This window comes from Mesoplodon densirostris, chromosome X (genome assembly GCF_025265405.1).
Source record: "Mesoplodon densirostris isolate mMesDen1 chromosome X, mMesDen1 primary haplotype, whole genome shotgun sequence".
Taxonomy (NCBI): domain Eukaryota; kingdom Metazoa; phylum Chordata; class Mammalia; order Artiodactyla; family Ziphiidae; genus Mesoplodon; species Mesoplodon densirostris.
In genome coordinates, this window is record NC_082681.1 from 74,558,812 (window position 1) to 74,847,169 (window position 288,358).

General features: G+C 37.6%; 2 protein-coding genes across 2 annotated transcripts; one reads left to right on the forward strand and one right to left on the reverse strand.

The window, feature by feature from the left end:
• The first annotated feature begins 26,069 nt into the window (after window positions 1-26,069).
• Window positions 26,070-157,494, forward strand: ZDHHC15 (zinc finger DHHC-type palmitoyltransferase 15). The gene is made up of 12 exons (XM_060087758.1): window positions 26,070-26,480; window positions 37,325-37,351; window positions 54,313-54,407; window positions 88,650-88,770; window positions 96,542-96,611; window positions 98,061-98,093; window positions 98,818-98,938; window positions 103,739-103,871; window positions 105,473-105,599; window positions 115,838-115,941; window positions 135,194-135,272; window positions 152,497-157,494. Exons 1-11 carry the CDS (start codon window positions 26,345-26,347, stop codon window positions 135,238-135,240), a joined length of 1,014 nt encoding a protein of 337 aa, XP_059943741.1. The 5' UTR covers window positions 26,070-26,344; the 3' UTR covers window positions 135,241-135,272; window positions 152,497-157,494.
• A 54,585-nt stretch (window positions 157,495-212,079) lies between these two features.
• On the reverse strand, window positions 212,080-242,424 carry UPRT (uracil phosphoribosyltransferase homolog). The gene is made up of 7 exons (XM_060087112.1): window positions 241,902-242,424; window positions 222,616-222,658; window positions 219,821-219,890; window positions 218,696-218,758; window positions 216,545-216,706; window positions 215,460-215,558; window positions 212,080-213,291 (listed from the first exon to the last, which is right to left on the reverse strand). Exons 1-7 carry the CDS (start codon window positions 242,279-242,281, stop codon window positions 213,185-213,187), a joined length of 924 nt encoding a protein of 307 aa, XP_059943095.1. The 5' UTR covers window positions 242,282-242,424; the 3' UTR covers window positions 212,080-213,184.
• Between the last annotated feature and the right edge of the window lie 45,934 nt (window positions 242,425-288,358).

Sequence of the window (288,358 nt, forward strand, 5' to 3'; positions counted from 1 at the left end):
TACATGTAAAGGAATGAACTTAGAACACTCCGTAACACCATACACAGAAATAAAATCAAAATGGATTAAAGACCTAAGTATAAGGCTGGATAATCTAAAACTCTTAGAGGAAAACATAGGCAGAACACTCTCTGATACAAATCAAAACAAGTTCTTTTTTGATCCACCTCCTAGAGTAATGAAAATAAAAATGAAAAGGGAACGCTCTTGAAAAGTTGGTGGGAATATAAATTGATGCAGCCACTATGGAGAACAGTATGGAGGTTCCTTAAAAAACTAAAAATAGAACTACCATATGACCCAGCAATCCCACTACTGGGCATATACCCTGAGAAAAAACTAATTCAAAAAGACTCATGTACCACAATGTTCATTGCAGCTCTATTTAAAATAGCCAGGACTTGGAAGCAACCTGTGTCCATTGACAGATGAATGGATAAAGAAGATGTGGCACATATATACAATGGAATGTTACTCAGCCATAAAAAGAAACAAACCTGAGTTATTGTAGTAAGGTTGATGGACCTAGAGACTGTCATACCGAGTGAAGTCAGAAAGAGAAAAACAAATACCATATGCTAACACATATATATGGAATGTAAAAAAGAAAAGAAAGGAAAAAAATGGTTCTGAAGAACCTAGGAGCAGGAAAGCAATAAAGACGCAGATGTAGAGAATGGACTTGAGGACATGGGAAGGGGGAAGGGTAAGCTGGGACGAAGTGAGAGTGGCATGGACATATATACACTACTAAATGTAAAATAGATAGCTGTGGGAAGCAGCCACATAGCACAGGGAGATCAGCTCGGTGCTCTGTGATGACCTAGAGGGGTGGGATAGGGAGGTTGGGAGAGAGACGCAAGAGGGAGGAGATATGGGGATATATGTATACGTATGGTTGATTCACGTTGTTATACAGCAGAAACTAACACACCATTGTAAAGTAATTATACTCCAATAAAGATGTTAAAAAAAACGAAAATAAATAAGTGGGACCTAATTAAACTTAAAGGCTTTTGCACAGCAAAGGAAACCATAAAGAAAATGAAAAGACAACCCTCAGAATGGGAGAAAATATTTGCAAATGAAGCAACTAACAAGGGATTAATCTCCAAAATATATAAACAACTCATGCAGCTCAATATCAAAAAACACAAACGATCCATTAAAAAATTGGTTGAAGACCTAAATAGACATTTCTCCAAAGAAGACATACAGATGGCCAACAAACACATGAAAAGATGATCAATGTCACAAATAATTAGAGAAATGCAAGATGCAGACCTACTAGAGAATGGACTTGAGGACACGGGGAGGGGGAAGAGTAAGCTGGGACAAAGTGAGAGAGTGGTAGTGTATATATGGACATATATACACTACCAAATGTAAAATAGATAGCTAGTGGGAAGCACTTGCATAGCACAGGGAGATAAGCTCGGTGCTTTGTGACCAGTTAGAAGGGTGGGATAGGGAGGATGGGAGGGAGGCAGATGCAAGAGGGAAGAGATATGGGATATATGTATATGTATAACTCATTCACTTTGTTATAAAGCAGAAACTAACACACCGCTGTAAAGCAATTATACTCCAATAAAATGTTAAAAACAAAAAAACTACAATGAGGTATCACCTCACACTGGTCAGAATGGCTGTCATCAAAAAGTGTACAAGCAATAAATACTAGAGAGGGTGTGGAGAAGAGGGAACCCTCCTACACTGTTGGTGGGAATGTAAATTGGTACAGCCACTATGGAGAACAGTATGGAGTTTCCTTAAAAAACTAAAAACAGAGCTACCATATGACCCAGCAATCCCACTCCTAGGCATATATCCAGAGAAAACCATAATTCGAAATGATGCATGCACTCCAGTGTTCACTGCAGCACTATTTACAATAGCTAAGACATGGAAACTACCTAAATGTCCATCAACAGTGGAATGGATAAAGACGTGGTACATATATGCAGTGGAATATTAGCCCTCAAAAGGAATGAAATAGTGCCATTTGCAGAGATGTGGATGGACCTAGAGAATGTTATACAGAGTGAAGTAAGCCAGAAAGAGAAAAACAAATATCATATAATATCGCTTATATGTGGAATCTAAAAAAAATTATAGAGATGACCTTATTTGCAAAGCAGAAAGTGTCACAGATGTAAAGAGCAAACTTACAGTTACCAGAGGGGGAAGGGGAGGTGGGATGAATAGGGAGATTGTGACTGACAGATGCACTACTATGTATAAAATAGATAACTAATGAGAAGCTACTGTATAGCACAGGGAATTCTACTCAATCCTCTGTGGTGACCTAAATGAGAAGGAAATCTAAAAAGAGTGGACATATGTATATGTATGATTGATTCGCTTTGCTGTACAGAAAGAAACTAACACAACATTGTAAAGCAACTATAATAAATACTAAAAAATGCAAAAATAGAACAAAATAATGCCATTTGCAGCAACACATGAACCTAGGGATTGCCATATTAAGTGAAGTAAGTCAGACAGAGAAAGACAAATATCATATGATATCACTTATATGTGGAATCTAAAAAAAAGGCTACAAATTAACTTATCTACAAAACAGAAATATAATTATAGCTGTAGAAAATAAAGTCATGGTTACCAGGGTGTAAGGTGGGGGGAGGGATAAATTGGAAGATTGAGATTGACATATACACAGTACTACATGTAAAATAGATAATTAATAAGGACCTAGTGTATAGAACAGGGAACTCTACTCAATACTCTCTAATGGCCTATATGGGAAAAGAATCTAAAAAAGAGTATATATATATATATATATATATATATATATATATATATATATATAACACAGATTCACTTTGCTGTACACCTGAAAGTAACACAACATTGTAAATCAAGTATACCTTAATAAAAATTAAGAAAGGAGAAAAAAAGAAACTGGGTCTTACAGTTAGGCTGTCTAAGTTGTAAATATTGGGTCAATCACTTACATTCTGTGTAAATTTTAGGCAAGTCTGTGTCATAGTTTCTGCATCTCAAAACAAGGCAGGACAGTAGTAGCAACTCTGAGAGTTTTTGACATGGTTAAAAAAACAGTGCATATAAAGCACTTAATATGGGGCCTAGCATATTGTAAGCAGTCAGTAACTATTAACTATCATTATTATGGGAAACTGGGGACAGAACCAGCATTCACAGAACTGTTGGTAGTGATGAGTCCGTCAGGTAGTGACTTAATCTACCAAATAGACCTGAAGGCCTGCTGCTATATACATAATTTTATGAAACTGGGCTCTTATCCACAGCAGAAGAAGGAAGGATACTTTCAAATAATGAATTCGGTAACAAAGCGTTTTCTTCTGCCAATCAAATTAGTGGCTAATTCCTTCTGATTTTATCATAGTGTCTAATAAATGTAGCCCCTAGCCAACATTTTTTTGGTTCTCATTCTCCTTGTCCCACATTTAGGTATTAATCTCTTACCTAGAGTATCTCTTACTTTCTCTCTTACTCCTTTCAATATACCCTGCAGTCTTTTCAGAGTGGTCTTTGTACAAATTAGATCCCAATATACTTTTCACTGCCACACTTAAAAACTTTGATTTCCTCTATTTGATGGATAAATCCCAAATTCCTCTGTTAGGAATTCAGTGTCCTTTACATTCTACGTCCATTCCACTATATTTTAAGTGAATTAGGTCCATACTTCATTAACTTTGTTATGTTTAGTATTTTAATGTTGAATTTATATTTAGTTTATTATTTTAATGACATCTGCTGTTTTCTAATTATACAAGCAATACATATACATTGCAGACAACCAGAAATATAGAAAAGCATAAAGTTAAAAACAGCAATCACCCATAATCCCTACCCCCACCCAGAGATAACCACCATTAGGAGTTTGTCACATTTCCACCCAGTATCTACATATTTTTTAAATCGAAATTTAATTGACCCACAACACTGTGTTAGTTCCAGTTGCATAACATAGTGATTTGAAATATAGTGTATATTTCTATACACTATAAAATGATCAGCATGATAAGTCTAGTTACCATGTTACCATACAAAGATATGACAGCATAATTGACTATATTCCTCATCATGTACATTTCATCCCTGAGACTCATTTATTTTGTAACTAGAAATTTGTACCTCTTAATCTCCCTCACCTATTACGATCATCCCCCAACGTCTCCCCTCTGGCGACCACCTGTTTGTTCTCTATATCTATGACTCCTTTTCACTTGGTTATGTTTGTTCACTTCTTTTGTTTTTTGGATTCTACATATAAGTGAAATCATATGGTATTGATCTTTCTTTTTCTGACTTAATTCACATAGCATAATATACTCTAAGTCCAACCCATTGTAGCAAATTGCAAGATTCTTCTCCATGGCTAACTAATATTCCATTGTGTAAATATATACCACACCTTCTTTATCCATTTATCTATTGATGGATACTTAGGTGCTTCCATATCTTGGCTATTATGAATAATGCTACAATGAACATGGGGGAAGTGCACATATCTTTTTGAATTCATGTTTTTGTTTTCTTCAGAAAAATACCCAGAAGTGGAATTTCTGGAATGTATGGTAGTGCTATTTTTAACTACTCAGGAAACTCCATATTATCTGTGCCAATTTACATTCCCACCAACAGTGCATGAAGGTTCCCTTTTCTCCACATCCTCACCAACCCTTGTTATTTGCTGCCTTCTTGATAATAACCATTCTGACAGGTGTGAGGTGATAGTTCATTGTGGTTTTGATTTGCATTTCTCTAATAATTAGTGATGTTGAGCATCTTTTCTGTGTCTGTTGGCCATCTATCTGCATGTCTTCTTTGGAAAAATGTCTATTCAGGTCCTCTGCCCGGTTTTTAATTGTTTTTTTTTTTATGTTGAGTTGAATGAGTCTTTTGCATATTTTGGATATTAACCCCCTATCATATATATTGTTTGCAAATATCTTCTAACATTGAGTAAGCCACCTTTATGTTTTGTTCATAGTTTCCTTTGCTGTGCAAAAATTTTTAGCTTGATGTACTCCCATTTGTTTATTTTTGCTTTTGTTGCCCTTCCTTGAGGAGGCTTATCCAAAACAATTGCTAAGGCCAATGTCAGAGTGCACTGCCAACATTTACTTTTAGGAATTTTATGGTTTTAGGGCTTAGATTAAAATCTTTAATCAATTTTGAGTTTATTTTTGTATATGGTGATTCTTTTGCATGTAGCTGTGCAATATTCCCAACACCATTTATTAAAGAGGCTTTCTTTCCCCCACTGTATATTCTTGTCTCCTTTGTTGTAGACTAATTGCCCATGTAAGTGTGGGTTCATTTCTGGGCTCTCTATTCTGTTCCACTGATCTGTGTGTCTGTTTTTTGTGCCAGTACCATACTGTTTTGATGACTGAAGCTTTGTAGTATAGTTTGAAATCAGGGACTGTGACATCCTCAAATTTTTTCTTCTTTCTCAAGATTGTTTTGACTATTCAGGGTCTTTTGTGTTTACCTACATATATCTTTCCAGTTGTTGGTGTTATCTTCAATTTCTTTCATCAATACACATGGTTCTCAGAGTACAGATCTTTTAGTTCCTTGGTTAGATTTATTCCTAGATATTTTATTCCTTTTGATGTAATTGTCAATGGTATTATTTTCTTAATTTCTCTTTCTAATAGTCCATTGCTAGTATATAGAAACACAACATACATCTGGATATTAATTTTGTATCTTGAAACTTTACTGAATTCATTATGAGTTCTACCAGCTTTTGGTGGTGCCTTTAGGATTTTCTATGTATAGTATCATGTCATCTGCAAACAGTAACAGTTTTATTTCTTCCTTTCCAACTTGGATTCCTTTTATTTATTTTTCTTACTTGATTTCTGTGGCTAGGACTTCTAATACTGTGTTGGTTTCAGTAAGTCTGGGGTAAGGGTAGAGAATATACATTCCTAACATGTTCCCAGATCTGGGGCCTGGGGACCACAGTATAAGAAACACCACTCTAGTAATCCTCTGATTTTGCATGGAAGAAGGAGCAACCAAGATGGCAGAGTAAGAAGATGCTGAGCTCACCTCCTCCCAAGGACAAACCAAAATTACAATGATTTACAGAGCAACTACTGATAAGATCGACCTAAAGACTAGCAGAAAAGATCTTCCACAACTAAAAATATAAAGAAGGAACCAAAAGCAGAAGGGTAAGAGAGAAGGCAACATGGCATAGTCAAGACCAACATCCCTAGCTAGATGACCTACAAACGGGAGGATAATCACAATTGCAGTGATTCCCCCCAAGAAATGAGAGGTCTGATCCCCACATTGAGCTCTCCAGCCCAGGGGTCCTGCACTGGGAAGATAAGCCCACAGAATGTCTGGCTTTGAAGGCCAGTGGGGTTTGCATTCCAGAGAGCTGGAGGGCAATAGGAAAAAGACTCTGCTCTTAACTATACATGAAAGGTAGTAGGTCAACCATTTATAAAGCTAGTATGAAGGTTAAAAGATAAAAGTAGTAAAATCATCTATATCTGCAATAAGTAGTTAAGGGGTATACAAAACAAAAAGATGTAAAATATGATGTCAAAAACATTACATGTGGTGGGGGTGGGCAGCAAAAGTGCAGGGTTGTTAGAATGTGTTTGAACTTAGGAGATCATCTACTTAAAATATTCATGTATATATAGGTTCCTGTATATAAACACCATGGTAACCACAAACCAAAAATCCATAATACATATACACACAAAAAAGAGAAAGGAATCCAAACATAGCACTTTAGATAGTCATCAGGCCACAAGAGAAGAGGGCAAAAAAAGAAGAAAAGAATAAAAAAGAACTACAAAGACAGCCCCCAAACAATTAACAAAATGGCAACAAGTGCATACCTATCAACAATTGCTTTAAATGTAAATGATTTAAATGCTCGAGTCAAAAGTCATAGAGTGGCTGGATGGTTAAAAAAACCAAGATCCATCTATATGCTGCCTACAAGAAGCTCACCTCAGATTTAAAGACACACACAGATTGAAAGTAAGGAGATGGAAAAACGTATTCCATGCAAATAGATACAAAAAGAACACTAGAGGAACAATATTTATATCAGACAAAATAAACTTTAAAACAAAGACTGTAAGAAGAGTCAAAGAAGGACATTACATAATGATCAAGGAATCAATCCAAGAAGATATAACAACTGTAAATATATAAGCACCCAGCACAGCCGCACCTAAATACATAAAGCAAATATTAACAAACACAAAGGGAGAAATTGACAGCAACACAATAATAGTAGGGGACTTTAACACCCCACTTACATCAATGGATAGATTATCAAGACAGAAAATCAATAAGGAAACATTGGCCTTAAGTGACACAGTAGGCCAGACAAACTTAAAAGATATATAGAGAACATTCCATTCAAAAGCAGTAGAATACACATTTTTTTCAAATGCACATGGAACATTCTCCAGGATAGATCACATGCTAGTCCACAAAACAAGTCTCAATAAAGTTAAGAAGATTGAAACCATATCAAGCATCTTTTCTGACCACAAATTTTCTTGTAGAAATCAACCACAAGAAAAAGTTGTAAAAAAACAGAAACATACAGAGGCTAAACAATAGGTTAGCAAACCACCAATGCATTACTTAAGAAATCAAAGAAAAAACTGAAAAATAGTTGCAGACAAATGGAAATGAAAACACAATGATCCAAACAGTGGGATTCAGCAAAAGTAGTTCTAAGAGGAAAGTTTATAGCAATAAAATCCTACCTCAAGAAACAAGAAAAATTTCAAATAAACTACCTAACCATACACTTAAATGAACTATAAAAGGAAGAACAAACAAAGCCTGAAGTTAGTAGAAGGGAAGAAATAATAACAATCAAAATAGAAATAAATTAAATAGAGATTAAAAAATAGTAGAAAAGATCAGTGAAACCAACAGCTGGTTCTCTGAAAAGATAAGCCAAAGTGATAAATCTTTAGTCAGACTCATCAAGAAAAAAAGAGAGAGGGTCCAAATAGATAAAATCAGAAATGAAAAAGAAGTTAAAACCAACACCAAGGAAATACAAAAGATTATAATAAATTACTACAAAAAATTATATGCCCATAAAGTGGACAACCTAAAAGAAATGAACAAATTCATTGAAATGTGCTATCTCTCAAGACTGAACAGAAAGAAATAGAAAATATGAACAGGCCACTTACCAATAATGAAATTGAATATAGTATAGTCAATATACAGTACTGTACAATATACTGTAAAATACAGAGATTAAAAAATCTCCCAACAAACAACAGTCAAGGACCAGACAGATTCACAGATGAATTCTACCAAACATTTAAAGAATAGTTAACACCTATCCTTCTCAAACTACTCCAAAAATTTGCAGAGGAAGGAACACTTCCAATCACATTCTAAGAGGCCACCATCACACTGATACCAAAAGAAAAAAAATAGTTTATTTAAAAAATTAAAACAAAGAAAAAATGATTTTTGCCATACAGTTCTATGAATTTTAACACAGGTATAAGCACTACCACAATCATAACAAAGAACACGTACATCACCAAAAAAATTCCTTGTGCTGTCTTTTTCTACTCACACCCTACCACCACCCATTATCCTTGGGAACCACTGATTTGTTCTCTGACACTTTGATTTTATCTTTTCAAGAACACATAAACAGAACTGTACTCTAAGTGACATTTTGAGACGGGATTTTTTCCACTCAACATAATGATTTTCAAATCATCCAACTTGTTGTGTGTTTTGATAATTCATTCCTGTTTGTTGTTTAGTAGTATTCCATGGTATGACTATACCACAGTTTAACTATTTACCTGTTGAAGGGCAACTGGGTTCTTTTTAGCTATTATGAATAAAACCACATGATCACTGATGTACAAATTTTTGTGTGAACATAAGTTTACATTTCTCTGGGATAAATGCCCAACAATGTAATTGCTGTGTCATATGCTAATTACATTTTTAATTTTTAAAGAAACTTCCAATTTGTCAAGGAGAAGGCAGCTGAAGAAGCCAAGGACCAGCTTTAAAAAAAGATACAGCAGGTTCAGTCCAAAAAGGAGAATAGTAAGGATGTTGGACTAGGTTCTGACAGTGGCACAGATAAGACTGAATCAAACAAAAAACTTTGTAGTTCTTCTCTTAAGCTGATCTACAGCCCAGGAAGCAGAACACTGGACCTCCTTCACTGCCCTCCTGCATAAGCTCACAGCCAAGGCAAAGAAGCCTTGATACCCCAGAAAGTGATTTCACCTTGATTTATTAGTAGTATGTGTGTGTAGGGAGGGTGGCCAGAAAGATTGCAACAAAGAGATATTAGGTTCTTCACCTTGTAGGTCTAGGACTACAGAAAAAATAAATAGCTGAAAGTCTTGGAATCAAAGACTTCCCCAAACCACCCAGAATAGGCTATCAAGCTGCTCTACCTGCCTCCGTTCCTCAGGACTGGTGGAGCTTCAGGGGAACACAGTTGTGAAACATGGTCCTAGATAGTGGATTTTAAGGACTTACACTACATTTAAATTATTCTATGGCAAGAATTTGAGCCACTTCCAATTATAGAGGTTGGAAGAATGGGGTTTAAGTGGATAAAGTGCCAGAGCAGAGCAGCAGTAGAGTATAATGGCAAAGGGTGTGGACACTGACTGACAAGGGTTGATATACCTAACCTATTTACAAAGAGATGTTAAGAATTGAGTGAACAAGATCACACACACATACCCCACCCCCGCAAAGAAAATAAAAACTCAATTAAAAAATGGGGAAAATATGAATAGACAATTCACCAAAAAAGATGTAAAAATGATCCTTATACATATGGAAAATGTTTAAGCTCACTCAAAATTAGAGAAGTATGAAGTGAAAATACAGATACACTATTTTTCACCTATCAGACTGACAAAAATATGACAACACATTCTGTTGGTGAGACTATGAGGAAATAGGCACTCCCACACATTGACTGTAGGAAGGCAAACTGCTACAATTCTTCTGGTGATAAATCTAACAAATCTACTTAGTCCTTACTTTACTTTTTTAAAATTTTATTTATTTTTTGGCTGCGTTGGATCTTCATTGCTGTGCATGGGCTTTCTCTAGTTGCAGTGAGTGCGGGCTACTCTTTGTTGTGGTGCACGGGCTTCTGATTGCGGTGATTTCTCTTGTTGTGGAGCATGGGCTCTAGGCATGTGGGCTTCAGTAGTTGCAGCACGCAGCCTCAGTAGTTGTGGCGCACAGGCTCTAGAGTGCATGGGCTTCATTAGTTGTGGTGCATGGGCTCATTGGTTGTGGTGCACAGGCTCAGTAGTTGTAGTGCATGGGTTTTGTTGCTTCACGGCATGTGGGATCTTCCCGGACCAGGGATCGAACCTGTGCCCCCTGCACTGACAGGCGGATTCTTAACCACTGCACCACCAGCGAAGTCCTTATGTCCTTGCTTAAAAAAAAAAAGCTTTATTGAGATATAATTCACATACCATACATTTCATCCATTTAAAATGTACAATTTAATGTTTTTTAGAAAATTCAGAACATTTTCATCACTTCCAAAAGAAACTCCACACACTTTAGCAGTCACTCATTTCTGTAATAACCTATATGGGAAAAGAACTTGGAAAAGAATAGATACATGTATATGTATAACTGAGTCACTTTGCTGTACACCTGAAACTAATACAACATTGTTAATCAACTATATTTCAATATAAAATAAAAATTTTAAAAATTAAAAAAATTCACAATGTTGTGTAATCACCAAAATCAATTTTAGAACATTTTCATCACCCCAAAAAGGAACTCCATACACATTAACAGTCACTCATTTCCCCTCATGCCTCTCCCTCCAACCCCAGCCCTAGGCAATTACTAATATCTACTTTATGTCTTTAAACAGCAAAGGGGCATATATGAGGATATACGATTGAACATTCACAGAAATCATGGGGAGAATGCTGGACTTATCCAGGTAGTGAAATTGAGGATTCAAGATACATTCACCAAATTCCCAAGGAAAAGGAAGCTCTAAGTGGCATCTGTGTTAAAATTGAATAACATCCTTGATTTTAGCCTAGGTATAGCACTACCATCTCTAGGTCAAACTTGCTCTTAAAATCCTAAAAGAGGAATTCTTGAACTATGTTGAGCCGAGGCTTCCACATAATTCTAGAGAAAATTTCAGAAGTTCTATACTGAGGAGCTCTCCACATAGTCGAGAAAGTTCAGCAGTTCCTGGGGTTAATGGATATTATTGATAGTTTCTTAACATTCTTTCGTAATGACCACTCCATTAATCGACTTATCCAGTAAAGGAAATTTATACTGAACAGCCACATTTCAGGAGCTGAAAACTACTTCTTCCATAATATTTGCCTAACCACATCCATCCAATTATCCATTTACCTTGGCAAACTCCTACTCTGCCTCTAATTCTTAAAACAAAAAACAAACAAAAAACAAAAACTGGTCATGGCTAAAAGCAGCTACCCAAAGTGAGAAAAAGAAGTTGATGATCAAGGCCACCATCAAGACATGGAGAACATTACCTTGAAGGATCTCAAAATTTCGTGGAAGGCTAAGCTAATCATTACAATTCAGGGCAGCAGATGCCAGAAAAACTCAGTCTATGCCAAGTAGGTAGACTTTACTTTTCAGATATTTTAACTTTTCCTTTTCCTATGATCCTAGAGTCAAAACAGCACACAAATATCAGAGGGGTGGTAGAGGAATCCTATCCTGAAAGATGATCTGACCTGAGTATATTCTGGTCATCTATATCAGCTGTAACACAGCAGATGGGCACTGTGCAGAAAAGAGTTAATCTAGCAGACCTGAGACTGCTAACCTTAGAAGAACCTGCTTATAAGTTTGGCCCTTGGCTGGCATCTGGGAACTTGGCTTTTGGAGTATTTCCAGTCAACAGTTAACTGACTCGGGGGGGTGGTCACTGTGCCTAGACTCTTTGTGTAAGCAATCTGGTTCCATGATGAACATCTGCCTTCCTTCTGGGAGTCAGGAACTTGGGTATGTGATAGGAAGAGTGCTTATGTCATTAGTCTCCCCCCAGAAATCTTGGGCATTGAGTCTAATGGGCCTCCATAGTAGACAACATTTCACTTATTTTGCTGTAGTTTTGTTTATGGGGAAAGAGTATACTCTGTGTGACCCCTTATGGGTGGAAGAAACATAAGGAAGCCAGCAAGGGGATTCCTCCAGACTCCACCTGTGTCTTTTTCCCTTACCATCGATGTGTCCTTACTGCATCACTACAATAAATCTTAACCACAAATAAGACTACATACTGAGTCCTATGACCCTTTCTGGCAAATCATTGAACATAGTGATAGTTTTGGGAAGCTCTGACATAAGATGCTTATTCATCTAGCCACTTACAGATAACCCCAATGGTCAAAGAGTGTTCTATGTCCTGGTGGAAGTAGCCTCTACTTCGGGTATGTAGTTATTCCACACTACACTGAAGGGACACTACAGCCTATTCAAAATGCTGAACGTGGCTAGTAAGTGAAAAATTCATTCACTCATGCAATGAATATTTACTAAGCACCTACTGTATGTCAGACACTGTGGTCTCAGACTGAAGACAGACCTGGAAGGCCCAAAGTATTACTCTATGCTATCCTGACCACCAAATTCTCCATGAAATAGCATTTTATTGGACTTCAATGTGGATGTTTCTCCTTCTTAATGTATAATTCCATATTGAAAATGGTAGACATCCTCACTAACATGGGATGTTTTATCCCCTTTCCTGGACTCCCATTCACAACTACTACTGTCACATTCTTTATCAAAGAAGTATTCCATCTCCATGAACTTCATAACAATATAAAATTTGCCCAATACCCTCATTTAATATCCTGATCTGAAAAGCACTGTTCGGAGTCCTCCATATGCAGATCCACCTCTATATCAGCCAATACCTGTAGAACAACAGGTAAAGCAATAGGCGTGCTTTATCCAAGTTCTGGAAGTGCACCTGCACTGTTATACCCCCTCAAACAATATGACTATTTCTACTCTACCACACTGACTTTGTTTATAACAATTCCTTACACTATTTGCCCAAACACTGATCCACAACTATGGCTTTCACCTCCACAGCTTCCCCATACCATTGAGCAAATACCACAACCCTGGCAGTCCCCATAATACCCAGAAGAGGTAAAAGCCACTCAGAAAGATCTATAAGACAGTATGCTGAATAGCTCCAGGGGAGATATAAAAGTGTGACATGCTATCTTGTTCTCTTTAAGACACATCAGCATTGCCCAAACCTGCCAATAACATCTGTGGCTATTGAAGACCATGCTAGCCTTTCAATTTCCAATTGCTTCCCATACAAATGGTTTTAATGTCTTTTCCCCCACTCCCTGCTAGATCCTACCCATAAAAGCCATCCCATGTCTCTCCATATGGAGTCTGGGAAACTCCATATGGGGAGCCAGGATACATGGTAAAACAAGTACTAGACTCCCATTGATACTAATCCGTCCCAATACTTGGTGTAGTTTGATGCATATCAGCTAGAAGAGCATTTTTTTATCACCAATAAATACTCCAGAATATGTCATAATTTTCTTTCAGGCAAACCTAGGAACAGTGTGCCCTGACCCAAGAAAGGGTAGCGTCTGTTCTGGCATTGCTCCTTTAATCTAACTGACTCACCAAAATATCACACCTCAGTCAACTCATAAAACCAAGCTACAAACACTAACAGGCATTCTAGCAATCATCTCAGACCTCCCTCACTACCTCTCAAAGCCCACTTTCATTCTGACATCCATTCTCACTACTCCAAAGACACACCTACCCCACTCACTACTGCTATTGATCCTAACTCATTTGCATTTGTTCTTTTTTTTTTCTTTTTGAGAGAGAGACCATGGTTATAATTCAAGCTTTTCAAATACATTAAACAGAGTTACATATATTTGTTTCTTATATATGTCTTTGTAGCTTTATTTTATATAATTAACATACAACAAGCTTCACATATTTAAAGTGTACACTTTGATAACCTTGATATTTGTATACACCCAGGAAACCATCAACAAAATCAAGGCAGCGAACATAGACATCACCCAAAAGATCTTTTGTGCACATTTTTAATCCCTCCCACGTGCCCCTCCCAACTCCCAAATCTTGTCTAGAGGCATCCACTGATCTGTTTTCTGTCACTAGATTAGTTGGAATTTTCTACAACATTATTTGCATTTGTTCTTGCTCTCATATTTTAATTTCCTTGGCTCTGGGTGTTTGGTTCTGCATCTCAGCTTCAAATTCTTGCCTCTAGCACTCTTTGACTTGGAATACCTCCAGTAAATCCCCCCTACTTCTGACTCCTCATCTTTCTACATTGTTTACAGCTTACCTTGTTCTCTGGTTTGGGCATCCCAAGATGCCTTGGATGAAAACTCCCTTTTCTCATGCTGGGCCCCAGGGTGAGATCCCCCACCTCCACCTTGGCCAATATCCACTTATTTCCTTACAGAGCCTGGATGAGATTTTGATCCTCTAGTCGATGTTTGTAGTTGGAATCTGGTGTTAGAATCTTATCTTTCTCTTAGACAATGGGATGACACACTTTTTCCAAAAAGAGCCAGATAGTAAAAATTTTAGGCTTTGAATGCCATATGGTTTCTGTCACGACTACTCAACTGTGCTGCTATAGAGCAAAAGCAGCCATAAACTATAAGTAAACAAACGGACATGAATATGTATCGATAACACTTTATAAAACAGTCTCTGTGACTCTTATCCCTTCATACTGCTCTGGATATGAGCTATCCCTATCATAAGCCCCCTGCCCCAGTCTATTTGATTGATGTCTAGACTACCATGTGAGAGGAGGACTTAGACAAAATTCATCATGTCTAAAAATTAAAGTTATCATCTTCCCCCACCAAAGCCACTCTTCTCACCATAGCCCTTATCATGGTGACTTACAACATTGTTCATCTAGGCAATGAAGTTAAAAATACGGTTGTTAGCTTTGACTTATCCCACTCCTCACCTGCCAGTTGGTCAACAAGTTCTGTTGATTCTTTCCTCAAACCACTCTTACATTTGCCCTATCTTCTTTCTCCCCACTGTCTCTGTCTCCTCTTGATTAGACTACCATAATATCTTCCAGAAAAATCAGATTACTTGCCGTCTTCCAAATATGCTGTGATGTTTCACAAATGCACTACATATTTCTATTTTCCTGGAATCTCCTTCCCTTTAACTCCTACTCCCACCTTTTATCTTCTTGTTAAACTCCTATTCACTATTCAAAACCCAGCTCAGACTTTCCCTTTCACATTTAATCATTGTCTCTTCAAGCCTACTTTGTTTAAATAGTATACCCTTGACATTCTCAAGAGATATGTTCCAACAGCCCAAAATTCATGAATAATGGCAAATTTAGAGCAAGATGGTAGAATAGGAAGACCTCAGCACATACCCCCCCCCCACAGCAACAATAATTTGGCAGCAATCCATGGACAAAAGTGCCTTTGGGAGTGCTTTGGGATCTAGGTAGGAGATTATAAAATCCCAATAGAGCCCAACACCAAGGAGGGTCATTTTGAGAAGGCAGGCATGCGCCCAGATAGTGGTGGTAGGCTTACCAACTGTGATCATGGCTACAGACACAGAAACAGACCTTGTCCCCTCTCTCAGCTATAGCCCCACTTGGCCCTGGTCCTGCCATCAGAACCATCTGCTGAGAGAATCAGAAGGAGATACACCCACCCATGCCTTGAGTGACATACTCACTAACTTTGGTCCGACTATAGATCCTGAAGCAGCCCTGTGATTCAACTCTAGCTCCTCTCAGCCATGCTGAGAGTGGTCCTGTGCATCTAGAGATCTGGCAGAACACATACTTATCCATACCCCAGAGGCAGGCCTAAAAACTTCCAGTGTTGTTATGGATGATGAAGCACCCCTGTGACTTGGTTCCAGTTCTTCTCAGACACAGTCTGGAGCTATTACTGCTCACCCAGGGAACCACCCGGTGACCAGCAGGAGTTACACTTGTCCATACACCTGATGACAGGCCCACCATCTGCAGACCCTGAAGTAGAATGTTTTCTCAGTGCTAGTCCTACAACCAAGGTTCTGGAGGCAGTGCCTCCAGATATGATAAGTTATCTGGAAGATAGGTAACAGAAATGACCCAATTAGAACAGCAAAAACAAAAACAAATTTTAAAAAATGAGGACATATTAAAGGACCTCTGAGACAACATCAAGTGGTACCAACATTCATATTATATGGGTCACAGAGGGTGGCCATTATATGAAGCACGAAGTGGACCAAAAAAGATGAACCCAAGCAGACCCACATCAAGACATATAATTAAAATGGCAAAAGTTAAAGATAAAAAGAGTATTCTAAAGGCAGCAAGAGAAAAAAATGAGTCACATACAGGGGAACACCCATAAGGTTATCAGTGGATTTTTCTGCAAATCTATGCAGCACGGAAGGGAGTGGCATGATATATTTAAAGTGCTGAAAGAGAAGAACCTACAACCTAGGATATTCTACCAAGCAAGACTATCACTCAGAATTATAAAGGAGATAAAGAACTTGTCAGGCAAGTAAAAACTAAAAGAGTTCATTGATAATACATTGACCCTAAAAGAAATGTTAAAGGGTTTTCTCTAAGTTGAAAAGAAAAGGGTACAAGGCCACAACAGTGAAAGGCCCGCATACCACCAAAAAAGAAAAAAAAAGCCCACAGAATGGAAGAATATATTTGCAAATGAAGTGACCGACAAGGGATTAATCTCCAAAATATGCAAACAGACTATGCAGCTCAATAAGAAAAAGCAAACAACCCAATCAAAAAATGGGCAGAAGACCTAAATATACATTTCTATAAAGAAGACATATAAATGGCCGAAAAGCACCTGAAATGATGCTCAACATCACTAATTATTAGAGAAAAGTAAATCAAACTACAATGAGGTGTCACCTCACACTGGTCAGAATGGACATTATCAGAAAGTCTACAAACAATGAATGCTAGGGAGGGTGTGGAGAAAAGGGAACCCTCTTACACTGTTGGCAGGAATGTAAATTGGTACAACCACTATGAAGTGGTTACTTGGTAATGGAGTGGTGTGGAGGTTCCTTACAGAGCTAAAAATAGAACTACCATATGATCCAGCAATCCCACTCCTGGGCATATATATGGAGAAAACTAGAAATGAAAATGAACACGCACCCTAATGTCTATAGTAGCACTATTTACAATAGCCAAGACATGGAAACAACCTAAATGTCCATATACAGAGGAATGGATAAAGAAGATGTGGTACATATATACAGTGGAATATTATTCCGCCATGAAAACGAATGAAATAATGCCATTTGCAGCAACATGGACGGACCTAGAGATGATCATACTAAGTGAAGTAAGTTAGACAGACAAAGACAAATATCATATGATATCACTTATATGTAGAATCTAAAAACAATAATAGAAATTATCAACAGATGAATGGATAAAAAAGATGTGGCACATATATACAATGGAATATTACTCAGCCATAAAAAGAAACAAAATTATTTGTAGTGAGGTAGATGGACCTACAGTCTATCATACAGAGTGAAGTAAGTCAGAAAGAGAAAAACAAATACCGTATGCTAACATATATATATGGAATCTAAAAAAAAAAATGGCCCTGATGAACCTAAGGGCAGGACAGGAATAAAGATGCAGACATAGAGAATGGACTTGAGGACACAGGGAGGCGGAAGGGTAAGCTGGGATGAAGTGAGAGAGTGGCACTGACATATATACCCTACCAAATGTAAAATAGCTAGCTAGTGGGAAGCAGCTGCATCACACGGGGAGATCAGCTCACTGCTTTGTGACTACCTAGAGGGGTGGGATAGGGAGGGTGGGAGGGAGAAAGTTCTAATTTCATTATTTTACATGTATCTGTCCAGTTTTCCCAGCACCACTTATTGAGGAGTCTGTCATTTCTCCACTGTATATTCTTGTCTCCTTTGTTGTAGGTTATTTGTCCATAAGTGTATGGGTTTATTTCTGGGCTCTCTCTTCTGTTACATTGATTCATGTGTTTGTTTTTGTGTCAGTATCATACTGTTTTGATTACTGTAGCTTTGTAGTGTAGTTTGAATTCAGGAAGTCTGATTCCTCTAGTTCTGTTCTTCTTTCCCAAGATTGTTTGGCTATTTGGGGTCTCTTGTGTTTCCAAACAAACTTTTAAATTATTTGTACTAGTGTTGTGAAAAATGCCATTGTATAGGGATTGATAGGGATTGCACTGAATCTGTATTGCTTTGGGCAGTATGGTCATTTTAACAATATTAATTCTTCCAATCCAATAACACAGTTTTCTTTCCATCTGTTTTTGTCATCTTTAATTTCTTTCATCAGTGTCTTATAGTTTTCAGAGTATGGACATTTTACCTCCTTAGATAGTTTTATGCCTAGGTATCTTTTTTTTTGATGTGATGGTAAAAATAGGACTACCATATGACCCAGCAATTCCTGAATACATATTACTGGATGCATATCTGAAAAAACCAAAAACACTAATTCAAAAAGATACATGCAACCCAGTGTTCATAACAGCATTATTTACAATTACCAAGATATGTAAGCAACCTAAATGTCCATACAGAGATGAATGGATAAAGAAGATGTGGTACATCTATACAATGGAATTTTACTCAGCCATAAAAAACAAACAAAATAATGCCATTTGCAGCTACATGGATACACCTAGAGATTGTCATACTGAGTGAAGTAACTCAAATATCATATGGTATTGCTTATATGTGAATTTTTAAAGAGGGTACAAATGAACTTATCTACACAACAGAAAAACATTTACAGATGTAGAAAACAAACTTAAGGTTATCAGGGGGTAAGGTAGAGAGGAATAAATTGGGAGATTGGGATTGACATATACACACTACTGTATGTAAAATAGGTAACTAATGAGGACCTACTGTACAGCACAGGGAACACTACTCAATACTCTGTAATGGCCTATATGGGAAAATAATCTAAAGAAGAGTGGATATATGTACATGTATAACTGATTCACTTTGCTGTACACCTGAAACTAACACAGCATTGTAAATCAACTATACTCCAATAAAAATTTTTTAAAAAGATGTGGTATATCTGTATATGTATATATGTGGTATGTGTGTGTGTGTGTGTACACAATGGAATACTGCTCAGCCATAAAAAGAACGGAATTTTGGCATTTGCAACAACATGGATGGACCTGGAGTGTGTTATGCTAAATGAATTATTCCAACAAAGACAAATACTGTATGTTGTAAATTGTATGTGTAATCTAAACAATAAGTGAATAAATATAACCAAAAAGAAGCTGACTCACAGGTATAAGGAACAAACTAGTGGTTACCAGAGGGGGAAGGAAGGGGTGGGGCAAGATATAGGTAGGGGATTAAGAGTTACAAACTACTATGTATAAAGTAAATAAACTACAAGGATATATTGCATTGCACAGGGAATATAGCCAATATTTTATTTAAAAAATTAAAAAATAAATGAACCAAACAGAAATCCTGAATCTGAAGAATACAATGACAAAACCTAGAAAATTCAATACACAGCTTCAACAACAGACTCAATTATGCAGAAGTATTGGGTTGGCCAAAATGTTCGTTAGGGTTTTTCCATAACATCTTATGGAAAAACCCTAATGAACATTTTGGCCAACCAATAATAACCAGAAAACTTGAAGGCAAGTCATTTGAAATAAGGCAATTAGAGGAAGAATTAGAATAAAGACTGAAAGAGAGTAAAGAAATCACACAGGACCTATGTGACACCATCAAGCATGCAAATATATACATTATGGGAGTCAAAGAAGGAGAGGAGAAAGAGAAAGGGATAGAAAGCTTAGTCAAGGAAATAATGGTTGAATATTTCCCAAATCTTGGGATGGATATGGACATCTGGACTCATGAAACCAAATATCCCCAAGCAAGATCAAACAAAAGAAGATTTCCCCAAGGCACATGATAATCAAATTATAAGAAGTCTAAGACAAAGAGAATTTTGAAGCAGCAAGAGAAATGCAATATGTGACATACAAGGCAACCCCCCTAAGGCTTTCAGTGGATTTCTCTGCAGAAACCTTGCAGGACAGGAAGGAGTCAGATGATATGTTCAAACTGCTCAAAGAAAAACATGCCAACTAGGAATACTAGTCCAAGAAAAGCTGTCATTCAGAAATGAAGGAAAGATAACTGCATTCCCAGAAAATCTAGAGCTGAGGAATATAATCACTATTAGATCTGACTCATGAGAAACGCTAAAGGGAGTTCTTCAACTTGAAAGGAAGCTAAGAAACAGCATGAAAACATATGAAAATATAAAACTCAGTGGTAAAGGTAAATATATAGTCAAATTCAGAACACTCTAATACTGTAATGGTGGTATGTAAATCACTGAACTCTAGAATAAAATTTAAAATATAAAAGTATTAAAAGTAAATGCAGCTATAATAATTTGTTAATGGATACACAATATAAAAGAGATGTGAAAGGTCATAACAGTAGCATGAAATGTGGGGAAATGTAAAAGTATTTTTTCAAATGACTGAAGTTAAGTTCATATTAGCTTAAAACAGAATGTTATAATTATGTATTTTGTAAGCTTCACAGTAACCTCACATGCAAAAAAAAAAACCTCTAGTGCACACACAAATGATAAAGATAAATGAATCAATGCATACCACTGGAATAATTAACAAATCAAAAGGGACATAGCAAGAGAGGAAAAAGGAACAAATAAACTAAAGAAACAGTCAGAAAATAATGAACAAATTGGCAACAATAAGTACTTATCTGTCAATAATTACTTTACAAATAAATGGATTAAGTTCTCCTATGAAAAGTCACAGAGTGGCTGAATGGATTTAAAAAAAAAGATTCAACAATGTGCTGCCTACAAGAGATTCACTTAAGCTTTAAGGACAAGTGAAGGGATAGAAAAAGATATTCCATGAAAATAGTAATGAAAAGAGAGTAGAAGTGGCTATACTTAAATTAAACAAAATAGACTTTCATTCAAAATCTGCCACAGTAGACAAAAGTCACTACATAATGATAATGTAGTCAATTCATCAAGAGGATATAACAATTATAAACACAGTCAACATTGGAGCACTTAAACATATAAAGGAACTATTAATCGAACTGGATGGAGAAATAGACAGCAATATAATGATAGCAGGGGACTTCAATAATCCACCTTAGGGAACTAGAACAAACTAAGATCAAGTTAGCAGAAGGCAGAAAATAATGAAAATTAGAACAGAAATAAATTAAGTAGAGACTGGAAAGACAATAGAAAAGATCATAGAAGCTAAGAGTTGGTTCTTTGAAAAGACAAAGAAAATTGAAAAATTTTAGCTATACCGACTAAGAAAAATGATAAATAAAATTTTAAATGAAAAAGAAGACATTTTAACTGATACCAAGAAATAAAAAGGATAATAAGAGACTTTAATGAACAATTATATACCAACAAATAGAATGACCTAGAAGAAATGGATAAATTCCTAGAATATATAACCTACCAAGACTGAATCATGAAGAAATAGAAAATCTGAACCGACCAATAATAAAAATTTTGAATCAGTAATCAAAAATTTCCCAACAAATAAAAGTCCAGGGCCAGGTGGTTTCACTGGTGAATTCCAACAAACATTTAAAAAAGAATTAATGCTAATCCTCTCAAACTCGTCCCAAAAATTTAAACAGGAAGAAACACTTCCAACTCATTTTACAAAGCCAGTATTACTCTGAAACCAAAGCCAAACAAGGACACTAAAATAAGGAAAACCACAGGACCATGTCCCTGATGAACAAAAGTCTTCAACAATATACCAGCAAACCAAATTCAATAGTGAATGAAAAGGATCATATACAATGATCAAATCAGATTTATCCCTGGGATGCAAGAATGGCTCAACATATGCAATTAATGAATGTGACACATCATATTAACAGAATGAAGAATAAAAATCATAAGACCATCTCAATAAAAACAGAAAAAGCATTTGACGAAATTCAACATCCTTTCATGATTAAAAACTCTCAACAAATTAAGTATAGAAAAAATGTCCCTCAACTTAATAAAGGTAATATACGACAAGCCCACACCTAACATCATACCCAGTGGTGAAAATCTGAAAGTTTTTCCTTTAAGATAAGAAACAAGACAAGAACGCCCACTCTCACCACTTCTTCTCAACATAAACTGAAGTCCTAGCTAGCCAGAGTAGGCAAGAAAAAGAAATAAAAGGCATCCAAACCAGAAGGGAAGAAGTAAAATTATCTTTGTTAGCAGATGACATGATCTTATATGTAGAAAACCCTAAAGACTCCACCAAAATCCTGCCAGATCTAATAAATGAATTTAGTGAAACTGCGGGATACAAACTCAACAAAAATCAGTTACATCTTTACATGGTTATAGCAAACTATCTGAAATGGAAATTAAGAAAACAATCCCTTTTACAATAGCATGTAAAAGAAAAAATACTTAGAAAAAAATTTAACTGAGGAGGTGAAAAAATCTGTACACTGAAAACTTTAGGACATTGGTAAAAGAAATTGAAGGAGATACAAATAAATAGAAAGGTATCCTATGGTCATGGACTGGAAAAATTAATATTGTTAAAACGTCCATACTACGCAAAGTGATCTACAGACTCAATGCAACCTCTGTCAAAATTTGAGTGGTATTTTTCATAAAAATAGAAAAAACTATTGCAAAATATATATGGAATCACAGAAGACTGAATAGCCAAAGCAATCTTGAGCAAGAACAAAGCTGGAGGCATCACACTTCCTGATTTTAAATTCTATTGCAAAACTATTGTCATCAAAACAGTATGGTACTGGCATAAAAACAGGCACATAGTCCAGTGGAACAGAGTAGAATCTAGAAATAAACCCACACATAGGCAGTCTACTAATTTTTGACAAGAGTGAATACACAATGGGAAAATGATAGTCTCTTTAATAAATGGTTCTGGGAAATCTGGATATCCACATGCAAAAGAATGAAATTGGACACTTATACACAAAAATCAACTCAAAATGGATTAAAGACTTAAATGTACAACCTGAAACTGTAAAATTCCTGGAAGAAAACATAGGGAAAACACACTTTGACATTAGTCTTGGCAATGATTTTCAGGATATGACACCAAAAGCAAATGCAACAAAAGCAAAAATAAACATGTGGAACTACATCAAACAAAAGCTTTTGCACAGCACAAATCAACAAAATGAAACAGCAACCCATAGAATGGGAAAAAATATTTGCAAACCATATTTCTGATAAGGGGTTAATCTCCAGAATATATAAGGAGCCTGTATAATTAATTAAATAGCAAGAAAAACCCTGATTTTAAAATGGACAAAGAACCTGAATGGTCATTTTTCCAAGGAAGACATACAGATTGCCAACAGGTATGTGAAAAGGTGCTCAACATCACTAATTATCAGGGAAATGAAAATCAAAACCACAATGATATATCACCTCACACCTGTTAAATGGTTATCATCAAAAAGATGAGATAACAAGTGTTGGTGAGAGTGTGGTGAGAAAAGGAGCCCTTGTGCATTGTTGGTGGAAATGAAAACTTGTTCATCCACTATGGAGAACAGTATGGAGGTTCCTCAAAAAATTAAACATAGAACAACCATATATTTCAGCAATCCCATTTCTGGGTATATACCCAAAGGAAATAAAAAAGGTTACTGAGGAAACATGTTCTCCCATGTTTATTGCAGCATTATTCACAATAGCTAATGTACATATAAAATGCTATTCAGCTGTGAGAAAAAAGGAAATTCTGCCATTTGCAACAACATGGATGGATCTTGAGGACATTATGTTAAGTGAGATAAGTCAGACAGAGAAAGACAAATACTGTATGATATCTCTTACATGTGGAATCTAAAATGAAAAAAAAAACCAGATATTGTTACCAGGAGCTGAGGCGGGGCAGGGGGGTGCAGAATAAGAGGGAAGTTATTTAAGTGCACATACTTGCATTATGTGATGCGATAGAGGTGTTAGCTAAGGCTACAATGGCAATCATACTGCCACAATGGCAATCATACTGCCAAGCAATATGTTGTACACATTAAATTTACACAATGTTGTATGTCAAATATACCTCAATAAAAAATAATTGTCGAGGGATTCCCTGGTGGCGCAGTGGTTGAGAATCTGCCTGCCAATGCAGGGGACATGGGTTCGAGCCCTGGTCTGGGAAGATCCCACATGCCGCGGAGCAACTAGGCCCGTGAGCCACAACTACTGAGCCTGCGCGTCTGGAGCTTGTGCTCCGCAACAAGAGAGGCCGCGACAGTGAGAGGCCCGCGCACTGCGATGAAGAGTGGCCCCCGCTCACCACAACTAGAGAAAGCCCATGCACAGAAACGAAGACCCAACACAGCCAAAAATAAAGAAATAAAGAAATAAAGAAAAAATAAAAAATAAAAAAAATTGTCGAAAAATGGTAGCTATGTGAGGTGATGGATGTGTTAATTAGCTTGATTGTGGTAATCATTTCACAATGTATATGTATATCAAATCATCAAATATATATACTTTTATTTGTCAACTATATCTCAAAAAGGTGGAAAAATATCTAAGTATCCATGTCAGAACCTTAGGGTACAAATCATTAATAAGGCTATTAAAATAAATATTGTAACTGAAATGAGTCTGCATTTCATTACAACATTAATTTAGTAATATCAACCATGAACGTAACTTAATCTGAAAGAAACAACAAAGTTCTTATATCAGTTCAGAAATTTACTCCATACATAACCATGAAAAAGAATAGAGAGCAACATGGGTCTCAGCAAAATCACAAATTTCTTCATGTCATAGACCTTTGTAAATCTTTGAACAGTAGGTATCAAATCCATGTCAAAAGTTTACTATACTTCTATCATTGTACTTATGTCATTGAACACCTATTGCTCTGGTAAGAACATGAACTTCCTGGAGACAGGCCCCCTCTTTTCATTCTTTTTATACCAAAGTTGACTTAACACAATGCAACCACTCCAAGAACATTTGCTGAATTAAATTTGTGTCTCTGTTTCCAGGCCATCCTCCTCTACAAAATCCTGCCAGTTCTTTTACAAAAATACAATTCTGATAATGTCACTTTTATTGTCCCAAAATCTTTATTGGCTGTTCCTAATCTGCTTTACAAGATTATGTCCACATATTCTGGCAGAGCATTCTGTGCCCACAACCTGTATTCCCAGTCTCATTCCCAGCCTCTCCTCTCCTTCACATACCGACCCTCTCCTCAAGCCATGCTAACTGTTCCTTGAACACTTTTGGATTTTCATTACTCTATGCCTTTGCAAATGCTGTTTCCTCTGTCTGAAAGTTCCTTCCCCCTGCATCTGCCCAGCAAACTCATTTATTGTTAAAGCTCAGCTTAAATATCACTACCTTGACCCCTCACAGAATTAGTATCTCCCCCATTTGCTTTTTTTGTACCAATACGTTTATTTATTCTTAAAATGGACTAAGCTGACTCAGGGGAAAGGGAAGAAGAGAGGGAAGGAGGGAGCGCCCTGCCAATGGACTTACCCAAGCAGCGACTGCGGCACTACGTGTTAAGCATATTGTTCAAGCAGCAGTCGGAGGATGGGGCTGGATGACCTTTAAGTCATTAGATGCTACGGTTCGCATCTTTCACATTGTGTGTCTGTGTGCTCGTGTGTGTGTGTGTGTGTGTGTGTGTGTGTGTGTGTGTGTGTGTGTGTGTGTGTGAAGTTGGGAGGGAGGGGACAAAGAGAGAGAAACAGAGACAGAGATCAGAGACGAGATGAGGCGGGACGCAGTGCGGTAAGAACAGATGGGCGGACCCAAATTTCTTCCGCTTTACAGTTTTGCAGAGGTCTAGCCCTGCATCTAGTGCTGTGGCAAGGGGGTGGGAGAGGAAGAAAGAGGAAGGACTGCACTCCCTCTGAGCGTGTCCAGCCTCGACTGCCTGACGGATCACTTTCCGCTCCAACACCGCCAGTTCCTTCTCGCCGTGACTCATGCCTATTGTGCCAGGCAGGACGCACTCTGCCCTGCAGCCCCACAGGTGGTATCGACTAGGGGAGACTGTTCCCGCCAGGCTAAGCAGTGGAGCGCCGCACAGCGCGCCTTCCCGCCTCTCAACTGCTGCCCCAGCAGTTCCGACCCAGCGCCAGCAGGCCTGCTCGGTCGATCTTCGAGCCGAAGATGCGGCGGGGCTGGAAGATGGCTCTGTCCGGGGGGCTACGGTGCTGCCGCCGTGTACTTTCCTGGGTGCCTGTGCTTGTTATTGTCCTCGTCGTGCTCTGGTCCTACTATGCCTACGTCTTTGAACTCTGCTTGGGTAAGTGGAGCTAGCACCTAAGATGGGGAAATTATGCTCCCCCTCTGTTCTTAGCCCTCACACTGCGGTTTTCCTTTAGCTCCCTGGAGAGCTCATGGTCTCCAACCTCTGGCTTCCCACAGTATTTCTTGCGGCCTGCCACGAGGGTCCCGCCATGTCACCATCGCTTCCTACCCAAGGTTTCTTACATTATTTCCTGGCCCTACCCACAAGAATTTACTGGCTTTTTCCACAGGACAACCACTTGTGCATTGTGCTCTGGTTCTGGGGGCTCCCATCCTACTGAGTTGAGGAAACAACATACCCTGTATACTTAAACTGTCCACTTACACTATGAATCCCACCAATTCACCCAACTAGAAGCCCCACATTTTCCCATTCCTTCCTGCTAGGCATCCCAAAATATTTCCTGTACTCTCTTACTAGCTCGCCTTTATCCAACACTGGGATTCCTCTTTTTCCCGTGATCCTCTCAAGCCAGCTGAAGTGATTCACATTTTTCTGCCACTTGGGACCCCACAGTACACCTTGTTCTATCCCACTGTGGTCTCCCCTTTTCACAAAGTAATAAGCCCTCCATTCCTCTTTCCCTGTAGCTTCAACATTTTCTCATCTTCTTCAGAGGAATATGAGTCCTGCAGTACATCCTGTCCTGTCTCATGCAAGAGGCCCTGATTTTGTCACACTGGAGCTCCCTGTAGTCTCCTGCCTGCCTGCTTTGAGGTGTTTTCACTCCTTCCCATTTGGGGCCCCACATTATTTTCTGAACCTCATACTAGTCACCCTGCTTTATCACACTATGGTCCTGCTTTGTCCACTGTCTTCTCACACTAGAGTATCCTCATTACCCTCCCACAAGGGTTCCCACAGTATCCCCCACACCCCTTCCAAGGGCCATTACTTTTCTAATGATCATCTCCCCTTGCTATCTTTTTTGAAACCTACTCTCTACCTCCTGCAATACTCTTCCACTGTTAGCCACACATTTTGCCATCCTCTTCATCTGGGTTCTTATTATTATCTTCACTTATTTTCCTCTAGGATTGCACTTGTCCCTTGTCTTCTCGAACTAGGGAAACACCATCCTTTCCTATGGGGGTTTCTAGTATTTCCTGCCCCTTCCAATGGGGGCCTCATTTCTTGTTCCCTCTCTTTAGACCACCCTTTTATAAATCCGGGGTCTCCTCTTTGTACCCTGTCCTGTAACACCAGGGAGCATTTCATCCCCTCCATATCTATAAAATGGTTCCCACAGTGTATCTTCTGCTTTCAAACTTAGAATTCCACAGTATTTCCGGACCCAAATCTCAAGACCCTATCCCACTTGGATTACCCCCAGCCCCCTATCTCTATAACTAATGGCTTTATAGTGTTCTAATCAATTCACAGTGTAGTCTTCATGGTATATCCTGTCTCCTCACAAAATAGCCTCTGCTTTTCTCATAGTGAGATCTCCCCTTGCCTCTCACATTGAAGAATCCCTATCTCTTCTCAAAGGAGATTCCACTAAGTTATTGTGACTTCAGTACTAGAATCCCACTTCTAATACCCTTAAAACTGTGTTCTACAATGTTCCCTGTTCATTCAGTGTGAGGTCCCAGTATATTTCCAATCACCTCACATTAAGACTCCTATTTGTCCTGTTGGACATCCCCGCACAGAACACCAGCCTGCACAGTGTTTTCTTAACATTTTACATCAGATTCCATTGTTTAAAAACCAGAAGGGTAAGGTAGCATTGGTTCCACCAGTCCATCCTGTCATCTTCACTTGACAGTCGTTAACAAATGAGTGGCCTTGGTTTCAGAAAGGTTAGATCAAATTTTCCTAAACTCACATATTTAGTAAATAATATAGAATCGGATATCAAAGCTGCCTGATAACCAAAGCAACACAACCAAAACAACAGATTTGCGTTTCAGTATGACTCAAAAGGTAATATTAAGGACCTAACTTCTTTCTAAAAACAGAACCTGATGTCTTTCTCCCTAATATCAGGTTAGAGCTGAAGTCAAAAGTGGTATTTTTGGGGCCTCCCTGGTGGCGCAAGTGGTTGAGAGTCCGCCTGCCGATGCAGGGGATACGGGTTCGTGCCCCGGTCTGGGAGGATCCCATATGCCGCGGAGCGGCTGGGCCCGTGAGCCATGGCCGCTGGGCCTGCGCATCCGGAGCCTGTGCTCCGCAACGGGAGAGGCCACAACAGTGAGAGGCCCACATACCGCAAGGGGAAAAAGAAAAAAAAAAAAAAGTGGTATTTTTGTCTTATAAATCTGAGTTTGGATTCTGCCACTTACTAATTAGGGTACCTGATGCAACTTACCTAATCTCTCTCAACTTCAGTTGCCTCACGTGCACTTTGCTTATATAGTTGTTCATTCATACCACAAATACTTCCTTATCACCTACTATATGCCATTATAGCATTGTTATGAGATTTAAATAATATGGTGCATGAAAAGCATGCATCACAGTTGACAGCACATTGTAAGAGCTCATTAAATAATAACTTGTTATTACTATTATTAATGAGGATATAGGATTCTGCTTGACTCAAGAAAATAAGCTTAGACTTTAAACGGGGAGAAAAGTAACAGGATCCATTTTTTTAAGGTACAATTCACATAACATAAAATTAACCATTTTAAAGCATTCAATTTAGTGACATTTAGTACATTCGCAATGTTATACAGCCATCACTAATATCTAGTTCCAAAACACTTTCATCACCCCAGAAGAAAACCTCATAGGCATTAGACAGTCACTCCCCATTCGCTCCTTCCCCTAGTCTCTACCAACCACTAATCTGTGTTCTGTCTATGGATTCTGGATGTTTCACATAAGTGGTATCATACAGTATATCTCCTTTTGTGCCTGGCTTCTTTCAATTGGTGTAATGTTTTTGAGGTTTATTCACATTGTAGTATGTAACAGTACTTCATTTCTTTTTATAGCTGAATAATGTCCCGTTGTATACCACACTTTATCCATCTTATCCATTCATCCCTTGATGGTTGATGGACATTTGGGTTGTTTCTACTTTTTGTCTCTTCTGAATAGTGCTGCTATAAACATTGATGTACAAGTATTTGTTTAAATACTTGTTTTCAACTCTTTTGTGTAAATACCAGGGAGAGGGGTGGTAAAGCTGGGCTGTATATTTATTTATTTATTTATATTTTTTATTTTTTGCGGTACGCGGGCCTCTCACTGTTGTGGCCTCTCCCGTTGCGGAGCACAGGCTCCGGACGTGCAGGCTCAGCGGCCATGGCCCACGGGCCCAGCCGCTCCGCAGCATGTGGGATCCTCCCAGACCGGGGCACAAACCCGTGTCCCCTGCCTCGGCAGGCAGACTCTCAAACACTGCGCCACCAGGGAAGCCCTGGTCTGTATGTTAATTCTATGTTTAACTTTTTGAGGAACCTCCAAACTATTTTCTACAATGGCTGAACAATCTACATTTCTATCAGTAATGTTGGAGGGTTCCAATTTCTCCATATTCTCACCAAAACTTGTTATTTTCCTTTTTTTAATTATAGCCATCATAGTGGGTATGATGTGGTATCTCACTGTGATTTTGATTTGCATTTCCCTGATGACTAGTGATACTGAGCATCTTTTCATGTGTTTGTTGGCCATTTGTATATCTTCTTTAAAGAAATGTCTATTCAAGTCCTTTGCACGTTTTTAATTGGGTTATTTATCTTTTTGTTGTTGAATTATAAGATTTCCTTATGTATTTTGGATACTCAACCCTTATCAGATAAATGATTCACAGATACTTTCTCCCATTCTGTGAATTGCCTTTTCACTTCCTTGATAGCATCATTTGATACACAAAGTTTTTAATTTTGATAAAGTTCAATTTATCTATACTTTTTTACTTGTGGCCTATGCTTTTGGTATCATATCTAAGAACCCATTGCCAAATGCAAGGTCATAAAGATTTACCCCTGTGTTTTCTTCTAAGAGTTTTATAGTTTTATCTCTTACATTTAAGTCTTTGATCCATTTTGAGTTCATTTTTGTGTATGGTGTGAGGGAGGAGTCCAGGTTCATTCTTTGCATATGGCTATGCAGTTGTGCTAGCATCATTTATAGAAGAGACTATCCTTACCCCATTGAATAACCTTGACATGATTGTCAAAAACCAATTGACCATAGAGCTCTGGATTTATTTCTGTACTCTTAATTCCATACCATTGATTCGTTTGTCTGTTCCTTTGCCAGTACCACACTTGTTTTGATTACCATAACTTTGTTTTAAATTTTGAAGTCAAGATGTGTGAGTCCTCCAACTTTATTTTTCTTTTATAAGACTGTTTTGGCTAGGGTCTCTTGCAATTCCATATGAGTTTTAGGATCAGCTTTTACACTTCTGCAAAATATTCATTGGAATTTTGATAAGGATTGTACTGAATTGTGTATTGTTTTGAAGAGAATGCCATCTTAAAATCAAGTTTTCCAATCCATGTGCATAGGATATCTCTTCACTTATTTAGGTCTTCAGTCACTTTCAGCAGTGTGTTGGAATTTTAAGCATATAAGTCCTGAGCCTCCTTGGTTAAATTTATTCCCAAGTATTTTTTGATGCTATTATAAATGGAATAGCTTTCTTAATTCCTTTTCTGATTGTTCACTGCTAGTGTATTTAGAAATAAAACTGATATGGAGTGTTGATCTTGTGTTCTGCAACTTTGCTTGAATTTGTTCATTGGTTCTAAGAGGGTTTTATTTGGTGGATTCTTTAGAATTATTTATACCTAGAATCATATTATATGCAAATAAAAATAATTTTATTTCTTTTTTCTAATTTGGATGCTTTTTTTCTTTTTCTTGCCTAGTTGCACTGGCTAGAACTGTCAGTACAATGTTGAATAGAATTGATGAAAATCAACATCCTGACCCTATTTCTTAGCTGAGGGAGATTTCAACCTTTCACCATTGAGTATACTGTTAGGTGTGGGTTTTCCGTAAATGCCCCTTATCAAGTTGAGGAACTTCTCTTCTATTTCTCATTTCTTGAGCATTTTTTTTTCATGAAAGTGTGTGGAATATTGTCAAATGCTTTTCTAGCATCAATTGAGATGAATGTGTGGATTTTTTCCTGCATTCTGTTAATGTACTGTATTACATAATTGATTTTCATGTGTTGAATCACCCCTTACATTTCTTGGGTGCATGTCACTTGATCATGATGTGTAATCCTCTAATATGCTGTTGAATTTGGTTTGCTAGTAATTGCTTGAGTAGTTTTGCATCTATATTCATAAAAGATGTATGTAGTTTTCTTTTCTTGTGATGTCTTTATCTGGCATGGGTGTCAGGACAATGCTGGCCTCATAGAATGAGTTAGAAAGTGTTCTCTTCAATTAATTTTTTAACTTTTTGAAAATAATCTTTAATGAGGAACTTGAGCTTGCTTTCACAAACTTACTGTTTAATATGGGGTTTTATATTTGAAATGGCTGTACATAAATCATAATCAAGATTTTAATAGTTAGCATTGGAACACATATGTTGTAGCAAATGGCAGAATAATGTCTTTTATTGCTCAGCTGGTAGAAACTTCCCCCTCACCACTAGCCAGAATTTATATAATTTGCTCTATTTAAGTTGTTATTTAATGGTAAGATGATTCTTTACTTAAATCCAGCAGCTTTTCTTTTTCTTTCATAGACAAATATAATATCTTATGATAATGTGAATGGATTTAGAATGAAATCAAATTTGATCATATTAGTTTTTCTAAATAATAATGAAGTTTTCCTTAAGCCTACACAAATGTTCTGCTATAGTTTTTTTTTGTTGTTGTTTTTTTTTTTTTTTTTTTTTGCAGTACACGGGCCTCTCACTGTTGTGGCCTCTCCCGTTGCAGAGCACAGGCTCCGGAAGCACAGGCTCAGCGGCCATGGCTCATGGGCCTAGCCGCTCCACGGCATGTGGGATCTTCCTGGACTGGGGCACGAACCCGTGTCCCCTGCATTGGCAGGTGGACTCTCAACCACTGCACCACCAGGGAAGCCCTGCTATTGGTTTTTAATCATTTTTAAGATTCATGTATTAGTCTTGATTATTATCACCAGTAAATAACATTAACCCCACTTATCCAAAGAACTGCATGAAAACATATAAATGTGGATGGACAAAGTTTATGAATTCTCTTCAATTTTTTGTAAGAGTTTGAAAAGGATTGATGTTAATTCTTTAAATATTTAGTACAGTTTACCAGTGAAGCCATCTGGTCTTGGCTTTTTTCTTTGTTGGGAGGTTTTGATTACTGATTCAATCTTTTACTTGTTAAAAATATGCTCAGATTTTCTCTTTCTTCTTTTGTCTGTTTTGGTAGTTTCTGTGTTTCTAGGAATTTATCCATTTCATCTAGGTTATCCAGTTTGTTAGCATAAAATTGTTCCTGCTATTCTATTATAATCCTTTCCATTTATGAATGTTCTGTATTAATATCTCCACTTTCATTTATGATATTAGTAATTTGAGTCTTCCCTTCTTTTTTCTTGTCCAGTCTAGTTAAATGTTTGTAAATTTTGTTTTCTTTTCAAGATCCCAACTTTCAGTTTCCAGAGTTCTGCAAAAGTTGATTCTGACAGTTTCTGCCACTTCATTCATGGCCTTTAGGAAAGGACAGAAGCCTGGAATTCCCTACTCTGCCATTTTTGGTGATTAACAGTATCCATTTTGAAATTAAAATTAAAAGGTCCAGGAAATAATTCTACTGAGAAGCTAGAATTTCTTCAAAGAGAGTCAGAAGACATGAAAACTGATAAGGCAAAAAACAGAAGGAACAGTTTCTAGAAACCAAATTTCTATAGAAGTAAAAGCTATCCATTTAAGCCTATATGAATCATGGTATTCTTATATCTAAAATAGTTTTATAACTCATCCATATATGAAACAGTCAAAAGCATCACATCTGAGTAGTTAAGTATCATATGAAACATCTAAAATAAGTCCAATGATTCTTAAACCTGGCTGATAATCATAATCACCTGCTGAGTTTTTTGTAATACAGATTCCTACACCTCCACCCAGAGATGTGTTATATGAAGGGGGCCCTAGACTCTATATTTTTATCAGTTCCTTAGATGGGTATTAAAATCATCTAGATTTGGGAATGGCTGCTGAAAAAGTAAATGAATGGCTAGTATGAGTAACTTTTTCAGAGGAGTACATGAAGACTGGCATGATTAGTTGGCTTTCAACAAGCAGAACATAATGAGAAATGTATCTAGGTTCTCCATTTCAAATTCTATTCTCTCTCCTAACCTAAAGTATAAGAAACATCTATTGGAAAAAGTGAGTATCAAATATATTCATTTTGACATTGAATACATTATTTTAAAACCATCCTATTTAACTTTGGGATCAATATCATAAATAATTTTAAAAATAAGACTTGTTTTGTCCCAAACTATTATAAAACCTAAGCTCACTGAACAGTTTACCTTTTTCAGAAAAATAATAAATAGCTGACAATAATTAACTACCTATTATGTATCAGGCACCCAAGTACTTTACATGTATTTTATAATTTAGTTCCTATAACAACCTTATAACATAAATTAATTTATCCTCAGTTTATGGATGAAAAAACTGAGGCACAAAGAGATTAAATAATTAATCACAGAACAAGTAAGTGACAGAGCCAGAATATGAATACATACCATATTCATCAGTGATGATTGCTAAACATCACTGCAATAAACTCCCTTCCCAAATGAGTCATCAATTAAAAGAGAACTTCATGGTGTAACTAAGCACTCATCTCACTAGACTCATATTTTCAGCCTTCCCACTCTCCTTCCACAAGTCCTTTTGAGCTTCACTAATTTGGTAGCCATTAGCCATATGTGGCTATTAAACACATGAAATATGGCATCTGAATTGAGATGTGCTGGAAAACTTAAAATATGCCCAGATTTCAAAAATTTAATGCAAAAAGAAGTATGCAAAATATATAGTTAATAATCTGTGCAGATAACATGTTGAAATGATATTTTTGATATATTGGATTAAATAAAATATATTATTAAAGTTAACTCCACTTTTTTATTATTTTTAACTTTAAAAAATGTTCCTACTAGAACATTTAAATTACATGGTTTGTATTATATTTCTCTTGGACAGCACTGTTGTAGAATTTCTTCCATGTCCTTGGACTAACATTGTTGACCATCCGCATATAGTCCCAAATTACGTTTATTCTACCAATACCCTTCTGTGAATTCTAAAATGTGTCTATTTAAAGGAAGTCATGATATATGCTTTCGTTTGAAACTAGCTGTCTTTGATGAAAAGCCCTTGCATATATTCTACCCTTCCATACCTTTTCTCCATACTTGGTTGCAAAGAGTCAGTAAACAGGTAAAAGAAAAGAGGAGAGAGTAAAAAAAGCTATTTGATGATAACCCCAGTCACTTAACTTGCTGGGTAGTGAGCTAAAATTTGAAGGAACAGAGCAGGTGTATAATTACACATATCACCACATCACTCTATAATCATGCATGACAAATTACCCATTGTATGGCTAAGTGTACATTTCCCCAAGAGATTCATGAGAAAGGATTCATTTTAGAAAAGTTTAGTCATTTTCATTTTAAATATGACTGAAGTATCTTAGTCTTTTCCTTTAATAACGCAAAAGGCAATATTAGAAAAATAAAGGAAAGGCAGAACTACCAAGATAAGTGCCACAATGTTTTAGAATAAAGACCACTTTTTTTTTCTCAGAAGTATGTAACTTCTAACAGGGAATTTTACAAGCAAATATTTTTCCCTTAGACTTATTGACTCCGTATAGATTTTAGGAGTGAAAAGACTTTAAAAGTCAAGTCCAATACCTAACTAATGTCTAAATGTCCTACAGGACATTTCCAAGTGTTTATAATGGGAAACTTATTCCTTCCCAATGCTGCCAGTCTGGCTGCCCATCGTTATCATCATCATCATCATCATCATCATTATCTTCTCTTTTATTGAACTGAAATGTGTTGACCTGCAGTTTTTACTCATTGATTCTATTTCTGCCCTCTGTTCTTGGATCATATAAACCAATCCCACTTGCACATGATGGTCCTAAAATTACTTAAAAACATCTATCCCCCACCTAGAGACTTCACAGGTCCCCACCCATTTTTCTGTTATATACATTGTCTCATTCCAATATCTGCAAAGCACTGGATGTTCTCCTTCCCTCACCCACAAATGCTCTAGCAAGTGACCAAGCAAATGGGAGTTAGGATCTCCACTTTTTGTTTTGCAGTAATTGTTCATCAATAGAGGTAGAAGGAGATATACCAAACAGCAATTTGTCAGCTACTCTTTATTAATATTGTTCTCCAAGCAACTGTGCTCTCTCTAGTTCCATTTTAAAGAGATGTTATTAACCCAATTCAGGGCCTAGTGGGACTGATGTAGTCACACAACATGTATGTGCAAAATCATGAAGTCCCATGTTGACCCATCAAGACTTCTTGTTTCCACTTCCATTTGTCAAAGTAGAGGATGTGCTTCTGTCAATCATTCTTAACCAGGATTCTCTAACTGAAAAGAAAAAAAAAAAGAAATTGGTATCAATCTCCAGGCCAGTGTATTAGAAAAAAGAGGACATCATCTGGTCGGATTTTTAGCACAGACAAAATGGAACAGTTTTAACAAAGTCCATTCAAAAGATCATTACAAGGAGCATTTTTTAAAGACTCAACAAAATAGACCTACAAATAAAGAGGAGAAGTTATGACTAATGAAGAACCTGAGGAAATAACCCCTAGAGTATAGTCTCATTCTCTGTTTGGATTTTTCCCCTTTTCTGATCCTTAAGAGTTTAACAATGTGTATGAAAACTACTTTAATTTAATAGCTTCTCAAGATTGAGATCTATGCCTTATAATTTCACTTTACCTTAGCACCTAGTACAGATGCACACAGATGTTGGTGGTGAGTAAAGACAGGTAGGCCCCATTTTGTACAAATGACATTCTGAACAGAAGTTACATATATATCACAGTAAGCCAACAAGGAATGATTGGAGAAGGTAGACATAATACATGGAAAAAGTCCTGGAGACTGGAATATAGTCCCAACTCCACCACTAACTTGTTCTGTGACCTTGGACAAATCATATGATACTACTCTAGTCCATTTTTCCCATCTGTAAATGAGACAGATGAACCAGATAATCGCTAAAGTCCCTTCCAGTTCTAATATTCTATGAAATCTTCATTCAAATATAATAATTAATATTCATTAAGTACTTGCCTCGTGCTAGATACTATTCTAGACAGCATTTACATACATTAACTCATCTAATTCTCAAGTAACCTTGTGAGGTAGGCAATGTTATGGAAGTTAAGGAACTTACCCAGGGTCACAAAATAGTGCAACTGGGCTTTTAACCCAGAAAATCTGACATCAGAGCTCGCATGCAACCTCTACACTATATTGCCTCTAAATATACAAGAGAAACTTGGTTTTTAAAGATGTTCTACAGTGAATACTTTGGGAAAATGAATAGTCATCTCCTAATTTATCATCTTTTAAGTTCTTACTGCCATGTTATATAGCTTGAGTGTTTCCCATTTGTTGGCTTTTTTAAAGTCAGATTATCCTTGTATTTGTTGAATGAGTAGAAATTCTTATTCAAGGTTTAAAATGAAGGAAGGTAGCAAAAGATAGAATTTAATCATCCTTGCCTTCTGTTATGTTAGCAGGCTGGTGGTTTCCTAAAGTATCATTGAATAAATTACTAAAAATGACACTACGGAAAAATGCATTAGAAAAATAATGTTTCTAAGTATCACTAATCTTGACCTTTCTCTCTCTTTTCACAGTGACTGTCTTGAGCCCAGCAGAAAAAGGTAAGCGGGTATTATAAATTGTTTTGGTCAGGACTGCATCCCTCTTTCTGTCTAAAAGTGAATTACATTAAAGCCTAAAAATTGAGCAACTCTCCCAGGAATACACTGAGGTTAGTGGAAAGTTTAGGATAATGTTTTTTAGGAAGCTTACCCAGAGATAGAGCAGAACATATGTTAAATAGCTCCTCTGGCTGTAGGACAGGAATTTGAAGTTACCAGGATTTATGATAGAAAAGGGCACAGGTAGCCACTCTGTTTGCCATACTAACCCTAGGCTTTCTCTTGGTTCATCACTATTGTCCTAGGTACCTTGCCTTTCTGCCCAATTCATTCCCTCTTCAAGGCATGGAGTAAGGGCCCCACAGCAGGGCTTTTAAGGGCTAAGTCCTTCACCATCACAGTTCCAATATATTTGTTATACTACTCTTCACTCCTCACCCCCATCTTGGATTGATCTGCAATTTATACTACCATTCTAAATAGACTGAGGCATTCTTCATTAAAAAATGTGTAAGCTAAACATGTGTCTTAACAAACCTTTAGTTTCACATTATTTTATCAGGTATAACAATAAGTATTCATATAGCCACTTTTAATTCTCACTTCATGGGAATTGTTGTAATTCATTAACTACATAACTTTCATATTATGCTGTTTTAAAGCTGCAGTTTGCTATTACTCATTTAACAGAAGTGTTGGCTCTAGAGACAATAGAGCAGAGTGGTGGGAAGATAGTAGAGCATTGTAGTTAAAAGTATGAGAACTGTCTAAATTCAAATCCTAGCTCCACTACTTCCTAGTAAATTATTTGAACTCCTTGTGCTCACTTTATTCGTATGTAGAATAGAAATAATAATAATACCTATTTCATACAGTTATTATGAAAATTTAATGAGGTATGCATGTAAAGCCCTTAGAACAGTGGTGAATAAAGCACATACTGATGACTTAATAAATGTTTGCTACTTTTGTTACAGCCTTAGAGCAAGTCTTGAGTTGCCTCTTATTGTTATGGATGGTTCTTAAAGTCAGAGATCATTTCCTGTATACATATATAAGTATTTATAAATAAATGTCATTTTCCACAATAACCTTTCAAGATAAGTTGGGTGGGGGCCTAGATGATGCTCCACCATAATAGGAATAATGACAATATTATTGTTATTATTATTGGAAACTACAACTTATTGTGCAGAGTACCCTGCTAAGTATTGTGTGTGTGTGTGTGTGTGGGTATAATCTTTCAATATTTACATCAACACAATGATGTAGACATTCTTATATCCATTTTATTGAGAAGGAAACTGAAGTTTAGAGAGGTTAAGTAACTTATCCCAGGTCATCTAGCTAGTAAGTGGTAGGATGCAAACCCAGAACTACCTGATTTCAAAGTCCATGCTGTTAAGCAAACCTGTACTTGTTCTTTTTACTTTTTAGTGTACAACTCCCTCATTTGCTTAGTTGACCTCCTTACTCAGAAAATTGATGCTCAAATGATCATTTTTCTAGTGTCCAAAGTAGTATATTTTCATTTCTTGTGTGTTGTCAATGAACTCAACCACAGCAGTGTAGAGTGACATTTGTAAGCCAAACTCAGTTCAAAGCTTTTCTAATAGCATCAATCCAGTTACCAGAATTTGAACTCTTTAGGAAACTGTTACCACAATGTATGATTTTAAGGTCCCTCTGACTCTAGAATTCTGTAATTCCAAAGCACTTCTCTCCTGATAGCTCTTAAATTTATCAAAACACTAAAAAAATAAGATTAGACTTTGCTTCTTATTCTGAAGTGGGGTGTAATGGGACAAAGCACAGGATTTAGGGACAGAAGATGTGGGTTGGAATTCCAGCTCTATCATTTACTAGCTCTATGACCTTTGGTAAGTAACTCAACTTCTCTGAACTTCAATTTCTGTAAAATAAGGCTAGTTTAATAACATCTTACAGATTTACTGTAAGCTAGAAGGAATAAAAGTATATAGGAGTAAAATATGTAGCATTAAACTGCTTTGTAAATGTTAAGTATTAACAATCTCATTGTAACATTTTTTTATATGTCAGGATTCTCAACACAGTAGAATCCATAAACTAAAATTAGATTCAATTGTAGCCAGAAGTTTGAAAGTTAGACTTGAAAAGAGCTTCTGAGCACTAGGGCAGGTTACTAGGAGATGCCATGAAAACTATTCAGGAAGTATCAGGCACCCAACTATCTGGCATGAATCAGTGAGCCTTGCCTAGAAGCAGACCAACAGGCCTAATTAGTATCTGAAGTCAGTTCTAACCATGTGAATCTGTGACTTCTTTCAAATTATACTACACTATTAACTTAGAATACAGTACAACATATGACTGCCAGTAGGAACATTATTTGGCATAAGCAAAGAAAATATAAGGGACAAAGAAATGAAAGCCTCAAATCACGTAACCTTTTATTTATTTTTCACAGCTTAGGAAAACCATAGTCAGACATACTGCAAAAGTTTTTCCATTTCTTGTCTGCTTAATGGTTCCTCTACTGGGTTGAAGAGTGTCCCTCCAAAATTCATGTCCACCCAAAACCTGTGAATGTGAATTTATTTAAAAATAGGATCTTTGCAGATGCAATCAAGTTAAGATGAGGTCACATTGGATTAGGGTGGACCCTATGGCTGGTGTCCTTATAAGAAGGGGGAAATTTGGATACACAGATACACACAGAGAGAAGACAGCCATGTGAAGACAGAAGCAGAGATTAGAGATTTGTTGCCACAAAGGAACACCAAGGATTGCCAGAAGCTAGGAAGAGACAAGGAAGCATCCTCCCCTGGAGCCTTCAGAGAGAACATGGCCTTGCCTATACCTTAATTTCAGACTTCTTGCCTCCAAAACTGTAAGAGAATAAATTTATGTTGTTTTAAGCCACCCAGTTTGTGATAATTTGTTATGACGGCTCTAGGAAACTAATACACTTCCTGATAAATTTCAATCTCTAATGCACTGTTAAGTAGCAAATTAGCAGACTTTGGTGTCAGATGTACCAGGGATCAAATCTTGACTTTGCCGCTTACTATATATATGACCTTGGGGAACTTAAGCTAAGTTTCACTTTCTTCCTCTGTAAAATGGGAATAACAATACCTACCTTTCATGGTTTAAAGAACTAAATGAGATGATGTATGTAAGTCTCTTGGCATAGTGCATGGCATATGATAAGTACAAAATAAGTAGTAATAGATACTATTATTATTAACATTGGAAAGGACCTAAAAGATCTTTCTTCTAAGAAGGATAACATATTTCAGGACTATAATTCCAACTACTACCCTTGCAAATATATTGTCAAAAATCCTTGCACTCATATTTTGTAAGTAGAACAGCTGAGACCCCAAGAAGTAAAATATTTTGACCGAGTCATGCTGATTCTAATGCACAGAAAGGACTAAAGCTCAGATCATCTGAACCACAGTCCAGAATATTATATATTATGTCATCCTTGATTATACAGGACTCAGAAATTCTTTAAGGCATGAGGCCGTCTGTTCTTCCATAGACCGTACTAGAAAACACAATATTTGCTTTCATAAGAGTGTTTTGCATGGATGATCTCATTCAGCATCTTACTATCTGTATTTTGAAGATCTTGAGTAGAAGGTCTTCCCTCCTCTACTCCTAAAGTGAGGCTATGGGATAAACTAGAGGTTAAAAATTTGGTAGAGTCCAAGGATTGGTAAGGCTAAGGGATGAATTTAGAAATGAGATTAGGCACAATCTGTCAGGCAATCCACATATAATCAAGAGTAATGTATTGACCACAGTTGTTCATCTTCAAAAAGGGCCATCAATCATTTTAAGCAAACGTTTAACTCATTATCTGAGAATTCATTTGTATTTTGAATGTTTTGCATACTAAATTCTCTAGTTTCCCATTTAAAGTTAAAAATGATTGTAATTATTTACCTTTTTAGAAATAGGTGCAATTCCTAAATAATAGAACTGTTATGGGCTGAATTGTGTCCCCTCAAAATTCATATGTTGAAATCCTAACCTCCAGTAACTTAGGATATGACCATATTTGGAGACAGGGTCTTTAAAGAGGTAATTAAATGAAAATGAGGTCACTAGGATGGGCCCTAATCAATATGACTGGTGTCCTTATAAGAAGAGGAGATTAGGAAAAAGACACACACAGAGAGAAGACCATGTGAAGAGACAGGGAGAAGATCACCATCTACAAACCAAGAGGAGAGGCCTCAGAAGAAACAACCTTGTCGACACCTTGATCTTGGACTTCCAACCTCCAAAATTGTGAGAAAGAAAATTTCTGTTGTTTAAGCCACTTAGTCTGTAGTACTTTTCATTGTAGCCCTAGCAAACTAATAAAATAACTTATTCAGGTTTCCATTTGAAAACTCTGCTTTGTGTCACTTTTTAAAATTATACTAACCTTAATTTATTGGTGATATATTAGACACCATCAGGGTGAGAGGACGTTGGGAAGAAAAAGTTTGGGCCACAATATGATCTTTTATACTCACCTCCATACTGTATAGGGAATCTTCAATTTATTTTGTTGTTGTTCTTGTTTTCCTTTTTTTTAAATTACAGTATAGTTGATTTACAATATTATATTAGTGTCAGGCGTACAACAGAGTGATTCAAAATTTTTATAGATTATGCTCAGTTTATAGTTCAGTTATTCCCTGTACTAGCTATACAATATATCCTTGTTGCTTATTTATTTTATACATAGTAGTTTGTGCCGCTTTATCCCCTACCCCTATCTTGCCCCTTCCCCCTTCCCTCTCCCCACTGGTAACCACTAGCTTGTTCTCTATACCTGTGAGTCTGTTTCTTTTTTGCTATATTCACTAGTTTGTTTTATTTTTTAGATTCCACATATAAGTGATAACATACAGTATTTGTTTTTCTCTGTGGATGACTTATTTCACTAAGCATAATACCCTCCAGGTCCATCCATGTTGTTGCAAATGGCAAAATTTCATTCTTTTTTATGGCTGAGTAGTATTCCAGTGTGTGTGTGTGTGTGTGTGTGTGTGTGTGTGTGTGTATATATATATATATATATATATATATATATATATATATATATATACCACATCTATATCTGTTCGTCTGTTGATGGATACTTAGGTTGCTTCCATATCTTGACTATTGTAAATAATGTTGTTTTGGGTTTTTTTTATCGGAGTATAATTGCTTCACAATGGTGTGTTAGTTTCTGCTTTATAACAAAGTGAATCAGTTATACATATATGTATGTTCCCATATCCCTTCCCTCTTGCATCTCCCTCCCTCCCACCCTCCCTATCCCACCCCTCCAGGCAGTCACAAAGCACCGATCTGATCTCCCTGTGCTATGTGGCTGCTTCCCACTAGCTGTCTACCTTACATTTGGTAGTGTATATATGTCCATGCCTCTCTCTCGTTTTGTCACAGCTTACCTTCCCCCTCCCCATATCCTCAAGTCCATTCTCAAGTAGGTCTGTGTCTTTATTCCTGTTTTACCCCTAGGTTCTTCATGACATTTTTTTTCTTAAATTCCATATATATGTGTTAATGCTGCTATGAATATTGGGGTGCACGTATCTTTTTCAATTAGTGTTTTTGTTTTCTTTGGATATATACCCAGGAGTGGAATTGCCAAATCATATGGTAGTTCTATTTTTAGTTTTCTGAGAAACTTCCATACTGTTTTCCACAGTGGATGCACCAATTTACATTCCCACCAGCAGTGTATGAGGGTTTCCTTTTCTGCACATCTTCACCAACATTTGTTATTTGTGTTCGTTTTGATGATAGTCATTCCAACAGTTGTGAGGTGACATTATGGTTTTGATTTGAATTTCTCTGATGATTAATAATGTTGAACATCTTTTCATGTGCCTGTTGGCCATCTGTATGTCTTCTTTAGGAAAATGAAAATTCAGGTTTTCTGCCTATTTTTTAATTGGTTTTTTTTTTATATTGAGTGTATGAGCTGTTTATGTATTTTGGATATTAACCCCTTATCATTTGCAAATATTTTCTCCCATTCAGTAGGTTGTCTTTTCATTTTGTTGGTGGTTTCATTTGCTGTGCAAAGCTTATAATTTAAATTAGGTCCCATTTGTTTATTTTTGCTTTTGTTTCCTTTGCCTTAGGAGACAGATCCAAAAAAATATTACTATGATTTATGTCAGGGTGTTCTGCCTACATTCTCTTCTAGGAGTTTTATGGTTACCAGTTACATTTTGGTGAGTTTATTCACCTAATTCATTTTGAGTTTATTTTTGTATATGGTGTGAGAAAATGTTCTAATTTCATTCTTTCACATGTAGCTGTCCAGCTGTCCTAGCCCCACTTATTGAAGAGACTGTCTTTTCTCCATTTTATATTCATTTTTATTGAAATATAGTTGGTTTACAGTGTTGTGTTAGTTTCAAGTGTACAGCAAAGAGATTCAGTTATACATATATATATATATATATATATATATATATATATATATATATATATATACACTTTTTTTTACATTCTCTTCCATTATAAGTTATTACAAGATATTTAGTATAGTTCCCTGTGCTATACAGTAGGTCCTTGTTGGTTACCTATTTTATATATAGTAGTGTGTATATTTGAATCCCAAACTCCTAATTTATCCCTTCCACCCTTTCCCCTTTGGTAACCATAAGTTTGTTTTCTATGTCTGTGAGTCTGTTTCTGTTTTGTAAATAAGTTCAAGTGTATCATTTTTTTTAGATTCCACATATAAGCAATATCATATGATATTTGTCTGGCTTACTTCACTTAGTATGATAATCTCTACGTCCATTCATGTTGCTGCAAATGGCATTATTTCATTCTTTTTTATGGCTGAGTATTCCATTGTGTATATATACCACATCTTCTTTATCCATTCATTTGTCGATGGACACTTAGGTTGCTTCCATGTCTTGGCTATTGTATATAGTGCTGCTATGAATATTGGGGTGCATGTATCTTTTCGAATTAGAGTTTTCTCTGGATATATGCCCAGGAGTGGGATTGCAGGATCATATGGTATCTCTAATTTTAGTTTTTTAAGGAACCTCCATACTGTTCTCCATAGTGGCTGTACCAATTTACATCCTCACCAACAATGTAGGAGGGTTCTTTTTTCTCCACACCCTCTCTAACATTTATTTTTGTAAACTTTTTGATGATGGTCATTCTGACTGGTGTGTGATACCTCATTGTAGTTTTGATTTGCATTTCTCTAATTAGTGATGTTGAGCATCTTTTCATGTGCCTTTTGGCCATCTATATGACTTCTTTGGAGAAATATCTATTTAGATCTTCTGCCCGTTTTTTGATTGGGTTTTTCTTTTATATTGAGCTTTATGAGCTGTGTCTATGCTTTGGAGATTAATCTCTTGTTGGTCGCATTGTTTGCAAATATTTTCTCCATTCTGTAAGTTGACTTCTTGTTTTGTTTATGGTTTCCTTTGCTGTGCAAAAGCTTTTAAGTTTACTTAGGTCCCATTTGTTTATTTTTGTTTTTATTTCCATTACTCTAGGAGACGGATCCAAAAAGATATTGCTGTGATTTATGTCAGAGAGTTTTGCCTTTTTATTTTTTGCTCTAGGAGTTTTATGGTATCCAGTTTTACATTTAGGTCTTTAATCCATTTTGAGTTTATTTTTGTGTATGCTGTTAGAGAATGTTCTAATTTCATTCTTTTACATATTCTGGCCTCCTTTGTTGTAGATTAATTGACCATAAGTGCATGGGTATAATACACTATTTTATATTTATTATTGTAAAATTACTTTGTAATGAGGATTTGGGAACCAGACAAAAGCTCTCTTTATGGGCTAACCAACTTCTAAAAGAATATTATGTTGATGTTAATATTAGTGTAATTATAATAATTATATATAATTATAATCATTAGTATCAATATGCTGATTTATATCAATATAATTTTGTTACCAAAATAATGCTTACTGAAAATTTAAACTAAACAAAAATATGTAAGATAAAAAATAATGTCCTCCTCACACTCCCCCCTCCCCTATCAATGCCTATTCACAGATAACTAGTATATTTGGTTTGATTTGTATCCTTCTAGATCTTTCTCTCTGTATTTACATATAAACATATGATTATGGATTTGTATAATTTGTTTAGGATTGGTTGTTTTTTAGTCTGGATGATACTGTGCATATTTTCCTATGATTTACTTTTTTCACTTAATAATATATCATAGAGGTCTTTCCATATTAGTATATACAAACATATTTCATTTTTTTAATGACCTCAAATTATTCCATGGCATGGATATATTGATACTATGATTTATTTAACCATTCCTCAATGATGAACTTAAAAAACAAAACTTTATTGTTTTTCTCGATTATAAAGGTAATAGAACCTCATAAAATGCAAACAGTATAGAAGTGGATAAAATAGAAAGTGTAAGTCCTTTGTAGTCACTGCAGAGGTTAAGGATGAAGCAAGATTCAGTGGTGTGTATAGTACACACCACTTGATAAATGTTTTAAAAAGTGATTTTCCTCCCTTACATTTTGACAAGTCTCTTTTGCTATAGCTACATCTATATGTACCATTTCAAAGATATGACTCTCCCAAGCTTCAATTTGCTCCTCCCCAGTGAGCTGGGCTGGAACTTCCATGCTCCTGTGCCCTTCCCAATATGTCTCCTGCAGCCCCCACTTGTATCTGGCTACCATTTGGTGCAGGAATGTATGGAGCCAAAATGGTGAGATCTATGTGTGTGAGGAAAGATCATCCAGAGTTCAGCCAATGCTAGGTTTCAGAGACATGATTTTGCTTCCTACCCTAGCTGTGTACCTGTCAACACTGTTTTCAGTCATACAGCCTATAACTTCTAACACATTTAAATGTGGCTATGAGGAAAATAAGAATATTAGACTGGAAGTAAGAATAAATAGCTAACTGTTATAAAATCTACGATGAAAAGACATCAAGGGAAAAGGCCCATGTAATCTCTTATTTATTTAATTTCTTATTTACTTATTTATTTTCTTTGGGTGTTAAACTAAATATTTTGATTATTATCAGTTAACAGGTGAAGGGACTGGAGGCTAAAGATAACTAATGTCACTTAACTATTAAAGAGTCATAATAAATACTACTTCAAGTGCACTTAATGTGTGCCAGCTACTGCTCTAATGTGCCTTAGGTATATTGATTCATTTAATTCTCATTTACAGCTCTATAAAGTAAGTATTATCATATGCCCATTTACAGATGAGAAAACTGAGTATAGCGAGTATATTAGTTTGCTAAGGCTGCCATTACTAATTACCATAAGCATAGTGACATAAACCAACAGAAATTTATACTTTCATGGACCTGGAGGGCAAAATTCTGAAATCAAGGCATCAGCAGGCCATGCTACCTCCAGAGGCTCAAGAGGAGATTCTGGATCTTATCTTTTCCAGCTTCCAGTGACTGCCTTTGTTCCTTGGCTTGTGGCTGCATCACTTTACCTTGGAAAAGGCCCATTTTTAAATCTCTTTGTTTTTTGTTTTTGTCAGGTTTGTTGAGATATGATTTACATACAATAAGAATCACACCTTATTAGTGTACAGGTTGTTGAATTTTGACAAATGTATACAATGATGTAAACACCACTACCATCAAGATACAGAATATTTACATTACCCTCAAAATATCGCCTCTCCCCAGAATTCTCTGACTTTCCACCCTGGTGACCAATAATCAGTTTTCTGTCCCTATAGTTTTACCTTTTTCAGAATGTCATATAAATTGAATATTACAATGCAAAGCTTTTTGTATCTGGCTTCTTTCATTTAGCAGTATGCATTTAAGATTCATCCTTGTCAGTGCATGTATGAGTAGTTTGTTCCTTTTTATTGCTGAGTAGTGTTCTATATAATAAATGTAGTACAGTTTGCTTATTCATTCACCAGCTGATGAGCATTTGGGTTGCTTTCAGTTTTTGGCTATTATAAATAAAATTGATAAGAATACACATGTACAGGTCTTCGTGGAAATGTGTGTTTTTATTTCTCTTGGGTAAATACCTAGGAGTAGGATTGCTGGGTTGTGTGGTAATTTTATGTTTGTCTTTATAAGAAACTGCCAAACTATTTTCCAAAGCAGTCCTACCATTTTATATCTCCATCAGTGATATGAGAGGTCCAGTGGCTCTGTATCTTCACTGTCACTTAGTGTTGTCAGGATTTTTGTGTATGAAGTGGTATCTCCTATGGTTTTAATTTACCCTCTGTAATGACTAATGATAAGCATCTTTTCAGGTGCTCGTTTGCCATCTGTATATCTTCTTTTAAGAAGTGTCCAAGTCTTCTGCCTAATTTTTTTGAGTTGTTTGTCTTATTATTGAGTTGTAAGAGATCTTTAAATGTCTAGATACAAGTCTCTATGTTTTTAAGCAAATATGATTCCTCTCCATGGGAAAAAAGTTAGGATCAGCAGGAGGGTGTTACCAGGAAACATATTTCTGCTTAATATGACAAAGGTGTGTCTAACAATCAGAGTTATCCAGCGATAGAATGGACTCCCCGAGAGTTGATAAGTTTCCCGTGACTTCAGGTGTTCAAATGAAAGTTGGGTAACCAATTGTTAGGGATAATGCAAAGCAGATTTATTCATCATGGAGCCTGCTGGACCAAATGACATCCAAGGGCTCTTTCTAATCTAAAATTTTATAATACTAAGATAAATCAAGTCAACATCATATTAATGAGGTAGAGGTCTTATTGGTTGTATAAACAAAAGGAAATAGATTCTGAGGGAACCAAGCTGGGATTATGACAAACCCTACCACTTCCCCAGCCAGTGAAAAATTGTCTCACAAATCCCTAGCCACCATATAGACAGTAAAGCATCTCTGTTCTGCTTCAGCATCCTCTGTGAATATCCCTGACAACATGGGGGCATTGGGCTATACTTAATCCAAATGATACATACAGAATGATGACATCTCAACTATCCATTTTAAACCGGGAAAGTAGACAAAGATAATTCCCCAAGGAATGTTGCTCTGTGTACTTCTTTATCCCCAAGATGAAAGAATCAATGAAATGTTAAGTATATATTATCAAGAAGAGGACTGGAAACAAACCATTTTCCTCTTTTTGAACAAAACCATGGTGTGTCTGTCCCTAAGGTCTGTGTAATTTTTACCACCATATGTCAGAAAACATATCACTAAGATTTAAGAGGAAGGACGGGAGAGGAAGAAAGCTGATGTTAATTAAGTCCTTAGAGTATGTGAGATACTTCCGTAATTAAGTCAATTAGTTCTCACAACCTGACAAGGTGGTTGTTGTTTGTGTGTGTGTGTGTGTATGTGTGTATATATATATATATACCCAAAGCGAACCAAAAAGAGAGGCCTCTTCAGCAGGAAAAACAAAAACTGAAAGGGGCTATAATCCAAGATTATAAACATATGAAGGCTATATATCTTGTTAGCTTTGTATTGTTTACCAAACTGCAATACACAGGACTAGAAAACTCTTTGAAAGTGAAAAATAGTTTAAGGCAACTAAAATGAAGCCCTGCTTTTGCACAGTGGCTGACAAACTTATGAGACTTACTACCCCCCAGAATTGGTATAGACTGAAGACATAATCAGCTTCATAAAAGTTTATATAAATTGATGAGTGGTAGGTATCTGATGGGTAACTAGGGGAAATTAGTATACTTGGAGACAACCCTAACTTTTGAAGTTGGTATCAACAAGGAAAACCATGCTCTTTCAAAACATGATGCCATGTTTTGGCTCTAGAATTTGATCTCACCATCAGAGAGACTCCTGGGGGTAGCTGCCTAAACCTTAGAAACAACTATTTAGAAAATCTTGTGTTCTCCTAGGGGGTGGCTAAATCATAGAAACAACTCTTGAGCCAATCTTAATATTCTTGTGAATTGTCCCTAGCTCCTTGATTACAACCTATGGGCCTCTAACCCCATTCTCTCCAAACATTCCTTCAAATAGCTGAGAGACAAGGTTCAGCTCTTTGTTAGAGCTTTTAAGGCAGTGAAAGTAAAGTAAGGCAGTGAAAGTAAAGTAAAGCAGTGAAGTCAAATATTAGAGTCAAGACCTCTTTACTAGGTATCCCATTCAAAGGGAGAAGTGAATCTAGTTGACAATTTTCCCCTGATCATAATCTGGGTTTTTCTTTTTTTTCTTTTTTTTTTTTTTTTTTTTTTTTTTTTGTGGTACGCGGGCCTCTCACTGTTGTGGCCTCTCCCGTTGCGGAGCACAGGCTCCGGACGCACAGGCTCAGCAGCCATGGCTCATGGGCCCAGCCGCTCCACGGCATGTGGGATCTTCCCAGACCGGGGCACGAACCCGTGTCCCCTGCATCAGCAGGCGGACTCTCAACCACTGCGCCACCAGGGAAGCCCTGGGTTTTTCTATATTGAGCCAAAATGGGGATTTTAGTGAGGACTCTTTCAATTGCTAAAGCTACAGCTGATATTCCTATTTGAATTATAGTATGTAATTGAAAGGTGCACCCCTCTCCCCATCACCCCCTTCTACCAACTAAAATGCTTTTCAATTGATATAAAATATATTACAGAAAATAGTGTCTTTTTAAACTAAACATAGTTTCCAACAATAGCTTTTTAAAGAAAAAATGTATGCTAGATAATTGCCACAGCAACAGCCTTAGCATTTATGTGTCTGAATATATATAGTAAAGCATTATTATTTTCCTATTTTCCCCATTTTGGTGCTGATCTTGCTGCATTCAAAGCAGTCTATCTGCTGCATTCATTTTTATTCACACAAGAATGTATATGCATGTATACACATGCACAAACATACACAAAAAATCAGTCACTTCTCATTAGTCCCTGGGAGCAATACCTAGAAAGGCATCCTGCTGACCAAAGATGTTGCTAATAACAACTTTATGCTGCTTCCACCATGTGGTTTCGATTCCATAATTTTTTTTTTTTTTTTTTTTTTTTTTTTTTTTTTTTTTTTTTTTGCTGTACGCGGGCCTCTCACTGCTGTGGCCTCTCCCGCTGCGGAGCACAGGCTCCGGACACACAGGCCCCGCGGCCATGGCTCGCGGGCCCAGCCGCTCCGCGGCATGTGGGATCCTCCGGGATCGGGGCACGAACCCGTGTCCCCTGCATCGGCAGGCGGACTCTCAACCACTGCGCCACCAGGGAGGCCCCGATTCCATAATTTTTATCAAGAAGTTTATGAGTCATTATTTCAGGGAAAAAGCTCAAGTAGTCATTCTCATTTCAGAAGCTATTCCCACAATGGGATATTGACATTGCAACAGTGACAAAATTCAGAACAACTGCATGCTGAGGTGGATTTTTCTTTGACAGTTGGTCATTTCCTTATGGCTGATTTCTCCTTTTCCTGAAAACCTTTGTACATTATGGAAGGGAAAAAAAACACTTGAAAAGCTTTTGACTTTCATGTGGTAAACAGCTTCAGTGGCTTCAGATGCCCCATGACTGTGATCACTACCAAATAAGCGAAGGGCTCTACTTTGCCTGTTTGCTTAAAAAAGATGTTTTCCAATTTCATTCCAATGTCAATGAGTAGTGGCAGTTCAGGGATACAGTTCACAAGCTGTTTGATTTCTCTAGTTATCTGAAATCTCACTAGAGCGTCACATTTAAAAAGAAAGACTCAGTGTCCTTGCAGTTTATAGGGATGATTATTCTAGGTACAAAATTAGTAATTATAGAGAAATATGTTGCTCATTTTTAAGACAGAAAAAGAATGGACTTCTATACATTTGGGACCATAGCTTAGGAAGATTATATATATATATATACATATATATATATATATATATATATATATGTATATATACACACATATATATATGTATATATATATACATATGTGTATATATATATATATATATATATATATATATATATATATATGTATAGGGAGAAACATAAAATTGAGACTCGTGGAGCCTATCCATAATACTCACTACAGGATGAAGTGTGACAGAGATATGGTAATTGCCTGCCAAGGATTTTGAAGAGGAGCTTCCTCCTTGGGATGGTAAGCTGAACAACCCAATGACCTCTAAGGCCCTATTTCTCATGGTTTGTCTGCCTCAGAATTACCTGGGGAAGTTGGTAGATTCTTGGACTCCATCACAGACTACTGATTCAGAATATTTTGGTGTAGAATTTGGGAATCTGCATTCTAATAATCTCCCAAAGTGATTTTGATGCACACTAAAATTTGAGAACCACTCCTCTAGGGAAAAGAGCTCTGGACTGGGGGTGAGGAAACCTGGATTCTGGTCCTAGTGTTTCCGTAACTTTGCTGAGTAACCCTGATCAAGTCACTTACCCTCTCTAGGCCTCAGTTACCTGTCTATAAAATGAGGATGTTGAACTAGATGATCTCTATGTTCTCATCCAACTCTAGATTTTTATGAAATCTATAGTATAGTCCCTATTCTACCCATCTACTGAATGACATTGACTTAATCACTTGACCTCATGAGTCCTCATTTTCCATCCATCTATAAAGTATTCATAACTTCTGTGAAACCATGGAATGCAGAATTGGGAGCCAGCTGTTTCTAGTTCTATGATTAAGCCAGGTATAGATTTTTACTATGACCTAGAACAAGTTAAAATCCTACACTTCCTATCTCAATCACTAGAACTAAAGCAAAGTAAATATCCTTAAAATACTACCAAGTGTAAGAGTTTAGTTCTCATCATTCAAGTGATCCAAATTGCTGAAGTTTATTGTCTTTGAAGTGCACAGTGAGAAGGTAAACATAAAATTATTTTCTCCTAATTTCTTTGCAGCCAAAAGCTCCATATGCCCATTCCATACTGAAGGAACAGGTGTTACTATATGTCCCATGTAACTTAGATAGTCATGGAATCTTCCCTGTATAAACCTCGTAAAATCAAAGAAACAAAAACATAGCAAAGGATAACACAGAAAGAAACAATTTAAAAGTCTTGCCTAAGATAAAAAATTCTAATAACATTTCACAAGGACTAGGCTGTGGAAGAAGAGTTACTCTCATTTATTGGTGAGGAGAATGTAAAGTAAATAAAACTTTTTTAATGGCAATTCGGCAGTATCTATCAAAAGGCCTGTGCTTGTATCTAGCAATCCCACTTCAGGGAATTGATCCTATACATATTTTTAGAACATGTGCCAGTGACATGTATATAAAACTTTTCATTACAACATTTGTATTAGCAAGAGAAGGGGAAAAACTAAGTTTCCATCAGAGACAATCTGCTTAAATAAATTATGGTACCTTCATGCAATGGAATCCCATGCCACTTTTTAAAAGGAGAATGAGGAAGCTCCCTCTCTCCAAGTTATATTCCATGGAATGATCTCCAACTCATAGCAGGTAAAAAAGAAATAGGTTGCAAAACAGTGTGTACAAAATACTGCTATTTGTGTGAAAAAGCACACTGTTTTGGTGCTTTTATATGTATAAAATCTGATAGGATACAGAATAAAGTCATGACGCTGTGACATTTGTGGCTTCCAGGGAGGGGAACTGGGTGGCTGAGGGACAGGGTAGAAGGGAGACTTTTCACTGTGTACTATTTTGAACCTTGTGAGTGTATTACCTTTCAAAAATACAATGAAAAAAATTTAATATAACAAATTCCATATGTGTACTGTGTTTATATACTTATATAAACATATAAAAATAGAGGATCTGGAATGATACACATCAAACACAAAATAGGTATTATGCCTTAGGAGGAAGAGGGGGGAGTTTAGATATATGTGTGTGGTAGACATTTACTTTTACTTTCTATTGCTTGAATTTCAAAATGAGATTTCATAATTACTCAAAACAAGCACATTTAAAAGGTCTTATACCACAGGGCTGGGAACACTGGGCCAGCTTTCTTCTATTCCATCATAAATATGTGAGAGACTCAGCCTTATTAACTTGGTCTTGAGTCACATCATTCCCTTGAGTCTTCCTGATGGATTGAAGTAATCAGAGCTTACTATGCAAGGACTCACAATGAAACAGTAAAATGACCTTCAGTCTTACAATGACCTCTTTGGAGAATACTGAAATTTCCCATATCAGAAGAGCTATCTAGGAGGCAAAGAATATAAAAACAAAAGTGGTGGGGAGCCACAAATATCTCAAAGGTACAACTCACATTTCAAAAATGTGTAGTCTTGGGGACTTCCCTGACAGTCCAGTGGTTAAGACTTTGCCTTCCAATGCAGGTGGTGTGGGTTCGGTCCCTGGGCAGGGAGCTAAGATCCCACATGCCTCGGGGCCAAAAAAACCATAATATAAAAACAGAAGTAATATTGTAACAAATTAAATAAAGACTTTAAAAATGGTCCACATCAAAAAAAATATTTTAAAAAAAGTGTGTAGTCTTTGGGGCTACTGAAACAAAAACTTGTGATTTAGAGTCAGAAGTCCTGTGTTTAAGACCTGGCTATGTTATATAGTAGCTGTGTGACTTCGGATAATCAACTACCCCTGATAGTTAATCAACTGTCCTTATCCTGTTACCTATCTCACAAACTTGTTGAAAAAATAAAATTGGACAATATTATGAAATCACATTGTAAACTCTATAGCACTGTGTAAATACTATCATTATTATCTTTCAGTACCCACAGTGGCAGAGAGAATGACAATTGGCAATAGTATTTTCCCCCACATTGTCATAAAGGATATTTCCCCTTTACTCCCAGAATCACATGGCAACTTTTAAAATACGCAACTTCCAGAAAGTCTCTGGTTCCAAATTTGGCATTATAAATTGTTTCTGTCACTGCATGGGAAAAAGGTAAGAATTAACCTTTCATAATAATACTAGAAAATACTTGGTAATAGGAAAACAAAATAGAGATTTATTGAGATTTACATCTTACTGAACTCTTAGAAATGGATGAAAATATAACATAAACACTGATTTTTTTCTTAAATTTCAGTTATCTACCTCATATTCTACCATGCCATCTTTGTGTTCTTTACCTGGACCTACTGGAAGTCTATTTTTACACTCCCACAACAGCCAAACCAGAAGGTAAGAATACTGGTTACTTCATAAAGGCTAAAAACAGAGGAAAGTAGAAATGCCAATAAGGCAGGGAGAGGGCAAAAAGAGGAGCAAATAACCTTCCATTACAAAAGAGAGATTCAGGGTGATCTTTAAAAAGGGCTTGTAGTGATAAATGTAAATTAAGAATAAGATAGTCTATTGAAGTAGTTTGTGAAATCACCAGCCATGGATATCTTTAAGACTAGGAAACCACTATCTGTGTTGGTGATAGATTGAGAGAAACAAAAAACCACTTGGATTCTGAGGACTCATCTATTTCAATTCTATGAAACTATGATAATTTAAGACTCAGTGAGACTCTAGGAGACAACTAGAAAAAATTACAATAGTTAAATTGATCATTTTCAAATTGTGTTCCCTTGAATGAAAGTGTTTCATGTAATATTTGGGAGGGTACATACAAAAAAATTCTAATCATATCAGGCATTTATAATATGTGACTACTGTGAAACAGAGTAGTTTCCAAAGTAGGGAAAAAAAAAACAATGGAAGAAGTTTCAACAGCCTCCTAACATTAGGGAAAGTACTGGTTTTAATTTTCCCATTTATGGGATCAAAATTGTACACATACAAAATAAAATTAAACACAGAGAAAGACAAATATCATGTGATATCTCATATGTGGACTCTAATTTTTAAAATGATGCAAATGAACTTATTTACAAAACAGAGACAGACTCACAGATACTGGAAACAAACTTATGGTTACTGAAGGGAAAACATGGTGGAGAGGGATAAATCAGGAGCTTGGGATGAACATACACACACTACTACATATAAGATAACCAACAAGGACCTACTGTATAGCACAGGGAACTCTACTCAATATTCTGTGATAACTTATATGAGAAAAGAAAGAATGAATATATGTATATGTATAACTGAATCACTTTGCTGTACACCTGAAACTAACACAACATTGTAAATCAATTATACTCAAATAAAATGTTTAAAAAACACAAAGGAAGGTAGTAATGCAAGAACTGAGGAACATGAGATATAGGATATATAGAAAATGGCAGAAGTTCTTCCTTATGAGTAATTATTTGAAATATAAATGGATTAAACTATCCAATTAAAAGGCAGATGTTGGCATAATGGATAAACATTATCATCTATCTTTATGCTGTCTACAAATGACTCACTTTAGAGCCAAAGACATAAATAGGTTGAAAGTGAAAGGATGGATAAAGTTATTCCAAGCAAATAGTAATCAAAAGAGAGCAAGGGTAGATATACTAATATCACACGAAGAGGCTTTCAGCCAAAAACTGTTACAAGACACAAAGAAGAAAAAGACCTACTGAATGATGTCAGAAAGATGGCAGAGTAGGAGATACCAGCCTCTATCCCCCCCCCACAAAAAACAACAGACAGCTATACAGAAATGAAAATATCCCTGGGGGGGCTCAAGTGTCTAATTAAGAGCCTGTAGCAACACAGTGGGAAAAAAATAGAGAATAACCACACAGAAAGGATTGCTGGGGAAATCAGCATGGCAGAGACATCTGAAGAGGGCTAAGAACAAAGAAACAGGGCAGAGGCTATCAGTATCAGCCCTGCGGCAGATGCCCATACAGTCCCCACTGGCCTGCTCTGTGGAGGATCCTGGCAACTTTTGCTTCTGAGGATCTTAACAGGTCCCATGACAGCCATGAATTTCTGCAGCTTTAACAGCAGAGGAACCCATAGTGTTTGTTGGTGTGGACCCCAGCAGCCTGCTCTGTAGAGGATACTGTCAGCTTTTGCCACTGAAGTAACCAAGAGCCAACATTGCCACAGACTCCCCAGGGAGTGAGACACTGCTGAGACTTCTCTACAAGAAGAAGCTGCTGTTGTGCTGCCTCAGTACCAGGGCTGCCACACCCCCCAACACTGTGCTTGCCCTAGACACCAGACCTATGGCCACTCCATGTGTACCTACCACCTGACCCCAGCACCTGCCACCAGACTCCATGCATGCCCATGCTCCAGAAACTGGCTCCATGGCTACTCCACATACACCAATAACTCAGACACCAGAGCCACTGACACTGTAGGGTATCCCATGCTCCAGACACTGGAGACACTATCACTCCATGAGCACATGCTCTGGACCCTGTATCTACAGCCAATCTGCAAGTGCCCGCACCACAGAAACCAGAGCACTGCTGCAGTGGGTGTACCTTCCCTCTAGAACCCAGATCCATTAGCTGCTTCACAAGTGCTCAAACATGGGACACCCAAGCCACTACTGTAGCAGGCTTATCCATGCACCACGCATGCCTGCTATCCAGACCATAGCTCCATATCTGCTCTGCAAGTGCATGCACCTTTCACACCATTACCAACACTGCAGTGAGGTTGCCTGTGCCCCAGGCACTAACACCACCACCTCCCTAGACCCCTGAGCCACTCCAGTGGCTTCACACATGCCTCCATTCCAGACTCTGTCTCCATGACTTCTCCGTAGGCACCCATGCATCAAACATCATAGACACAACCACAGTAAGTGTGTCCACAACCTGGACCCAGGGTGTGAAGGATCCCCTCAACCATGACTTCCACCATGCTAGAAAAAGGTATCAGGAGGACCCCAGAAGCCTTTACCACTGAAGGCCTCAACAGCCCACACTTCTTCTGCAGACACCCACAGCCTTGGCCACCAATGTCTCCTTCAGTCTTTGCTGATGCTGATGACAGCTGACAGAGCTGCACAGAGACTGCACCACTGCACCTTCCCTGGAGTCAGAACTGCTTCATCCCACCCAGCTGGCAGCCTTGTACCCACCAATAGATGAAGGGCTTTCCCCACTGAAACCAGTCCATAAATTCTGGAAGAAGTGATTGCTACATCAAATGTGAACACATCCATGCAATGATACAAGAAATGCAAACACTCAAGGAAAAATAACACCACCAAAGGAGAACAATATTCTGGTAAGCAACTGCAAAGAAATGGAGATCTATAAAAAAATGAAAATAATTATTTTAAGGAACTTGGCAATTTACAAGAGAACACAGATAGACAACTCAACGAAATCAGGAACAAAACAAGAAGTTAAACAAATAGAGGTAAACCATTTAAAAAAGAACAAAAACAATTCTGGAGCTGAAAAATACAATGAATGAAAGGAAAAATAATATAGAGAGCATCAAGAACAGATTTGATGAAGCAGAAGAAAAAGCCTGAAAGCTCAAGGATAGGTAATATGAAATTATCCAGTTAGAAAAACAAAAAGAATGAAAAGGTGAAGACAGTTCATGGGACTTATGAGACACCATCAAGCATAAGAATATATGCATTATGGGGATAAAAGGAGAAGAGAGAAAGGGGCAGAAAGCTTATTTAAATAAATAATGGCTGAAAATTTCCCAAATTTGGGGAGAGATGGATATCCAGGCACATGAAGCTCAAAAGTCCCCAGTTTCAACCAAAAGAGGGCTTTACCAGGATATACTATAATCAAACTTTCAAAAGTCAAAGACATGGAGTTTTGAAAGCAGAAAGAGAGAAAGAGTGGTCAATTACAAGGGAAACTGCATAAGGCCATCAGTGGATTTCTCAGAAGAAACCTTGCAGGCCAGGACAGAGTAGAATGATATATTAAAAATGCTTGTACTGTGAAAAAGCAAGAGAGAGGCATGGACATATATACAATACCAAACGTAAGATAGCTAGTGGGAAGCAGCTGCATAGCACAGGGAGATCAGATTGGTGCTTTGTGACTGCCTGGGGGGTGGGATAGGGAGGGTGGGAGGGAGGGAGACACAAGAGGGAAGGGATATGGGAACAGATGTATATGTATAACTGATTCACTTTGTTATAAAGCAAAAACTAATAATAAAAAAAATAAAAATAAAAATTAAAATGCTTGTAGAAAAAACTACAAGCATTTTTACAAAGGTTGTCTTACCCAGCAAAGCCATCCTTCAGAAATGAAGGAGTTAGTTTTCCACCAAACAAAACCTGAAGGAGTTCATCCCTAGGAGAACGGCCTTACAAGAAATGTTGAAGATGAAATGAAAAGATGACAATTAGTAATGTGAAAACCTATGAAAGTAAAAAAAAAAAAAAAACCACTGGTAATGGTTAATATATAGAACAATTCAAAATACTGTAATACTGTAATGTTGGTGTATAAATCACTTTTAACTCTGGTATAAAGATTAAAAAACAATGTATTAAAAATAACTATGAGTAAAATATTTTTACTGGATACACTATAAAGTGATGTAAATTGTGAAATCAAATGCATGAAATGTTGCGGAGGAAGTAATACGATAGTGTTTATGTATGCAGTGGTAGTTAACTCCTTACCAGCTTCAAATAGAATGTTATAAATATAAGATGTTTTATGTAAGCTCCATGGTAACCCCCCAAAAAACCTCTAGCAGATACACAAAAGATAAAGAAAAGGAAATAAAAGTACACTACTACAGAAAATCAAACCACAAAGGCATACACTTAGGAGGAACAAAGGAACTACAGAACAGCCAGAAAACAATTAACAAACTGGTATATTGCATCCTTACCTATCAATTATTACTTCTAATGTTAATTGGTTAAATTCTCCAATCAAAAGACATAGAGTAGCTGAATGGATTTAAAAAAGCAAGACAGTTACATGCCTATAAGAGACTCACTTAAGATTTAAGGATACATATAAGCTTAAAGTGAAGGGATGGAAAAAGATATTCCATGAAAATGGAAACCAAAAGAGATCAAGGATAGCTACAATATATCAGGCAAATAGACTTTAAGTCAACAACCATAAGTGGAGACAAAGTATATCATTATATAATGCTAAAAAGGTACATTCATCAAGAGGATATGACAGTTGTAAATATATATGCACCTAACATTAAAGCATCTAAATATATCAAGCACATATTGACAACACTGAAGGGAGGAATAGAGTGAATAAAATAAAAGTAGAGGAGAGGAGCTTCAAGACGGCGAAAGAGTAAAACGTGGAGATCACCTTCCTCCCCACAAATACATCAAAAATATATCTACATGTGGAAAAACCCCTAAAGAACACCTACTGAATGCTGGCAGAAGACCTCAGACCTCCCAAAAGGCAAGAAACTCCCCATGTACCTGGGTAGGGTAAAAGAAAAAAGAAAAAAAAAAAGAATAGGGACGGGACCTGAACCAGTAGGAGGGAGCTGTGAAGGAGGAGATGTTTCCAAACACTAGGAAACCCCTTCGCGGGCAGAGACTGCGGGCGGCGGAGGGGGGAAGCTTCGGAGCCACAGAGGAGAGTGCAGCAACAGGGGTGCGGAGGGCAGAGTGGAGAGATTCCCGCACAGAGGATTGGTGCCAACCAGCACTCACCAGCCCAAGAGGCTTGTCTGCTCACCCACCGGGACGGGTGGGGGCTGGGAACTGAGACTCGGGCATCACTTGGATTGCAGGTAGAGGACTGGGGTTGGCGGCGTGAACACAGCCTGAAGGGGGCTACTGTGCCACAGCTAGCCAGGAGGGAGTCTGGGAAAAAGTCTGCACCTGCCTAAGAGGCAACAGACTTTTTCTTGCCTTTTTGTTTTGTGGTGCGCGAGGAGAGGGGATTAAGAATGCCACTTAAAGGAGCTCCAAAGATGGGCGCGAGCCACGGCTATCAGTGCAGACCACAGAGATGGGCATGAGACGCTAAGGCTACTACTGCTGTAGCCACCAAGAAGCCTGTGTGCAAGCATGGGTCACTATCCACACCTCCCCTCCCAGGAGCCTGTGCAGCCCGCCACTGCCAGAGTCCCGTGATCCAGGGACAACTTCCCAGGGAGAAAACATGGCATGCCTCAGGCTGGTGCAATGTCACGCTGGCCTCTGCTGCCACAGGCTCGCCCCACATACCATACCCCTCTCTCCACCTGGCCAGAGTGAGCCACAGCCCCTGAATCAGCTGATACTTTAATGCCATCCTGTCTGACCGAAGAACAGACGACCTCAGGCGACCTACATGCAGAGGCGGGGCCAAACCCAAAGCTGAACCCCGGGAGCTGTGTGAACAAAGAAGAGAAAGGGAAATTTCTCCAAGCAGCCTCAGGAGCAGCAGATTAAGTCTCCACAATCAACTTGATGTATCTGTGGAATACCTGAATAGACAATGAATCATCCCACATTGAGGAGGTGGACTTTGGGAGCAACGATATATATATATTTTTTCCCCTTTCTCTCTTTCTGTGACTGTGTATGTGTATGCTTCTGTGTGTGATTTTGTCTGTATAGCTTTGCTTTTACCATTTGTCCTAGGGTTCTGTCTGTCTGTTTTCTTTTTTTTTTCATTTATTTTTAGTATACTTTTTAGTGCTTGTTATCATTGGTGGACTGTTTTTTGGTTTGGTTGCTCTCTTCCTTTTTTTATTACTTAAAAATTTTTTAATTATTTTTAATTTTAATAACTATTTCATTTCATTTCATTTTATCTTTTTCTCTACTTCTTTCTTTTTTTCTGCCTTTTATTCTGAGCTGTGTGGTTGACAGGCTCTTGGGGCTCTGGCCAGGAGTCAGGACTGTGCCTCTGAGGTGGGAGTGCCAAGTTCAGGACATTGGTCCACCAGAGACCTCCTAGCTCCATGTAATATCAAACGGTGAAAATCTCCCAGAGATCTCCATATCAATGCCAAGACCCAGCTGCACTCAACGACCAGCAAGCTACAGTTCTGGACACCCTATGCCAAACAACTAGAAAGACATGAACACGACCCCATCCATTAGCAGAGAGGCTGTCTAAAATCGTAATAAAGTCACAGACACCTCAAAACACACCACCAGACGTGGACCTGCCCACAGGAAAGAAAAAATCCAGCCTCATCCACCAGAAGACAGGCACTAGTCCCCTCAACCAGGAAGCCTACACAACCCACTGAACCAACTGTAGTCACTGGGGGAAGACACCAAAAATAATGGGAACTATGAAGCAGCAGCCTGCAAAAAGGAGACCCCAAACACAGTAAGTTAAGCAAAATGAGAAGACAGAAAAACACACAGCAGGTGAAGGAGCAAGGTAAAATTCCACCAAACCTAACAAATGAAGAGGAAATAGGCAGTCTACCTGAAAATTCAGAATAATGATAGTAAAGATGATCCAAAATCTTGGAAAAAGAATGGAGAAAATACAAGAAATGTTTAACAAGGACCTAGAAGAACTAAAGAGCAAACAACAATGATGAACAACAAAATAAAAGAAATAAAAAATCCTCTAGAAGGAATCAATAGCAGAATAACTGAGGCAGAAGATGGGATAAGTGATCTGGAAGATAAAATAGTGGAAATAACTACTGCAGAGCAGAATAAAGAAAAAAGAATGAAAAGAATTGAGGACAGACTCAGAGACCTCTGGGACAATATTAAACACACCAATATTCAAATTATAGGGTCGCAGAAGAAGAAGAGAAAAAGGGACTGAGAAAATATTTAAAGAAATTATAGTGGAAAACTTCCCAAACATGGGAAAGGAAATAGTTAATCAAGTCCAGGAAGCACAGAGATTCCCATACAGGATAAATCCAAGGATAAACACGCTAAGATACATATTAATCAAACTATCAAAAATTAAATACAAAAAAATTTATTAAAAGCAGCAAGGGAAAATAACACAAAAGGGAATGCCCATAAGGTTAACAGCTGATCCTTCAGCAGAAACTCTGCAAACCAGAATGGAGTGGCAGGACATATTTAAAGTGATGAAAGGGAAAAAACTACAACCAAGATGACTCTACCCAGCAAGGATCTCATTCAGATTGGATGGAGAAATTAAAACCTTTACAGACAAGCAAAAGCTAGGAGAATTCAACACCACCAAAGCAGCTTTACAACAAATGCTAAAGCAATTTCTCTAGGCGGGAAACACAAGAGAAGAAAAAGACCTATAATAACGAACCCAGAACAATTAAGAAAATGATAATAGGAACATGCATATTGATAATTACCTTAAATATAAATGGATTAAATGATCCAACCAAAAGACATAAACTGGCTGAATGGATACAAAAACAAAACCTGTATATATGCCATCTACAAGTGACTCACTTCAGACCAAGGGACACATATGGACTGAAAGTGAAGGGATGGAAAAAGATATTCTACACAAATGGAAATCAAAAGAAAGCTGGAGTAGCAATTCTCATATCAGACAATATAGACTTTAAAACAGACTATTACAAGAGACAAAGAAGGATACTACATAATGATCAAGGGATCAGTCCAAGAAGCAGATATAACAATTGTAAATATTTGTGCACCCAACATAGGAGCACCTCAATACATAAGACGAATACTAACAGCCAATAAATGGGAAATCGACAGTAACACAATCATAGAAGGGGACTTTAACACCCCACTGTCACCAACGGAAAAATCATCAAAAATGAAAATAAATAAGTAAATACAAGCTTTAAATGATACATTAAACAAGTTGGACTTAATTGATATATATATATATATATATATATATATATATATATATATATATATATATATATATATATATATAGGACACTCAATCGAAAAACAACAGAATACACTTTCTTCTCAAGTGCTCATGGAACATTCTCCAGGATAGATCATATCCTGGTTCACACATCAAGCCTTGGTATATTTAAGAAAATTGAAACCTTATCAAGTATGTTTTCTGACCACAACGTTTTGAGACTAGATATCAATTATAGGAAAAAGTCTGTAAAAAATACAAACACATGGAGGCTAAACAATACACTACTTAATAACCAAGAGATCACTGAAGAAATCAAAGAGGAAATCAAAAAACACCTGGAAACTAATGACAATGGAAACACGACAACACAAAACCTATGAGATGCAGCAAAAGCTGTTCTAAGAAGGAAGTTTATAGCAACACAATCCTACCTTAAGAAACAAAAAACATCTCAAATAAACAACCTAACCCTACAACTAAAGTAATTAGAGAAAGAAAAACAAAAAACCCTGAAAGTTAGCAGAACAAAAGAAATCATAAAGGTCAGATGAGAAATAAATGAAAAAGATATGAAGGAAGTGAGAGCAAAGGTCAGTAAAACTAAAAGCTAGTTCTTTGAGAATGTAAACAAAATTGATAAACCATTAACGAGACTCATAAAGAAAAAAAGGGAGAAGACTCAAATCACTTGAATTACAAATGAAAAAGGAGAAAAGTAACTGACACTGCAGAAATACAAAGGATCATGAGAGATCACTACAAGCAACTCTATGCCAATAAATTGGACAACCTGGAAGAAATGGACACATTCTTAAAAATGTACAACACTCTGAGACTGAACCAGGAAGAAACAGAAAATAGGAACAGACCAATCACAAGCACTGAAATTGAAGCTGTGGTAAAAAGTTTCCAACAAACAAAAGTCCAGGACCAGAGAGCTTCACAGGCGAATTCTATCAAACATTTAGAGAAGACCTAACACCTATCCTTCTCAAACTCTTCCAAAATATAACAGAGGGAGGAACACTCCCAAATGCATTCTATGAAGCCACCATCACCCGGATACCAAAACCAGATAAAGATGTCACAAAGAAAGTAAACTACAGGCCAATATCACTGATGAACCTAGATACAGAAAACCTCAACAAAATACTAGCAAATAGAATTCAACAACACATTAAAAGGATCATACACCATGATCAAGTGGGATTTATCCCAGGAATGCAAGAATTCTTCATTATATGCAAATCAATCGAGATACACCATATTAACAAAATGGAGGAGAAAAATCTTATGATCACCTCAGTAGATGCAGAGAAAGCTTTTGACAAAATTCAACACCCATTTATGATAAAAACCCTGCAGAAAGTAGGCATAGAGGGAACCTACCTCAGCATAATAAAGCCCAGATATGACAAACGCACAGCCAACATCATCCTCAATGGTGAAAAAATGAAACCATTTCCACTAAGACCAGGAACAAGACAAGGTTGCCCACTCTCACCAATATTATTCAACATAGTATTGGAAGTTTTAGCCACAGCAGTCACAGAAGAAAAAGAAATAAATGTAATCCAAATTGGAAAAGAAGAAGTAAAACTGTCACTGTTTGCAGATGCCATTGTACTATACATAGAGAATCCTAAAGATGCTACCAGAAAACTACCAGAGCTAATCAATGAATTTGGTAAAGTAGCAGGATACAAAATTAATGCACAGAAATCTCTGGCATTCCTATACACTAATGATGAAAAATCTGAAACTGAAATTAAGAAAACACTCCCATTTACCATTGCAACTAAAAGAATACAATACCTAGGAATAAACCTATCTAAGTAGACAAAAGACCTGTATGAAGAAAACTATAAGACACTGATGAAAGAAATTAAAGATGATACACATAGATGGAGAGATATACCATGTACTTTGATTGGAAGAATCAACATTGTGAAAATGACTATACTACCCAAAGCAATCTACAGATTCAATGCAATCCCTATCAAACTACCACTGGCATTTTTCTCAGAACTAGAGCAAACAATTTCACAATTTGTATGGAAACATAAAAGACCCCGAATCGCAAAAGCAATATTGAGAAAGAAAAATGGAGCTGGAGGAATCAGACTCCTTGATGTCAGACTATACTACAAAGCTACAGTAATCAAGACAGTATGGTACTGGCACAAAAACAGAAATATAGATCAATGGAACAGGATAGAAAGGCCAGAGATAAACCCACGCACATATGGTCACCTTAACTTTGATACAGGAGGCAAGAATATACAATGGAGAAAAGACAGCCTCTTCAATAAGTCGTGCTGAGAAAACTGGGAATCTACATGTAAAAGAATGAAATTAGAACACTCGCTAACATCATACACAATAATAAACTCAAAATGTATTAAAGACCTAAATGTAAGGCCAGACACTATCAAACTCTTAGAGGGAAACATAGGCCGAACACTCTATGACATAAATCACAGCAAGATCCTTTTTGACCCACCTTCTAGAGAAATGGAAATAAAAACAAAAATAAACAAGTGGGACCTAATAAAACTTAAAAACTTTTGCACAGCAAAGGAAACCATGAACTAGATGAAAAGACAACCCTCAGAATGGGAGAAAATATTTGCAAAAGAAGCAACTTACAGAGGATTAATCTCCAAAATTTACAAGCACCTCATGCAACTCAATATCAAAAAAACAAACAACCCTATACAAAAATGGGCAGAAGACCTAAATAGACGTTTCTCCAAAGGAGATATGCTGATTGCCACAAAAACATGCAAGGATCTTCAACATCATTAAGCATTAGAGAAATGCAAATCAAAACTGCAATGAGATATCATCTCACACTGGTCAGTATGTCCATCATCAAAAATTCTACAGGCAGTAAATGCTGGAGAGGGTGTGGAGAAATGGGAACTCTCTTGCACTGTTGGTGGGAATGTAAATTGATATAGCCACTATGGAGAAGCGTATGGAGTTTCCTTAAAAAACTAAAAATAGAACTACCATACCACCCAGCAATCCCACTACTGGACAAATACCCTGAGAAAACCATAATTCAAAAAGAGTCATGGAACAAAATATTCCTTGCAGCTCTCTTTACAATAGCCAGGACATGGAAGCAACCTAAGTGTCCATTGACAGATGAATGGATAAAGAAGATGTAGCACATATATACTATGGAATGTTACTCAGCCCTAAAGAGAAACGAAATTGAGTTATTTGTGGTGAGGTGGATTGACCTAGAGTGTGTCATACAGAGTGAAGTAAGTCAGAATGAGAAAAACAAATACCATATGCTAACACACATATATATAAAATCTAAAAAAAAAAATGGTCATGAAGAACCTAGGGGCAATGCGGGAATGAAGACGCAGACCTACTAGACATTGGACTTGAGGACATGGGGAGGGGGAAGTGTAAGCTGTGACAAAGTGAGAGTGTGGCATGGACATATATACAGTACCAAATGTAAAATAGATAGCTGGTGGGAAGCAGCCGCATAGCACAGGGAGATTAGCTCAGTGCTTTGTGACCACCTAGAGGGGTGAGGTACGGAGGGTGAGAGGGAGGGAAACACAAGAGGGAAGAGATGTGGGGATATATGTATATGTATAGCTGATTCACTTTGTTATAAAGCAGAGACTAACACACCATTCTAAATCAATGAAACTCCAATAAAGACGTTAAAAAAATATATATAAATAAATTAATAAATTAAATTAAATAATAATTGAGGACTTCAATATCCCAGTTTTATGAATGGATAGATCATCTAGACTGAAAAGTAATAATGAAAAAGCAAATATGAATAATTCAATAGACCAAATGTACCCAACAGATATACACAGAACATTCTACACAACAGCAGTAGAATACCTATTCTTTTCAAGCACATACGGAACTTTCTTCAGGATATGTTAGGCCAAAAAACAAGTCTTACAATTTAAGAAAATTGAATTATATCGATGATATTTTCTAATATAATTGTGTGAAACTAGAAATCAATAACAGGGAAACTGGAAAACTCACACATGTGGAAATTAAACAACACTCTCCTGGACAACATCTGGGTCATGAAGAAATCAATAGAGAAATCAAAATCAAGAGAGAAATCAAAAAATATGTTGACAAAAATGAAAATGGAGTTACAATATACCCAAACTTATGTGATGCAGCAAAAAGAGTTCTAAGAGGGAAGTTTATAACAATTAATGCCTACATTGAGAAAAAAGAAACATCTCAAATAAACAACCTATGTTTTCATCTCAAAGAACTAGAAAAAGAAGAAGAAACCAAGCCCAAAATTAATAGAAGGAAGGAAATAACAAATATCAGAGCAGAAATAATTGAAATAAAAACTACAAGAACAATAGAAAAACAAAAGAAAATAAAAAAACAAAACAAAGATGTGTTTTTTTGCAAAGATAAAAAAAAATGACAGACCTTTAGCTACGCTTACTAGAAGCAGAGAAGAGAGAAGACTCAAATAAATAAACTTTAAAAAGAGATGTTATGAGTGATGCCACAGAAATACAAAGGATCATAAGAACAATTAATAAACAATTAATAAACAATTAATATGAACAATTAATAAATCGGATAACCTAGAAGAAGTGGATATTCCTAGAAATATACAACCTTCCAAGACTGAAACATGAAGAAATAAAAAATCTGAACAAATCAATAACAAGTAAGGATTTTGAATCAGTAATAATAAAAAAAATCTCCAAACAAATAAAAGTCCAGGGCCAGATCGATTCATTTGTGAATTCTGTCAAACATTTAAAGAAGGATTTATACCAAACCTTCTCACATTCTTCCAAAATATTTAGTATCCTTCAAAACATTTACAAAGACAGCATTACCATGATACCAAAGTCAGACAAGGACACTACAAGGAAAGAAATTAGGCCAATATCCCCAAAGAACATAGATATAAAATCCTTAACAAAATACTATCAAACCAAATTCAACAGCATAATAAAAGGATCATTCACCACAGCCAAGTGAGATTTATACCTGGAATGCAAGGATGGTTTGACATACGTAAATCAATAAATGTGATACACCATTTTTTTTTTTTTTTTTTTTGCGGTACACGGGCCTCTCACTGTTGTGGCTTCTCCTGTTGCGGAGCACAGGCTCTGGATGCGCAGGCTCAATGGCCACGGCTCACGGGCCAAGCCACTCCATGGCATGTGGGATCTTCCTGGACCGGGGCACGAACCCGTGTCCCCTGCATCAGCAGGCGGACTCTTAACCACTGCGCCACCAGGGAAGCCCCACCATATTTTTTTAATTAATGATTTAAAAAATCATATAATCATCTCAAGAGATACAGAAAAAAAACATATGACAAATTACAACATTCTTTCATGATAAAAATTCTCAACAAATTAAGTGTAGACCAAATGTACCTCAACATAATAAAGACCATATATGAGAAGCCCGTAGCGAATATCATACTCAATGGTGAAAATTTGACAGATTTTCCTCCAATATCAGGAAAAGGACAAGGATGCCCACTCTCACAACTTCCATTCAACATTGTACTGGAAGTCCTAGCTAGAGCAATTAGGCAAGAAAAGGAAATAAAAGGCATAAAAATCAGAAAGGAAGAAGTTAACTTTTCTATTCACAGATGACATAATGTTATATATAGAAAATCCTAAAGACTTCACCAAAACCAATTTAGAATAAATGAATTCTGTAAAGTTGCAGGATTAAAAAAATCAGTTGTGTTTTTATACCCTAAAAACAAGCTATCCAATAAAGAAATTAAGAAAGCAATCCCATTTACAATAGCATAAACAAAGATTAAAATACTGAAGAATAAATTTAACCGAAGAGGTGAAAGATCTGTACAAGTAAAGCTATAAAACATTGATGAAAGAAATAGAAAACACAAATAAATCCAGATCATGCTTATGGATTGGAAGAATTAATATTGTTAAAATGTCCATACTATCCAAAGCCATCTATAGATTCAATGCAACCCCTATCAAGATTCCAATGGCATTTTTACTGAAATAGAATAAACAATTCTGAAGTTCATTTGTAACCACAGAAGATCCCAAATAGTTAAGGCAATCGAGCAAGAAAAAGAAAGCAGGAAGCATCACACTCCCTGATTTCAAATTATACTATAAAGCTATAGTAATCTAAACTGTATGATACTGGTATAAAAACAGACACATAGACCAATGGAACAGAATTAAGAGCCCAGAAATAAACTCATGTATATGGAGTCAACTAACTGTCAACAAAGTTGCCATGAATACACAATGAGAAAATGATATCTTTCAATAAACGTTGCTGGAAAAACTGCATATCCACATGCAAAAGAATAAAATTGGACCTTTATCTCAGACCATTCACAAAAATTAATTTAAAATGGATTAATGATTTAAATATAAGACTTGAAAACATACAAATCCTAGAAGGGAAAAGAGGAAAACTCCTTTGCAGTGGTCTTGGCATGATTTTCTGGATTTGAAACCAAAACATATACAAACAAAAGCAAAACAAACAAGTGGGATTATATCAAACTAAAATGTTTCTGCACATGAGGAAACAATCAGCACAATAACAAGGCAACCTATGGAATAGGAGAAAATATTTGATTACCATATATCTGAAAACGGGTTATTATCTAAAATATATGTGGAACTCTTACAACTCAATAGCAAAAAGCCAAATATACCCATTTAAAAATGGGCAAAGGACCTGAATAGATATTTTTCAAAAGAAGTCATACACATGGCCAACAAGTATATTAAAAGGTGCTCAAGCTGACTAATCGTCAGGGAAATGCAAACCAAACCTACATGAGGTGTCACCTCACAGCTGGCAGATGGCTATCATGAAAAAGTCAAAACGTAACAAGTGTTGGTGAGGATGTGGAGAAAGGGAACCTTCGTACACTGTTTGTGGGAATGTAAATTGGTATAGCCATTATGGAAAACAGTACAGTGGTTCCTCAAAAATTAGTAATAGAACTACAGTATCATCCAGCAATCCCACTTCTGGGTATATATCCAAAGGAAATGAAATCTGTATCTCAAAGAGATACCTGCATTCCTATATTCACTGCAGCATTCACAGTCATAAATATATGGAGATAACCTATTTATTCACAAACAGATGGATAAAGAAATATGGTATATGCATATAATAGAATATTATTCAGCTTTTAAAAATAAAGAAATCCTGCCATTTGTAACACCATGATGTACCTGGAGGACATTATGCTAAGTGAAATAAACCAGACACAGAAAGATAAATACTGCATGATCTCACTTATATATGGAATGTTTAAAAAAAGTCAGACTCATCGTAACAGCAGAATTGTGTAACAGTTATAAACATATATGTACCTAACAAGAGAGCTCCAAAATATAGGGGGGAAAATGACAGAACTGAAGGAAAAAATATACAGCTCTACAATAATAATTGGAGATTTCAATACCATATTTTCAATAATGGATAGAACACCTAGAGAGAATATCAATAAGGGAAGTCAGGATTTAACAACACTAAAAACCAATTAGATGTAACACACATGTATGGAGTACTCCACCTCAAAATAGAAGAATACACATTCTTCTCATATGCACATGGAACATTCTCCAGTATAGACCATATGTTTGGTGGCAAAAGAAGTCTTAATAAATGTAAAAGATTGAAACCACACAAAGACTCTTCTCTGACTTCAATGGAATGAAACTAGAAATCAATAACCAAAGGGAAATTATAAATTCACGAATGTGTGGAATTGAACAACACACTCTTAAAGAACTAATGAATTAAATAAGAATCCACAAAGGAAATTAGAAAATACTGTGAATGAATGAAATTGAAAAATGGCATTCCAAATATGGGATGCAAGAAAACAGTGCTCGGGGGAAATTTATAGCTATAAACACCTACAGTATAAAAAGGAGTAATATATTAATTCAGTATTCTTTACACCTTAAAGAAACAGAAAATCAAGAGCAATCTGACCCCAAAGATAGCAGAGGTAAATAATAAGGATTAGAGCAGAGGTAAACTAAATAAGGAATAGAAGACAATAGGGATAATTAAGAAAACAAAAGTGAGGCTTTGAAAAGATCTACAAAATTGACAAACCTATAGCTACACTGACCAACAGAGAGAGAGAGGGAGACAGAGAGGACACAAATTACTAATATCAGAAATGAAAGTAGGACATTACTATAGACCTTACAGAAACAGAAAGGATTACAAGAAAATACCATGAATAATTGTGTGCCAACAAATTAGATAACTGAGATGAAATGGGCAAATTCCTAGAAACACACTAACTAGTAAAACTGAATCAAGAAGAAATTTTAAAAATTGAATATACCTATAGTAAGTAATAAGATTGTATTAATCCAAAACCTATCAAGAAATAAAAGCCCAGGACCAGATAGTTTCACAAGTAAATTCTATCAAACATTTAAAGAAGAATTAGCACCAATCTTTCTCAAATTATTCCAAAAAAAAAAAAGAGAGAAGAAGACAGAGAAACACTTTTTCTACTCAGTGCATGTAGGCAAGAAAAATAAGTAAATAAAAGGCATCCAAATTGGACAGGAAGACATAAAATTATCTCTGTTCACAGATAACATGATCTTACTTATATCCAACCCTAAAGGTTCCACCAAAAATCCTGTTAGAACTAATAAATGATTTCAGCAAAATTGCAGGATGCCAAATTAACACATCTACAGACAGTAATCAGTTGCATTTCTATACACTAGGAATGAGCAATCAGAAAAATTAAGAAAACAGCTATCTTTACAAAGCATGGAAAAGAATGAAATACTTAGGAATAAACTTAACCAAAGAGGTGAAAATCTTGTGTACTGAAAACTTAAAATATGTTGCTGAATGAAGTTAGATACAAATAAATGGAAAGACATCCCGTGTTCATTAATTGGAAGAGTTAATATTGTTAGGGATATCATTACTACCCCAATTAGTCTACAGATTTAGCGCAATCTCTATCAAAATCCCAATGACACTTTTTGCGTAAATAGAAAATTCCATCCTAAAATTCATATGGAATCTCAAGAGACTCCAAATAGCCAAAACAATCTTGAAAAAAAACAAAGTTGGAGGTCTCACATTTCCTCATTTCTAAACTTACTACAAAGCTACAGTAATCAAAACAGTGTGGTACAGACAGAGACTAATTGAATAGAATAAAGAGGCCAAAATAAACCCTCACATATATGGTCAGATGATTTTTGAAAAGTGTACCAAGACCATTCAAGGGGAAAGGAGGGTCTTTTCAACAAATGGTGTTGGGAAAACTAGATACACACATGCAAAATAATGAAGTTGGACCCTTACCTTATACCATGTACAAAAATCAACTCAAATGGATTAAAGACCTAAACGTAAACCTATAGTTTTTTTTGTTTGTTTGTTTTGTTTGTTTTGTTTTGTTTTGCAGTACGCAGGCCTCTCACTGTTGTGGCTCAGTGACCTAGCCGCTCTGCGGCATGTGGGATCTTCCCAGACCAGGGCATGAACCCGTGTCCCCTGTATCGGCAGGCAGACTCTCAACCACTGTGCCAACAGGGAAGCCCAATTATCTTTTTTTTTTTTTTTTTTTTTTTTTTTTTTTGCTGTATGCAGCCTCTCACTGTTGTAGCCTCTCCCATTGTGGAGCACAGGCTCTGGACACGCAGGCTCAGTGGCCATGGCTCACGGGCCCAGCCACTCCACGGCATGTGGGATCCTCCCGAACCGGGGCAGGAACCCGTGTCCCCTGCATTGGCAGGCGGACTCCCAACCACTGCACCACCAGGGAAGCCCTCTAAACCTATAGTTTTTAAAACTAGAAAACACTTAGAAGAAAAACTAGGGAATACATTTTATGACATTGATGTGGCAATAATTTCTTGGATATGACACCAAAAACAGAGTAAACTAAAGTAAAAATAAATTGGATGACATGAATACATTTAAAGTTCTAGGCATCAAAACACAACAGACTGACTGAAAAGGAAACCTATGGAATGGGAAAAAAATTTTACAAATCATATATCTGATAAGGGGTTAATATCCAGAATATAAAAGAACTCTTACAACTATACAACAACAGAAAAAAAAACCAATCTGATTTCTAAATGGGCAAAGGACTTGAGTAGACATTTTTCCAAATGACCAACAAACACATGAGAAGATGCTCAGCATCATTAAACATTAGGGAAATGCATATCAAAACCACAATTAAATACCACTTCACATCCATTAGGAGGGATACTATTTTTTTTTAAAAAAAGCAGAAAATGGCAAGTGTTGGCGAGAATGTGGAGAAACTGGAACACTCGTGAGATGTTGATGGGAGCATAAAATGGTGCAGCAACTATGGAAAATAGTATGGTATCTCCTCAAATAATTAAAAATAGAGCTACCATATGATCCAGTAATTCCACTTCTTGTTATGTACCCAAAAGAATTGGAAGCAGGGTCTCAAGGCAGTATTTGTTCACAGCAGCATTATTCACAATAGCCAAAAAGTGGATGCAAGCCAACTGTCCACTGACAGATGAATGGATAAACAAAATGTAATATATACAAACAATGGAATATTATTCAGCCTTCAAAAGGAAGGATACTGACACATGCCACCACGTGGATGAACTTTGAGGACTTTATGATAAGTGAAATAAGCCACTCACAAAAAGGCAAATACTGTATGATTCTACTTACATAAGGTACTTAGAGTGATCAAATTAACAGAGACAGAAAGTAAAATGGTGTCTGCCTGGAGCTGGAGGGAACAGGTATAGGGAGTTGTTTAATGAGTATAGAATTTCAGTTTGGAAAGATGAAAAAAGGATTTAGGATGGATGGTGGTGATGGTTGCACAACAATGTGAATGTACTTAATGCCACTGAGCTATACATTTAAAAATAGTTTAAATGGCTGAACTATATGTTGTGTATATTTTATCACAATAAAAAAATGGATCAAACACCAAAATGTAAAACTTAAACCTCTTAAACTCTTAAAAGAAAATCTAGGGGTAAATCTTAATGACCCTGAATTTGGTAATGGATTATTAGATAAGACATTAAAAACAAGAAACCAAAGAAAAACATATAAATCAGACTTTATCAATATTTAAAACTTCTGTGCATCAAACAACACTATCAAAAAATTGAGAAGACCACTCAAAGAAGGGGGAAAATATTTGCAAATTATATATCTGATAAGTGTCAAGTATCCAGAATACATAAAAGATTCTTACAATTCAACAACAAAAAGACAAACAACCAAATTTAAAATGGGCAAATAATTTTATTTTGTATCTATATGAGATGATGGATCTCCACTAAACTTATTGTGGTAATCATTTCCTTATGTATATAATTCAAATCATTATGCTGTACACCTTAAAATTATACTGTTCTGTATGTCAATTATACTTCAATAAAACTGGAAGAAAAAAATATTAGGTGAAAAAGTAGTATGGAAAATTAAAGGAATGATTGTATATACAAATGAAAGGAAAGACTGTACACCAAAATAGTACTGGCTCTTTATGAATAAGATTAGAAAGGGCTTCCCTGGTGGTGCAGTGGTTGAGAGTCCGCCTGCCGATGCAGGGGACACGGGTTCATGCCCCAGTCCGGGAGGATCCCACATGCCACGGAGTGGCTGGGCCCGTGAGCTGTGGCCACTGGGCCTGTGCATTCGGAGCCTGTGCTCCGCGGAGGGAGAAGACAGAGCAGTGAGAGGCCCGCATACCGCAAAAAAAAAAAAAAAAAAAAAATTAGAAGGATTTTTTTCTTAATGTTTTTCTGTAATGTCCATATATCCTACAATGAACTTGCATTACTTTTATAAAAATAAAACAATAACTTGTATACTGATACAATGAAAAATAAAATTACAATTTACATTTAGCCATGTGATCCACTTTGAGGTAATTTTTTTAAATTGGGGTATAGCTGTTTTACAATGTTGTGTTAGTTTCTACTGTACAGAAAAGTGGAATTCCCTCTGCTATACAGCAGGTTCTCATTAGTTATCTATTTTACACACATTAGTGTATATATATCATTCCCAATTCATCCCACACACCCTTTCCCCCCTTGGTGTCCATACATTTGTTCACTACATCTGTGTCTCTATTTCTGCCTTGCAAACCAGTTCATCTATACTATGTTTCTAGATTCCACTGGTATACATTAATATACGATATTTGTTTACTCTTTCTGACTTATTTCACTCTGTATGACAGTCTCTAGGTCCATCCACATCTCTACAAATGACCCAATTTCGTTCCTCTTTATGGCTGAGTAATATTCCATTGTATATATGTACCACTTCTTCTTTACCCATTTTTCTGTCGATGGGCATTTAGGTTGCTTCCATGACTGGCTATTGTAAATATTGCTGCAATGAACACTGGGGTGCATGTGTCTTTTTGAATTATGGTTTTATCTGGGTTTAAGCCCAGGAGTGGGATTGCTGGGTTATATGGTAGCTCTATTTTTAGTTTTTAAAGGAACCTCCATACTGTTCTCCATAGTGGTATCAATTTACATTCCCACCAACAGTGTAAGAGGGTTCCCTTTTCTGCACAGCCTCTGCAGCATTCAGTGTTTATAAATTTTCTGATGATGCCCATTCTAAGCGGTGTGAGGTGATGCCTCATTGTAGTTTTGATTTGAATTTCTCTAATAATTAGTGAGGTTGAGTAGCTTTTCATGTGCCTCTTGGCCATCTGTATGTCTTCTTTGGATAAATGTCTATTTAGGTCTTCCACCCATTTTTGATTGGGTTGTTTATTTTTTTGCTATTCAGCTGCATGAGCTGTTTATATATTTAGGAGATTAAACCTTTGTCCATTATTCGTTTGCAATATTTTCTATCATTCTGAGGGTTGTCTTTTCATCTTCCTTGTGGTTTCCTTTGGTGTGCAAAAGCTTTTAATAAGTCTCATTAGGTCCCATTTTTTAATTTTTGTTTTTATTTCCATTACTCTAGGAGGTGGGTCAAAAAAGATCTTGCTGTGATTATGTTAAAGAGTGTTCTGCCTATGTTTTCCTCCAGGAGTTTTATAGTGTCTAGTCATACATTTAGGTCTTTCATCCATTTTGAGTTTATTTTTGTGTGTAGTGTTAGGGTGTGTTATAATTTCATTCCTTTACATGTAGCTGTCCATTTTTCCCAGCACCACTTATTGAAGAGGCTGTCTTTTCTACATTGTATATTCTTACTTTCTTTATCAAAGATAAGGTGACCATATGTGCATGGGTTTATCTCTAGGCTTTCTATCCTGTTCCATTGATCTATATTTCAGTTTTTTTGCCAGTGCCATTCTGTCTTCATTACTGTAGCTTTGTAGTATAGTCTGAAGTCACGGAGCCTGATTCCTCCAGTTCCTTTTTTTTTTTTTTTTTTTTGTCTCAAGATTGCTTTGGTTATTTGGGGTCTTTTGTATCTCCATACAAATTTTAAGATTTTTTTGTTCTATTTCTGTGGAAAATTCCATTGGTAATTTGATAGGGATTGCATTGAATCTGTAGATTGCTTTGGGCAGTTTAGCTATTTTTGCAATATTGATTCTTCCAATTCAAGAATATGGTATGTCTCTCTAACTGTTGGTATCATCTTTGATTTCTTTCATCAGTGTCTTATAGTTTTCTGCATACAGGTCTTTTACCTCCTTAGGCAGGTTTATTCCGAGGTATTTTATTCTTTTTATTGCAATGGTGAATGAGATTGTTTCCTAAATTTCTCTTTCTCATCTTTCATTGTTAGTGTATAGGAATTCAGGAGATTTCTGTGCATTAATTTTATATCCTGCAACTTTACCAAATTCATTGATTAGCTCTAGTAGTTTTCTGGTGGCATCTTTAGGATTTTCTATGTATAGTATCATATCATCTGCAAACAGTGACAGTTTTACTTCTTCTTTTCTAACTTGTATTCTTTTTATTTCTTTTTCTTCTCTGATTTCCGTGGCTAGGACTTCCAAAACTATGTTGAATAATATTGGTGAGAGTGGACATCTTTGTCTTGTTCCTGATTTTAGAGGAAATGCTTTCAGATTTTCACCATTGAGAATGGTGTTTGCTCTGGTCTGTTGTATATGGCTTTTATTATGTTGAGGTAGACTCCCTCTATGCAAACTTTCTCAAGAGTTTTTATCATAAATGGGTGTTGAATTTTGTCAAAAGCTTTTTCTGCATCTATTGAGATGATCATACGGTTTTTGTTCTTCAATTTGTTAATAGGGTGTACCACATTGACTGATTTGCATATATTAAAGAATGCATATATCCTTGCATCCCTGGGATAAATCCCACTTGATCATGGTGTGTGATCCTTTTGATGTGTTATTGGGCTCTGTTGTTAGTATTTTGTTGAAGATTTTTGCATCTATATTCATAAGGGATATTGGTCTGTAATTTTCTCTTTTTTGTAATATCTTTGTCTAGTTTTGGAATCAGGGTGATGGTGGACTCGTAGAATGAGTTTGGGAGTTTTCCATCCTCTGCAATTTTTTGAAAGAGTTTCAGAGGATGGGTATTAGCTCTTCTCTAAATGTTTGATAGTATTTACCTGGGAAGCTGTCTGGTCCTGTACTTCAGTTTGTTGGAAGACCTTTAATCACATTTTCAATTTCTTTACTTGTGATTGGTCTGTTCATATTTTCTATTTCTTCTTGGTTCAGTCTTGGAAGGTAATACTTTTCTAATAATTTGTCAATTTCTTCCAGGTTGTCCATTTCATTGGCATATAGTTACTTGTAGTAGTCTCTTATGATGTTTTGCATTTCTGCGGTGTCTGTTGTAACTTCTCCTTTTTCATTTCTAATTTTTTTTGATTTGTGTCCTCTCCCTCTTTTTCTTGATGCATCTGGTTAAAGGTTTATCAATTTTGTTTATCTTCTCAAACAACCAGCTTTTAGTTTTTATTAATCTTTGCTATTGTTTTGTTTCTATTTCATTTATTTCTGCTCTAATCTTTCTGATTTCTTTCCTTCTACTAACTTTGGGTTTTTTTCTTTTTTTTTTTTTTTTTGCTCTTACTCTAGTTCCTTTAAGTGTAAGGTTAGATTGTTTATTTCAGATTTTTCTTGTTTCTTGAGGTAAGATTGTCTTCCAATAAATTTTCCTCTGAGAACTGCTTTGGCTGCATCCCATAGGTTTAGGGTCATCATGTTTTCATTGTCATTTGTCTCTAGGTATTTTTTGATTTCCTCTCTGATTTCTTCAGTGATCTCTTGGTTATTTATTAGCATATTGTTTAGCCTCCATATGTTGGTGTTTTTTGCAGTTCCTTTCCTTAATTGATTTCTAATTTCATAGCGTTGTGGTCGCAGAAGATACTTGGTACAATTTCAATATTCTTAACTTTACCAAGGCTTGATTTGTGACCCAAGATATGATGTATCCTGCAGAATGTTCAATGAGCACTTGAGAACAAAGTGTAATCTGCTGTTTTCAGATGGAATGTCCTCCTAATATTAATTAAATATATTCGGTCTATTGTGTCATTTAAAGCTTCTGTTTCCTTTTTTTTTTTCATTTTGGATGATCTATCCATTGGTGAAAGTGGGGTGTTAAAGTCCTCTACTGTTATTGTGTTACTGTTGATTTCCCCTTTTATGGCTGTTAGCATTTGCCTTATGTATTGAGGTGCTCCTATATAGGTGCATAAATATTTACAATTGTTATATCTTCTTGGATTGATCCCTTGATCATTATGTAGTGTCCTTCTTTGTCTCTTGTAATAGTCTTTATTTTAAAGTCTATTTTGCCTGATATGAGAATTGCTACTCCAGCTTTCTTTTGATTTCCATTTGCATGGAATATCTTTTTCCATCCCCTCACTTTCTGTCTGTATGTGTCCCTAAGTCTGAAGTGGGTCTCTTGTAGACAGCATAAATATGGGTCTTGTTTTTGTATGCATTCAGCCAGTCTGTGTCTTTTGGTTAGAGCATTTAATCCATTCACATATGTGTGTTCCTATTACCATTTTCTTAATAGTTTCATGTTTGTTTTTGTAGGTCCTTTTCTTCTCTTGTGTTTCCGTCTTAGATAAGTTCGTTTAGCATTTGTTGTAAAGCTGGTTTTGTGGTGCTGAATTCTCTTAGCTTTTGCTTGTCTGAAAAGCCTTTGATTTCTCTGTCAATCTGAATGAGATCTTCCAAGGTAGACTAATCTTGCTTGTAGGTTTTTCCCTTTCATCACTTTAAATATATCATGCCACTCCCTTCTGGCCTGCAGAGTTTCTGCTGAGAACTCAGCTGAGAACCTTATGGGGATTCCCTTGTATGTTATTTGTTGCTTTTCCCTTGGTGATTTTAATATTTTTTCTTTGAATTTAATTTTTGTTATTTTGATTAATATGTGTCTTGGTTTGTTTCTCCTAGGATTTATCCTCTTTGGGACTCTCTGCATTTCCTGGACTTGGGTGGCTATTTCCTTTCCCATGTTGGGGAACTTTTTGACTATAATCCCTTCAAATATTTTCTCAGACCCTTTCTCTTTCTCTTCTTATTCTGGGACCCCTATAATTCGAATGTTGGTGTGTTTAATGTTGGCCCAGAAATCTCTGAGACTTTCCTTAATTATTTTCCTTCTTTTTTCTTTATTCTGCTCCACGGCACATATTTCCACCATTCTATTTTCCAGCTCACTTATCCATTCTTCTACCTCAGTTATTCTGCTCTTGATTCCTTATAGAGTATTTTCAGTTTCAGTTATTTTGTTGTTTATTACTGTTTGTTTGCTGTTTAGTTCTTCTAGGTCCTTGTTAAATGGTTCTTTTTTTTCTTTTTTTCTTTTTTTTTTTTTTTTGCCATACGCGGGCCTCTCAGTGTTGTGGCCTCTCCCATTGTGGAGCACAGGCTCTGGACACACAGGCTCTGCAGCCATGGCTCACGGGCCCAGCCACTCCATGGCATGTGGGATCCTCCTGGACTGGGGCACGAACCCCTGTCCCCTGCATCAGCAGACGGACTCTCAACCACTGCACCACCAGGTGCAGTTAAACGTTTCTTGTATTTTCTCTATTCTATTTCCAAGATTTTGGATCATCTTTACTGTGATTACTCTGAATTCTTTTTCAAGTAGACTGCCTATTTCCTCTTCATTTGTTTGGTCATGTGGGTTTTTACCTTGCTCCTTCATCTGCTGCATATTTCTCTGTCTTCACATTTTGTTTAAATTAGTGTGTTTGGGGTCTCCTTGCTGCAGGATGCAGGGTCCTAGCTCCTCTTACTTCTGGTGTCTGTCCCCAGTGGGTGAGGTTGGTCCAGTGGCTTGTGTAGGCTTCCTGGTGGGGGGGACTGGTGCATGTGTCTGGTGGGTGTGGCTGGATCTTGTCCCTCTTGTGGGCTGGGCCACATCCGTTGGTGTGTTTGGGGTGTCTGTGAGCTTCATATCACTTTAGGCATCATGTCTGCTAATGGGTGGGCGTGTTTTCCTGTCTAGCTAGTTGTTTGGCATGAGGCATCCAGCATTGGAGCTTGCTGGCCATTGTGTGGAGCCAGGTCTTAGTGTTGAGATGGAGACCTCTGGGAGAACCCTCACCAATTAATATTCCATGGGGCCGGGAGTTCTCTGGTGGTCCAACATCCTGGACTCAGCTCTCCCACCTTGAAGGCTCTGACCCAACCCCTGGCCAGAGCACTAAGACCCTGCAAGCCAAACAGCATGGACAAAAAGAAAACAAACAGACAAAACCCCAAGACAAATAGTAAAAGCAAAACTAAACAGACAAAATCACATGAAGAAACACACACACACATACACTCACAAAAAGAAAAATAAAAAGAGAAAACAAAAAGGGAGAGAGCAACCAAACCAATAAACAAACCCTAAATGAAAACAAACACTAAGAACTAAACTAACAAAAACAAACAAAAAAATCAAATCAAACACAGAAAGCAAATTAAAAGAAGGCAAAGAAAGCATAAAACACACAAAAATGATCAAAACAAAACTAAAAACAAAAGAAAGATGAAAACAAAAGAAAAAATGTACAAAAGAACTAAGAAGTAAACATAGAAAAATATAAAATGTAGTGTAAAATAAGAGAAAAACAATGAAAAACAAAGAAAAACCAAACCAAGTAAAAACTACAATATAATGAAAAAATACAGTAGAAATAGGAAAAAGTAAAATTAAAAATAAAAGCATAAAAGAGAAAATAAAAAGTAAATAAAAATTAAAAGAATAATAAAAATCAACAAAACTTTAAAAAGTAATAATAATAATAATATTTTTCTGTGGCCTCAGCTTTCTGTGTCCTTGCCCCCACAGTGAACCATTGCCAGTACCTGCCTACACAGGAAGTCCTCCAATACTTCTAGGTAGGTCTCTGGACCTGCTGTGGGCCCTGTGGCACCAGTTCAGACTCTGATCTGGCCTTACGCCCGTGTGTACTTGCCTCCAAAGTCCACAGTTGCCCCCAAAGTCCACATGCTCAATTGTGGGAACATTTGTCTCTTCAGATATTCCCAGATGCAGTGTTTACCAAGCTGATTGTGGGTGTTTATTCCGCTACTCCTGTGGCTGCTTGGAGAGATTTCCCTTTCTCTTCTTTGGTCACATGGCGCCTGGGGTTCAGCTTTGGCTTTGGCCTGCCTCTGCATGTGGGCCACCCTCAGGCGTCTGTTCCCTGCCCAGGCAAGAGTGGGTAAAAGCAACGACTAATTACGGCTCACTTGCTCTCTGAGTTCAGCGAGAGGGACAGATATGGCCTTCACAATTGGGATGTGCTGGGACTGCTTGCAGAGGCAGAGGCAGGCATGAAGTTGTAACAGCCTAGGTGCACCGCGCGTTTTCCTGGGGATGTTGGCCCTGGATCGCAGGACCCTCAGCAGTGGCGGGCTGCGCAGGCTCCCAGGAAGATGTGGGCATCGACCTGGGTTTGCTCACAGGACCCTTGGTGGCAGCGGCAGCAGCCGTTGCACCCACCTCTCAGGCTCATGCCCACCTCTGGAGCTCGCATAGGTGGTGCCCTGCCATCTGCGAGTGCACGGAGCAAGAAGCTCATATGGTGGGCCTGCCCCTCTCCTCTCAGACCCCATGACAATGGTCTCTTGCCTCTCTGACAGGTCCAGACTTTTTCCTGGACTCCCTCCCAGCTAGCTGTGGTATACTAGCCCCCTCAAGCTGTCTTCACACAGCCAGCCCCAGCCCTCTCCCTGGTGTCTGACCTCCAAAGCCCGTACCTCAGCACCCAGTCCCCACCTGACCCAACACGTGAGCAGACAAGTGTCTCAGGTTGGTGAGTGCTGGTTGGCACTGATCCTCTGTGCAGGATTCTCTCTGCTTTCCCTCAGCACCCCTGTTGCTCCCCTCTCCTCTGGGGCTCTGAAGTTTCCCCAGTTCTTGCCAGTGAGGGGGCTTCCTAGTGTGTGGAAACTTTTCCTCCTTCACAGCTTCCTCCCAGAGGTGCAGGTCCCATCCCTATTCTTTTGTCTCTGTTTTTTTCTTTTTCCTTTTGCCCTACCCAGGTACATGGGGATTTTCTTGCCTTTTGGGAAGTCTGAGGTCTTCTACCAGTGTTCGGTAGGTGTTCTGTAGGAGTTGTTCCACATGTAGATGTATTTTTGATGAATTTGTGGAGACGAAGGTGGTCTCCACGTCTTATTCCTCCATCTTGAAGATCCTTCATTTTGAGGTAATTTGTGTAAGATGTGAGGTAATATTGAGGGTTTGTGTGTGTGTATATATATATGTATATGTATATATAGTAGAGAAATGCAAATTAGGACCTCAATGAGACAACATTTCACACTGGATGGCTAAAATATGACTAACTGAACAGATACATGCAAAAGAATGAAATTGAACCACATCTTACACTAAATACTAAAATTAACTCAAAATGTATTAAAGACTTGAATGTTAGACCTAAAACCATGAAACTCTGAGATGAAAACATAGCTGGTAAGCTACTTGATATTGGTCTTAGCAATGCTTTTAGGGATCTGACTCCAAAGGCAAGGGCAACAAGAGGAAAAATAAACAAATGGGACTACATCAAACTAAAAAGTTTCTGCACGACAAAGGAAATTATCAACAAAACGAAAAGGCAACCTACTGAATGGAAGAAGATATGTTCAAGTTATATACCCAATAATGGTTGATATCCAAAATATATAAAGAACTCATACAATTCAATAACAAAAAGCAAATCTGATTAAAAATGGGCAGGGTATCTGAATAGGCATTTTTCCAAAGATGTACAGATGGCCAACAGGCACATGAAAAGATGCTCAACATCACTGATCATCAGGGAAATACAAATCAAAACCACAGTGAGATATCACCTCATGCCAGTTAGAATGACTATTATAAAAAAGACAAGAAACAACAAGAGTTGATGAGGATGTGGAGGAAGGGGTACCCTTATTCACTGTTGGTGGGAATGTAAATTGCTGCAACCAGTATGCAAAACAGTATAGAGTTTCCTCAAAAAGTTAAAAATAGAACTACCATATGATCCAGGAATTCCATTTTTGGGTATCAATCCAAAGAAAACAAAAACATGAATTAGAAAAGATATATACACCCCTATGTTCATTGCAGCATTATTTACAATAGCCAAGATACGGAAGCAACTTAAGTGTCCATCAGTGGATAAATGGATAAAGAAGATATGGTATATATACAATGGAATACTACTCAGTCATTAAAAAGAAAGAAATATTGTCATTTGCAACAACATGGTTGGACCTTGAGGGTATTATGCTAAGTAAAATAAGTCAGAGAAAGACAAATACCACATGATTTCACTTATATGTGAAATTTAGAATACAAAACAAACAAACAAAACAAAACTGAACTCAGACTCATAGATACAGAGAACAGATTCCCAGAGGAGGTTGCCAGAGGAAAAGGGGTAGGAGCAGGGGGCGCAAATGGGTGATGGGGATCAAGAGGCATAAACATCCAGTTATAAAATGAATAAGTTATGGGGATGTAATGTATAGTATATGGAATACAGTCAATATTGTAACTGGATATTGTAGTGATCATTTTGAAATGCATAGAGATGTCAAATCATTATGTTGTACACATGAAACTAATATGATATTGTATGCCAAATACATTTCAATAAAAGAAATCATGGAATCATATACCATATAAAGGTAAATTTTACTGAATGGAAATTTTTTTAACATAAAGGAAAAAATTTGTCAGTGATCCTCCAGTATTAAATCAAGCCAAATTCCTAATCAGATGAGCTGTCTTCCTTTGCCCAAGAAGCAAAAAAAGAAGATTGTAGGTGTGGTAGAGTGATCACATCAATTGCTCCAATTTCTCATGCCTTCTTGTAGTCATGAACTTTGCCATAACCTCTGATGTCCTCCCCCTCTCTGTGCATCTAGCCATGTAACTTGCTTTATCCAATGGGTTGTTAGTAGATGTGAGATAAGTAGATGCTTGAAAGAGCACTTACATGTTTCCATTTGGATTTCTGCTCTTGCCTTCTATCACCACCTTGACAACATGCCAGTCTAGCCTGATGGGACACAAACATGGGAGCAGAATTGAGACATCAGGGTCATCCCAACCAAGATGGGTCAATAATTAGACAATTACCAGTGAGTGAGTTTGGGAAGCAGAACTGCTTAGTCAATTCAGCCAAAATTGCCAGCACACAGACCCTTGAACCTTGATGCTTATTATTCTAGATTTCAAAGTTGTATGTTATGAAACATTATTGTGACCATAGATAACTGATACAAAAAGTAAGGAATTATGAACCATAAGAAAAAGGCAAAAACCAAGGAAAATGTTAACTTTGGGGAGGTGGGAAACTGTGGGAGTTGGGCACACTTCCTTGAAGTGCTAGTGTCTTAATTTATTTTTTTAAATAAGGAAGGCTATCTTAATGCTATGCAGGAATATGAAAATAAGACTGGAGTAGAACCAATCTAGAGGTATATCATCTTGTGATCAGTTCATGACTTTCCCTAATAATGAGGGTCTCTTCACATCTTTGAATTTTTTTCCATGAAATCAAATATGTACAACCTCAGATGAATGTAATAAAATAATTGTAATAAAAACAAAACAAAGACAAAAAGAAAGAAAGAAACAAAGAAAGAAAGAAACAAAGGAAGAAAGGAAGAAAGAAAAGGAAAGAAGGAAGGAAGAAAGAAAGAAAAGTAAAGAAAGAAAAATGTAAAATAACAAGTGTTAGTGTAAATATGGAGACTTCTGAATCCTCATACATTGCTACTGGGAATTTTAATGGTGTGGCTGGTGTGGAAAACAGTTTTGCATTTCCTCATAAGGTTAAACATAGAATTACCATGTGACCCAGCAATTCTACTCCTAAGTATACACTCAGAAGAATTGAAAACAGTTGTTCAAACAAATAGTTATACACAGTTATTCACAGATCACTATTCACTGTAACCAAAAGATGGGAAGGAGCCAAATGTCCATCAACAGGGGAATGTATAAACCAAGTGTGGTATGTCCATACAATGGAATATTATTCAGCCATTAAAAAGGAATACATTACTGATACATGATACAACATGGATGAACCTTGAAAACATTATGCTAATTGAAATACAGCAGACACCAAAGGCCACATATTATTTGATTCCATTCATATGAAATATCCAGAAAGAAAAATCCAGTGAAGCAGAAGGTAGATTAGTGGTTGCCAGGGAATGGGAATGGAGGGAATAGGGAATCACCACTTAATGTATAGAGGGTTTCCTTTTGGAGTGATAAAAATATTCTGGAACTAGATAGTGGTGATGGTTGCAAAACACTGTGACTGTACTAAATGCCACTGACTCATACACTATAAAATGTACATTTTAAAATGAAATTTTATGTTCTGTGAATTTTAGCTCAATAAAATAATTGTCCTTGTCACACTATTTATAAAGCTTGTAGACCAGTAAAAAGGCTGAGTGGTTGGGAATTTTGTTGGCCTAAACTAGGTGACATGATGACAGGATTTAGATAATCACTGCAAATGTCTAACATTTAAGACCACATGTTAATCATTTTTAATGGGTAAAAAGAAAAGGTACATCTTTTGGGCCTATTTGATAGCCATGATATTAATTTATCTAATGCCAAATACATCCCAGTCTATCACCAGTTGTCCCACCCAAAGTGCATTTACTGGCTTATTGCATTCTAATCCTCAAAAATGCTTGGTTAGTGCCAGAAATAGGGTATCCAGGCATGACATCCTATTCCAAACCAAAGCCTATTGGCTATATAACTACAAGGTTTCATCACATACATGCAGTAACAACACTGCCTCTGCCTTTCAAGCTGGGGCAGTATACCACAAGAAAGTTATATTCCCAAGACCATCCCCAAACTTAAAGGGCTGCCCCAAGATGCTACTTTTAATTATCAACATTAAAAAAGAATTGTTTAAAACTTTATACTTTTAAATCAACTATACTTCAATAAGAAGGTTAAAAATAAGTTTAAAAATAAAACTTTATACTTTTCGGTTAGTATAATTGTTCTAAGAAAACAAACAAAAAAAACAGTTGCTTTTATATTAAATTTAGTTACCATTTTATAATATTAGCCTATAGACTTTTGGTTCTGAAAATTCTTAGTTGTGTGTGCCTATACAGTTCATCGCAGAATCCTTGGCTCCCTGGGCCTCCACCCATTAAATGCCTATAGTGCACCATATTTATTGTAATAGCCCAAAATTCCCCTACACATTTCCACATACCTGCAGGCAGTCACTCTACTTTAGAATGACATGGTACCATAAAAATGCACCACAGGTATGGTTCTTAAAATAGAGTGTTTGATTTTATACATTTCCAATTTTAAATTCAGATACATTTAAATTATCTTAAATATTTTATTAATTTATTTGTTTTGCTATTTTACTGATGTATAAATACATACTCTTTTCCAAGAACTAAGCTGTAAAGAGTATGATTTCATGATGTTTTTACCTATATATACACCCATATAATCACCATCCAGGTTAAGATTTTGAACATTTCCAACACCTCAGGAATCTCTTTCACACCCTTTCCCAACCAGCTTCCTATCAGGCGTAACCACTAGTCTTTCTATCACCATAGATTAATTTTGCCTATTTTTGAGCCTCACACACAAAGGGAATCATAGTATGCACTGTTTTGTGTAAGCCTTTCACTCAGTGTAATGTTTTCCAGATTCATTCATGTTGATGCATGTTTCAGTTATTCATTCCCTTTTACTGTTGTTATTCTCTTTTATCACAGTTGATTTATCCATTCACCAATTAAAGGACACTTGTGTTGTTACCATTTTTTTCTATTATGAATAAAGCTGCTATGAACAATCTTGTACCTGTCTTTTGGCATACACACAAACACACATACATATATATACACACACACACTTATTGTTCTCTTAGGTATATAACTGGGAATGGAATTGCTGAGTCATAGGGTGGCACATATTTAGCTTATGTAGATAATGCTAAACAGTTTTCCAAAGTGGTTGCATAAATCTACACTCCCACCAAGATCTTCAGATCCTCAAAATGCACCATAAAGAAAGTAAAGAGGAAAGCCACAGACTGGTAGAAAATATTCAACAAAGGACTAGTATACAAAATATATAAATTACTTCTCAAATCATTACAATACAAATCAATAATAAAAAAGACACATAACCCAATTATTTTTAATGGACAAAAGACTTGAATAGGCATTTCACAGGAAGATACCCAAATGGCCAATAAACTCACAAAAAGGTGCTGAATGTCATTAGTAATCAAAGGAGTGCAAATTAAAATCACAATAACATACTGCTACACACTCTCTAGAATAGTTAAAATTTTAAAGATTGGCTGTATCAAATATTTCTAAATGATTTAAGAAATTGGACTTGTAAAAGAGACTTTAATTACTTGTTATTATCCAGCACTGTTACACCGGTCTTGTGAAGTAAGTATTATTTCCTCTGTTTTACAGACAAAGAAACTTAGGTTGAGAGTATCTGGTTTTCCAAAGTGATTTTTGAACTATTAAATGGCAGAGATTAAGTTTAAATCCAGAGAATGTGATCACAGATCTTTCTCTTTTTCACCTCTGCCTACCCTTTGGCCCAAACAGAAGAAAACTTACAGGTTTGTATTACTTTGGAAAATCGTTGGCATTTTTTTTTGCCAGATTAGCAAAGTGTAGCACAAACATGGCAACAAGCTCCATACCAGACTAAAAATTTCTTAAATAGTGAGAATATCCAAATTTCTATTCACTTGAAAAATTATTATAGAATGTGAAGACAATGTTGCAAGTAGTCTCATCTAGCTTCTCCAAGAGTGTCACCTATGAAAAATACTCACAACTTAATAACAAGCATAGTTTATCATCAACAGGGTCCTGGCAGCAAGGTATCACATATCAACATGCAATATCGTATTATGGTGTAATGCAGTAGAAATGGCATAAGTCTTGGGGTCAAGTGAACTGGGTTTGGGGCTTAGTTTTGCTGCTTTTATTAGTTGAGTGAGTGTAACCATAGACAAGGTATTTAATCTAAGTTTTATTTTCTTTAGTTATAAAACAATATTACCTATCCCATAGAGTTATGAGTATTTAGATAAAAGCCAAATAAGATAAATGAGATAATTATCCAGAGAAAGTTATAAGCCAAATTGGTACCTGAGCTTCAAGGATAGGTAACAAATATTTTCATCCAAATAGTTATTGTTGTTTTTAGTCTTTTCTATTAATTTTGTAAAGTAAAGTCTTGCCTCTCACTTCTCCTTCCAGTTCCACCTGTCCTATACCGACAAGGAGCGCTATGAAAATGAAGAGAGACCTGAGGTCCAGAAGCAGATGCTTTCTGATATGGCCAAGAAGCTACCAGTTTACACAAGAACCGGGAGTGGAGGTCAGTTCATCCAAAGTCCCTTAGGGAGGCGGATCAGCAAGGATCTCAGAAAGACTGAGTCATAAATATCCTCAATCTAGCCCGCTTTTTCCTCCTTTCTTCTGAAGAACACTGTGGAGTCTTTTCTCAACATTTTATTATAAAAAAAGGTCAAACATTTACCCAAGATGGAATAATTATATTATAAACATCTGTATACCCACCACTGGAGTCACCACTAACGTTTTACTATATCTCTTTATCACATATCTGTCCACAAATCCATCCCTCTATCCATCATCCATCAAGATATCTTACTTTAAATTTTTTTTTTACTGAAGTATAGTTGATGTACAATGTAGTGTTAGTTTCTGGTGTACAATAAAGTGATTCAATTAAACCTACATAAATGTGTGTGTATATATATATATATATGTATATATATACATTTTCATATTCTTTTCCATTATGGTTTATTACAGGATATTGAATATAGTTCTCTGTGGTATGCAGTAGGTCCTTGCTGTTTATTTCATATATACTAGTTTGTATCTGCTAATCCCAGACTCCTAATTTATCCCTCCCACCTCCTTTCCACTTCGGTAATGATAAATTTGTTTTCTATGACTGTGAGTCTGTTTCTGTTTTGTAAATAAGTTAATTTCTATCATTTTTTTTAGATTCCACATATAAGTGATATCATATGGTATTTGTCTTTCTCTTTCTGACTTATTTCGTTTAGTATGATCATCTCTAGGTCCATCCATGTTGCTGCAAATGGCATTATTTCATTCTTTTTTATTGCTGAGTAGTATTCCATAATATATATATACCACATCTTCTTTATCTATTCATCTGTTGATCAACATTTAGGTTGCTTCCATGTCCTGGCAATTGTAAATAGTGCTGCAATGAACATTAGGGTGCATGTATATTTTCGAAGTATGCTTTTCTCTGGATATACGCCCAGGAATGGGATTGCTGGATCATATGGTAGTTCTATTTTTAGCTTTTTAAGGAACCTCCATACTGTTCATTATAGTGATTGTACCAATTTATATTCCCACCAACAGTGTAGGAGGGTTCCCTTTTCTCCACACCCTCCCCAGCATTTGTTATTTATAGATTTTTAATGATGGCAAGACATTTTATTCTTTGATGCATTTCAAAGTAAGTAGCCGATATCAATACACATCCACCTAAATATTTTATTGTTTTTCTTTGGGTGGAATTTACATACAAAACATGCACAAATCTTAAGTGTACCATTCAGTAGTTTGACAAATGTACACACCTGTGTAACTAAAACCTCTGAAAACATTACCACACCCCAGAAAGTTCTCTCATGCTCCTTCCCAGTCAATCCCACCACCACAACCAAAGACAACCACTATTCTGATAGTTTTCCACCATAGATTACTTCTACCTGCTCTAGAATTTTGTATAAATTGAATCATACAGTATGTACTGTTGTATCTGGCTTCTTTTATTCAGCATAATGTTTTTGAGACTCATTCACATTCTTGTGTATTTCATTCCATTTACTGCTGAGTAGTATTTCTTTTTTTTTACATCATTTTTTTTCATCTTTATTGGAGCATAATTGCTTTACAATGTTGTGTTAGTTTCTGCTGTACAAAGAGGTGAATCAGCTATATGTATACATATATCCCCATATCCCCTCCCTCTTGAGCCTCCCTCCCACCCGCCCTATCCTACCCCTCTAGGTCATCACAAAGCATCAAGCTGATCTCGCTGTGCTATGCAGCAGCTTCCCACTAGCCATCCATTTTACATTTGGTAGTGTATATATGTCAATGCTACTCCCTCACTTCGTCCCAGCTTCCCCTTCCCCCACTGTGTCCTCAACTCAATTCTCTATATCTGTGTCTTTGTTCCTGTCCTGCCATTAGGTTAATCAGTACCGTTTTTTTAGACTCCATATATATGCATTAGCATACGGTATTTGTTTTTCTCCTTCTGACTTACTTCACTCTGTATGACGGACTCTAGGTCCATCCACCTCATTACAAAAACTCAATTTCATTCGTTTCTATGGCTGAGTAATATTCCATTGAATATATGTGCCACAACTTCTTTATCCATTCATCTGTCAATGGACATTTAGGTTGCTTCCATATCCTGGCTATTGTAAATAGTGCTGCAATGAACACTGTGGTACGTGTGTCTTTTTCAGTTATGGTTTTCACAGGGTATATGCCCTGTAGTGGGATAGCCGGGTCATATGGTAGTTCTACTTTTAGTTTTTTAAGAAACCGCCATACTGTTCTCCATAGTGGTTGTATCAATTTACATTCCCACCAACAGTGCAGGAGGGTTCCCTTTTCTCTACACCCTCTCCAGAATTTATTGTTTATAGATTTTTTGATGACCCCCATTCTGACTGGTGTGAGGTGATACCTCATTGCAGTTTTGATTTGCATTTCTCTAATGGTTAATGACGCTGAGCATCTTTTCATGTGTTTGTTGGCAATCTGTATATCTTCTTTAGAGAAAAGTCTATTTAGGTCTTCTGCCCATTTTTGGATTGGGTTGTTTGTTTTTTTGATATTGAGCTGCATGAGCTGCTTGTATACTTTGGAGATTAATCCTTGGTCAGTTTCTTTGTTTGTAAATACTTTCTCCCATTCTGAGGGTTGTCTTTTCATCTTGTTTATGGTTTCCTTTGCTGTGTAAAAGCTTTTAAGTTTCATTAGGTCCCATTTGTTTATTTTTTATTTTATTTCCATTACTCTAGAAGGTGGGTCAAAAAGGATCTTGCTGTCATTTATGTCTTAGAGTGTTCTGCCTATGTTTTCCTCTAATAGTTTTATAGCGTCTGGCCTTACATTTAGGTCTTTAATCCATTTTGAGTTTATTTTTGTGTATGGTGTTAGGGAGTGTTATAATTTCATTCTTTAACATGTAGCTGTCCAATTTTCCCAGCACCACTTATTGAAGAGGCTGTCTATTCTACATTTTATATTCTTGCCTCCTTTATCAAAGATAAAGTGACCAGGGCTTCCCTGGTGGCACAGTGGTTGAGAGTCCGCCTGCCGATGCAGGGGACACCAGTTCGTGCCCTGGTCCAGGAAGATCCCACATGCCATGGAGCGGCTAGTCCCATGAGCCATGGCCACTGAGCCTGCACATCCGGAGCCTGTGCTCCACAACGGGAGAGGCCACAACAGTGAGAGGCCTGCTTACCGTAAACAACAAAAAAAAAACGATAAGGTGACCATATGTGCGTGGGTTTTTCTCTGGACTCTCTATCCTGTTCCATTGATCTATATTTCTGTTCGTTTGCCAGTACCATTCTGTCTTGATCACTGTAGCTTTGTACTATAGTCTGAAGTCAGGGAGCCTGACTTCTCCAGCTTCGTTTTTCTTTCTCAAGATTGCTTTGTCTGTTTGGGGTCTTCTGTGTTTCCACACAAATTGTAAACTTTTTTGTTCTAGTTCTGTGAAAAATGACATTGGTAATTTGATAGGGATGCCATTGAATCTGTAGGTTGCTTTGGGTAGTAGAGTCATTTTCACAATACTGATTCTTCCAATCCAGGAACATGGTGTATCTCTCCATCTGTTTGTATCGTCTTTGATTTCTTTCATCAGTGTCTTATAGTTTTCTGCATGCTGGTCTTTTGCCTCCTTAGGTAGGTTTATTCCTAGGTATTTTATTCTTTTTTTTTGCAGGGGTAAATGGGAGTGTTTTCTTAATTTCTCTTTCTGATTTTTCGTTGTTATTGTGTAGGAATGCAAGAGATTTCTGTGCATTAATTTTGTATCCTGCAGCTTTACCAAATTTGATTTACTCCAGTAGTTTTCTGGTGGCATCTTTAGGATTCTCTATGTATAGTATCATGTCATCCACAGACAGTGACAGTTTTACTTCTTCTTTTCCAATTTGTATTCCTTTTATTTCTTTTTCTTCTCTGATTGCCATAGCCAAAACTTCCAAAATTATGTTGAATAATAGTGGCAAGAGTGGGCACCCTTGTCTTGTTCCTGATCTTAGAGGAAATGCTTTCAGTTTTTCACCATTGTGAATTATGTTGGCTGTGGGTTTGTCATATATGGCTTTCATTATGTTGAGGTAGGCTCCCTCTCTGCCCACTTTCTGGAGAGTTTTTATCATAAATGGGTGTTGAGTTTTGTCAAAAGCTTTTCTGCATCTATTGAGAGTTTTTATCTTTCAGTTTGTTAATATGGTGTATCACATTGATTGATTTGTGTATATTGAGGAATCCTTGCATTAGTGGGATAAACCCCCCTTGATCATGGTGTGTGATCCTTTTCATGTGCTGTTGGATTCTGTTTGCTAGTATTTTGTTGAGGATTTTTGCATCTATGTTTATGAATGACATTGGCCTGTAGTTTTCTTTTTTTGTGACATCTTTGTCTGGTTTTGCTATCAGGGTGATGGGGACCTCATAAAATGAGTTTGGGAGTGTTCCTCACTCTGATATATTTTGAAACAGTTTGAGAAGGATAGATGTTAGCTCTTCTCTAAATGTTTGATAGAATTCTCCTGTGAAGCCAACTGGCCCTGGGCTCTTGTTTTTTGGAAGATTTTTAATCACAGTTTCAATTTCTGTGCTTGTGATTAGTCTGTTTATATTTTCTATTTATTCCTGGTTCGGTTTTGGAAAGTTGTACTTTTCCAAGAATTTGTCCATTTCTTCTAGGTTGTCCATTTTATTGGCATATATTTGCTTGTGGTAGTCTCTCATGAACCTTTGTATTTCTGCATTGTCAGTGAGTAACTTCTTTTTCATTTCTAATTTTATTGACTTGAGCCCTCTTGCTTTTTTTTTTCTTTATGAGTCTGGCTAAAGGTTTACCAATTTTGTTTATCTTTTCAAAGAACCATCTTTTAGTTTGATTGGTCTTTGCTATTGTTTCCTTCATTTCTTTTTCATTTATTTCTGATCTGATCTTTATGATTTCTTTCCTTCTGCTAAGTTTAGGTTTTTATTGTTTTTCTTTCTCTAATTGCTTTAGGTGTAAGGTTAGGTTGTTTATTTGAGATTTTTCTTGTTTCCTGAGGTAGCATTGTATTTCTATAAACTTCCATCTTAGAACTGCTTTTGCTTTTTCCCCATAGGTTTTGGTTCCTAGTATTTTCATTGTCATTTCTGAGTAGTATTTCATTGTATGAATATCATATTTTCTTTATCAGTTCACCAGTTGATGCTCAAGTGGGTTGTTTCCAGTGCTCAGCTATTATGAGTAAATCTGCTATGAAATTCTTGTACAAGTGTTTGTGCAGATATGTCTTCATTTTTTTCAGTAATACTCACTATGGAGTTTTATTGTTAGTTTTCATCTGCATGAGTGGAACAGTTATGGCTGAGCAATTCTCCACCTTTTATTTATTTATTTTTTATACATTTATTTATTTATTTTTGGCTGAGTTGGGTCTTTGTTGCTGCACGTGGTCTTTCTCTAGTTGCAGTGAGTGGAAGCTATTCTTCATTGCAGTGTGCGGGCTTCTCATTGCAGTAGCTTCTCTTGTTGCGGAGCACGGGCTCTAGGTGTGCAGGTTTCAGTAGTTTTGGCTTGTGGGCTCTAGAGCACAGGCTCAGTAGTTTTCACGCATGGGCTTAGTTGCCCCCTCGGCATGTGGGATCTTCCCAGACCAGGGCTCAAACCCATGTCCCCTGTACTGGCAAGCAGATTCTTAACCACTGTGCCACCAGGGAAGCCCTCTCCACCTTTTAAAATTTGAAAACGAATGCTTTTTTGACTAGTAATTCTAATTTTCTAATAAGGAAGATCGTGTTTCAAGGCTTTGGGAAGTATACTGTTGGACACTTATGTTCATCTATTTATCATTTATTTATTCAACCAATATTTATTAAGATCCCATATGACAATTGAGGATGTCTTAATATAGTCTGGGTATTAGATGATATTAAAGATTTATTTTCTTTGTTAAAGCATTAATGTCATGGTGGTTATGGTTTTTGTAAAAGTCTTCATGCATACTGAAGTATATTGAAAAGGAAACAGACAAGAAATTTTCTATATAATTTCAAACAGTAGTAAACAGAATGGTGTGATAGAGCAGAGATTACAAACTGGAAGTATATGGGAGGAATTTGACCCAGAGATATATTCTGTTTGACCTCTAATATGTCTTTTAAAACTTTGCATTTTTTACTAATTTTTAACAATTAGAATATTTCTGCATGAAAATCCACATTTTGGGCTACTCTTGAAAACTCAGACACTGGTAACATTCGATCTGCATTTCCCCATGGCAAAAATTAGCTAGAGCTGAGTAGTAGCCACTCTTTTTAAACATGGCACAAATTCTCAGGTTCTTCACTCACTACTCACTGTTCCCTGGACCCTTGAAGCATTTGTTTGCAGCCCTCATGATATAGAGTAATAGAGAAGGCTTCTCAGAGGCAATGTCATTTGATCTGAGACCTTAATAAGAAAAAGTAACTTGCAGGAATTCCTTGGTGGTCCAGTGGTTAGGACTCAGTGCTTTCACTACGGGGGCCAGGTTCAATCACTGGTCAGAGAACTAAGATCCCACAAGCCATGCAGAGCCACCAAAAAAAAAAGTAACTTGCCATGCTAAAGGTTTTGGAACTCGATTGAAGGTTTTTAGTGGAGAGTGATATAATCTGATTTAGATTTTAACAAATCACCTGGCTATTCTATAGAGAATGTATTGTGAGGGGACAAGAATGAAAGCAAAATAAATAATTAGGCAGCTATTGCAGTCATCTAAGTTAGAGGTGATGGTGGCTTAAACTGGACAGTGGCATTTGACTGTATCTTTAAAAACATGTTGAAGGAACTAAACATGCATGTCCCTCTCCCCTCCTTGTTACCTCAGTTATAGCCATACTTTGGTCACCACCACCACCACATTGCTAGAATGAACACAGAAACTCTGCTGAATTAATAGTTCATTATGTTGAATCAGTTATGTGTGCTTAAGGTACACTTTAGGTTTAATAATTATATTAGCTCAAATTTTCATAATTTTAGTTGTTACACTTAATAATCACATTAAACAGTCATACTCTATCAATGAACACAGAGAAAATTAGAAGGAAAGGAAAATGTCTTTCATGTAAGGAAATAAAGAAAAGAAGGAAGGAGGTAGAGAGGGAAGGAGAACTGATTTTTTATATCATACTTACAAAGTGAAAAGAATCCTGAACTAAAGGGTCAGAAAAACTGTACTAGTCACAGCCTTGCCACTTGCTTACTGTGTGATTTTGTGTAAGTTACTTGACATGGCTCAGGTCTTTATTTTCTATATCTGTGGAATGGTCAATTGAACTAATTTGTTCTAGAATGTCTCTTCTATTCTTCAAATTCTTATTCTAAGAACCACCTTCTTTACCATGCTTTAGGAGTTTTATCCACCTCATACAATCCAACCTCAGGAGAGAGGAGATAAATTATGAATCCTGTTTTCAGATAGGAAAGTTGGAATAAGCAGAGGCTAAATGATTTTCCCAAGATAACTCAAGCAATTGACAGTATATTTTATTTCATAATACAGAATTCTATGATCAGATATCCAGATATGAAAATTTTCCCCTTACACTCATCCCCCGAAAGGTGCTTTTAAGATTGATCCAACAGGGAAAAAATACATACCACAATTCTCTTATGTGATCTGTCTTTTGCTTGGTAACTTGAAATGAGATGAGTTTGAGTACCTGTAATCAATGTATAACAAGTCATCCAGATTGGCTAGTAAGATATATGGTGTCATATTGATCCCTAACCAGTGCTAACCACCTTATTTTTCCTATAGCCGTAAGGTTCTGTGACCGGTGCCATTTGATCAAGCCAGATCGCTGCCACCACTGCTCTGTCTGTGCCATGTAAGTGACAGCCATAATTCCCCTGGGCTGAGCTTGGCCACTGATGGTTACCTTAAAAACCAAGTGACTGATCCTAACATGTTGATCCTAAAGAGCATTTCCTTTCAATCACAATGAGCACATGACAAATACGCTCACAGGGATGATGATGATTCAAACTATTATAAAGATAGGAAAGAGAAATAAAACTGCATTTTTAAAAATAAAAATTTTATTTTAGAACAGTTTTATATTTATAGAATCATTGTAAAGATAGTTCTCATACGCCCCACACCATTTCCCATGTAATATCTTACATTAATGTGGTACATTTCTTACAATTAATGAACCAGCATTGATTTTTTATTTTTAGCCAAAATCCATACTCTATTTAGATTTTCTCAGTTTTTCCCTGATGTCTTTGTTCTGTTACAGGATCCTATCCAGGATACCATATTACATTTAGTTGTCACGTCTTCTTAGGCTCCTCTTAGCTGTGACAGTTTCTCAGACTTTACTTATTTTTGATAACCTTGACGGTTTTTAGAATTGTCAGGTTTTTTGCAGAATATCCCTCAGGTGGGATTTGTCTGATATTTTTCTCATGATTAGATTTAGATAATGTCTTTTGGGGGAGGAAGACCAGAGAGATTAAGTGCCCTTCTCATTATATCATATCAAGGGTACGTACCATAGACATGACTTACTGCAATGTTAATCTTAATCATCTGACTGAGGCAGTGTTTGCCAGACTTCTCCACTGTAAAGTTACTCTTCTTCCTCCCCCACCCCATACTGTACTCTTTAGAAGGAAATCTCTGTGTAGAGCCAACACTAAAGGAATGAGAAGTTATGCTTCCCCCACCCTGCCTTGCAGGCAGAGTATCTACATAAATTATTTGGAATTCCTCTACATGGGAGATTTGTCTCTTCTCCCTCATTTATTTATTAAATCATTTACTTATATCAATATGTGGGCATGGACAATCATTTTACATTTGGGGTTAGAAGTCAATACTACTTTATTTTGTTACTCAAATTGCTCCAGCTTTGTAAAATCCCATTTTTATGCTAATAAATATAAGCTTCATATCCTTCTTCTTGAGTGTTTGTTCCATCCATGTTTCTCTTACCCTTGATTCAAGCACAGGCTGCAGTCATGTTTTCTTCTTTACTTTTATTAAACTAAGTAAATAAAATGAGGAGAGGTATCTTGGACCTATTCTCTGTGTCAGTATCCTAGAGTTCCCAATGCCTTTTAAAGGTTGGAATTTTAGGCATTTAACTTGCTGCCAGCATGACCCTAAAGTTTTGTGATTGGCTCATCCTAGGAACAACTGAGGACATAATAGTTTTGGAGAAGCTATAGTGGGAATCTAAGAATGAGTGTACTGGGACCATGTAAAAATACTGGTGATACCCTGAGTTCAATTCTGAAGTTTATCACACTGTATTTTGTTCCTTTTGTAGGTGTGTATTAAAAATGGATCATCATTGCCCTTGGTATGTCCTTTTGATTAATTTCTCCCCTCTAATAGCGTCAAAGTCGTTCAATGCCTACTTTCCTAAGCATAGTTGTAAAATGCCTGTTTCCCCTACCATAATTCATTGGGCTTTGTATTTGTGTGGGGAACAGGGAAGACGTAACATTTTAAAGCAAGAATAACTATACCACCAAAGGTGTGATAGTGAATTCCTGGTGTCACAGAGCTAATGGTCTCTTGTCCATTAGCTATAATAATGAAAGAGAGTACAGATAGTTGTCCCCTTTGACATTACATAATTCAGCTCTTTTTTTAGCTGTCCTGATGTTTGAAAATCTCTAGATTGTTAATTTAAGCAATTCTCCAAATTTTATATGTCTGACCTAGAGAGCCAGTATGAAATCATCTAACTATAAAGAGAACATGCCATACTATACTAAGTATAGCTGTGGAGATTGTAGTACATTTTCAGCATCCAAGATCCAGGTTTGCTTGGGTGTGTCAGGAACCAGTCCAGAACTGTTAGGTAGGCCAGCTGTCTCTGTGTCTGTAAATAAAAAGAAAAACAAGTGAGAAATGAACTTGTGTTTCCAGTCTGTTCCTATTAAGGGACTTCAATTTCTGTTGAGTTTCTACACAACAGATAATGAAGCAGCAGGGGTAACATAGTTCACTCTGTATCAGTGTGTTCTATATCAATGGATCCTGATTTCAAATTAGTTTTTCTTTTTTTCCTTTTTTAGGGTTAATAACTGCATTGGATTTTCCAACTATAAATTCTTCCTTCAATTCTTAGCTTATTCTGTTCTCTATTGCCTGTACATTGCCACAACGGTCTTCAGCTATTTCATCAAATACTGGAGAGTAAGTTAAAAAATCCAGAAGGGTCTCCCCACCAAGAATAAATACACACCTATTCCAATCTGTGACATTGTTCACATTATCTTTTTTTTTTTTTTTTTTTTTACATTTTGAAGTAGCTAATACTGAAGTAATCAGAAAGGAAAGCACAGAAAACAAGTTTCCCACATTAAATATTCTGAGATTTAGGAGGCTGTTATTTAGATGTCAGTTAAAGTTTCTATCATACATGAGAATCTTGTTGGGCCTTCAGGAACCTAATCTCTTGAGACTTACTGATTCTTTACAATGTATTTATCTAATCAAGTTTTAAAAATCTACTTCTTACCAATTTTAGGTTTGAAAAATGTTGAAACTAATTCTAAATCCCTAGTTTCCTAAGAAAAAGGCTGACAAAGCACTCCCTCGTTGTCAGAAAATACTTTCTAAATCCCTGTTCAAAGGAAGTTGCAAAATTCCTACTGGACAGAAAGATTCATTAACTCATCTTCACAAAAGACCAAAATGAAAAGGGAGAGTCTTATTTGAACTTTGTATGACAAACTCTGGGTAGGGTATTAGGAGAACTGAGTTCTAATACTGGCTCTGCTACCTGCTTCGCTGGCTCATTGCCAAGATCAAATGAAACATGTTGAGGGACTTCCCTGGCAGTCCAGTGGTTAAGACTTCGCCTTCCAATGCAGGGGGTGCGGGTTCGATCCCTGGTCAGGGAGCTAAGATCCCACATGCTTTGCGGCCAAAAAACCAAAGCATAAAACAGAAGCAATATTCTAACAAATTCAATAAAGACTTTAAAAATGGTCCACATCAAAAAAAAAGAAAGAAATGAGGAAATCATAAGATATTATCCAGTGCAAGGTTAAAAGAAAAAGATTAACCTTACACTGGATAATACCTTTAAAAAAATGAAACAGATGTTGAAAGTATTTTACTTTTCAAAACATGATTCCAATCATTATAATGAAATCTTTTTTTAAAATCCTACTTTCACCTTTCTTCTACTTGAAGATATCAGTTATATTCCATCTATTTCCAAAAAAGTGAAGGCAGATTTTCAGTTTACATATGTATATGGGATCTGCAGCAGTATAGTGATTTTTTTTTAATTTCATGCCAATGGACTCCAGAAGATATGTCTTCCCCACATACAACTACAATACAGTTACTAAGACATTATAACCTTACATGATGAGGGCTTTCCAAACTGAACCTGAATAGCAAAAAAGAGATGTGGGCAGGGCTACTGGTTATTACTTTAGGAATTGCACAAGAGCCTGTATAACAGGAATATCTCACCTCAGGGGGAGAGGTAAAGCACATAAATCCTGTGAGTAGAATATATATTATAATAAACTGGAGAAAATAAGGAGAAAGGCAAGGCAGTGAGAGCCTAAATAGCCGAGAATATTTAAATTATTAATTAGTGCTTTGATCCCTACTAGTGTAGGAAATATAGTGTAGAATATTATAGAGGTATGGGCTTTGCATTCTCCCTTCGACTTGCTTAATCAATTCCAATATTTAATAACTATAAGAATCAGGAATTATATAATACATATCAAAATCTCAACTCAGGGATATAAAAGTATAAGCAGAAAGGAAGTTTTATCATAAATTTTCCCCAAATACAAAATGCTTCATCATCCTGGTATCTCTTCTTTGGCCCCTTTCCACATCGCAGGATCTCTTATCTATTGCCCAGGTTTCCATGACCTTTTTGGCATTCTATTCACACACTGAGCCACTACCATAAAAAAATCTCCTGCAACCAATTCAGCAGGAAAAGTGTCAGCCTTGGTCTTCACTACAGACTTTACTTGGTCCTTAACACAGTAGGCTACTGTTTAAAAACTACCCTTTGATAACAGAGTAAACAATGTTGTATTTCATACATTTTGCCTTTGGCCCTCCTAGTCAGCCAATAGTCAAATACCACAATGCCAGCCAGTGCTGAATGCTTCTTTTACCCTTGAAAGATAATATCTAGATATTATTTAATCTCCAGAAATGTGCCAGTATTCACAAGCAAGGGGTGAAAATAGCCTTGCCCATTTCCTATTCCTTCATTTTTTTCTCCACAATAAACTAGCTTATGCCTGACAGATGCTAGATGAGGAAACCTGTCCTGGCTTGCCCTCATAATGAAAAGGGCATTGACAGTTCAGAGAAATGCTTCTTTGCAGTCTCTCCAGCCAGAGAGCACTTTGGTGTGGTTTAAAGATGGATTTCTCAGTTCAGATTGAGTCTCCCCTAAAATGAAAAGTAAACACTGCCGTGTATTTTAAAAGCCATGTATCAAGGAGACTAGCTGTACTCCTAAGAATAGCAACCTCCATTTGTATGGTACTTTACCATTTTCAAAGCACTTTCATATCTGTTATATCATCTTATCCTCACCACAACCTTGTGAACTAGGTAGAGCAGGAATTATTAGTCTAACTTAAAGATGATAAAACTGAGGGTCATAGTAGTTAAGTGACTTGCTCAGGATCGCCCAGCTTCTAAGTTGCAAAGTGAGAACTTGAACTTGTCTAACTCTTAAGCCCAGTCATCTTAAACACTGTACCATGTCCTACTGCCCATTATGGTCCTACTATAGAGAAGCTCTAGCTCCTTTGAAATAAAGAATTCAGAAGACCATCAGATTGTGGTTCTCCTCTCAATATTAACTTAAAGAGTAGCACTTTGATAGGAAATTGATATTTGACATGAAGAAAGTAGTAATATACACCTCCCACACTGGGCCATGGATCTCCTCATAGAGGCTATGAATTCTTTTAGAACTAAGATAATAAGATTAATCTACCAATATTCCCCTGAACTGTTTCTGGTGGTTATTGCTTTGAGTAATTTAGCTTGGTTATCTCCTGAGTAGGTAATTTTGAACATAGGGCCATCACCCTCTTCTAACAAAAAAGAAAGTTAAATATTAAGGACTTTATCAAGGGACAACACAGTAGATATGCTTTGGCAGACAGAAGAGAGTTCTATAAGAGCAATTAGGGAAGGGAAAGACTTGCAGCTCAGCCCCTCCGAGTGTGAACTGACTTTATATCAGTCCCTCCTGCCCAGCCATTTCCTATTGTCCATTTAAACATGAAAGATAAGAAGTAAAATAAATGTGAGCTTTAAAACCTTTTAAAAACTTATTTAAAAAGTAGAGATTATGGGGCTTCCCTGGTGGCGCAGTGGTTGAGAGTCTGCCTGCCAATGCAGGGGACACGGGTTCGTGCCCCGGTCCGGGAAGATCCCACATGACGCGGAGCGGCTGGGCCCGTGAGCCATGGCCGCTGAGCCTGCGTGTCCGGAGCCTGTGCTCCGCAACGGGAGAGGCCACAACAGTGAGAGGCCCGTGTACCGCAAAAAAAAAAAAAAAAAAAAAAGTAGAGAATATGAAAACAAAAACACAGGCAAAAACCACTACAAAATCTTTCCTATAAATTCAAAACAAAACAAAAACCAATCAAATTCAATTTGGGTGCTTAGGCCAAGATTTTATAGAGGAATCATTTCAAAAAGGAACTTCACATAAAAGTTCATGAAGGTCAAAGTCCTTGGTATAGCTATTTCCTGGGGTGCTCTGTCCCCAGCAAATTTCACCCAGACCACCCCTCAGCTGAAAGCATCTGACTGGTTTACTTCACTTTATCTTCATCCTTCAAACACATACTGTCTGGAAGATTCCCAATATTTCCTTACATCAAAATAAATATAAATCTTCTCTAAGAGATGAAAAAATTCTGTACCATCTGAATTTGCCAAATGTTTCCAAGCTTTAACTTTCTCCTTCCAAACTGTAGTAGAACTAGATCCTAATGTCAAGGTCTACTTCAACCAAGAATCACCTTTACGACTCAAGAGCATTTGGAAATATTTCAAAGCAATTCATCACACAAAAACAGTGATCAGCACAGGAAAGGGGGAAATAAAGAAAAGTCTTTCTCCCAAATGCTTACTCCAAAATTGAAAATGTTTTCTAAAGTTCTCTTCAGAAGACAAAATGTTGCATGCTATGCATGCTATAGAACTTTAGAAAATTCATTCTAGTCTGGGGCTGCTTTAAAAAAACAAAACTGTTGCCATATGGAAAATGAGATGTCCCAGCTAACTATAAAAGTCTTTAGCTACCTACTTTTACAATTGCCTGTCAAATCTTGCATGATTTTACTGTCTAAACAGCTGTTTCACAGGATGTAATATACCAGCACATTCTACTTCAACTATAAAAAACAACCACACAAAATTTGCAGTAGCCTTAAAATCAAGTCGACTTAGAGGTAGAACATTTTAAAATTCTACCTATGTGTTTTAACTTCCTACATATATCACTGTGACAATTTTAGCACACATATATCCAAAGAAACATGACATATAAAGTATTCCAGAATAACCCACCTTGAAACAAGAGGATGAACCATGTGACCTCAAGATCACCTCTAGCCAATGACTCAAAATTTACAAACTAAATGGAATACAAGCTTTAAGAGGTTGCATACCAATTATGGCTTCAGTATACTCTTTTAACCTTACCCTTTTCTAATTGGTATATTATATACTCTATTTTACACTGAACTGCACTTAAGCAAAGATCCATTTTAGGCTTTGTAGGCTAATAGCATATCCATAATAAGGTATGGTCATCCACAGAAAGAACTGTTTTGTAAAAATTTTACAAAATTGACTTTTTAAATTACAGCTAGACATTTTATACATATGGAAGAAAGTACTAACCTATACAGAAAAACTAGCCAAACCTTATGACTTTAATCCTTTGTTTCTGTTTGTTTATTATTTCTTTTCTAGGGGGAATTGCCCAGTGTTCGCTCTAAGTTCCATGTCCTTTTTCTCCTTTTTGTGGCCTGCATGTTTTTTGTCAGCCTTGTGATTCTCTTTGGTTACCACTGTTGGCTTGTCAGCAGAAACAAAACCACCTTAGGTAAGACTGGATATTAAGACTAGGAAAAAAACATATGAATGTATATCCCTGTGACCTATGGATTGTTCCCAAGGAAGAGAAAAACTTCCAATGAAACATTTCACCTGCAGTGACATCTCTTTGCCTCCAAACGGAAACAGATGTAAACACGTTTTACCAAACTGGAGAGCCATAGTGAATGAAGCTTACAGACTAAAGAGAACATTAGTGAATAAAACCTCACACAAAATCAAAAATGACCATTGCTTTTTATAGTTCATTCTGGGTAATAGCTCCCCAGATTTTCAGCTTGAAAATTTTGAAAGGGTGCTCACATAAGGAAGTGAAGGTAAGAATCAGTACAGAAGGGAACATCAGAAGGAGGAAGTCAAGGTCAATAAAGATAGAAAAATCTAATTTATTAAACACTTCTAAAAACAGAGTCCTGAGAAAAAATCCAAACCAACAAATCATTGAATATCTACAGTTATCAAGGAGCTGTGTAGGGACTGTGGGAATGAGATAAACACATTGAACAAGTGAGTCTCTAGAAAATGAGCACAAGAAATGAAAATTTTTCTCTGAAAATTTTTCCACTACTCTATACTCTGGGCTTTTATTTGGAGAATTGCATTTCTGATGTATCCAGTGCAATAATCGTTTTCATGGTGAAACAAATATTTATACTGTACACGAATAAATGCATGAGGGTTAAGGAGAAAGTGTCCAAATACTGAACGTTTAGCTAAGATACATTTGAGGAAAGTATAGTGCAAAAGCTACTCTACTTTTGGAATTCATTTGCTAATAATGATAACAGCTAAGAAAGTATTTGCACTTATTTTCTAAACCAAATATATATGTAGCACTTAGTTGCTAGGGTAGTAGATTAGCATATTTGGCTTAGAGAGCAGCTACAACATAGAAAAGTACTAAAAGCTTCATGATAACACAATCTGAAAACAAAGAACAAAAGGGAAATGGCCAGATGCAGCCAGAGCCCAACAGTGAAAGTGTTTGCTTAATGGGATAAATGTGTATCTAAAAATAATGTGCACTAACATGGTCCAATTTCTCATAGTCGTTGAGGTGATTATAGTCCACCCATTGACATTTTTTCTGGAGTAAAACTCAATTTCTTACATTGCAGGCTTCAGTGTGAACATGTTCATTTCTGAAATGTTTCAAAACCAAATCAATGTCATTACCATCTCTTTATGTGTCATTACTTTCATCCCAGCTCTAAATATAGAGGCCATTTGGCTGTTACTGCCATTTAGATTCAAATAAAGTGCTGTTAGATTTGTTCTTTCACTCCTTACATGCAGTACAAAACACATACTAACCCATGACTGTTCAATTATTTATACCATCATGTGTTTCTTCTACATTTTTTATAAAAGAGTGTACCAGTTCTTTATGTTTAATAACAAACTTACTTTGTATTAAAGTGATTAAGCTGGTTTTTACCAAGTAATTTAGCAACTAAGAATGAGGGGCCTATGCTACCACAGCAAAAAAATATTGTAGAAGCAAGTCACATTCATGGAGAACTGTAAAACTGTAATGGTCCTGATTATTGCTCTCTTCTTCTTTTCTTCAAATTCCCTACTCTGTCATAGAGGCCTTCTGTACTCCAGTGTTTACAAGTGGCCCAGAGAAAAATGGGTTCAACCTTGGCTTCATCAAAAATATCCAGCAGGTGTTTGGAGATAACAAGAAGTTCTGGTTAATACCTATTGGGTCCAGGTAGGTAATTATTACCACTGAAAGAAGTTGATGCTGAACCATGCCTTGAAGTAGCAAATTCAATTTTGACTGTATTATGCACTAGATATCAGTCCAATGTAAAACTGTATTTCCCGAGTTTTTCATTACTAGGTTAGTAAAGATAAATCAGGTGGTGAGGGCATGATACAATAAGCATTCTCATGCTTTGTTTGTAGCAGTGTAAACTGGTACCAGTTATTTGTAAATGAATTTGGGTTTTTTGTTTGTTTGTTTGTTTTTGGTTTTTTGCGGTACACGGGCCTCTCACTGTTGTGGCCTCTCCCGTTGAGGAGCACAGGCTCCGGACACACAGGCTCAGCAGCCATGGCTCACGGGCCCAGCTGCTCCACGGCATGTGGGATCTTCCTGGACCGGGGCACGAACCCGTGTCCCCTGCATCAGCAGGCGGACTCTCAACCACTGTGCCACCAGGGAAGCCCATGAATTTGGTTTTTAAATAACTCTGTTGTTTTTCTTCTGTATGTGTTTGTACATATTTTTAATAACAGTATACATACTACTTTGAATTTTACATTTTTCACTTAAATTATAGTAAACATTTCCCCTTATTGTGACATAGTCTTTATTTTTTTTAATTTAATTAATTTTGGCTGCATTGGGTCTTCATTGCTGTATGCAGTCTTTCTCTAGTTGCAGCAAGCAGGGGCTACTCTTCATTGCAGTGGCTTCTCTTGTTGTGGAGCATGGGCTCCAGGCACGTGGGCTTCAGTAGTTGTGCATGTGGGCTCAGTAGTTGTGGCACACAGGCCTAGCTTCTCTGTGGCATGTGGGATCCTCCCAGACCAGGGATTGAACCTGTGTCCCCTGCATTGGCAGGCAGATTCCCAACCACTCCACCACCAGGGAAGCCCTGTGATATAGTCTTTATAACCACTACTTTTAACTACATCATATTCCAACCATTGGGGAAATATATATTCCCATAGTGTTGAATGTTCAGTTTGTTTCCTAATTATTACCTGGAAATAATGCCACAATGAACATGTTTGTGCCTAGTTTATCTCTAGCTTTAGAATAATTCCCAGAAACGGAATTACTGGAACACTGGACATGGAGATTCTTATGTTTTTTGATATATACAAATATATGGACCTTCTATCCTGTTCCATTGATCTATATTTCTATTTCTGTGCTGATACCATACTGTTTTGATGGCTATAGCTTTGTAGTATAATCTGAAGTCCAGGAGCCTGATTCCTCCAGCTCCATTTTTCTTTCTCAAGATTGCTTTGGCTATTCGGGGTCTTTTGTATCTCCATACAAATTTTAAGATTTGGTTCTAAATCTGTGAAAAATGCCATTGGTAATTTTATGGGGATTGCATCGAATCTGTAGATTGCCTTGGGTAGTATAGTCATTTTGACAATATTGATTCTTCCAGTCCAAGAACATAGTATATCTTGCCATCTGTTTGTGTCATTCTTTGATTTCATTCAGCAGCGTCTTATAGTTTTCGGAGTACAGGTCTTTTGCCTCCTTAGGTTTATTCCTAGGTATTTTATCCTTTTTGGTGTGATAGTAAATGGGATTGTTTCTTGAATTTCTCTTTCTGATCTTTCATTGTTATTGTATAGAAAAGCAACAGATTTCTGTGTATTAATTTTGTATCTTGCAACTTTACAAAATTCACTGATTAGTTCTACTAGTTTTCTGGTGGTATATTTAGTATTTTTTATGTATAGTGTCATGTCGTCTGCAAACAGTGATAGTTTAGCTTCTTCATTTCCAGTTTGGATTCCTTTTATTTCTTTTTCTTCTCTGATTACTATAGCTAGGACTTCCAAAAGTATGTTGAATAAAAGTGGTGAGAGTTGACATCCTTGTCTTGTTCCTGATCTTGGAGGAAATGCTTTCAGCTTTTCACCATTGAGTAGGATGTTAGCTGTGGGTTTGTCATATATGGCCTTTATTATGTTGAGGTATCTTCCCTCTATGCCCACTTTCTGGAGAGATTTTATCATAAATGGGTGTTGAATTTTGTCAAAAGCTTTTTCTGCACCTATTGAGATGATCATATGGTTTTTAGTCTTCAATTTGTTGATGTGGTGTATCACACTGATTGATTTGTGGATATTGAAGAATCCTTACATCCCTGAGATAAATCCCACTTGATTATGCTGTATGATCCTTTTAATGTATTGTTGGATTCAGATTGCTAGTGTTTTGATGAGGATTTTTGCATCTATGTTCATCAGTGATATTGGCCTGTAATTTTCTTTTTTGTGGTATCTTTATCTAGTTTTAGTATCTGGGTAATGGAGTTTCCTTAAGAAACTAAGAATAGAGCTGCCATATGATCCTGCAATCCCACTCCTGGGCATATATCCAGAGGAAAACATAGTCTGAAAGTATACATGCACCCCAATGTTCACTGCAGCACTGTTTACAATAACCAAGACATGGAAGCAGCCTTAATGTCTATAGACAGATGAATGGATAAAGAAGTTGTGGTACATATACACAATGGAATATTACTCAGCCATTGAAAAGAATGAAATAATGCCATTTGCGGCCACATAGATGGACTTAGAGATTGTCATACTAGGGGAAGTAAGTCAGACAGAGAAAGAGAAATATTGTATGATATCAATTATGTGGAATCTAAAAAAAATGACACAGATGAACTTACTTACAAAACAGAAACGGACTCACAGACTCAGAGAACAAACTTATGGTTACCAGGAGCGAAGTGGGGGCAGGGGGAGATAGTTAGGGAGTTTGGGATTGAAAAAAAAATTGTATATCACTATATTGTACGTCTGTAACTTATATGAAATTGTACATCAACTATACAACAATTAAAAAATAAAATAATTTATAAATGAAAAAACAAATATATGGAGAAGAAAAACAACAGAGGAGAAATATACCCCCAAAATGCTCTAAGTGGTATGGCCAACAGTCTTAGAATTTTTTTTCTCCACTTTTCATATTTTGGGATTAAATGCTTATATTACTTTCATGGAGGGAAAAGTTAAAGTTTTTAATTTAAATAAGAACAAAAAGCAAGAACAAACAAAGATTGATTTAGAGATTCTAGGTAATTCTTATAATTGCAACAGGAATGAAGAGAAAGCAATGAAGGAGAGATGAGCTTGTGTCCTCTGAGTGACTTCATGAATCAGATTAAAACTACTATCAACTAAACTAGATCTAGAGCAAAGCTTATTTATAGGCTTCTTGCAATCCCCTTTAGATCCATTCTTCAGACAGGGATACCGCCATTTGTTCACTTATTTGAGGAAACTTTTCTGGAGTAAGGTGGTAATTAAGAAAGATTTTCTCCTCTTCATTAATTGCCCTAGTAGTTCCTCTGTACCAGCTAGTGTTTTACAGGCTCACTTATTTAAAAGCTGTGGTATATCCTATGCCCTGGCTATAAATCACAAGACAAAACTGTGTCAGTGGGTAATGTTGATTAATAACTAATACCAGCAATTATTTGCACCCCACTCACACACATACATACACAAACACACAATAACACTACGCCAAAGGGAGGTTTAAAATGAGTCTTCTTTGGAATAAAGAACAAGAGCAAAAATCAAAGCCCACTCACTTATAATCAGTATAGTTACATCATCTGTAGAGAACTATCAAATCTGCGGGAGGATAATTGCCCCAAGGATCTGCACTCTTAGAAATGCCTCACTTTGGCTCTTTCTCCCACCTTTTAATAACGTTCCTGCCATACAAGCCAAATAACAGGGCATTCAGCCATTATTATTATCTATCACCAATTCACAGCACGTTATCTCCAGTGAATTCAATGGTACTTTTTTTTATTCAAACAGAAAGTCACAAAAATTATAATCATCCTCATCAGTACACTCAGTCCCATGTAATTAATTTTTTTATCTTGATCTTTTGTTAGCACTTTTATGAATTCATCAGTTTTCCATTTCAGTTCTCAAAAAGCTTATTCATTCAGTTCAGCAGTATAGTCAGTTACCAGAAACCTGTACTTGTCAGAGTCTTTTGCATGAATTCCTTGGAGATGAAACCCTCTTATAGGAACATTTTTGCAAAAGCATCAGAGTACAACCAGAACTGTCTGTAAATGACAAAAGACTTAAAAATGACCATGGTTAAAGATTTGATGAAAGTTCATAATAATGCAATTGACAAAGAAATTTAGTTATTTCTGAGATATACATTTTAAAGCAATAACTAGAATTATGACTTATTATACCAGAACATTTAAGATTTTTAGAAATTTCATGTAATGTCTGAAACATCTATATTAACATAATTCCATACAAATAACCCAAAGAAAGTTTAGTATTAGTTGTTTTTTGTTTGCTTTTTTATACTGCAGGTTCTTATTAGTCATCAATTTTTTTTTTTTTTTTTTTTTTTTTTTTTTTTTTTTTCGGTATGCAGGCCTCTCACTGTTGTGGCCTCTCCAGTTGCGGAGCACAGGCTCCGGATGCGCAGGCTCAGTGGCCATGGCTCACGGGCTCAGCTGCTCCGTGGCATGTGGGATCTTCCCAGACCGGGGCACGAACCCGTGTCCCCTGCATCGGCAGGTGGACTCTCAAACACTGCGCCACCAGGGAAGCCCTAGTCATCAATTTTATACACATCAGTGTATACATGTCAATCCCAATCGCCCAATTCAGCACACCACCATCCCAACCCCACCGCAGTTTTCCCCCTTGGTGTCCATACATTTGTTCTCTACATCTGTGTCTCAACTTCTGCCTTGCAAACCAGTTCATCTGTACCATTGTTCTAAGTTCCACATGCATGCATTAATATATGATATTTGTTTTTCTCTTTCTGACTTACTTCACTCTGTATGACACTCTCTAGATCCATCCATGTCTCAACAAATGACTCAATTTCGTTCCTTTTTATGGCTAATATTCTATTGTATATATGTACCACATCTTCTTTATCCATTCTTCTGCTGATGGGCATTTAGCTTGTTTCCATGGCCTGGCTATTGTAAATAGTGCTGCAATGAACACTGGGGTGCATGTGTCTTTTTGAACTATGGTTTTCTCTGGGTATATGCCCAGTAGTGGGATTGCTGGATCACATGTTAATTCTATTTTTAGTTTCTTAAGGAATCTCCATACTGTTCTCCATACTGGCTGTATCAATTTACATTCCCACCAACAGTGCAAGAGGGTTTCCTATTCTCCACACCCTCTCCAACATTTGTTTTTTGTAGATTTTCTGATGATGCCCATTCTAAATGGTGTGAGGTGATACCTCATTGTACTTTTGATTTGCATTTCTCTAATAATTAGTGATGTTGAGCAGCTTTTCATGTGCTTCTTGGCCATCTGTATGTCTTCTATGGAGAAATGTCTATTTACATCTTCTGCCCATTTTTTGATTGGGTTGTTTGTTTCTTTAATATTTAGCTGCATGAGCTGTTTATATATTTTGGAGATTAATCCTTTGTCCGTTGATTCATTTGCAAATATTTTCTCCCATTCTGAGGGTTGTCTTTTCGTCTTGTTTATGGTTTCCTTTGCTGTGCAAAAGATTTGAAGTTTCATTAGGTCCCATTTGTTTATTTTTGTTTTTATTTCCATTACTCTAGGAGGTGGATCAAAAAAGATCTTGCTGTGATTTATGTCAAAGAGTTTTTCGTATGTTTTCCTCTAAGAGTTTTATAGTGTCCGGTCTTATATTTATGTGTTGAATCCATTTTTTTTTTTTTTTGTGTGTGGTTTGCGGGCCTCTCACTGTTGTGGCCTCTCCCGATGCAGAGCACAGGCTCCGGACGCGCAGGCTCAGCGGCCATAGCTCACAGGCCTAAGCCGCTCTGCGGTATGTGGGATCTTCCCAGACCGGGACACGAACCCATGTCCACTGCATCGGCAGGCGGACTCTCAACCACTGGGCCACCAGGGAAGCCCTCGTATCAATTATGAGTTTATTTTTCTGTATGGTGTTAGGGAGTATTCTAATTTCTTTCTTTTACATGTAGCTGTCCAGTTTTCCCAGGACCACTTATTGAAGAGACTGTCTTTTGTCCATTTTATACCTTTGCCTCCTTTTTCATAGATTAGTTGACCATAGGTGCGTGGGTTTATCTCTGGGCTTTCTATCTTGTTCCATTGATCTATGATTCTGTTTCCGTGCCAGTACCATATTGTCTTGATTACTGTAGGTTTGTAGTATAGTCTGCAGTCAGGGAGCCTGATTCCTCCAGCTCCGTTTTTTTCCCTCAAGACTGCTTTGGCTATTCGGGGTTTTTTCTGTCTCCATACAAATTTTAAGATGATTTGTTCTAGTTCTGTAAAAAATGCCATTGGTAATTAGATAGGGATTGCATTCATTCTGTAGATTGCTTTGGGTACTAGGGTCATTTTCACAATATTGATTGTTCCAATCCAACAACATGGTATATCTCTCCATCTGTTGGTATCATCTTTAATTTCTTTCATCAGTGTCTTATAGTTTTCTGCATACAGGTCTTTTGTCTCCCTAGGTAGGTTTACTCCTAGGTATTTTATTCTTTATGTTGCAATGGTAAGTGGGAGAGTTTTCATAATTTCTCTTTCAGATTTTTCATCATTAGTATATAGGAAAGCAGGAGATCTCTGTGCATTAATTTTGTATCCTGCAACTTTACCAAATTCGTTGATTAGCTCTAGTAGATTTCTGGTGGCATTTTTAGGATTCTCTATGTAAAGTATCATGTCATCAGCAAACAGTGACAGTTTTACTTCTTCTTTTCCAATTTGTATTCCTTTTATTTCTTTTTCGTCTCTGATTGCCGTGACTAGGACTTCCAAAACTATGTTGAATAATCATGGTGAGGGTGGACGTCCTTGTCTCATTCCTGATCTTAGAGGAAATGCTTTCAGTTTTTCACCATTGAGAATGATGTTTCTGTGGGTTTGTCATATATGGCCTATATTATGTTGAGGTAGGTTCCCTCTATGCCCACTTTCTGGAGAGTTTTTATCATAAGTGGGTGTTGAATTTGGTCAAAAGCCTTTTCTGCATCTATTGAGATGATCATATGGTTTTTTTCTTCAATTTGTTAATATGGTGTATCACAGTGATTGATTTGCATATATTGAAGAATCCTTGCTTCCCTGGGATAAATCACACCTGATCATGGTGTATGGTCCTTTTCATGTGTTGTTGGATTCTGTTTGCTAGTCTTTTGTTGAGGATTTTTGTGTCTATATTCATCAGTGATATTGGTCTGTGATTTTCTTTTTATTTTTGTAGTATCTTTGTCTGGTTTTGGTATCAGGGTGATGCTGTCCTCATAGAATGAGTTTGAGAGAGTTCCTTCCTCTGCAATTTTTGGAAGAGTTTGAGAAGCATGGGTGTTAGCTCTTCTCTAAATGTTCAATATAATTCACCTGTGAAGCCATCTGGTCCTGGACTTTTGTTTGTTGGAAGGTTTTTAATCACAGTTTCAATTTCATTACTTGTGATTTGTCTGTTCATATTTTTTGTTTCTTCTTGGTTCAGTCTTGGAAGGTTATACCTTTCAAAGAATTTGTCCATTTCTTCCAGGTTGTCCATTTTATTGGCATAGAGTTGCTTGTAGTAGTCTCATAGGATGCATTGTATTTCTGTGGTGTCTGTTGTACCTTCTCCTTTTTCATTTCTAATTTTATTGATTTGAGTTCTCTCTGTTTTTTTCTTGATGAGTTTGGCTAATGGCTTATCAATTTTGTTTATCTTCTCAAAGAACCAGCTTTTAGTTTTATTGATCTTTGCTATCGTTTCTTTGTTTCTATTTCATTATTTCTTTATGATCTTTATGATTTATTTCCTTCTGCTAACTTTGGGTTTTTCTTTTTATTCTTCTTTCTCAAGTTCCTTTAGGTGTAAGATTAGATTGTTTACTTGAAATTTTTCTTGTTTCTTGATGTAGGCTTGTATAGCTATAAACTTCCCTCTTAGACCTGCTTTTGCTGCATCCCATAGGTTTTGGATAGTCGTATTTTCATTGTCATTTATCTCTAGGTATTTTTGATTTCCGCTTTGATTTATTCAGTGATCACTTGGTTATTTAGTAATGTATTGTTTAGCCTCCATGTGTTTGTGTTTTTCACGTTTTTTCCCTGTAATTCATTTCTAGTCTCATAGCGTTGTGGTCAGAAAAGAAGCCTGATATGATTTCAGTTTTCTTAAATTTACTGAGGCTTGATTTGTGACCCAAGATGTGATCTATCTGGAGAATATTCCATGCACACTTGAGAAGAAAGTGTAATCTTCTGTTTTTGGATGGAATGTCCTATAAATATCAGTTAAATCTATCTGGTCTATTGTGTCATTTAAAGCTTCTGTTTCCTTATTTATTTTCATTTTGGATGATTTGTCCATTGGTGTAAGTGAGGTGTTAAAGTCCCCCACTATTATTGTGTTACTGTTGATTTCCTCTTTTATAGCTGTTAGCAGTTGCCTTATGTATTGAGGTGCTCCTATGTTGGGTGCATGTATATTTATAATTGTTATATCTTCTTCTTGGACTGATCCCTTGATCATTATGTCGTGTCCTTCCTTGTCTCTTATAACATTTTTTATTTTAAAGTCTGTTTTATCTGATACAAGTATAGCTACTCCAGCTTTCTTTTGATTTCCATTTGCATGGAATATCTTTTTCCATCTCCTCACTTTCAATCTGTATGTGCCCCTAGGTCTGAAGTGGGTCTCTTGTAGAGAGCATATATATGGGTCTTGTTTTTGTATCCATTCATCAAGCCTGTGTCTTTTAGTTGGAGCATTTAATCCATTCACATTTAAGGTAATTATCAATATGTATGTTCCTGTGACCATTTTCTTAATTGTTTTGGGTTTGTTTTTGTAGGTCCTTTTCTCCTCTTATGTTTCCCACTTAGAGAAGTTTCTTTAGCTTTTGTTGTAGAGCTGGTTTGGTGGTGCTGAATTCTCTTAGCTTATGCTTGTCTGTGAAGCTTTTGATTTCTCCATCGAATCTGAATGAGATCCTTGCTGAGTAGAGTAATCTTGGTTGTAGTTTCTTCACTTTAATCACTTTAAGTATATCATGCCACTCTCTTCTAGCTTGTAGAGTTTCTGCTGAGAAAGCAGCTGTTAACCTTATGGGAGTTCCCTTGTATGTTATTTGTCATTTTTCCCTTGCTGCTTTCAATAATTCTTCTTTGTCTTTAATTTTTGCCAGTTTGATTACTATGTGTCTCGCCATGTTTCTCCTTGGGTTTATCCTGTATGGGACTCACTGTGCTTCCTGGACTTGGGTGGCTATTTCCTTTCTCATGTTAGGGAAATTTTCAAGTATAATCTCTTCAAATATTTTCTCTGTTCCTTTCTCTCTCTCTTCTCCTTCTGGGACCCCTATAATGCAAATGTTGTTGTGTTTAATGTTGTCCCAGAGGTCTCTTAGGCTGTCTTCATTTATTTTCATTCTTTTTTCTTTATTTTCTTCCACAGCAGTGAATTCCACCATTCTGTCTTCCAGGTCATTTATCCGTTCTTCTGCCTCAGTTATTCTGCTATTGATTCTTTGCAGTGTAGTTTTCATTTCAGTTATTGTATTGTTCATCTCTGTTTGTTTGTTCTTTAATTCTTCTAGGTCTTTTAGAAACATTTCTTGCATCTTCTTGATCTTTGCCTCCATTCTTCTTCCGAGGTCCTGGATCATCTTTACTATCATTATTCTGAATCATTTTTCTGGAAGCTTGCCTATCTCCACTTCATTTAGTTGTTTTTCTGGGGTTTTATCTTGTTCCTTCATCTGGTACATAGCCCTCTGTCTTTTCATTTTGTCTATCTTTCTGTGAATGTGGTTTTTGTTCTACAAGCTTCAGGATTGTAGTTCTTCTTGCTTCTGCTCTCAATGATTCTGAATCTGCTAATTTTTCTTGAAAATTTAGAACCAAAGCAATAATATAATGGGATATAAATTGGAATACTCATAATTAAATTGTATTTATGAAGTTTGCTTTATGTGCATTTTGCCATACTGGCCATTGTGGGAAGGAATTAAAGAGTTGCTTAAAAACTAAAAGAGTCAAGACTGATGCAGACAAACAAACATATATAGAAATTGAGAGCAATAGGGCAACTAAATGATGCTATTGTAAGAGCCTATTCCAGAATGGTTTTAGCCAATAAGCTAAATGGTTTAAATCTTTCTAAGAACCCCACTCCTATTTCTAATAGGGTTATTACCTTCATAAAATGTCTATGTCAGCTGCAGGATCTCATTGCCTTCATTTCCCCACCAGCCCTGGTGATGGACACTCTTTTCCTATGAGGTGTATGAATGAGTCGCAGAACCCATTGCTAGCAAATGAAGAGCCCTGGGAAGAAAATGAGGATGACAACCGAGGTAAGTAGGGTGAGAAGGAAGTCTTTTCTCCACTCAGCAGACTAATAAAGACTATGTTAACACAATGAATGTAGTGTAGTGAGAAAATAGTGTACAGAAATATTATATAAGCATGTCAACGTCATAAGGACCTTTGGATGGAGAAGGGCAAGTATGGCCAGATTTGTTTAGCAAATATAGGTGGCTTAGGTAGGATTAGAGGAAAGCTGGGAAGGTTCCTTACCAGCTTTGTGATACTATAATTTATAACCAATCAGATAAATCAGGAAACATAATAAACAGTGTTGTGCATGTTTGTAAACAATCCTGCCAGTTGTCACTTGGAGTGCTTTTCTTGAATTGATTCCATCAGTGGGTAACAGCTCACCTTTCTCTACCCTGGTTCAAGCACATTGGCTAAATTTTCTTTAAAATCTCATTCCCATTCTGCTTTAGAATTGTCTAATACATGAAAAAATAAATGATAGTATATAGGGGCAAGGCTACACATCCACGTAGTATACTTTTCTAAATGGCAGCCCTCAAAGGACAAAATAAGGAGTCAGAACTTTGCCCTCCACCTTTCTCCCACCAGATTATTGAGTCGTCTTGGGATTTTTATGAAGAGCTAAAGTTAAGTTCTCATGTCATGTAACCCCATTGCCACCTATTCTTTGTCTCCATGCTTACTTCTGTGCCTCTAACATTTGTTTATGTTGTTAATAGCAGACTGGTCCCAATAATGCAGTTGCTGACAGAAATTTTGAGTGAGAACTTGTAGTAGTTATTACAAACTGTACATGGGATGAACGCAGCTGAATAAGGACACGGAAAGGCATTGACGTGGGGAGCAGAGGTGGGAAACAAGCCTTTCTAAAGGTTTCCCCACTTAGATGATCTAGTCCCAGCTTCTCTACCTGGAAGTCCAGTTTTAGAGTAAGGCATTGTTACTAGGACCAAGGAAGACAAAACTGTCCAAAATCTATAGTTAGAAAAGGAAGGAGTTCTTACCCAGCCTAAAGAACTTATACCACAAGCAGCTCCTTTACCTCACCCTGCTAACTCTTTATTGAAAAACTGACAGTATTTTGACCTACCATCCTTCAGCTATCAGACTTTTACTTACCGTGGTTACAAGTGATAAGCACTTTTATTTTGGTGTTAAGAAATCCAAACTCTAATAGAAATCATAGACTTCTAGTGTCTTAACATAGTTTGAAATATCTCCGCAATGGAAAAAAAAACTATTCATATCTGAGCCTTGTTTTGGCAAGTGGAAAACTTTAATTATAGATGCAGTACTGCATTATAAAGAGGTTATTTTCTTGAAGTAGTTTTCAATGCCAGACTTTTTAAAAATAGTCAATCATAAAAAAATAGGTACACCATTTTATAGTTTACAAAGAACTTTCATATACTGTTTTTCATATCCTTTGTCTCACAACTGTCAGGTTAAGTAGGCATTATTATTAATACCATTCCCATTTTATAACTGAGGAGACTAAGATTTGGAGATGTGAGATAACTTATGCAAGATCACAGAGCAAGAAAGAGACAGAACTTGGACTTAAAGTAAGGCATCCTGATTCCAAATACTGGATTCTTTCCAGTATAATGTTGTATGTGTCCTTTGGACAAATACACATGAGACACAGTGCTGTGCTGTGGCTGCATGCCATCTTACTATATAATGCATTCAACTGCTGCTTACATAAATTGTAAGTCACAGAGTATAAGCCACCTATAGCTTTAGCAAGAACACTGTACCATCCTAAATAAGTGAGGTTTTTTAAAAGTCCATTGAAAGAGATTCACAACCCTCCTTTATCACCCATTACAGTCTCTAACGAATTTAAATATTGGAAAACTCTCCTTTTTCTCTAACACACGTTCTCATGCTGTACTATTTGTCTGATTCTGTGTTATCCTCTCTTACCCAAAATTTCTGTGCAAAACTGGTCACATACAAGTAGTCCTTGCACTTTTTTTTTTTTTTTTTTTTTTTTTTTTTGTGGTATGCGGGCCTCTCACTGTTGTGGCCTCCCCCGTTGCGGAGCGCAGGCTCCGGACGCGCAGGCTCAGCGGCCATGGCTCACGGGCCCAGCCGCTCCGCGGCATATGGGATCCTCCCAGACCGGGGCACGAACCCGTATCCCCTGCATCGGCAGGCGGACTCTCAACCACTTGCGCCACCAGGGAGGCCCGTCCTTGCACTTTTGACAACTTAGATTCCTGGGAAAGTTACTATAAGTTAAAATTTCGTGTATTGAACTTAATTTCTTTAAGGAATAATATCAGGGTTTCAGTCCTAGCCCCAAATATAATATTTAGTTTACTATAAATTATGTACTTGTACATTATATAACGCAAAGCATTCTAAAATATATATAAATTGGTAAAATAGGGAAAAAGTATAACCTGTTAAGAAAATATGTAATATCATAATCAGGAACTATATACAGTCTTTATCTTCTTTAAAACCCCCACCTTAATTTATTTTTTATTACTTTGCATTTTATTTATTTATTTATCTATTTTAATTTATTTTAATAGAAGTATAGTTGATTTACAATGTTGTGTTAGTTTCCAGTGTACAACAAAGTGATTCAGGTATACATATATATAAATCTATTTTTTTCATTCTTTTCCCTTATAGGTTATTACAAAATATTGCGTATAGCTCCCTGTGCTATACAGTAGGTAGGTCCCTGCCTTATTTTAGTACAGCAACATATGAGGTAAAGGAACACCTTTATAAAGTCAAGAGATTTAAAGAGACTTCTCTGATGAGAATTAATATACACATGCATAGAAAAAATGTGCAAATCAAAAGTGACAGATAGATGTATAATTCTGAGGAGATTTTCTTTGGCTTTTATGACATTTTATTAACTTTAACAATAGGAAGAATTCATAAATATACAAATCATTAAAAGTTGTAAAACATATATAGAATAAAATCCCTTTTGACTACCGCTGGCAATTCTGACCCTTTCATCACTTATTACCATAATTTTTCTTCATTTTTTTTTGGTATGTTCTTTTTTTTTAATTTAATTTTTATTTTATGTTGGGAGTATAGTTGATTTACAACGTTATGTTAGTTTCAGGTATACAGTAAAATGATTCAGTTATACATATATATATCCATTCTTTTTCAGATTCTTTTCCTGTATAGGTTATTACAGAATATTGAGTAGAGTTCCCTGTGCTGTATAGTAGGTCCTCATTGATTATCTATTTTATGTATAGTAGTGTGTATATGTTAATCCCAAACTCCTAATTTATCCCCCTCCGCCCCAACTTTTCCCCTTTGGTAACCAAAAGTTTGTTTTCGAAGTCTGTGAGTCCATTTCTGTTTTGTAAATAAGTTCATTTGTATCCTTTTTTTACTTTCCAAAAATAAATATACTATATTTGTCTTTCTCTGTCTGACTTACTTCACGGAGTATGAGCATCTCAAGGTCCATCCATGTTGCTGTAAACAGCATTATTTCATTCTTTTTTATGGCTGAATAATATTCCATTGTATATATGTACGTCTTTATCCGTTCGTCTATCGATGGACATTTAGGTTGCTTCCATGTCTTGACTATTGTAAATAGTGCTGCTATGAACATTGGGGTACATATATCTTTCTAAAGTATGCATCTCTCTGGATATATGCCCTGGAGTGGGATTGCTGGATCATATGGTAGTTCTATTTTTAGTTTTTTAAGGAACCTCCATACTGTTATTCATAGTGGTTGTACCAATTTATATTCCCACCAACAGTGTAGGAGAGTTCCCTTTTCTCCACACCCTCTCCAGCACTTATTGTTTGTAGACTTTTTGAGGATGGCCATTCTGACCAGTGTGAAGTGAGACCTCAGTGTAGTTTTGATTTGCATTTCTCTAATACTTACCAATGTTGAACATTTTTTCATGTGCTTTTTGGCCACCTGTATGTCTTCTTTGGAGAAATGTCTATTTAGATCTTCTGCCCAGCTTTTAATTGGGTGGTTTGTTTTTTCGATATTGAGCTGCATGTGCTGTTTGTATATTTTGGAGATTAACCCATTGTCAGTCACTTTATTTGCAAATATTTTCTCCCATTCTGTGGGTTCTCTTTTCATTTTGTTTATGGTTTCCTTTGCTTTCCAAAACTTTTAAGTTTAATTACTCCCATTTGTTTATTTTGTTTTTACTTTAATAATCTAGGAGGTGGATACAAAAAGATATTACTGAGATTTATGTCAAAGAGTGTTCTGCCTATGTTTTCCTCTAAGAGTTTAATAATATCCAGGCTTACATTTAGGTCTTTAATCCATTTTGAGTTTATTTTTGTGTATGGTGTTAGAGAATGTTCTAACTTCATTCTTTTACATGTAGCTGTCCAGTTTTCCCAGCACCACTTATTGAAGAGACTTTTTCTCCATTGTATATTCTTGCCTCCTTTGTCATGGATTAATTGACCATAGGTGCTTGGGTTTATTTCTGGGCTTTCTATCCTGTTGCATTGATCTATATTTCTATTTAATGCCAGTACCATACTCTTTAGTATAGTCTGAAGTCAAGGAGCCTGATTCCTCCAGGTCTGTTTTTCTTTCTCAAGATTATTTGGCTGGGCCTCCCTGGTGGCGCAGTGGTTGAGAGTCCGCCTGCCGATGCAGGGGATACGGGTTCGTGCCCCGATCTGGGAGGATCCCACATGCCGCGGAGCGGCTGGGCCCGTGAGCCATGGCCGCTGGGCCTGCGCATCCGGAGCCTGTGCTCCGCAACGGGAGAGGCCACGACAGTGAGAGGCCCGCATACCGCAAAAAGAAAAAAAAAAAAAAGATTATTTGGCTATTTGGGGTCTTTTGTGTCTCCATACAAATTTTAAAATTATTTGTTCTACTTATGTGAAAAACGCCATCGGTAATTTGACAGGGATTGCATTGAATCTGTAGATTTCCTTGGGTAGTATAATCATTTTGACAATATTGATTCTTCCAATCCAAGAACATGAAATATCTTTCCATCTGTTTGTGTCTTCGATTTCTTTCATCAGCATCTTACAGTTTTCAGTGTACAGGTCTTTTGCCTCCTTAGGTAGGTTTATTCCTAGGTATTTTATTCTTTTTGATGTGATGGTAAATGGGATTGTTTCCTTAATTTCCCTTTCTGATCTTTCAGTGTCACTGTATAGACATGCAACAGATTTCTGTGTATTAATTTTGGATCCTGCAACTTCACCAAGTTTATTGATTAGCTCTAGTAGTTTTCTGGTAGTGCATTTAGGATTTTCTATTTACAGTATCATGTCATCTGCAAACAATGACAGTTTTACTTCTTCATTTCTAGTTTGGATTCCTTTTATTTCTTTTTCTTTTCTGATTGCCATGGCTAAGACTTCCAATACTATGTTGAATAAAAGTGGCAAGGGTGGATATCCTTGTCTTGTTTCTGATTTTAGAGGAAATGCTTTCAGCTTTTCACCATTGAGTATGATGTTAGCTGTGGCTTTGTCATATATGGCCTTTAGTATGTTGAGGTAAGTTCCCTCTATGCCCACTTTCTGGAGAGTTTTTATCATAAATCGGTGTTACATTTTGTCAAAAGCTTTTTCTGCATCTATTGAGTTGATCATGTGGTTTTTAGTTTTCAATTTGTTGGTGTTGTGTATCACACTGATTGGTTTGTGGATATTGAAAAATCCTTGCATCCCTGTAGTAAATCCCACTTGATCATGGTATATGATCCTTTTAATGTGTTGTTGGATTTGGTTTGCTAGTATTTTGTTGAGGATTTTTGCATCTATGTTCATCAGTGTTATTGGCCTGTAATTTTCTTTTTTGTGGTTTCTTTGTCTGGTTTTGGTGTCAGAGTGATGGTGACCTCATAGAATGCATTTTGGAGTGTTCCTTCATCTGCAGTATTTTTGGAATAGTTTGAGAAGGATAGGTGTTAACTCTTCTCTAAATGTTTGATAGAATTTGCCTGTATAGCCATCTTGTCCTGGACTTCTGTTTTGTGGAAGTTTTTAAATCATAGTTTCCATTTCAGTACTTGTGATTGGTTTGTTCATATTTTCTATTTTCTCTTGGTTCAGTCTTGGAGGGGTGTTCCTTTCTAAGAATTTGTCCATTTCTTCTAGCCTTTCCATTTTATTGGCATAGAGTTGCTTCTAATAGTCTCCTATGATCCTTTGTATTTCTGCAGTGTCAGTGAGTAACTTCTCCTTTTTCATTTCTAATTTTATCAATTTGAGCCCTCTTCCTTTTTTTTCTTGATGAGTCTGGCTAAAGGTTTATCAATTTTGTTTATCTTTTCAAAGAACCAGCTTTTAGTTTCATCAATCTTTTCTATTGTTTTCTTCATCTCTATTTCATTTATTTCTGCTCTGATCTTTTTTATTTCTTTCCTTCTACTAACTTTGGGTTTTCGTTGTTCTTCCTTCTCTAGTTGCTTTAGGTGTAGCATTAGGTTGTTTATTTGAGATTTGTCTTGTCTCCTGAGGTAAGATTGTATTGCTATAAACTTCCCTCTTAGAACTGCTTTTGGTGCATCCCATAGGTTTTGTGGGGTTTTTGTTTGTTTTGTGGTTTTTGTTTGTTTGTTTGTTGGCTGCACCATACGGCATGCAGGATCTTAATTCTATGACCAGGGATCAAAACCATGCCCCCTGCATTGGAAGCACGGAGTTTTAACCACTTGACCACCAGGGAAGTCCCTGTGTCCCATAGGTTTTGGATCATCGTGTTTTCATTTTCATTTGTCTCTAGGTATTTTTTGATTTCCTCTTTGCTTTCTTCAGTGATCCATTGGTTGTTTAGTTTCCACATGTTTGTGTTTTTTACGGTTTTTTCCTTGTAGTTGATTTATATTCTCATAGAGTTGTGGTCAGGAAAGGTGCTTGGTATGATTTCAATTGTCTTAAATTTACTGATGCTTGCTTTGTGGCCCAGCATGTGATCTATCCTGGAGAATGTTCTATGTGCACTTAAGAATGTGTATTCTGCTGCTTTTGGATGGAATGCTCTTTAAATATCCATTAGGTCCATGTGGTATAATGTGTCATTTAACGGCTTTGTTTCCTTATTGATTTCCTGTCTGGGTGATCTGTTCATTGATCTAAGTGGGGTGTTAAAGTCCCCCACTATTATTGTGTTACTGTTGGTTTCTCCTTTTATGGCTGCTAGCATTTGCCTTATACATTGAGGTACTCCTATGTTGAGTGCATATATATTTACAATTGCTGCATCTTCTTCTTGGATTGATCACTTGACCATTATGTAGTGTCCTTTTTTGTTTCTTATAACAGTCCTTATTTTAAAGTCTATTTTGTCTGATATGAGTATCACTACTCCAGCTTTCTTTTGATTTCCATTTGCATAGAATACCTTTTTCCATCCCCTCTCTTTCAGTCAGTATGTTTCCCTGGACCTGAAATGGGTCTCTTGTAGACAGCCTATATACAGGTCTTACTTTTGTGTCCATTCAGCCAGTCTCTGTCTTTTGGTTGAAGCATTTAATCCATTTACACTTAAGGTAATTATCGATATATATATTCTTATTGCTATTTTGTTAATTGTTTTGGATTTGTTTTGTAGGTCTTTTTATTCCCTTTGTCTTTTGTTCTCTTGTGATTTGAAGACTATCCACCAACTATTCCATCAACTATCCATGAGTATTCCATCAGCCTGGTTTGAGAATCCAGTAGGGAGCTCCAGGTCAGGATCAAGTCCTAGGGTACACAGTAATTATGCACAACCTATTCCAGTTACTCTATACCAATGTATTAACTATGACAAGAATGATATTTTAAAAGAATCCAGCAGAAAAGAACCAAGCTTTCCTTAACTCACCAAAACTGCTTTCTAGCTGTAGCTAATGAGACTGAAAATCAACTCTATAATTTTGATAATTTTATTATTCCAGGTGAGATATTTTTATCAAGTTAAAAAGTCTTCATATGAAAAACAAAATTTGCTTGAATTTGCTAATACAACTTTCCAGTGTTAATGATAACCAGGGCTTGAAAGAATTAAACTCCTTGTCAAATGCTGGACACTTATCCAGGAATATATTGACATCAGACTCTAGCATATTATATGCTTTATATATAGCATAATTTCCTACTCCTTTGGGTAAAACTTTTTCTGTATGAGATCATTAGTAACTGCTCAAGGTAGAAGGTTTCTGATTTATTTATTTTCAATCTGGTAGTTTCTGCTGCTATGATAAATAACCTGTTACGAAAAAGAACAAAAGAAATAAGCTAGTATAATTTGGGAGCATATTAAGTGTATGACATTGAACCCATAAGAGACATTATGCATTTTTGTGTCTAAACTCAAGTGTCTTGCATTTATTTGGGAAGATAAGACACATACATGAAAAGTTGCCTTACAAAACACAATACAGGGTATGTTATTGACCAAATAAATAGAACCATAAAATTTGTCCGATAGGAATTCAAAGGAGAGAATTGTTCTTTTAGTCTGGGCTAGTCAGGGAAGGCTTTATAGAGGAAACAGAATTTTGGCCTTAAAGATGAGATGGGATTTGGATTTGTGGCAAGGAATGAAATGGCAGAAGTTAAAAGGAAAATCACAGGTTATAATGCATGAGACCCCAAGCTCAGTGAGGAGGATATGAAGAAGAAAGTAGCCTAGCTCCAACAAAGAGTTTGAATGGTAGTGGATTGGATGGGAACTACTTGAAGTCATAGACCTCATCACCTTCATTTCAGTACTATCTTCAACCCTTGCAAAATAGGGGTGCATATAGAAGATGATTGTTAGCTTAATGCCACAGGTGAATTAGTGTTAGATTGAATAGGACCTTAGGTACAAGACTAAGGACTTTTCTGTGGATAATGGGGAACTACTGATGGCTTTTAAGCAGGGGCTTGATATGAGGATAATGTTGTTTTAGGAAGATGATGAGGTAATACTCTACCAAAGCACACTTCCATTCTATGCCAGAGATTGCTCTAATTGCTGTACCTTCTGAAATCATTGGTAAGAGCCCTCTCTTCATCAGAACTCAGACTCTCTAAGGATATCCTATATATAAGAACTCTGGTTCTGAGATGAGACCTTACACGTCAAGAGCTTTATTGTTTAGAATCATCTCTGGGTGATATTCTGTGCAATCACCTCCCAACCAGAGACAGCCATTGAACCTTGCTTGAAGAGAAAATTACCTTATCACTTAATTCTTTGGGCCTAACCAGGCCTCTATGATTATGCCTGAGGAACATTAAGATACTACCACAGGACTTAGGCAAGGTCACAAGTTAAATTCATGCTTCCTACCTTAAAGAATATACCCCTTCAAGGGCACCAAAGTGCCCTTACTTATTCCCATGCATAGTGGCAATAGGTAGGGCTAAATTGGAAGAGTCCTTAGTCTCAGTCAATTCTTTTTTTTTTTAGGTAAGAATTAGATTTAGATTAGAGAGATACACACTCAATAGACAAGAGTGTGGGGAAGGCAAGAGACACTGAAATATGGGGTGTTTAGTTTTTATGGGCTGGGTAATTTCATAGGCTAATGAGTGGGAGGATTATTCCAACTATTTCAGGGAAGGGGCGGGGATTTCCAGGAATTGGGCCACCGCCCACTTTTTGGCCTTTTCAGGTCAGCCTTGGAACTGTCATGGCACCTGTGAGTGTGTCATTTAACACGCTAATGTATTACAATGAGCATATAATAAGGCTCACGGTCTACTGGAAGTTGAAACTTCTACAATCTTAGACCTAGTTGTTTATAACCAGTTTTTGTTGTGTCCTCAACAGCTATGTCATTCTTTTAAAGGCTGTGCCCTGCCCCCTTCCCTCCTGTTACATTCCCCGCTCAGAGATTTTACTCCCATATTCTTATGGGAAGCTTAGGGGCAATGGTCTGTCTTCTGTAACTGCTTCAAGGCTGAGCAGATGCGTCGACCCTGCCTGTCAGGGAGTAAAAGTCTCTAGATGCCTGATATAGGGGCCCCAGGGGCCAGATGCCTTCTTGTTTTAAGTCGATATGGGCTGGAATCCTCTCATAGCCATCATCTTGTTGTGGAACTGTTGTAACTGCTTCCATAGCCTTCCTATGAATCTTCTTGAAGATGAAGCACTTTTGCAATAGCATCAAAGTACAAAAATAACTATCTATAAATGACAAAAGACTTAAAAGCCATGGTTAGACATCTGATTGCAGTGTAATTGATAAAGAAGCTTGGTTAAAATAACCAGAATTATGACTGATTACATTTAATTTAACATACCAAATAATTCTAGTTAAATATTTCTCTCTGAGATGCCTCAGGGGCCTGCTAAAGCATCCCAAAGTTAGCTGGAAGTCAAAAGAACTTTAATTAAAATTCGATATTTGGGAAGTTTGCCAAAAAGTTTCAAAACACTTGGTCAAATAAGATCATAGGTCACTGTGAGATAATACTTATTATTTAACAAAAGTTACAAGAGATCTCAAAAGTAAATACAGATCACTTAAAGGCAAAGAAACTCACACAATCTGTTATCAAAAGTAACATTCCAAGAATACTTTGTTCTCTTAACAGAGAGAGAAACCAATTCCAAGTCTTGCCTCAGCTTACTCCCAACAAAATCCATTTACCCAACTAAATTCAATCCAATCTTAGAAAATCCTGATCATGCACAACTGTTTTCTTCGCAGTGTTCCTTTTCCATTCCTCACACATCTTTTACTGAAAACACACATCTTACTTTCCTTAAAAGTTTTTTTCACATTGAGTCACTTACTTTCCTTGCTGACAAATTTGTAACAGATATAAGGTCTTATTTGACCTCTAGTAAACCTAGGTACAACAGAAGTACTATACTTAACATTGATGACTCTAAAGACATCAAACCAACAAGCTTAAGCCACCTTTAATACCAGCTATCTGATTAGTACTGAATATTTCTCAGATGACATGAAACTGAAATTCATTCTAGCCAGATTATTTTACATTTCTGAGTATTTATATAAGTGCTTAGTTTCCTTTAAGCCAATTAAATAGAGCTCTTTTACAAATTAATTTTGGCAATACCATACATCTACAACACACACATAGATACATATGAACACACAAACAAACACAGAGACCTCATAGTTCTCATTCCAAAATTTCAGCCCTGAATCAGGTAGAACAACGTAAAACCCATCAGTTACAAGAGGTTGGATTCAAATTGGGCTTCTGGCAGATGGAAAAGGCAGATGGAAAAAATCAAGGTCACCTGTCTAGATGGCTAAATCCTTTTTACTAATGTTTATGGAGAAGACACTTAAGATTTTTATTTGTCCTTGATAAGTCGAGTTCCATATTCTCTAGCCCTTTTCCCAAAGTTTGCATTTTAAAAAATGGCAGAGATAAGGGTTTCCCTGAGAAGACCAGATAGAATATTTGCATCTCAAAGGCATGAGAAAGGCAGGCAAATTCCTTCTAGGATGATTTTGTTCCCTTAAGTCCAGACAATTTTTTTTTCTTTCCCTCAAAGAATTGGGTAGCTACCTCAATGTTAACAAAGAACTGGCACACCCATTCACCTATGTTGGAATGTTTTATTTTCCCTCATTTGCCTTAGGGGAGAAGGGTTCCCCCCAAAATCCTATCAGCTATGGTCAGTTTAGTCTGACTGGTGGTCTCCCATTTTGGTTCAGGTATTAATAATCGCTGGCTGGATATCTTTGACCAAGTCTGGGACCTTGATATTTCACACTCCAGGGTCTACTAAGGCTTCTATTTCAGCTCCAGATTTAGTCTGTTCCTTTCTACTTTCTGTTAGAATCATTTGGTGATGAGAATAGTTCCCTTGCCCCTCAAGAAACAGAGTGGCCCCTAACTTAGTTTATAAGTCTCTTCCCATTAAGGGGATGGGACAATCAGGCACAAACAGAAAGGAATTTAGAAACAGCTGGCATTGATGTTGCACAAAAGGGGTTACTGGAAAGTGTGCCCCTTCCACTTCCCTGACACCTCACTGCATATTCCTTATGATTGCTAAGGCTTCCAGTTCTTTGGGTTAAGATTGAAAAGGTTGCACCAGTATCTATAAGAAATTCTGTCGAGTGGCCTGCCACATCAATGACCACCTGAGGCTCAACACTAGTTATGAGATGTTATCTCTAGTCATGATGCCGAAATCTCAGCCTCTATACACTGGTGCCAAATGGAATCTCAGAAACAGAGTTTTGGGTGAAGTAGAAGAATAGCTTTATTGCTTTGCCAGGCAAAGGGGGACACAGTAGACTCCTGCCCTTGAAAATTATGTGTCCCAACCTGGGAGGACTTGATGAAGAGTTTTATAGCAATAGTTAAGGGCGAGGTTGCTGACAAGATTAGGGTGTGTACAGAGCCGGTCCTCCTTTAATCTCATCTCAGGTAATCTTGATGGGCTTCTCTGGTTCCTTTAGTCTGGCCTTAATTGGTCTTCTCTGGTATGGAGAATGCTGACATCTTCCATCTGTTGGTTTTTAATTCTATAAAAGGGCTTAAAGATATTGTTATGTGTATCCCTTGAGGTGGAACCAGGACCCTGACCCAAGGCTGCACTATTGTTTCTTGGCTGTTCCTCCCTTGACTCTGCATCCCTTCCCTTCCCAGATTAGCAACTGTTCATGAATCTTAGGGAAGGTCATGGAGGCTGAACAGAAAGGCTCTCTGTGCCCAGGAGCCCCTACAGGGTCCTGCTCGGTTTCAGGCAGAGCAGCTTTTGGCCTTGGGCCCCTTCAACCTTCTGATTGCAAAACCATCAATGGCCAAGGGGTCCCCATTGCTGTCTGGCATCTGGGGCATTCCCTCCTCCAATGTCCTGGCTGTTTGCAAAGGGCACATTGATTTTGATCCTCCCTCCAGTACCCCTTTTGTCTACACAGGGTACACTGGTCCTGTCTGGGTACCCGTGGGCCTAATGATCCACCAGGGCCAGATTGGCCTAGGAAAGTTGGCTTCCCCTTTGGTGGTCTCTGAGGGGACAAAGCCACTGCCATCTTTTGAGCCTTTTGCATATTTATCTGGGTGCATTTAACCTTTTCAGCCACATCTCTATTATTGAAAACTGAATAAGCCAATAGGAACAAATCGTTCATTGGAGTCTGAGGACCAGCAGTTGCTTTCTGAATTTTCCGCCTGATATCTGGGGCAGACTGGGCTATGAAATTCATAGCCAAAAGGTCCTGTCCCTTAAGGGAGGAGGGACTCATGTTCATATATCTCCTAAAAACCTCCACTAGTCTCCCTTGGAAGATGGCAGAATTTTCATCCTGTCCCTATTGGACCTCTTTCAGCTTTTCATAATTAACAGGTTTTACTGTAAATTTCTTCATACCAACTATCGAACAGACCCCTGTCTATCCCTATCAATAGAATTCCATTGTGGGTCTACCTCAGGGACAGCATCATTCCCCACCCGGTGTACTGCATGGCCCTGTAGGGTGGGTCAGTTAAAATGTCCTCTGTGTCCTTCCTAGAGTTATCCCTCCAAGCTATGCATGCCTTAAATTCCTTTTGTGTTTCATTGCCTAAATACAAGGCCATGAAAATTTGGACATATGGTACCTCACCCCATTTTAAATTTCCTAACTCATATTGTGGCCAAACCTGATTACATAACCTAATAAGTGTTTTCTCTTTTAATTCCTGTTGTCTGAATCTTTCCCAATCCCAGAGTATATGGTCCAGAGGGGTATCAGTCAGGATTGATGCAGCCTGACCCATTTCAGACCCAAGCCTGAGGTAATGTCTTTAACTCTTGTGCTATCCAAAAGTTCTGCTCTCATGTCAAAATCCACCACACAATTTGGTCAAGATTGGCACTTATGATTTTAGATGCTACCCCTTCCAAGGTAGTCTCCCAACCAGGTGTTAATGCCTGAAAAGTTGCCACAAAGGAATGGTACAGAAGGTGTCCCCCATAGTGTCGATGATGAGCAGGAGTTGGCCTAGTTGTACGTCGGGAATAAAGGATCAGTGCTTATAAGGGTTGGAGGGAGGGGAGAGAAAGAAACAAAAAGAGAGAGAGAGAGAGAGGACGGAAGGAAGGAAGGAAAGAAGAAAGAAGGGAGAGAGGGAAATAAAGGGAACAGGAATAAACATAGAATGTAGGAGAAAAACCTCAGAGTCAAGGAGAAGAGTACAGATTATCAAATCCTGCAGCAACACTTTTGTCCTGGACCTGCGTTAAGCATATGGGGTTGACCGGCCCATCAGATGAAATGAGCAGACATTGGTGGAGCATCCTCCCCAGTACACCTGGCTCCTGGCATCCCACAGGCCCATTTAGGACTAAGACCTGACTCTCAACATTTTCCTACCTTATCACTGTCCCTTCGTGGCTTGCCAGCTGAAACCATACACTTCAGATTGGGACTTGAACCCACTGACTGGGACTCAAACCCAGCCAAAACCCGGATTGGGACTTGAACCCACTGTCTTTTGAGATCGCACACCTGGCCTCAGGACTTGCTGTAATTCAGGTTCTTTATGTCTCAGCACAGAAGGAATTCAGTGAGAGGCAAAGTGATAGGAAAGAAGTAGATTTATTGAGAGAGATACACACTCCATAGACAGAGTGTGGGCCATCTCAGAAGGGGAGAGGAAGTCTCAGTCAATTCTTTATCAGTGTTCTATATAGGAATTCAAGATACATTGGCCTATACTAACATCTTACCAACCTGATATTCCTATGAGTCATATACTTATGATTACACATTTGGGATGATTAAGTGTGTGGCTCTTTTCCAAAAGGCTGTTTTCTCTCATTCCTACATATAGAAGACAGTACTATTCTGGGAGAGGATGTCTGGCTGGTTCACCAAGAATATATAGGAAAAAGAGAAGGGAAAGGGAAAAACTAACATTTATTAAATTTATTTGGGGAGATAAGACATATATGAAAAGTTGATTGACAAAACACAATACAGGATATGATGTTGACAAAATGAGTAGAACTATAAAGTTTGTGCTATAGGAACTTAAAGGAAAGTGATTTCTGTAGGCTGGGCTCATCAGGAAAGGCTTTACAGAGAGGGTAGAATTTGAGTGTTAAAGATTAGATAGCATTTGGATTGGTGGCAAGCAATGAAGAGGCAGAAGGTACAAGGAAAGTCACAAATAATCAGGAGACCTCAAGCTAAGTGATGAAGAAAGTAACCTGGCTCCATAAAAGAGTTTGAATTGTAAGGGACTGGATAGGAACTCCTTGAAGTTAGGGACTTCATAACCTTTATTTCATTGTTTTCTGCATCCCTAGCAAAGTAAAGTTACATATAGATGATTGTTTGAATCCAAGGGTACAACTAACATTTGTTGAATGACTATTATTATATTCCAGGTGATTTACAAGCACTGTCATATTTAAGAGTCATAATCACTTTGTAAGTTGTAAATATTAAATTACCCCCATTTTACAGGTGAGTAAACTCAAGCACAGAGAATCCCAAAGTCACACAGCCAGTCAGTGACAGAATCTGGCCCCAAAATCCAAACCCTTAACCACTGTACCACCCAGTGTCTCTCCTTTGATCCTACTTACTTTTCAATTTGTAGACTTTTTTAAGGTCCATTTAAAAGAAAACTTCTCAGTTCCTGTGCCTCTTTCATCAGAAATAGAATGATGGAAAAACATGGATAATACTCTGGCATGGGGATCATTTCCCAGCTCTGCCACTGGGCTCAATGTATGACTTTTGGAAAGTCCCTTCTCTTCTCTGGAGCTCAGTTTCAATTCCATGATCTCTAAGCTATCTTCAGCTCTAAGGTGTGATGATCACACTTGATACTGAGGAGTCAGAAATCAAGCTGAATAATCACAGTTTTATATCTTTCACCAAATGGCTTATTTCCTTTTTTGGAAGATATTGATATATTTTAGCATCCACTGTAAGCTTACATTTATTAATACACTTTCCATATCCTGGAACCAAATTTCTTTCTTCAAGTATCCTCTCTAGGTACACCAGTTGCTCCCTCTTATAACCTCCACCTAGCATTTTGACCACCAAGCTATAAACAACCTATTCTCACACTTGTCATTTGCCTTTACTCAAGAATAAGAATCCTAGGTCTCATCACTGAAAGCATAAAACATAATATACTGAGTCAGGAAGGGGCTACTCTTTTGAGCACCTAAGCATTTTTCAAGAGACTTGTTCCTCCTGTTTCTAGATAAGAAGGGAATGGCCATGCCCTCAGCTCCTGGAAAACTTAACTTATGCAGTAATATCATGGATATTCATTTTACTGCTTTACCTGCATTGTACAACCCTGAGCCCTGAATTGGTTCATGTCCCTGAAATATTCCAGGTCTCCAATCAATCAGTTCAATTCAGAAAGTATTTCCTGAAGGTATGCCTCAGGCAAGGTATTGTGGAGGGATATAAAGATAAATAAAACATGGCCTCTGCCCTCAAGGAATTTGCAATTGTACGGAAGGATAGGAAAAGCACACAAGTCTAACACAAGATTTAGTGTGCTCATTGTTATAAAAGTTATGTTAGCAATTACATACCTAGGTAAGCTTAGCCCTGTGCTAAGTACTGTGTGGTACACATGTTAGTGTGTGATTGTCAGTGATGCTTAAACAATATTGACATCAATATCAGTATATCAATAAAGGAGGTAAGTTTATGGGCTATAGTGGTGAAAGTTTTGAGGAAGAAATAGGACTTCAGCTAGATGTTATTAGGATGGGTGACATCTGGGTAGATGCTAGGAAGAAAGAAATGGCATTCTATGTAAGAAGTGTGACTTGAATGTGGTAAGAACACTAAGGAGGCCATCCATTCCTATGTACTGGGTGGGCATTGTGGGTTGTGAGCAGTAATATTAGAGAAGTAAGATGGCCACATGGTAGAGGGTTTTGTAGTTTTGCTACAGGAGGGAATAGATATTAATTTTATGATCTTCAGTGATATTAATATAATGAAAGATAAATTTTAGAAAAGTTACTCAGGTAGTAGCATGCAGGATATATTGAAATGTGCAGAGACAGGAACGAGAAAAAGCAATAAGTAGTTGAGCATGTGTCACAGTGGCTTCCAGGGGGGTGTGACACTAGAAATGGAGAAGAAGGATTAAAGCCAGGAGACATTTTAAATAACTGGAAACAGTCCCAGTGACTAGAAAGATCTGGGAGTCATTCATATAGAGATGGTGTTTAAACCCATGAATGGTGTAGGAGATAATCAAGAGAGAGAATAAAGCTAGGGAAAGGAGATAAGATATAAAAGTTGGCATCACCTAAGCAACTGTTGACATGCATTCATGTGGACAAGGAAATCAATGGAAAAGAGAAATTCAGAGGGTAAAAGATAAAACCTAAAGGACACTCATAATTCAGGAAAGAGCATTACAAAAATACTGTGAGAGAGTATTGCCCTATTTTACAGATGAAAAAGTTGAAGCTGGGGAGGTAAAGTCACTTATGTAAGGCAATAAAGCAGTCATAACTCAACCTAAGTTCTTCAAGATTCCACATTATGTCCATTTCCCTATTCTTTCCAATCTCTGAGAACCAATGGCTACAAAGAAGTGTACATATACTGTTATGGTCACTTCCCATAGTATCAAAGGTTTATGTAGGAATATAGGATTTTAAAGGAAGGGAGGAGAGCTAGGAGGATGAGACAGGAGGAGAAACAGAGCTTAGCCAGCATACACTAAGACTAAAATGACATCATTCTTGGTTCAAGTAAACATTTATTGAATAATGGTGAAAATCACTACAGCATAGGCAGTAAGAGCAGGTGGGGGTAGTGAAAGCAGTATAGGTGCAGATGGTAGAATGAGAAAGTAAATTGTTTTCCTAAATTCTGCATTTGCCTTCTGTTATGCAGAACCTGATTTTTTTGAAGTACCTGCATTCTTTCCATTTAGTCCTCACCTGACAATGGCTCTACCTTTGCCATCTTAGCTTAATCTCATCTGGGAGTGAAACTATGAAGGAAGTTGATAATCGAGTTTCTCAGCTCAAGTTTCAATGTCTGCAAGACTGATTTTAATTTAAATAATTGCTAAAGGGAAGTGTTCTGTGCCAAATAGAAGTGTGGATTGCAATGGTAAAGAGTAAAAGAAACCCATTCAGCAGAATACTAAAAGCCAATTTCTGAAAAGGCGCACTACCAAACCATACCTACAAAGTTCTGAAACAGCCAACCGTCAGGAGGAAACAAGGCAAATAGTGCATTGAAGTTCCAGAATTGTCTTTTACACTTATCAATTGCTTTCTTGGTAGAAATGTATAGGTAAGATGAGATGTATGCTCAAGCACTTTCTCCCTCTTTTTCTCTTTTGAGGTGTTTGACAAACATAAGTAATTCTCTGTATATCCTTCACTGAAGAGCTGGGCCAATACAACTGCTTTTTGTTCAGACTTAAGGGCAAGAATACCCTAGGCCCAGGATTCCAAAGAAGACAGAATGTTGTGCCCACTATGATTCCAAAGACAGACATTCTAAGAGCCAGTTTTTACTTTTCCACTCTTCCTGGAAGAAAGCAGACTTGTCTCTGGAGTGTGCCTGGTTAACTCAGTGGCATGAGAAGTTGCCAGCCTGCTGTGGCAAGGGTAACCCACCCTGGCTGGCCTCTTCTGGGATCCAGACCTCACACTTATGGGAGCACTCCGAACAGCACATCAATTTCATAAAGGAGAATGTACTAAGCAGAAACTACAAGGGACTACCACTGTCAACTTTTTTTTATCTCAAAGTGCTAAGTATATTATTATGCAAGGAATATAAAGAAAGTGATTATCTGTACATTAGGCAAGCTGATTCAGAGTGTACTTTGCTCCTCAAAAGGCTGGGTCTTGAAAACAAGAACATTTGTACCATAAATGATGTTGCTTGTTGATTCCAAAGCCTCTTATTTTCTGGATACTTCATTCCTTTTTAAAAACACAACAACACCTAAAGTACTATAACAGCTATCTCAATTATGTCCAGTGGAATAACAAGACAGGGTAATTCTGTGAGTAGCAAGACCCAAAACATTCTATTAAAGACAAATGATGTTGAGCTGTCATCACAGCTACTTAAGTCAAATACCAGCCACTATTATAGATCAGATAATGCTGACAAATAAAATGATCTTAGTTCATAGTACAGCAGGCTGACAACTCTTGAAATATAAATGCTTGGACTGGTTACAAATGCTTCAGTATATAGCACATCAGTCTTTAGATATTTGTGGATGTCCGCTGCCTCCAGGGATTGACTGAGAAAGAAACATGCCAATAAATGAATACCCACCCATACAAGAGAAAGGGACATTTGTTTACTTCACTTTTCAACCTTACAGATTATCCAGAAGGATCATCATCTCTTGCTGTGGAAACAGAAACGTAGCAGTTTTCACATTTCCTGCATCTGTCAAACAGGTCAGTATTCTGAGGGAGGCACATAGAGTACCACCTGGACTGCTAAGAGGCAGTCTGGGGAGCAGAACTGGAAAAGGAGTAAGTTATCACCCTGGCAAAAAAGATGTTGAATTCTTCCCTCTTGTATTATTCACGTAAGCAGAAGTTCTATACATAATTTCCCTGTGTATTGTACTGAAAAAGACTCCCTTACTCCCTGTAAACTCACAATGTTCACTTTGGCTAAAAGACCCCAGAGTATCCAGGAACAGCCATATTATGTCAGTTAATAACCTACTCTTACCCACTAACAGGCAAAAAGCACCATCCCTACACTCCAACTCTCCCCAAATGCTACTAATTTGTCCATCAGTGGCAGGCAGCCTTACACATGGGATTCTCTTTGGCCTGGTAAAAAGCTATAAAGCCTTCTCTTTGAAACATTGACAGGTAAATAAACCCAATGTAATTCAGTATTAAAAGGAAAACTTTAGTAGTAAAAATACCACAGAGCTTGAAGCTCTGATCTGATAAGCCTTCCAATTCTGTTCCCATGAAAAAGCTGCCAATTATTCAGAAGCCTATCAATTTGTGGGCTCTCAGGTCTTCACTTCTTTACCTTACAGAACCCTGCTGTGCACCAGTATAGGTACTATATAAGACCTATACTGGTGCACAGTATATATATGACAGTCACTTTGCTATGTACTTTACATATGTTATCTAATTTAATCCTCACAACAACTCTGTCAGGTGAATGTTACTATTCCCATTTTACTTATGAGAATACTGAAATCCAGAGAAGTTAAACCACATATCTAGCTAGTAAGTGGATAACCTAAGATTGCAACACAGGTCTGTCTGACCTCAGATCATGCCCTGTCCACTATGGCACTACATTTAAAAACCTGACTTGGGATATTTACTTCACCTTCACTTATAATCAAAGGTTTAAAAGAGGGAAGAATTGGGCTTCCGTGGTGGCATAGTGTTTGAGAGTCCGCCTGCCGATGCAGGGGACACGGGTTCGTGCCCCGGTCCGGGAAGATCCCACATGCCGTGGAGTGGCTGGGCCCATGAGCCATGGCCATGGAGCCTGCGCGTCCGGAGCCTGTGGTCTGCAACGGGAGAGGCCACAACAGTGAGAGGCCCGTGTACAGCAAAAAAAAAAAAAGAGGGAAGAATTAAATCTGTCTTCTTATCCAAAGCCCTGATGAAATGTGTGACACTTGTATGGTATTAGAACCTAGATTTCAGATATCCATGGTGCTTATCTCTCTCATTTTCTTATTTTAGCATTTTACTATGGGTATTCTTTGACATGTCAACAGAAGTTAAAGGGGAAAAAGTTACCTGGTGAAATAAATTTAGGAAACCCTGTATCAAAATTAGAGAGTTATCTTTAGCATAGGAATTATGCAAATAAGTTTTGTGACTCTCCAGGAAGGATGTATAGTAGCCCTCTGAACTTATTTGACTGAACTTATTTTCTTGTGTGCAGATCATGGAACTTTGTCTTTAGTGCAGTACTTCTCAAGACTTAAAATATGCTAAGGAATTTTGTGAATCCTCTAAAGTGGAATAAGTTTTTTCCAAACTTATATGACCATGTAAGCCCTTTTTTTCAGAATATCTTGGGTAAATATTAAGCCATAAAATATATAGATATATATATTTTTTAGATTTCATTTTATTTTTTTATTTTATTTTTTTTTTGCTGTATGCGGGCCTCTCACTGCTGTGGCCTCTCCCATTGCGGAACACAGGCTCCGGACACACAGGCTCCGCGGCCATGGCTCGCGGGCCCAGCCGCTCCGCGGCATGTGGGATCCTCCGGGATCGGGGCACGAACCCGTGTCCCCTGCATCGGCAGGCGGACTCTCAACCACTGCGCCACCAGGGAAGCCCTCATTTTATTTTTTTAACATCTTTATTGGAGGATAATTGTTTTACCTTGTCGTGTTAGTTTCTGCTGTATAACAAAGTGAATCAGCTATACGTATATATATATCCCCATATCCCCTCCCACTGGCATCTCCCTCCCACCCTCCCTATCCCACCCCTCTAGATGATCACAAAGCACCGAGCTGATCTCCCTCTGTTATGGGGCTGCTTCCCACTAGCTATCTATTTTACGTTTGGTAGTGTATATATGTCCATGCCACTCTCTCACTTCGTCCCAGCTTACCCTTCCCCCTCCCCATGTTCTCAAGTCCATTCTCTATGTCTGTATCTTTATTCCTGTCCTGCTGCTAGGTTCTTCAGAACCTTTTTTTTTTTTTAGATTCCATATATATGTGTTAGCACATGGTATTTGTTTTTCTCTTTCTGACTTACTTCACTCTGTATGACAGACTCTAGGTCCATCCACCCCACTACAAATAACTCAATTTCGTTTCTTTTAATGGCTGAGTAATATTCCATTTTATATATGTGCCACATCTACTTCATCCATTCATCTGTTGATGGACACTTAGGTTGCTTCCATGTCCTGGCTATTGTAAATAGAGCTGCAGTGAACATTGTGGTACATGACTCTTTTTGAATTATGGTTTTCTCAGGGTATATGCCCAATCCAAAAATGGGCAGAAGACCTAAATAGACATTTCTCCAAAGAAGATACACAGATTGCCAACAAACACATGAAAGGATGCTCAACATCACTAATCATTAGAGAAACACAAATCAAAATTACAATGAGGTATCAGCTCCCACCAGTTAGAATGGGAATCATCAGAAAATCTACAAACAACAAATGCTGCAGAGTGTGTGGAGAGAAGGGAACCCTCTTGCACTGTTGGGGGGAATGAAAATTGATACAACCACTATGGAGAATAGTATGGAGATTCCATAAAAAACTAAAAATAGAGCTATCATATGACCCAGCATAAAATATATTTTTGATATGATTCCCTAGGTAAGCAAAATTGCCTTTAAGCAATGCTTTTCCCAGGGCACTCTGTTCAAATAAATTAACTGATTAATTTTGTGGGAATAACAGAGTCATGTTCTAATAATAATAGAAAAGTATTTGGGAACACAGGCGGGAAGAATGGGGCAAACATTTCAACATTTAACAAGATATGAAGAATTTTTTAATGTACGTAATTACTACAGTATTGTTTGAAAAGGCCCCAAACAGAAAACAACTTAAATGTCTATCAATATGAGAATGGTTGAATAAGTTATGTACGTCTATAGACAGGCTGAATGGATACAAAAACAAGACCCGTACATATGCCGTATGTGTCTCTAGTTCTGAAGAGACCCACTTCAGACCTAGGGACACATACAGACTGAAAGTGAGGGGCTTGAAAAGGATATTCCATGCAAATGCAAATCAAAAGAAAGCTGGGGTAGGGCTTCCCTCGTGGCGCAGTGGTTGAGAGTCCACCTGCCAATGCAGGGGACACGGGTTCGTGCCCCGGTCCAGGAAGATCCCACATGTCGCGGAGCGGGTAGGCACATGAGCCATGGCTGCTGAGCCTGCGCTTCCGGAGCCTGTGCTCCACGATGGGTGAGGCCACAACAGTGAGAGGCCCGCATACCGCAAAAAAAAAAAAAAAAGAAAAAAGAAAGCTGGGGTAGCAATTCTCACATCAGACAAAATAGACTTTAAAATAAAGACTATTACAAGAGAAAAAGAAGGACACTACATAATGATCAAGGGATCAATCCAAGAAGAAGATATAAGAATTGTAAATATTTATGCACCCAGCATAGGAGCACCTCAATACATAAGGCAAATGCTAACAACTATAAGATGGGATCATTGCAACAAAAAGAATAAAATACCTAGGAATAAACCTACCTAAGGAGACAAAAGTCCTGCATGCAGAAAACTATAAGACACTGATGAAAGAAATTAAAGGTGATACAAACAGATGGAGAAATATACCATGTACTTGAATTGGCAGAATTAACATTGTGAAAATGACTCTACTACCCAAAACAATCTACAGATTCAGTGCAATCCCTATCAAACTACCAATGGCATTTTTCACAGAACTAGAACAAACAATTTCAAAGTTTGTATGGAAACACAAAAGACCCCAAATAGCCAAAGCAATCTTGAAAAAGAAAAACAGAGCTGGAGGAATCAGGCTCCCTGACTTCAGACTATACTACAAAGCTACAATAATCAATACAGTATGCTACTGGCACAAAAAACAGAAATATAGATCCATGGAACAGGATAGAAAGCCAAGAGATAAACCCACGCACAGATGGTCACCTTATTTTGATAAAGGAGGCAAGAATATACAATGTAGAAAAGACAGCCTCTTCAATAAGTGGTGCTGGGAAAACTGGAAATCTACATATAAAAGAATGAAATTAGAACACTCCCTAACACCATACACAAAAATAAACTCAAAATGGATTAAAGACCTAAATATAAGGCCAGACACTATAAAACTCTTAGAGGAAAACATAGGCAGAACACTCTATGACATCCATCACAGCAAGATCCTTTTTGACCCACCTCCTAGAGAAATGGAAATAAAAATAAACAAATGGGACCTAATGAAACTTAAAAGCTTTTGCCCTGCAAAGGAAACCATAAACAAGATGAAAAGACAAGCCTCAGAATGGTAGATAATATTTGCAAACGAAGCAACTGACAAAGGATTAATCTCCAAAATATACAGGCAGCTCATGCAGCTCAATTACAAAAATCAAACAACTGAATCCAAAACTGGGCAGAAGACCTAAATAGACATTTCCCCAAAGAAGATATACAGATTTCCTACAAACACATGAAAGGATGCTCAACATCAATAATCATTAGAGAAATGCAAATCAAAACTCCAATGAGGTATTACCTCACACCAGTCAGAATGGCCATCATCAAAAAATCTACAAACAATAAATGCCAGAGAGGGTGTGGAGAAAAGGTAACTCTCCTATATTGTTGGTGGGAATGTAAGTTGATACAGCCACTATGGAGAACAATATGGAGGTTCCTCAAAAAACTAAAAATACAACTACCATATGATCTAGCAATCCCACTACTGGGCATATACCCTGAGAAAACCATAATTCAAGAGGAGTCATGTACCACAATGTTCGTTGCAGCACTATTTACAATAGCCAGGACATGGAAGCAACCTAAGTGTCCATCAACAGATGAATGGATAAAGAATATGTGACACATATATACAATGGAATATTACTCTGCCATTAAAAGAAACAAAATTGAGTTATTTGTAGTGAGGTGGATGGACCTAGAATCTGTCATGCAGAGTGAAGCAAGTCAGAAAGAGAAAAACAAATACCATATGCTAACACATATATATATGGAATCTTTTTAAAAAATGGTTCTGAAGAACCTAGCAGCAGGACAGGAATAAAGGCGCAGATGTAGATAATGGACTTAAGGACATGGGGAGGGGGAAATGGTAAGCTGGGACAAAGTGAGAGAGTGGCATGGTCATATATACACTACCAAATGTAAAATAGATAGCTAGTGGGAAGCAGCTGCATCACACGGGGAGATCAGCTCGGTGTTTTGTGACCACCTAGAGAGGTGAGATAGGGAGGATGGGAGGGAGACACAAAAAGGAGGGGATATGGGGATATAAGTATACGTATAGCTGATTCACTTTGTTATACAGCAGAAACTAACACAGCAGTGCAAAGCAATTATACTCCAATAAAGATGTTTTAAATAGATAAAAGAAAAAAAGAAGTATGTATGTCTAAATTATTAGATATTTTATACATTTTTGTTCTCTTCTGAAAAGTTTTTAAACTTATTCAACTTCACTAGAAAGAAATGCAAATTAAAATAACCCAAAATATCCATTTTTGTCCACTAAAGCAGCCAGTTTTTACAATGTTGGCAAGAACACGTTGAAACACATGCTTTTATATGCTGCTGATATAAGGTTAAAATCTCAGATAAATTTTTGAGGGCAAAATATATAACATATATCAAAACCTTAAATGGCCCATGCAGTTTTATCTGATAACTCCATTTTAGGAATGTATTTTAATGAAATAATCAGAGAACTGTATGACTATTCACCATTAATTTATTATATTACCAGAAAATTGGAAACAAAACTAAATATCTAACTATAGAGGAATAGTGAAATAAATTATTAAATATTATGATGGGGCCTCCCTGGTGGCGCAAGTGGTTGAGAGTCCGCCTGCCAATGCAGGGGATACGGGTTCGTGCCCCGGTCTGGGAGGATCCCATATGCCGCGGAGCGGCTGGGCCCGTGAGCCATGGCCGCTGAGCCTGCGCGTCCGGAGCCTGTGCTCCACAACGGGGGAGGCCACAACAGTGAGAGGCCCGCATACCGAAAAAAAAAAAAAAAAAAATATTATGATGAACTATTATGTAGTGTTTAAAGTAATTATTTTGAAGAATAATTGATAAGATTATGTGGAAAAGCTGTATGAGTGCATTTAATTCTAAAATTTTATTAAGATATAATTCACATACCATGTAATTTGATCACTTACAGTATACAATTCAGTTGTTTTTAGGATATTCACAGTCATACAACCATCACCACAATCAATTTTAGAACATTTTTATTGTCCCCAAAAGAATCCCCATACTCATTAACAGTCACTCCCCATTCGTCCACTCCCACCCCTAGGAAACCACTAATCTACTTTCTGTCTCTATAGATTTGCCTATTCTGGACATTGAATAAAATCCATGATTCCATGGAAACATACGATATGTGATCTTTTGAGAGAAAACATTTGTAAATAAAATATTTGATAGGAGGCTTGTATGCAGAATATATAAAGAACTCTTACAATTCTATAAATGAAAAGATAATACAACCATTTTAATGAGCAAATGATTTGAATAGACATTTCTCCATATACAAATGATCAATTAGCACATGAAAAATGCTTAACATCATTAGCTATTAGGGAATACAAATCAAAACCATGAGATACCATTTAATTTCCACTAGGATGGCTATAATCCAGAAGACAGATAACAAGTGTTAGTGAGGATGTAAAGAAATCGGAATCCTCATACATTTCTGGTGGCAGTGTAGAATGATGCAATCACTTTGGAAACAGTTTGGAAGTCCTTCAATATGTTAAACATAAAATTACCATATGCCCCAGCAATTCCACTCCTTCGTGTATAACCAAGAGAAATGAAAACATATGTCCAAACAAAAACTACTGCATCAATGTTCACAGCAGCATTATTCATAATAGCCAAAAAGTGGAAAGATCACTAATACCCATCTACTGATGAGTAGATAAATAAAATGTGTCATATCCATACAATGGAATGTCATTTGGCAACCAAAAGAATACATGCTACAACATGGGATGGACCTTGAAAACATTATTAAATTATATTTTTAATTTAATTAAAAACATTTAAGTATTAAAGTATTTCTACATATGTAGAAAAACACTGAAAGGAATTATACCAAAAATATAAGTAAATACAAATTTTTTACATGGGTTACTTCCTTCACTATCAAGCCTTAATACTTCAGCCTCTCTCTTGCCAATATTTTTTTCTCCCTAACTCCATTGCTTTAGCCAGCAAAAATCCAAATTCCAGATTTAATCCAGCTGTCTGCCTTCTCCATTTCTATACTCAGGCTGCTGAGAACCACTACAAAAATAACACAACTGATTATAAATACTGTTTGCAGCTGATTAGAAATAACACAACTGAGACTACACATTTGTGGCCTCCAACCTTAACTGGCCTGTTAAGTCTTCACTATTTACCAGTAGTTTTTTCCTTTATTAACCACAACTTCATATAGTCTCTCATATCCCTCCTATCCCATATCATAATGAAAGTCCTAACGCATGAAATAGGGCTAAAAAAGGAGATTAAAGTCACTCTAATTGTAAAAGAAGAAGTAAAATTATCTCTGTTTGCAGATGTCATGATTGTCCACATAGATCATCCAAAGAATCTACAAAAACTCCTAGAACTAATGAGTGAGTTTATCAAGTTAACAGCATACAAGATCAATGAACAAACATCTGTTATGTTTCTATACACTAGCAATGCACAACTGGGAAACCAAAATCAAAAACACAATACAATTTACAGTAACTGCAAAAAATTAAATAACTAGATATAAATGTAACAGATCATACACAATATCTGTATGCTGAAACTTGTAAAACACTGATGAAGAAAAGCATGGAAGACCTAAATAAACAGAGATACATACTATGCTTATGGGTCAGAAGACTCACTATAAGTAAGATGTCAATACTCCCTAAATTGTAGACAACTTTAATATAATCCTAATTAATTTTTTTTATTTTAATCAAATATTTTGTAGAGATAGACAAGCTTACACTAAAATTTAAATGGAAAAGTAAAGGAACTAGAATAGCCAAAACAATTCTGAAAAAAATACATAACTGAAGGACTCAAACTGTCCAATTTTAAGACATACTATAATGCTACAGTAGTCAAGACAGTGTAGTATTAGCCAAAGGACAGACCCGTAAGCCAATGGAACAGAATAAAAAATAAAATACAGAAATAGACCCATATAAAGATTCTCAACTGATTTTTACACAAAGATACAATGGTAATTCAATGGAGAAAATAGTCTTCAACAAATAGTGATAGAATACTTGGACATACCTATACTATTACACCTCACAACATATGCAAAACTTAACTCAAAATGGATCATAGACCTAAATGTAAAATGTAAAACTATAAAAATCTCAGAAGAAAATGTAGGAGAAAATCTTTATCACTTTGAGTTAGGCAAATAGTTCTTAGATATGACATCAAAAGTAATATACATAAAAGAAAAAATTTACAAATTGGACTTCAACAAAATTAAAAATGTATTCTCTGAGAAGAACATTGTTAAGAGAATAAAAAGACAAGCCACTGACTGGGAGAAAATATTTGCAAAACACATATCTGATAAAGGACTTGTATCCAGAATATGTAAAGTGCTCTAAAATCTTAAAAGTAAGGAAACCAACACAATAAAGTAATGGGGAAAAGTTTTCAATGGACTCTTCACCAAAGAAGTGGAAATAAACGTAAGAAAACATGCTTGATGGCGTTGCCAAGATAGCAGAGTAGGAAGACCCTGAACTTATCTCCTCCGATAGACACACCAAAATTACAACTACTTACAGAGCAGCTATCTATGAGAAAGACCTGAAGCCTAGCAGAAAAGATTTCCTACAACTAAAGACATAAAGAAGGAACCACAATGAGATGGGTAGGAGGGGCAGAGATGCAGTATAGTCAGAATCCACACCCCCAGGTCAGCGACCACAAATGGGAGGAATATCACAGTCATAGAGATTCTCCCCAAGGAGCAAGGGGTCTGACTCCCATGTCAGGCTCCCCAGCCTGGGCATCCTGCACTGGGAAGACGGGCTCCCAGAACATCTGACATTGAAAACTATCAGGGCTTAGGTTGAGAGAGCTGGAAGGCTGTAAGAAACAGACTCTGCTCTTAAAGGGTACGTGCAAAATCCCACATATTCCAAGTCCCAGGGCAGAGGCAGTAGTTTGAAAGGAGCCTGGGTCAGACCCACTTGTTGATCTTGGAGAGACTCCTGGAGAGACAGGGGACAACTGCTACTCACCTGGGGAATGGAAACAGTGGCAGCAGCCATTGGAGACCTCATTCTATCATGATAATACCAACACTGGCAAGCTCCATTTTGGAATCCTCCTACCAGCCTGTTAGCACTGGGGACTCAGCCCCACCTACCAGCAGCTCCAAACCCCTCTGGGCCATACAGCCAGTCATGTAGGAAGCCTAGACCACACTTCAGTGGGCCCACAGCTACTGCACAAGGCATGGCCTAACAGCCAACCAGACTGGGATCAAGACCTACCCACCACCACACCCCCAGTAGTTAGCCCTGACACAACAGAATGGCACATGCAGCCCACATGGGGGCACCCCTAGAGCATATAGCACTGGTGACCTGTGGGAAGCATGCTGCTGGGCCCCATAGGACATCTCCTACATAAGGTCACTTCTCCAAGATTGGGAAACATAACCAACCTACCAAATACATAGAAATAAAAACAGCAAATTAGGCAAAATGAAGTGACAGAGGAATATATTCCAAACAAAGGAACAAGATAAAACCCCAGAAGGAGAACTAAATGAAATGAAATGTAGATAAGCAATCTACATGATAAAGAGTTCAAGGTAATCATAATAAAGATGTTTAACAAACTCAAGAGAAGAATGGATGAACACTGAAAATTTCAACAAAGGGTTAGAAAATGTAAAGAAGAATCAAATACAGTTGAAGAATACAATAACTGAAATAAACACTAGAAGGAGTCAACAATAGATTAGATGACACAGAGGAATGGATCAGAGATCTTGATGACACAGCATAGTGGAAATCACCCAAGCTGAACAAGAAAAAGAAAAAATGAGCTTTTAAAAAAATGAGGATCGTTTAAGAGACCTCTGAGACAACGTCAGCATACTACATTCTCATTATAGGGATCACAGAAAGAGAAGAGATACAGATAAAGGGTTAGAGAACTTATTTGAAGAAATAATAGCTGAAAACTTCCCTAACCTGGGAAAGGAAAAAACATCCAGATTCAGGAAGCACAGAGGGTCCCAAACAAGATGAACACAAAGAGGTGCACACCAAGACACATTATATCTAAATGGCAAAATTAAAATGAAACGAGAATCTTAAAAGCAGCAACAGAAAAGCAACATGTTATGTACAAGGGCACTCCCATAAAGCTATCATCTGACTTTTCAGCAGAAACTCTGCAGGCCAAAAGGGATTGGCACAATATACTGGAAGTGATGAAAGGAAAAAAGTTACAACCATGACTACTCTACCCTTCAAAGTTCTCATTCAGATTTGAAGAAGTGATAAAAAGTTTTACAAAGCAAAAGCAAAAAGAGTTCAGCACCATTAAACCAGCTTAACAAGAAATGTTAAAGGCACTTCTCTAAGCAAAAAAGGCCACAACTAGAAATATGAAAATTATGAAAAGAAAAATCTCACTGGTAAAGGCAAACATGCAGTAAAGGTAGTAGAATAACCACTTATAAATCTAGTAGGAAGGTTAAAAGACAAAAGCAGTAAAATCATCTATATCCACAATAAGTAGTTATGGGATACACAAAACAAAAAGATGTAAAATATGATGCAAAAAACAATAAACACTGGGGGTGTGGAGGAGTAGAAATGTAAGATGGTTAGAATGCACTTGAACTTAAGAGATCATCAACTTAAAATAATCACATATATAGAGATTGTTATATATGTACCTCATGACAACTACAAACCAAAACCATATAATAGATACGTACACAAAAAAGAGAAACACTAAAGGTAGTCATTAAATTATAAGGGAAGACAGCAAAAGAACAAGGGAACAACAACAAAAATAACTACAAAACCAACCCCAAAACAGTTAACAAAATGGCAATAAGTAATACCTATCAATAATTACTTTAAATGTAGATGGAGTAAATGCTCCAATCTAAAGACATAGAGTGGCTGAATGGATTAAAAAGCAAGACCCGGGGCTTCCCTGGTGGCGCAGTGGTTGAGAGTCTGCCTGTCGATGCAGGGGACACGGGTTTGTGCCCTGGTCTGGGAAGATCCCACATACAGTGGAGCAGCTAGGCCCATGAGCTGTGGACACTGAGCCTGCACGTCCGGAGCCTGCTGCTCCGCGATGGGAGAGGCCACAACAGTGAGGCCACAACAGCATACAGCAAAAAAAAAAAAAGCAAGACCCATACATGTGCTCCCTACAAGAGACTCAACTTCAGATCTAAAGCCACACACAGACTGAAAGTAAGGAGATGGAAAAATGTATTCCATACAAATGGAAGCTAAAAGAAAGCTGGGGTAGCAGTACCTGCATCAGAGAAAATAGATTTTAAAACAGAAGTGTAAGAGTGTTACAAGAGACAACAAAGGACATCAACATAGTAGCACCTAAATACATAAAGCAAATATTAACAAACATAAAGGAGAACTTGACAGTAATGCAATAATTGTAGGGAAATTTACCACCCCACTTACATCAATAGACAGATCATCCACACAAAATAAACGCTGGCCTTAAATATGAATATGTTCAATAATATTGTAATAACTTTGTATGGAGACAGATGGTTACTAGACTTATCAGGGTGATAATTTCATAATGTATGCAAATGTCAGATCACCATGTAGTACACTTGAACCTAACATAATGTTGTACATCAACTATATTTCAATTAAAATAAATTAAAATTGATTGTGAATATTCTATGAAATTAGTGCCAATAGTCATTAACATTTGAAAACTGGTAGTATGGCAGTGGAGTTACTTTTAAAAAACAGATATCCATGGGACTTCCCTGGTGGTGCAATGGTTAAGAATCTACCTGCCAATGAAGGGGACATGGGTTTGAGTGCTGGTCCGGGAAGATCCCACATGCTGTGGAGCAACAAAGCCCTTGCACCACAACTACTGAGCCTGCACTCTAGAGCCCGCAAGCCACAACTACTGAAAGCCCGCACACCTGCGTGCCACAACCACTGAAGTTCGTACGTCATAACTACTGAAGCCCACGTGCCTAGAGCCCGTGCTCCACAACAAGAAAAACCACCACAATAAGAAGGTCGTGCACTGCAAAAAACAGTAGCCCCTGCTCGCCACAACTAGAGAAAGCCCACACACAGCAACGAAGACCCAACACAGCCAAAAAATAAATAATTTCTTTTAAAAAAGAAAATAAAAATTGTAATAAATAAATAAAATATAGATATCCATTGAGGAGGCGGGGGGAAGGAAAGCTGCTCAGTATCACTAGCCATTAGGGAAATGCAAATTAAAACCACAAGGAGATTCCTTTATACCCATACTGGAATGGGTAATATTTTTTTTTACATAGGGATAATTCCAAGTGCTGATAAGGATGCAGAACAATTGGAATTCTCGTACATTTCTTGTGGGAATGCAAAATAGCTCAGGTACTCTGAAAAACAGTTTGACAGTTTCTTATAAAGTTTCTTATAACGTTAAACATACACTTAGCATACGACCCAGTAATCCTACTCCTGCATATTTCCCCTAGAAAATGAAAACCTGTGTTCACACAAAAATTTGTATATGAATGGTTATAGCAGCTTTATTTATACTAGCCCAAACCTGGAAAACAAAAGAAATGTCCTTCAATGGGTAAAAAGTAAACAAAGTATACTACTCAGCAATCAAAAGTAATGAACAATTGATACTCATAGCAACATAGATGAACCTAAAGTGCATTATTGTAAGTGAAAAAATCCCAGTTCATAGCACAGGGAATGTAGTCAATAATATTGTAATAACCTTTGTATGGTGCATAATTTATAAAAATATCAAATCACTATATTGTATACCTGAAACTAGTATAATATTGTAAGTCAACTATACTTCAATTAAAAAAACAAAAATAGGGCTTCCCTGGTGGCGCAGTGGTTGAGAGTCTGCCTGCTGATGCAGGGGACACGGGTTCATGCCCCGGACCAGGAAGATCCCACATGCCACGAAGCGGCTGGGCCCGTGAGCCATGGCTGCTGGGCCTGTGCATCTGGAGCCTGTGCTCCGCAACGGGAGAGGCCACAACAGTGAGAGGACTGCGTACTGCAAAAAAAAAAAAAAAAAAAAAATTAAGGCTATGTGCTATATGATTCCATTTGTATGAAATTTTGGAAAAGGAAAAAATACATAGAGAGAAAACAGATTGGTGATTGCCTGGCTTAGGGGGCTGAGGAAGTTCTACATTGTATCTGAGATGGTTGTTACAAGATTCTACCCATGTGTAAAAGCTCACAGAACTGTAGACCAAACAAAAGTTAATTTTACTACATTTAAATTTAAAATTTTTTAAAAATCCTTCTCTCATGCTTCTCTGGAACTTCCTACACCCTTCTTTGTCCCACCCCTACCATCAGACATCTCCTTAAGACAGTGTCTTCCCAAACTTTGCTAGGTTTTCTCCTGACCATCACATAAATCTACTCATTCCTTAAGGAATCTACCCATTTCTTGGCTAAAGAGCATATGTATGCTGATAACTACTGGATATGTATCTCCAGCCCAGAACTCCTTCCTGAGTTTCAGACCTGAATAACCAAGTGCCTTTCAATCTCACCCACCCCAAAATCCATTTCCTGTTTTGTTCCTTCTCCTTCATCTCCCACTCACATCTAATTATTCACTGAGGTGTGTTGATTGTACTTCCTAAATATCTCTGGAAGCTGTGTACTTTTTCGAGCCTGATTACCATGACCCCAGACCATGTGTCTGTCATCTGTGTTACTGCAATAGCTTTTTAACTGATTTTCCTGATTCCTGTCTTGCCCCTCTTCCAGTCCATCCTCCATATTGCAACTAGAATGATGAAAAACTTAAATCTGTGTAATGGCTCTTTTGTTGGTTTCAGCAGAGTCAGAACTCCTTAACATGGCTTACAAGCCCTTTTATGATCCAGCCCCTGCTCATCTCTCCAGATTCTTAACTCTGAAGCTTCCTCTCCACCAGTTCTATCCCCACATTCTATACTTGAGCCACACCTCAACTTCTTTCAGCCCCTCAAACATGCCACTGATGCTTCCCATGATTGGGATGCTTCCTCAGCAAACTCCCGCCTCCTCCATTCCAGTCTGCTTCAGCTGGCTATATAGTATTTCTTACCCTTTTATTTATTTATTTTTTTACATCTTTATTGGAGTACAATTGCTTTACAATGGTGTGTTAGTTTCTGCTTTATAACAAAGTGAATCAGTTATACATATATATATGTTCCCATATCTCTTCCCTCTTGCATCTCCCTCCCTCCCACCCTCCCTATCCCACCCCTCCAGGCGGTCACAAAGCACCGAGCTGATCTCCCTGTGCTATGCGGCTGCTTCCCACTAGCTATCTACCTTACGTTTGGTAGTGTATATATGTCCATGCCTCTCTCTCGCTTTGTCACAGCTTACCCTTCCCCCTCCGCATATCCTCAAGTCCATTCTCAAGTAGGTCTGTGTCTTTATTCCTGTCTTACCCCTAGGTTCTTCATGACATTTTTTTTCTTAAATTCCATATATATATGTGTGTTAGCATACGGTATTTGTCTTTCTCTTTCTGACTTACTTCACTCTGTATGACAGACTCTAGATCTATCCACCTCATTACAAATAGCTCAATTTCGTTTCTTTTTATGGCTGAGTAATATTCCATTGTATATATGTGCCACAAACCCTCAGAATGGGAGAAAATATTTGCAAATGAAGCAACTGACAAAGGATTAATCTCCAAAATTTATAAGCAGCTCATGCAGCTCAATAACAAAAAAAACAAACAACCCAATCCAAAAATGGGCAGAAGACATAAATAGACATTTCTCCAGAGAAGATATACAGACTGCCAACAAACACATGAAAAAATGCTCAACATCATTAATCATTAGAGAAATGCAACTCAAAACTACAATGAGATATCATCTCACACCAGTCAGAATGGCCATCATCAAAAAATCTAGAAACAATAAATGCTGGAGAGGGTGTGGAGAAAAGGGAACAACACTCTTGCACTGCTAGTGGGAATGTGAATTGGTACAGCCACTATGGAGAACAGTATGGAGGTTCCTTAAAAATCTATAAATAGAACTACCACATGACCCAGCAATCCCACTACTGGGCATATACCCTGAGAAAACGATAATTCAAAAAGAGTCATGTACCACAATGTTCATTGCAGCTCTATTTACAATAGCCTAGATATGGAAACAACATAAGTGTCCATCATCAGATGAATGGATAAAGAAGATGTGGCACATATATACAATGGAATATTACTCAGCCATAAAAAGAAACGAAATTGAGCTATTTGTAATGAGGTGGATAGACCTAGAGTCTGTCATACAGAGTGAAGTAAGTCAGAAAGGGAAAGACAAATACTGTATGCTAACATATATATGGAATTTAAGGAAAAAAATGTCATGAAGAACCTAGGGGTAAAACAGGAATAAAGGCACAGACCTACTTGAGAATGGACTTGAGGATATGGGGAGAGGGAAGGGTAAGCTGTGACGTGGCAAGAGAGTGGCATGGACATGTATGCACTACCAAACCTAGAATAGATAGCTAGTGGGAAACAGCTGCATAGCACAGGGAGATCAGCTCGGTGCTTTGTGACCAGCTGGAAGGGTGGGATAGGGAGGGTGGGAGGGAGGGAGACGCAAGAGGGAAGGGATATGGGAACAGATATATATGTATAACTGATTCACTTTGTTATAAAGCAGAAACTAATAAAAAATGTATATTAAACATAAAAGAAAAGAGAAAAAACTATGAAGAAAATTTAAATCACCTGTAATCCCACCACCTGAAGATAACTCATGTTAACATTTTGTTATATTCCATCGATATTTTATATGAATATATTTGTTAAACATTGAGAGCATATTGTGTTCAGTTTTGAATTCTGCTTCTGTCACTAATGCTGAAAATAATTTCCCATTACATCAAGGTGCTATTGTTTACTTAACTAATTCTCTGCTGTCCAACATTAAGATTTTATTCAGTTTTTCACTGTTATGAGTAAGGCTGCCAATAATATCATTGAACTTAAACATGTTTCCTCATTTATAATCATTTTCCTATGATAGGCTCCTAGAAGCAAAACTACTAATATGAACTTTTTAAAAGACCATTAATATATATGGCCAAATTGTTTTCCAGAAAGCTTATACTAATAATAGCTGCTTGAGTACCTACTATATGCCAGATATTGTTTTAGTTAGGTTTTGTTATGCCTGTTTTACAGATGAAGAAACTAATTTTTCCAGAATCACAGAGATAGCAAATAGCAAAGTTAGAATTCAAATTCAGAATTGCCCAATTTCAAAGCTTGTGTTATTTCTTGTGAATTTCAGAAATAAATATTTTTGCATTATCAAATTATTATGTATGTGTACTAGAGTAAATGTGGAAAATACAAGTAGAAAGTAGAGAAAATGAAAATAAATTACCCATGAATCCACCACTTCCAACAACTTAGTGTATTTCATTGGTCTTTGTTCCAGATAATGATTCTGGGTTAAAAATAAGTATAACTTTGTATATATAATTTTGCATCCTGCATTTTTCACTTAATATTTTTCAATGCTGACCCATACTCTTCAAAAATATATAACAGTTGCATATAATTGTCAATGAATGTTACCATGTGGATATTTACAGTAGTTTAGCTCACTTGTGAATTTCTTTTTTTCATTCCCAGGACCCTCTATCTCCAATGAAGCTTACAGAGTTCAGTGTTGGGAACCATTCTAATCTTCAGAATAAGTCACCATGGCAGATTGGAAGCTTCACAATTTGAATGCATCCCATCAAATACTTGCTGTGCAGATAGATGTTTCAGGACTTTACAGGTTATTTAATTTACTAGCTGAACTCATCAATCTGGTAGCAATTAATTCAAGCCAGTCTTCCTCTGCTTCTTTCTTCATTTCCCCTCTCCCCATCTGTGAAAGCCTAAATGTAACATATTTATCTTTCCAGAGGCTCTTTTCATTCCTCTTGTCAGGTAAAGGGGAACTCAAAAGACTTCCTTGGAGTCTTTAACTCCCCTAGAAAGACTGTTAATCATAGAGTCTTTGTTTTATTGAGGGGAATCAGACTAGCTTGCTGCTTGTACACATGTGCATTTATAAGCATGCATATGTGCAGCATATTTACACAAAATTCTTCTGTGGTGTTGTGAAAATTGAGGCTTAAAAAATCTGAAGTTTTTATTCAATCATATTTTTTTAAATAGCCATTTAAATATTTGCTGAGCTGTGAACACCTTCCCTATATCAGGTACCTAAAATTCAAGAGGGAGATTCAACACTGTGATCAAGGTCCTCAAATTGGGAATTGAACAACTATGTAAAACCTGTTCTCTGTCATAGATGTGTGGTATTCCTGAAAACACCACAGCTAAGAGAGAAGATCAGATCAGATTTCCATTTTATTTAACATAATGATTGGTGTTTTAAAGACTTTTAATGCCACGCTGTGGTAAAATTCTCCAATAACGTTTATTCTTTTTTCTGCTACCTAGCTTTATTTTAGCCTTTATGAATTACTCTTATGATGAAAGAAAAACTATAAGCCTAAGTTATGGACCATTGGCTTTAAGGGGTTTAAGGATGATGTTCAGGTTAAATTACAATACTGTTAATAAGGGTGAAGTTTCACAGTTGAAATTAGCCTAAGGATTAGCACTAAAGATATTTTTTTCACAACAGGGATTAGTGTACAGATAGTGAAAAACCTAACAGTAATATGCCAATTCTTTCTCCTTTTTCTTTTCTTTTTTTTCTTTTAGTTCCAGTAGTAGTGCAGCCATTAAGATAGTTTACATCCATTTCCCAATTTATTTATAATAAGCCTTTATTTTAGTCCTAGTGCCTGAATCAATGAGTATGGACATTAATGCTGCTTCTCTATAATAATAATACCTAAGAGTATTGATGGTTTTCATTTCTCAGTCAGTCATAGTGCCCAGCTGCTAACAATAGAAGTCCCAACTCTTACAGAGATCAGTGAGTTAGAGGCATCGTACTGATATCAAGTTGTTGAGCTCCTAGAGGGATGTTAGTTTTGCTAAATTATTCCCCCTAAAACCTTTTTGAGTAAAAAAGAATTGCCTGCCACAAACAATTCAGTGTTCAGATTCCAGTAGAGCTGTGAATGTGAGCAATTCAGCTACTTAAAGCAACAAAAGACATGTTCATTTGAATCCTCTAGGTAATTTTGGTCACAGTAAGACTTTCAGCATAAATTAAATGGATTGTGATTGTGGCCAGCATTTCATTTAAAAGGATACTAGACATGACTAAATCTATTAGGGCCAGGGACTGTTTCTCAAACTCAGATGCCAAGAACCAGCCTAGAGGACTATGCACACTGGGTTTCATGAAGAAATCGTGTATGTTCAGATGGGAAGATACTTCTTCCCCTTCCTCTTTCCCTTTAAAACACTCTCTTGTTTGGGTTAATCTTGAAAGCATATTTGATCATCCACATGGTCTTATGTTTGACAAGCCTTGCCTTATATTCATATAGAAATGCACCTTTCCTAAAGGTAGGGCTGTTGCTTACTCCACAGCCAGTAGGCCTCAAAGCAATCTTTCCCATCCATCATCTTCTGCCAAGAGTTTAGGCAGAATAGCTGCTAACTATGATTCAAAGTCAGGAAGGAATCAAGAACTTATTTAATGAATAGAGTGTATCAGCACTCAGCACTCATAGAAATCAGGTCATAAAAGACAGTGTCAGGGAACTACAAAAAAGCACTGGAAGGGTAAAGCTCAGGAAAGCTATAATGCAAAGTTGATTGTTTAATGTCTTACAGACTTACACTGTCTTCAAAAGGCCAAATAAATCAGGGTTTTACCTGGGGGCTTAGGGAAATAAAGAAACCCTATTCCTATCTCTGAACCTTTATTCCAATAGCTTATAGATTCTGATAATTCTCTATAATAATAATACCTAAGAGTATTGATGGTTTTCATTTCTGTCAGTCATAGTGCCCAGCTGCTAACAATAGAAGTCCCAACTCTTACAGAGATCAGTGAGTTAGAGGCATCGTACTGATATCAAGTTGTTGAGCTCCTAGAGGGATGTTAGTTTTGCTAAATTATAGGTCATTGAGTATTGACTTCTGTACCTAGACACCACCACCCCCCAATTGGTTGACTATTTATAAGGAAGACAGACAGGTTTGTTTGATAATTAGCATACCCTGATCTGGCTCCTTTGCTTGCTTTTCCTTGGGGCCACATCCAATAACCTCTATGGGATCTCATTCCCCAATCTTTGGTACCCAGCTTCCCCATTTGCAAAACAAAGACACTCGTTAGGATCATACAGGTGAAAGGTGCTATGTAACTCCCCAGTGCTCTTATATGTCCTTCATTGCAGGAATGGAATGCAAAGTTTAACCAGAACAGTATTTCTAAACAAATCAGTGTGCTCCATTCTTTCTTCCACACTCTCATTGATGATTTGTTCTTGCAGAACTTAGAGTACCTTATTAATGTTATTCCATTCATTCCAACAATGTCCTTGGAAAGAGGTGGAATAGAAGTGATTTTCCCCATGGTACAACCTTAAAAATTAAGGACAAGGGCTTCCCTGGTGGCGCAGTGGTTGGGAGTCTGCCTGCCGATGCAGGGGACGTGGGTTCGTGCCCCAGTCCGGGAAGATCCCACGTGCCACTGAGCGGCTGGGCCTGTGAGCCATGGCCGCTGAGCCTGCGCGTCCGGAGCCTGTGCTCCACAGCAGGAGAGGCCACAACAGTGAGAGGCCGGCGTACCGCAGAAAAATATATTAAAAATTTAAAAAGATAAATAAATAAATAAAATTTAAAAAAATTAAGGACAAAAGAAATGAAGCACCCTCCAAAAGCACATAGCTGTCTGGGACAGAACTCACAGTTGCCATGTCCAGTGCATGGTTAGAGTGACTTGGCTTCCCAGTACTCTGGGATAACCATGAAGCAGCTTAGAACACTGAGAGCAATTGGGGCAGGACCACATTTCAGAAGAGTCTCACTTTGTCCAAAATCTGAAAGTATGCAATTTATACAATTCTTATTTTCTATGTGATAGAAATGTAATATGTGCCTCTTTCCCCCTCTGGCCCCATGTGACACATATATTTCACACTGTGTGGCATCATCCAGTGCCATTATGTCCTCTGGCACCCATAGAGCCCACTCTCAGGATTGTCTTTGCCAGAGAAAAGAATGTGCTTCCTCATGTTTATGCCAAGTTGCACAAAGTGTGGACATTGAGATTAATGAAGATTTAAGCACAATCCTAGCAGGTATAAGAATATTGAATATACATTATTGTAACGTGCATCTGAAATTTAATATGGCCCAAATTCATAGGAATGTAACCGTCATGCAAAGCCTGTCCCTTTCACCTATCATCACACATATACATCTATACATGTGTGCACACACACAGTGCTCCCAAAGCAGGCTGCCTCGTCATCAGGAGCAAATACTTTAAAGGAATGAGTCTCTGTCCTCTTAGAAAAATGTCCAACAACAGTCACTGCAAGTTAAGAATATTCCATTCATACATTCTAAAACTTCTGCTCCTAGAGTAGCTAAGGTACTCAGTTGGTGCCAAAGACATGTTCTGTGCCTCTATCAGAGTCACAGAAGGCAAGTGACAAGATTGTTAGACCTTTCCACAAGCCTCATGTTCTTTGAAAATTCATGAGTTCCATCTAATCAGTAGTAAATAGTTTATGAGGTATGGTACATCTGCATTTCTTTAACCAGAGCTATAATGTACCATATTAAATTGTAGTCTTTTGCATGCAGGTATTGTGTAATATAATAATGAATGGATGGCACCTAATAGCATGCAACCCATGACCGTTTACTTTCCCAAAAGGGCTAGGGCTGTGTCCCACACAGTGTTCAAAACTATTAAATGTATTATTTGAAGCAGTCTAGTATATGGCCATCAGCAGATTGAGTTAGACATGAATGTAATATAACAGGAAATAGATTCTTAGTAGGGAATGGTGTTAAAGGGGAAAAAAACAGTAACATAAGATGCATTTAAGGAATAATGGCTGTCATCCTGCTGGCTAAATCAGCAAAGGGATGCAGCAGGAAAGCTTGTACTGGGTCTTGGTAATATATGAAATGCATTGGAGACCCAGAAAAAGAAAAGCACTGGAGACCTCAGCAGTTAAGCTCAAGTTGCCAATTTGCTACAAATCCTTTTTTCCACCAATCTGCTCAAAGTAATTGTATATAATATTCTTAAAACCATGTGTCTTGCTACAAAAATACCCACAAATACTGACCAGCTTTATCTTCCCAAGTTCTTAATTAAAAGCATATGCATAAAATTGTCATTTCTTTTCTATATTATGGAGTTGTTAAACAATGTTGGCAAAGGCTAAAATTTCAGACCACCTTGATGGAAGCTTCTATACTTCTCATTTCATGGGTATAATAGTGGAGTTTGTTCACTCCCAGGTTGATTTGTATGGGGTATGTAGACTCCTCTTTAACATCTCATCTTCCAAACACCCCCCATCCCTGTGCTCAGTGTTTCTTATGTTCCTACATGGATATTAGTTGGGAAATTATCATCAATGGCTTTTAGATAGAATGCTGACTAGTCTAATGTCACTTAATCAAGTTCAGTCTGCTCAGCCTCACACATCTTTTGCCTTTCCCTCTGTTATTGTGATAACTAAAAAGAAAAAGAAAACTTATATGTCTAAGGGTGATATGAACTCTGGTTTCCTTTTTCTTACAGTGAAGACTATGTTTATTATTCTCCAGATGCATGTTAACTGAAAAAAAATACAGTGATGCTGAGAAAAGATTACAGTGGTCCACTTGCTCCTAAGTTATATCTTACCCTCAGAGAAACATTTGGAGAGACCCTTATTCATTAAGCCTCAGATAAGCTTCCCCTCAATAGATGCTTCATTTGCACAAAAAAAATCATTTTCAGACAGAATTAGCCAACAAGAAGGCAGAAGTCATTGAAAATGCAGAGCACTGAAAGCTGAAGTTTGGAACAAAATTGCTGACCATGACTAAATAATAATGGAGAATCACTTTGGAAAGGCCCAACCTGTAGAGGTCAGACTTAACACAAACCAGAAAGAAGTATTTTATTCCACTTCAGCTTATTTTAAAAGTACTTACTTTGACTAGGTAGACCTCAGAACATCTCAGTTGAAAAATCCCATTTCATTTATTCCAATGCATCAGCTACAAACAGCTTTAATTTGCATAACAAACACAATGTAAAAAATTCAAATACCAGAAACAAAGGTAGCTGATGATTCTAGATTTTTAAAATGCATAAAAGGGCAGAAGAGTAAGATGCGGAGATCACCTTCCTCCCCACAGATACACAAGAAATACATCTACACATGGAACAACTCCTACAGAACACCTACTGAACGCTGACAGAAGACCTCAGACCCCCCAAAAGGCAAGAAACTCCCCCACGTACCTGGGTAGGGCAAAAGAAAAAAGAATAAACAGAGACAAAAGGATAGGGACGGGACCTGCACCAGTGGGAGGGAGCCGTGAAGGAGGAAAGGTTTCCACACACTAGGAAGCTGCTTCACGGGCGGAGACTGCGGGTGGCGGAGGGGGAAGCTTCGGAGTAGCAGAGGAGAGCGCAGCCACAGGGGTGCGGAGGGCAAAGTGGGGAGATTCCCGCACAGAGGATCAGTGCCAACCAGCACTCACCAGCCCAAAAGGCTTGTCTGCTCAGCCGTTGGGGCAGGCGGGGCTGGGGGCTGAGGCTCGGGTTTCGGGTTTCAGTCAGAGCGCAGGGAGAGGACTGAGGTTGGTGGCATGAACACAGCCTGAAGGGGTTAGTGCACCACGGCTGGCCGGGAGGGAGTCCGGGAAAAAGTCTGGAGCTGCCAGAGGCAAGAGACTTTTTCTTCCCTCTTTGTTTCCTGGTGCATGAGGAGAGGGGATTAAGAGCGCTGCTTAAAGGAGCTCCAGAGATGGGCGCAAGCCGCGGCTAAAAGTGCGGACCCCAGAGACGGGCGTGGGACGCTGGGGCTGCTGCTGCCGCCGCCCAGAGGCCTGTGGGTGAGCGCAGGTCACTGTCCACGCCCCCTTTCCGGGGAGCCTGTGCAGCCCGCCACTGCTGGGCTCCCGGGATCCAGGGATGGCTTCCCCGGGAGAGCGCACGGCGCACCGCGGGCTGGTGCAACATCCCACCGGCATCTCCTGCCACAGGCTGACCCCACCCTCCGTAACCCTCCCTCCCACCGGCCTGAGTAAGCCAGAGCCCCTGAAGCAGCTTCTCCTTTAACCCTGTCCTGTCAGAGCGAAGAACAGACGCCCTCTGGCGACCTACATGCAGAGGTGGGGCCAAATCGAAAGCTGAGACCCAAGAGCTGTGAGAATAAAGGAGAGAAAGGGAAATCTCTCTCAGCAGCCTCAGAAGCAGCGGATTAAATCTCCACAATCAACTTGATGTACCCTGCATCTGTGGAATACATGAATAGACAACGAATCATCCCAAATTGAAGAGGTGGACTTTGAGAGCAAGATTTACGATTTTTCCCCCTTGTTCTCTTTTTGGGAATGTGTATGTGTATGCTTCTGTGTGAGACTTTGTCTGTATAGCTTTGCTTCCACCATTTGTCCCAGGGTTCAAACCGTCTGTTATTTTTTTTTTAATATTTTTAATAATTACTTTTTTATTTTAATAAAGCTATTATATTTTATCATACTTTATTCTATTTTACTTTATTTTCTCTCTTTCTCTTTTTCCTACCTTCCCTGATTCCTCCCTCCCTCCTTTCTTTCTTTCCTCCCTCCCTCCCTCCCTTCTTTCTTTCTTTTTTCTTTCTTTCTTTCTTGCTTGCTTGCTTTCTTCTACTAATTCTTTCTTTCTACTTTTTCTCCCTTTTATGCTGAGCCGGGTGGATGAAAGGCTCTTGGTGCTGCAGCCAGGAGTCAGTGCTGTGCCTCTGAGGTGGGAGAGCCAAATTCAGGACACTGGTCCACAAGAGAACTCCCAACTCCACATAATATCAAACGGCGAAAATCTCCCAGAGATCTCCATCTCAACACCAGCACCCAGCTTCACTCAACGACGAGCAAGCTATAGTGCTGATCACCCTATGCCAAGCAAATAGCAAGAGAGGAACATAACCCCACCCATTAGCAGAGAGGCTTCCTAAAAACATAATAAGGCCAGAGACACCCAAAAACATACCACCAGATGTGGACCCGTCCACCACAAAAACAAGATCGAGCCTCATCCAACAGAACACAGGCACTAGTCCCCTCCAACAGGAAGCTGACAAAACCCACTGAAAAAACCTTAGCCACTGGGGACAGACACCAAAAACAACGGGAACTATGAACCTGCAGCCTGCAAAAAGGAGACCCCAAACACAGTAAGATAAGCAAAATGAGAAGATAGAAAAACACACAGCAGGTGAAGGAGCAAGATAAAAACCAACCAGACGTAACAAATAAAGAGGAAATAGGCAGTATACGTGAAAAAGAATTCAGAATAATTATAGTAAAGATGATGCAAAATCTTGGAAATAGAAAGGACAAAATGAAAGAAACAGTTAACAAGGACCTAGAAGAACTAAAGATGAATCAAGCAATGATTAGAAACACAATAAATGAAAGTAAAAATACTCTAGATAGGATCAATAGCAGAATAACTGAGGCAGAAGAACGGATAAGTGACGTGGAAGATAAAATAGTGGAAATGACTGCTGCAGAGCAGAATAAAGAAAAAAGAATGAAAAGAACTGAGGACAGTCTCAGAGACCTCTGGGACGACATTAAATGCACCAACATTCAAATTATAGGGTTTCCAGAAGAAGAAGACGAAAAGAAAGGGACTGAGAAATTAGTTGAAGAGATTATAGTTGAAAACTTCCCTAATATGGGGAAGGAAATAGTTAATCCAGTCCAGGAGGCACAGAGATTCTCATACAGGATAAATCCAAGGAGAAACACGCCAAGACACATATTAATCAAACTGTCAAAAATTAAACACAAAGAAAACATATTAAAAACACCAAGGGAAAAACAACAAATAACACACAAGGGAATCCCCATCAGGATAACAGCTGATCTCTCCGCAGAAACTCTACAAGCCAGAAGGGAGTGGCAGGACATAATTAAAGTGATGAAGGAGAAAAACCAGCAACCAAGATTACTCTACCCAGCAAGGATTTCATTCAGATTTGATGGAGAAATTAAAACATTTACAGACAAGCAAAAGCTGAGAGAGTTCAGCACCACCAAACCAGCTTTACAACAAATGCTAAAGGAACTTCTCTAGGCAAGAAACACAACAGAAGGAAAAGACCTACAATAACGAACCAAAAACAATTAAGAAAATGGGAATAGGAACATACATCTCGAAAATTACCTTAAATGTAAATGGACTAAATGCTCCCACCAAAAGACACAGATTGGCTGAATGGATACAAAAACAAGACGCATATATATGCTGTCTATAAGAGACCCACTTCAGACCTAGAGACACATACAGATTGAAAGTAAGGGGATGGAAAAAGATATTCCATGCAAATGGAAACCAAAAGAAAGCTGGAGTAGCAATTCTTCTATCAGACAAAATAGACTTTAAAATAAAGAATATTAGAAGAGACAAAGAAGGACACTACATAATGATCAAGGGATCGATCCAGGAAGAAGATATAACAATTATAAATATTTATGCACCCAACATAGGAGCACCTCAATACATAAGGCAAATGCTAACAGCCATAAAAGGGGAAATCTACAGTAACACACTCATAGTAGGGGACTTCAACAGCCCACTTTCACCAATGGACAGATCATCCAAAATGAAAATAAATAAGGAAACACAAGCTTTAAATGATACATTAAACAAGATGGACTTAATTGATATTTATGGGACATTCCATCCAAAAACAACAGAATACACATTTCTCTCAAGTGCTCATGGAACATTCTCCAGGAAAAATCATACCTTGGGTCACAAATCAAGCCTTGGTAAATTAAAGAAAATTGAAATTGTATCAAGTATCTTTTCGACCACAATGCTATAAGACTAGATATCAATTACAGGAAATGATTGTGAAAAATACAAACACATGGAGGGTAAACAATACACTACTTAATAACGAAGTGATCACTGAAGAAATCAAAGAGGAAATAAAAAAAAACTAGAAAAAAAAGACAATGGAGACACCACAACACAAAACCTATGAGATGCAGCAAAACCAGTTCTAAGGGGGAATTTTATAGCAATACAATCCCACCCTAAGAAACAGGAAACACCTCAAGTAAACCACCTGAACCTGCATGTAAAGCAATTAGAGAAAGAAGAACAAAAAATCCCCAAAGTTAACAGAAGGAAAGATCATAAAGATCTTTCATAATAAAAGATCATAATCATAAAGATCAGGTCAGAAATAAATGAAAAAGAAATGAAGGAAATGATAGCAAAGATCAATAAAATTAAAAGCTTGTTCTTTGAGAAGATAAAAAAATTGATCAACCATTAGCCAGACTCATGCAGAAAAAAAAGGGAGAAGACTCAAATCAATAGAATTAGAAATGAAAAAAGAGAAGTATCAACTGACACTGCAGAAATACAAAAGATCATGAGAGATTACTACAAGCAACTCTATGCCAATAAAATGGACAACATGGAAGAAATGGACAAATTCTTAGAAATGCAAAACCTGCCAAGACTGAATCAGGAAGAAATAGAAAATATGAATAGGCCTATCGCAAGCACTGAAATTGAAACTGTGATTAAAAATCTTCCAACATACAAAAGCCCAGGACCAGATGGCTTCACAGGCGAATTCTATCAAACATTTAGAGAAGAGCTAACACCTATCCGTCTCAAACTCTTCCAAAATATAGCAGAGGGAGTAACACTCCCAAACTCATTCTACAAGGCCACCATCACCTTGATACCAAAACCAGGCAAGGATGTCACAAAGAAAGAAAACTACAGGCCAATATCACTGATGAACATAGATGCAAAAATCCTCAACAAGATACTACCAAACAGAATCCAACAGCACATTAAAAGGATCATACACCATGATCAAGTGGGGTTTATTCCAGGAATGCAAGGATTCTGCAATATACACAAATCAATCAACGTGATACACCATATTAAAAAATTGTAGGAGAAAAACCATATGATCATCTCAATCGATGCAGAGAAAGCTTTCGACAAAATTCAACACGCATTTATGATAAAAACCCTGCAGAGAGTAGGAATAGAGCGAACTTTCCTCAACATAATAAAGGCCATATATGACAAACCCACAGCCAACATCGTCCTCAATGGTGAAAAACTGAAACCATTTCCACTAAGATCAGGAGCAAGACAAGGCTGCCCACTCTCACCAATATTATTCAACATAGTTTTGGAAGTTTTAGCCACAGCAATCAGAGAAGAAAAGGAAATAAAAGGAATCCAAATTGTAAAAGAAGAAGTAAAGCTGTCACTCTCTGCAGATTACATGATACTCTACATAGAGAATCCTAAAGATGCTACCAGAAAACTACTAGAGCTAATCAATGAATTTGGTAAAGTGGCATGATACAAAATTAATGAACAGAAATCTCTGGCATTCCTGTACACTAATGATGAAAAATCAGAAAGTGAAATCAAGAAAACACTCCCATTTACCATTGCAACAAAAAGAATAAAATATCTAGGAATAAACCTACCTAAGGAGACAAAAGACCTGTATGCAGAAAATTATAAGACACTGATGAAAGAAATTAAAGATGATGCAAATAGATGGAGAGATATACCATGCTCCTGGAATGGAAGAATCAATATTGTGAAAATGACTCTACTACCGAAAGCAATCTACAGATTCAGTGCAATCCCTATTAAACTACCACTGGCATTTTTCACAGAACTAGAACAAAAAATTTCAAAATTTGTTTGGAAAAACAAAAGACCCCTAATAGCCAAAGCAATCTTGAGAACGAAAAATGGAGCTGGAGGAATCAGGCTCCCTGAGTTCAGACTATACTACAAAGCTACAGTAATCAAGACAGTATTGTACTGGAACAAAAACAGAAAGATAGATCAATGGAACAGGAGAGAAAGCCCAGGGATAAACCCACACACATATGGTCACCTTATCTTTGATAAAGGAGGCAGGAATGTACAGTGGAGAAAGGACAGCCTCTTCAATAAGTGGTGCTGGGAAAACTGGACAGGGACATGTAAAAGTATGAGATTAGATCATTCCCTAACACCATACACAAAAATAAGCTCAAAATGGATTAAAGACCTAAATGTAAGGCCAGAAACTATCAAACTCTTAGAGGAAAACATAGGCAGAACAGTCTATGACATAAATCACAGCAAGATCCTTTTAGACCCACCTCCTAGAGAAATGGAAATAGAAACAAAAATAAACAAATGGGTACTAATGAAACTTCAAATCTTTTGCACAACAAAGGAAACCATAAACAAGACCAAAAGACAACCCTCAGAATCGGAGAAAATATTTGCAAATGAAGTCACTGACAAAGGATTAATCTCCAAAATTTATAAGCAGCTCATGCAGCTCAATAGCAAAAAAACAAACAACCCAATCCAAAAATGGGCAGAAGACCTAAATAGACATTTCTCAAAAGAAGATATACAAACTACCAACAAACACATGAAAGAATGCTCAACATCTTTAATCATTAGAGAAATGCAAATCAAAACTACAATGAGATATCATCTCACACCAGTCAGAATGGCCATCATCAAAAAATCTAGAAACAATAAATGCTGGAGAGGGTGTGGAGAAAAGGGAACGCTCTTGCACTGCTGGTGGGTATGTGAATTGGTACAGCCACTATGGAGAACAGTATGGAGGTTCCTTAAAAAACTACAAATAGAACTACCATATGACCCAGCAATCCCACTACTAACCATATACCCTGAGAAAACCATAATTCAAAAAGAGACATGTACCAAAATGTTCATTGCAGCTCTATTCACAATAGCCCAGAGGTGGAAACAACCTAAGTGTCCATCATCAGATGAATGGATAAAGAAGATGTGGCACATATATACAATGGAATATTACTCAGACATAAAAAGAAACAAAACTGAGCTATTTGTAATGAGGTGGATAGACCTAGAGTGTGTCATACAGAGTGAAGTAAGTCAGAAAGAGAAAGACAAATACCATATGCTAATACATATATATATGGAATTTAAGAAGAAAAAAAATGTCATGGAGAACCTAGGGGTAAAACAGGAATAAAGACACAGACCTACTTGAGAATGGAATTGAGGATATGGGGATGGGGAAGGGTAAGCTCTGACAAAGCGAGAGAGAGGTATGGAAATATATACACTACCAAACATAAGGTTGATAGATAGTGGGAAGCAGCCGCATAGCACAGGGAGATCAGCTCGGTGCTTTGTGACCGCCTGGAGGGGTGGGATAGGGAGGGTGGGAGGGAGACGCAAAAGGGAGGGGATATGGGAACATATGTATATGTATAACTGATTAAATTTGTTATAAAGCAAAAAAAAAATAGAGCTCTCAGGGGATATATGTATATGTATAGCTGATTCACTTTGTTGTACAGCAGAAACTAACACAACATTGTAAAGCAACTATACTCTAATAAAAATTTTTTTTAAAATGCATAAAAGAGGAGACCTTTATACAGGAATCTTATTTGTGTAGAGGTTACTAAAGAAATTCAGGGCATAGGTTTTTAAAAGGAAGCTTTAATTTATCGATATACATAAAATGGTTCATACAGGAATGTGTAAATATACAGACATGTATTTTCTTCATGTCATGAACAACAAAAGTTACAAATTAATTTTCTCACCATATGTAGGGACATTGAAAAATTAGTTTCTTTTTGAATATTAAAATACTCATTCTCACACAGTAGCATGTTTCATTGTTTAGACTTTCACAGGGTGGAAAATTTATGATAGTAAAAAGTACATTTTAAGCAAACTTTTATTAAAAGTATTTGAATATGTTTATGGTTTTAAAAGGAATTTTCCTCATAAACCTTAACTGAAATATTTTTATCAACTTTGCAAATTAGCACAATATTAGACCCAGATCCTGACAATGTTGGTGTTGACAAAAAAAAAAAAAATACCCACAGTGTGAGAGTTGTGAGTTCAGTTTTATTTGGGGCTAAGGACTATAGCCCATGAGACAGCCTCTCAGATAGCTCTGAGGAACTACTCTGAAGGGGTTGGGGGGGTTGGAGGAGGTCAGTATATGTGTGATTTTGGTGAAGGGGGTATGTGCAATTAAGCACACATCTCAGTAGAAGGTTGCTGCTAGTCACGTGGAGTAGTTCTCCATTAATGATTTTAGTGCTTTTCTAGGTATGAGAAGATGCAAGATCTGGGTTTGTAAAACTTCCTACTGAAAATATCTATCTGAAGACCTGTTCTACCAGCTTTTCCCAGAGTGCATCATTCCTGATCTCCACCCTAAGCTCATTTCAGTATGTGTTAAATGTCAGTCCCTACAGTGTCCAGTGACTTAAGCCTTGTAGAGCCAGATGGCAAGCAACATTCTTTAGTTGGCATTGGCAAACTCTAAAATAAATATGGCTATATTATATAAGAATTTCAAGAAAATAAAATTCAATTCATTGTACAATGAAAGCAAAAATTTTGCTATTGGAACATTAAAGTATGTGGGCTACCAATTAGTCAGAAATTGTTATTAAGTTATATTTACTAATCCACTGTCATGCCATACATAAATTTCCATGGACAATTAGAAGGCACTTATTAGAGTAATGTAGTTCAGAGGGAACGAGTACAGATGCAAATCTGAAGCGGCTTCTGAATCATAAGTGTGTGTACTGGGTACTGAGGGTTGAGGGTTCTGTGAGTTGTAAAAAATTAAGGGGGAATACTGGGGGAAACAAGCCAAGATGGGAAGCATTAACATTTTAACCTATTTTCCACTTGATTATGATTTCCCCTAAACTTTGAAGCCTTCTATTTTCTACCTACATATTATCAATCTATTAAAACTGTAATTTTGTTGTGGGTAAAATTAACTTACCTCTTCTATGCCTATACTGATCCAGAGACCTTCAGATTTGCATTTCTATCACTGCATCTGTCTGATTATTGTAACAAAACCACCTGGAGCTCTATATATAAACATTTCTTTTAAATACTTTCACTTATCATGAACTTGGAAAGTTTTCTACTTTTTACTCACCTGGTAGTTTTAGACAAGTTCAGTTCACCCAAAGTCGTCAGAAACAACTTTGCCCTTATATGACTGTTTTCAAAGGGTGTAGACACTACAATCCTAGTTGATAAATAAAACAATGTATTTTTATAGAGTCTTTCTAGTGCTACCCAATCCAGCTTTAAATCTACTTCTTTATAATAATTCTCACTGCTATGATCTATTACGTTTGTGAATACTATTCTCAAGAAAGAAAAGAAGGGTAGTAGGAAGAGAGGGAGAGAGGGAAATTGAACTCATTTGAGGTTGCCTTAAACTAGGGTCCCTAAATCTTATTTTGGTCATGCACTCCTTTGAGAATCTAAAGAAAGCTATGGACACGCTCCACAGAAAAGTACATGCACACACAAACACACAGAGAATTTTATAATTTCAGAGGGTTTCCAGATACTCTGAAATATGTTTATATATCCTAGTTAAGAATTCCTACTTTAAATTGTGTCCCATCTTTATAGAATCATCAAATCAAATAAGTGAACCTGTATGTGATACTGTGTTGCATTATCAAACTGGGCTACAGGTTACCAATTAATGCAAAGTCTATGGCTGAGTTTATTATATTTTCAGAATTTGCTATTTCCATAACCCTCCTCCCTATTACCCAAGGCTTTGGAGCAGTTGGATGAGCAGCAGAATGGCTGTTGCTAAGGATATCAGAGAGATCGGCTATGTACACAGCAGGTACTATATAAAGTCTTCTCTTCAGACAACAGGGGACCAAATGTTTCTCATCAAATTCAAGGAGTTTTAAGATGACAGCTGTTGGAATATTTAGTTCATGTCAGTGTTATTTTTAGTGACACTGACACTTGTTTTTAAATGTCAGAAATGGGCTTTTAAGGATAATTTTCTATTATAAGCATTATGCCATTTTTTTTACTCTCAAACCCCCTGTCATTTATTGGATCTTGCAAATTGCATGCCTAAAGTTTAAATATCTCTTTTAATGTTGTGTGAATTTATGCTACATGGCAGTGGTTCTCAAAGTGGAGACCCTCAAGAACTATCCAAAAGGAACACAGGAAACAATCTCTGAATCTCTGGGCCAGAAACAGTTAATTTTGCCTCCAGCCAGAGTGGAAAAAACTGGTAACTCATGTACCAAGAGCTATAAGTGTTCACAAGAGTATTATGTAGTGAGTAATTGGGAAAATTATGCCTTGACTAAAGGGTGCTCTGGACCTACTGAGCAAAGCTTAAGAACAAGCCTTATGAAGATCAAATTGTTCGTAAGTAACTTCACTGTGTCTCAGAACAAAACTCAAGAATTACGGGACTTCCCTGGTGGTGCAGTGGTTAAGACTCTGGGCCCAGGTTCAATCACTGGTCTGGGAACTAGATCCCACATGCATGCCACAACTAAGGAGATGGCAAGCCAAAACTAAGGAGCCCATGAGCCAAAACTAAGGAGCCCACGTGTTGCAACCAAGGAGCTGGTGAGCCACAACTAGGGAGACCTCGAGCTGCAACTAAGGAGCCTGCCTGCTGCAACTAAGAAGATGGCTAGCTACAACTAAGGAGCCTGCCTGCCACAACTAAGACCCGATGCAATGAAATAAATTAAATTAATTAATTAATTAGTTTTTTAAAAGAATTAATAGTAATGAAAATATCTAATGGACTTCCCTGGTGGTCCAGTGGTTAAGACTCCATGCTTCCAATGCAAGGGGCGCGGGTTCAGTCCCTGGTCAAGAAACTAAGATTCCACATGCTGCATGGCCAAAAGATTAAAAAAAGAAACAGAAAAGAACATATCTGGCACCCAACATGAAAAAATTCACAGTATCTGGCAGTGAATACATAATTACCAGCCATTCAAATGAGCAGTAAAATAAAACAAATAAAGGAAAGAAAAAATAATGGTAAAAACAGACCCAGAAGTGAGATGATAGAAATTGTAGAAAACAAGTGTTAAAACAGTTATTATAGTTATATTCCATATGTTCAAAAAGGTAAAAGAAAACATAAGCACATTAAGAAACATGAAAAAAATATAAAAATTGAACTTCTATAGTTAAAAAAAGACAGAGATTAAAAATATGCTGTATGCTATTAACAGATCATTAGAAACAGAAGAAAAATGATTAGTGAACTTGATTGCATAACAAGTTATTTAGAAATTATCTAAAATTAAACAGAAGAAAAAAGACTGAAATAAAAAGAACATACAATCATTGAGCTGTGGGACAACTCCAAGCTGCTTAATATAAAAGTAATTGTTTGTTCTAAGGGGAAGATGCAGAGAAACACTTTGAAGAAATAATGGCCAAAGGAGATAAATTCCAGAATAGTGGTGTGAAAACCTCCACAGACACTTTCCCATCAAAAATTATTTTTAAAACAGGCATTTTAAGGGCTTCCCTGGTGGTGCAGTGGTTGAGAGTCCGCCTGCCAATGCAGGGGACATGGGTTCGTGCCCCAGTCCGGGAAGATCCCACATGCTGTGGAGCGGCTGGGCCTGTGAGCCATGGCCACTGGGCCTGCGTGTCTGGAGCCTGTGCTCTGCAACAGGAGAGGCCGCAATGGTGAGAGGCCCGTGAACCGCAAAAAAAAAAAAAAAAAAAAGGCATTTTAAGTCTCTGGCAATTCTCCTAAGAGCACATAGCAAATGAAGAAACAGTGATGTAAGAAAAACTATTACATTTCACTACTAACAGCAAGTTTATGTCATTTGAAACACAACTTGCTCCCTGCATTTGCCCCCCTCACTGGCTCAGCATGTTGCAAGCTCTACCCCAAGCAGGTGCAGCCTACCTCTCCCCGCAAGTTATCAGTGAAGGCTACGGAATTTGCCCTGGAGTGGCAGACCATCCTCATCCCACCCTCCAGTTCCATGTGGCAGAAGCTCTATCCTAGGCAAGAGTGGTTGATAACTTTGGGACTCTTCATCCACCAGCCCACAATTTTGGGACAGAAGTTGCACCCCAGGCAAGGCAGACTGAGAATACCAGTGTCTGATCATCCTCACACAGGCTTGCTCATGCAGCAAGGAGAGGCAGCCAAGGAGAGAGCTCCAGGAAATGTAAGCCAAGAAGACCAGAGGTTAGTACCCCCAACCAGTGTCCTGCTCATAAATCAGAAGTTTCACTCTGAGAGAAGTGGGCCACTTTTCCTGCCAGCAGTTCTGGGGCAGCAGTGTAGAGATTTTGCCCAAGGATGAGAGGCAGGAAATAAGAACAGATAGCTCAGTGCTCTCCCCAAGAGAACAGAATTTATTTGGAATACAATGTGGGGTAATTCAAGGTTAATGGTGCTCTTAAAAGCAATGGAGATTTTAGTAGTAAGCAATGAAGAGGATGTTATAGCTCCATTAGAGAAATAAGATAAGCCATAGACCAGCTAGATGTTTAACAGGGAGAAGCATGTAAAGAGACAACTGAAGGGGAGCAGATTTTGCCACCCCAAAATATGACTCTGGCATATTGACTATCTTAAGCTGGTTATTTAAAAAAAAAAAACAGACATGAGAGAAGCTCTGAAAACTGAGTAGATGTATCCTTTTGTAAGAAACATTTACATTTATAAGAGAAATCTCTATTTGTAAGCATGTCTCCCTTTCTGTACCAGGAAGAGAAGGATGACTCTAAATCTCTAAAAACTCTTATCAGTGGAGAGGCAATGACTTCAATTTGTATAACTACTATGCTTTTCCTGTAAACTTCCCATAAGTGATTCCCCACCCCCAACATCTTTTGTCTTCAGCTGAAGATAGTACTTAAGGTGACAACTTAACCCATTTCAGAGAGTTACTCAGTTTTCCTGGGTATCTCCCATGTATGCAGGAAGTATACATGTTATTAAACTTTTGTTGTTTTTCTCATTAACCTGTCATATCAATTTAATTATTAGACCAGCCAAATAACCTAGAAGGGGGAAAAGAAAAATTTTCCACCCCTACACAGCAAACAAGAGCCCTCCTGTAGTAGGAACAAACTTCAAAAACTGGTTTCAAAGACCTGTTGCAAAAATGCCCAAATTCAATTGTATCAGACTGTACAGCAATTTATGACCCAGGCCACTGTTTTAATAAATAGAGCAATCACCCAGAAATTAGTAGATGCAAATGGCTGAATATTATATTAACAGAGGCAAACAGCTTAACAGATATAAGGGAAAGACACAGTAATAAAGAGGCCTGCTAAAATTGTGTCATCCCATGGGGACTGTATGCATGTCCAAGGCTGCATGATCTGAAGAGTGACATCAGATACTTCAAATTGCAGCAGAAATCGACTTCATTTAAATAGTACAGCTAAGTCTCTAAACTAGATAACAAGCCAAAAAAAGCCCCAAAGGCAGAGTGATCACTACCCCTGAGTTACTACAATGTGTTATCAGAAATGTCCAATTTCCAATAACAAATTATGGAACGTGCAAAGGAAAATGAAAGTTTGATCAATACATGGGGAAAAAATCAGGTAACACAAACTGCCTTTGAGAGAGACTACATGTTGGACTTAGCAGGCAAAGACTTTGAAGCAGCTATAATAAATATGCTCAAAGAACTAAAGGAAACCATGATCAAAGCAATAAAAGTACAATGATACTTTTTTTTCAAATAGAATCAATAGACAAAAATTTACCAAAAAAAAACCCAACAATAGGAAATTCTGGAGTTCAAAACTAAAATAATTTAAATGAAAAATTTACTGAGGTGCTCAACAGTAGATTTAAGCTGGAAGATGAAAGAATCAGCAAACTTAAAGACTCATGATGGAAATTATGTAATCCAAAGAATAGAGAGGGAAAAGGATGAAGAAAAGTTAGTAGAGTCAAATAAATGTAGGGCATCTTTAAATAAACCAACATATATGTAATGGAAGTACCACAAGGAGAAAAGAGAGGGAAAGGAGCGCAAAAAGTATCCAAAGAAATAATGGCTGAAAACTTCCCAAATTTAATGAAAAACATTAAGCTATATATCCAAGAGCTCAACAAACTCCAATAGGATAAATACAAAGAGAGCCACACCCAGACACTTTAAAGTAAAAAAAAAAATGTTGAAATCCAAAGACAAATAGAAAATCTAGAAAACAGCAAGAGAAAAATGACTCATCATGTACAAGACAATCTCAATAAGAGTAAAAGTTTATTTCTCACTAGAAACCATGTAGGCCAGAAGATATAAAAGTGATATAAGCAAAAGGCTGAAAGAAAAGAAAACTATCAATGAAGAATTTTACAACCAGCAAAACTATCTTTCAAAATTAAAAGAGTTACATCAACAAAATGGCTGAGCAGGCAACTCTAAGCTCCTGTCCTCTCACAGAAATATTTTCTTTTTTGGCCACACTGCATGACATGTGGAATCCTAGTCCCCCAACCAGGGATCAAACCTGCACCCCCTGCAGTGGAAGCATGGAGTCTTAACCACTGGACCTCCAGGAAGTCCCTCACAGAAATATTGAAAAATAAAAAATAGCAGAAACGAACCAACTTTGTCAGAAATCTGGAAAACAGTCAACTGTTTACAGCAACCAAGTGAACACTGAATCAGGAAAAAGAAAATTTGAAAACGATAGGAAAACTTTCTGGCATTTTTACTTGCCCTTGCCATACCCACTCCTTGATACAGTGGCAGTCTTGAAGTGGTGGCAGACCATGTTCCCCCCTGTGAGATTTTGCTCTCTAGTTCCAGTTGGAGCAGAGCAGAACTTACTCTGATGGGACCTGTGTATGTCTGTTCTAACCTGTCTGGGAGCAACTTGAAGGACTGATGCAAGACACCAATCTTTAGTTTCCAAACTTGGAACTCAGGATGGAATAGTTGTGGGTATCGCTGGAAAATACTGCAAGGAGCAATAAAACACTACAGATGCCTGGGGCAAAAGATATGGCTAAGATAATACACTACATAAAGTTTGAGAGCAAAAGCTGAGGGATATTGTTTGGAAAATTAGGAAGCACCCTAAAGCACCCATGGATGCAGGTGAATTTAGATACCCACGTCCATGTCCAGGGCAAGAGAGGAAATTCTCAGCTTTCACCTTGGACTTATCCTTAGGTTCAGTGCAAGCCTGTTAAAGGAGTGCCCCAGCACAGAGCTGATCTGTAAAAACTGGAAAAGGTGTTTGGTTGGAGAGGTGGATTTTATTTCTCTTTTATGTTTCTTTCGTTATCCCTTGTTTTGTCTTTATCTCCTGGCATTCAAGAAAATCTCTGTCAAAACATTAGCTGAACATGAGCAAAAGAAACAGTGACTTCAGTGACTACAACCAAAAGGAACATGGTGTACACAAAATAGTTTGTAAAAGTCACTAAACATATAGTGAAAGTTATTTAAAAATTAAAATATTACAGTGTAAAATATCCACTTAAAAATAATCAGGGAATTCCCTGGTAGTCCAGTGGTTAGAACTCCACACTTCCACTGCAGGGGGCATGAGCTTGATCCCTGGTCAGGGAACTAAGATCCTGCAAGCCACGTGGCATGGCCAAAAAAAAAAAAAAAAAGAATCAGCAAAGGAGGAATAAAGGAAGGAGAAAGAATGAGAAACATAGAAAATAAAAAGTAAAATGGCATCATAAATGCCACTATATCAGGACTTCCCTGGTGGTCCAGTGGTTGAGACTTCACCTTCCAATGCAGGGGTGCAGGTTCAGTCCCTGGTCAGGGAGTTGAGATCCCACATGCCTTGGGGCCAAAACACCAAAACATAAAACAAAAGCAATATTGTAACAAATTCAATAAAGACTTTAAAAAGGGTCTACATCAAAAAAAAAAAACGAAAGAAAACTTTAAAAAAATGCAACTATATCAATATTTTTAAAAAGTCACTAAACAAACAGACTACAACAGTCTTCCAAAACAAAAAATAAAACCAGCAAACCCTGATGTTATGGATTGAATTATGTCCCCTCAAAATCCATAAGTTCAACCCCTAAATCCCATTGTAATGGTGTTTGGAGATATGGCCTTTAATGAGGTTATTAACATTAAATGAGGACATAATAGTGGGGTCCTAATCTAATAGGACTGCTGTCCTTATTGAGAGGAAAAGACACCAGGCTTGCATGTACATAGAAGAAATGCCATGTGAGACCACAGTAAGGAGTTTGAAAGCCAGAAAGAGAGGTCTCATCAGAAACCAACCCTGCCATCACCCTAATCTTGGAATTCCAGCTTCCAGAGCTATGAGAAAACAAATTTGTTTTTGTTTTGTTTTGTTAATTTATTTATTTTTGGCTGTGTTGGGTCTTCATTGCTGCATGCGGTCTTTCTCTAGTTGCAGCAAGCGGGGGCTACTCTTCATTGCAGTGCACAGGCTTCTCAATGCGGTGGCTTCTCTTGTGGAGCACAGGCTCTAGGTGTGCAGGCTTCAGTAGTTGTGGCACAAGGGTTCAGTAGTTGTGGCTCATGGGCTCTAGAGAAGAGGCTCAGTAGTTGTGGCACACAGGTTTAGTTGCTCCATGGCATGTGGGATCTTCCCGGACCAGGGCTCAAATCCATGTCCCCTGCATTGACAGGCAGATTCTTAATCACTGCACCACCAGGGAAGACCCAAATTTGTTGTTTAAACCACTCAGTCTGTGGTATTTTATTATGGTACCCTAAGCAGATTAATATACATGAGAAAGGGAAGAATCTTATTTTCAGACTTGCCACATGATAATATTGAAATGCCCATTTTTTAAAAGGTATTTTTTAAAAAACAGGACAGTATGGCACAAAGGAAGACATATATTGATAGGAACAGACCCTGAAGAAGCCCAGACATTGAACTTACTAGGTAAAGACTTTAAATCAACTGTCATTAAATATGATAAAAGAGTTAAGGAAACCATGGACAGATAAGAAAAGGAAACCAAAAAATTAGGTATAAAAAATGAGAATATCAATAAAAATATAGAAATTATTTTAAAAAACAGAAATTTTGAACCTGAATATTAAAATAACTGAAATTAAAATTCAATAGAGGGATTTAACAGGCAATTTAGCAGGCAGAAGAAAGAAATCAGTGAACTTGAAGACAGAGCAATTTAAATTAAGTCTGAAGAGCAGAAAAGAATGAAGGAAAGTGAACATAGCTTAATGTATTATGGGAGAGAAGAAGAAGAGGAGAAGGAGAAGAAGAAGAAGAAAGGGAGAAGAAGAAGAAGAAGAAGAAGAAGAAGAAGAAGAAGAAGAAGAAGAAGAAGAAGAAGAAGAAGAAGAAGAAGAAGAAGAAGAAGAAGAAGAAGCAGGAGGAGGAGGGGAGGGGGAGGGGGAGGGGAGGGAGGAGAAAGAGCAAGAGGGGGAGGAGAAGGAGGGAGAGAGAGAAGAGAGAAAGGGACATAAAAATATTTGAAGAAATAATGTCTGAAAACTAACCAAATTTGATGAAAGACATGAACTTACAAATGATTGACAAAAGGTCAATCAACTCCAAGCAGGATAAACTCAAAGAGACACGTGCTGAGACACAGTATAAAGAAACTGTCAAAAGCCAAAGAAAATGAAAGAATCTTGAAATCAGCAAGAGAAAAGTAATTTGTCACATACATGTGATCCTTGATAAGATTAACAACTGTTCTCATCAAAAACAATGGAGACAAGAAGGCAGTTGGATGACATATTTAAAGTGCTGAAAGAAAAAACTGTCAACCAAGAATTTTATATCCAGCAAAACAGTCATTCAAAAATGAGGGAGAATAAAGACATTCCCAGATAAACAAAGCTGAGGGAGTTTGTTACCACTGGGACTGCCTTACAAAATATGCTTAAAGGAGTCCTTAGATTTGAAATGAAATGAAGAACTAGACAATAATTAAAAGCTATTTGAAGAAATTTGGGCTTCCCTGGTGGCGCAGTGGTTGAGAGTCCGCCTGCCAACGCAGGGGACACGGGTTCATGCCCCGGTCCGGTAAGATCCCACATGCTGCAGAGCAGATGGGCCCGTGAACCATGGTCACTGAGCCTGTGCATCCGGAGCCTGTGCTCCACAATGGGAGAGGCCACAGCAGTGAGAGGCCCACGTACCGCCAAAAAAAAAAATGCTATTTGAAGAAATAAAAATCTGTGGTAAAGGTAAATACATGGGAAAACATAAAAGGCAGTACTATTGTATTTTTATTTATGTATATAATTTTAATTTCCTACATGATTTAACAGATGAGTGCATAAAAATAATTATAAATCTATGTTATTGGGAACACAATGTATAAAGATGTAATTTGTGACAACAGTGATGTAGAGAGGGAATGGAGCTATGGAGCTATATAGGAGCATAGTTTTTGTATGCTATTGAAGTTAGGCTGGTATCAATACAAACTAGATGGTTATAAATATCAGATACTAAATAATAGCCCCATTTTAAGCACAATAAAAATAACTAAAGCATACACACAAAAAGAAATGAGAAGGGAATCAAAACGGTTCACTACAAAAAATCATCTAACTACAAAAGAGGGCAGAAATGGAGGAAATGAGGGATTAAAAATGCTATAAGATAGAAAACAAATGGCAGAAGAAAGTCCCTCCTTATCATGAATGTAAATAGATTAAACACTCCAGTCAATATCAGGGATTTGCAGAATGGATAAAAAAAGCATAATCCAAGAATATGCTGTCTACAAGAGACTCATTTTAGAACCAAAGATACAAATAGGTTCAAAGTGAATGAATGGAAAAATACATTCCATTCAAATAGTAACCAAAAGAGAGTTAACATCACTACACTAATATTAGACAAAATAAATTTTAAGTCAAAAATTATTACAAGAGAGGACATTATATATTGATGTGTCTATTCATCAAATATATATTTAGCAATTATAAACATATGTGACCCAAACAACAGAAGCACCAAATACATAAAGCATATATATATATATATTCAGTATGATATATTCAGTATTTTATATATATATATATATATATATATATATATATATATATATATATATGAGAGAGAGAGAGAGAGAGAGAGAGAGAGAGAGAAGTACTTCATCCAACAACAGAAGGATCTGCATTCTTCTTGAGAACACATGGAACATTCTCCAGGATAAACCATATATTAGGCCACAAAAAAGTCTCACTAATTTAAAAGATTGAAATCAACAAAACATCTTCTCAGACCATGATATGGACTGAATTTTGTCTCCCCTGAAATTCATATGTTGAAACCACAATCCCCAATGTAATGATGTTTGGAGATTGGGCCTTTGAGGAGGTAATTAAAGTTAAATTAGGTCATAAGGGTGAGGCCTTAATCTAATAGGACTGGTGTCCTTGTTAGAATAGTGAGTGACACCAGAGATCTATTTCTTCATATGCAAACAGAGGAAAGGCCATGTGAGGACACAGCAAAAAAGCAGCTATCTGCAAGCCAGAAAAAGAGGACTCACATAAACTGGCCCTGTTGGCCCCTTGATCTTGGACATCCAACCTCCAGAAATATGAGAAAATAAATATCCATTGTTTAAGCTACCCAGTCTGTGGTATTCTGTTATGGTGGCCCAAGCAGACTAATATAGACCATAAGGGAATGAAGCTAGAAATCTAAAACAGGAGGAAAATGGAAAATTCACAAATATGTAAAAATTAAACAGCATATTCTTAAACAACCAAAGAAGAAATAATGAGAGAAATTAGATAATACTTAGAGATAAAAGAAAAGTAAAACACAGACCGAAATTTACAGGATGCAGCAAAGGCAGTGGTTAGAGGGAAAGTTATAGCTATACATGCTTACATTAAGAAAGAAAGATCTCGAAGCAATAACCTAATTTTATACCTGGAGGAACTAAAAAAAATAGAGCAAACTAAACACAGAACAGAAGAAAATTATAAAGACTGGAGAAGAGAAAGTCAATAGAATCACAGATATCTAAAACTGAGACTTTGAAGACAACAATATTGATAAAACTAGCTAGAATGAGGGAGAAAAAAAGAGAATACACCAACAACTAAAATAAAAAATGAGGAGTGACGTCACCAAGATGGTGATATAGATTATTCGTCACTTCACTCTCTCTCACAAAAAGAACAATTACCATCTATTCATGAATAAGGCACCACTGAGATAATCCTAGAACACACGGGTGAGGCCAAAACAGCTCCCTGCACTACAGAGACCAAGACAGACTGCATTAGAAGGGTAAGGGAAGCAGCTACACACAAAACCACATTGCCCATACCCCAAGCCAGTGCAGCACCATATGGAGGGGTCTCTGCTGAACCTCCAGTTCTTCCAGTGGGAAAAGAGCCCAGGGAGGACAACCAACACCCCCAGCATTGTGGGTCACTTCATGGAAGCCCCTATTCTAGTCTTGCCTCATGGGGACTGCAGGAGAGCCTGCAAGGCTCAACCACTGGGAATCTGACTGTTACAAAGAAGGGGGGAGGGGCTTACAATAACCAGCACACAGGCATTGGCAAACCGAGTTCATACCAGCAGTGCTCGAGTGGTAATCTCAACCAGTGGCTTTGCTTATCTGCAGAACCAAGTCAATGGTGCGCTCAAGGAACTCGCTGTGGTGCAGATCTGTCTGATTCAGGTTTTCAAATGAGGAATTTTGCCAGCACTAGAGGCTGGTTTGCCCACACCCATACAAGGAGCTGAGTCTGCCCCACCCACTGGGGATTGTGTCTTCCAGCCCCGTCTGGCCAGAGGGGCTGGTGAGAGTACCTGGAAGCTGGGTACCAAGAGGTGGGTAGGCAGAGCTGATTGTCCTCAGAAGAAAGCCAGTACTGGGAGTGGTGGGTTCCTCTGCTATGCCCAGGCAAGGGGATTGATTCATTTATTAGCCAAGGTTGAAGGTAGCTCTCAGACCCTCCTGACAAGAAAACCTGTTTGGGAAAAATTGGGAGAGGTCTGGAGTAGCTCCTCCCCATCCTGCCCAGGCAGGAGAACTGAGACATGGCGCCACCCACTCTAGGGAGTGTCTCCTAGCTCCATCTGATGAGAAGGAATGGTGAGAATATCTGTAATCTGTTTAAGCCAGCAACACTCAAGCCAGGATATGGGCAGGCACAGCCAATAATTTCCAGGGCAAAGCCAGTGGACTTGTTCAGCCAGTGAACTTGGGTCATGGGTTAGCTTAAGGCAAAAAAAATAATTTTACCAAATTTAGAGCTGCTTCTTCCACTGCACCTGGACAGAGAAACTAATTCATAGCCCTAATCAGTGCTGAATGCAGCTTTCAGTCTGCCTGAACAGGGAGCCTAGCCAGAGCGCATGCGAGGCTGCATAACCCAACCAATAGCCCTGCTTACAGTGGCACTTGAACAGAGAGCACATCCCTGGTTTTCCCTGTATGCAGAGCAAAACTGGTGGCCATACTTAACCAGGGAATTCAGTGTACACTATTGCCTGATTTGGGTTCCTAGTGAGCCATACAGGCCCTGGATCCCATAATGCTGCCCTGCTAGGAGAGAGAACGTAATTCATAGCCCCATCTACTACTGAATATAGTACCCAGTCCTGACCACCTAGTAAGCCTGATCAGAGAATCTAGGCAACTGAGGAGCTTATCCTCACTGGGGTAGGGAAACAAGCCAGAAGTCCTATCCAGCTGTTCTCAGCCAGTAGCACACATCCTCCTCCTCTCTGACAGGAAAATAAGGAAAAATAAGCTTAACTATAATAACCTGTTATTAGTTACACAATATAAAAATATGGAAATTATAACAGTAATAAACTAAAATGTGAATGGGAGGAGAAGTAGAAATGCAAAGTTTGGGAATTCTATTGAAGTAAAGTTGTTATCAGCTTAAAATAAGATGTTGTAATTTTAAGATATTTTTCATAAGCCTCATGGTAACCACAAGGGAAAAACCTGAAGCACTTGCACATAAAAAATATAATAAAGAAGTCAAAGCACACTCATACCAAAAGACATGAAAACAAGAAAAAAGACAGCAGGATAAGAAACAAGGGACAATGGATCTACAAAAGAGCCAGAAAACAATTAGCAAAATGACAGTACTAAGTCCTTATGAATAATTACTTTAAATGTAAATGAATTAAATTCTCCAGTCAAATGACACAGAATGGATGAATGGATAAAATATAAGATCTAACAACAGGCTACCTACAAGAGACTCATTTTGGCCTTAAAAACACAAATAGACTGAGAGTAGAGAAATGGAGAAAGATATGTTCAAGCAAATAGTAACAACAACAAGAGAAACTTGGGGTAGCTATAATACATCAGACAAAATACTTTAAATTAAAACTAGTAATTAAAAAAGACAAAGAAAGTCATTATATAAACATAAAAGTGTCAATACATTAAAATGATATAACAAGTGTAATATCTATGTGCCCAGCATCAGAGCACCTAAATATATTAAGTAAAAACTAACAGAGCTAAAAGGAGAAATAAACAGCAATATGAGGAGTTGAGGACTTTGATATCCCACTCTCAACAATGGGTAGATAATCCAGAATGTGAATCAATAAAGAAACAGCAGATCTGAATGACACTGTAAATCAAATGAACCTAACATATATATATATATATATATATATATATATATACACATTCTATCCAACAACAACAGAATACATGTTGTTCTCAAGCACACATGGAACATTTTCTAGGATAGACCACACATTAGGCCACAAAATAAATCTTAGCAAATTCAAGAAGATTGAAATCATACTAAATACATTCTCTGACCACAATAGTATGAAACTAGAAATTAATAACAAGAGGAAAACTGGAAAATTCATAACACCTGGAATTTAAGCAAACTCTCCTTAACAACCAATGAATTGAAGAAAACATTAAAGGGGAAATTTAAAAGTTTCTTGGGAAAAAGGAAAATGGAAACACAACATAGCAAAACCTATTGAATGCAGGAAAAACAGTTCTAAGAGGTAAGTTTATACTGATTAACAACTAAATTAAGAAGTAAGAAAAATCTCAAATAAACAGCCAGACCCTACCCCTAGAAAAAGAACAAACTGAGCTCAAAGCTAGTAGAAGGAAGGAAATAACAAAGATTAGAGCATAAATAATAAAATAGAGACTAAAAAGACAATATAAAATATCAGTAAAACTAAGAGTTCATTATTTGAAAAGATAAAGAAAATTGGCAAAACTTTAGTGAGGCTCACCAAGAAAAAAATCAGAGGACTCAGATAAATAAAATAAAAATGAAAGAGAATGTTACAACTGATATCAGAGAAATCAAAGAATCATTACTATGAACAATTATATGTCAACAAATTAGACAATACCGAGGAAATTAATAGATTCCTAGAAACATACAACCTACCAATACTGAATCATAAAGAAACAGAAAATCTGGACTTCCCTGGTGGCACAGTAGTTAAGAATCCATCTGCCAATGCAGGGGGCATGGGTTAAATCCCTGGTCCGGGATGATCCCACATGCCATGAAGCAACTAAGCCCATGCACAACAACTACTGAGCCTGTGCTCTAGAGCCTGCAAGCCACAACTACTGAGCCCGCATGCCACAACTACTAAAGCCCACGTGCCTAGAGCCCATGCTCCACAACAAGAGAATCCACCACAATGAAAAGCCTGTGAGCCACAACAAAGAGTAGCCCCTGTTCTCCACAGCTAGAGAAAGCCCAGGTGCAGCAACGAAGACCCAATGCAGCCATAAATAAATAAGTAAGTAAATAAATTAATTAATTAAATTATTTATTTATTTATTTTTTTAAAAAATAAGCAGAAAATCAGAACAGATTGATTACTACTAAGGAGACTGAATCAGTAATCAAAAACATTCCAAGAATGGCTTCCCTGGTGGCACAGTGGTTGAGAATCTGCCTGCCAATGCAGCAGGCACAGGTTTGATCCTTGCTCTGGGAAGATCCCACATGCCGTGGAGCAACAAAGCCCGCACACCACAACTACTGAGCCTGCACTCTAGAGCCTGCGAGTCACAACTACTGAAGTCCGTGTTCCTACAGCCTGTGCTCTGCAACAATAGAAGCCACCACAGTGAGAAACCCGCATACAGCAAAGAAGATCCAATGCAGCCAAAAATAAATAAATAAAACAAATAAATTTATTTAAAAATTCCAAGAAACAAAAGTTCAGGACCAGACAGCTTCACTGCTAAATTCTACCAAACATTAAAAAAAAAGAATTATTACCAATCTTTCTCAAACACTTGGAAAAACTGAAGACAAGGGACCTCTTCCAAATTCATTTTATAAGTCCAGGACTACTATAATAAAACCAAGTGACAAAGATACCACAAGAAAAGAAAATTACAAGCCAATATCCCTGATGAACTTAGATGCAAAAATCCTCAATAAAATAGCAGCAAATTGCATTCAACAATACATTAAAAGGATCATACACCATGATCAAGTGGGATTTATTCCAAGGATGCAAGAATGGTTCAACATTCACAAATCAGTCAATGTGATATACTACATTAACAAAACCAAGGATAAATTAATATGATCATCAAGACTGTTGAAAGACGTCAGAGTAGGAAGACTCTGAGCTCACCTCCTCTCATGGGCACACCAAAATTACAACTGCTTATAAAGCAACTATTGAACAGAAAAACAAGAATCTACCAGAAAAGATCTTCTATAATTAAAGGTATAAAAAAGAACCACAAGACAGGTAGGAGGGACAAAGATGCAGTATAGTCAAGACCCACACCTCTGGGTGGGTGAACCACAAATGGGAGGATAATTATAATTGCAGAGGTTCTCCCCACTGAGTGAGGGGAAAAAGCTCCACATTAGGCTTCCCAGCTCAGCGGTCCTGTGCTGGGAAGATGAGCCCCCAGAACATTTGGATTTGAAGGCCAGCACGGCTTTCTTCCAGGAGACTGGGAGGGCTGTGGGAAATAGACTCCACTCTTAAAGGGCACACAAAAATCTCACACACTTGGACCCAGGGCAGAAGCAGTAATTTGAAAGTAATCTGTGTCAGACCCACCTGCTTATCTTGGAGAGTCTCCCAGAGAGGCAAGAAGCAACTGCAGCTAACCCTGGGGACACAGACACTGGTGGCAGCCATTTTGAAGAGCTCATCCTACCACATGGACACAGGTGCTGGCAAGTGCCATTTTGAAAACTTCCCCCCAGTTATGTGTACAGGGACCCAACCCCACCCTCCAGCTTGTTGGCAGCAGTACTGAGATGCCTCAGGTCAAGCAAATATCTGTGCAGGGACACAGCTCCACCTACCAGCAAGCAGGGTGCTTTAATACCCCCTGAGGATACAGACGCCCTGGATACAGTCCTATCTACCAGAGGGCCCAGGACATAACACCATACACCAGTGCACAGATTCTAGAACCAGGACCCCTAGAGACCAGCAGCCAGAGACCACAGGACAAGCTCTACCAACCAGTGGGCAGACACCAGCCACAGGATCTCCTAGGACTTGACCCCACCCACTGGTGAGGCAGTTCTAACCTCAGGACCAGCCTCACCCAGCAGTGGACAGGCACCAGCCCAGCAGCAGATGGACAAAAACCCCATGACAACTGCAGCACCACAGCCTGCCATGGCAGGACCCAGCCCAACTACCAGATCCTACCAACCTAAAAACCAGCCTTACCCACAATGATCTCTTAGATAATGGCCATGCACACCAGCCTGGACATAGGTCCCAGGACAACTGCAGTCCTGCAGCCTGCCTTGTCAGAACACAACTAGCACATAACCAGGCTGGAACCAGCCCTGGGAACCTCTGGACCCTGGCCCCACTCACCAGCAGGCCAGCACCACATATGGGACACCAAAGAACATGCAGCCAGCCATGTCAAGAAATAGTTCCATACACCAGCAGGCCAACAATAGGTCCAGGAATGCTGGCCCCATAACCACACATCCTAGAACCCAGCTCTGCCCACCAGTGAGCCAGCACTAGACCCAGGACTCACTGGGATTCTGCAGCCAGGTGCCTTCTGACTCAGCCTCACCAACCAGCAACCAACAGCCTCTGCACAAATCAGGGTCTGGCAAACAACCAGACTAGGGGCCAACCATGCTACCAGACCATGCACAGTAGTCAGCCAGCCACAACAGAAAGACCCACACAGCCCAACGAGGGGGTAAACTAGAGCTTATAGCTTTCGTGACAAGAGGGGAATGAACTATTGGAACACATAGAATGTCTCCTACAAAAGGCAACTTCTCAAGGTCAAGAAATGTAACCAACCTATCATATACATAAAACTAAATGCAGCAAATTAAGAAAAAGGAGATGACAGAGAAACATGTTCCAGTTGAAGAAACAAAATAAAACTCTAGAAGAACTAAGTGAAATGGAGCTAGGCAATCAACAAGATAAAGAATTCAAGGTAATGACTGTAAAGATGATCAAAGAACTGTGGAGAACAGAGGAGAAGTATAACAAAGAGCTAGAATATATAAAGAAGATCCAAACAGAGGTGAAGAACACAATAACTGAAATGAAAAATACAATAGAAGGAATGAACAGTAGATTCAGTGATACAAAAGAACAGATCAGCAAGCCAGAAGACAGAGTAGTGGAAATCACTGAAGCTGAACAAAAAAAAGAAAAAAGAGTAAAAAGAAATGAGGAGAGTTTGAGACCTCAGATACAACATCAAACCTACTAATTTTGGCATTCTGGTGTCCCAGAAGAAGACAGAGAGGAAGAGGCAGAGAACATAATTTAAAACATAATAGTGAAAATTTCCCTAGGCTGAAAATGGAAACAGACATCAAGGCCCAAAAAACACATAAAGTTCCAAACAGGATCAATCCAATGACGACCACACCAAGACCCATTGTAATTAAAATGGCAAAAATTAAAAATAAAGAGAAAATATTAAAAACATCAAGGGAAAAGCAACAAGATGCATACAAGGGAATTCCCATAAAGCTATCAGTTGACTTTTCAGCAGAAACTCTGCAGGCTGGAAAGGAAAGGCATGATATATTTAAAGTGATGAAAGAGGAAAACCTACAACCAAGAATACTCTAGCTGGCAAGGCTTCCATTCAAATTTAATGAAGAGATCAAAAGTTTTACAGACAAGCAAAAGCTAAGAGTTTAGTACCACAAAACCAGCTTTACAAAAAATGTTAATGGGACTTCTCTAAGTGAAAAAGAAAAGGCCACAACAACAAACATGAAGACTATGAGAGAAAAAACATATTAGTAAAGGCACATATGTAATAAGGCAGTAAATCACACTACTAAAATGGACAACCTAGAAGAAATGGACAAATTACTAGAAATATACAATCTCCCAAGACTGAACCAGGAAGAAATTGAAAATATGATAAGATCAATCACCAGAAATAAAATAGAATCAATAATAATAATTTTAAAAACATCCCAACAGACAAATGTCCAGGACTTAATGGGTTAACAGGTGAATTCTACTGAACATTTAGAGAAGAGTTAACACTTATCTTTTTCAAACTATTCAAAAAAATTTCAGAGGAAGAAACCATTGTGAACTCATCGTGTAAGGCTAGCATCACTCTTATACCAAAACCAGACAAAGATATCACAAAAAAAATAAAAGTACAGGCCAATATCATTGATGAACATACATGCAAAAATCCTCAACAAAATATTAGGAAACTGAATCCAAAAATAAAACAAAAGGATCATATACCATGATCAAGTGGGACTTATTGCACACATGCAAGCATGGATCAATATCTACAAATCAATCAATGTTATACAACGCATTAAAAACTTGAAGAATAAAGATCACGTGATCGGGCTTCCCTGGTGGTGCAGTGGTTGGGAGTCCACCTGCCGATGCAGGGGACAGGGGTTCGTGCCCGAGTCCATGAAGATCCCACATACCGTGGAGCGGCTAGGCCCATGAGCCATGGCCACTGAGCCTGCACATCCGGAGTCTGTGCTCTGCAATGGGAGAGGCCACAACAGTGAGAGGCCCGTGTACCAAAAAAAAAAAAAAAAAAATCATGTAAACATCTCAATAGATGAAGAAAAAGCTTTTGACAATTTTCAAATTCCGTTTATGATAAAAAAAAAACTCTCCACAAAGTAGGTATAGAGGGAACATATCTCAAATTAATACACGTCATATATGATAAACCCAGAGTTAAAATCATATTCAGTGATTAACAGGTGATAGCATTTCCTCTAAGATGAGAAACAAAACAATGATGCCCACTCTCACCATTTTTATTCAATACAGTATTGGAAGTCCTAGCCACAGCAAGCAGATAAGAAAAATAAATAAAATGAATCCAAATTGTAAAGAAAGAAGTAAAACTGTCACTGTTTTCAGATGACACAATACTATACATAGAAAATCTTAAAGAAACCACCAAAAACTACTGGAACTCATAAACGAATTTGGTACAGTTTCAAGATACTTAGTATATAGAAATCTGTTGAATTTCTATAAATTAACAACTAACTATGAGAAAAAGAAATTAAGGAAACAATCCCATTTACCATTGCATCAAAAAGAATAAAATACCTAAGAATAAATCTAACTAAGGCAGTAAAAGGGCTGTACTCAAAAAGCTAAAAGACACAGATGAAAGTAACTGAAGACGAAATGAACAGATGGAAAGGTAAACTGTGTTCATGGCTTAGAAGTATTAATATTGTTAAAATGACCATAATACCCAAGGCAACCTACAGATTCAATGTAATCCCTATCAAAACACAAATGGCAAAAACCGTGGACCCCAGAGACGGCCGTGGGACACTGGGGCTGCTGCTGCCACCACCAAGAGGCCTGTGTGTGAGCGCAGGTCACTGTCCACAGCCCCCTTCCGGGGAGCCTGTGCAACCGGCCACTGCCGGGGTCCCGGGATCCAGGGATGGCTTCCCCAGAAGACCGCACAGCATGCCTTGGGCTGGTAAAACATCATGCCAGCCTCTGCCACCGCAGGCTCACCCCACACTCCGTACCCCTCCTTCCCCCCGGCCTGAGTGAGCCAAAGTCCCTGAAGCAGCTGCTCCTTTAACCCCGTCCTGTTTGACTGAAGAACAGATGCCCTCCGGCGATCTACATGCAGTGGCAGGGCCAAATCAAAAGCTGAGCCCCGGGAGCTGTGAAAACAAAGAAGAGAAAGGGAAATCTCTCCCAGCAGCCTCAAAAGCAGCAGATTAAAGCTGCACAATCAACTTGATGTACCCTGCATCTGTGGAATATATGAATAGACAACGAATCATCCCACACTGAGGAGGTGGACTTTGAGAACAAGATTTATGATTTTTTCCCCTTTTTCTCTTTTTGTGAGTGTGCATGTGTATGCTTCTGTGAGAGATTTTGTTTGTACACCTTTGCTTTTGCCATTTGTCCTAGGGTTATATCCATCCTTTTTGTTTTAATTTTTTTCTTAATAATAATTTTTTATTTTAATAACTTTATTTTATCTTACTTTATTTTATTTTGCTTTATCTTCCTTCTTTCTTTCTTTCTTTCTTTCTTTCTTTCTTTCTTTCTTTCTTTCTTTCTTTCTTTCTTTCTTTCTTTCCTTCCTTCCTTCCCTCCTTTAGACAACGAATAATCCCAAACAGGAGATGGACGTTGAGAGCAAGCTTTATGATTTTTTTCCCCTTTTCCTCTTTTTGTGAATGCGTATGTGTATGCTTCTGTGTGAGATGTTGTCTGTATAGATTTGCTTCCACCATTTGTCCCAGGGTTCTATCCATCCGGTTTTTGTTTTTCTTTAATTTTTTTTATTAATAAACATTTTTATTTTAAGAACATTATGACATTTTATCATACTTTATTTTACTTTATCTTCTCTCTTTCTTTTTTCCTACCTTGCCTCCATCCTTCCCTCCATCCCTCTTTTCTTTCTTTCTTTCCATCTTTCTTTCTTTCTTTCTTTCAAATTCTACTAACATAGTCTTTCTACTTTTTCTCCCTTTTATTCTGAGCCGTGTGGATGAAAGTTTCTTGGTGCTGCAGCCAGGAGTCAGTGCTGTGCCTCTAAGGAGGGAGAGCCAACTTGAGGACACTGGTCCACAAGAGACCTCACAGCTCCACATAATATCAAATGGCGAAAATCTCCCAGAGATCTCCATCTAAACACCAGCACTCAGCTTCACTCAACGACCAGCAAGCTACAGTGCTGGACACCCTATGCCAAACAACTAGCAAGACAGGAACACAACCCCAACCATTAGCAGAGAGGCTGATTAAAATCATAATAAGTCCACAGACACCTGAAAACACACAACCAGACATGGACATGGACACCAGAAAGACAAGATCCAACCTCATCTACCGGAACACAGGCACTAGTCCCCTACACCAGGAAGCCTACACAACCCACTGAACCAAATTTAGCCACTGGGGACTCACTCGAAAAACAACAGGAACTACGAAACTGCAGCCTGCAAAAAGGAGACCAAAAACACAGTAAGATAAGCAAAATGAGAAGACAGAAAATCACACAGCAGGAGAAAGAGCAAGATAAAAACCCACCAGGCCTAAAAATGAAGAGGAAATAGGCAGTCTACCTGAAAAAGAATTCAGAATAATGACAGTAAAGATGACACAAAATCTTGGAAATAGAATAGACAAAATGCAAGAAACATTTAACAAGGACATAGAACTAAAGATGAATCAAGCAATGGTGAGCAACAAAATAAATAAAATTAAAAATACTCTAGATGGGATCAATAGCAGAATAACTGAGGCAGAAGAACGGATAAGTGACCTGGAAGATAAAATAGTGGAAATAACAGCTGCAGAGCAGAATAAAGAAAACAGATTGAAAAGAACTGAAGACAGTCTCAGAGACCACTGGGACAACATTAAACACACCAACATTCGAATTGTAGGGGTTCCAGAAGAAGAAGAGGAAAAGAAAGGGACTGAGTAAACATTTGAAGAGATTATACATGAAAACTTCCCTAATATGGGAAAGGAAATAGTTAATCAAGTCCAGGAGGCACAGAGAGTCCCAAACAGAATAAATCCAAAGAGAAATATGCCAAGACTCATAATAATCAAATTGTCAAAAATTAAACACAAAGAAAACATACTAAAAGCATCAAGAGAAAAACAACAAATAACACACAAGGGAATCCCCATCAGGTTAACAGCTGAACTTTCAGCAGAAATTCTGCAAGCCAGAAGGGACTGGCAGAACATATTTAAAGTGATGAAGGAGAAAAGCCTGCAACCAAGATTACTCTACCCAGCAAGAATCTCATTCAGATTTGATGGAGAAAATAAAATATTTACAGACAAGCAAAAGCTGAGAGAGTTCAGCACCAAAAAACCAGCTTTACAACAAATGCTAAAGGAACTTCTCTAGGCAAGAAACACAACAGAAGGAAAATATGTACAATAACGAACCCTAAACAATTAAGAAAATGGGAATAGGAACATACATATCGATAATTACCTTAACTGAAAATGGCATAAATGCTCCTACCAAAAGACACAGACTGGCTGAATGGATACAAAAACAAGACCCATATATATGCTGTCTACAAGAGACCCACTTTAGACCTAGAGACACATACAGACTGAAAGTAAGGGGATAGAAAAAGATAGTCCATGCAAATGGAAATCAAAAGAAAGCTGGAGTAGCAATTCTCATATGAGATAAAATAGAATTTAAAAGAAAGACTACTAGAAGAGACAAAAAAGGACACTACATAATAATCAAGGGATTGATCCAAGAAGAAGATATAACAACTGTAAATATTTATGCACCCAACATAGGAGCACCTCAATACATAAGGCAAATAGTAACAGCCACAAAAGGGGAAATCGACAGTAAAAAAATATTAGTAGGGGACTGTAACACCCCACTTTCACCAATGGACAGATCTTCCAAAATGAAAATAAATAGGGAAACACAAGCTTTAAATGATACATTAAACAAGATGGGCTTAATTGATATTTATAGGGCATTCCATCCAAAAACAACAGAATACACATTTTTCTCAAGTGCTCATGAAACATTCTCCAGGTTACATCATATCTTGGGTCACAAATCAAGCCTTGGTAAATTTAAGAAAATTGAAATTGTATCAAGTATCTTTCCGACCACAATGCTATGAGACTAGATATCAATTACAGGAAAAGATCTGTAAAAAAATACAAACACATGGAGGGTAAACAATCCACTACTTAATAACGAATTGATCACTGAAGAAATCAAAGAGGAAATTAAAAAATACCTAGAAATAAATGACAATGGATTCACGACGACCCAGAACCTATGGGATGCAGCAAAATCAGTTCTAAGAGGGAAGTTTATAGCAATACAGTACAACCTTAAGAAACAGGAAACATCTCGAGTAAACAACCTGACCTTGCACCTACAGCAATTAGAGAAAGAAAAACAAAAAGCGCCCGAAGTTGGCAGAAGGAAAGAAATCATAAAAATCAGTTCAGAAATAAATGAAAAAGAAATGAAGGAAACGATAGCAAAGCTCAATAAAACTAAAAGCTGGTTCTTTGAGAAGATAAGCAAAATTGATAAACCCTTAGACAGACTCATCAAGAAAAAAAGGGAGAAGACGCAAATCAATAGAATTAGAAATGAAAAAGGAGAAGTAACAACTGACACTGCAGAAATACAAAAGATCATGAGAGATTACTACAAGAAACTCTATGCCAATAAACTGGACAACATGGAAGAAATGGACAAATTCTTAGAAATGCACAACCGGCCAATCGTGAATCAGGAAGAAATAGAAAATATGAATAGACCAATCACAAGCACTGAAATTGAAATTGTGATAAAAAATCTTCCAACAAACAAAAGCCCAGGACCAGATGGCTTCACAGGCAAATTCTATCTAACAGTTAGAGAAAAGCTAACACCTATCCTTCTCAAACTCTTCCAAAATATAGCAGAGGGAGGAACACTCCCAAACTTATTCTTTGAGGCCACCATCACCTTGATACCAAAACCAGACAAGGATGTCACAAAGAAAGAAAACTACAGGCCAATATCACTGATGAACATAGATGCAAAAATCCTCAACAAAATACTAGCAAACAGAATCCAACAGCACATTAAAAGGATCATACACCATGATCAAGGGGGTTTATTCCAGGAATGCAAGGATTCTGCAATATATGCAAATCAATCAACGTGATACACCATATTAACAAATCGAAGGAGAAAAACTATATGATGATCTCAATAGATGCACAGAAACCTTTCGACAAAATTCAACACCAATTTATGATAAAAACCCTGCAGAATGTAGGCATAGAGGGAACTTTCCTCAATATAATAAAGGCCATATGTAACAAACCCACAGCCAACATCATCCTCAGTGGTGAAAAACTGAAACCATTTCCACTAAGATCAGGAATAAGACAAGGTTGCCCACTCTAACCACTCTTATTCAACACAGTTTTGGAAGTTTTAGCCACAGCAATCAGAGAAGAAAAGGAAATAAAAGGAATCCAAATCAGAAAAGAAGAAGTAAGGCTGTCACTGTTTGCAGATGTCAGATACTATACATAGAGTATCTTAAAGATGCTACCAGAAATCTACTAGAGCTAATCAATGAATTTGGTAAAGCAGCAGGATACAAAATTAATGTAAAGAAATCTCTGGCATTACTATACACTAATGATGAAACATCTGAAAGTGAAATCAAGAAAACACTCCCTTTTACCACTGCAACAAAAAGAATAAAATATCTAGGAATAAACCTACCTAAGGAGACAAAAGACCTGTATGAAGAGACCTATAAGATACTGATGAAAGAAATTAAAGATGATACAAACAGATGGAGAGACATACCATGTTCTTGGATTGGAAGAATCAACATTGTGAAAATGACTGTACTACTCAAAGAAATCTACAGATGCAGTGCCATCCCAATCAAACTACCAATGGCATTTTTCACAGAACTAGAACAAAAAATTTCACAATTTGTATGGAAACACAAAAGATCCCGAAAAGCCAAAGCAATCATGAGAACTAAAAACAGAGATGGAGGAATCGGTCTCCCTGACTTCAGACTATACTACAAAGCTACAGTAATCAAGACAGTATGGTACTGGCACAAAAACAGAAAGATAGATCAATGGAACACGATAGAAAGCCCAGAGATAAACCCAGGCACATATGGTCACCTTATCTTTGTTAAATGAGGCAGGAATGTACAGTGGAGAAAGGACAGCCTCTTCAATAAGTGGTGCTGGGACAACTGGACAGGCACATGTAAAAGTATGAGATTAGATCACTCCCTAGTGCCATACACAAAAATAAGCTCAAAATGGATTAAAGACCTAAATGTAAAGCCAGAAACTATCAAACTCTTAGAGGAAAACACAGGCAGAACACTCTATGACATAAATCACAGCAAGATCCTTTTTGACCCACCTCCTAGGGAAATGGAAATAAAAACAAAAATAAACAAATGGGACCCAATGAAACTTCAAAGCTTTTGCACAGCAAAGGAAACCATAAACAAGACCAAAAGACAACCCTCAGAATCGGCGAAAATATTTGCAAATGAAGCAACTGACAAAGGATTAATCTCCAAAATTAACAAGCAGCTCATGCAGCTCAACAGCAAAAAAACAAACAACCCAATCCAAAAATGGGCAGAAGACCTAAATAGACATTTCTCAAAAGAAGATATACAGACTGCCAACAAACACATGAAAGAATGCTTAACATCATTAATCATTAGAGAAATGCAAATCAAAACTACAATGAGATATCATCTCACACCAGTCAGAAGGGCCATCATCAAAAAATCTAGAAATGATAAATTCTGGAGATGGTGTGGAGAAATTGGAACACTCTTGCACTGCTGGTGGGAATGTGAATTGTCACAGCCACTACGGAGAACACTATGGAGGTTCCTTAAAAAACTACAAATATAACTACCATATAACCCAGCAATCCCACTACTAGGCATATACCCTGAGAAAACCATAATTCAAAAAGGGTCATGTACCATAATATTCATTGCAGCTCTATTTACAATATCCCAGATATGGAAGCAACCTAAGTGTCCATCATCAGATGAATGGATAAACAAGATGTGACACATATATACAATGGAATAGTACTCAGCCATACAGGAAATGAAATTGAGCTATTTGTAATGAGGTGGATAGAACTAGAGTCTGTCATACAGAATGAAGTAAGTCAGAAAGAAAAAGACAAATACTGTATGCTAACACATATATATGGAATTTAAGGAAAAAAATGTCATGAAGAACCTAGGGGTAAAACAGGAATAAAGACACAGAACTACTTGAGAATGGACTTGAGGATATGGGGTGGGGGAATGGTAAGCTGTGACAAAGCGAGAGATAGGCATGGACATATATACACCACCAAATGTAAGGTAGATAGCTAGTGGTAAGCAGCCGCATAGCACAAGGAGACCAGCTCAGTGCTTTATGACCCACTGGAGGGGTGGGATAGAGAGGGTAGGAGGGAGGGAGACACAAGATGGAAGGGGTATGGGAATAGATTTATATGTACAACTTATTCACTTTGTTATAAAGCAGAAACTAATAAAAAAACAGAACAAAACAAAAAAAACAAAATGTAAGATATGGCAGTAAATTTTAATGTAACAGGATAAAAAAATACAGATGACATTTTCCCCAGAACTAAAACAAATAATGTAAACATTTGTATAAAACACAAAAGACCCTGAATAGTCAAAACAATCTTGAGAAGGAATAACATTGCTGGAGTTATAACCCTCCCAGACTTGAGACTATACTACACATCTACAGTAATCACAACCATATGGTACCTACATGAAAAGAGACATACATGTCAATGAAACACAATAGACAGCCCAGAAATAAATGCAACTTTTATGGTTAATTAATCTAACAAAAGAGGCAAGAATATGTAACAGAGAAAAGACAGTCTCTTCAATAATTGGCACTAGAAAAACTGGAAACCTACATGTAAAAAAAATTGAATTAGAATACTCCATCACAACATATACAAAAATAAACTCAAAATGGGATAAAGACCTAAATGTAATCCTGGAAACCATAAAACTCGTAGAAAAAAACATATACAAGGGAATCCTCTTAAGTCTATCTGCTAATTTTTCTGCAAAAACTTTGCAGACCAAAAGGGAGTGGCGTGATATATTCAAAGTGCTGAAAGGAAAAACTTGCAACCTAGAATAGTAGCTAACAAGATTACCATTTAGAATAGAAGGAGAGATAAACAACTTCTCAGACAAGCAAAAACTAAAGAATTAGTCAATAATAAACCTACCCTAAAATAAATGTGGAAGGGTCTTCTCCAAATGGAAAAGAAGAATCTATGGAAAATGGAAAATCCCAATAGGAAAGGCAAATGTATATTAAAGATTAAAGATGACTTAAATAAGCCAGCACATAGACTAAAAGACAAAAAAAATTGTACAAGCAACTATAACTACAATAAACTATAAAGGTATAAGCATGAAAATATAAAATATGATACCAAAAATACAAAAAGTGGGGGAGGAGAGTAAAAAATGTAGATATTTTAGTATGCGTTTGAACTTAAATGACTATCAGTTTAAGCTAATTAGATATAATTATGGGTCAACATAGATGAACCCCATGGTAACCACAAGTCAAAAACCTACAACAGAGACACAGAAATCAAAGAGAAAGGAATGCATGCACACTATTAAAAAAGTCATCAAACTACAATAGGAGAAACAAAAAGAAGAAGAAATGAACAGAGGGCTACAAAAACAACTGGAAAAAATAATAAAATGGCAATATGTTGAAGTATGTTCACTCTACACCCACTTTCTGGAGAGTTTTCATCATAAGTGGATTTTGAATTTTACCAAAAGCTTTTTCTTCATCCATTGAGATGATCATATGGTTTTTATTCTTCAATTTGTTAATGTAGTATATCACTTTGATTGATTGGCATATATTGAAAAATCCTTGCATTGCTGGCATAAATCACACTTGATCATGGTGTATGATTCTTTTAATGTATTATTGGATTTGGTTTGCTAGTATTTTGTTTCAGGTTGTCAACATCTATTACAAACTCACAGCTAACATCATCAACACTGAAAAGCTGAAAACATTCCCTCTAAGATCAGGAACAAAACAAGGATGCACACTCTCATCACTTTTATTCAACATACTTTTGGAAGTCCTAGTGATAGCAATCAGAGAAGAGAAAGAAATAAAAGGAATCCAAATTGGAAGAGAAGAAGTAAAGATAACATGATACTACCATACATGGAAAATCCTAAAGATTCCACAAGAAAAGTAGAGCTCATCAATGAATTTGGTAATGTTGCAGGATACAAAATTAATATAAAGAAATCTGCCTCATTTCTACACACTAGCAATGCAATACAAGAGAAATTAAGGGGGGAAATCCTATTTACTGTTGCATCAAAAAGAATAAAATACCTAGGAATAAACCTACCTAAGGAAGCAAAAGACCTGTACTCCAAAAACTATAAGATGCTGATGAAACAAATTGAACATGGCACAAACAGATGAAAAGATCTACCATGTTCTTGGATTGGAAGAATCAATGTTGTTAAAATGGCCATAATACCTAAGGAAATCTACAGATTCAGTGCAATCTCTATCAAATTACCAATGGCATTTTTCACAGAACTAGAACAAATAATTTTAAAATTTGTATGGAAAAACAAAAGACCCTGAATAGCAGAACCAATCTTGAGAAAGAAAAACAGTGCTGGAGGAATCATGCTGTCTGACCTCAGACTATTCTACAAAGCTACAGTAATCAAAACAGTATGGTACTGGCACAAAAACAGACACATCGATCAATGGAATAGGATAGAAAGTCCAGAAAAAAACCCATGCACTTATGAACAATTAATCTATAAGAAAGGGGGCAAGAATATACAATGGAGAAAAGACATTCTCTTCAATACGTGGTGCTAAGAAAACTGTACACTTACATGTAAAAGAATGAAGTTAGAACATTCTCTAATACCATACACAAAAATAAGCTCAAAATGGATTAAAGACCTAAATGTAAGATCAGATACTATAAAACTCCTAGAGGAAAACAAAAGCAGAACACTCTGACATAAATCACAGCAATAATTATTTTGGATCCATCTCCTAGAGTATTAAAATTTTAAGAAATAAACAAATGAGAACTAATTAAACTTAAAAGCTTTTGCACAGCAAAGGAAATCATAAACAAAATGAAAAGACAACCCATAGAATGGGTGAAAATATTTGTGAATGAAGTGACTGACAAGGGATTAATCTATAAAATATAAAAACAGCTAATGGAGCTCAATATCAAAAAAAACCCAAGCAACCATATTACTTTTATGGTCAAAAAAACACAAACAACTGAATCAAAAAATGGGCAGAAGATCTAAATAGACATTTCTCCAAAGAAGACATACAGATGGCCAAAAAACACAGGAAAGGATGCTCAACATCACAAATTATTAGAGAAATGCTAATCAAAACTACAATGAGGTATCACCTCACACTGGTCAGAATGGACATCATCAAAAAGTCTACAAGCAGGGAATTCCCTGGTGGTCCAGTGGTTAGGATGCTGCACTTCCAATGCATGGGGCAGGGGTTCAATCCCTGGTCAAGGAACTAAGATTCCACAAGCTGCACAACGTGCCCCCTCCAAAAAAAATGTCTACAAACAATGAACGCTGGAGAGGGAACCCTCCTACACTGTTGATGGGAATGTAAATTGGTACAACCACTATGAAGAACAGTATGGAGGTTCATTAAAAAACTAAAATAGAACTACCATATGATCCAGCAAGCCTACTCCTGGGCATGTATCTGGAGAAAATCATAATTTGAAAGGATACATGCACCCCAATGTTCATTGCAGCACTATTTACAATAGCCAAGACATGGAAGCAACCTAAATGTCCATTGACAGATGAATGGATAAAGAAGATGTGGCACATACATACAATGGAATATTACTCAGCCATAAAAAAGAATGAAATAATGCCATTTGCAGCAACATGAATGGACCTAGAGACAATCGTACTCAGTGAAGTAAGTCAGATATAGAAAGACAAATATCATTTGATATCACTTATATGTGGAATCTTAAAAAATTATACAAATTAACTTATTTACAAAACAGAAACAGACTCACAGACTTTGAAAACAAATTTATGGATACCAAAGGGGAAAGGTGGGGGGTGAATGTAAATTAGGAGTTTGGAATTAACATATACACACTACCCTCCATAAAATAATCAACAAGGACCTACTGTATAGCACAGGGAACTCTACTCAATATTCTATAATAACCTATATGGGAAAAGAACCTGAAAAAGAATGGATATATGTATATTTATAACTGATTTACTTTGCTGTACACCCGAAACTAACACAATATTGTAAATCAACTATACTCCAATATAAAATAAAAGTTAAATTAAAAAAAACCCACAGGGGAAGAAACTTAAAAAAATACAAAAGAACAAAGAAGTACACACACACAAAAAAACAGAACACAGGTAACAAAATGGCAGTAAGTACATACCTATCAACAATCAATTTGAATGTCAATGGAGTAAATTCTCCAATTGAAAGATATAGGGTAGTTCTATTTTTAGATTTCTGAGAAACCTCCATACTGTTTTCCACAGTGGATGCACCAATTTACATTCCCACCAACAATGTACAAGGGTTCCCTTTTCTCCACACCCTTGCCAACATTTCTTACTTGTGTTGTTTTTGATGATAGCCATTCTGACAGGTGTGAAGTGATATCTCATTGTATTTTTTTTTTTTTTTTTTTGCGGTATGTGGGCCTCTCACTGTTGTGGCCTCTCCCGTTGCAGAGCACAGGCTCCAGATGCACAGGCTCAGCAGCCATGGCTCACGGGCCCAGCTGCTCCGCAGCATGTGGGATCTTCCCGGACCGGGGCACCAACCCGTGTCCCCTGCATCGGCAGGCAGACTCTCAACCATTGTGCCACCAGGGAAGCCCTCATTGCAGTATTGATTAGTATTTCCCTGATGATTAGCCATGTTAAACATCTTTTCATGTGCCTGTTGAACATCTGTATGTCTTCTTTGGAAAAATGTCTATTCGGGTCTTCTGTCTATTTTTGCTAGGGTTATTTGTTTTTTGATATTGAATTGTATGAGCTGTTTATTTATTTTGGATATTAACCTCTCATCTGACATATCACTTGCAGATATTTTCTCCCATTTAGTAGGTTGTCTTTTTGATTTGCTTTATCCAGCCAGAAACAGAAAGATCACCCTGGAACCTCTGGACTGGAATATGTGCGTCCATAGGTCAAGGTTCTTGGAAGGGAGATGAGGTCAAATACTCTGCACTTTCCTTCCCTTTGTTATTACTTTTATGGTAAAAGTGGGGAGATAAGCACCTTTTTGGTACAGCCAGCTGCTACTTGTTTTTACATGGTAGGTTAGACTTTAGGTTTTACAGTGTTGGGTGTTTTTATTTGGAAAGGCCCCCTTTGTGCAGCCGGGCATTCTAGTCTTGGTCAGGTACACTGTCCCCGTGATCTTTCACAGAGCCCTCAGGAAGCCCGAGGACGTTTTGCAAGTTCCCAGAATTTAGGGATTGATTTCCTGACTGTAGTAGAGGCAAAAATTGCTAAGGAACCATGCTTGTTGTGAACCTTCACTGATAGGCAGAGGCTGGGGAAAATGAGCTGGGGCTTATGTATACTGTTATTCTTTGGGTGTTTCTAGGGATAAGCTGTGGAGGTTGAACAGGAAAGAGGAGAGAGGTTTTTTTGTTTTTTGTGTTTAAGAGAAAACAAATGATTTTCTCTTAGATGCATCTCGAGTTGGGGTTTCTGAGCCAGCACAGACTGCCAATGCTGTTTTTTCATTTGGGGAGCAGGGGTTGGACTGAAATCACTTTGGGATTTTTTTTTTTTTTTGCAACACTGGTGAATTTTGCCTTTTTAAAAAAAACACTTATGGGGGCTACCCTGTGGCACAGTGGTTGAGAGTCCGCCTGCCGATGCAGGGGACACAGGTTTGTGCCCTGGTACGGGAAGATCCCACACGCCATGGCACGGATAGTCCCGTGAGCCATGGCCACTGAGCCTGTTCATCCGGAGCCTGTGCTCCACAACGAGAGAGGCCACAACATTGAGAGGCCCGCATATCGCAAAAAAAAAAAAATATGGAGATATGTATATATATATATATTTTTTTAATCCTTTTTATAAGAGACTCTCTTCATTAGGTGTGCACCTCCATCCTAGATCCTGTTAGAGACATTGTTTTGCTGTCAGCTGGGTTAAAGGGCTAACCCTGCATGAGTTTGGTTATAAGAGAGTTTTGAAGTTAAAAAAAATAAATGGGCAGAAGGTCTGCATAGGCATTTTTCCCAAGAAGACATGCAAATTGGCAACAGGTACATGAAAATATGCTCTACATTATTATTCATCAGTGAAACGCAAATCAAAACCACAATGCAATATCACCTCATTCTATTAGAATGGCTATATCAAAAATATTAACTAAAAACAACAAGTGTTGAAGATGATGTGGAGAAAAGAGAATTCTGCTTATTGATGGGAATGTAAATTTGTGCAGTTACTATGGAAAACTGTATAGATTTTCCTTGAAAAATTAAAAATAGAACTACCATATGATCTAGTGATTTCATTTTATTTCATATGCAAAGAAAACGAAAACACTACCTTGAAAAGATATATGCACACATGTTCATTACAGCATTATTTACAGTAGTCAATATATGGAAACAACCTAAGTGTCCATTGAGGGATGAATGCATAAAAAAAGTTGTGAGATATATATATATATATATATATATATATATATATATATATATATATACACATACATACACACATATGTATATGTTTATATTTATATTATTCAGCCATAAAAATGAGGAAATCCTACCATATGCAACAACATGAATGGAACTTGAACACATTATGCTGTGTGAAATAAGTCAGGCCAAGAAAGACAAATACTGTATGATTTCACTTATAGGTGGAATCTAAAAAAACAAAAACAAAACTCCCCCAAACCCCACCCAACTCATAGAAAAAGAGATCAGATTTGTAGTCACCAGAGGCGGGGTTGGGGTGAGGGATAGGGAACTGGAGGAAAGCGGTCAAAATGTACAAACTTCCTGTTTAAGACAAATAAGTACTAGAGATGTAATGTACAACATGATGACTCTAGTTAACACTGCTGTATGAGACATAGGAAAGTTAAGAGAATAGATTCTAAGAGTTTCATCACAAGGAGAATTTTTTTGTTTTCTTTTGTTGTATCTATATGAGATGACATATGTTCACTAAACCTATTGTGGTAATCATTTCACAATATATGTAAATCAAACCATCATGCTGTACACCTTAAACTTACAGAGTGATGCATGTCAATTATTTATCAATAGAATTGGAATAAAATAAGAAATGAAAGGGAGCCATTACCATCAACCTTACAGAAATTAAAAGGATTATGAGACTACTATGAAGAAATGTACACCGACTAGATAACCTAGATAAATGGACATATTCCTAGAAACACACAAATTACTTACACTGACTCAGAAAGAAACAGAAAACCTGAGCACCTATGACAAGTAAGGAGACTGAATCAAAACCTCCTAACAAAGAGAAGCCCTAGAACAGGTGGTTTTATGGTGAATTCTACCAAGCATTGAAAGAAGAATTAACACCAATCCTTCTCAAACCCTTCCCAATAATTGAAAAGGAAGGGACTATTCCTATCTCATTCTATGAGGCCAGTATTATTCTGATACCAAAGCCAAATAAAAATATCATAAGGAAAGAAAATTACATACCATTATCCTTTATGATTATAGATGGAAACATCCTTGACAAAATACTGGTAAACTGAATCAAATAGCATATTAAAAGGATTATACACTCTGACCAAGTGGGACTTATTCCAGAAATGCAAGGGTGGTTTAACATGAGAAAACCAATCAATACCTTATATTGATAGAATGAAGAAAAAAAAACCACATGATTATCTCAATTAATGCAGAAAGGCATTTGACAAAATCTAACACTTTCATGAAAGAACACTCAGAACATTAGAACAGAAAGGAAATTCCTCAATATTATAAAGGGCATTAATGAAAACCCCCAAAGTAACCTCTTATTCAATGGAAAAAGACTGAAAGCCTTTTCCCTAAGATCAGGGAGAAGTATTCCCACTTTTGCCACTGTTATTCAACATTGTATTGTAAATTCTAGCCAGAGCAATTAGACAAGAGAAAGAAATAAAAGGCATACAAATTGGAAAGTAAAAAGTAAAACTACCCCTATTTACAGATGATATGATCCTATATAGGGAAAGCCACAAGGAATCCACAAGAAAGCTACTAGAGCTAATAAATGATTTTAACAAAGTTGTAGGGTGCAAGAACAATACACACAAATCAGTTTTGTTTCTATAAATCAGCAATTAACAATCTGAGAAAAGAAATTCCATTTATAAGAGCATCTGAAAGAATAAAATAACTAGGACTAAATTTAACCAAGGAGATGAAAGACCTGTACACTGAAAAACTACAAAACACTGCTGATAGAAATTAAAGAAAACCTAAATAAATGAAGAGAGATCAAGTGTTTATTGACAGAAATACTTAACATTGTCAAGACGTCCATACTACTCAAAACAATCTACAGGTTTAATATAATTTCTATTAATATTCCAACAGCCTATTTAGCAGATATGGAAAAGTTGATCCTCAAATTCATATGGAATTGCAAAGGGCTCCAAATAACCAAACAATATTGAAAAAGAAGAACAAATTAAGAAGACTCACACTTCTTGACATCAAACCTTACTACTAAGCTGTAGTAATGAAAACAGTGACAGTGTGCTGCTAGGATAAGGATTGACATATAGACAGTGCAATAGAAATGAGAGGCCAGAAACAAGCTCATATGTCTATGGCCGGTTGATTTTTCATAAGTGTGCTAAGTACATTCAGTGAGGAAAGAATAGCCTCTCAACAGATGGTACTGGGATGACTGGATATCCACATGCAAAAGAATGAAATTGGACACTTACCTCAAACCATATAAAAATATTAACTCAAAATGGATCAAAGACCTAAACATAAAGCTACAACCACAAAATTCTTAAAAGAAAACATAGAGGGAAATATTCATGACCTTAGATTTGGCAATGGATTCTTAGATAAGACACCCAAAGTACAAGCAACAATAACCAAAAATACATAAGTTGCATGTCATCAAATTGAAAAGTTTTTGTGCATCAACATATATTAGCAATAAAAGCAAAAATATTATCTACAGAATAGGAGAAAATATTTGCAAATCATATAACTGGTAAGGGTTTAATATTGTTTATATAAGTACTCCCACAACTGAATAGCAAACAAACAACCCAATTTAAAAATGGACAAAGAACTAGAATAGACATTTCTGCAAAGAAGATATACAAATGGGCAATAAGCACAAGAGAAGATGATCAAAATCCAGTCATCAGGAAAATTCAAATCAAAACTACAATGAGATATCACTTCACACCCATTAGGATGGCTATTATATATATAATTACAAGTGTTAGTGAGGATGTAGAGAAATTGGAACCCTTGTACATTGCTGTTTAAAATGTAAAATAGTACAGCTGCTGTGAAAATGTTTACCAACTCCACAAAAAGCTAAACATAGAATTACCATATGATCCAGCAATTCCACTCCTACATGTATGTCCAAAAAATTGAAAACAGGGACTCAAACAGATACTTGTATGTTAATGCCCACTGCAGCCTTATCACAATAGCCAAAAGGTAGAAGTAAGCCAAGTGTCCATCATCAGATAAATGAATAAACAAATACTGTTATTTACATACCATGGAATATCATTCAGCCTTAGAGGAATGAAGTTCTGACACATGCTAAAATGTGGATGAACTTTGAAAAATTATGCCAGACACAAAAGGATATATATTGTATGATTCCACTTACATGAAATATCTAGATTAGGCAAATTCATAGAGAGAGAAAGAAGATATAAGGTTATCAGGGTCTGGAGGGAGAGAATGGGGAATTATTGCTTAATGGTTAGGGTTTCTGTTTGGATAACAAAAGATGAAATAGTGGTTTGGTTGTATAACACTGTAAATATAATTAATGCCAGCGAAATGTGCACTTAAAATGATTAAAATGGCAAGTTTTATGTTATATATATTTTACCATGATAAAAAAACAGAGAAATAAATACATTCCTAGACAAACAAGAAAGAGAGAATATGTTTCTAGCAGCCCTGCTTAATAAGAAATGTGAAGGGAAGTTCTTTGGTATGAAAACAAGTGACCTCAGACAGTAATTCAAATCCCCACACACAAAGAGTACCAGTAAAGGTAATTATAAATATATGTAATATAAATATATACAATTAAAATTCATAATATAATTATAAATGTATAAATGCATTTTTTTCTTTCTTAACTGATAAAAGCAATCGTACAAAACAATTTGTATACAATGTACTGTTGGACCTATAACATATAATAATATTATATATTTGGCAATTGAAGCACAAGGGAGGTAGGAGGGAGCAAAGCCATATCCGAGTAAGGAGATGATACAAGATAGTAAGTTGATCTATACAAAACAATGAAAAAAGAAGAAATGATAAATAGGAAGATTAATATAACAAACTCTGTGACTATATATTTATTCTTTCTTAGTTTGTTTAAAAGACATAAAATTAAACAAAGTAACAATTGTAACTATGAACTTCTGGGTTTGTAACATTTAGATGTAATATATATAACAATAATAGCACAAAGAGGGGGAAGAGGGAATAGAGCTATACAGGAGTAACATTTCTATATGTCATTGGAATTAAGTTAGTATGAATATAAAGTAGATTCTGGTAAGTTGAGATGTATATGGTAAGCCCTGGAGTCTAAAGTAACCAATAAGAAAATAACACAAAAATATAGTGAATGATAATTAAAGTATAATTTTATAAAACTTAATGCAAAAGAAAGTAGGGAAGGGAGAATGGAGGAACAAGAAAGATATAAGACATACGGAAAAGAAAAAGTAAAATGGCAGACATAAACCCAAGTATTGATACATCGATAATAATATTAAATGTGAATGAATTAATCAATACAATCAAAAGGCAGAGATTGTCAGAATGGATAAAATAATATCAAACTACATGCTGTCTACAGGAGAGACAGTTTAGATTCAAAAATAAAAATAGGCTGAAAGTAAAGACATATCGTGCAAAGAGCAACCTTAAGAAAACTGAAGTGAGTATACTATTATCAGCCAAAATAGACTTCAAACAAAACATGTTAAGAGAGATGAAGAGGTATACATTTTATAATGATACTCAATGATGAAATTCTGAAATTATCCCACCCTAAGATCAGGAACAAGACAAAGATGTCTGCTTTCACCACTTTTATTCAACATTATAATGGAAGTTCTAGCCACAAGAATTTGGCAAAAAAGAAATAAAAGGCATTCAAATTGAAAAGGAAGAAGTAAAATTATTTCTATATGCATATAACATAATCTTATATATAGAAAATCCTAAAGATTACACACACACAAAAAAAACCTTTTAGTGCCAATAAACAAATTCAGCAAAGTTGCAGGATATAAGATCAACTCAGGGACTTCCGCGGTGGTCCAGTGGTTAAGGCTTTGCCTTCCAATGCAGGGGTTGCGGGTTTAATCCCTGGTCAGGGAGCTAAGATCCCACATGCCTCATGGCCAAAACACCAAGACATAAAAACAGAAACAATACTGTAACAAATTCAATAAAGACTTTAAAAATGGTCCACATCAAAAAACTTTAAAGAAAATAAAAAGATCAACACAGAAAATCACTACTATACCTATACAGTAGCAATGAACATTCTGAAAGGAAATTAAGAAAACAATTCCATTTACAATGGCATCAAAATGAATAAAATACTTAGGGATAAATTTAACCAAGGAGGTACAAGACTTGTACAATGAAAACTACAAAACATTGTTGAAAGAAATTAAAGACACAAATAAACAGAAAGATCTCATGTTCATGAATTGGAAAACAATATTGTTAAGATGTCAACATTACTCAAAGTGACCTGCAGATTCAATGTAATCCATATCAAAATCCCAGTGGCCCATTTTGCAGAAATGGAACAGCTTATCTTAAAATTCATAGGGAATTGCAAGGGATTCCAAGTAGCCAAAATAATCCTAAAGAAGAAAAAAGTAGAACTCAAACTTCCTGATATCAAATCTTACTAAAAAACTACAGTAATCAAAACTGACATAAGGATAGACATATACAACAATGAAACAGAATTGAGAGTCCAAAAGTATACTCTTACATTTATGGTCAATTGATTTTTGACAGGGTACCAAGACAATTCAGTGGGGAATAAATACTTTTTAATAAATGGTGCTGAGATAACTGGATAAACACATGCAAAAGAATAAAGTCAGGAACTTCCCTGGCAGTCCAGTGGTTAAGACTCTGTGCTTTCACTGCAGGGGGTGCAGGTTTGATCCCAGGTTGGGGAACTAAAATCCTGCATGCCACGCACAGCTCAGCCAAAAAAAAAAAAAAAAAAAAAAAAAAGAGAATAAAGTCAAACTCCTTCCTTACAATATGCATGAAAATCAACTGAAAACGGATCACATATTATACGATTACATTTATATCAAAGTTCAGAATAGGCAAATCCAAAAAGACAGGAAGTAGATTAGTGGTTTCCAGGGACTGATGGAGGGAAAATGGAGAGTGACTACTACAGTAAGTCCCCTACATACAAACCTTCAAGTTACGAACTTTCAAAGATGACAAAGCGAGAGAGTGGCATGGACACATATGCACTGCCAAACGTAAAATAGCTAGCTAGTGGGAAGCAGCCGCATAGCACAGGGAGATCAGCTCGGTGCTTTGTGACTACCTAGAGGGGTGGGATAGGGAGGGTGGGAGGGAGGGAGATGCAAGAGGGAAGAGATATGGGAACATATGTATATGTATAACTGATTCACTTTGTTATAAAGCAGAAACTAACACACCATTGTAAAGCAATTATACTCCAATAAAGATGTTAAAATAAAAAAGATGTGAATGTATGTTTGCATGTCGAATCACGTAAGTTAATTCACGTGTCTGGCATACGTTGTCACATGTGTGCATCCTCTACAAGTGGTTGTGCTTTTGTGTAGTTTATTGTACAGTACTGTATAGAGGACAGTAGTACAGTATCTTTATTTCAAGCCCAGGATGACGAGAAAAAAAGAGCTACTACCCAGACATCACTGGATTGTTTTTTCAAGAGAGTAGATAGAATTGAATCCAGCAAGGAAGCAGAACCTGTGCCATCAACATCATGTGTGAGTGAAATTGCAGCTTGCCCTCTGTCTCCTGTTGCTGACGATCCTTCAGCTCTACCATCTCCCACCTCCTCTCCCTCCTCCAGTCAGTAACTCTTCTTGCCTGTTCACTCGATGCCTGCCCCTGTATGCCAGCTGTTGTACTGGACTACTGTACTTTTCAAGGTACTGTACTGTAAGATTAAAAATGTTTTAATTTTTGTGTTTGTTTTTATGTATTATTTGTGTGAAAAGTATTAGAAACCTATTACAGTACAGTACTATATAGCCTATTGTGTTAGCTGGGTACCTAGGCTAACTTTGTTGTACTTTGTTGTACAAACAAATTGGACTTATGAACAATGCTCTTGGAACGGAAATTGTTTGTATGTAGGGGACTTTCTGTAATGAATACAGGGTTTCTTACTGAGTTGATGAAAATGTTCTGGTAGGCTTGTATCCCCACAGGAAATGACCCTACCTTGAGACAAGGAGGGCCTGGGGAGGCCTTTATGGCATACTCAGAGTAAATTACATCTATGTGTGACTACTACCCATATAACCTTAGTATGGGGGAGCCAACATTTTTGGGTACAAAACATGTATCCGAATCAAACTCAGGCAATTAGTATGCAATGGCAACAACATGCCTGGTAGATTGGTCCATGAGATAGAAGACATTGGTCATGATATAGAAGAGAGCTGTAGGAGAGATAGGTGCCGGTTTAAGCATCAAAGGGCAAACTCAATTCACTTTTAATGAGTGGCAATCAGAAGAAAAAGTTGTGTTAGTGAGAACAGACCAATTAGAAGGGATACTCTTTCAGAAGAAAGGAAAAGAATGGGAATCAGCCTGGGAAGATGATGCTTTAGTGAACTAGACCAGGCAGATTCAATGAATAATGCTGGACAATGCTAGGCCTTGATGTTGGGAAAGGGCTTGTACCCTAATCCCCAACAGGGTCTCTTGACTATTTTAAAACAGATTAAGCCTGAAGTAGCAATGGAGCAATGACTCTTCACCTAGGGCACAATTATGGAAACTTTTGGACCTTCAGACGTATGGAAGTTCTCTGGGGGCAAAGAGTAATTTGCATTGATGCAACTCTGCTAGCCCTCATCCCAAGAATGGATCAAAATCAGATATACCCTGTAATGCAGTCAGCAGGAGTAAGAACCATACTGAATTACACTATTGTCCTTGCCATAGGAAAGAGATGGGCCCTGCTACACAACAGCACATAATGGAAACAGTCTCAGTAAAATCATGTAAATGCCAAAAAGATGACTAGCTTTGTCTCCCTATTAGGGACAAAATCATATGTTGAAGCCTTAACCCCCAGTAACTCTGAATGTGACTGTACAGGAGACAAGGCCTTTAAGGGGGTGATTAAGTTAAAATGGGGCCATTAGGGTGGGCCCTTATCTAATATGACTGGTATCCTTATAAGAAGAGGAAATTAGGACACACAAGGGGAGACCAGGGATATGTATACACAGAGGAAAGACCATGTGAGGACAGAGAAGACAGACATCTGCAAGCTAAGAAGAGAGTCCTCAGAAGAAACTAAACCTGACAACACCTTCATCTTGGACTTCTAGACCCCAAAACTGAGAAAATAAATTTCTGTTGTTTAAGCCACTCAATGTATGATATTTTGTTATGACAACACTAGCAAATTAATACACATGACTTAGAACCTGGAAATAACCCAATCCTGGCCAGTTGCAACAATACCCATCCATAATAACATCTTGTAAATGAGCAAAGGTCAGTTATGCTGGGAAGGTATAATAAGTACCTCTCTTGATTCTTACTGGCCTGTGGAATGAAACAAAACTGGACTATAACCATAGTGTGATACAGTTTAATATTGGCATTGCTCCTAAGATTCAATTACCTCATATGTATATTGATAAGTATATGTATTGGGAAACTGAATTAAAGCCTCGTCAGGATGTGATATCAATGGGAAATGGCTGATGTTAAGAGGAATCTGATGTAGTTAACATCAGTTAATTAATGTGCTAAATAGTTCTACACAAGTTTATCATAAGGTACAAATAACTATAGGCCAAAGATAAATTAATACAAAAATATGGAGACTTATATAATGGCTTTATAGGATGGACTAGTTGCTTCTTGTCTATCTCTATCCTGCACTGGCTCCTCCATGCTGGGCATACTCATGTTAATATATTACTACATCTTTTATATCAATATAAATGCTAAACTAAATGTAGGTACTCAGAAAAATACAATAATTTTCCTGTAAGAGAGCTAAAGGCCAAGAGGGTGAATTTTGCAGAAAGAGTTGACTTAGCAGGTCTAAGTTGCTCAAAATTTGCACATTCCCATTAAGAGTCTGTTTTCATAAATGGCCCTTGTCCAACTACCAGGAATTGAGCTCTCAGAATATTTTAACTCATAAAAGTGTTTTTGCACACTTGGAGGTTTGAAACACAGTCTATCAATATGTCTAGATAGTCTGTAACTAATGTAATTTATGGTGAACACTTGCTTTCCTTAAGGTGGTCTGTTTTGATAACTGTGATCAATCATGCAGGCATTGGGTACCTATGTGACCAAACCTCAATAAAAACTCTGGAATCTTAAGCAAATGAACTTCCCTGGTAGACTACACTTCACACATGTTGTTACAATCTATAGATAGAGGAATTAAGTGCATCCTGTGCAGTTCTACTGGAAGAGGACTCTTGGAAGCTTGTACCTGATTTCCTCCAGACTTTGCCCCATGTGCCTTTCCCTTTGCTGATTGTGCTTCATATTCTTTTGCTGTAATAAATCATAACCATAATTATAATGAATTCTGAGTCCTAATGAGCCCTGGGAGTGGTCTTGAGGATACCTGACACAGGCACACTAGAAAATATCCAATTAACATAAAAGAAAGCAGTAATGGAGGAATAGAGGAACAAAATAGATATATAAGACATATAGAAAACAAATAGCAAAATGGCAGATGTAAATCCTACTTTATCAGTAATTGCATTAAACATAAATGGAAGAATAACAGCAGACCTATCAATAACATGACAAGAAAGACAGTGAAGCAACATCTTCATGGTACTAAAAGAAAAAAAACTCCCAAGCTAAAATTCCACACTGGAGAAATATCTTTCAAAAGCAGAGGTGAAATAAAGACTTTTTCATACACACAAAAGCTGAAAGAATCTCTTACTAGGAGACCTGCACTATAAGAAATGTTAAAGGAAGTCCTTTGGGTAGAAGGAAAATAATATGTGATGGAAACCTGGATCTACACAAAGAAACAGAAAGCACCCAAAATGGATAAATTAAAATGACTTTTTTTTCTTATTTCTTTTTACATCTCTTTAAAAGATAACTGTTGAAAGCAAAATATAATAGCGATGAATTGTGGAGTGTAACATATGTAGAAGTAAAATGTATGACAATAATAGCACAAAGGCTGGGGAGGGGGGAATGGAAGTACAATATATTGTTTAAGTTCTGAAATGTGAAATAGATTGTGATAAGTTAAAAGTGTATACCATAAGCCCTAAAGGAACCACTAAAAAACAAAGCATTATATCTAATAAGCTATTAAAAGAGACAAAATGAAATCATAAATATTCAATTAATCCAAAGAAGGTCGAAAAAGAGGAAAAAGCAAATGGGACTAATAGAAGGCAAATAGCAAAACGGTAGATTTAAAAACCAAACATATCAATAATCACATTAAATTAAAATGATCTAAACATCCCAATTACAAAAGAGACTTGGATGAAAAAGCAAGATCCAACTCTAGGCTGCCTGCAGGAAACCCAGAATAAACATAAAAACACAATAGGTTAAAAGTAAAAGGATGAAAAAAAATACCATACTAACACTATCGAAAGAAAGCTGGAATGTTTATATTTATAGCAGCCAAAGTAGGTTTCAGAACAAAGAATATTACTAGGGATAAAAGGAGACATTTCATAATGACAAAGTATCAATCCATCAAGAGGACATAACAATCCTAAAAGTTTATGCACCTAACAACAGAGCTTCAAAATACATGAAGGAAAAACTGATAGAACTGAAAGGAGAAACAGACAAATCCAGAATTTTAGTCAGCGATTTCAACACCCCTCTCTCAATAATTGATAGAATAAACAGAAAATTTGTAAATAAATCAAAGACCTGAACAACACCATCAATCAACATGACCTAATTGATATTTATAGAACAATCCACCCAACAACAGTAGTATACACATACTTTTAAAGCACACAGGGAAGATTTACCAAGAGAGACTATATTGTGAGCCATAAGACAAATAAATTTAAAATTGAAAAGGACTCAAATTATATGATGTATATTCTCTGAATTAAATTAGGAATCAATACCAAAAAGAAATCTAGAAAATCCAATAAATATTTGAAGATTGAATAGCACACTTCTAAATAGCCCTAGATCAAAGAAGGAATCAAAAGGGAAACGAAAAAAGTATTTTGACCCAAATGAAAATGAAAACACAACATATCAAAATTTGTGGGGTATAACCAAACCAGTATTTATAGGGAAATTTGTATAATTAAATCCTTACATAAGAAGAAATGTCTGAAAGCAAGTTGTGGCCATCCAACCAGCAACATCAGTATCACCTAGGAAATTAGATATGCAAGTCCTTGGGACCTACTCCAGACCTACTGAATCAGAAACTCAGGGTGTGAGGCCCAGCCATCTGTGGCCCTCCATGTGATTCTGATGCACATTCAACTTTTGATAAACACTCATGTATACTGCTTCTTGTTTTTATTGTGTTAGGGTTTCTTTCTTCAATAAGGAATCTACAGTTTATACTGTTGTGAAGTTCATGTCATTACAAACAATCTAGTTTTGAATAGAATGTTAATTTTGTGTCATTTAGAAAATTTCCTGGGTTCAAAAGAGTCCTGCAATTGATTAACCCTACAAATAATGCCTCATTTGCTAAAAAGATCCAAACTTCAGAAGACATAGTTACAACTGCTCTTGAAATCTGCAGAGGGGTAGAGGACAATCACCAGTGGGAAATACGACCCCACTGAATAATTCCTACTGCTTACAGTAGGAATTCCGTTTATGTGGGAACCAAATGTAGTCAATTCCCAATCATGTTCAGTGATGAAAAGGAACAGAGACACATTAAATTTAAATGGCTGATAATATAAAATTAATTTGCTTGAAATATAATTTTATACCTATACTCGAATATGAATTTGTCTAATGTTCTGGAAAGTCACTTCAAACAAAATATTGAAACCCTAATATAAGCATTAACTTAGAAGCACCAATTCCTACAGTGGTAGACATCACCTTTCCAAACTAATTCAGTGCATCACCTGAAGCAGATCTGGTCTCTATCTAAATTTGCTGGCTCACATCTTTCCTGGGACAAGGAGATAAAGATCTTGGTTTTAATGGGCTTCAGTTAGAGCTTCTGCTAATCAGGAATAAACAAAATCTACATTGTATCAAAATACTTAACTGACAAATACAGATGATAATTTCAACAAGAACATGAGAGCAACATTTGCCTTGGAAGAATTGTAATATGGGTAATCTATCAATTAATCTCAGTTTATTATGACAGTCTTCAAAAATAAAGGGAAAAATACAGTGAAGTCCTTCTAGGCTCCAAAGGGAAAATGCAGTACATTCTACCCCAGCTTTCCTTCCTTTCCCTGAATCTTTGCTGACTTCTGTCAGCTTTGGTTCTTTCTAAGAAACGGGCTTCTGTTCTTTTCTGCTTTTTTTTTTTTTTAAACAGAAGCCCACAACAGCTGCCTATGGGGCTATAGGAGTATAATTAATCAAGTAATCAGCCAGCCACCATTGTTAAAATGTTTTAATATCAATGTAAAATGAGATCAGGGTTTTACAAGCAAGTTTCAGAACATGAACATCCTTTCCTAAAATGACTTATCTTCCTTTCAGAAGCCTAAATATGAACACATATAAATCTTAGGGATTTTTTTAATATCATGGTATTTTTTTCCCATTTTAATACATCTACAATTGACCAACATGTAAAAGAACTAAGTTCCAAATCAAAGGCCTCTAGTAGAAACATCCAAATTAAAAATGAAGCATTTTAATTTACTTATTGGCCATACGCCCAGCAAGAAACCATCCTTTCCCCCACACCTCAGAAAAATCACCACCAATTCATTTCTAGGGCATTGATGGCATTAACAGTATTTAGCCCTTCCTTGTCAGCATCCAGACACCCCTGGTTCAATCTAAGCAAATTAACGTTACAGTTCCAGTTGCTGGAAATGCCCCACCATCATCTTCACTGCATTACACTTGACAAGGCACCTACCAACAATGCACAGGGTAGGAAGTGAGCCATGAAGAACATAATGGCTTGAACGAAGAGCTAACTGTATACCCTGGATCTGCCAACTGAGTGAGGACATTAATGGAAACGTAAAATTCTGTGAGGCATTCTTTTTTCATCCTCTCCAAGTTACCAATGTGTATTGTACTAGGAAGTAAAGAGTAGAGGAAGGTGACAACAGCCACATACATGAAATCTCCCTAGAACTAAAAGCAAACTAAACAAAATGCAAACTAGAGTGGGCCAATGAACTGACTCCCATTTGGGTTTTATTTGTGGCTGCAAGCAACCTCTAAACTGAGGTTCATAAATTAGGGAACAGTTTCAATGCACTGATGGATCAGCAATTTGCATAAGAACATTATTAAAATATTTCTGAAGAGTTGCGTGTGCTTCATTGCTGAATTTGGTGCCAACGGTCAAGAAATAACTAAATAAAAAAACAAACCTCAAGTATTTCCTTTTAATATACCTACTTCCAAAATTTACAAAGTATCTTTCACACAATTTTCTGTCATTCCTCAAGTGAATTAGTCAAACAGGCAGAAACTCATAACGGTAATATTACACAGTAGAATAATTTTCCTTCAATAACTTAGTCTGTTCCAAAGTATTTCTGTCCAAAATGTGTAGGTGCAACAGGATGAACTTCAGTAGTTAAAATTGTGATCTCTGGAAACTCTTGAATGATTGATTTGGCACCTTCAAAAAATAAAAGAGAATTGTCATTATGGCAGAATTTTTGATAACATTACTTGGAATTCAGTAATTTTATAATCAGTCACTAGGTCAAATATTGACAGACCAAGAGCAATGACCTTTGGACACATAGTCAGACTTGGTTAATCTCTTAGTTTATACAATGTCTGTATCTGAAAAGTTTTGATAGTAGTCAGACTATGTTTCCACCCACTCACTAATAAATTCTTAGAATCAAATTGTTTTCTATCCAAGATTTGAAAAGTATATTCAGTTATAGCAACTTTTCCCCTGAAGAGTCTTTTTTTGTTGTTTTATTTTAAAGGCAGCTGGAATACAGAGAATACAGTCCTTTCTGGAAGCAGGATCATACATAAGATGCTGGTTTCTCAACTGGAACACTGTTGAAACAAGTGCAAAGACTTCTTTGTTATGTTAGAGAAAGCTAGCTTTTGAGAAGTTATGACTCTAGCTTGGGTTGGGAGGAGATGGAGGAAGAAAGGAAAGGGACTAGCTAGGATGCCAGTCAAACTAAAAAGCCATAGCAAGGCTGCCACAGAATAAGATCTTTTCATCTATAATGTCAAAGAATTAGTATACTATTCTAATGTATACTATTACAACTAACACGGTTACTTTTCTACACCCAAAGACAGAAAACCCAATAATTATTTGGTTATCTCAATGTTTACAATGCCACCTCTGTTATATGGATGGATAACCAAGCAAATTACCCTTTGTCACCATCAACATTTGAACTACAGGTAATTTTTTATTATGAATCAGCAAAATAATCAATGGCATACTAAACGCAGCCCTCCCAACTGGTTTCTCTGTAGCCTCTTCAGGGTTGGCTGAGACTTGGAACCTTTGGAAATGAGGAAACGTCCTAACTAGAAGCCACATATTTCTCTTTCTTTTTGATTATGAAACAAATACAAATTCATTGTAGAACATTTGGAAAATAACAAAAAAAAGCTTAAAAAAGAAAATGAATCACTTAGAATCCCACCACCCTAAGACAACCACTATTAATATTATGTGATTTAAAATGAAAATTGAAATAGTATTGTGCATCTGTCTAGCCTTTCATGCTGAGGAAAGATTTATTAGGTCCCATCTTAATCCAAGTCTGATTTTGGTAGTCATAATAGTCATAATTTGTATTAGTCATCTCTAAATTTGGTGATGACATTTTATACTATTCTAATGCTGTTGTTTATCCTGCTCTTACATTTACCAGACTTTTTAATGTCATTAAATATATTTTCAAAAACATGATCTAACAGTTATATAATATTACATTCTTTGAATATACAGTTGACCCTTGAACAACATCGGGGTTAATCCACATATATAACTTATAGTTGACCCTCTGTATCTGCAGTTCCTCTGCATACATGAATTCAACCAATGATGGACTGTGTAGTACTGTAGTTTTCAGTATTGAAAAATATCCATGTATAAGTGGACCAACGCAGTTCAAGCCCACGTTGTTCAAGGGTCAACTGTATATTTATTTAACCATTTCCAAGTAAGTCATTTATATACTTTCAAATTTTCTCTTACATGAAATACAGCTCTACAGTGACTATCCTAAATGCTGAATTTCTACATGCCTTTATCATTATTTTCTTAGGATACTTTCACAATCATCTTAGATTACATGGCAAAAAAAACTAGGGTCTTAAATTAGGCTTACCTCTCTCAGGAAATGGAGGACACAAGTTCTTTCACTGTGCCCTTTGAGCAGAAGTCTAACTTTACAAACTTTTGATCTTTGCTTCACACTGCAAAGCTTACTTCAGTAAGACCACAGGGCTAGCTAGAACCTCGAGTTTCTTGCTGTTTGAGAGCAGTTTTCAGGCTCAGGTGGGGAGCCAGGAGAAATAGTGACCTTTCAGCCATTTGCAAGCTCTACTCAAACAGGGCCACCTTGAAAACAACTGCAATCCCCTTCAATGGAGTTAGTTCATACTTCTCCATTTGAATTTGAACAACAGTGGAATGGTGTAAAGTATTACCAATAAGCTTAGAGATGACAAACACAAGTTATAACTACCAAAATTCAATTTGGACTTAATGTGGAAGCAAATGAACTTTTCCTCAGGATGAGAGGCTGGGCAGATGTACACTTAACCACCCCATGACCATCCAGAGCATGAACTCACCATGAGGAGTGGAGAACAGACTGAGTAGGATAATAACACTAGGTTGAACTCCATGTTCTATGAGAACCTTTACAGCTTCAATTACAGTATTTCCAGTGCCTGAAATAAAATGACAACCAAATGCATTGGCAACTTTAACATTCATCTCAAAATGTCTTTGAGTTTCTTCGAAGTAAAGGCAGTTTAGTAATGTAATATAAGATACTACTAGACACCCTGAGAAGACCATAATTCAAAAAGAGTCATGTACCACAATGTTCATTGCAGCTCTATTTACAATAGCCAGGACATGGAAGCAACCTAAGTGTCCATGAACAGATGAATGGATAAAGAAGATGTGGCACAACCTAGAGGGGTGGGATAGGGAGGGTGGGAGGGAGGGAGATGCAAGAGGGAAGAGATATGGGAACATATGTATATGTATAACTGATTCACTTTGTTATAGAGCAGAAACTAACACACCATTGTAAAGCAATTATACTCCAATAAAGATGACAAAAAAAAAGATACTACAAGACAAAGTTTCATTTGAAGGTGCCTGTTTTTTATCAATGATGTTATTTTCAATAACAGACATAACCCATATACTTTTCAGTTTTCAAATGCACAACAAGCCCTAAATTCGTTCAGTATTTGAGATATCAAATATAACACCCACCCACCACCCCCAACCCCAGGCTCTGAGTAAGCTTTGGAAACAGACTAGAATAGGAAAAAAAAATATTACCTCCAAAGAGGATAAATCCTTGAGAAAATCATTGCTATACTCATTGGGCTAGAGAAGGGACATATTTCAATGTATTTTCTGTGTTCTATATATTTTGCCTCATTAAATCCTTTGCTTCAATGTGTTGATTTTAAGATAGAAGTTTTTGGAGCTAATAAAGTTTGACTAATGTGTATTCTCTTATTACACAATAAAAATTCCCCAGAGAACTGCCCAGGGCAACTCCAAATCAAACTGAGAAAAACAAAAAACACATTTAGAAACGGTTTTCGCCTTTATAGAAGGGTACCTAGAAGGCAGGCACTAAGTTGAATTTAAACCCTAACCAAAGGTTACAAATTAAACACAAGCCACTCACTGAGAATTGGATACATCAGAAGGACTTTTCTCCTATAAATGTCTGGGGGGAACTTGGCATAATATACTTTGGCTCTTTGTGTCTCCTCATCACTCTGAATCAGAATCTTTCCAATTCGTATGGATCGACAGCAGTCTCGTAAACCTTGTTCCATTGCCTCACCTTGAAGAAGGAAATAAAAAAGAAGGAAAGAGGGATTAGGAGGAGATACAGTGAAAGTCCAAGAATAGGCCAAAGCAGAGTTTTTGACTGTTATTAATACAATAAATAAAGACATTGTCAAAATGGAAGCAATTCTTCTTAAGCTAACAGCTTTTACTTCTGATATGCTCATATTTTATACTTAGTTCAGGTCAATGAAACTAGGATAAGCTAGTTTTATTGCTGGCTTGCAAGTTTTAGAGCTGTCATTCTTCCATGATTACAGTAAATAAAGTGTTTTATTAAGCTGCTCCTTGAACTTTTCTAATATCAGGAACATTTACTCCTATTATTTTAAAGAAACTGTGTTACTTTCATCTGGCAAAAATATAAAATATTTATGGAAGACTGGGGGCTACAGACAAAAGGCTCTCCATTTAGATTAAGCTGGTGTCAAGAGATATCACTTAGACCCAGCGATGACTTCAGTGGCAGAGGCTTTATTGGCAAACAGTGAAAAAGGAATATATGTTCCCTCTCCCCCCTAGAGAACCACAACCAACACCACCACCACACCCTTGGTTTCTGAACACAGAGCTATTTTTGAGTCTGAATTCCTTTAAGGAAGTGTTTGCCGAAAGTCAACCATTTTCATACCATCGTCAAGATTTTAGGCCACATCAAAATTCTACTTGTATGGTTATTTACTTAATATTTTTCTTTAAATTAACTGTTTTTGTTTACATTTATTTTAAAAGGAAACTTTATATCACTAGTGAAAATATAAAAACGGTTTCTTTCTATTAGGTATGAAAATCAACCAATAACTATTAAGGTTAAAAACACCCTGTCTAGTCATCACCCCCAAGGTCATCCTGTACACACTAGGGGTGCGAGGATCATGCTGCTGCCTTTAGGGCAGAAGCTGGACTAAAACAGAAGAAATTGTGCCTTAAAAGCCCATCTCCATTGTCTTCACCAGTTTTAAAAGGTTGAACAGCATTGTCCTGAAAATCCTATCTTTGCTTAAGAGCTACCTTCTATAAAAAAGGGAGCTTAAAGCTCCTATTTTATTGGAGATATTCAATTGTTCACAAACAGAACTTCATAGCCAGAGAAGAAAAGGGAATGTTTATATGTGAAATCAAAATCCTGGGACTTCCCTGGTGGTCCAGTGGTTAAGACTCCATGCTGCCACTGCAGGGGACACAGGTTGGATCCGTGGTGGGGGAACTAAGATCCCACATGCCGCGTGGCATGGCAAAAAAAAAAAAATCTGTTTCCAATGCAAGCAAGTGGGGCTTCTACCATACCTTGGCTCTTGTACAAAGAATAATTAAGGAATTAAGCTGCTGAATGGAAATAATCATCTCCATGTAACAGGTATAGGTCCTAATTACAGGCATGTGATTTTGCTGCACAAAGGTTGGTTCAGAAGGACAATCGGTTGGACTCAAACACAAATATTTATAAGACTAGCAATTGGAAATACCTAGAGTTAATCACAGTTAAGTTCTTTTGCCTACATAGTCACATACTCATCAAATATAAAACTAAAAGTATTAAACAAGCCATTCAGTCCAGCTCCTGACAGGTTAGGGCTGTTCCTCACAAAAGAAATTAAAAAAACAGAACGAAAATTTTCTCTAGTTGGGTGCTCAGAGTTCTGCAGGCCTGAATTTGTGCTGTATTCCCTCAAAATTCAAGATGCCCTGTTCTCTCCAAGATAGCATCATTGCATCCTCTTGTTCTCCCACCCTCCTCTGAATCTTTCAAAGCTGGCTTGCCCATGGGGATAGGCCACTAGGGAAGATGCTCTGCAGTTAAAATTAGCCAAACTCGGCAATACATAGGCTATGATTCCAAGGTACCATGAGGATAGAAAACACAGGTGGTGAGATTTAAGCTAAGGAAGGCTGCAATTGTGACAGACAAGACCGCCTCTCTCCTGGAAAATAGCAACTGCATCTATGCACGCAAAGAGACAAAGTCACACATATGCAAACCTACCGCTTCTCATTATGCTGACCCCACAGTTTCCCTTCTCAAATTTCACTCCTTCATACTTGTACCCTGTTGGGGAATAAAACCGAAGAATTTATCTTTCATCATTGGAGTGACCTACTTATTTAATAAAGTATCTAAGCTTTAAAGCAGATGGGTACAGAGCAACTCTTGTCCAGACATACTGTATAACATCTTAGGTTCCCTGTGAGAGTAATAAGAAGAGTCATGATTTTTCATATTTAATTTTTAATTCTTCATAAAAAACCTGTGGGAATAATTGGGAGAAGTAGACTTCATCGAGTGGGAACAGGCCTTATGATAGAATGATATTCACATACATGTTCCTCTAACTGAATTCAGATAAGAATTGTACTCCAAGAATGCTAGAAAGCCCATCAATTCAAACTGGGACCCCACTGTGAGCCACAGCAGAGAGCCTCCTCATTCCGGTCCCTTTTTATGAGCCTCCATTCTGCATTAAAAAGCAGAAGAGAAAGGTTGAAGTAATTATCAAGACATGTTCATGCCTTGGTCTCATCCTGAATTTGTATCAATTATGATGCAGCAAGTTCAGCCCCCAATTTTCATAAAATCAACCTTTGGATATAACAGTTTCCATTATTTACTAAAGAACCAAATCAGAATTTCAAATCCCTAAAATAGGGATCCTTGGTTTCTTTCTATTAGAGCAGAACAAAGCCCCTTCTCTAATCCTCATCATTTTTAGTTTTCTTTTTCTTTTTTACTTTTCATCCTTTTACCTGGAGTTTCAATGCCAAACCAGCCCACCCATTTGTTAACACCAGAAGCTTCCCTACAGAAGTGAAGATAAGCTGCCAGCAATTCTTAGCTCTGGTCCCAATGTGCCATCATCAAAGGCAACACCTGCATACTGAAGAATATTTATTAACCTTTAACTTGAACTGACCAGCAAGCCATTAACAAAAGGTCATCCACATAAATTTCTTTGCTAAATATCTCCAAGTTTATTAAGTTGTTTAAAAGAACAGCTCCACATAGACTCCTCATTTTGCATACTGATTTACTCAGACTGCTTTTTTCCCATTTTCCCCCAATTCTATCTCAGAATTTTTATGAGGTGAATATGAGAGTAACAGCCCTGGTTACCTGTTGGAGTGGTCACCATGCATTCTCTATATGGTAGCTGATTCAATCCCTCTTCCACAACAAGTCTGATCTAGAGAGTCAAAGGAAGAATAAGTTGAGAACTTGCTAAGAATCTCCTGTTAGCTCTTAGCCTCAGGAGCTGAAAACTAGGCAAAAAGTCAGTAACATACTAGGCAAGGACTTAGCTTAAGGCAGTAGGAAGGGGGCCCCTATCATGTGTTAGATACAGAGATAGAAACAAATGCCAGGCTGCTTGCTGCTAGGTATCCAACCTCGGTTAGGCACATGATTGCCACTAAAAGGCTCAAGTATGCTTTCTGATTCTCATTCAGTCAGTCCAGGCTATATTATGAGAAATGCAAAACTACAGCAAGTGGCAAGAGTCATGGCAGGAACACTTGGAAGTAATATACTTCTTGCTACCCCAGAAATAGTGCTCACTGGCAACTTCTTTGCCTCGTTTAGTACTCTGAAATTGTTAAGTCGGATACTTTTTAACAAAGGCCCACCATAATGCAAAATAAAGCCTGAATTTCTTAGAAGGAAATAAATGAGTGGATGGGGCTGAACCAATTTACTGAACTTGAAGAAGGATCCAGTCGAATGCATTGGGACTTCCCAGCTTAAAAAAAAAAGGCTCCTAATGATCTTAATATGTGGTACAGAGGAAAGAATCCATCAGAACTACTAGGAATAGCCTCCAAAAACCACCAGTTATGGTATTTCTATGACTACCCAGAGCCCACTACAAAAAGGCAGTGCTGAGTCTGCAAAGCACATTTTCTCCAATCAATATTACATTACTGATTAAGAATCAGGAACATCAGGGAGAAATGCCAGGCCCCATGCTCTGTTATCACAACAAAACATCCTGCTGCCATTAAAATGATCAATGCTAAATGGGCCAGCACTTTGTCAACCTGCAGCACCAGAGGGTCAAGGAAGCTCATGAATACTGTGTGTGTGTGCATACTCACCTCTAGCCACCACCTTCTGTGGAGGTTAATGTTTCTTATGAGCAAAAGGTACAAGGGAAGAAGAGGATCATTTTCTTTGAAGAGCCTAGTTCTCCTCCTAGTAACACTCCTCTAAAGAGTCTTACCTCCTGCCCATCTCCTGCAACTCTGGGACAGAAATTAGTGTGTCCAAGCCTTACAGGAGAACATAAAACCAGAAGAAGGGTGACTAAAATATAAAGAACTCAAAATCTGAGCGCCAGGAGAGCCAATCCTGACAAATTCAGGACAAAATTAATGTCCACTATAACAGGACCCTTGTGCTAGAAGAGACAGTGTACTAGAAATCCTCAACACTAGAAACCTCAACAGCTCCTGTCCCTACCACAATCACAACTGACCCTCCACACCCCCCACCCCCAATATCAGGACCTTCAAATCCAACTGCAGAGAACAGAGAGGTCCTAATTACCATCCTCTGAGGTGAATTATGCCCTGGGTCCTTATTATCTCATTTGACTAAGATATAATGCTTGCCCTTTCAGACAAGCATTTTACAATAACCATGAACTTAATTCCTATGTTCTCCAGAAAAATGGCACAAGGAGAGCAAAAGAAAGAGCAATCATTTTCTACCAGTGAACACCAAGACCTCTGTTTTCCCCACAGCAGCCACTGACACAATTGCCTTGAACCTGTCCCTTTGGTTTGATAAAAGCATAAACACAGAATAACCTAACTATCACTCCAAGAATGTCAACTACATTTATCTTGATGCAATCCAAGGATTATTACTGCCCCTGGAAGCTCAAATAGAAGTGGCCTTTGAACCAAGAATACTTAAAGTCAAAAATAGAACAGGAGTTGTCTACACTCTTTTGGAATAAAGATTTCCCTAGGGAAAAGGTAAGTAAAGAGTTTCATGCCTGCTCCCACCAACACCATCACATTCCCTTTAATAGTCTATCTTCTACTATCTGATTATACCTATAAGCTTAATAAGTCACTTTTCTTTCTTTCCCAAACTAAATACTGAGAACAGTATTTAGATTGTAAACCCTGCGAGATCAGGGACCATGCTATATGCTTTACCACTGTATCTCCTCCCCCCACAACACAGTCTAGCACAGTGTCTGACTCACATGAGTTTAATGTATATTTCATGAACAGATGAATACTAATAACCACAGCAGAATATGTCAACCTCATTCTAAGCACTGAACAAATTTAGATATAAACACAAGAAGTAAACAGGGCTTACCCAAGACAGCCCAATTTGGCCTGAGATCCTCTCAGATGACACTAGCCAAACAGAATTGGGCTTGATCAATCCTTAACAGGAAGTCCCTGAGCGTAGATAGTACAACTTAGTATTTCACGTGTGAGGATACTACAGAAAAGAAGAGGCAAAATAGATATCCAACCCCATGTAAACTACAAGCTAGGTATTAGTTTTTGTGCATTCGATGGATCCCATAAGGGTAACTACTAGGTCTTTTACATCTTTGGTTCCCTTTTAATTTACTTCACTTCACTGCCCTAAGAGGAGGCATTTAAGGCCCAGGATCAGGTTACCAAGATCCACTTGAAAGGTAGTGAGTGGTACCTCAGAACTACAGAGAATGAGTTCATGGACAATGCTTTGAGGTGAATGGGACTGAAGCAGAGCTTTAATGCAACAGTAGAAACAACACTTGCAAAGCCTAGCAAAATGTGGGTTACTTGGTAAAATCTCTCTCGACCCCAGAATGCTCTAGAACAAAAAAGCCCCTTGGCCTACTATGATTGTATCAATAGGAACAACAATTAAATGAAAATGGAAAGCCTCCATCCACCTACCAAACGATCCGCAGAAAACATGAAGTCCCCTCTACTGGCTGTCCTAAAAAAAAAGTACAAGTTTTAGTCTAGATTAGAGCTTTAAAGTGAAATATTACTTAATATATATAGTAACTCTGATATTAAAACATATTACATGCTAAAATCTTAAAAGCTTACCTGTAACAGACCATTATTGAGACAAGATATTTTTCACTAGGTGTAGCAGGGTAACTGAGGACATGGGAAAAGACGTGACCCAACAGTCGGCTCACGTAACAAGCTGGGTGCGTGAGAATGTTTCAGGACTGCAAGCAGTACTGATTGCCCTGGGCACTGATCCACTGGGCATGTCCTTGGTATAATTGGAAACATAAGAAAGTAAGGAGGTGCATTGCTTAGATGTTCAAGGACGACCCAGCCTGTGAAAGAACCTTTTTGTTTTGGATAAAACTTAAATAAATATGCTATAGTGGACTGAGGGCTTTGCTGTTTTGCCTGAGCGAGCTGCAGCCTGCTACCACTGTGCTTTAATGCATACATCTCATGTGTTGGACTCATTTTCGTCCCTGACTGAACAACTACAACAACTAGGATACAGGAACCTAAATGGAATGACTTGGTAAATATTATTGAAAATGCTCATTTGATATTAACACTAGAGAGAGTAATTGAAAAGATCATGTAGCCTCCCACTGAACTGCCCAAGTATATACTCTTCAACAAGGAGATGAACAAGTTCCCCCTGGAAGATGGCAGCAAGTCCAGAGCTCAAGTTAAGAAAAAAACCTTGCAGTGAGAAAACCAGGTTCTCCCCATTCTCGCGCACCATTCACCTTGATCTAAAACCCTATTACCAATATTAGTAACCCATCGATTGATACTTTGTCTCTAATCCTTTTTTCTTAACATCTTTATTGGAGTATAATTGCTTTACAATGGTGTGTTAGTTTCTCCTTTATAACAAAGTGAATCAGTTATATATATACATATGTTCCCATATCTCTTCCCTCTTGCGTCTCCCTCCCTCCCACCCTCCCTATCCCACCACTCTAGGTGGTCACAAAGCACTGAGGTGATCTCCCTGTGCTATGCGGCTGCTTCCCAAAAGCTATCTATTTTACGTTTGGTGGTATATATATGTCCATGACACTCTCTCACTTTGTCACAGCTTACACTTCCCGCTCCCCATATCATCAAGTACATTCTCAAGTAGATCTGTGTCTTTATTCCTGTCTTACTCCTAGGTTCCTCATGATATTTTTTTCTTAAATTCCATATATGTGTGTTAGCATACGATATTTGTCTTTCTCTTTCTGACTTACTTCACTCTGTATGACAGACTCTAGGGCAATCCACTTCATTACAAATAGCTCAATTTCATTTCTTTTTATGGCTGAGTAATATTCCATTGTATATATGTGACACATCTTCTTTATCCATTCATCCAATTATGGACACTTAGGTTGTTTCCATCTCCAGGCTATTGTAAATAGAGCTGCAACGAACATTTTGGTACATGACTCTTTTTGAAATATAGTTTTCTCAGTGTATATGCCCAGTAGTGGGATTGCTGGGTCATATGGTAGTTCTATTTGTAGTTTTTTAAGGAACCTCCACACTGCTCTCCAAAGTGGCTGTACCAAATCACATTCCTACTAGCAGTGTAAGAGGGTTCCCTTTTCTCCACACCCTCTCCAGCATTTATTGTTTCTAGATTTTTTTTTTAGTTTCTGCTTTATAACAAAGTGAATCAGTCATACATATACATCTGTTCCCACATCCCTTCCCTCATGCATCTCCCTCCCTCCCACCCTCCCCATCCCACCCCTCCAGGTGGTCACAAAGCACCGAGCTGATCTCCCTGTGCTCTGCGGCTGCTTCCCACTATCTATCTCCCTTACGTTTGGTAGTGTATATATGTCCATGCCTCTCTTTCACTTTGTCACAGCTTACCCTTCCCCCTCCCCATATCCTCAAGTCCATTCTCAAGTAGGTCTGTGTCTTTATTCCCGTTTTACCCCTAGGTTCTTCATGACATTTTTTTTTAATTCCATATATATGTGTTAGCATATGGTATTTGTCTTTCTCTTTCTGACTTACTTCACTCTGTATGACAGACACTAGGTCTATCCACCTCATTACAAATAGCTCAGTTTCGTCTCTTTTTATGGCTGAGTAATATTTCATTGTATATATGTGCCACATCTTCTTTATCCATTCATCCGATGATGGACACTTAGGTTGTTTCCAGCTCCGGGCTATTGTGAATAGAGCTGCAATGAACATTTTAGTACATGTCTTTTTTTGAATTATGGTTTTCTCAGGGTATATGCCCAATAGTGGGATTGCTGGGTCATATGGTAGTTCTATTTTTAGTTTTTTAAGGAACCTCCATACTGTTCTCCATAGCGGCTGTACCAATTCACATTCCCACCAGCAGTGCAAGAGTGTTCCCTTTTCTCCACACCCTCTCCAGCATTTATTGTTTCTAGATTTCTTGATGATGGCCATTCTGGCTGGTGTGAGATGATATCTCATTGTAGTTTTGATTTGCATTTCTCTAATGATTAATGATGTTGAGCATCCTTTCATGTGTTTGTTGGCAGTCTGTATATCTTCTTTGGAGAAATACCTATTTAAGTCTTCTGCCCATTTTTGGATTGGGTTGTTTGTTTTTTTGCTATTGAGCTGCATGAGCTGTTTATAAATTTTGGAGATTAATCCTTTGTCAGTTGCTTCATTTGCAAATATTTTCTCCCATTCTGAGGGTTGTCTTTTGGTCTTGTTTATGGTTTCCTTTGCTGTGCAAAAGCTTTGAACTTTCATTAGGTCCCATTTGTTTATCTTTGTTTTTATTTCCATTTCTCTTGGAGGTGGGTCCAAAAGGATAATGCTGTGATTTATATGATAGAGTGTTCTGCCTATGATTTCCTCTAACAGTTTGATATTTCTGGCCTTAAATTTAAGTCTTTAATCCATTTTGAGCTTATTTTTGTGTATGGCGTTAGGGACTGATCTAAACTCATAGTTTTATATGTACCTGTCCAGTTTTCCCACCACCATTTATTGAGGAGGGTGTCCGTTCTCCACTGTACATAGCTGCCTCCTTGATCAAAGACAAGGTGACTATATGTGCGTGGGTTTATCTCTGGGATTTCTATCCTGTACCATTGATCTATCTTTCTGTTTTTGTGCCAGTACCATACTGTCTTGATTACTGTAGCTTTGTAGTATAGTCTGAAGTCACAGAGCCTGATTCCTCCAGCTCCGTTTTTCATTCTCAAGATTGCTTTGGCTATTCGGTGTCTTTTGTGTTTCCATGCAAATTGTGAAATTTTTTGTTCTAGTTCTGTGAAAAATGCCACTGGTATTTTGATAGGGATTGCATTGAACCTGTAAATTGCTTTAGGTAGTAGAGTCATGTTCACAATGTTGGTTCTTCCAATCCAAGAACATGGTATATCTCTCCATCTATTTGTATCATCTTCAATTCCTTTCATCAGTGTTTTATAATTTCTGTATACAGGTCTTTTGTCTCCTTAGGTAGGTTTATTCCTAGATATTTTATACTTTTTGTTGCAATGGTAAAAGGGAGTGTTTTCTTGATTTCACTTTCAGATTTTTCATCATTAGTGTATAGGAATGCCAGAGATTTCTGTGCTTTCATTTTGTATCCTGATACTTTACCAAATAAATTGATTAGCTCTAGTAGTTTTCTGGTAGCATATTGAGGATTCTCTATGTATAGTATCATGTCATCTGCAAACAGTAACAGCCTTACTTCTTTTCCAATTTGGATTCCTTTTATTTCCTTTTCTTCTCTGATTGCTGTGGCTAAAACTTCCAAAACTATTTTGAATAAGAGTGGTGAGAGAGGGCAACCTTGTCTTGTTCCTGATCTTAGTGGAAATGCTTTCAGTTTTTCACCATTGAGGATGATGTTGGCTGTGGGTTTGTCATATATGGCCTTTATTATGTTGAATAAAGTTCCCTCTATGCCTACTTTCTGCAGTGTTTTTATCATAAATGGGTGTTGAATTTTGTCGAAAGCTTTCTCTGCATCTATTGAGATGATCATATGGTTTTTCTTCTTCAATTTGTTAATATGGTGTATCACGTTGATTGATTTGTGTATATTGAAGAATCCCTGCACTCCTGGAATAAACCCCACTTGATCATGGTGTATGATTCTTTTAATATGCTGTTGGATTCTGCTTGCTAGTATTTTGTTGAGGATTTTTGCATCTTTGTTCATCAGTGATATTGGCCTGTAGTTTTCTTTCTTTGTGACATCCTTGCCTGGTTTTGGTATCAAGGTGATGGTGGCCTTGTAGAATGAGTTTGGGAGTGTTCCTCCCTCTGCTATATTTTGGAAGAGTTTGAGAAGGATAGGTGTTAGCTCTTCTCTAAATGTTTGATAGAAATCGCCTGTGAAGCCATCTGGTCCTGGGCTTTTGTTTGTTAGAAGATTTTTAATCACAGTTTCAATTTCAGTGCTTGTGATTGGTCTGTTCACATTTCCTATTTCTTCCTGAGTCAGTCTTGGCAGGGTGTGCATTTCTAAGAATTTGTCCATTTCTTCCAGGTTGTCCATTTTATTGGCATAGAGTTGCTTATAGTAATCTCTCATGATCTTTTGTATTTCTGCAGTGTCAGTTGTTACTTCTCCTTTTTCATTTCTATTTCTATTGATTTGAGTCTTCTCCCTTTTTTTCTTGATGAGTCTGGCGAAAGGTTTATCAGTTTTGTTTATCTTCTCAAAGAACCAGCTTTTAGTTTTATTGATCTTTGCTATCATTTCCTTCATTTCTTTTTCATTTATTTCTGATCTGATCTTTATGATTTCTTTCCTTCTGCTAACTTTGGGGCTTTTTTGTTCTTCTTTCTCTAATTGCTTTAGGTACAAGGTTAGGTTGTTTATTCAAGGTGTTTCCTGTTTCTTAAGGTAGGATTGTATTGCTATAAACTTCCCTCTTAGAACTGCTTCTCTTACATCCCCTAGGTTTTGTTGTCGTGTCTCCATTGTCATTTGTTTCTAGGTATTCTTTTATTTCCTCTTTGATTTCTTCAGTGATCACTTCATTATTACGTAGTGTATTGTTTAGCCTCCATGTGTTTGTATTTTTTACCAATCTTTTTCTATAATTGATATCTAGTCTTGTAACATTGTGGTCGGAAAAAGATACTTGATACAATTTCAATTTTCCTAAATTTACCGAGGCTTGATTTGTGACCCAAGATATGATCTATCCTGGAGAATGTTCCATGAGCACTTCAGATAATGTGTAGTCTGTTGTTTTTGGATGGAACGTCCTATAAATGTCAATTAAGTCCATCTTGTTTAATGTATCATTTAAAGCTTGTGTTTCCTTATTTATTTTCATTTTGGATGATCTGTCCATTGGTGAAAGTGGGGTGTTAAGGTCCCCTATTATGACTGTGTTACTGTCGATTTCCCATTTTATGGCTTTTAGTATTTGCTTTATGTATTGAGATGCTCCTATGTTGGGGGCATAAATATTTACAATTGCTATATCTTCTGGATCGATCCCTTGATCATTATGTAGTGTCCTTCTTTGTCTCTTCTAATAGTCTTTATTTTAAAGTCGATTTTGTCTGATATGAGAATTGCTACTCCAGCTTTCTTTTGGTTTCCATTTGCATGGAATATCTTTTTCTATCCCCTTACTTTCAATCTGTTTGTGTCTCTAGGTCTGAAGTGCCTCTCTTCTAGACAGCATATATGTGGGTCTTGTTTTCATATCCATTCAGCCAATCTGTGTCTTTTGGTGGGAGCATTTAGTCCATTTACATTTAAGGTAATTATCGATTTGTATGTTCCTATTCCCATTTTCTTAATTGTTTTTGGTTCGTTATTGTAGGTCTTTCCCTTCTCTTGTGTTTCTTGCCTAGAGAAGTTCCTTTAGCATTTGTTGTAAAGCTGGTTTGGTGGTGCTGAACTCTCTCAGCTTTTGCTTGTCTATAAATGTTTTAATTTCTCCATCAAGTCTGAGTGAGATCCTTGATGTGTAGAGTAATCTTGGTTGCAGGTTTTTCTCCTTCATTGCTTTAAATATGTCCTGCCAGTCCCTTCTGGCTTGCAGAGTTTCTGCTGAAAGATCAGCTGTTAACCTTATGGGGATTCCCTTGTGTGTTATTTGTTGTTTTTCCCTTGTTGCTTTTAATATGTTTCCTTTCTATTTAATTTTTGACAGTTTGATTAATATGTGTCTTGGCGTATTTCTCCTTGGATTTATCCTGTATGGGACTCTCTGTGCTTCCTGGACTTGATTAAATATTTCCTTCCCCAAATTAAGGAAGTTTTCAACTATAATCTCTTCAAATATTTTCTCAGTCCCTTTCTTTCTCTCTTCTTCTTCTGGAACCCCTATATTTCGAATGTTGGTGTGTTTAATGTTGTCCCAGATGTCTCTGAGACTGTCCTCAGTTCTTTTCATTCTTTTTTCTTTATTCTGCTCTGCAGTAGTTATTTCCACTATTTTATCTTCCAGGTCACTTATCTGTTCTTCTGCCTCAGTTATTCTGCTATTGATCCCTTCTAGAGTATTTTTAATTTCATTTATTGTGTTGTTCATCATTGCTTCTTTCATCTTTAGTTCTTCTAGTTCCTTTTTAAATGTTTCTTGCATTTTTTTATTCTATTTCCAAGATTTTGGATCATCTTTACTATAATTATTCTGAATTCTTTTTCAGGTAGACTGCCTGTTTCCTCTTCATTTGTTAGGTCTGGTAGGTTTTTATCTTGCTCCTTCACCTGCTGTGTGTTTTTCTGTCTTCTCATTTTGCTTATCTTACTGTGTTTGGGATCTCCTTTTTTCATGCTGCAGGTTCGTAGTCCCATTGTTTTTGGTGTCTGCCCCCAGTGGCTAACATTGGTTGAGTGCGTTGTGTAGGCTTCCTGGTGGAGGGGACTAGTGCCTGTGTTCTGGTGGATGAGGCTGGATCTTGTCTTTCTGGTGGGCAGGTCCACGTCTGGTGGTGTGTTTTGGGGTATCTGTGGCCTTATTATGACTTTAGGCAGCCTCTCTGCTAATGGGTGGGGTTGTGTTCCTGTCTTGCTAGTTGTTTGGCATAGGGTGGACAGCATTGTCGCTTGCTGGTCGTTGAGTTAAGCTGGGTGTTGCTGTTGAGATGGAGATCTCTGGGAGATTTTTGCCATTTGATATTATGTGGAGTTGGAAAGTCTCTTGTGGTCCAGTGTCCTGAAGTTGGCTCTCCCACCACAGAGGCACAGCACTGACTCCTGGCTGCAGCACCAAGAGCCTTCCACATGTCTCAGAATAAAAGGGAGAAAGGAAAGAAAAAAAGAAAGAAAGAAAGAAGAAAGAAAGAAAGAAAGAAATGAAGGAAGGAAGAAGGAAAGAAGGAAAGAAAGAAAGAAAGAAAGAAAAGAAAGAAGAAAGAAAGAAGGAAAGAAAAAAAAGAAGGAAAGAAGGAAAGAAGGAAGGAAGGAAAAGGGAGGGAGGGAGGAAGGAAGGAGGGAAGGAAAGAAAGAAAGAAGATAAAATAAAATAAAGTTATTAAGATAAAAATAATTATTAAGAAAAAAATTTTAAAAACACGCAAAAAACGGACAGATAGAACCCTAGGACAAATGGTAGAAGCAAAGTTATACAGACAAAATCTCACACAGAAGCATACATATACAAACTCACAAAAAGAGGAAAAGGGGAAAAAGTCATAAATCTTGATCTCAAAGTCCACCTCCTCAATTTGGGATGATTCATTGTCTATTCATGTCCTCCCCAGATGCAGGGTACATCCAAGTTGATTGTGGAGCTTTAATCCACTGCTTCTGAGGCTGCTGGGAGAGATTTCCCTTTCTCTTCCTTGTTTTCACAGCTCCCAGGGCTCAGCTTTGGATTTGGTCCCACCTTTGCGTGTAGGTTGCCGGAGGGCGTCTCCTCTTTGCTCAGACAGGACGTGGTTAAAGGAGGAGCTGCTTTGGGGGCTCTGGCTTACTCAGGCCGGGGGGAGGGAGGGGTACTGAGTGCGGGGCTAGCCTGCAGCGGCTGAGGTTGGCGTGACGTTGCACCAGCCTGAGGCACACCGTGTGTTCTCCCAGGGAAGTTGTCCCTGGATCCTGGGACACTGGCAGTGTCGGGCTGCACAGGCTCCCCGGAAGGGGCCGTGTGGGTAGTGACCTGTGCTCGCACACAGGGTTCTTGTTGGCGGCAGCAGCAGCCTTAGCGTCTCATGCCCATCTCTGTGGTCCGCGCTGATAGCCGCGGCTCACGCCCGTCTCTGGAGCTCCTTTAAGCAGCGCTCTTAATCCCCTCTCCTCATGCACCAGTAAACAAAGAGGGAAGAAAAAGTCTCTTGCCTCTTTGGCACGTCCAGACTTTTCCCTGGACTCCCTCCCGGCTAGCCGTGGTGCACTAACCCCCTGCAGGCTGTTTTCACGCCACCAACCCCAGCCTTCTCCCTGCGCTCCAACCAAAGCCCGAGCCTCAGCTCCCAACCCCGCCCATCCCAGCAGGTGAGCAGACAAGCCTCTCGGGCTGGTGAGTGCCGGTTGGCACCCATCCTCTGTGCGGGAATCTCTCTGCTTTGCCCTCCGCACCCCTATTGCTGTGCTCCCTCCGTGGCTCCAAAGCTTTCCCCCTCTGCCACCCGCAGTCTCCACCCATGAAGGGGCTTCCTAGTGTGTGGAAACCTTTCCTCCTTCACGGTTCCCTCCCACTGGTGCAGGTCCCGTCCCTATCCTTTTGTCTCTGTTTATTCTTTTTTCTTTTGCCCTACCCAGGTACGTGGGGACTTTCTTGCCTTTTGGGAGGTCTGAGGTCTTCTGCCAGCATTCAGTAGGTGTTCTGTAGGAGTTGTTCCACATGTAGATGTATTTCTGGTATATCTGTTGGGAGGAAGGTGATCTCCACGTCTTACTCTTCCACCATCTTCCCCTCATCCCCCTCTAATCCTTTTAGGAATGAGAATGGCACAAACAAGTAAATCCTCTGTTTCTGACATTGCTTTCAAGAATACATAACCTAATTTCCAAGGCCTCTTTCTCAAACTATTGATAAATTTTCCCCTTTGCTTATTTTTCAATCAAATACTTTATTCCATAGATCTTTCTACCAACTTCCTGTACACTTCCTTCTGGTCAGTTCTTTCAAGATCCTGAGGTACCCAAGTAATAATAATCGAGGGTTGTACCTACCCACAAACTGTTAACCAGCCAAAAGAAGAATGTTTATAAGACTGACATTTTTTCTGTACATAAAAACCTAGTATTGTTCCTCCTCTTTCTCTCATGTAAGTTAAATGATCTGACAGATTTACAGTTTATGTACTTAAAAATCCCCATCTGCCTATCCATAGCATACCTAAAATATTCCCCAACACAGCATCGAAATGGCATATGCAAGCATATATTATCTCACTACACCATTAATCATGACTCTTTTTCAAGCTTCATTTACTTTCTCTGACAGGGAAAAGCAATGAAATACCCCTGACACAAATGGCATTAGGTTTCTTAGAGTAACCACAGTTCTATCATTATTACAGATACTAACTCTCTAAAATATGGACCATAATTGAGCAATAGGAAGAATATAGGTCTGTATTCTTTATATATAAATGCTCCCTAAACTCAGAAAACTCTATCCACACACCTACACATAGACAGCCTATTTAAAACAGGCTTTACATACTGTGGTTTTCAAATGAAACTATACTAATGATTTTACACTTGCACCTTTCATTTCTATAATTGATATTCACAACATGCTTGTCAAAGAAATAAAAGTCAGCGAACTACCAAAAAAAAGAGAAAAAGACTGAAGCCTACTGCCCCATTTGCTAGACCTACATAAACTTGTCTAAGTAGCCAGAACACCATTTTTCAATAGGGAAGATAAGTCTGGATTTGTCTTAAAGAAATATCCAGTAGTATATCTTGGGAACACATCTGAAATGTTTGTCTTTAATTTTTAAACAGTTACACAAATATATTACAGAGAAAAGTTAGGTTAATTGATCAGAGTTGCCCAAATTCATTATTTTACATTAGAATCAGACATTTTAACATCTTTACACTCTCCTCAAAAATGTCAGCCTCATCTGATGACTTCTGCATGATAAGCACTCTCTACATTCCAAAAAAGGTACACACTATGAGAACCTAATGTGAACTGTTATCCCTTGATAGCTATTTGACTTCCAATTAAAGCAGTCACTGCTCCAGGTCATCCCACTACAAACAGTAATTACTAACTTATCCTCTGCTGATTTGACAAGCTTCAGACTGACACTGTTTACTTTAAGTCAATTTAGAAATTAAAGTACAGTTGGAATACAGTAAGTTGGTTGCATTTTTAAAAAACACACAGTGGTCTGCAATATCCACATCTAAATTCCTTACACTGTTAACACTAGAGTTTCATAAGGCAGATATTTGCTTGTTGGATCAATCAAGTTGCACATAATCTTTGGGCCCCTACTTTAGGCCCAACACTGGACTAAAGTATGTGCTAATAAAGATGTTTTAATGTAAACCAGACCCCAGGTCTTATTGACTCCATATACTTTGTTTCAAATCATAACTCTATTCACTTTTGTCTCAAAACCATTTTAAAAAACTCTATCATACTGGAAACAAAGTTTTGAAAGATATTTTAATCATCTTGTATCTGATAACTGTCCCAAATAAAATCTAATGCAAAATTATCACAAAGCAACAAACACACTGACACACAACCCTGGAATATTCTAAAATATATTCAAATATTTAAACAGTGATATCCAGGTGCTCATAATTCAGAGCATAGAAATCAGACTAATGTTAAGCAGAGTATCTTTTAAATTGTGCAAACCCCAAACAGGATTAACAATGCAGACCTAACCATATCTGAGAATACACTTTTCTTGACACTCCCCCCAACAAATGTGTCACACATCTATAGTAACAAAATGAAAGCCAAAGGTAGCCATTTTTTAAAAAAATGATCTTCACACAGAAACAACAAAAGAATGAGAATCATACCAGAAGCCAAATCCTCATTTTAATGTGGATTTGGTAAACCAGACTATTCCCTACTTAAGAGTGTCTATAAAGCAGTTTAAAATTTCCAGAGAGGCTACAGCAATTGCATATGTATATATTTTAAAACACGTACATCTCATAGTAAACCCAAACCAAGATGAAATCAAGAGAAATCTCTGACCTTTCTTCCAAAAGGCTAATAGGTATTTACTTATCAACCATAACATATGGACTGTGAGAGGAATGTCTTTATAATATTAAAAAGTTAAGACTTCAAGTAGAGATCCTCTCCCCTCTTCTTACTAGACCTCACTACTACTACTGCTGCTGCTGCTATTACTACTACCACCACCACCATCACCACCACCAGAGGGATTCTCTAGTGTGTTGGAAGACATCCTCTCCTGGGGCAATTACACTTCAATTTCTACAGCAGAAACTTCCATTTGATCACTATCTGCTACTTCTCTCTATTTAGAATAAACTTGACAACCCCTCCTCTTCTTTTTTTAAAGAAAATTCACTTAATAACTGTACACACACACACACACACCCAAGAGTACAAGATTTACTTAGTAGGTTTTTCTTAAAAGGTCCAAAAGTTACAGCAGGTATGTAATATTATACATATATTACTCCCTTCGTTCCCACAGGTCATCATTTATTAAAAGCTTCCTTGGTGCCAAGTATTAAGCATTTTTCATGCATTATCTGGTCTAATCCTCACATAATCTTAAAAGGTAGATTCTATTCTTACCACCTCTTTAGTGAAGAAAGTAGTGAGGCTTACAGAAGTGAAGTATTCCAAGGTTCTTCCCAGCCTGAAGCTCTCTTAAGTCCCTGAGTAAAGTCATTATCTATATTTTGCTCTAATAAGGGAATGTTTACTAAAAGGTAACCAGTTTTTAGGTGTATTTTAATGACATTTCTCTCCCTGTCAATCAGACTGGCATGTACATACAATGCAAATAATGAAATAAAGAGACTGGCAGGCAAATAAAACATCATTAAAATGTTCCTTCTCAAGATGAAGAAGCTGCTATTATAATGTGGCTTGTAAAGAGTATGTAATTAAGGTTAAAATAAGAATACACCCTTTTCAAGTGATTAAATTAAAACCTCTGACTCATAACTTAAAAAGCAATTTAATTTAAATCAAATCCCAGTAGTACTGAATTAGGTGTCTTTTTTTTTTCCTCTAAGTATTTTTTGATTTCCTCTTTGATTTCTTCAGTGATCTCTTGGTTATTTAGTAATGTATTGTTTAGCCTCCATGTGTTTGTATTCTTTACATTTTTTTCCCTGTAATTTATTTCTAATCTCATAGTGTTGTGGTCAGAAAAGATGCTTGATATGATTTTAATTTTCTTAAATTTACCAAGGCTAGATTTGGGACACAAGATGTGACTTATCCTGGAGAATGTTCCATGTGCACTTGAGAAGAAAGTATAATCTGCTGTTTTTGGATGGAATGTCCTATAAATATCAATTAAATCCATCTGGTCTATTGTGTCATTTAAAGCTTGTGTTTCCTTATTAATTTTCTGTCTGGATGATCTGTCCATTAGTGTAAGTGAAGTGTTAAAAGTCCCCCACTATTACTGTGTTACTGTCGATTTCCTCTTTTATAGCTGTTAGCAGTTGCCTTATGTATTGAGGTGCTCCTATGTTGGGTGTGTATATATTTATAATTGTTATATCTTCTTGGATTGATCTCTTGATCATTATGCAGTGTCCTTTCTTGTCTCTTGTAACATTCTTTGTTTTAAAGTCTATTTTATCTGGTAGGAGTATTGCTACTCCAGCTTTCTTTTGATTTCCACTTGCATGGAGTATCTTTTTCCATCCCCTCACTTTCAGTCTGTATGTGTCCCTAGGTCTGAAGTGATTCTCTTGTAGACAGCATATATATGGGTCCTTTTGTAACCATTCAGCGAGCCTGTGTCTTTTGGTTGGAGCATTTAATCCATTCACATTTAAGGTAATTATTGATATGTATGGTCCTATAACTATTGTCTTAATTGTTTTGGGTTTGTTTTTGTAGGTTCTTTCCTTCTCTTGTGCTTCCCACTTAGAGATGTTCCTTTAGCATTTGTTGTAGAGCTGATTTGGTGGTGCTGAATTCTCTTAGCTTTTGCTTGTCTGTAAAGCTTTTGATTTTTCCGTTGAATCTGAATGAGATCCTTGCTGGCTAGAGTAATCTTGGTTGTAGGTTCCTCCCTTTCATCAAATATATCATGCCACTCCCTTCTGGCCTGTAGAGTTTCTGCTGAGAAATCAGCTGTTAACCTTATGGGAGTTCCCTTGTGTGCTATTTGTTATTTTTCCCTTGTTGCTTTTAATAATTTTTCTTTGTCTTTAATTTTTGTCAATTTGATTACTATGTGTCTCGGCGTGTTTCTCCTTATCCTGCCTGGGATTCTCTGTGCTTCCTGTACTTGGGTGGCTATTTCCTGTCCCATGTTAGGAAAGTTTTCGACTATAATCTCTTCAAATATTTTCTCGGGTCCTTTCTCTCTCTCTTCTCCTTCTGGGACACCAATAATACGAATGTTGGTGCATTTAATGTTGTCCCAGAGGTCTCTTAGGCTGTCTTCATTTCTTTTCATTCTTTTTTATTTATTCTGTTCTGCAGCAGTGAATTCCACCATTCTGTCTTCCAGGTCACTTATCCATTCTTCTGCCTCAGTTATTCTGCTATTGATTCCTTCTAGTGTATTTTTCATTTCAGTTATTGTATTGTTCATCTCTGTTTGTTTGTCCTTGAATTCTTCTAGGTCTTTGTTTAACATTTCTTGCATCTTCTCGATCTTTGCCTCCATTCTTTTTCCAAGGTCCTGGATCACCTTCACTATCATTATTCTGAATTCTTTTTCTGGAAGGTTGCCTATCTCCATCTAGTTGTGTTTCTGGGGTTTTATCTTGTTCTTTTTATCTCGTTCCTTGTTCATACATAGTCCTCTGCCTTTTCATTTTGTCTATCTTTCTGTGAATGTGGTTTTTGTTCCACAGGGTGCAGGATTGTAGTTAATTTTGCTTCTGCTGTCCTAGGTCTCATTTTTGAAAATGAGGATTATACACAAAGATTTTCTTTAGCATTGGGTGTGGGAGAAGTTAAGTCTGGGCATAAAGTTGCCAGATTTAGCAAATAAAAATACAGGACACCCAGTTAAATTTGTATTTCGGAAGTATGTCCCATACAATGTTTAGGATATACTAAGAAAAGTATGAATTGTTTATCTGAACTCAAATTTAACTGGGTGTCCTGTACTTATCTAGCAACCTAAGCTAAGGAGGAAGAACTAAATGAACTCAGTTTTAGCTCTAATATGTTCTTGTTTGTTTTTTTAAGCAACAGTTTAAAGGGAAGTAAAAAATAAAAGCTTTTCTGGCAGGTTTAAACCAAAGGAATGTTTCACTTAGAGTTAATGTTTAGTGGAAGCTCTGAAAACATAAGCTCTACTTCCATAGCTACTTTGTTATGTGATCATTAAAATAAAGAAGCTCTAAGGTTTGTCATAGTATGCAGATGATTTATAAATGATTTTCCTCCTCCTTCCATCCCCCTCAAAAAAACAAAACGCAGTGAAGTACTTGCAGCAAACCTAATCTGATGTGAAAACCAAAACAAACAACAAACAAAAATGAAAATAGCTTTTACTGTGTGCCAGGTGCAAGTCATCAGGGCCACAGATCTTCGGCACCTTCTTAAGAATCTCATAAAATAGTGTCATTAATTATTTATTTGTACCTCAAAGCAGAGTTCAATGTAAACATTTGAGATCAGGTAGAAAAAGAAGAGAAGCTATCATTTTCCCTTAGAACCCAGGCCTCAGTCATTCAAGTTGATTTATTAATTTTTATAATGATTGGAACATTAATTCCCCTATGTGCCAGGTACTGTGCCAGGCCACACTTTCTTTCTGCCTCCCCAGAGTCCAGACTAGCTGGTAAGAGATTACTAGGATATGCCCAATAAATATTATAACAGGAGTATGTATAAAGAGTCGACTTCCTCACTCCTGGCCTAAAAGCCAGTTAGAAAATTCACATGGAAAACCAAAACCACGTCCATGATTTATTGATAAATAACTTGCATGTCATAGTGTTATCTGTGGTGGACATTTTGGTTTTGTATAAGTTGAAGGGGACAGTTCTGAGATTCCTCCAGTCTCAGGGTGATGCCAGGCCAGGTTCTCTAGGCTGGTTCTGTTTAGTTTAGAATCCTTGGCTCAGCCTATACCCTAAATCCAAAACTAGCCAAATCACCACGCAAGGTTGTATGGCCATTCTCCCATGGGCAGTGGCCCAGCCTGAGCACAGCACAATCACCTGTGGTGTTTAAAAAGCTACAAGTGCTCAGGTTCCACCCAAGACTACTCTGCTACTCCACTCTAAGGATGGGTTCCAAAAAAAAAAAAAAAAAGACTCCCCAAGCAATTCAAATGTACAGCTTTGGTTAAGAACACTACCTAGCCAAATGACGCAAATCACATCAGGCTACGCTCATATTAGGGCTGCATAGGATGTTATCCATCCTGAGGTTAATTGTCTCCCCACCAGGTGACTAAAAAAAAGTCACAAGAATGAATGTGTTCTTTCTTTAGTGCTATTTCATGGACTAAAATACTCTAAGATGGCTCAACTTTCATCCAAGCTGCCTGCTGAGGCCATGGTGAAACCCCTTTGAGGGCAAATATACAGGAAACATTCAATAGCTCATGAAAGAGCTTTACTTTAATGTTTCAGAAGACGAAAGAAAACAAAAACTGGGGAGAGGAGATGATCTTTTAAATACACTGCACTGCCTTATATATGAGGTCATGAACTGTGTTCAAGGGAACAGTGCATTACACTCAGATTTTGCTGGGTTTAGTATATAAAGGAGGCAGAAAGGGAAGGATGTGTGGTTTAAATCCACTGCAACAACAAAAACTGCAAATGAAGCAGTCATTTCTTCCTGAGTTCACCAGTGACCCCTGTGTGAAAGAGTAAATTATCTGATCACTTGATGTTTAGATTATTGCATACTCAAATAGAGAAAAAAACATTTCCTTGAAATTCAATAATACCATCAACATTTTATGCTGCAAATACAGCACATTTCAAAAAAATAAGTAAAAAGATATTTTAAATCAGTCCAATGTTCTCAATCTTGCCTACTTTATGTATTTACAACAACATGCAGTCCTCTGGCTCAACCCCATTTCCCCATGCCAAAGTCAATTCAGAAAGCAATCCCTTCACTAGATAGACACTAAGGACCAGGAACAATAAAAGGAATAACAAGTACTTCAATGGCCTCTATCATCAGACAGTTCCATAGTGCACATATATGATGTCACATCAAAATAAAGAAGAGCATAAGGGTACAAGGAAGACAGACTGATAACTGATGGCACCTTCCATAACTAGACCCCTGTAAATATAGCTCCTCTAACCACATGCACTCCATACCAGTCCCGGATAAAACAGGTCCTGTTTATGTGAGGGGATGCCAATTTTTTAAGATAAAGGAACAGAGGCCTCCATTAACAGATTTGATTAACAGAAACAAAACTAAAACTCTGTCTCCACCCTAAATAACTAAGCATCAATTAGTTATTAAAAATTGTAGTGAGTTTTTCTATTCTGTATTATAGCAGGATAAAAATAATCTAGGATCTCTCAGTGTTGTTTTTTAAAATAAGAATGTGCATTCTATGTAGTTAAATTCCTTTTACTGTCTCCCAAAAGCTGAAGAAACCAGCATTTATGGATACAATCTGAACCATGCACAAATCTAAACATAAAGGCTTGAAATGCCATAAATATGCATACTGTTCACAGTTTACAACAAATGTTCATAGACAGTATCTTGTTTTAGCCTCCCAGGAGCTTCATGAGATATTAGGAACATCCTCATTTTACAAATGATAAAGCTGAAACTCAGAGATGCTAAACATCTTGCCTAAGATGACTCTGGATCCTGCTGTCTCCTTCCAAACTCAGAAAAAAAAAAGAAAAAAAAAGATTTTGCTTACACCCTGGTTTACTACACCATCCAGGCTTTTCTGAGTAATGCAGTAAAATCAGGTATTGATACTGTCATATATGAATGCTGAATGTCATGCCCTCTCCAAGTTATATAGCAACTGTTCACTTTTACATGGTTAGGAAGACCCCTTTGTGAAATCTAATGAAAGCGAAGGAATCCCCACCCCATAAAAAAGCACATATGCAAATGTTCATAGTAGCATTATTCATAATAGCCCAAAACCGGAAACCAAACCACCCAAATGTCCATCACCTGATGAATGGATAAACAAAATGTGGTATAGCTATACAGAGGAATATCATTCAGCCAAAAAAGAAATGGTGTACTGATACAAGATGGATAAAGCTTGAAAACATTATGCTAAATAAAAGAAACTAGCCACAAAAGGCCACATGTCGTATGATCCTATTTACATGAAACGCCCAGAATAGGCATATCAATAGACACAGAAGGTAGATTAGTGGTTGTCTAGGGCTCTTGGTGGGTTGGAGGGAAATGGGGAGTGACTGCTCATGGGTGTGGGCTTTCTTGTTGAGCTGATGAAAATGTTCTAAAATTATGTGGTGGTGGCTGCAAAGCAATAAACATACTTGAAAACCACTGAATTGTACACTTTAAAAGGTGTATTGTATGGTATGTAAATTATAGCTCAATAAAGATGTTATGGGACTTCCCTTGTGGTGCAGTGTTTAAGAATCTGCCTGCCAATGCAGGGGACATGGGTTCGAGCTCTGGCCTGGGAAGATCCCACATGCTCATGGAGCAACTAAGCCCGTGTGCCACAACTACTGAAGCCCGTGCACCTAGAGCCTGTGCTCCACAACAGAAGAAGCCACTGCAAGGAGAAGCCCATGAACCACAACGAAGAGTAGCACCAACTCGCCGCAACTAGAAAAAGCCCGTGCGCAGCAACCAAGACCCAATGCAATATCTTTGTATTTATTTACAAAAATAAATAAATAAATTTATTTTAAAATACTAAAAAATAAAAATGTTATTTTAAAAAACCATTAAAAATGCACATACAAATAACATTTCCCAAATAATTTCTGAGGGTTTGCTAAAGCCCAGAAGCCCATCTACAGGTACAGCACAAGGTCCAAGACAGCACAGGTCCAAAACACAAGGTCAGTAACTCTTGCTCTATAGAAACAAGAATCATTCTATTTTCTTTGTTTTACAGATTAAGTCTTATTTCAGTTCCCCCCACCACAACTACCAAGCCTATGTCTCCTACTTTTTAAGATCACTACTTCATTTATTGGTTCACATGACCACAGTTTTCAATATTGATTCAGTAAAAACCATTAAATACTTACATAAATATAACTTTAACAGCTACAAAGAACTTTTAGTAATTGAATGACTATTGCTTGCAAGGCATAGTTGGAATTCAAAAATGTAAAAGATACAACGTCTGCCCTCAAGGAGCTTAAAATCTACCAAGTGCAATAACAGCGAAACGAATAACAATACACAAAACAGAAGGTGAATCTTGCATTAAAAAGGCCAGGGAAGATCAGTGAGGAAGAATGATTGAAGGAAAGCTTCTTGGCAGAGGTGGACATTTAATGCAGACTGTAGAAGAGTAGGTAGTGTTTGAACATGCAGAGGAGTAAAGTGAATTTGAGATGCGAGAAGTAGGGATGTTTCAGAATAGTTCCTAGGAACCACGAAGATGGGACTTAATGTCAAGCTAAGGATCCTGACTTTATTTGGTAGGCTCAGAGAAGCCAAAGAAGGCTGCTGAGTAGGGTAGTTAGCAAATCAAAGCAGTATATTAAGAAGATGAATTGTTCAGTAATGTGTGGGTACACGTAGAAGAGAGAAATGGAGACAAGGAAACAAACTGGGAGTCTATTAAACAGTATGAAGTGAAAGGGCTACGCTCTCTGCTCTGTGTCTGTTCACGTGGCAAACCTACAACCCAGAAATGGTTACTGCCCACGAGAACAGGCACAGGGCAGATCAGCACGTTTACCTAATTGGAATGCCTGAGTATTCCACTCATAAGAGACAAAGAGGAAACAGGAGGTTACCTAAAACGCTTCCTCCCTACACAAAGCGATGTTAAACACAGGTACTGGGAAAGAGGGTAGGAGGCCTGAGTCAAGTGACACCGCCCCACAAAGAAAATGCCCTGCCGAAATCTCCACAGACCAGCTTCCCTAGGCCAAGAACCTTCGCCCTTTTACTTCCAATCCCCGCCCACCCCCTGAGAGACCCTCCACCTCCCCTTCCCCTTCCGCTCTGGCTCACTTGTCCCGGATGATGGTTTGCAGCTCCCGGATCTGATCATTCATTGGCAGGAGCTTAAGCTGCGCCCCGATCTGCGGGGAGAGTTCGCAGTCCCCTAGGAGGGAGTAGCTGGCTGGCGCGTCAGAGTTGCCAGTGCCACCGTTGCTCTCTGAGTTGAGGGTGGCGCCGCCGTAGGCCTGACAGTCCCGCTCAGCCGGTACGCTAGAAGAGCTTACTCTCCCCCTGAGGAGAGTCAGCTTGGCCGCGGAGTCGCTGTCTCCCCCGGCATGGTCCGCGATCAGTTCGCCAGGTTGCTGCGGCTCGGGGTTTTGGGTCGAGGCACAGTTTACTTGCTGGTTGTGACAGGGCATGGAGTCCGGACACCGTAACTCCGTGGCCATACACCGGGCACCGGGCCGTCCCCGACCCCTAAGGATAAAGGAGAGCAGGGAGAACGGACCAAAGCTCCTATGCTCTCCTGGTCGCCCCGCCTCCTCGCAACCTCTAACCGCCTCTACCCTCTCACCCCTTTGGCCTCCATCGCTTCCCTTTCGCACGTTACGTCCCGGCCCCGCCCACACCAGACTTACCGCCCGCCTAGACACTCGATTGGCTTCGCTCCCTGCCACTCAGCAGCGAACAGCCTGTTAACCCTTTGCGTTGCCCCGGCTGCGTGGGGTCCCACACGAACTTGGCAGACAAGGTGAGGCCAGGGATATTTGGTTTCCAGGTCTCCCGGGAGCTGCTAGGGATTCTGCATGCAGAACTTTGAGTGAGTGATAGAGCCGGGAGAAAACTAGGGTTGGAGAGTGCTAAAATGATGACACACAAAGACCCATGTTTTCAGACTTTGTGTCTTGGCAGAAAAGTTAAACTTCAGTAACTGCATCTACTGTATGCTTGTCTGTGTAGCCCAAAAAGGAAGTTTAAAAATGCCTAGCAGCATGCTGAAGAGCCTGCCTTCTACTAGACTGTTGTACCAGCTGCAGCTTCCCAAGTGTGCTTGACTACTAGAGCTTTCCTTATCTTTATTGGTTGGACCCTACACTGTACAGTTACCATGAGGATTCTGACAGCATTTCAGACCCACTACCGCTTTGCTTCTTTTAAATACTTGGAAAGACAATTTTTTTTTTTTTTTAGCGTGCGGACATAGTATAAAGGCTTGAGCTAAGAATGTCTAGGGCAGTGCTTTTCAACACCTTTGTGTATTAGAACAATTGTAAAGTTTGTTAAAATGCAGGTTGTCATGGCCTACCTTTGAGATTCTGATTCAGTAGATCTGAGATGGGACCCAAGAATCTTTATTTTTAACACGTAACCCAACGATTCTGATTTTTTTTAAATGGTAGCTTTTGAGAACAGTGGCTTACAGGCTCCCTTTTGAAGAGCTACAAAGTCAGAAACCTGCAAATTCTACTAAAAACTTATTGAGCAGCATTTAACAAGTTCCCTCCCATCTCTGGACTTGACTTTGTCCATCCATAAATGAGATGCATTAACTAGTTGACCCCTGGATGTTCTTCCAATTTTGACATTCTGTAATTCTATTTTGCCTTCCAAAAGCCAATTCTTAAAATTCCCTGTTCCACACCGGAACATAATCAGCATATGCAGAGATTCAAACAAATATGAGTAACGGATAACAGGAATATCGAGGCCTTTGGTGAGACTTGAGCCTTGATCTGGCTCTCTTTTCCATTTTTTTCTTTGTTTCTTTGGTTGTTGTTTTGGTATCAGTATTAATGGTATTTTTCTCCCTTTATTCTATCCCATATTCTCTGCTTTGTGTCTTACCCTCTAGGTCAGTACACTATTAGCTGTAATTATAGAGAGTTTAAATTTGATTGGATGATAAAAATTGCAGCCTTAAACTGTAATCCCACTCATTTTTGAAAGCCTGTGCATCTTTTCTCCTAGCACACAATGTGACTCAAAGGATCTCTGTGTTTAAAAGCTGAATCTGATAACATGAAGTGGGCAGGAGCAATGAAATGCCTAATTTGCCAAAGAATACTCTAAGGAACACAATGAAATACAGTATTTTTCATTATCGGTACTTTAAATCCAGTAATGAATTTAAAATGGTATTGTGAGACATCCCAGGACCAAAACGGTACTGAAGTCATTTTTGTCTAGTGTTTCATCGGGCAAATGACCTAGTTCTCAGTGCCACAGAATATGAATTACAACAGTACAACCACCAGTGTGTCTTGTGTTTTCACTCTTATAGGAAACACCCATGCATATACTTACCTATATTAACCAATAATCATCAGCAAATCTATTTATCTAGTCAATTTAATTATTTAAGATGCTACTGAAGTAAAATTCACTGATGATTAATGATAACACCCTAAATTTGGTTGTTTATTTATTTTTTTACAACTTTATTGGAGTATAATTGTTTCACAATGGTGTGTTCGTTTCTGCTTTATAACAAAGTGAATCAGTTATACATATACATCTGTTCCCATATCCCTTCCCTCTTGCGTCTCCCTCCCTCCCACCCTCCCTATCCCACCCCTCCAGTCAGTCACAAAGGACTGATCTGATCTCCCAGTGCTATCCAGCTGCTTCCCACTAGCTATCTACCTTACGTTTGGTAGTGTATATATGTCCATGCCTCTCTCTCGCTTTTTCCCAGCTTACCCTTCCCCTCCCCATATCCACAAGTCCATTCTCAAGTAGGTCTGTGTCTTTATTCCTGTTTTACCCCTAGGTCCTTCATAACATTTTTTTCTTAAATTCCATATATATGTGTTAGCATATGGTATTTGTCTTTCTCTTTCTGACCTATTTCACGCTGTATGACAGACTCTAGGACTATCCACCTCATTACAAATAGCTCAATTTTGTTTCGGTTTATGGCTGAATAATATCCCATTGTATATATGTGCCACATCTTCTTTATCCATTCATCTGATGATGGACATTTAGGTTGTTTCCATCTCCAGGCTATTGTAAATAGAGCTGCAATGAACATTTTGGTGCATGACTCTTTTTGAATTATGGTTTTCTCAGGGTATATGCCTAGTAGTAGGATTGCTGGGTCATATGGTAGTTCTATTTGTAGTTTTTTAAGGAACCTCCATACTGTTCTCCATAGTGGCTGTACCAATTCACATTCCCACCAGCAGTGCAAGAGTGTTCCCTTTTCTCCACACCCTCTCCAGCATTTACTGTTTCTAGATTTTTTGATGATGGCCATTCTGACTGGTGTGACATGATATCTCATTGTAGTTTTGATTTGCATTTCTCTAATGATTAATGATGTTGAGCATTCTTTCATGTGTTTGTTGGCAGTCAGTATATCTTCTTTGGAGAAATGTCTATTTAGGTCTTCTGCCCATTTTTGGATTGGGTTGTTTGTTTTTTTGCTATTGAGCTGCATGAGCTGTTTATAAATTTTGGAGATTAATCCTTTGTCAGTTGCTTCATTTGCAAATATTTTCTCCCATTCTGAGGGTTGTCTTTTGGTTTTGTTTATGGTTTCCTTTGCTATGCAAAAGCTTTGAAGTTTCATTAGGTCCCATTTGTTTATTTTTGTTTTTATTTCCATTTCTCTAGGAAGTGGGTCCAAAAGGATCTTGCTGTGATTTATGTCATAGACTGTTCTGCCTATGTTTTCCTCTAAGAGTTTGATAGTTTCTGGCCTTACATTTAGGTCTTTAATCCATTTTGAGCTTATTTTTGTGTATGGTGTTAGGGAATGATCTAATCTCATACTTTTACATGTCCCTGTCCAGTTTTCCCAGCACCACTTATTGAAGAGGCTGTCCTTTCTCCACTGTACATTCCTGCCTCCTTTATCAAAGATAAGGTGACCATATGTGCGTGGGTTTATCTCTGGGCTTTCTCTCCTGTTCCATTGATCTATCTTTCTGTTTTTGTTCCAGTACAATACTGTCTTGATTACTGTAGCTTTGTAGTATAGTCTGAAGTCAGGGAGCCTGATTCCTCCAGCTCCTTTTTTCGTTCTCAAGATTGCTTTGGCTATTCGGGGTCTTTTGTGTTTCCATACAAAATGTGAAATTTTTTGTTCTAGTTCTGTGAAAAATGTCAGTGGTAGTTTAATAGGGATTGCACTGAATATGTAGATTGCTTTGGGTAGTAGAGTCATTTTCACAATGTTGTTTTTTCCAATCCAAGAACATGGCATATCTCTCCATCTATTTGCATCATCTTTAATTTCTTTCATCAGTGTCTTATAATTTTCTGCATACAGGTCTTTTGTCTCCTTAGGTAGGTTTATTCCTAGATATTTTATTCTTTTTGTTGCAATGGTAAATGGGAGTGTTTTCTTGATTTCACTTTCAGATTTTTCATCATTAGCGTATAGGAATGCCAGAGATTTCTGTGCATTAATTTTGTATCCTGCTACTTTACCAAATTCATTGATTAGGTCTAGTAGTTTTCTGGTAGCATCTTTAGGATTCTCTATGTATAGTATCATATCATCTGCAAACAGTGACAGCTTTACTTCTTCTTTTCTGATTTGGATTCCTTTTATTTCCTTTTCTTCTCTGATTGCTATGGCTTAAACTTCCAAAACTGTTGAATAAGAGTGGTGAGAGAGGGCAACCTTGTCTTGTTCCTGATCGTAGTGGAAATGCTTCAGTTTTTCACCATTGAGGACAATGTTGGCTGTGGGTTTGTCATATATGGCCTTTATTATGTTGAGGAAAGTTCCCTCTATGCCTACTTTCTACAGGGGTTTTATCGTAAATGGGTGTTGACTTTTGTTGAAAGCTTTCTCTGCATCTATTGAGATGATCATGTGGTTTTTCTCCTTCAATTTGTTAATATGGTGTGTGACGTTGATTGACTTGCGTATACTGAAGAATCCTTGCATTCCTGGAATAAACCCCACTACATCATGGTGTATGATCCTTTTAATCTGCTGTTGGATTCTGTGTCTTGTGCCCGTCTCTGGAGCTCACTTAGGTGGTGCTCTGCCTTCTGTGGGCACATGGGGAAGGAATCTCCTCTCCTCGCACACCCTGAAACAATGGTTTCTTGCCTCTTCAGCAGCTCCAGAGTTTTTCCCGTACTCCTTCCCAGCTAGCTGTGGCGCACTAGCCCCCTTCAGGCTGTGTTCAGGCAGCCAACCCCAGTCCTCTCCCTGTGCTCCTACTGAAGCCCGAGCCTCAGCTCCCAGCCCCCGGCCACCCCGATGGGTGAGCAGACAAGCCTCTCGGGCTGGTGAGTGCCGGTCACACTGATCCTCTGTGGGGGAATCTCTCCGCCTTGCCCTCAGCACCCCTGTTGCTGTGCTCTCCTCCATGGCTCCGAAGCTTTCCCCCTCCTCCACCAGCAGTCTCCACCCACAAAGGGGCTTCCTAGTGTGTGGAATCCTTTCCTCCTTCACGGCTCCCTCCCATTGGCGCAGGTCCTCTCCCTATCCTTTTGTCTCTGTTTATTCTTTTTTCTTTTGCCCTACCCAGCTATGTTTAGAGTTTCTTGCCTTTTGGGAGGTCTGAGGTCTTCTGCCAGCGTTTAGTAGGTGTTCTGTAGCAGTTGTTCCACGTGTAAATGTATTTCTGGTGTATCTGTGGGGAGGAAGGTGATCTCTGCATCTTACTCTTCTGCCATCTTCCCTGGCTTCATGGATTGGGTTTAAATTTGGTTGTTTAGTCACAGCAGCATGGACATATATACACTAGCAAACGTAAGGTAGATAGATAGTGGGAAGCAGCTGCATAGCACAGGGAGATCAGCTCGGTGCTTTGTGACAGCCTGGAGGGGTGGGATAGGGAGGGTGGGATGGAGGGAGACGCAAGAGGGAAGGGATATGGGAACAGATGTATATGTATAACTGATTTACTTTGTTGTAAAGCAGAAACTAATAAAAATAAATACATAAATTTGGTTGTTTATAACCTACAAAGTCCTTCTATACATTCTCAACAAAAAGTTTGAGGATTACCAAGCCCTGTTTATAGATGATAACTATGTAATTCTTTTTCCTAAAGTGACTTCTGCAAGGTCACACATCCATAATGGAGAAAAGCAGAGACAGAAACCCCAGTCTTTTCACTTTAAATCCAGTCTTTTTTGCACATACCTACAGATTCATGAAATCATTTAGTTAACAAATATTGGTTGAGTCCTTGCTAGTTGCCAACCATGTTTCTAGGTGCTAGAACAGATAAAAAAAAATGAATGAAGATCTTAGAATTCTCCATGGTTGTAGAGGTCATGGAGGTAATGGATAATATGGATCTTTGAAAACCAGAGGATAATGTTAGTCAGCATGGAAGCCTATGCTAAAGATACTAACAGCAGAACTGACAAATGTGAATATAGCTCTCTTGCTTCCCAGTTTTTGATGGAGGTACAAAGCCAGATAAAGCAAAAAGCTGGAACATTCTCCTGTAATAATTGAGATGACTGTAAACTTCATTTTAGGTTTTGAGTTATAAATTTGAGATGATCCCTAAAAATTATGGGAAGCATTAAACCAATTGCATGTATCAGTAGATATCCTTCACATGCGTCTACATAGTGCCTTTACAAAACACTTTTATATAGGTTATCTCATTCTACATTGTGGAGCAGTTGGCCTCAGTATTATAATTCCTGTTTTACAGGTGAGAAAATTGAAACTTAGGAGCCTAATTTATAGTCACATCATAAGTAGTATAGTTAAGAGAAGGCAGAAGAGTTAATTTATTATTAAATTATTAATATTAAACTCTATTTTCCATGCAGTATGCTTTAGTTATTTCATTTAAGCCTTTCAACAACCTTAGGAGGTAGGCTCTATTTTGTTATCCCCATTTTATAGATAGGAAAACAGATGTAGTGAGATTGAGTATCTTGATAATGTCACACAGGTGATAAGTGCAGGAGCAGGGATTTGAACCTAAGTGTGATCAGGTCAATTTGTTTCTATAACCCAGGTCCTTAGAGTAGTCCAGGCTATATTCCTCTACTGTATACCATACTTTTTTCTTGTACTAGATAGTATCTCACCTGCAATACCAGATTTAACCTATGAACCCAAAATTGTACTTTATGACTGAGCTGGGGAATTCCGATATAATTTTCTATTAATGCTTAGTACTCTGATGAACTCCTTGACAATCCCTTTGTGCCATAAACTCCAGCAGTTCTCTAATTGAAGTTGACTTGGTGATGCTTACACCATTGCATTGTAATTTCTTGTGAACAAAAATGTATTAATTTAAAGAATAGCCAATGTTCTGAGAAAATAGTGTGATTCACTTTGCTTTCAAAATGAATAGCTGTATCACCTTTCAGACGTATATCTTACCTTTGTTCTGTGGTTCCCAATGACCTCAAAATGTCTATTTGGATATCTTTTCAGAGATATATATCTTTTCTTCTTTATCATTTACTCCCCATAGATTCAAAAATTTTTGAATCACTTTTCAAAACCTTATTTACAGCCTTATGAAGTTAGTTTACTTGTGAATACAAAACTTCCCCTGTAGATCTTAAACAATTCCTGGCAGATGTGTGGGGCAGGACAGGCAGATTTTGTATAAAAGATTATACCGTCTTCTATAAAAGAGTATACCTTGTATAAAAAGTATAAAAGAGAACATGTAAAAATGATATATTAAGAATTGAGGTGTCTCCCTTTGTGTTTTGTTGATTTTTTTTGTATTGACATGCTTTGATTCCTTTCTATTTTTCTTTTGTGTAAATTCTAGAGGTATTTTTGTTTTGTGGTTACCTTGGGACTTACATAAGATATCTTATAACAGTCTAACTTAAGTTGTTAACAACTTAAGTTCAATCACATACAAAAACTCTACATTTTAACTTCTCTCCCACTTTAAGTTACTGTTGTCACAATTTACATTTGTTCCTAATATGTATCTTTAAACATATTTTAGTTATAGCTATTTAAAATAATTTTCCCTTTTAGCTTTTATATTTGAATTAAAATAGATTTACCTACACCATTACAGTAATAGTGTTCTTTATTTGCCTGAATATTTACCTTTACCAATGAGTTTAATATTTTCTTATGCTATCATGTTGCTATCTAGCACCCTTTTGTTTCAACTTGAAGGACATCCTTTAGCACTTTTTTCCTGAAGTATTGTTGACTTATAATATTATATTAGTTTCAGGTGTACAGTGTAGTGATTTGATATTTTTATAGGTTATACTCTATATAATGTTACTATAAAATATTGGCTATTTTCCTTGTGCTGTACATTACATCCTTGTGTCTTATTTATTTCATAACTAGTAGTCTGTACCTCTTAATCCCCTTTGCCTACCTTGCCCCACCCCCACTACTGTCCCCACAGGTAAGCACTAGTTTGTTCTCTGTATCTGTGAGTCTGTTTTGTTATATTCGTTCATTTGTTTTATTTTTTATATTCCACATATAATTGAAAACATACAGTATTTGTTTTTCTCTATCTGACTTATTTCACTAAGCATAATAGCCTCCAGGTCCATCCATGTTGTTGCAAATGGCAAAATTTCATTCTTTTTTATGGCTGAGTAATATTCCATTGTGTGTGTGTGTGTGTGTGTGTGTGTGTGTGTGTGTGTACACCCCACATCTTTATATTGCTACATTCATCTGTTGATGGACACTTAGGTTGCTTTTATATCTTGGCTATAGTATTTCTTATAAGGCAGGTATAGTGGGGATGAACTTCCTCAGCTTTTGTTTGGGAAAGTCTTTATCTCTCCTTTATTTTTGAGGGACAGTTTTACTACATATGGTATTCTTGGCAGTTTTTGTTTTTCAGCAATTTGAATAGTTCATCCTACTTGCTTCTGGTCTGCATGGTTTCTACTGAAAAATCCACTGATAGTCTTATGGAGATTCCCTTGTATGTGGCCAGTCACTTTGCTCTTGATGCTTTCGAATTTCTCTCTTTGTTTTGACTTTTGACAATTTGATTATAAAGTGTCTCGTGTATTTGGGGGGAATTCATCTTATTTGATGATTTTGGGACTTTTGCATCTGGATATCTGTTTCCTTCTCCATATATGGGGAGTTTTCAGCAACTATTTCTTTGAAGAACCTTTCTGGTACTTTCTCTCTTCTCCTTTTGGGACTCCCTTAATGTGTATATTGGGTGTTGTGATGGTCTCCCATAAGTCCCTTAACATTTCTTCACTTTTTTTCATTCTTTTTTCTTCTCATTACTCTGACTGGATTATTTCCAATGACTTGTCTTCAAGTTTACTGATCATTTCTTTGTTTGATCTAGTTTGCTGTTGAATCCCTATAGTGATTTTTTTCACTTAATTATTGCATTCCTTAGCTCCCTAATTTATATTTGGCTTTAAAAAAATATTTTCTAGCTCTTTGTTGCAATTCTCACTTACAATTCTCTTGACCTTAGTGATCATTTTTGTGACACCTATTTTGAATTCTCTGTCAGGTAAATCATATAGCTTCATTTTATTAGGGTTGATTTCTGGAAACTGATCTTGTTCCTTTGCTTGGAACATCTTTGATTGATTTTTCATTTTTATTGATTCTCTATGTTGATATCTTTGTGTTAGACAAAGTAAGCACCTCTCCTGGTCTTCACACTGACTTGTACAGGAGACAACTCCTACCAATCAGCCCAGCCCGAGATTCTGGGGTCCTCTATCAACCATTTCCCTCCCCAGGGAGAAGGACGAAGCTGTGGTTTTTGTCAGGTCACTTTGTGGTGAGCCAGCAGGGTGACCTATGGTGTCTTCCAGCCCAAGCTGCCATTTCCATTCTCCCCCCAGGCTGCTTGACTATGGTGGACCTGGATGAGACTGGCAGGACAGAGGTCAGTACTCTGGGAGTGAGTTCTTGGAGAAGTTGGGGCATTGTACTCAGAGCTTGACTGTTTCCCTCCCCAGGGGGAAGCAGAGAGCTCAACCCTTTTGTCCACATGCTCTGTACTGGGCAGGAGTGGGAGCTATGGTGTCTGCAAGCTACAAGGATCATATACCATGACTAAGTGGGATTTATCTCTGGAATGTGAGGGTGGTTCAATATGCTAAAATCAAATAATACATCACATCTAGAGAATAAGGGATAAAATCAGATGACCATATCAATAGATGCAGGAAAAGTATTTGTCAAAATTCAACAGTTTCCTGTTAAAAACTTCCAGCAAAATAGGAGTAGATGGAAAATACCTCAACATAATAAAGATCATATATGAAAAACCTACAGATAACATCATGCTCAATGGTAAAAACCTGAAAGCTTTTCCCCTAAAATCAGGAACAAGACAAGGATGCCCACCTCTCACCACTTCTATTTAACATAGTATTGGAAGTCCTAGCCAGAGCAGTTAGGCAAAAAAAGAAATAAAATCTATCCAAATTGGAAAGGAAGAAGTAAAATGATCCCTGTTTGCAAGATGGTATGATCTTATATATAAAACCCCAAAGACACCATTTTAAAAAAACTATTAGAACTAACAAATGGGGACTTCCCCGGTGCTTCAGTGGTAAAGAACCCACATTCCAATGCAGGTGACATGGGTTTGATCCCTGGTAGGGGAACTAGGATCCCACATGCTGTGGAGCAACTAAACTCGCACGCCACAACTACTGAGCTTTTGTGCCTCAACAAGAGAGCCCGTGTGCTGCAAACTACAGAGCCCACACACTCTGGAGCCCACGGGCCACAACTACAGAGCCCATGTGCCCTGGAGACTGTGCACAACAACTAGAGAGAGAAGCTACATGCCACAACTAGAGAGAAGCCTGTACGCTGCAACGAAAGATCCCACATGCCGCAACTAAGATGCGATGCAGCCAAAAAAGTAAAGAAAATAAATAAATTTTTAAAAAATGACCATGGGTTCCTTTAAAAAGAAGTAACAAATGAATTAAATAAAGTTACAGGATACAAAATTGACATACAAAAATCATTTGCATTTCTATACATTAGCAACAAACTATCTGAAAAGGAAATTAGGAAAATAATCTTTTTTTTTTTTTTTTTTTTTTTTTTTTTTTTTGTGGTACGCGGGCCTCCCACTGCTGTGGCCTCTCCCATTGCGGAGCACAGGCTCTGGACGTGCAGGCTCAGCGGCCATGGCTCACTGGCCCAGCCGCTCCATGGCATGTGGGATCCTCCCGGACCGGGGCATGAACCCGTGTCCTCTGCATTGGCAGGCTGACTCTCAACCACTGCACCACCAGGGAAGCCCGAAAATAATCATTTTTTATAACAGTACCAAAAAGAATAAAATACTTAGGAATAAACTTAACTAAGGAGGTGAAAGATTCATATACTGAGAACAACAAAATATTGATGAAAGAAATTAAACAAGACACAAACAAATGAAAAAACAACTTGTGTTCATGGATTGCAATACTTAATATTGTTAAAATGTCCATACTCCCCAAAGAAATCTATGAATTCAATGCAACCCCTATCAAAATTCCAAAGGTATTTTTTAGAGAAATAGAAAAAACAATTTATAAGTCATATAGAACCACAAAAGACCATGAATAGCCAAGCCTATCCTAGAAAGAAGAAGAAAGCTAGAGGCATCACACTTCCTGACTTCAAAATATAGTATGAAGCTACAGTAATAAAAACAGTATGGTACTGTCATAAAGACAGACATATAGACCAATGGAACAGAATAGAGAGTTCAGAAACAAACCCATGCATATATGGTCAACAAATCTTTGAGAAAGCTGCCAAGAATACACAATGGAAAAAGGATTGTCTTTTCAACAAATGGTGTTGGGAAGACTAGATATTCACATGTAACAGAATGAAATTGGATCCTTATCTTACACCATACACAAAAGCCAACTTAAAATGGATTAAAATCTTAAATATTTTTAATAAAATAAGCTACAAGTATATATTGTACAACATGGGGAATATAGCCAATACTTATAATAACTATAAATGGAGTATAACCTTTAAAAATTGTGAATCACTATATTGCACATCTGTAACATATAATGTACCACTATACACTTCAATAAAAAAATAAAATTTAAAAAACCTTAAATATAAGACCTGAAATTGTAAAACTCCTGGAAGATAATATAGGAGAAAAGCTTCATGACATTGGTTTTGGCAATGATTTCATGGATATGAATTAAAAAGCTCCTGTACAACAAAGGAAACAACAGAATAAAGGCAATCTGTGGAATGGGAGAAAACATTTGTAAAGCATATATCTGATAAAGGCTTAATCTCCAAAATATAAGGAATTCATACAACTGAATAAACTAATAACCCCATTTAAAAATGAGCTAAGAAATTGAATATACATTTCTTCAAAAAACGACTATGACTGACCAACAGGTATATGAAAAAAATGTTCATCAGCACTAATCATCAGAAAATACAAGTCAAAACTAAAATGAGATACCACCTCACACCTGTCAGAATGGCTATTTAAAAAAAAAAAAGACAGGGCTTCCCTGGTGGCGCAGTGGTTGAGAGTCTGCCTGCCAATGCAGGGGACACGGGTTCATGCTCCGGTCCAGGAAGATCCCACATGCCGCGGAGCAGCTGGGCCCGTGAGCCATGGCCGCTCAGCTTGTGCATCCGGAGCCTGTGCTCTGCAACAGGAGAGGCCACAACAGTGAGAGGCCAGCGTACTGCAAAAAAAAAAAAAAGACAATGAATGTTGGTGAGGATGTGGAGAAATTGGAACCCTTGCACACTGTTGGTAGAAATGAATAATTGTGTAGCTGTTATGGAAAACAATATGGATGTTCCTCAAAAAAAATTCAAAATAGAACTGTATGATCCAGCTATCCCACTCCTGGGTATATATCCAAAATAATTGAGATCAGTATCTCAGAAAGATATTAGCACTCCCATGTTCATTGCAGCATAATTCACAATAGCCAAGATATGGAAACAACCTAAGTGTCTGTCAATGGATGAATGGATAAAGAAAATGTGGCATATACATACAGTGGAATGCTATTTAGCCTTAGAAAAGAACATATTTATTGGAGTATAATTGCTTTACAATGGTGTGTTAGTTTCTGCTTTATAACAAAGTGAATCAGCTATACATACACATATATCCCCATATCTCTTCCCTCTTGCATCCCACCCTCCCTATCCCACCCCTCTAGGTGGTCACAAAGCACGGAGCTGATCTCCCTGTGCTATGTGGCTGCTTCCCACTAGCTATCTATTTTAAGTTTGATAGTGTATATATGTCCATTTTTAATTGAAGCATAGTTGATTTACAATGTTGTGTTAGTTTCAGGTGTATAGCACAGATTATAAAACTGAATCACTGTGTTGTACACCTGAAACTAACATAGTGTTGTTACTCATTAACATATATATATGTATATATTTTCTTTTTTCAGATTCTTTTCCCTTATAGGTTATTACAAAATATTGAGTATAGTTCCCTGTGCTATACAGTAGGTCCTTACTGGTTATCTGTTTTATATATAGTAGTGTGTGTATGTTAATCCCAACCTCCTAATTTATATCCCCCCTTTCCCCTTTGGTAACCATAAGTTTGTTTTCTATGTCTGTGGGTCTATTTCTGTTTTGTAAATAAGTTCATTTGTCTCTTTTTTTTAGATTTCACATATAAGTGAAGACATTTGTCTTTCTCTGCCTGGCTTCCTTCACTTAGTATGATCATCTCTAGGTCCATCCATGTTACTGCAAATGGCATTATTTCATTCTTTTTTACAGCTGAGTAATATTCAATTGTATATGTATACCACATCTTCTTTATCCATTCATCTGTTGATGGACATTTAGGTTGCTTCCATGTCTTTATTTCTCCTTCACTTTTGAAGAATAATTTCACTGGGTGAAGAATTCTAGAGTGGTGGGGGTTTTTCTCAATACTTTATTTCACTCCACTCTCTTCTTGCTTGGTGGTTTCTGAGAAGTTGAATGTAATTCTTTTTTTTTTTTTTTTTTTTGAGGTATGTGGGCCTCTCACCATTGTGGTCTCTCCCGCTGTGGAGCAGAGGCTCCGAACGTGCAGGCCCAGTGGCCATGGCTCACATTCCCAGCCGCTCCATGGCATGTGGGATCCTCCTGGACTGGGGCACGAACCCGTGTGCCCTGCATCGGCAGGTGGACTCTCAACCACTGCGCCACCAGGGAAGCCCTGAATGTAATTCTTATCTTTGCTTCTCTATAATTAAAGTGTTTTCCTGTGGCATCTTTCAAGATTATTTCTTGACCTTTGATTTTCTGCAGTTTTGTTTTTTATTGTGGTACATGGGCCTCTCACTGCTGTGGCCATCCCCCGCCGCGGAACACAGGCTCCAGACGCACAGGCTCAGCGGCCATGGCTCACGGGACTAGCTGCTCTGTGGCATGTGGGATCTTCCCGGACCAGGGCACGAACCCGTGTCCCCTGCATCGGCAGGTGGACTCCCAACCACTGCGCCACCAGGGAAGCCCGATTTTCTGAAGTTTTAATAAGATATGTTTAGGAGTAATTCTTTTAGCATTTATCCTGCCTGGAATTCTCTGATCTTGCTGGATCTGTGGTTTGCTGTCTGATATTAATTTGGGGAAATTCTCAGTCATTATAATTGTGAATATTCTATTCCTTTCTCTCTTTATTCTCCTTCTGGTATTCCCATTATGTGGATGTTACACCTTTTGTAGTTGTCCCACGGTTCATAGATATTCTGTTCTACTTTTTTGGTATTTATTTTTCTCTTCACTTTTCAGTTTTGGAAGATTCTGTTGATATAGTCTCAAGCTCAGAGATTCTTTCCTCAGCCATACTGAGGCTACTAAGGAGCCCATCAAAGGCACTATTCATTTCTGTTACAGTGTTTTTGATCTCTAGCATTTTTTGTTCTTTCCTAGAATTTACATCTCTCTGCTTACATTGTCCATGTTCTTGCATGCTGTCAACTTCACTCATTAGAGCCCTTAGCATACGTATAGTTGTTTTAAATTCCTGGTTTGGTAACTTCAACATCTCTGCCATATCTGAGTCTGGTTCTGACACTTGCTCTGTCTCTTCAAACTGTGGAGTTTTTACCCTTTATTATGCCTTGTAATTTTTTCTTGATAAACAAATATGATGTAGTGGGTAAAAGGAACTGCTATAAATAGGCTGTTAGTAATGTGGTGTGAGGTGTAGGGGGAGAGGAAGCATCTACAGTCGTATGATTAGGTCTCAGTCATTTAGTGAACCTGTGCCTGTGGACTGTTAACTTCACAAGTGCTTCTCAGTCCTGTTCCCCTTAGGTGGGACAGGATAGTTAAAGTAGACTGGAGTTGTGTATTTCCCTTCCCCCACATGGAAGGCTAGAGAGGGCTAAATTTGGGTATTTTCTCTCCCTCAGGTCAGTTAGTCTCTGAAAAAGCCTTAATAGTTTAGAATATGGTTTAAAAAAGTTTCTCTTGAGGACAGACTTGTTAAGAAGAACAGTATGTTCTGGCACATTTTTAAATGTTTACCTTTTCCCTCCCCCTGCTGGAATTATGAGGAGATTTTTCTCCAGTATTCATTTTGAGGACTTGGTTTGGCCTTTGGAGGTAAAACTCACAAAAGCATGCCCCCCCACCCCATGGCTGTGTCTCCCTGGAGTTTTTAACTATCAGACTTATCCACATTGAGCCTCCAACAATTCATCAATTATAGTTCAGGTTTTCCTACCTAAATACTGATTCTTGCATAGGTTTCTGCTCATGGGTTTCTGCTCTGGTTAAATTGTGATTCTTTGGATTTGCCTCTCCATCTCTCCAATTTGGTGGGCAGTGGTTTGTCCTGTGACTTCACTTCTCTAAAGTATCTAAGAAGACTTGTTGAATTTTCAGTTTATTCAGCATTTAACTTGTTTTTAGGATGGAGTGACTACCTCCAAGTTCCTTACATGCCGGACTGGAAACTGCTAGTGTTTTTAATTCTATTGCTTTATATTTTAATCATTTCCCTAATGATTACAATATCTAACTTTACATAGTCAAATTGAGTTAATATTTAACCACTTCTAGTAAAATGTAGAACACTTGCAGCCATGTGTCCCTTCATCGACCTATTACTGACCTTTTAAAAAATATATAGTTGTCATATGTTTGACATCATTATACACTGAAAACCCCATAAAATGATAAGTATGGCTTTCAACATCATATGTATTTTTTAAATCTTAAAAGGAAAAGATCGTTTTAATATTTACTTAGATATTTATTACTTTGCTCTTCCTTGATGCCTTAGAACAAAATCCCTTTGGTATCATTTATATCCCTTTAACCCAAGTAACTTCATTAGCATTTTTGGGAACAGGTCTGTTATCAATGATTTCTCTTAGTTATTCTTCCCCTGAAAATTTCTTTATTTTACCTTCATTTCCGAGTATCTTCCCTGGATATAGAATTCTGTATTGACAGCTCTTTTCTTTTAGCACTTTAAAAATATTGTTTCACTCTCTTGTGGCCCCTATGAAAAGCCCAGTTATTCAAATGATGATTCCACTGCATCTAATGTGTCCTTTTAAACAAGCTGCTTTCCATATTTTTTCTTTTTTTTTACTTTGTATGAAAATTTTGCATTTTTTTCTTTTTTTTTACATCTTTATTGGAGTATAATTGCTTTACAATGGTGTGTTAGTTTCTGCTTTATAACAAAGTGAATCAGTTATACATATATATATGTTCCCATATCTCTTCCCTCTTGCATCTCCCTCCCTCCCACACTCCTTATCCCACCCATCTAGGTGGTCAAAAAGCACCGAGCAGATCTCCCTGTGCTATGCAGCTGCTTCCCACTAGCTATCTATTTTATGTTTGGTAGTGTATATAGGTCCATGCCACTCTCTCTCTTTGTCACAGCTTACCCTCCCCCCCCATATCCTCAAGTCCATTCTCTAGTAGGTCTGTGTCTTAATTCCTGTCTTACCGCTAGGTTCTTCATGACATTTTTTCTTTTTCTTAAATTCCAAATATATGTGTTAGCATACGGTATTTGTCTTTCTCTTTCTGATATACTTCACTCTGTATGACACACTCTATGTCTATCCACCTCATTATAAATAGCTCAATTTCATTTCTTTTTATGGCTGAGTAATATTCCATTGTATATATGTGCCACATCTTCTTTATCCATTCATCCAATGATGGACACTTAGGTTGTTTCCATCTCCGGGCTATTGTAAATAGAGCTGCAATGAACATTTTGGTACATGACTCTTTTTGAATTATGGTTTTCTCAGGGTATATGCCCTGTAGTGGGATTGCTGGGTCATAAGGTAGTTCTATTTTTAGATTTTTAAGGAAACTCCATACTGTTCTCCATAGTGGCTGTACCAATTCACATTCCCACCAGCAGTGCAAAAGTGTTCCCTTTTCTCCACATCCTCTCCGGCATTTATTGTTTCTAGATTTTTTGATGATGGCCATTCTGACTGGTGTGAGATGATATCTCATTGTAGTTCTGATTTGCATTTCTCTAATGATTAATGATGTTGAGCATTCTTTCATGTGTTTGTTGGCAGTCTGTATATCTTCTTTGGAGAAATGTCTATTTAGATCTTCTGCCCATTTTTGGACTGGGTTGTTTCTTTTTTTGATATTGAGCTGCATGAGCTGCTTATAAATTTTGGAGAATAATCCTTTGTCAGTTGCTTCATTTGCAAATATTTTCTCCCATTCTGAGGGTTGTTTTTTGGTCTTGTTTATGGTTTCCTTTGCTTTGCAAAACCTTTGAAGTTTCATTAGGGCCCATTTGTTTATCTTTGTTTTTATTTCCATTTCTCTAGGAGGTGGGTCTAAAAGGATCTTGCTGTGATTTATGTCATAGAATGTTCTGCCTATGTTTTCCTCTAAGAGTTTGATAGTTTCTCGCTTTACATTTAGGTCTTTAATCCATTTTGAGCTTATTTTTGTGTATGGTGTTAGGGAATGATCTAATCTCATACTTTTACATGTCCCTGTCCAGTTTTCCCAGCACCACTTATTGAAGAGGCTGTCCTTTCTCCACTGTACATTCCTGCCTCCTTTGTCAAAGATAAGGTGACCATATGTGCGTGGGTTTATCTCTTGGCTTTCAATCCTGTTCCATTGATCTATCTTTCTATTTTTGTGGCAGTACCATACTATCTTGATTACTGTAGCTTTGTAGTATAGTCTGAACTCAGGGAGCCTGATTCCTCCAGCTCCGTTTTTCGTTCTCAAGATTGCTTTGGCTATTAGGGGTCTTTTGTTTTTCCAAACAAATTTTGAAATTTTTTGTTCTAGTTCTGTGAAAAATGCCAGTGGTAGTTTAATAGGGATTGCACTGAATCTGTAGATTGCTTTCGGTAGTAGAGTCATTTTCACAATATTGATTCTTCCATTCCAGGAGCATGGTATATCTCTCCATCTATTTGCATCATCTTTAATTTCTTTCATCAGTGTCTTATAATTTTCTGCATACAGGTCTTTTGTCTCCTTAGGTAGGTTTATTCCTAGATATTTTATTCTTTTTGTTGCAATGGTAAATGGGAGTGTTTTGTTGATTTCACTTTCAGATTTTTCATCATTAGCGTATAGGAATGCCAGAGATTTCTGTGCATTAATTTTGTATCCTGCTACTTTACCAAATTCATTGATTAGGTCTAGTAGTTTTCTAGTAGCATCTTTAGGATTCTTTATGTATAGTATCATATCATCTGCAAACAATGACAGCTTTACTTCTTCTTTTCTGATTTGGATTCCTTTTATTTCCTTTTCTTCTCTGATTGCTGTGGCTAAAACTTCCAAAACTAACTTGAATAAGAATGGTGAGAGTGGGCAGCCTTGTCTTGTTCCTGATCTTAGTGGAAATGGTTTCAGTTTTTCACCATAAGGATGATGTTGGCTGTGGTTTTGTCATATATGGCCTTTATTATGTTGAGGAAAGTTCCCTCTATGCCTACTTTCTGCAGGGTTTTTATCATAAATGGGTGTTGAATTTTGTCAAAAGCTTTCTCTGCATCTATTGAGATGATCATATGGTTTTTCTCCTTCAGTTTGTTAATATGGTGTATCACGTTGATTGATTTGCATATATTGAAGAATCCTTGCATTCCTGGAATAAACCCCACTTGATCATGGTGTATGATCCTTTTATGTGCTGTTGGATTCTGTTTGCTAGTAGTTTGTTGAGGATTTTTGCATCTATGTTCATCAGTGATATTGGCCTGTAGTTTTCTTTCTTTGTGACATCCTTGTCTGGTTTTGGTATCAAGGTGATGGTGGCCTCGTAGAATGAGTTTGAGAGTGCTCCTCCCTCTGCTATATTTTGGAAGAGTTTGAGAAGGATAGGTGTTAGCTCTTCTCTAAATGTTTTATAGAATTCGCCTGTGAAGCCATCTGGTCCTGGGCTTTTGTTTGTTGGAAGATTTTTAATCAGAGTTTCAATTTCAGTGCCTGTGATTGGTCTGTTCATATTTTCTATTTCTTCCTGATTCAGTCCTGGCAGGTTGTGTATTACTAAGAATTTGTCCATTTCTTCCAGGTTGTCCATTTTATTGGCATAGAGTTGCTTGTAGTAATCTATCATAATCTTTTGTATTTCTGCTGTGTCAGTTGTTATTTCTCATTTTCCATTTCTATTTCTATTGACTTGAGTCTTCTCTCTTTTTTTCTTGTTGAGTCTGGCAAATGGTTTATCAATTTTGTTTATCTTTTCAAAGAACCAGCTTTTAGTTTTATTGATCTTTGCTATCATTTCCTTCATTTCTTTTTCTTTTATTTCTGATATGATTATTATGATTTCTTTCCTTCTGCTAACTTTGAGGTTTTTTTGTTCTTCTTTCTCTAATTGCTTTAGGTGCAAGGTCAGGCTGTTTACTCGAGATGTTTCCTGTTTCTTAAGGTGGGATTGTGTTGCTATAAACCTCCCTCTTAGAACTGCTTTTGCCGCATCCCATAGGTTTTGGGTCGTCATGTCTCCATTGTCATTTGTTTCTAGGTATTTTTTTATTTCCTTTTTGATTTCTTCAGTGATCACTTCGTTATTAAGTAGTGTATTGTTTTGCCTCCATGTGTTTGTATGTTTTAATAGATCTTTTACTGTAATTGATACCTAGTCTCATAGCGTTGTGGTCGGAAAAGATACTTGACACAATTTCAATTTTGTTAAATTCACCAAGTCTTAATTTGTGACCCAAGATATGATCTATCCTGGAGAGTGTTCCATGAGCACTTGAGAAAAATGTGTATTCTGTTGTTTTTGGATGGAATGTCCTATAAATATCAATTAAGTCCATCTTGTTTAATGTATTATTTAAAGCTTGTGTTTCCTTATTTATTTTCATTTTGGATGATCTGTCCATTGGTGAAAGTGGGCTGTTGAAGTCCCCTACTATGAGTGTGTTACTGTCGATTTCCCCTTTTATGGCTGTTAGTATTTCCCTTATGTGCTGAGGTGCTCCTATGTTGGGTGCATAAATATTTACAATTGTTATATCTTCTTCCTGGATTAATCCCTTGATCATTATGTAGTGTCCTTCTTTGTCTCTTCTAATAGTCTTTATTTTACAGTCTATTTTGTCTGATATGAAAATTGCTACTCCAGCTTTCTTTTGGTTTCCATTTGCATGGAATATCTTTTTCCATCTGCTTACTTTCCATCTGTACGTGTCTCTAATTGAAAATTGGGTCTCTTGTAGACAGCATATATATGGGTCTTGCTTTTGTATCCATTCAGCCAATCTGTGTCTTTTGGTGGGAGCATTTAGTCCATTTACATTTAAGGTAATTATCGACTTTTATGTTCGTATTCCCATTTTCTTAATTGTTTTTCGTTCGTTATTGTAGGTCTTTCCCTTCTCTTGTGTTTATTGCCTAGAGAAGTTCCTTTAGCATTTGTTGTAAAGCTGGTTTGGTGGCGTTGAACGCTCTCAGCTTTTGCTTGTCTGTAAACCTTTTAATTTCTCCATCCAATCTGACTGAGATCCTTGCTGGATAGAGTAATCTTGGTTGTAGGTTTTTCTCCTTCATCACTTTAAATATGTCCTGCCAGTGCCTTCTGGCTTGCAGAGTTTCTGCTGAAAGTTCAGCTGTTAACCTTATGGGGATTCCCTTGTGTGTTATTTGTTGTTTTTCCCTTGTTGCTTTTAATATGTTTTCTTTGTATTTAATTTTTGACAGTTTGATTAATATGTGTCTTGGCGTATTTCTCCTTGGATTTATCCTGTATGGGACTCTCTGTGCTTCCTGGACTTGATTAACTATTTCCTTTCCCAATCAGGGAAGTTTTCAACTATAATCTCCTCAAATATTTCCTCAGTCCCTCTCTTTTTCTCTTCTTCTTCTGGAACCCCTATAATTCGAATGTTGGTGCATTTAATGTTGTCCCAGAGGTCTCTGAGACTGTCCTCAGTTCTTTTCATTCTTTTTTCTTTATTCTGCTCTGCAGCTGTTATTTCCACTATTTTATCTTCCAGGTCACTTATCCGTTCTTCTACCTCAGTTATTCTGCTATTTATCCCATCTAGAATATTTTTAATTTCATTTATTGTGTTGTTCATTGTTGCTTGTTTCATCTTTAGTTCTTCTAGGTCCTTGTTAAATGTTTCTTGCCTTTTCTCTATTCTATTTTCAAGATTTTGGATCACTTTTACTATCATTATTCTGAATTGTTTTTCAGGTAGACTGCCTATTTCCTCTTCATTTGTTAGGTCTGGTGGGTTTTTATCTTGCTCCTTCATCTGCTGTGTGATCTTCTGTCTTCTCATTTTGCTTATCTTACTGTGTTTGGGATCTCCTTTTTGCAGGCTGCAGGATCGTAGTTCCCGTTGTTTTTGGTGTCTGTCCTCAGTGGCTAAGATTTTTCAGTGGGTTGTGTAGGCTTCCTGGTGGAGGGTACTAGTGCCTGTGTTCTGGTGGATGAGGCTGGATCTTGTCTTTCTGGTGGGCAGATCCACGTCTGATAGTGTATTTTGGGGTGTCTGTGGACTTATTATGATTTTAGGCAGCCTCTCTGCCAATGGGTGGTGTTGTGTTCCTGTCTATCCCGTTGTCTGGCATAGGGTGTCCAGCACTGTAGCCTGCTGGTCGCTGAGCGAAGCTGGGTGCTAGTGTTGAGTCAGAGATCTCTGGGAGATTTTCGAGGTTTGATGTTATGTGGATCTGGGAGTTCTCTTGTGGACCAGTGTCCTGAAATTGGCTCTCACACCTCAGAGGCACAGCACTGACTCCTGGCTGCAGCACCAAGAGCCTTTCATCCACACGGCTCCTCAGTTTAGGATGATTCATTGTCTATTCATGTATTCCACAGATGCAGGGTGTATCAATTTGATTGTGGAGCTTTAATTCATTGCTTCTGAGGCTCCTGGGAGAGATTTCCCCTTCTCTTCCATGTTCTCACAGATCCCGGGGCTCAGCTTTGGATTTGGCCCCACCTCTGCTTGTAGGTCACCGAAGGGCGCCTGTTCTTCTCTCAGACAGGACGGGTTTAAAGGAGCAGCTGCTTCGGGGGCTCTGGCTCACTCAGGCCGGAGGGAGGGAGGGGTACCGATGCGGGGCGAGCCTGCGCAGCAGAGGCTGGCGTGACATTGCACCATCCTGAGGTGCGCCGTTCGTTCTCCCGGGGAATTTGTCCCTGTATCTCGGGACCATGGCAGTTTCGGGCTGCACAGGCTTCCCAGAGCGGTGGTGTGGATAGTGACCTGTGCTCTCACACAGGCTTTTTGGTGGAGGCAGCAGCAGCCTTAGCGTCTTATTCCTGACTCTGGGGTCCACGCTTTTATCCACGGCTCGCACCCGTCTCTGGAGTTCCTTTAAGCAGCGCTCTTAATCCCCTCTCCTTGCGCACCAGGAAACAAAGGGAAGAAAAACTCTCCTGCCTCTTCGGCAGGTCCCGAATTTTCCCCGGACTCCCTCCCGGCTAGCCGTGGTGCACTAACCCCCAGCAGGCTGTGCTCATGCCGCCAACCCCAGTCGTCTCCCTGTGCTCCGACCGAAGCCCGAGCCTCAGACCCCAGCCCCGCCCGCCCCGGCTAGCGGGCCGACAAGCCTTTCGGGCTGGTGAGTGTCAGTCGGCACCAATCCTCTGTGCGGGAATCTCTCCGCTTTGCCCTACACCCCTGTTGCTGTACTCTCCTCCATGGCTCTGAAGCTTTCCCCCTCCACCACCCACAGTCTCTGCCCACGAAATGGCTTCCTAGTGTGTGGAAACCTTTCCTCCTTCACGGCTCCCTCCCACTTGTGCAGGTCCCATCCCTATCCTTTTGTCTCTGTTTATTCTTTTTTCTTTTGCCCTACCAAGTTACGTGGGGAATTTCTTGCCTTTTGCGAGGTCTGAGGTCTTCTGCCAGCGTTCAGTAGGTGTTCTGTAGGAGTTGTTCCACGTGTAGATGTATTTCTGGTGAATATGTGGGGAGGAAGGTGATCTCCACGTCTTACTCTTCCACCATCTTCCCCTAATCTGAGATTTTTCTCCATATCTTTTTTTTTTTTTTGCAGTACGTGGGCCTCTCACTGCTGTGGCCTCTCCTGCTGCGGAGCACAGGCTCCGGACACACAGGCTCAGTGGCCATGGCTCACGGGCCCAGCCGCTCCGCGGCATGTGGGATCCTCCCCGACCGGGGCATGAACCCGTGTCCCCTGCATCGGCAGATGGACTCTCAACCACTGCGCCACCAGGGAAGCCCTCCATATCTTTTTATATGTGGTTTTCACTAGTTTGATTATGATGTGGATATGGTTTTCTTTGAGTTTATCCTGTTTAGAGTTTTTTGAGCTTCTTGAATCTATAGATATACTCACCAAATTCAGGGAGTTTTCAGCCATATTCTCTTCATACATTTTTTTCTCTGCTTGTTTACTCCTCACCTCACAGACCCAAAGACATGAATATTAAACTTTTTATATGTCTTATAGATCCCTAAGCTTTCATTTTTTCCCCAAAATATCCTCTTTTCTTCAAATTGGTTAATTTCTTTTGATCCAAATTCAAGACCATTGACTCTCTACTCTGTCATTTGCATTCTGCTAATGAGTCCACCTAGTGAGTTCTTTTTTCAGATACTATATTTTTCAGTTCTAAAATTTACATTTGGTTATTATTTTATAATTTCCATTTCTCTGCCAAGAGTGTGTGTTTACCTTTATCTCACAGAGTATTGTTAAAATATCTGTTTTAAGGTATTTGTCTGTTTACTCCAGCATTTTGGTCATCTCAGGATTGGCATTATTGGATTATCATTTATGTTGAAAGTTGGTTATGTTTTCCTGGTTTTTTATGTTGCATAATTTTGGATTATATCTTGAACTTTTTAATATTATGTTGTGTAGACTCTGTATTATGTTTTAATCATGTGGAGGTTGTTATTTTTCTTGCTGTTCTTTTATAGACAATCAACCCTGTTATGTTCAAACTCCAAGTTTTGTCATGCATTCTATGAGCATGGATCTAATCTCAGTTCAATTGTCAAGGCCTTTCCTATGTTACTTTGGTTCTGTCTCGTGCATGTATCACTCAGGGGTTAGGATGAGACTTGGACCATGGTTTAAAACTATTCTATTTTCAAGGCTTTTGTTAAGCTGCTTTCATTCTGTCCCAATTATGTGCAGTTTAACAGTAAGCCCAAGATTATACTGGTTCGTGTACAGAATTAAAGGATTCTCGTCTTTTGTTTTTCCCTTCTCAGAATCTCAACTCTTCCAGGCCCACAAGGTCCCTTTTTACAATTTCCTCTGACCCAAAATATGGGCTTTTAATTGAGATTTTAGCTGTGCATGCCACTGCTCTGTCATGCATCTCCTTGACTTTGGTTTACTTTTGTTTTCTTTTCAGAGTTCTTGGATAGTTGACTTATGCATTCATCCTGAAGTTTTAGTTGTAATCAGGTAAAGAATTTTGCTGCCTATTATACCCTGCCATGCTAGATGAAGAATTCCTGAATGACCGTTTAAATCACTTAACCTCTCTGAGACTTCATTCCATTATCTGTAGAATGTGAATAATAATCGTTGTTCTATTATTTTCACAATTGTTGGAATAGTAAGGCGAGCTAATGTGTATGAAGAGATGATTATACATTAACCTTTTTCCCACTGACTTGGTTCCCACTCAGTATCACTGCTACGTAATGGGAAAATCTTCTGAAAAAAATAATTTTTAACTTTTTATTTGAAAATAATTTTATACTTCTAGAAAAGTTGCAAGAATAGTACAAGGAGCTTACATATATCCTTTACCACAATCCTCCAATATTAATAATTTACATAACCAGATCATAATTATCAAAATCAGGAAATTAATAGTTAATTTGATGCTATTACCTGAATTATAGATGTTATACCAATTTCTTTGGTATAACATTTTTTTCTTTGAATGTCCTTTTTCTGTTCTAGTATCTAAGTCAAGGTCCCACATTGCACTTAATTGTTGATACTCCTTAGTCTGCTACAATCTGTAGCAGTTCCTTTCATGACATTGACACTTTTCATGAGTACTTGTCAGTTGTTTCATAGAATGTCTCTCAATTTTAGCACATCTGATATTTTCTTTCGATTAGATCAAAGTTATAGATTTTTGGCAAGTATACCACAGAAGTGATGTTATGCATCATATCACATCATATCCACATGAAGTTGGCACATTTTATTTGCTGGGGATGTTACCCTTGATCTCTTGGTAAGGATGATATCTACTGGGTTTCTCCACTGAAAATGTACTAATTTTCCCTATAGAAATAAATATAAGTGGTATGTATATTGTATAGATACCTTGAGACTATGCAAATATCCTATTTTTCTTCAGACTTTCACCTGCTAATTTTAGCATGCATCAATGTGTCTTGTCTATAACAATTATTACTGTGATGTTTGTCTAATTGTGATTTTCTATTTTTCTTATTCCTTATACATTTATTAATTGGAATTCTTCTCTAAGGAGGAGCTCTCCCCGTCTCCCACTTATTTATTTATTTGATTATTCAATTGTTTATTTATATCAGTATGGATACATTAATATCTATTTTATGGATTGGTAATTCAATATTATCATTATTTATTTTGTTGCTCAAATGGTTCTACCTTTGGCCTTAAGAACTCCTTCATGTTGGCTTCTTGTCCCTTCAATAGACCCCCATTCTATTTCAATATGTCCTATTTTCTGGTACCCAAAGTGTGCTAGGCTTATCTTATACTTCTGCTGCTCCAATCCTGGAATCAACCACTTCCTTAAGAAGTCCAGTTCCTTCTTTGGGAGACTGTTATTTAGAAAGCAAGATTTGGGCTCTAGGTGTGCTTGCTCCTAATGGAATTTCATTACTCCTGGGCCCTCTCAGTGGACAGAGCTAGGAAATATATGTATGTATACTAATACACACATCTATATTTATTTCTACATTTAGCTATCTATCTATTATCTTTAAAAACATGAGTTCGTACTGACATCTCTGATTCCAATCCAACATATTTTGTTCATTCTAACTTCCCCTCTATCTATATTTGTAACTGCTTCTTCTGGCTGTAAGAAATCTAACTATAATTATCTCTCCCCTGTGAGAAACAAATTTACAAAGTAGGTTATAATATTTGTATATAATTATTTTTGTCTTTAGCCTTACAGCATCTAGTCAAAATGCTGTTTTCCAAAGTTACTTGCTGTATTAGTTTCCTAGGGCTGCTGTAATGAAGCACAAAAAACTGTGTGGCTTAAAATAGAAATTTATTGTTTTACAGTTCTAGAGGCTAGAAGTCCAAAATCAAGGTGTCATCAGAGTTGGTTCCTTCTCAGGAAGTAGAAGTAGAATCTGTTCCATAGCTTTCTCCTAGCTTCTGACGGTTTGCTAGCAATCTTTGGCTTTTAGATGCATCACTCCAATCTCTACCTTTATCTTCACATGGTGTTCTTCCTTTGCATTTATCTCTTCATATTGTCTTCCTCTGCGCATATGTCTCTATGTCCAAATTGCCCCTTTTTATAAGGACATCAGTCATATTGGATTAGAGCCCAACAGAATGACCTCATTTTAATTTGATTAACTGTTTAAAGATCCTATTTCCAGATAAAGTCACATTCTAAGATACTGGGTGTTAGTGCTTCAACATATCTTTTTGGAGAGACACAATTCAATCCATAATACTTAGTTCTTTTCTTCCCCACCTTCTTCAGTTATATTGTGATTATATCATGCATTTTAGTATAGTCATGTACACTTGTTATTGTTTTTATTCAATATTTATTTATTTATTTTTGAGATATGTGAAACATTCCTATGGTACCAAGAGTCAAAGTTATATAAAAGGCATACTCAGATAAGAGTCACTCCTCCCTCATCCTTGCTACCTTATTCCCATTTCCCCATTCTGTTCCCCCCTTTCACAGCCACCCCATGTAAGTAGCCCCATTTAGTTTCTGGTTTATTCTTCCTGTATTTCTTTTACACAGGTGAGCAAATACACATTGATTTTCTTATATTTCCTTTCACATAGGGTAATATACTATAGATACTCTTTTATATGTTGCTTTATTCACTTAACAGTGTGTCTTGGAAATCATGCCAAGTCAGTTCTTAGCTTTCTCATACTTTTTTACAGCTACATAGTATTTGTAACAAGACAGACTCTGAAGGTACTCTGTGATCTCTGCCTCCTAATGCTCATGTCCTTGTGTAATTCTCTTCTCTTGAATGTGGACATGATTCATGACTTGCCTCTAACCAATAGAATATAGCAAAGGTGACGGGATGTTGCTTCCATGATTATGTTGAATAAGATTGTAACATCTGTCTTTCTAGAAGACTGTATTGAGTCTCTCCCTTGTTGGCTTTAATGAGGGAAGCCACCATATGGAGAGGTCCACAAGGCAAGGAACTGTGGGAAGCCTCTAGTTGCTGAGGACAATTTCCAGTTGACAGCTATCAAATAGGTGAATCTCTCAGTCTAACAATCCACAAGGAACTGAATTCTGCCGACAACCATATAAGCTTGGAAGTGAATCTTTCCCCAGTTTAGCCTCAGATAAGTCCCAGCACTGGCCAACACTTTGATTGCATCTTGTAAGAGTCTCTGAAGCAGAAGACCCAGCTAAAACATGCCAGGATTGCTGACCCAGAGAAACTTTGAAATAATAAACATGTGGTTTTAAAGCCACTAAGTTTGGTAATTTATTTCACTGAAATATATAACTAATGCAGTTATTCATTGTTTAGATATACCATAGTTTATTTGACCACTCTCCTATGTGTGAACATTTAGGTTGTTTCCCAGTATTTTGCAATTGCAAAAAAAGTGTTGCAATAAACAATCTTGCACATACGTATTTTCATGTTGTTGGAGGTGTATCTTCAGATTAGATTCCTAGGAATAGGGTTGCTCAGTCAAAATAAAAGTGCATGTATGGTTTTGTTAGATATTGTGTCAGATTTCATTCCAGAAGAGTTGTACCAATTAGAATTCCCACCAGTGATATATCAGAATATCTGTTTTCCTACAACCTAACAAACAGAATGTGTTGTCATACGTTTTATTTTTTATACATGTATTTATTTTATTTATTTATTTTTGTTTGTTTTGGGTCTTCATTGCTGCATGCGGGCTTTCCCTAGTTTCGTCAAGTGGGGCTGCTCTTCCTTCCGGTGTGGGGGCTTCTCACTGCAGTGACTTCTCTTGTTGCAGAGCACGGGCTGTAGGCATGCAGACTTCAGTAGTTGTGGCTCACGGGCTCTAGAGTGCAGGCTCAGTAGTTGTGGTGCATGGGCTTAGTTGCTCTGTGGCATGTGGGATCTTCCCAGACCAGGGCTCAAACCTGTGTCCCCTGCATTGCCAGGCAGATTCTTAACCACTGCACCACCAGGGAAGCCCCTGTCATACTTTTTTTTAATTTTTGCCAATCTGAGAGTTGAAAAATGTATCTCAGTGTGGTTTTAGTTTGATTTTATCCAATTATGAGTGATTTTATTTTCCCCTTAGGTAATTAGGTATTTTCCCCTTTGAAAGCCATTTTATTTATTTATTTATTTATGTTTTTGGCTGCACTGCATGGCTTCTGGGATCTTAGTTCCCCCACCAGGGATGGAACCAGGGTCCCCTGCAGTGGAAGCACTGAGTCCTAACCACTGGACAGCCAGGGAATTCCACATTTTTTCTTTGGGGTTGGATAAATAGTTTTGGGGGAACTCAGAGAATGAATCTATTCTATATGTAAGGATCATCAGAGCTCAAGATGAGGTTCAAGAATTATATTCAAGGTACCAAAGGTTTTGAATAAAGCTTATTGAATAAAAGATCCATGTGAATGAGTTGGTTAGTTCCTAAACTCTAAAATTTTATCTGAGGACCCTTGTTGTTATTCACATTGAAATGAAGTGAGAAGAATGTCTTCAGAAACCATGCTAACTGGAAGTGGCATAGTAGTGGAAGGAACAACGGTTTTGGAGTTAATAAGATCTGATTTTTATTCCTGGATCTGTTTTCATACTAGGAAAATGAACTTGGGGAATTTACCAGACCTCTCTGTGGCTTGGTTTTTTTTTTTCATCTGTAAAAACAGAAATAATAATACCCACTTCTGGTGGTTGTTGTGAAGGTTAAATATGATAGTATATGTATAGTTCCTAGCATATGGAAGCCTCTTCATAAATGTAAGTTATATTTCCTCCATTCCCTTTCCCTTATCCCTCTCACCAAGCAAGGAGAAAGATACCAAGAATAAAAATCACAAAACAAAGTAATAAAATAATGACCCATATTTTGGGCCTTTAGGAACCATCTCACAAATTTATCCCAAAACTCAAAGTTGAACACAGAAGTGACATTCTTGGTATTCCAACCCTTTACTCTCTGCTTCTCCGAACCTTCTCTCTGAATTTCTTCAGCACTTACAACCTATGCTACAAACTCAAGTGCTTAATGATTTTTACCCAATGTGTTCAATAAGAGTTTGTTGAGCACCTACTGCTTTGCTGGGTTCATTACCATTGTCACACCCTACACAATGTCAAAGCATGAAAGGACTTTAGACATGATCTGGTTGAACTTCATCCTTTTACAGACTTTGCATGCTGGCTCCTCTAACCCTGTGTGATGCATGTGCTTATTTTTCTCAACTCTTATGCTTTTTAAAATTCATGCTTAACTACTGTGGGAGAAAATAAATGTAAAATATTTAATTAAATCATGCTAACAGATTTTTTTCTTACACTACAATTTATGCTTTTTTTTGTGTGTGTGTGGTACACGGGCCTCTCACTGTTGTGGCCTCTCCTGTTGGGGAGCACAGGCTCTGGACGTGCAGGCTCAGCAGCCATGGCTCACGGGCCCAGCCACTCTGTGGCATGTGGAATCTTCCCAGACCAGGGCACAAACCCGCGTCCCCTGCATCGGCAGGCGGACTCTCAACCACGGCGCCACCAGGGAAACCCGCTTTTGGTATTTTTGATCTTTAAAAATTAAATGGCCTTTGCCTGAAAGCCAAAGCAGTCTTGAGAAAAAGGAACAGGCTAGAGGCATCATGCTCACTGATTTCAAACTATATTACAAAAAAACAGACACACAGATCAATAGAATAGAATAGATAGCCCAGAAATAAACCCATGCATATATGGTCAATTAATTTACAACACAGGAGCCAAGAATATACAATGGAGGATGGACAGTCTCTGAAATAAATGATGTTGTAAAAACTGGACAGCCATATGCAAAATAATGAAACTGGACCATTATTTTACCCATACACAAAAGTTAACTCAAAATAGATTAAAAACTTGAATGTAAGATCTGAAACCATAAAACTCCTAGAAGAAAACATAGGTGGTAAGCTCTTAACATAGGTCTTGGTGATGAATTTTTGGATTTGACACCAAAAGCATCAGTCTTAGCAATAGTATTTTGAATCTGTGTCCTCAGACAAAGCAGCAAATGCAAAAATAAACAAGGGACTACATCAAACTAAAAAGCTTCTGCACAGCAAAGGAAACCACCAACAAAACGAAAAGGCAACTTACTGAATGGGAGAAAATATTGCAAATCATATATCTGATAAGGGGTTAATATCCAAAATATACAAAGAACTCATACAACTTAATAGCAAAACCCCACAAACAATCCGATTAAACAATGGACAGAGGATCTGAATAGATATTTTCTAAAGTAGACATACAAATGGCCAAGGGGTACATAAAAAGATGCCCAATATCACTAATAATCAGGGAAATGCAAACCAAAACCACAATGAGATATCACCTCACACATTTGAGAATGGCTATTATCAAAAAGATGAGAAATGGCAAGTGTTGGCAAGAATGTGGAGAATAGGGAACACTTGTGCACTGTGGGTAGAAATATAAACTTGTTTAGCCACTATGGAAAACACTATGGAGATGCCACAAAAAATTAAAAATAGAATTACCATATGATCCAGCAATTCCACTTCTGGGTATTTACCCAAAGAAAATGAAAACATGAACTCAAAAAGATATATGCATCCCTATGTTCACTGCAGCATTATTTGTAACAGCCAAACTGTAGGAAAAAAACTAAGTGTCCATCAACAGATGAATAGATAAAGAAAATGTGATATATATATGTATATATATGCATATATATATATACACACACACAATGGAATGTTATTCAGCCATTAAAAGAATACATGCGTACAATGAAAGGTTATTCAGCCATAAAAAAGAATGAAATCTTGCCATTTATGACAACATGGATGGATCTTGAGAGCATTATGCTAAGTGTAATAAGTCAGACAGGGAAAGCCAAATACTGTTATGATCTTACTTAAATGTGGAATCTTAAAAAAAATCAAAGAAGCTCATAGATACAGAGAACACGTTGGTGGTTGCCAGAGGCAGGGGGTGGGAGGTGGGCAAAATAGGTGAAAGGAGTCAAACTGTATAAACTTCCAGTTATAAAATAAATAACTCATGGGATGTAATATACATCATGGTAACTGTGGTTAATAATAGTGTTGCATATTTGATAGTTGCTAAGAGTAAATCTTAAAAGTTCTCATGTCAAGCAAAGAATTCTGTAACTATGTATGGTGAAAGATGTTAACTAGACTTACTAGGGTGATTATTTCACAATACATACAAATATCAAATCATTATGTTGTACATATGAAGCCAATATAATGTTGTATGTCAACCATATCTCAATTAAAAATTAAATGGTCTTTGATAATGGGTCTATCTTGTATTGCTTTATTAAGACCAAATACTTCTTGTCATCCCATTCTTTATCCTCTCCTTTTGTGGAATTGCTATCTTTAATTAAAACTGTTTTAAACACTGAAAAAAGATTGCAGATTAGATTACAGATTAAAAAGAAAAAGTTTTTTTTAAATTTATTTATCTATCTATTTATTTATTTTGGCTGTGTTGGGTCTTTGTTGCTGTATACCGGCTTTCTCTAGTTGTGGCAAGCATGGGCTACTCTTCGTTGCGGTGCACAGGCTTCTCATTGTGGTGGCTTCCTTGTTGCGGAGCACGGGCTCTAGGCATGTGGGCTTCAGTAGTTGTGGCACATGGGATCAGGAGTTGTGGCACACAGGCTAGTTTCTCTGTGGCATGTGGGATCTTTCCAGACCAGGGCTCAAACCCATGTCCCCTGCATTGGCAGGTGGATTCTTAACCACTGCGCCACCAGGGAAGCCCCAGAAAAAGATTTCTCTCTCTTTTTTTTTTTTTTTTGTTTTGGATTGGAAGAATTACTATTGTTATTCTTTGTTTGGCTTTTCTTTAATTTTTAAATTTTTTTAACATCTCTATTAGAGTATAATTGCTTTACATTGTTGTGTTATTTGCTGCTGTATGACAAAGTGAATCAGCTATACATACACATATATCCCCATATCCCCTACCTCTTGCATCTCCCTCCCACCCTCACTTTCCCATTCTTCTAGGTGGTCACAAAGCACCAAGCTGATCTCCCTGTGCTATGCGGCTGCTTCCCACTAGCTATCTATTTGACATTTGGTAGTGTATATATGTCAATGCCACTCTCTCACTTCATCTCAGCTTACCCTCCCCCCTCCCCGTGTCCTCAAGTCCGTTCTCTACATCTACGTCTTTATGTCCTGCCCCTACGTTCTTCACACCCTTTTTTTTTACATTCCATATATACGTGTTAGCATGCGATATTTGTTTTTCTCTTCCTGACTTACTTCACTCTATATGACAGATTCTAGGTCCATCCACCTCACTACAAATAACTCAGTTTTGTTTCTTTCTATGGCTGAGTAATATTCCATTGTATATATGTGCCACATCTTCTTTTTCCATTCATCTATTGATGGACACTTAAGTTGCTTCCATGTCCGGGCTATTGTAAATAGTGCTGCAATGAATATTGTGGTACATGACTCTTTTTGAATTATGGTTTTCTCAGGGTATATGCCCAGTAGTGGGATTGCTGGATCATATGGTAATTGTATTTTTAGGTTTTAAGGAACCTCCATACTGTTCTCCATAGTGGCTGTATCAATTTACATTCCCACCAACAGTGCAAGAGTGTTCCCTTTTCTCCACACGTTCTCCAGCATTTATTGTTTCTAGATTTTTTGATGATGGCCATTCTGAACAGTGTGCAGTGATACCTCATGGTAGTTTTGATTTGCATTTCTCTAATGATTAGTGATGTTGAGCATCCTTTAATGTGTTTGTTGGCAATCTGTATATCTTTGTTGGTGAAATGTCTGTTTATGTCTTCTGACCATTTGTGGATTGGGTTTGTTTGTTTTTTTGATATTGAGCTGCATGAGCTTCTTGTATGTTTTGGAGATTAATCCTTTGTCAGTTGCTTCGTTTGCAAATATTTTCTCCCATTCTGAGGGTTGTCTTTTCATCTTGTTTATGGTTTTCTTTGCTGTGCAAAAGCATTTAAGTTTCATTAGGTCCCATTTGTTTATTTTTCTTTTTATTTCCCTTTCTCTAGGAGGTGGGTCAAAAAGGATCTTGCTGTGATTTATGTCATAGAGTTTTCTCCCTATGTTCTCCTCTAAGAGTTTTTGGCCTTACAGTTAGGTCTTTAATCCATTCTGAGTTTATTTTTGTGTATGGTTTTAGGGAGTGTTCTAATTTCACTCCTTTACATGTAGCTGTGCAGTTTTCCCAATACCACTTATTGAAGAGGCTGTCTTTTCTCCATTGTATATTTTTGCTTGCTTTATCAAAAATAAGGGGACCACATGTGCGTGGGTTTGGCTCTGGGGTTTCTATTCTGTTCCATAGATCTATATTTCTGTTTTTGTGCCAGTACCATACTGCCTTGATTACTGTAGGTTTGTAGTATAGTCTGAAGTCCACGAGCCTGATTCCTCAGCTCCGTTTTTCTTTCTCAAGATTTCTTTGGCTATTTGGGGTCTTTTGTGTTGCCATACAAATTGTGAAGTTTTTGTTGTAGTTCTGTAAAAAATGCCAGAGGTAGTTTGCTAGGGATTGCATTGAATCTGTAGATTGCTTTGGGTAGTATAGTCATTTTCACAATTTTGATTCTTCCAGTCAAGAACATGGTATAGCTCTCCATCTGTTTGTATCATTTTAATTTTTTTCACCAGTGTCTTATAGTTTGCTGCATACAGGTCTTTTATCTCCTTAGGTAAGTTTATTGCTAGGTATTTTATTCTTTTTGTTGCAATGATAAATGGGAGTGTTTCCTTAATTTCTCTTTCTGATTTTTCATCATTAGTGTATTGGAATGCAAGAGATTCCTGTACATTAACTTTGTATCCTGCTACTTTACCAAATTCATTGATTAGCTCCAGTAGTTTTGTGGTACAATCTTTAGGATTCTCTATGTAGAGTATCATGTCTTCTGCAAACAGTGACAGCTTTACTTCTTTCCTGATTTGGATTCCTTTTTCACCTCTGATTGCTGTGGCTAAAACTTCCAAAACTATGTTGAATAATAGTGGTGAGAGTGAGCAACCTTGTCTTTTTCCTGATCTTAGGGGAAATGGTTTCTGTTTTGCAGCATTGAGAATGATGTTGGCTGTCGGTTTGCCACATATGGCCTTTATTATGTTGAGGTAAGTTCCCTCTATGTCTACATTCTGGAGAGTTTTTATAATAAATGGTATTTGAATTTTGTTGAAAGCTTTTTCTACATCTATTGACATGGTCATATGGCTTTTATTCTTCAATTTGTTAATATGGTGTAATACATTGATTGATTTGCATATATTGAAGAATCCTTGCATTCGTGGGATAAACCCCACTTGATCATGGTGTATGATCCTTTTAATGTCCTGCTGGATTCTGTTTGCTAGTATTTTGTTGAGGATTTTTATCTATGTTCATCCATGATTTTGGCCTGTAGTTTCCTTTTTTTGTGACCTCTCTGTCTGGTTTTGGTATTAGGGTGATGGTCGCCTCATAGAATGAATTTGGGAGTATTCCTCCCTCTGCCATATTTTGTAAGAGTTTGAGAAAGATAGGTGTTAGCTCTTCTCTAAATGTTTAATAGAATTTGCCTGTGAAGCCGTCTGGTCCTGGACATTTGTTTGTTGGAAGATTTTTAATAACAGTCTCAATTTCAGTGTTTGTGATTGGTCTGTTTATATTTTCTATTTCTTCCTTCCTGGTTCAGTCTCGGAAGGTTGTGCTTTTCTAAGAATTTCTCAATTTCTTCCAGGTTGTCCATTTTATTTGCATACAGTTGCTTGTAGTAATCTCTCATTATCCTTTGTATTTCTGCAGTGTCAGTTGTTACCTCTACTTTCTCATGTCTAATTCTGTTGATTTGAGTCTTCTCCCTGTTTTTCTTGATGAGTCTGGCTAATGGTTTATCAATTTTGTTTAACTTCTCAGAGAACCAGCTTTTAGTTTTACTGATCTCTGCTGTCATTTCCTTCATTTCTTTTTCATTTATTTCTGTTATGACCTTTATGATTTCTTTCCTTCTGCTACCTTTGGGTTTTCTTTTTATTTTTCTTTCCATAATTGCTTTAGGTGTAAGGTTAGATTGTTTATTTGAGATGTTTCTTGTTTCTTGAGGTAGGATTTTATAGCTATAAACTTTCCTCTTAGAACTGCTCTTGTTGCATCCCATACGTTTTGGGTCATTGTGTTTTCATTGTCATTTGTTCCTAGGTATTTTTTTGATTTCCTGTTTGATTTCTTCAGTGATATCTTGGCTATTTAATAATGTATTGTTTCGCCTCCATGTGTTTTATATTTTTTTACGTTTTTGTCCCTGTAATTTATTTTGAATCTCATAGTGTTGTGTTCAGAAAAGATACTTGGTATGATTTCAATTTCTTAAATTTACTGAGACTTGATTTCGGACCCACGATGTGATCTATACTGGAGAATGTTCCATGTGCACTTGAGAAGGAAGTGTAACCTGCTGTTTTTGGTTGGAATGTCTTATAAGTATCAATGAAATCTCTCTGGTCTATTGTATCATTTAAAGGTTGTGTTTCTTTATCAATTTTCTGTCTGGATGATCTGTCCATTGGTGTTAATGTCACCCACTATTATTGTGTTACTGTCTATTTCCTCTTTTATAGCTGTTAGCAGTTGCCTTATGTATTGAGGTGCTCCTATGTTGGGTGCATATATATTTATAATTGTTATATCTTCTTCTTGGATTGATCCCTTGATCATTATGTAGTGTCCTTCCTTGTCTCTTGTAACATTCTTTGTTTTAAAGTCTATTTTATCTGGTAGGAGTATTGCTACTCCAGCTTTCTTTTGATTTCCAGTTGCATGGAATATCTTTTTCCATCCCCTCACTTTCAGTCTGTATGTGTCCCTAGGTCTGAAGTGGGTGTCTTGTAGACAGCATGTATATGGGTCTTGTTTCTGTGTCTGTGTTCAGAGAGCCTGTGTCTTTTGGTTGGATTATTTAATCCATTCACATTTAAGGTAATTATCAATATGTATGTTCCTATTACCATTTTCTTAATTTTTATGGGGTTTTTTTTGTAGGTCCTTTTCTTCTCTTGTGTTTCCCGCTTAGAGACGTTCCTTTAGCATTTGTTGTAAAGCTGGTCTGGTGGTGCTGAATGATGTTATCTTTTGCTTGTCTGTAAAGCTTTTGATTTCTCTATCAAATCTGAATGAGATCCGTGTGGGGTAGAGTAATCTTGGTTGTAGGTTCTTCCCTTTCATCACTTTAAATATATTGTGCCACTCCCTTCTGGCTTGTAGAGTTTCTGCTGAGAAATCAGCTCTTTACCTTATGGGAGTTCTCTTGTATATTTTTGGTCATTTTTCCCTTGTTGCTTTTAGTAATTTTTCTTTGTCTTTAATTTTTGTCAGTTTGATTACTATGTGTCTCAGCATGTTTCTCCTTGGGCTTATCCTGCCTGGGACTCTCTGCACTTTCTTGACTTGGGTGGCTATTTTCTTTCCCATGTTAGGGAAGTTTCCAACTATAATCTCTTCAAATATTTTCTTGGGTCCTTCCTCTCTCTCTTCTCCTTCTGTGACCCCTGTAATGCGAATGTTGGTGCATGTAATGTTGTCCCAGAGGTTTCTTAGGCAGTCTTCATTTATTTTCATTCTTTTTTCTTTACTCTGTCCCATAGCAGTGAATTCCACCATTCTGTCTTCCAGGTCACTTATCCGTTCTTCTGCCTTAGTAATTGTGCTGTTGATTCCTTCTAGTGTATTTTTCATTTCAGTTATTGTATTGTTCATCTCTGTTTGTTTGTTCTTGAATTCTTCTAGGTGTTTGTTCTTTAATTCTTCTAGGTCTTTGTTAAACATTTCTTGTATCTTCTCAATCTTTCCTCCATTCTCTTTCTGGGGTCTTGGATCATCCCACTATCATTATTCTGAATTTTTTTGGAAGGTTGCCAATCTCCACCTCATTTAATTGTTTTTGGGTGGTTTTATCTTGTTCATTTATCTGGGACAGAGTTCTCTGCCTTTTTATTTTGTCTGTCTTTCTGTGAATGTGGTTTTCTTTCCACAGGCTGCAGGATTCTACTTCTTCTTGCTTCTTCTGTCTGCCCTCTGGTGGATGAAGTTATCTAAGAGGCTTGTGCAAGCTTCCTGATCAGAGGAACTGGTGATGGGTAGAGCTGGGTGTTGCTCTGGTGGGCAGAGCTCAGTAAAACTCTAATCCACTTGGCTGCTGATAGGTTGAGCTGCGTTCCCTCCCTGTTGGTTGTTCTGCCTGATGCGACCCAGCACTGGAGGCTACAGGCTCTTTGGCAGGGCTAATGGTGGACTCTGGGAGGACTCATGCCAAAGAGTACTTCCCAGAACTTCTGCTACCAATGCCCTTGTCTCCACAGCAAGCCACAGCCACCCCCTGCTGGGGCAGGAGACCCTCCAACACTAGTAGGTAAGTCTGGTTCAATCTCCTATGGGGTCACTGCTCCTTTCCCCTGTGTCCTGTTGTGCACACTACTTTGTGTGTGCCCTCCAACTGTGGAGTCTCTGTTTCCCCCAGTCCTGTTGAAGTCCATCTCACTGCAGTTTCTCATTTGTCTTTGAATGTGAGATATCTTTCTTTGGTGAGTTCCAGTGTTTTCCTGTCAATGGTTGTTCAGCAGTTAGCTGTGATTCTGGTGCTCTCTTAAGAGGGAGTGAGCACACGTCCTACTCCACCATCTTGAACCAATCTCTCCTATTTCTTCTTATAAGATATAACTTTATATTATAAATATTATTTGACAGATTGTAAGACTACATTTAAGTATACCTAGGTATACTTGGACACATAACTCATAAATCCATATGATTTTCTGAGCTATGGTACCAGACTGAATCTTCCAAGGTGGCTTCAAACTGAGGAGAACCCTCTTCCTCAATTCTTCCAGTTCCAGACAGGCAGCCAGAGAGCAATACTAGAACCTTTTAAGACTGTATTTATGGACTGGGGTTCCAGATGACCTGTTGGGCATGATTGCATTGACAAATATAAATATTTGTTGTGAATTATTTATATTGTGACACTGCCTTTTGCAATCCCTTGACCCATGAGCTGATAATTAGGTTTTTAGGGAACAGTGTAGAAGAAAGCCCTTATTTTAAGTTACTGCAAAGCCAAAGTTTTAAGAAAAGCAAACAAAGCAGCAGTGGTTCCTATTTTCATGCTACTGTTGTTTTTAAAGATTTTGAAATTACTTATATATGTAATATACTCGAAGGCATTTTTTACACCTGATGTTTTGAAACTTAACAAGTAAATAAATGCCATTGAAATTCATAATTTTCTAGTATCTAAAACAGAGGGATAAAGTGGTATTTCTTCACTGGCTCATTATGATAATGGGAGGATAAACATTATTGTATGGAAATAATCCAGAAATCATTGAGAACGCATTGAATGGGGGTATTGCTACACCTTCTTTAGTCACTGTTGAGTATTATAACATTTCTGACAGTCAAATATAAAAGCAAATTGTTGAGCTTCATGATTGACTTACATGTTTTTTAATTTTACATTGAATGACATTTTGTAAAAACCACAACCCCAAGGAACTGTAAACTTCAGCAAGGTCTTTTTTTGTCTGAACCTGAAAAGGTAGCCACATCTTCTGCTCAATAAAGCAACATAGACAAAAGAAATAAATTTGCAACCCATCTTATATGGAGAAAAATAAAATGCTGTATGTCTCTTGACTGTCTGCCAGAGTCATAAACATTGGAAACATTTGAAGCCTTCAGAAGTGGCAACCAGCATCAAATTGTTTTTTACTGCATGCTTCCTCACTCTAAGGCAGAATGAAACAATCAGCTACCATTTGCCATTAAGTATAAGGCTGCAATCATGCACATTTTTCTATGTAATGTCTCTGTAATAATCATTGCCCTGTAATTCTGAGTGTGTTAAGACAGACACAAAGTTGGGAAGATGTGACAGGCAAAATTCACTCTGCAGGCGTGAGAGTTGTCGTGGGTTTCTGCATGTAAGGCTGCAAGCAGAAATTGGACCTCTGAGATGTCTACCTTCATTGATGCCTAGTTATGGACAGAATGAAAAGCATATGATCTCACAATCAGAGTTTATGAACCGACCACATAAATCAATCAGTTAAGTAATTATTAAACACCTTATATGTGTTTAGTCTTGTTCTAGGCTCTGTCTTTGGGAGATGCAGAAAAACAATATAATTCCTGCCATAAAATATTTACATTATTGGACATAATGGTCACAGGAATTAAATAAGAGCAACTAGCATAAGATAAAGGATTAAGACAGTGTAATACAGATTATATTGGGCAATACTAGTCCAAAGAACAGAGAGATCAATGGAGTCTTGAACTGGACTGGATAAGCTCTTAAGACCAGGATGAGAGTGGAGGAGAGAACATTCCAGGCAAGGAAAATAGAATGGATGGACATAAGAAGAAAAGAGTAAATTAATGGACTGACAGAATGCAAAAAGACTGAAAACTAAGTAGAGAGATCATGTAAGGCAGTGGTTCTCAAAGAGTGATCCCCAAACCAGCAGCATCAGCATCGCCTGGGAACTTGTTAGAAATGCATATATTGAGCCCTACTCAGACTTACTTAATCAGAAACTCTAGGGGTGAGGACCCCCAAAGTCTGCATATTAACAAGCCATCCCAGTGACTTTGACGCATGCTCAAGTTTGAGAACCATTGATGTAGAGGAATAGAGAATCACTGATGTGGAAAAATGGAGAGAAATAAGATTGTAAGGTAGAATAGGTGCCTTGAAAGCCGGGCAGATGGTTGTTTCACTTGATGTAGTAGGAAATGAGTTACTGGGTGTTCTGAAAAAAGGAAGTGAGAATGATTATTGTGGCAGTGATGGACCAAAGAGGTGAAAGTCAGAAGGAGGCGGTTGCAGTAATCCAAACATAAGATGATGAGGGTCTAGCCTTAGTTAGAGGCATCAGAAATGGAGAGAAATAACAATAATAATGATAATAATAAACATTTACTAAGAACTTATATACCAGGTATATGCTGAGCACTTTACATGTGTCAATTTATTTAAGCACCTTAACAATCTTATAAGATTAGTACTATTCTTATTTCTACTTCAGAGATAAGGAGGCTAGAAAACGGAGAGATTCTGGGTCTGAGGGTAAAAATGTAGTGACTAGGCTTTAAGGTAAGGCTTAGTATTTGAGCCTGGGAACTTTTCTGATCTATTTTTTGTCCTAAACTCTTTACCACATCCTCCTCCTGTTTTCGTGTACGTAAGTCTTTTCACCACCACCATCCCAATTTCTGAGCTCTGGGGAAATATAGATAGCTAATAAACGTAAGATTGTCAGCCTCTTTAGTAACCAGGGAAATGGGAATTTAAAGCAAAATATTTTGTAAAGCTTTTAAAAAGGGAGAAATATGGCTGAACACTTCCTAATTCACTTCACTTTTGTTTGATTCAAAATATTAATATAGCATATAATTATCTCTCTGGATACATCTCAATATGTAAATGATTCAAAACTCATATATTTTTAACATGCTAACAAAAACACCAGGATTTCAGAATATAAAAATGGCATAATGGGTAGGGGGTATGGAAAACCACCCTCAGGTTTAAGTGATTAGCTAGAAGGACTCAAGCCTCAAAATATAATCATATTGGGCTTCCCTGGTGGCGCAGTGGTTGAGAGTCCGCCTGCCGATGCAGGGGAAACGGGTTCGTGCCCCGGTCTGGGAAGATCCCACATGCCACGGAGCGGCTGGGCCCGTGAGCCATGGCCGCTGAGCCTGCACTTCCAGAGCCTGTGCTCCGCAACGGGGGAGGCCACAACAGTGAGAGGCCCGCGTACCACAAAAAAAAAAATATATATATATATATATATAATCATATTCATGGCTGAGATTTATCACAGCAAAATCATAAAAAACAAAATCAGCAAAGGGGAAAAGTGCATGGGGGCAAAATCCAGAGGAAACCAGGCACAAACTTCCAAGAGTTCTGTCTAAGTGGAGTCACACAGGAGGTGCTTGATTCCCCTAGCATTGAATGTGACAACACATGTGAGGTATCTACCATGGAAACTCATTAAAGATTCAGTTCCACAGTTTTCTATTGAGGCTGGTCATGTAGTCACCCACTGTCTAGCATAGTACGAAGATTTCCCACCTCCAGAAGGAGAGCAGGATTCAGCCCATTGTACAGTTTAGGCACAATAAGCCACCCTTATCAGTTAAGGAGTAGTGGTCCTGGATCCAAGTTCCCAGACACAAGCCAAGGTCCAATCTTGCAACTAGGCTTTTCTAAAGATAGCAGTCTCAGGCCTGCTATGTCAACTCTTTCCTCCACAGACAGTATACTGGAATCGCAAAAATAGCTTTTGGACAAAGTTATTTGTTTGCTTTTTCATTCGATAAAAGATTCCATGATTCAATTATCTTTCCAAAGACCATTCTATATTTTTATAATACTATAGCTAACACTAATAAACAGGATTATTTCATTAGATTATTTCATTATCTGAAGCATAGAATGAAATGATTAAAAATCAGTTTCAAGCTACTCAACAGGAAAATGCTTTCTCCATTTTCATGTTCTGATTGACCACAGTTTTGAGTACCCAGCTGATAATACACATAATATTCATGATACTTTTACTTTCATTGTAAAGCATAGTGTTAACCTTCCAGATTGGTGCATTTTCATGATCTTGTTATTTTATATGTAAATCTCTGGATTTCAATTCACATATATTTCAAGTACTTCTCTGTCATTGCACAAATCTCCTATAGCACAGAGCTGATGAATTTTTACAGATATGATTATTCTACTTATGCTGCTAAGCCATTTCATGTATCTGTTAGCAAAACTGTCTAAAACATGAGCAGCTCAATAAGGGCCTCATTGGTAACCTCAGGAAATACAGAGAATGTAGAGATTTAAGAAAAGAATGGGAGAGATTTTCTTTATCCTCCAGAAATGCAGTTTTTATTTCTCTTTATTCTAGGATTGAAATACTTAAATGTCAGCCTTAGATAGTGATGAAAAGGTATTTTTCTTTGGCCTTTCTTAGATGGAGTTGTAGAAAATGCACAAAAAGAAATAATAAAAAACATTCTGTGAAAAATTGTAATCCCCTTACCTTCAAAGCAAAAAAGAAAATTTACCAGAAAAATTGTCAGCTGTGTTAACAAATTGGAACTTGGGTTTTAAAAATTGTTTTCATTAAATATTGAATAGTTACATAAGGGGTTTTAAAATAAAATATATGTAAGAAAGAAAGAATCACATACTCCTCAAATACCCTCATTTTCTCTACCCACTTTAAAACTCAGGAGTCTCTGATAGATTTCATTCCCTTCTTCCCTCCTCAGAGGTAACCAATAGCCTGAATTTTGTGCTTATCATTTCCTTGCTTTCTTTTATGTTTTCCCCCACATATATAGTATATTTAAAGCATACATTGTTTTCACATGTTTACAAACTTTATATAAATGGAATCATTGTGTAGATATTTTGGGAGAGCTGCTTTTCTTGCTCAATATCATGCCCCTAAGATTTATGTGTATTGTTTCTTGTAACTGTAGTTCATTTATTTTCACTGCTGAAAAATATTCCAATCTATGACTACATTTTTATATTCAGTCCTTCAGTGAACAGTTGAGTTTTTTTAAAAATTTTAGCTTTTACAAATAGTGATGTTCCATTTCTCTTAGTACATATGTCCAAGAGTTTCTCTGGGGAATCGTTTCAAACTTTTCTGACTATGTGGTGGACAAACTCTAGGATAACCCACCCATGGTCTCCACCTGTTGATTTTCAGACGTTTGTGTAGTCCCCTTCACTTGAGTGTGGACAGGATCTGTGATTTGATTTTAATCAATAGAGTACAGCAAAAGTCATGGGATGAATGTCATTACCTATGTAAAATTGTAGCACTTATCTTGCTGGAGTCTCTACTGCTTTGAGGAAGCAAGTGGCCATGTTGGTGACTCCCACACAACAAGGAACTGAGGATGGCCTTTATGGGGTAAGTGTGATCTCTGGACTACAGTTAACAAGAAACAGAAGCCATCAGTCCTTCAGCTCTAAGAAAGTAATTCTGACAACAACCTGAGTGAACTTGAGAATGCATCCTACCCCAGTTCAGCCTCAGATGAAACTGCAGCCCTAGACAATGCTAGGGCTTTTGAGTGCAGCCTTTTGAGACCCTAAGAATAGGACCTAACTGAGCTATACCTGGACTTCTGATCCACAGATACTATAAAATAAATGTGTGTTTTGTTTTAAGCCACTAAGTTTGTGGTACTTTTTAGATAGCAATAGAAAACTAATACAGACTGCAACCCACAACAGGAAATACATTTTACATTTTAACCAAGTACAAACACACACACACACACACACACACACACACATGCACGTGCCCAAGTATCCGATGTATCCAAACATCTTAGGTTATCTTATCCCTACCCCAAGCTTTTTAAAAATTCTAATTGTCACACTTGTATACATTTTTCTAGTTCCTTTTCATTCAAGCTCTGATTTCTGTAGGGTGAACTTTGTCCCTTGGCATCAAGGGTTTGAAAAACTACAGCCCAAATGGCAGTGCCTTTCCCTCTCAAACATCAGACCCACCCTGAGAGTCTTTTTCTGCAAAGTCCTTTTCTAAACATGACCTGAGCTACTGGCATGAAAGAAGCATTCCAAATTGGCTTCAGGACAAATGATGAATGAGGGGCCCTTTTAGTTTCTTCTCACCTCCTCTTTCTACCCACCCTCCCCCACAGTGCTAACTAACCAGGTGATTTTTCTAGGTCCAAATGCAGGAAGGGAGGGTCTTGCTGAAAGCCCTTCTCTGGAGAAGAGACCCCACCCACCCCCACACCCACCCCCAATCCAGGGACTCTGGACAGACGTACTGGATGCTAAGTAACCAAGTATAGGGTTGCTTTGTCTCTTTTTTCCCTTGCAAACTCTAAGCTCATTCCCAGGAATCTCCAAAACCTCTGGGGTCTCCAGTTACTGTCTACTCTGTTTTTTGGAAATCCTCTACACCAGCCTCCTCCACCTCTTAAGCCCAGGGTTCCAGCAAACATCCCAGAGATGGCTGGCCCACCCGCCATGTCTGGAGTTGCCATAAAACTGGTTGACAACCTAGCCCAGGAGACACCCATCTGTGAGAAAGATGCTTGGGAAGTTCACAAGGCAGCCTGTGATTGCTGAGAGGTGCTGGGGCTGAGTTTCCTAATGGATCTATGCCCAGCAGTGGACTTCCCAAGAGGTGAAAGTCTCTCTTGATTTATCCATTCTTTGTAAATGGTATCAAAACATGCCTCCCTACTCCCTCACCACCCCTCCTACAGTCTCTGTTTGTCTCCCCAGCTCTTCTTCCTCCCTTATCTCCCTTCACCTCTTTCCTCTCTTGGTGGTGGAAGGAGGGAGACCAGTCCTGTATCTCCAGGTTAAGACAAATGCCTGGGCCCTGGAGAGGGCTTGTGGTTCAGCACCATGGACCACGGGCCCTCTCCCTCCCTGAGTCCTGTTGGCTGAGCTTTGACTACTGGATGGGCAGTTGTTGGAGCCTGTCGCCCGGGCAACCTTGTGCATCTGGAAACCTCATACATCTGTGTCTGGAGGTTTGGTCCTGCTTTATCATAGTTTGCATTCTCTTCATTCCCTGAGTTGGGGGTCAATCCATTCTGGCCATTTGGGGATTTAATCCTTTCAGGAACTGCTTCAGTTGATTTTTCTTCCTTATTTTTTAAAGATCCAGTGCAGGGGGTTCACTGATGGTGCAGTGGTTAAGAATCTACCTGCCAATGAAGGGGACACAAGTTCGAGCCCTGGTCTGGGAAGATCCCACATGCCACAGAGCAACTAAGCCCGTGCACCAAAACTAATGAGCCTGCTCTCTAGAGCCCATAAGCCACAAGTACTGAGCCCACATGCCACAACTACTGAACCCTGTGTGCCTAGAGCCCATGCTCTGCAACAAGAGAAGCCACCACAATGAGAAGCCCATGCACTGCAATGAAGAGTAGCCCCTGCGCGCCACAGAGAAAGCCCATGCACAGCAAAGAATACCCAAATTAGCCAAATTAATTAATTAATTAATTAATTAATTAAATTTATAAAATAAATAAATAAAGATTCAGTTCACGTTTTATTTCAGTTTGGATATAGTGGCTTTCCAGGTCAATAGGTCCCCATTTAAAAGAAGACACTGGGGCTTCCCTGGTGGTGCAGTGGTTGAGAGTCCGCCTGCCGATGCAGGGGACACGGGTTGGTGCCCCGGTCCAGGAAGATCCCACATGCCACAGAGCAACTAGACCCGTGAGCCATGGCCCCTGAGCCTGCGCATCTGGAGCCTGTGCTCCACAACGGGAGAGGCCACAAAGGTGAGAGGCCCCCATACCACACACACACAAAAAAAAAAACTAAAAGAAGACCCTGACTTCTTTTCTTGGCTACTGTATTTCTTTATCTTTCTCAAGGTGGGTAGGGCCACTTGGTACCATGTTATGCAGTAGGAAGTGACCTGCTCTATTCAGTCAGTACATTGATACACACCATGCAAAACTCTCAGTTTTGAATTAGTCATGATTCAGCCCAGGTATATCCAACAGGAAAGAAAACAACATGAAAACACAAACACTTCCGGGTAAGATGGCGGAAGAGTAAGACGCGGAGATCACCTTCCTCCCCACGGATACACCAGAAATACAGCTACACGTGGAACAACTCCTACAGAACACCTACT

What these genes read in the sequence shown, in the direction of transcription:
- ZDHHC15 (XM_060087758.1), top strand. Translation starts at nt 26,345, where the DNA reads ATGCGGCGGGGCTGGAAGATGGCTCTGTCCGGGGGGCTACGGTGCTGC. An exon ending in ATGGATCATCATTGCCCTTG is followed by an intron (nt 98,094 to 98,817) that starts GTATGTCCTTTT and finishes TTCCTTTTTTAG; the next exon opens with GGTTAATAACTGCATTGGAT. An exon ending in AAATGAGGATGACAACCGAG is followed by an intron (nt 115,942 to 135,193) that starts GTAAGTAGGGTG and finishes TCAACCTTACAG; the next exon opens with ATTATCCAGAAGGATCATCA.
- UPRT (XM_060087112.1), bottom strand. Translation starts at nt 242,281, where the DNA reads ATGGCCACGGAGTTACGGTGTCCGGACTCCATGCCCTGTCACAACCAG. An exon ending in GGTCAGCATAATGAGAAGCG is followed by an intron (nt 216,707 to 218,695) that starts GTAGGTTTGCAT and finishes TCCTTCTTCAAG; the next exon opens with GTGAGGCAATGGAACAAGGT. An exon ending in TCTGATGTATCCAATTCTCA is followed by an intron (nt 215,559 to 216,544) that starts GTGAGTGGCTTG and finishes ATTTTATTTCAG; the next exon opens with GCACTGGAAATACTGTAATT.